We start from the raw sequence: 260,000 nt of genomic DNA on the forward strand, positions 1-260,000 counted from the left end.
ATTATTTATAATCAAGTGATTCTTACTTTTATCCATATTTATGACTTTTTGTGATAAACATTTCTTGTATGGTCAGTAGTGTATATATATATATATATATATATATATATATATATACATACTCCTATAAATTTGTTTTTTTTTGTGTATTGATATTTGTATTAAATGTTATGAAGAGGCAAACGAAAATGAACTCGTGTCCAGGCTGACAAAAATGGAGTCCGGGAATTGTAATAACCTGGATCTATGATGCAAATCGTTTATAGGTCAGGCCGTTTTATGGAGCAAGGTGCAGATGAACTCCTGTCCGAGCCGACAAAAATGGAATCCGGGAATTGTAATGATCTGGATCTATGACGCAAATCATTTATAGGTCAGACCAAAAGCAAACATTGGGCTGGTCAAAATATGGATTTATTCAAATCAAGAATTTTTTATTATTCCAAGTAAGATAAAGAATACTTTCGAAATTTTATCTCCTTATCCTATAGGGTTTCAATGCCTACCATCTCTTCAGAGGAGAAAATATTAGCAAATAGATATAATGGTATTCACCCTATTTGCTAAAGTCAGTTAGACATGGAAAATCATAATCAAAAATTGATTAAAATAGAAGTCACATAGCAGGGGAAATTGAAGAAAGGATATAAAGGTTTGGTTCCAAATTGCGCAGTAAAATCCAAGGTAACTGTCCTTTAAAGCAGTGAGGTAATGAGATCCAAGCTGTATATTGGGTAATCTACATTATAGAGTAGAAATCCAAGGTGGGCATATTTCTGGAGTAATTCTTCTTCATGGGCCTCTGAAGAGATGGTAGGCATCAAAACCCTATAGGATAAGGAGATAAAATTTCGAAAGTATTCTTTGTCTTACTTGGAATAATAAAAAATCCTTGATTTGAATGAAGTTTTTTTTAATTTCATTGAATCACTATAATTTGCTATATATATATATATATATATATATATATATATATATATATATATATATATTCTATACTCCTATAAATTTGTTTTTTTTGTGTATTGATATTCATATTAAAAATCCTTTTTTCTATTTATTTAAAAAAAAAATACAATTTTCTTAAATATGGGTCATAGAATTTCAGTCACTAGCAAAAGATCTAGCTTATTTGCATATTCTTTGAAACATTCATTTTAATTAATTCCCTATCAGTTTTTTTTCGGTTTTCTTATGGGATGATCATCTTTAGTTAACTATTATGTGTCATTATTTTCATGCAGATATTCTACATTATTTATAATTGTGTAATATTTGCATAAAATGTTTGTAATAACACAAAACTCTTTCCATATATATTTATGTATGCACATACATTTTTGTTTAAAAAATTTTGCCTCCCAAACTCATCCTGCAGTTTTTTGTCTACAAACATAAAACTTCATATATAGGGTATTCGAACCCATGCAAAACGTTATATTTGGTTTTTAGTTAGGGAAAATCGGTACAAAAGTGTGAAAATTAAAAAAAATGAAATTTGCCAGGTGAAGGTCGAACGATGGCATTACGAATATGCATGCATAAGCTAGTAGCTATTGGTTCATGTTTTAATTTTTAGCCTTGCAGCAAGTCATTTTTTTTAACTTTTTAAATCATTACTATATATTTGGTCCAATACAATATAATAATAAATACGAAATCTTCATTAATCAAAATATCATATGTAAGCGTATTTTATGACCAGGTAATGCTGGACACCCTGCTAGTATATAATATATATACATCTTGGGAGTTTTTCAATCTTTAAAACTATATGAAAAAAAAAACTTTAAGTTCCAAGTTCTTTGGAAAACTCCAAGTCAATTAATCTTTTGTAATCATTGCATTATTTTGCTTCCAAGAATTTATGCTAGTTTTAATATTATTGTAAGGATAATCAGTTGTTTACCATGAAACAGTTTTGAGGATTTAAAAACAAAACTATTTCATCTCATGCTTTCTCAGCAATGTTGATCACCCACCACTTCCCTTAAAAAAACAAGGACAAAAACGTTTCAAATAACTGATTTAGTTTTTGCACCAGATTAATTCTTTTTTTACTAACCTATTTTTGTTATTAAAAATATTCTTCTTACCTATGTTGTTATTTACAAAACTACTATATTTTTTATTATATTACTATCATCCCTCCTCTCGTTATTTATATTTTTATGTACAATAGAACCCCAGGATACATTTTTATTTCAGATTACGATGTGGAAGACAATGTTTTCTGGCCCCTGGTTACAGTATTTTCCCCATCTGAGGTTGTTATTCATAATATTATTTGATTATATATATGGGTATTATATACTGTAGTGTATTTTGTTACTAATTTTTAATACGTACTGTATAAAATTTTGCTTAGGCCAAGCCATACGGCAATTTAACCTTATGATCCCAACCCTGAAACGGATTAATGCTGTATCCGGGGTTCTACTGTATTTACATTATTATTTCCTTCATATCATTTTTAGATTTGTTATAGTTTCATTTGAAATATATTAAAATTGAAATTTATGTGTATATATATATATTTCAATTTTTGAAAATAATATATATATTACACTATATGTATTATTATATACATTTTATGCCGAATTTCTTATATAGTTTTGGATTTGTTCGATCAATATACTTTAATGACTTAAAAGCATGAAGATGGTGGGTTATTTAATTATCTAAATATTTTATTTTATCGCCATCTTGTTTAATCATTCTTATTACTAAAGGAGAAAACCGGAAGTATAAAATCTATTTATCTTCATGTAATGCAAGCGATTCTCAGAAACTGACATAATGTTCCTGTAATATATATACACAGAGCAAGTACTATTTTTATGCGATATACAATATGAAAAGCGAAAGAGTTTCTTTTATCAAATATTTTATATATAAATATTCCATCCTCAATTTTTATATCCAAGTCAAGACATGTATCTTGTGTGCCTGTGTGTTCACAATTTAATTTTAATGCCTTCGGATATTCAAGTGCTTCGTATTTTCAAGCTCCTTGTTATCATTAAGGTCGTCAATAAATTGCCTGCAGACATAATAACTATAAATTCTAGATCTAATTTTTTATTAATAATGATATGTACATATATTCAAGTCTGTGTTGATAAAGGTTATCCCAAAAGGATGCAGGATCCAAACCCATCAAAATACCTATAGTTTGGAGTAATATTTTATTTCCTATTTGAAAATATAACTCTTATTAATAAAATATACTTATAAGTATTGTTAAACCAGTTCTGGAAATACTGTGTGTGTATATGTATGTAGTCAATAGATGGACAATCGTAAGCACACTAGTGGGTGGAAAAATAAAGAAAGAATAATGATAATGAATAAACAAATAAACGTGTAATTGGTTATTTTGCGCTCAATTTATTGGACGATTTTGGAAGCTAGGTAAATACCAATTTATTTTTGTTCGGATTTTCACTGTGAATATTTTCAGGAACCTTTTTAGGAACCTTTCCGTTAAGTCTTCAATGTTTGAACAGAGTTTTTGAAAACGGTGAACTATAATATAATATATATATATATATATATTATAGGATGAAACGCGGACTATTCTGTGTAGCTTAAATTGCCAAATATATTTCCATAACTTACTATATATATATATATATATATATATATATATATATATATAATATCGAGGAGTCAAAAAGAACTAGAGAAATTCTTTAAAAGGAAATTTATCGGGATAATACAAAAATCAATACTTGAGGTGGATCTTATATATAGAAGGAAAAAAGGAAAAGAAAAAAGAAAATATAAAGATATATACTAATGTATGTAAATTTAATCGTTGATTCAATAAGGAGAATACATCAATTAGGGATGCAGGATATATATATATATGCTCTTTATACCTAGGTATTTGGAAGCCTCATGCTTTAATAATCAACCCCCCTAATTCCTTATGTTTATAAGAGCTTCTACCTTTACCTCATATCATCTCCTTTCCCTATTGTTTCTCAATATTAAATGTACATTTCCATAGATAACATGCGTATTGAACTCATACCACCTGACAGCGTAAACCCCCAACCCCATTATTCACAATTTCATCCTAGATCACGTTAATCATTGTAGTTCTATTTTCCTCCCTCCACATTTACAATGTTTTATCCTTTTCCTCTCATACCCCAGTATTTCGTTCCTAATGTAGTTATCGTTAGACATCACATTTCTAATATGTTACCTAGCACCTTCTTTCCTCTTTTGATGAGAAGCAATAGGCTTTGAAATACTTGGGTAAAAAGAGCATATATAAGTTATTCTCCCTGTTGAATGAACGATTAAATTTATATGCATTAGTATATATCTTTATATTGCCGTTCCACCCACCCCTTTTTCCTTTATATATAAGTATTAAATAAAGGTTATGCCATTCTATGATTTAATGACCGTTTCTGAACCAAATGACATTTACACATGTTTCTGAAGAAGTCAAAGTAGATTGTTACGAATGATTCCCCTTTTCATCAGAATATATATAGCCGACTCTCTCTTCATCAGATATATTGGGCTAATGTGTCCCAAGAAAATAATTTAGGAAACCAAGAAACTCCCGTTCCCATCTCTGAACCTCATATATTTATATTATTCAAATAATTTTACTTTCTTAAATATCAATTCTGAAATAAAATGTGAGCGTTAACATAACTGTGGTAGTCCTGCGAAATTTTGTCTTTGTACAAATTCTGTGTTTGGGCTATTTTTAGGTAGTGTTATAATTTCTTTTCTGTTAAATTTTCAAATAAGTAACTAAAATATAGGGCATTACTGAAGACCACGGTCTGAAATAGAATGCGTAAAAAAATATATGAGATCACTTTTCAATCAAATAAAGTAATGATCAACTGTAACACTAGCATCATCGTTATTAAAATTAGATTTTAGTAAAATTTCAATGGATAAAAAAAAATTTCTTCATCAGCATCTTAAAATATATATTTATAAAAATTTAATATATATTCTTATAAGCATATGAAGATATCAGAAATTATTATAAAACATTCCTTTAGTTAAGAAAAATGGCAGATTATTTATCTATTTATCTTCAGTAATTACTGCCTTCCATAGTTGTTGTAGTCTCACCATGTTTTGGCCAACTAAGCCTCTGGCTGGCTTTGGGTGGGATTGGAACCACTATCTTCAGACAATGCTCACCTGGAACTGTAGAGATTCAACATCTCTATCCACTGCCACGGGCTTTTTTTTGGTCTTATAAATCCATGTGTATTTATTATCTGATCTTCCATGGTCAGGTCCGTACTGAATGGTATATTATTTGATTAATTGGAATTCTTTTTTAAGATGAGTAATTTTTATTTATTTATTGCGGACTATTCTCCTCATCTTCTAGTTGTTGTTTCACGACGTTTCAGCCAATTATTCCTCTGGCCTTTATCAGGTGGTTAACCACGATGAGATAGGAATGCTGCTTTGTTGGGCAAAAATGTGGTGAGACGACAACAACTATGGAAGGCAGCAATTGCTGAGGATACAGTGAGAAGATTCAATATTCCGATCCCGTCATGGTTAATCACTTGACGATGGTCAGAGGAATAGTTGGCTGAAACATCATGAAATAACGACTAGAAGATGAGGATAATAATCCGCAATAAATAAATGGATAAATGATACAAAATCACTCGTTACTCATTACTCACCTTAAAAAAGAATTCCAATTAATTAAATAATGGCTGATTAGTTTCAAATTATTCTTTGATGATAAATTAAGTATACACTGAATTTTTTATGTGCTGATGAGAATTCTTTATTTATTAGAAATAAACCTTTGATGGGTGCTAGTGTAACTGCTCTAAATTGTTGTGATACAGCAAAACAGTCTGTGGATGGCATGTGTGTTTGTGTGTGTGCCCAACACAACATGTCTATAGATGCTCTCAATATAAAAAAAGATGTTGATATTTGTATTTTTAGAATCATTCTTAACTCCACTACCATAATAATAATAAAAAATTCACATTTATATAGATTTTAAAAATATATTTAGAAATTGAGAAAAGGTTAGCAATATTATTGCTTTTCTCATTTAAATAAAGGTCAAATAAAAAAAATCTGTTTTTGTATTTAGATTCTTCAGACTACTATTCCTGTCTTGATGATTATATTGCCAACATTGATGTAACTTCCAACTTGCTTCAGGTGCATCTTTTCTAATTGGACCTGGAATCCTTTTATTTAATCCATGGAGATAGCTTGTTCTTATTCCGTCAGCCATAACCAGATAGAAGTGTTGGTTATTATGGCCTGTATAAATATGATATACCTCATGGATTAAAGTTCAAAGTTCTGTATAGATTTTTATGATTGACTAGAATGTTCCTAAATTTGAAAAGATGAATCTGAAGAAAGTCGGAGGTTACATCAGCCAAAACGTTGGAAGTAGATTATTAATCTCTCAGACATTTCGAAACATAAATCCACTTTTAAGTCAATTTATCATCTTTTTTATTGATCCAATTTTGATGGTTTTTTACCAGGAATGTACGGACCTCCTCCTCCTCTTCCAGGTAACCTTCTACTTTGCTCTTTCTAACCCACTCCTTTTTTTTATTTTTCATTTTATATCTTGCATCCTTATGTTTGATCCTATCATTTTGTGATTCCAGTACCTTTTAAATCAATTTAGTTCACATAATCCTTTTCTTCCTCTCTCCATTTCATGATTTATCTCGTATTAGACTGTAATGTTTAGTCTAGAATGTTCTTAGATTTTTAGATATGTTGTTTAAATATAATTTAAGTATATGCAAAAAAAAAAAATCATCTCATTTTTCCAATTTTTATCTCATTTTTGATCGAGGTACTTAAGTAGTCATAAACTTTTGGAATCTCAGTGTATTTTGATAACAAATTTTATATTTTAATCAAAATTTTGTTCATTACATTCTTCTTTTCATGTAATTATACAAGTTTCCCAATTGATCTCAGAATATTAAATCTGAGCAGTATCGAGAGATGTGTGCAGAGCAGGAGACTTTGTTTGGTCACAATCATATTCAAAGAAGGGATGAGAGTTCATGGGTTAGTAGATGTAGAATAGTTGAGGTAGCAGGGTCAGTTTGTGTCTCACAATGGATGATTGTTTGGGCCTATGTGTCACTACAATGCCATATCACAGGCTAAAAAATCTTTGTTTCAAATTTTTTAAGGAAATGTGAATATGATATTATGTGATTAATACAATTTGAAATCAACATCATATTCAGTTTAACATCCGTCTCACATATTGGCATATGTTGGACAGCTTTTAAAAATTCAGTTTCAAACTAACCTACCTCTAATCATATCTTTATCTTTGTTTCTTCTCTCAAATCCATCCTTTTCACTTCTTCACATGTTTTCCTTGGCTTTTCCCTGTCAAATGGCATTTCCACTACAACTGTTCTATATCTACATGACCAAGAATTCTCATCTGTTTTCTCAATGTGACCAAACCAATGAAGTCTCCTTTATGCATCTTTCTATACTGCTCAAATTTGATCTTCCTTTGAGGTAATCAGATCTTAATCTGTCTTTAAGGTCCACACTACACATACATAATATCATTCTCATATCATTTCTCTATAAAACACATATCTTCAATCATCACTGGGCAGGTTTCACTTACATATAGATTTTAAGAGTTTATGACTATTGAACAACTTGCAGCAAAAATTGGACTATCAAAAAATATGTTTTTTCTGATGGCGGTATTATTGTATAGAAACACTTTAGATGTTTAGTCTCGAATGCTTTGAGATGATTGTGATTATCTCCTCTTTGATCTTAGAAACATATTAGAAATTGTGTCAACTCTTAACATCCTGTTAAAAACTTTTTAAGTTCTGTGCCTCAGTCCTGTGAAGAATTACCCAAAAAACAAAATAGCCGAAAAATTCTTTCATTTAAATGTTTCTTATATTCTTTACTGTTGGACAGATTGTTACGAAACTTGACAATATCAACTGGAAAGATACTGTTCTTTAATATGATGTTCTCATTTGCACTAACATTAATATTGTCAAATTATTTGGCTTTTCATCAAAAGCAATATTTTGGAAGATATATAGTTAATGGTTTGAAGACCAAATGAGTGCAGAATCTCTTTCAATAAATGAAAAATATTTATTAAAAATTAAATTTGATATTTTGATTCATAACACAATCTTCATCAGGAAAATCCAGTTTTTTTTTTTTTTTTTTTTTTTTTTACATGCCTAACAATGATAAGGCTTGGCATGCCTTCCTTCAGATGTAGGTGAAATATAAGGTTTAGATGTCTGATACAGTATTAGGCGCTGGTCGAGAATGCATGTGGTAAATAATATAAACAGTAGACTTTCTATTATTTAACACATATGCGCTCATCTAAACCTTATACTTTGCCAACATCTAAATGAATATGTGACAAACCTTACCATCGCTATGGCATGTAAAAAATTTTTTTTTAATTTTAAAAACTGGATTTTTTTGATGAAGATTCTGTTACAAATTGAAATATCGAATTTAATTTTAATATATGAATATGTTTATTTATTGAGATAGATTCTACACTCATTTGTATTCAACAGTGTTTTCTATAAACAGTGAACTTTCTATTATATATATATATATATATATATATATATACACATACATACATACATACATGCAAGCAAAATAACACAAATGAAAAAGTTGTCTAAGCGTTTTGAAAACAATGTATGTTTGAAAACAATGCATGGTTGAAAACAATGTAGGTCTCCCAACGAGTAGTAAGAGTTATTGCATTTCCATTAGGAACTTTTAAATGTATATAAAAATAGATTTAAACAAAGGGTTTTAATGTTATGCTTTGTCGGGTGGATTGGAAATGTAAAACATAATTTCAATGAGATTTTGAGCGATATAGGACGTTAAGAGTTAAAGCAAGATTTTCTTTGTGTATTACTCGTAGTATATTTTTCCTAGCATTGTTTATTTGCTTTTCACCCTTTGTCTGTGGATAGTTAAACATTTTTGACCTGCTTTCATACATTATGACAAGTACCTACCTGTATGTGTCATATTTATTTTTTTATAAATGTAATAAAATTAACTGAATCTCTAATTTGTTTCAGGCATCTGTGGTCATGGGTTTTCAAAATCCAATTCCAGCAAAAAAAAAATTTTTTTTTAATTTTTTATGCATGTTTTACATTTTTAAAAATTTTATGCAGTTGTATTCTGCAAGACAAATGAGAGTTGCAGTAGATGGTGCTATTTAGAAATCTTTACCAAATTAAACAAGATACTTTTATATAGTATTTTTTATTAATGAGTCTTCATTTACAAAGACCAAGAGCTACTAGAGAATCTGGGTTAATGACCCAGAATATTATGAGAGGATTGAAAATGATTAATAGAACAAAGTTGGATTAATTATTGGAGATAGTTTAAGACATGCATTTGTTGATACTGGATTTGAAGGCAGCCGTATTTTCGTTTTTAGGGAACCAGTCTTGTGGTGAAGTGTTCTATAGGTGGAAAGTAAAGTTCTTCGAAAGAAATTCTGTTCATGAAAATTTCGCCTTGTGATAGTCACACAGAAGTAAACTTCTATTTGATTGTGAATAGTAAGAGCAGTTCTTGTTGTAAATATTTTACAAGGAGAATTAGAGGTTGAAGTTTAGTTGAGCATCTTTTATGATAGAGTAGAGAAAGACTAACAATGTCTTTTTTGAGAAAGGGATTGTAGAGAAAACCACACTTGATTGTAAAGTCTATTTTGTACTCTTTCAAAGCAAGAAAGGCAACTCTCACTATTCAATCTTCTCATCTTTGATGCTATTCTTACGTTTCAGCTGATGTAACCTCTGACCTTCTTAAGGGGTGTTTTGTAAAACTCAGGAATCTGTACAGAATTCCGATTCATGGGAGTAGCTTGTTCTTGTTTCATCAGCTATAACGTCAGTAATTCATAATTGTATTCTTAGTATTGCCCATACTGAAAATTATTTCTTAGCACTTATGTGTTTTACCACTGGTCCTTGTGGGTAACCATTCTACATCAAATATATGAAGAAAAGTATTATATTATAGTTTGTTTTTTTTTTCATTTCAGAAAACTTTAAATATTAGCAGTTGGGTTTAGGGGCTCGAATTACTTCAAATGGCTAAATACAAAAGTTTTATGTCTTGGTGAAATTGAGGTTGCCACCCACAAGTTTTGATTCAAAGTTTTGATTATAGATATTAATGAGTATGATGTCCTTATTATAGAGAAATAAAACTTTTTATAAGTTTATTTTTGGCACATAATATCAGTCGCAGAAGTCTTGTACTTAAAGTCTGTTCAGAAAGTATCAAACTGACAAGAAAGTTTTTGCGTTTTTTAACTTTTAAATTCAGATGAACATATTTCGGCTCAAACAAAAATTTATTGATCGAAATAAGCACCATAAGAATCAACACACTTTTGCCAATGGAAAACAAGTGTATTTATGCCAGTAACGTAAAAAATCTTATGTTCTGGTGGCGATAAAGTTGCTGAAGGTGTTTTAGATATCACTTAGGTTTTTGAAGCCTTTCTCACGCAGAAAGTTGCCAAGAAGCTTGAAAAGGTGATAGTCAGTAGGTAAGAGGTCTGGAAAGTATGGTGGATGAGGCAGTTTCATAACCCCATTCGTTCAACTTCTGTAGAGTCGGTTTAGCAATATGTGGTTGGGCATTGCGGTAGAGGAGAATTGGGTCTTTTCTGTTGACTAATGCTGTGTGTTATTGTCGAAATTTCTGATGCATTTCATCCATTTGTTGACAATAATTCTCTGCCGTAATGGTTTCGCCTGCATTAAAAAAACTAATGGATCAGACCAGTTGCAGACAGTCAGCCTGTGGAACTCTTTTCCGTCTGCCTGCTTCCCACCTGACTACAACTTGGATGTGTTCAAGTCCAACGTTAACAAATTCCTAATGAACCACCCCCTTAAGTAAACACTTCCTCAAATCTCCACACTAGCGTAATGTACTTGCAATAACCCTTATCCCTGAGTGGCTTCCGGACCTTGATAAGTGGTGACTACTGTGTAAAAAAAAAAAAAAAAAAAAAAAAAATGACCTTCTTTTGATGCAACTTTGACTTTGGGAAGTGTCGTAGAGCTTCATCAGCGTTTAACCACTGAGCTGAGCATTGCTGATTTTTGTAAAGAACCTACTTTTCATCACAAGTCACAACCCGGGCTGTTCTTGTTGAAAGGAAGATGGCACTTCATAACAACAATTTTTTTGGTTGTCGTTCAATTCATGAGGCAACCATTTATCAAGTTTTTTTGTCTTTCCAATCTCTCAAGTGGTTGAAAATCATTGTATGAGTTACATCTAATTCAAAAACAAGTTCTCAAACAGCTGTGCACGAATTGACTTCGACTAAGGCTCTAAATTGCTTGTTTCAACATTCGATGGCCAATTAAATCCTTCTTAGATAAGAGAAAAATCCAGGTAGTCCTCGACGGTCGCACATCTAAACAATATGATATAAATGCGGGAGTGCCCCAGGGTTCTATCCTTGGACCTCTATTGTTCCTGATATTCATAAATGACCTCCCCGACAACATTGCCTCTGAGATGGGTATATATGCTGATGACACAACACTCTATGGCAGACATGACAGGAAGACGAATGAACACATTTCTAAAGAAATGGCAGAAACACTAGAGGAAGACCTCCAATCTGTAGTGGAATGGGGACAAAAGTGGTTGGTCGCGTTCAATGCTGCCAAGACTAAACTAGTTTCATTCAATAATTACAAGAAACCCTCTCTACCACCCATAGCAATAGCCAACGACTCTTTATCTGAGAGTCCATCTTTCAAACTCCTTGGCCTAACGTTCACAGGAAACATGAGTTGGAACAATTACATTGAAGGCATTGCCAGGGCCGCTGCAAGAAAGGTAGGCTCTCTCTACCGTGCTAGAAAACTACTAACACCCGAAAGTATCCTGTACCTCTATAAGGCCACCATTCGCCCATGTATGGAGTATTGCTGCCACATCTGGGCTGGTGCATCTGCTACTAGTCTCTCGCTCCTTGACAAGGTTCAAAAGAGAGTCGCAAACCTGATAGGCCCTGAACTGGCATCTAAGCTTCAGCCTCTGTCCCATCGACAAAATGTTGCATCCCTCTGCCTTTTCTACAAGTATTTTAGTGGTGAATGCTCTGACGAACTGCAATCACTTGTGCCCCCACGACGCGAGCACCCTCGACAAACCTGACAGGCTACTAGATCCCACCCCCACACTGTAGAGATCCCTAGATGTAAAAGATCTTTTTACTCCAATAGTTTCTTCCCCAGAACCGCAAGACTCTGGAATTCCATTCCAGGTCCCTGCTTCCCCAACAGTACTGACGTGCAGAAGTTCAAGTGTAACGTGAACCGACACCTTGCTGCCCAAATCCCTACATAGTACCCCAGTAGTTGTTGCCCCTGATAGTAGCCCCCTACACCAAAGTGGCAATTTGCCTTGTTTGGGGTGAAAATGTAATAAAAAAAAAAAAAAAAAAAAAAAATTACTATACTCATCATTTTCAAGACTCTCATCGCCGCCATGATATTTCTAAAACCACCAATATGCTGTGCATTCAGTAGTAGTTTCTGGGCCAAATGCTTCATTGATATCACAAGCTTTTTCTGCCTAGCTTGAATTGAAATAAGAAAATTGTACAAATTTGCTTTTTTCTATCTTGTATTTAACATTCTGAAAAGAAGACATAATTGTTTAAAAACGATTGTAGTTTGAACGATTAGATAGAACGAAAAACGCTCTTTAAAGTGACATATAAAGTAAAGGTATTATAACAAAAACTTATTTGAAAATACATAAATTGAAATCAAAATTAAAAATTCCGCAAGAACATTCTTGTCAACCTAATAAGATTAAAGTTTATTATAAAGTTAACATTATATGATCGGTAATAATAAGGGTCAGGTAGGCTTTAAGATAACACCATGATGATCAGTAATGTTGAAACTTGGGTAGAATTTAATTATTTAAGAGGATGGCTCAGTAAGAACCCACTTACATTAGACTTGCTGACTATCATGTTATAGTCAGCTGAGAAGCAGCCTTGCACTATCATCTTCTACAAACAGTTCTAGAAAAGAAACTTTGCTCATGGAATTTTTGTTTACTTTTAGCAGAGATAGAGAGTTATTGACAATTGTAGGTATACGAGTATTTGTTGCAAATGTTTTGCAGGAAGGATAGATTGAAGCTCAGTCGAGCACCTGTCATGAAAATAACAAGAGGATATACACTTGTAATACCTCTTTTGTGAGAAAGATGAAGTAGGGAGACAGAAAGAGTCCTTACCCACTAGATTTCAAAGCCGATTTGGTACCCTGTCAAGGCAGGAAAAGGTACACTTGGCTCCTCTCCAAATGTGGTAACAATATTCCATCTTAGAATGGCAAAAGAACAATTTTTTTTTTTTGTATATTCAAATTAAAATAGTTAATTTATATATTTTGGTATCAACCAGAGGATTTTTATGAAACCCTGCTAACCAAGCATAAAAACTTAGAAATATAGCAAAGAATTTTCCTGGAACCACTTTGAAGTGAAGGTTCAAAGAAAATCAATCAGTTGTTAGCCGCCTTTGATCCGTAGAGTAAGCTGATGGCACATAGCACCAAATGTCACAAATTTGTGGTAGAAAATACAAATTCATACTGACACATTTCTTCAACCAGTGCTAGAACAACTAACTGATAACTCTACTTTCATTCCTTTCAGAAACATTGAAAAAAAATCAACTTGTATTTGTTAAAGGTTTTATATCCATAAAACCTTTTAAAATTTGTGTGTTTTTCTTGTCATCCCTACATATTAATACTCTACATTTTTAGGAAACAGTTTTTTGGGGTTTTTTTTCTTTCAAAGAGCATCTTTGCTTCTTTCATATCTGGTGGATTTTGTATTTAAATATTGAATCCTAACTAAAAATCGGTTGTTTGCCGTTTTCTTTTTCTCTTTAATCAGCAACGACAACCGTGATCGTACAACCCCCCGTTGTGATGAGTTTCAATGAAACTCAGTTGCCAATGCGGTGCCCGAAATGTAACGCTGATATTGTGACATCCATTCACTACGAGAGTGGAACTTTAAGCTGGATTCTCTGCCTCATCCTCTGTTTCTTTGGGTGAGTTCTTTTGCTTTACCGTATACTCTTTGAATAATGAAGAAATCTGAAAGCATGAAATGAGTCCCTATTTACTCGCCTCCCTAAAAGAGTAGAATTAAGCACAAAGTCACATCTTAATGTGCGGTGAATCCAGTTTCCCCCCAAAAAATAAGAATGTTCTGGATGCGAAAAAATTAATAATTACCACAATCAAAAAGGATTCCTTCTCCACTGATTAGTGCAGAACATATACTGCATTTTGATCCTAGCCTTAAGAATGAATCTTTAACAAAAAAGTTTTGAGGAAAAGCAAAAGAATGTGATCTATAAAAGTAAATGAAAGATTATAATTTATGTGACTGAAAGATATATATTTAGACAATTCCTATTTCAGCCATGTAAATTATTTCCAGTTAAAAAGAAAACACATACTCAAGCCAGATTATTTTGTGCTTTTTTTTTTCTCTCAAACGAACAACAAAATAGCATGCAAATGATGAGGCGTCCAAAAACCAAAGACATCTTTTGAGCAAAAAATCCGTCTTTTATTCTGTCACATCGGACTCCTAAATTTGCATAATCACATTATTCTTGTATCTGAAGGGTTCCAGGTTCACATGCCATTGCTTCCCTACAGTGGACACATGCCAACTATGGCCACTTATTTTCTTATGCAATAAAGATGAGAATCTAAGCGACTAACATATTAATAAGTTATCTGTTATGAGTTTCCATATTTCAGGGCTTAAAAAGTCATTAAAAATCATAGGCACTTGTAACACATCAATCATACTTTTACATTTTGAAATTTCTGTGGATTTTACTATTTTACAGATGCCAAGATTCATTTTTATATATTAAGATATTTAAAGAAATTAGGAAATTTTTATTCAAAATATGTTTAAACTGAATATTTTAGAAGAATGGAATTTAAATAATTTTAATCTTTTAAAATTAATTATTTTTTAGAATGTTTTCTTTTTTTTTTTGCAATTCAACAGATTATAGTATATATGTGAAATATTTTTATGAAACATAATATTGAAATCATTTTCATATTTTTTATGAATTTACAGTAAGTGGCAAAAGAATCGGTTGATTAAACATAAATAACAAATATTATGCATTTTTCAGCCTTATAATATATAAAAAAATTCTGTCAATTTTCATATATTTTGTTCAGATTTTGTAAAATGAAATATTGTGAGGTAGTTGGGGTTGGTGTTAGGTACAAAAAATATTTACTTTCATATATTTTGTGAAAACCGAATTTTAAATCCAAACATGAATAAGTATTGAAAATTACATTACAATCAAACCATTAGATTTATTAAACACATGTCTGCATTTCAAAAATGGCTACTACATTGGAACGTTGCTATAAGCATTGATAATGTAAAAACGATTTTAATCTTGCATTTTCATTTTTTTTGTATACTGAAAAAGTTTTTTTTTAAATTATTACCAGTTTATTTTACACTTTGTCTGTTGAATGGTACAAAAGTTATGATGATAATATTAATTTGTATTGCAGTTACAGCGTCTTACCTCCAGGCCTTGATAAGTGGTGACTCTTATGTAAAAAAAAAAAAAAAAAAAAAAAAAAAGTGGGTTTATCAGTTAAGTCTGGTGTGCTTTGGAAGTACATAATAAAATACATAGTATTTTACTTTTTAAATAATCCAATAAGCTTAAAATCTCAGAATTTCAATAAACAATTTTTGTTATTTCATTTGACTTGTAATATTACAGGTTTTTAAACATTGTAATTCTCTGATGATTTGCTCAACACGCTTAGTGTTTCATAATGAAAGACATCAGTTAAATTGAGAAGTGATTGATGGATGGAAGGTTAGAATTTAACCTTTTAGTTAATGAAAGTCAACAAAATCATGTTACTTCTGAGAGAGAATTTCCTCTATGTTTTACGTTGATTTGATTGCTTTCATAAGCATTTAGGTTGAGCATGTACACTTGTCATTTTGTGTTAGTAATCTGATTGATAACATTTAAAAATCAGTCAGTCCTGACAGACTACAATAGTATAAACTAATGGCTACTATTTTGACTATTGAGTGCTTCATGAACCACATCTGGAGAGGTGCCACTCAAAATAAACTCTGGGATGATCTCTTCTGTTTCTTATGTTTCTCATAGAAGAGACAATTGTTAGTCTTTCTTTGCTCTGTCATTATTGTGATTAAAAATTATTACAAATCTGTTTTCGAGCAGCTTGTAGAGACTAGTGCAGACAAAAAGAATGAAAAAAAAATGGCTGTTAATTCTTTTTATATGCTTACGACCTTGCCACCTGATATGCAAAGATGAGTCTGAGGTAAATAAAAAGCCAGATTTTTCAGAGATTCATTAAGTTTTCAGTTAGATGTTGGAGTAACAAATTTTGAGTTAGATGTTGGAGTAGGAAGTATTGGATGTTGGATGCTGGAGTAGGAAGTATTGGATGTTGGATGTTGGAGTGGCAAGTGTTGGAGTTGGATGTTGGAGTGGCAAGTGTTGGAGTTGGATGTTGGAGTGGCAAGTGTTGGAGTTGGATGTTGGAGTGGCAAGTGTTGGAGTTGGATGTTGGAGTGGCACATATTGGATTTGGATGTTGGTGTAGCAAGTATTTGACAGCAGCATGTCGAATTTAACCACAATTATTTTCATGAAAGAGGCTTGAGTAAGCTTTAATATCTGGTTCCCTGTAAGACATTTTCTAGTGAATTACGATAAAAAATTAGATTAAAACTTTTTTTCTGTGTTCTTCCTTTTTTAAGGAAGAACAGAAAAAAATTGTACTATTTACTATTAATTTTTTTTATTTTTATTTTCAGTTTTTTCATGGGTTGCTGTTTGATTCCTTTCTGTATCGATAGCACCAAAGATGTCGTCCATACGTGTCCCAACTGCCACCAGCATATTGGTCGCTATAATCGAATGTAAAAAGAAAAATACAAAACATTTTTTCCCCTCTTGACACGAGTCATGGTTTGTAACACTCTAATCTCAAATATAAACTTCACTATTGGCCTCTTATTTTCCAAGGACGTTTTTTTTTTTTTGTCTTTCTTCTCATACAAAAGGCGGTCAATGGATCAAAAAATATTTTTTTTAAAAAACCCTCCAAAATGATGATTGAAAATAACAACAATAATAATAATAAAAACAACAATAATCACAATAAAAACAGTAATAATAATAATCTTTGCTAAATGTCTGCACATGGTTTCATTGAGTTTTGTTTTTTACTATTTCATAGATTATTTTCAATATTTTTATTTAGTTTGAGGAAAAAATAAAACAGGATACAAATCTTTCCTTTTTATTGATAATAATAGGTAGATTCTTATATTAGCTCATTAGTAAGCAATGACATTATCCAGGAAAGAATAAGGATCTCTGTATACTCTTACACCAAAGTTTAATTCCCTGAGTTACCATTTTTATTCTTATTTTTTATTTTTTTAATTTATATAATTTTCAATTTTTATTATGAAGAAATAACTTTAAAACTAGAATTATTTCTTTACTTTCATGCATGAAAGAGCAGTTTTTCGGATTCCAGTTAGTAAAATGAATGAATATTACAATCATACTTAATCAAAATATGGAAAGTTTGTGTGTCTTTGAAAGTTTCTAAACATCAGCTGGACAGACAGGCAAACGAAAAATACAACTTTCCTTTATATAATAGATTAACAAAGCTCTATCTTTGTGTCATCTCTGTGAATTCTTTCCTGTTTTGTGTGATTAGTGGGAACTGCTATGATTTTTTGTGATATTTATCCATGGATCTATTATATAGTCTTTGTGACATTGGCAAATACTTTTTATTAGTCATGCATTTTCGCCTCTATAGGTTTATATATATATATATATATATATATATATATATATATATATATATATATATATATATATAAAGATCAAAGTTATATCATACTGTGAAATTTGATTGCTTTCAAAATTGATTCTTATAAGAATCAATGTGAACTATATAAAAAAAATGTGTTATATATGTAAATAATAAAAATCAGTCAAATTGTTGACTACTTTATCCCACTAGGAAGATTGTTAAAATGGCTACAGCTTTCAATGATAACAACAACATCAGCTTACATATTAATGAAAACAATTATCTACTTTTCTCTGTTGCCTATTTTAGCTTTCAAAACAAACATGTTTAAAAGAAATGTTAAAATATTCATTTCTCAAAATATTTGTATATCATTAGTAGATCATTACATTGAAAGAATAGATGAGGATTCTTTTGTCAGTAGATGAAGAATAGTTGAGGTAGTAGGTTCAATTCGCAGGGGGTTGGGCGGCCAAAGAAAACATAGGAGGAAGTGATATGGATGGACTTGAGAGAAAGAGGGATAAATAAACATCTGGTCAGAGATAGGTTAGTTTGGAAGTCAATTTTTTAAAGCTGTCCAATGCATGCATCCATGTAAAATGGATGTTAAAGCAAACATGATAATGATTCAAATTTTTCTCAGGCTCCGTATGGTGTCGCTAGGATCTTTATGATCCCAATTTCCGTGAATGCTATTGAAAACAAAAACCTATACCAAGAGCAAATAAAGTAAATGATGGAGTTCACCACAAATGCAAACCGCTCGACATTGAAATTAACAAAAAACTAATGCAAAATTTATACAATGATTGAATTCCTAATAAAATTTTACTCAATGTCGAGAGGTTTGCATTTGTGATGAACATCCATCATTTACTTTATTTTAGAAATGATAAAAAAATAAGAATGTGGGACAGAACATGAGTACATAGGGTTCTAATTACCAAGTAATGCCGGGTGCTCTTGCTAGTAAGTAATGAAATAAATGTTAAAAGAAATCACTGTTATAAATTTGACTTTTGATTCTGCATGCATTCACATTTTTGCAAGTAAAGTCTTGATTATAATTTTATAACATCAGAATTTCTGTATTCATTATCCAAAAAACATTTAATTTAATCCTAATTTGAAAAATTCAAAGATTAAAAACTCAACTGTTTAATAATACACACACACACACACACGCACATATATATGAGACAATAAGAGTGGAAAATTTTCCATTCTTATTGTCTTCTATATAAACTCCATTGAAATTTGTTGAGCTTTATATTATCCCGATAAGTCTCCTCTTATAGAATTGAATTTACTCTCTTCTAACTCATCAAGTTACTGACACACACACAAATATATATATATATATATATATATATATATATATATATATACATAATTGTAGGATTTTCAAAGTCAGATGCCAATTGTTATTTTTTTTGTTGTACTGTGTTATTGGCAATATAATGACATGCTTTGCAACATTTATTTTTTTAAATTACTTATTCCAGACCAGACTACTGAACTAACAAAAAAATGTATTTCATTTAATTTCTCTCCAAAAATAATTTTTCCTTTTTCGAATATGTTTTAAAAATGTACGCTATCATAAATGATGATCTAGGAGCAATGGCAGACAATATAAATATCAAATACTTAACATTACAAGAGATATAGCCAACTGAAATAACTATTTGGGAGAGCATTAAACTCCTGGTCTTAATTATAGGTCCTGACATCTACTTTTTTTTTTTTTTAATCTATTTGCTATTGATACCATATTTATTTTCGTAAAAAAATGCAATAGCATCAACTACTAAAACCAGTGCATTTTCATTTCTTCATAAACAAGTCAGCTCTTTTAATATTTTGTTATTAGGTAAAAAATAAAAATGGCATAGTTTATAACAAAAAAAAAAAAGAATGAAAGTAAGGACATCCTTGGGCAACATTAAGTAAGTACATGGTAGTAGGTAAGACAATAAGATGAAAGGTATATTTCTAATGCAAATAAACTTATTGACACTTTTTATTTTATAATTTAACATTGGTTAAACATTGTTTTCCATTTCACTTTTCTTTGAACTCTTAAAACCTTAGTCTTTCACGGCTTTTTGCATAGTTATTTTCTTAAAAAAATTTTTCGTTGTTGTTGTTGCAATAAATCAATTCTTTGTTCATCCTTGGATTGCAAAAAGGATATGTCAGCATCGATTGGATTGTCTGCACCTTTTCTGCAAAAATGATCAATCTGTTTATTTCATACCTTCTTTTTATGACTTCAAAATTGTTTTTATTTTTATTTTTTGTATCTAAAACTGATATTTGTCAACTTATTGAATGCATATAAGCAGACGCAACATGTATTGCTACTGATTTCTTTCCCAATGGTCTGAACACTGTTTTGACGAAAGTCATTTTTATATTTATATTATATGGATTACTATTCTAATCTTTGTTATTTTTCAATTTATTGATTATTTGTGTTTTTAATATTGTAATAAAAACAAAGCCTTTTTAAAAAATGTTAACTTTTTTAATATAAAGAATCAGTGCTAACTTTAATTAAAAAGAATTGCTATATGAACAAGAACAGACATAATTTATGATTTAATGATGAAAATGTTGTTTCAAATTTAAGCATGACCGATGCATGGGAACATCTAATAAAATATGGCGTGACCCCCCCCCTCCTCTCTCTGAAAAAAATGTCACCCAAGAAATTTTTAATAAAATTTGCAATCTTTTCTGCAATCAATCTTAAATAAACCTCAATCAATATCTGACTTGTCTGTTGAGTTCCAGTTGCAAGTGTACATTGATCGCCTCATGTGATTGGGTTTCACGTTTATCAGTTCTTACTTGACACTCAAAATTTTTATCTGTGGGATTATCTCAAAGACATTGTCTATCAAAATAATCTTTAAACTGAACTGAAGAGAACCATTATAGCAAACACCAGGGCAGCATCAAAATTGACAATTTTGCATATTGTATGTACTTGTGCTTATCATTGCAAAGATATATAACAAAGACTGATGGACATTCACAGCTGAAACTTGTTGGATTAGTCACACATTGATTGAAGTCTTTTTTATAGAAAAGCAATGTAATTTGCTTAAGTCTAAAACGTGTAAATGGTCCCCGAAAGAACGCATCTTGTTGCAATAAATTGTGTATCTGTTTATATTTGTACAAAGTTAAAAGGGTACCTCTTCATTTGAAACTGCTTTGATAATTTACAGAATTTTTTTTTTGCAAAGCAATAATGTTTTGCTTTCACAAACACAAAATGCTGTTTTTTTTTTTTTGTTTTTTTTTAAATTTTGTTTTGAATTGCAAAAGTATTAATATGCAAGGGTGAGTCAAATGTTTTACATTATTTTGCCAGAATTTGACAAATTCAAATCAAATGGGTCCAATCAAATTTATTGGCAAGAAAGTGCAACAAGCCATGTAAAAAAAAAAAAAAAAAAGATTAGAATATCTATATGAATGTTTGTTCAAGGTGATTTTAAACTTGGATATGATAAGCTTTAATATTAATCTGTTTCACAGAGCAGAAACGCAGACAGAGAATGCTACCTTTTTTTTTTTTTTTTAGTCAAAATTGCTTATGGTACAGCTTTTATTGGGAAAATCAAAATTTTACACTGAAATGAAAAATATACTTGGAAGGTAGATTTCAATTTTTGTAGATGATCTTGTACACCAGCATCGAATCGCCTCTTGCTGCTCAATTGACAGGTAATCATATACAAATCAGTAATGTATCCAGTGCCACCAGTTGACATGTTTAGATATTTGCAAGCTTCTGGCAGCTTGTGGAAAAGAAGCTTTTTAGCGATTCATCTGAAATCCTCTCAAGTACACATTCTTTGAATTACCACAGGTGGTGCGAAGAATATGCAGATGCTTTTTTGCCGATATCATGGAGGGAGTTGTGAGATGCTAAGTTTGCCTGATGCTTCCTGGATTTGCTGCTATGGCTTATGGCATGGTTTCAGAATACATAGATTTAAGCCAATTCTACTTTGATTGTCAAGATTTGTGCAAACTGAGTGACATTTTTTAAAAACCTTTTTTACTGTTGTTGCATTTTAGCTTACTCATGAGTGCATAAACCATTATACACGTGCACTGTATTCAAACCAAGTTGTTGATTGTCTGTGGAATACATTCACTCACACACTGGTGTTTTTATAAACTGTTTATTTAAAATAGAACGGTCACAGAGGTAGATTATTCATATGTATGAGAGAAAGAGACCAATAGATGAATGGACAGCCCATCTCGCTCTGCCTGCCCACACTGTCACCATTGGAGACAGTAGTCAAACATGTCTTTCCTGCTAGGTGAGATAGAGAAAGAAAGAGAGAGAGAGAAAGAGCTTTGTTCGGTAATCATTTGGTTTGCAATTTTTGCCTGGTGTCATTCTCAGACACTTGACCTTTTAAACTTTTCCACTGAAGCATGGCCCCTATTATGTAACACTGTGTTGAACTGCACATTTACCTTCCACACAATACTTTCATGTTCTTTCGTCCTGCTTTATAGTTCTGTCCGTTTTTCTAGCACATAAATATAAATTTTTAAATGAGACTGTTGCTTGTTCATTTATGCGGATTTTTGAATTGTACACATAATGAAGCAATGCTAAATATGTCATGATATTACCAGCCACAGTGGATTCACCTTCTAAGGCCTTTTTTGGTCACATGAGATGCATCTAGCATGTATGCAAATATTGCAAAGCATTTGACTGACCCTTTGAAAGAATATAAATATTTTGTATGTTTAATTGAATAAATGAATTTCTTTTGATCTGCTGTTGATGTTAAACGCCAGCGTTTCTGCCTTCCTTCAGATTCACATTGTTTCTATTTACATCCAATCTTGATTTGTTTTTTGTTATTACAATCACATTTTGTGATTATAATCAGTCGATTGACTAAAAATATAACCAAATTATAATAAAACAAATTTTCATGAAAAATTGTTAGTTTTGATTTTTTTGTTTGTTTAAATGATTAAAAAAAAATATTTCCATTAAGAAATTTTTAAATGTATTTAACAATAAATTTAAACAAAGAGTTATAATGTTATGCATTGTCAGGTGGAATGGAAGTACAAACATCACTTCAATGTGGGTTTGGCTGATATAGGATATTAAGGGTTAAAGCAACATTTGGATATGAACATTGCATTTCATATTTTCTTTGCTCAGTTTTCTAGAATAAGGCAACTTTTATTTTTGTCCCAATCTAGAGTGGCCCTGTTTAAGGAGCTGGATTTTCCCTCACATTAAAAACTGACCTTCTGTCTTACTCTACCTTTCTGGAGAAGCAGGTAAATAGGGACATTTTTTTTCAAAAACATAAGATTAACTGTTCACCCTGTGTCTGTGAATTGTCTAACGACTTGCCTTAACCTACTTCCATGTATGTACCTATCTACAACCTTCCTATATGTGTCAGTAACAAATATATACTCCTTCTGGTTGCATGTTTTTGTTAAGTTGGAAGATGATATGGTTAATGAATATATGATACATTGATCCTGAAAGATGGAGGTAAAGACTCGGAGGATGATGACAACAGAATTGATAATATATCACCACCACCACAAAAAAAGAGATGATGAACCCTGGGCAGATGATCTCATGTTAACAGAACAGATATTACATTACACCCGATCCCAAAGGAGGATGTAATATCTGGGAAGATTAGTCCCATCTCCTTAGAAAGGTTGAGGTAATTCCTGGGAGGACGGGCTTTGATACTACACTACCTACATTAAAAGATTATACACTAATAGATTAAATCAGGATTTTGTTTTACAATAATTTTGTCCAACATCATTTGAAACCTCTTGCTGACTTACACCAGTCAGACAGGGGAAAAGACATTGAAAACCCCACCAATATCCAAGATGCATCCTCCGCCCCCCCCCCCTTCCTTGATGACATTTATAAGGCTCCCAGTCAGTCACAAGAACACTGTCTGGTAAGTGCTGGAAGGGCCATACTGATGACAAAACTTAACAAGAACAAAGACACTTTCCTGGATATACTTTTACTAGCATGAAAGGGAAGGGTTTTAATTTTGGTGCATCCGTTATTACATAGGACACTAAAATTAACTTTGCACCTGCACATTGGCAGCATTACACATATTGGTCAGGATACTAAAGAATTGGACAGATTGAGCATAGCAGATAGCATCGGCTTCCTTTCATCCACAAACTTTAGAAACAGATGTGACATTGTTTAAGGTAAATTCATGATTGCGCTTGGCTAGTTTGAATGTAAGGAGTATAAGGTATTCAAACCAGGAGTAGATGTAGCTGTGATCAATGAGATGCACTTCATTTTGTCTAGGGATTGACATATTTTTAGCATATGCGAATCCGCGGAGATAGAGTCAGTTTGTTTATGAAATACTCTTTGGGCACAACAGTTGACGTTATCTATAGGAATGCATGGGGTGCAAACTGGCCGTAACTGATATTGCTGTAAAATGTTTTGTGTTTCAGGTCATTGTGATTCATGCGCCCAGCACCACTCGCAAATGGATTTTCTTTTTCTGAGATCTGAATGTGTTCATAGCTGTAATGGGACATTGGAATGCCATCTTTCATCTCAAGATAAACAAGGTCCAGGCAGGAGATAGAGGGATAGAAAGGTGTGAGGCCAGTCTGGCTGACCTAATGGTTAGGTGAAATCTTATTGATAGATTTCGCATCGATCATCTAGGGTGTGAGATGTGGACATGGACAAATAGGCTACTTTCCTACCTGAATACTTATTTGGATAGGATGTTAAAATGAGTGATATTAACTTTATATCATGTTCTAGGTATAAGTGACCAGGTCAATCTGACCATAAACAAGTTATGGCTCAATTGAATTTAAGTAATAGGCTTAAACTAGACAGATACTGGGAGATGAATACTTTCTTGTTAGAGACATGAAACTTGACTGAAAAGCTATAAGTACTCATCCAGTGGACTTTAGTGGAAATCGTTACTGATGTTGCTGCGAAAACTCGAAACAAAATACTATATGGGAGTAGTGGATAAAATAACAAAATAAGTGGCCGATATAGTAACAATAAAAATAACACCAAGAAGGATAAAAATATAAACACCTGAAATAGTAATCCTGCAAATGCTAATAGCAATCACTCTAATTGAAATAAGTTAATAAAAGAAATGCTGCAACCGTAGAACTCATGTTCTCTGTCCATTTAAAATAAATGCTGTACCAAAGGCATTGTTTATCAAGTTACAAAGAAAACTTGAAGAACAAAAAATACTATGTGGGTATGACTTTCCTAAATTGTAAAACCAAATATTATGATCATAAAAGCAGATTTAATAACAAAACAATATTAAACAAAGACAATACTAGTAACAAAAAAAATAATAACAATATGAAACAAAGACAATACTAGTAACAAAAATAATAATAACAATATGAAACAAAGACAATACTAGTAACAAAAAAATAATAACAATATGAAACAAAGACAATACTAGTAACAAAAAAAAAAATTATAACAATATGAAACAAAGACAATACTAGTAACAAAAAAAAATTATAACAATATGAAACAAAGACAATACTAGTAACAAAAAAAATAATAACAATATGAAACAAAGACAATACTAGTAACAAAAAAAAATAATAACAATATGAAACAAAGACAATACTAGTAACGAAAAAAATAATAACAATATGAAACAAAGACAATACTAGTAACGAAAAATAATAACAATATGAAACAAACACAATACTAGTAACGAAAAAAATAATAACAATATGAAACAAAGACAATACTAGTAACAAAAAAAAATAATAACAATATGAAACAAAGACAATAATAGTAACAAAAAAAATAATAACTATGAAACAAAGACAATACTAGTAACAAAAAAAAATAATAACAATATGAAACAAAGACAATACTAGTAACAAAAAAAAAATAATAACAATATGAAACAAAGAATACTAGTAACAAAAAAAATAATAACAATATGAAACAAAGACAATACTAGTAACAAAAAAAAATAACAATGAAACAAAGACAATACTAGTAACAAAAAAATAACAATATGAAACAAAGACAATACTAGTAACAAAAAAAATAATAACAATATGAAACAAAGACAATACTAGTAACAAAAAAAAAAATAATAACAATATGAAACAAAGACAATACTAGTAACAAAAAAAATAAAAAATAATAACAATATGAAACAAAGACAATACTAGTAACAAAAAAAAAAATAATAACAATATGAAACAAAGACAATACTAGTAACAAAACAAATAAAAAATAATGACAATATGAATCAAAGACAATACTAGTAACAAAAAAAAATAACAATATGAAACAAAGACAATACTAGTAACAAAAAAAATAACAATATGAAATAAAGACAATACTAGTAACAAAAAAAATAATAACAATATGAAACAAAGACAATACTAGTAACAAAAAAAATAAAAAATAATAATATGAAACAAAGACAATACTAGTAACAAAAAAAAATAACAATATGAAACAAAGACAATACTAGTAACAAAAAAAATAATATGAAACAAAGACAATACTAGTAACAAAAAAAATAAAAAATAATAATATTAAACAAAGACAATACTAGTAACAAAAAAAATAAAAAATAATAACAATATGAAACAAAGACAATACTAGTAACAAAAAAAAATAAAAAATAATAACAATATGAAACAAAGACAATACTAGTAACAAAAAAAATAATAACAATATGAAACAAAGACAATACTAGTGACAAAAAAAATAATAACAATATGAAATAAAGACAATACTAGTAACAAAAAAAAATAATATGAAACAAAGACAATACTAGTAACAAAAAAAATAAAAAATAATAATATGAAACAAAGACAATACTAGTAACAAAAAAAATAACAATATGAAACAAAGACAATACTAGTAACAAAAAAAATAAAAAATAATAACAATATTAAACAAAGACAATACTAGTAACAAAAAATTATAACAATATCAAACAAAGACAATACTAAAACAAAAAAAATAAAAAATAATAACAATATTAAACAAAGATAATACTAGTAACAAAAAAAATAAAAAATTATAACAATATTAAACAAAGACAATACTAGTAACAAAAAAAATAATAACAATATGAAACAAAGACAATACTAGTTACAAAAAAAATAAAAAATTATAACAATATGAAACAAAGACAATACTAGTAACAAAAAAATAAAAAATTATAACAATATGAAACAAAGATAATACTAGTAACAAAAAAATAAAAAATAATAATATTAAACAGATAATACTAGTAACAAAAAAAATAAAAAATTATAACAATATGAAACAAAGACAATACTAGTAACAAAAAAAAATAATAACAATATTAAACAAAGACAATACTAGTAACAAAAAAAATAAAAAATAATAACAATATGAAACAAAGACAATACTAGTAACAAAAAAAATAAAAAATTATAAGAATATGAAACAAAGATAATACTAGTAACAAAAAAATAAAAAATAATAATATTAAACAAAGACAATACTAGTAACAAAACAAAATAAAAAAAATTATAATATTAAACAGACAATACTAGTAACAAAAAAAATTAAAAATTATAACAATATGAAACAAAGACAATACTAGTAACAAAAAAAATAAAAAATAATAACAATATTAAACAAAGACAATACTAGTAACAAAACAAAATAAAAAATTATAACAATATTAAACAAAGACAATACTAGTAACAAAACAAAATAAAAAATTATAATATTAAACAAAGACAATACTAGTAACAAAAAAATAAAAAATTATAACAATATTAAACAAAGACAATACTAGTAACAAAACAAAATAAAAAAATTATAATATTAAACAGACAATACTAGTAACAAAAAGTTATAGACTTAGAATGCATGCTTTATGCCAAGTTGATGGTTGAATATGGTTAAATTTGTGCACATTTTTGCATTAAATACTAATCCATATTAATGCTTAATTAATTGTGTGTTGGACGGATACCATAATAATTGGTTTGCTGCACCTTATTATAGAAAATGTCCATACATAATTTCAGCCAAATTGACCCTAGTTGTTTCTAAGAAAACTTCTAAAGTAAATATAGTATTGTGGTGACGAATTCATATTACTCCCTAATTGTGCATCGAATGGATAAAATAATACTAATAGTTTCCAAGAAAAAGTGGAATGAACAGACAGATAAAAAGAAATGCAATATTGATAGATCTTTCACATATGAAACTTAAAATTAACAGGATGGTGGTATGTCTTTTGATGATTTTTAAAACACATTATCTTCTCAAAAAAGAATACAAAAGTAAAAACAATTTAATGAAAACAAAAACAACTTTCAAGATAACTGCAACTCAGAACAGAGGACAACAGGATCGTATTCAGGGAGAGTTTAACACTACTACTACTAAAGTAAACAATGTTTATGCTATTTAAGTAAATGTAATATAAAAGGTGTTTTTTCTTGAGATTATTTCATCAATTTTGTTTAAATGTATCTTAATGTGAACTTAATAAATAATAATTAAATAATTAAAATAAATCACAAAAAAATATTTTTATTATATAGATATGGTTTATTCCAAAAGTTACTTTTGGCATTTATAATTTAAATACAATTTCGGGCATGTGGCCCCTATGACTCATGCATATATGGCATAATTGATCCAATTTTCACAAACTCTACCCATTAAATTAGGCTATATTTTTGCAATCACATGTCAGATGTCTTCCAAATGGTCTATTGTGTCTAGTTCATTAGCATAAACATGGAACTTCACATATCCCCCAAAAGAAATAATGAAACTATATATCTGCAACATTAATGCCTTCCAATTGAAGCACAAAGAACTATTTTTTTCTGTACCACTCAATGTTGACTTATGGTCTGACCATCATCACCTTTGAAGACATGGACCAGTGATTTCACTTGCCTATAAAACATTGACTTTTTCTGGATCTAATGCTGTTTCAATCATAGCTTGTGAATTATCATTGTTCCAAATTCAGCAATTCTGTTTATTAACATAGACATTTAACAAAAAGTATACTAAAATTTTGAAAGGAAATTGTAGATCAGTAACAATGTTTCCGTCAGCCATTCATCAAGTGTCGGGTGCGAACGATGATTATTTGCATATCCTGCACAAGTTAAATTTTGTACGTATGCAAGCTGAGATCTTTCTTCAAAATTTTCCATTAAGTCGAAGAGCACAAGTCTAACTGTTGAGCACATTAACGAATTGACATATTTGCAGCATCATCAACACTATCGTTTGTTGTGTGCACACTGAATGACGTCTTACAGGATGGGTACTATTGTTTAGAGTGAATGTAGTGCAAAAGTAATTCCCAGCTTCTATCATTAATCTTCTGATAGTCGATTATGAACACAATAAAACTCACGCAATGCATGATGTGTTGCTCAAATTTAAGCCATGATTCTCAAAATAAATTTGAACAATTTGCAAATGTTGGTCAAATGTCAGTCTTTTCATGATGAATTACCAAATCAAACTGAACTCAAAATAACCGATAGTTGCCAAATTTACAATCAAAGAAAATAGTTGTCAATTTAAAGTTTGCCATTTTATTTCTCCATGTTTTATAATTTTAGTTTTTTTTTATTATTATTGACAAGAAGCAAACAAATCATTGACTTTTTTGAGAATCCCATATATATATATATATATATATATATATATATATAATAAAATTTTGTATTCAAATATAAATCTTTAACGGTACAAAGTCCATTTAAATAGCTCAATAGCCCAAGATTAGAGCTATAGTCTTAATTTTTACTTCTTTTTCTTTACAGAGAACAAAGACTTTGTCCAAAATTTTGTTTATTGATTATAGAAGCAACCAATTGTTTCAGCCCATACTAATTTATATAAGATTCACTGTATATGTGTTTTTATTTTTACTTCATAATGCGCACAATATTTACACTAACAAGTGCTTGTACTGAAGTAAAAATAAAAACGTATATACAGTGAACCTTATATATATTAGCACAGGATGAAACAATTGTTTCCTCCTATAATAAATTAACAAACATTTTGACGAACATAATGAGTTTTTGTTCCCTGTGAAGAAAGATCAGATAAAAATTAAAAGTATATTTTTTTTTTTAAATTAATATTTTGCTGACTTTATGTATCTTCTTTTCCAAATCCTTTTTCATTCCATATAAAAAAATCTTTCAAACAGTTTTTTTTTTTTAGGGACATACAATTGTCGTTAAGGGCTGTTTAGTGGTTTTCCGCTAGTCTTCAAGACATGCATAAGGCATAGGTTTTATAAAAAAATAAAAAAACTTATCAGTGTAAATCTGGTTTTGAAATGATAACTGTTGATATATACATATATATGGAACTTATATATATATGGAACTACTCCTTCCATGTCAAAAAAAAGAAAATTCCATATTGTTTTTGTTTATATTTCTTTTTTGTTAAGGAAACTCATTTTTGTTGAAATCCAATTTGTTGTGTTGCTTGATTGATTTTCTGCTGCACTTGTTTTGCTTGCATCGTGTATTCGGCAAACGTCATCTTCAGATTCTCCAATTCTTTCAGCAATCTCTCGTTCTCATCTTTCTGGTCTTCAAAGTTACGCAAGAGAAGCCGGTTTCCCAAGAGGCCACAATTTTTGTGCAAACTGGAATTGTTCCGTTTTAAGGCATCACGCATTTGCTTGGTACGACTAAGTTCATCTCGTTTCTGAAAATGACCAAATTATAAACTGTGAATAGATTAGTAACAATCGGCTATCTTGGTATAATTATTCATGGGGACGGTGGAATGGGGTTAGGGTTAGGTGTCTTCTTACTTGAAAATTAATATTTGCAACTCTATTTTTCGGCTGATCTCAAACACAAAATACAAATCAGAAAGTAATAATTAGAATATTATCATGTTAAGTGCTACATGCTTGAGTGCACACACACACACACACACACACACACACACACACACATCTCTGTCTATATATGGAGAGAACTTGAATGCCTACTAGACACCATCCTCTGTGTCTTTGAGCTCTGTATCCTAACACAAGGATACTTCTTATTGGAAATAAACCCTGACCAAATATTAAAAAAATGGTGTCTCCTCAAGCCATCCAGTACATCTTCCAGGTTGCAGTTAGAGGCATCCACTTTATTAATAGAGGGCAGCTTTTAATAAATAAAAATAAATAAAAATCTGGAGACAATGAGGAACTCATATAAAAAATATGAATAAAAACAAAAGTAAATACTGGCAGGCATGCAAGAAGAGCCTCTCAACCAATTTATACACCAGGTGAAAAAAGTTTAACAATAGTGTAAACCTTCTTATGTCTGAAATTAGCACCCGAGCCATGACAGAGGTCATCTAGGGTTAGTCATCAGGCCTTGATGAAAAAGGTTATGTCCGCCATCTCCATCAGCAACAAAAACAAAAATATAAGAGGCTTAAAAGTCCAGCCATGATTTCTTACTCAAAAGAAGGTACTACTCTTTTGCTACCATAATTTAACATTTGAAAAGTGGAGCAAGACATCAAATGATATCCTAGACGAGAAAATAAAGGAAACCGATGTATAAAATAGTAGGCATCAGGATTGGTAATATGAGATATATTTAATTTTATGTAAAGGGCCAAAGAGGGGGTGAAGCTCTTCACTAAAATTCAGGTACCTCCAATTTTTGTAAAATTTCAACAAGAATTATTAGACATCAAGTAATAAATATGCTCCAATTTTCAGTTTCTTTGAAGTATTTGATAGGAATTCTAGTGGTTATAATATGGCCACAACTTCCCATTTGAAAATTCAAGTATTTGAGATTTGCTTTGAATTTGATCCGTAGTCATTAGACACCAATTAAGAAAGATTTCCTGAATTTCAATTTCCTCTTTAAACCTCTTAAATTTAAGACATTGTCTAGAATCAAAATTTCTATAATGAACTTTGATGAAAATTGGAATAAGGATTCTAGATATAAGTATAGTAGGATTATATCTCATTTTTATCTGAAGGAGTGCAAAACTGTATTGCTTGGGAAATTAATTTCACCCATCCTATATGTGTATATACATATGTATAGACAAATACATGCTATAAATTTTGAAAAGTTTCTCATGTGGAATAGGCTTTATTCAATTCATGTGATATTTCGTTACAATTTATCCATTCTTCAGATATGCAAAAGTCAGGAGAAAAAAAGGCTGTTTTTTATTCATGGACAACATTACAATAAGTAATAAAGTAAAATTAGTTTTTAAAGAAAAGAAATGGAAAAGAAAATGAACTGACCTGTGCCACTTGAGCTTCGATATCCTGCAGTTCTTTGGACAGCACTTCATTCTCCACTTGAATGAACTGCAACTTCTCCGTCATATGAGTCTGTACTTCTGCAGTATTCTTAATTTTCTTGTCCAATTTGTGCAATTCCTGAATAAAACAAAACGTAACATTGAATCAATTAAAAAAAAAAAAAATTTTCTTCTGCCTTCAGCGATTGATTGATCATCTACTTCCTCACAACTGATCACAAATCAATCAACTTTTTTTTTAACAAATAAATGCAATCAAAAATGTTTTTTTTTATTGCTCAATTAATATCTATCCCATTAATGCTACCTAGCACTAAACACGGACTGAGAAGGGATGGTTTCAGTAGTGTTCTGGAAACTTTCTTATGTTTTTGATTTGTGTGTTTTTTTACTTCACATTAGTGTGTGTCCTTACTTAAAATGTTATTATTTTCATTTTTTTGTCTTCGTCACTGTCTGGGTCAAAAGGAAATGGAAAATGCTGATCCCAGCTGACAATACAAAAAATCTTAAAAAGATCTCTGAGTTGGAATATCGAAGTCAGCAGGTGAATGTTTGGCATCTGGTAGGATGCTCCATCCCCAGCTTGAACAATTCCCAAACTTCTGAAGGGGAGACAAAAAATTGCTGCTATGGTTTCAAATGATCTGAAATGACAGCAAGGGGAGACTTGATTCCAAATATTTCTTATATGTTATATCTCCCCTCTTTTGGAAATAGGGTACGATTATGAATATTTCCAGTATTAAATAATCCTTATACACTGTGAAATTTACTTTATGTATGAAAACCAAAGAGGGAAGATGTAACATATAAGAAATATTTGGAATTAAGTCTCCCCTTGCTCTTATTTCAGATTATGTAAAACCATAGTAGCAAGTTTTAGTCTCCTCTCCACCAAGGCCAGAGGTTGGGGGGAAATATCAGATATTTTGTAATTTATATGCAAAGCTCGGAAAACAAATGACTATGATTGAAATATTTTATGGCTGTAAAAAAGTGCCAAAAAAAGGCTCTGGATGATGGATGATCCCCTTAGTGTGACCTTAAGGGCAAATATCACATAGCCCACTACACAATTCAGGTCATTATCTTTCCAACGAGACTTCATTTGATAAATTCTGATTAATAGTCACTGAGATTTAGAACTTATTTAGAATAAGATTGCCAAAAAGTAGTATCTCTCTCTCTTTCTCTCTCTCTCTCTCTCTCTCTCTCTCTCTCTATATATATATATATATATATATATATATATATATATATATATATATATAGTGTACAAAAAGTTGTTAGATGAGACAAGTTATTGGTACCGTCGGTTTCAAGCCCGATAGTTAGGACCGTTTAAGATATCCATATCAAACTCTCTTCAGCCAATACTCGTCTATTTTATAACCGGAAGTGTGAAATATATATACCTCACGAGTTCACCTTTAACTCTCGTTTTGTTAAATTCCCCCCCCCCCCGTTTATTTATCAGATGATGATGATTTCATTAACTTAAAAATTTCAATTATTTTAATTTTAAAATCTAATTTCGATTGAAAACAAAATTTAATATATAAACCGATTTTAATTTGAAACCAATTTAATTTAAAAAATCTAATTTTTTTTATATATAAAAAAACCTTAAATTTTATATCAGTATCGGTTAAAAACTTAAAAATTCGATTAATTATATCGAATTACGTTTAAAAATTTCTAAATACGTTTAAAAATTTCTTTAAAAATTTCAATCTTTTGTTTAAATATATCGAATTACGTTTAAAAATTTTGAAATATGTTTAAAAATTCAAGCTTAGGGAGACGAGTATTGGCTGAAGAGAGTTTGATATGGATATCTTAAACGGTCTTAACTATCGGGCTTGAAACCGGCGGTACCAATGACTTGTCTCATCTAACAACTTTCTGTACACAAAATATAAATACGTTCTTGTATCTCAGAATTTCCTTTTAATTGAGCACTCTGCTGGATTTCTTTTTCCAAAAAAGTTAATCATATATATATATATATATATATATATATATATATATATATATATATATATATATAACTACTTCATTTATTCACATAAATTTAATATACGAAAGTATAGATTTATGCGTAAACTTTAAGTATTTACTTCAAAAGTGCTCAATACGTATGTAGAGCTCGTTAGTAATTTATAAAATATATATGGCGATTAAGCTACACTGAATATTCTGCGTTTCATCCAACTATAGGATTCGTCAGGCTTATGCGCGAATTTTGTGGTTGCTTCTTGTTTTTATATATATGTTGAGGATTTCTAGTTGGCCAATCAGCTTTCTAGTATCCACCGCGCCCCTTCCTATCAGCCAATGGGCATACATTTTATCAAACAAAGGATCTGTTTTAGAACTAGGTTAGTGGTTTTAGGTAGACGTTCTCCTTTTTTCTTTTTTTTTTATACATATAAATATACCTATGTATACACACATACATGCACATATATATACATATATATATATATATATATATATATATATATATATATATGTTTGTGATCGTTTATGTATATTCATGTTTATTTAATTTATTTATTTGTTTGTTTTCTATTGTTATTGTTAGCCCAGTCCAAAATAAATGTTTAACAAAAAGCGTAGTTTATCAAGCAACAATATTTGCGAAAGAAAACCCGAATAACAAGAAATATTACATAGGCATGACTTCCTTAGATTTCAAAACCCGATACTATGACCACAAAAGCACATTCAAAAATAAAAAACACCGTATAAAAATAACACTAGCGAATAAATACTGGGAACTCAAAGAAAGCGGACATTCGCCGGTAGTCGAATGGAAAATAATGAGACAAGCTACCACATGCAGACATTTAGACGACCCATGCAAATTATGCCTCCATGAAAAATTTTCTATCCTGTACTTTAAAGAACCTCAAAATCTATTAAACTGTAGGCGGGAAATAGCAAACAACTGTGTTCACAAAATAAAACTTACTCTAGGATAGCGATACAAAATAGCTTTAAAACTAACAATAACAATAAAAAACAAACAAATAAATAAATTAAATAAACATGAATATACATAAACGATCACACACATATATGTATATATATATATATGTGTGTGTGTGTGTGTGTGTGTGTATATGCATGTATGTGTGTATACATAGGTATATTTATATGTATAAAAAAAAAAAAAAAAGGAGAACGTCTACCTAAAACCACTAACCTAGTTCTAAACAGATCCTTTGTTTGATAAAATGCATGCCCATTGGCTGATAGGAAGGGGCGCGGTGGATACTAGAAAGCTGATTGGCCAACTAGAAATCCTCAACATATATAAAAACAAGAAGCAACCACAAAATTCGCGCATAAGCCTGACGAATCCTATAGTTGGATGAAACGCAGAATATTTAGTGTAGCTTAATCGCCATATATATTTTATAAATTACTATATATATATATATATATATACTCACAGCCAAATTAAACATTGAAATGCTCATATCTTTGGTTCTATGAAAATGCTCATATCTTTGGTTACATGAAAATTTGTAGACTTTTTGAAGATTATAATACTATTGTATGGTTTAAATATTATGAGAATTGGTAAAAAAAGAACATATTTTCAAACCAATAAATATACGTAATTTGCCCACTCTTTAAAAAAAGTTTTGTCTTTTTAGATTTTTTTCTTTGCATGTCACATCTAATAAAGATTTTAGTTTATTAGATAATTTTTGTTTGTTTGTTTGTTTGCCCAGTCAAGATCTTTGAATTTGCTGGAAGTGGAACAAATGTGAACTTTTAGTTTTTAATACCTTGACATACACCAAGGTTATAGAAATAAACGTAATGGTCTGTAAAGAAGCGTTTGTACTTAAATAATTGAAATTAGGCCAGAGGAAATTGCATACAGAAGAAACAGAGAAGGGTGAAGAGAAAGAAAGAGAAAGAAAAAAAGAGAGAAAGCTTGTATTTATTTGCTTCCCCACTGAGCAAATTAGGCATCAGGCCGTTTTTTAATGTGGGGAGGAAAAACCAGTCCCCCCCCCTTTTTTTAACACATCTTTCTCGCTTCGTTTTTTACATTTCCCAGGGATTATTCTAAGCTGTCACATTATTCTTCCACTTTTGGTTATCACGAGGGCTATGACAACAGCATATTCTTTTCATTGTTTTGACTCTCGAGTATATATCGGACACAGACACAGTTAATCAACCAAGAACCGCATCAGTAGCATATAAGATATCAACAGATACACACTCGAGAATCAAAACAATGAAAAGAATATGCTGTTGTCATAGCCCTAGTTATCACATACATAGTAAACATTTTATATTTAAACCATGAACTTGTAGGGGTGCCGAGGTTTAAGTGAAATTAAATCTCTTTGTCCCAAACAAAATAATAAAAAAAAGAATTATAAAAAATGACACTTTCTTCGGATTTAAAATGCACCGCATTTATTTTTTTAACAAAAACAACAAGATGAATCAGCAAAGGTCCAATCGGTGAAAGTTCTTTTGAAGTCATTATGATTAAAATGTTAGATGAAAGTCCTTCGTGGAATCAAGGAGTTTAGAAGGTTAAAGTCCTGTGTGAAAATATAATATAAAATTATTTTAAAGTTTGTGTTTTATCTGGCGAAGTTCGCCTTACTTAAAAGTTCCAAAGTCCCATGAGGAAATTAATTCGTTCTCATTAATTAGAAAATGTACGGAATAGATGCGTGTGTGCATAAGTGATTTTTGAGTGTTCGTGTGACGTGTGTAATCATGGTGTTGATGGCTTTGGCAGCGACGATGTTATGAAGACGAGAGGCATGTTCTTGTGTGTTGTCGAAGCGAGAAGAAAGGAAGAAGACTGAAGTGACTCAATGAACGAAATGAATTCCTACTAGAAGAATGTTTGATGCGTTTTTATACATTTTGGACCGGCTCCATAAACAAGATTGCTACTGCTGATATTTTGGTTTTTGGAAAAGCGTTAAAAAGACAATCTTCTGAATTTTCTCATTGGTCGCTTGTGTCACGTGATACTGTTGCCAACTACCTCCGCCAGAAATATGTTCATTTTACTTTTGTTGCTATGGGAAAAGTGTGTGGACGTATTTGAAATTGTGCCGTTGCTGGAAGAACTTATTTTTGTGCAAAATGCGCGGGGAAATTGAAATGAATAAAGGTTCGTTTATTTGTGTGTGTGTGTGTGTGTGTGTGTGTGTGTGTGTGTGTGTGTGTGTGTGTGTGTGTGTGTGTGAGAGAGAGAGAGAGAGAGAGAAAGCGACTGCACAAACTCGATGGCAGCTTATATCCTAAATTCGTCCTTTTCAAGGCCTTCTTAATGATTCAGAAGGAAGGAATAATTTACAAAATTTTTCAATATGTTCAAGAATCTATATAAAACACTTGATCTGTTACGTTTAAGTTTGAAATAAGATTTTCGTTGGTCTGTTATGCTAAAGTCAAAAATAGCATTTCCGTCAGTCTGTTACAGTTTGAAATAGAATTTTCATTCGTCTGCTATGCTTAATTAAAACTAGCATTTTTATCAGTCTGGTATGGTTAAGTTTACCATGATGTTAAATTTGAAGCATGTATTATATAATATACAATTTGTTGAACCGTATATTCTAGATTTGGCAAAGCGTCTAGTATGAACATTACATTTTACCTGTCCCTATCGACCAATTCACGTGACACAAATGTGTTGCATATATTTAGATTCTAAAGGAGTTAATATAATGATGATGATGGCCTGAATACTTCTTAATGGGAGGAAGAGTTTAATACTCCTTTCATTAGCTTTCTTTTCGTTGGGACTCTCCTGGTTATTCTTCATGGAGTCGTGCTGTGTTATGGATCATTAGTTCTCGCCAATAATTATCAACTTTCACTCAAAAGATATGTCATTTTATTTATTATCTCAAATAGAGAGAGAGAGAGAGAGAGAGAGAGAGAGAGAGAGAGAGAGAGAGAGAGAGAGAGAGAGATGTAAAATCTTGTATTTTTAACATCTTTATTGTCCCCTTTTTTAAATAAATTTACTTCAGAGCATTCTAAGCCATCGCATGGTTCTTCTGTTTTTGGCAACCACATATATCCCATGCATTTCACATTTGAACCTTGAACTCAATGACAGCTTACATCCTATGTTCGTTCTCTGCAAGGCCTCCTTAATATATGATGTATTATCTATAAATGATTATTTCAATGGAAATATATGTCATTTGAATAGATTTGGCACAGATACACAGAAAAACAGTATCGTTATGTTTTAAAATAATATTTTAAGGATCATTCATTCCTCTGACAAATTGAGGCAAATTTGTCGCTTTTTCTTCATTTTATATATCTATTGTTTAGTATGTATATATTTGGTATGTGCTAACATTTCGTTTTTTCGTAAAAAGTTAAATTATTTTGTTTCTTTCTCGGCTAGAACAATTCTTTGAAGACAAAAATAGTAAACCAACTTTGACTAACCGTTTGATAATGATATATCACATTATTGTGTATTAGAGGCATCGAGGAAATTAACATTAATATTATATATATATATATATATATATATATATATATATATATATATATATATATATATATATATATATATATATATATACCACCATAACAATGTACATTGTGGAAATAAAACTCATTAAAAAAATGTTAAGTGGTCATCTATAATAAATACATCCATTTCACCGATTATTGCAATAATCAGGGAAATATCCGTTTCCTTCTCTTCTTTCTCCCTCATCATTCTATTGGCAATTAGCCAAACAATATATCTGCTCTCTATGCCTTATATTTCTCTCTGCCATTAACAAAATGATTGATTTTATCTTCAACAGCTTTGAGCAGTTTGCCTGTTTCTTGCTGATTATAATCCAAAATGAAAACTCATCACGTGATGGAAACAATTTAAGTGTGATGCAGTTGCGGCTGATTTTCAATGACCACACTTGTTGAAAGGAGGGCAAACGACAATGCAGAATATTGATTTCTTTTTTAGCTTTTGCCTTTTGAAATGCGCCTTTGTATCTTTACAGAGGAATGTGTCCATCGATTGATCGATGATTCACTGAACACACACATTGGATGGGTTTATCTTATTTTACAAGGTGCCCCATAAAAAAAAAGAAAAAGAATAGAGTAGGTGTAAAACAGTGAATCAGCTTGTGTAAAGAAAGATGTGCACCCAAATGTTTCATAACATAAACCAAATAATGGGAGGACATTGGCAAAGGCACATATATTTAATGGAACTGCTGTCTGGCTTTGAGCCAGTACACTTGAATTCATTGAACCAAATGAATAGCCACCAAAATGTTTCGCTCAAAGACAATACTCCTGACACCACTGGACTAAACGAATGACTACTAAAAAATCCAGTTCAAATCCAATACTTTTGATTCCACTGAACCAAACAAATAATCACTAAAAAAATACAGTTCAGAGCTCATATTCTTGACTTCATTGAACCAATCAAAGGGCCAGCAAAAAGTTCAGATCTCAACATAAGTTTACAATTACTTCAACTTGAACTTGCATTTTAATTGATCACTTTCATTGTAAATATACAACCACATTTAAATCTGTTATGACTGTGTAGACGTCAAGAAAGTGTATTTTTGGTCTTAACTTTAGAAGCTTATTAATAGAATTATGATAATTAACATGCAGAACATAAATAGAAAACAATTAAAAGTGATTAAAAAATATTTTTTGAAACACTTTTAATTGTTTCTTTTCGTACTTATTTTTAATTGTTTTGCGAATTAAGAATGATTTCACTGAATCTATAAGGTCATTTAGTAACGTTATAAGTATGCGAATTTGCCTTTGCAGTAGACAGAGTGATACAGTACATCTTATGTTTCAGAGATTTGATAGAAAAAGTATTGATAAAGACCTTGAAAGACCTACTTAGCCGGATAATAACTGTTTTGAACCGGACTAGTGGCAGGAATCTTCAGGGTTCATTTGTCTGACTGGATCCTAGTTAATTACAATTACTTACCACAAAGACATTTGAACCCAAGATATTTAGTTCTTCATTTATTTAGATACATTATTCAGGCAAATATATATATATATATATATATATATATATATATATATATATATATATATAGAGAGAGAGAGAGAGAGAGAGAGAGAGAGAGAGAGAGAGAGAGAGCCATGCTACTTTTTAAGAGCTACATGTCAACATGTGTTTGTTTTTGCCTCTAAATGAATTTTTCTCACCTGTTCCTTGATTATGTCGTCACTGATTTCTACTTATCCATTCACGTTTTCCCAAGGATGTAATTTTTCACTGTGATCTCCCTGACACTTCATATAATTGTTCTATTCACTTTTATATATAACAAAAGAAGCCAAGTCAATCTCTTTTGGGGTTAGTCTTGAGAGCATATAAATCTTATTTCTGGAATTCCTGACAACTAAAATTGTTCTGACTGACACGCCCTGAAACTTAATTGACAATAAAAAGATAAATATTTTCTTACCTCGATTCGTTCTTCGATTTTTTCATTGTAAGTTTGATTCTCAATTTTCAGTTGTTCAAAATCAATCAGACGAAGACCATCAGCAAGCCCTTCCTTTAACATAAATTATAAAAATAGAAAATGAGTTCATTAATTGAAATAATATAGAATATTTGTATAAAAAAGATGAATGGAAATAAATAAAATATTTTTACTTCCATTTTTCTTTTGATCATTGACACATATCCCTTTTGCATCTACTCTTTTTATTAAACAATATATATATATATATATAATTAGTATATTTGGGCAGCATTTTCTCCTTTACGCACGTTTCATTGAAGAGCAGAGACAACTCTTGTTTGTTTCTCTTACCATCCATTTTTTCTTTTTGACAGACTGTTCGAGTGTAAAAAGAAATTTGCCATATTTGCGAACGTTTTCAACCTCCATCGGTTAACCAGGCTCAATACGAAACGGATGGTACACTTAAATGCCTTTAAGTATTTTAAGTATTGTAAACGATTTTAATCGTCTTTTCATTCAACTCAATTTCATTTTTTATTATTTTTTATCACTCGCGTGAGGATGACAAAGAGGTCGAAAACGTTCGCATATATATATATATATATATATATATATATATATATATATATATATATATATATATATATAAAGCTGAATGTGTGCGTGTGTGTGTGTGTCTGGTCACGAATAGGCTCCTATATGGTTGACTATTTTAAAAAACTGGTTACATATAATCATAGAAAATGTATCGAGACACAGGAATGGGTATGTTTGATCTGGCAAAACAGCGGTTCATTAAAATTGTGGGGTCTGCATTCGCGCCTGGTCCACAAAGTATGAAAATAAAAAATTAAAAAATTAAAATTAAAACATAAAAATTAGAAAAAAACGTTTACAAGTGTTTTTGATATAGATGTACATAAGAATATTTTGATAAGTATGTTTTAACTTAAATAGGGATGGTATAATAAAATTGTGGGGTCTGCGTTCGTGCCTGGCCTCCATGGAATAGAAATAGGCATAAACTTTAATAAAGACTTTTCATATCTATCTGTGTAAGTATACTTTGATAATTATGTTTCTGTTTGAAGAAATATGGTATAATAAAATTATGGCGTGTTCGTTCGCACCTGACCTCCATAGAATGAAAATATGTCACAAAGTTTAACAAGGTGTTTTAATATAAATCCACAGAATATTGTGATAAGTGTTTCAGTGTGAACAGGTATGGTATAATAAATTATGGGGTTTATCTATTTTATTTTTACTTTCATCATATTTTGCTTTGGTTTTGATACCCCCCAAATTCAACCCAAATTTACAACCCTTCCTTTTCATAACCTTTCATAACTTTTCATAAATCAGAGTCCATTTTCTGTAGGCTGTTTTTGAACCCAGTCAACGACGGGTACTTTTGCTAGTATATATATATATATATATATATATATATATATATATATATATATATATGTGTGTGTGTCATAATCACGTTGACATACGCCAGTTCTCATTAGATCACTAAAGTTAAGCAACATTGAGCCTTGTCAGTACTAAAATGGGTGACCATTTGGGAATTCTAAGTGCTGTACGTGCTCTTTGCTTATCTCGGCATTGTTTCCAGTCGGTCTTAGGCCTTTCCTTGCCACTGGACACAAGCAGTGTCGATTCACAATTACATGCACAGCAACCCGTACAGGGATGTCCATTGTCTCTTGAGATTGAACGGAGGCATTGCATTGTGACTCACACACACACACACACACATATATATTTTTGCTTATTTTTACATAAACATTTGGGTATCACTACACATTCATGAGTATGTTTCGGTTAACTGCTTGTAACCAATTAAAGACCTCATCAGGGAATATTGCTCATGAATGTGTAGCGATACTCAAATGTTCATGTAAAAATAAATAAAAGGTATATATATATATATATATATATATATATATATATATATATATATATATATATATATATATATATAGAGAGAGAGAGAGAGAGAGAGAGAGAGAGAGAGAGAAAGGAATCCAGGCTTGAGATATTCAAAAGTATGAACTAATGAACTGAACGAGGTTGTTAGATAGTGCTCAATAACAAGGGCAATTTTTTTATTTATTTATTAAAAGGTAAACAGTTATATTTATTCGCTACAAACAGCCATCTGTTTCAGTCAATGAGACTTCATCTTTTCCTTTTTCTCTCTCTCAATTCCCCTACTCCTAATCTCTTTTTATCTTCATCTTTCTTCGATTCTTTGCCATATTCAATTCGTTATTAACTAGTCTTCTATCTCTATATTTTTATTTCTTTTTTATTAAATCCGTCCCCCCTCCCAACCCTTCAACTTTCTTTGACACACAACAATCAGCTTATCAACAGACATGCTTAAGGAAACTCGATGTTCAGTTTTCATCAACCAACCATCCATAACACAATCTACTGTTCTGTTAAAATACGCCCTAATTTTAATAACTTCAAATTTAAATTTTCTATAGATCCAGCTATTGATATAAATTGTGCTAATGTTTTAACCGATTTTCCAAAAAGGTGGAAATATGACTTCTCCATTTCTTATACTTCTTTTTTAGAGAGATCGCAACTTATAACCTTTTTGCATTTTTTTTTTTGAAGAGCTCATTTTTTTTTTTTTCTTTAGCATCAGATGGTTCAGGTTCACCTGATGAAGTCTCATTAATTGAAACAGATGGCTGTTTGTAACTACCAACTGTAATTGTTTATGTTTTAATATATATATATATATATATACTAGCTGTACCCTGCCACGCGTTGCTGTGGCTCAATTTGGTGTAATGGAAAATTCTAATAAAAAGAGAAAATGCATGTTTCTTATATTCTTAGTACAGCAATCCACTCCAAAAAGTAAAAAAAAAAGGCGAAAATGAAAAAAAATGGTAGAATTGGATCCAGATCTTCGGAAGTTACCGTCAATCATGGATTGGGCTCGACCAACATTCAGTGAATTAAGCTGAACGTTGCTAAAATGTTGAAACGCTAAATAGTTTTTTTGTTTTTTTTGTCATTGTATTGAAAATTGTGAGATTTTAATTAATATTTGGATGGGGGGGGGGGCTTTATTATACACAGATTCGAAAAAGTTGTCCAAAAACAAATAAATGAAAGCAAAGGTAAGGTAAATTATGTTTCTACCTAACTGGATAATTTTTTAGTGTTTTTATTTAATGTAAAATGTTTAATAGGCTCGAGAAACTCCGTGTTTATCGATGTATTTGAAAAAGACGAATGGTCGCGGACTCTGATGAATACGTTAAGTTTGGGAAAATAAGTTAAAAACTAAAAAACTATACAAAATAGTGTCAGACACCCACTGATTATATGTTATCGTGACATAGGCTGACATATTCGGTGGGTTTCTGACAGTATTTTGTCTAGTTTTTTAGTTTTAAATCATTTTCCCAAATTCAACATCATCAACAGTGTCCGCCACCATTTGTATTTTTCAAATGCACTGATAAACACTGTTTTTCGAGTCAACTAAACGTTACAGTAAATAAAACGGGTTTGTATTACTAAACACAGAAACGAAAAAGTCGTTGAAAAATAAATATAACAAATAAATGTTATCAAAGGCAAGATAAGTTACTTTTCTACCTAACTGGGTAAGATTTTAGTGTTTTTATTTTGTGTAAAATGTTTAATCGGTTCGAAAACATGTAGTGTTTATCAGTATATTTGAAAAATACAAATGGTGGCAGACTGTATTGAACACGGTAAGTTTGGGAAAATGAGTTAAAACTAAAAAACTATACAAAATACTGTCAGGAACTCACTCAATATATGTTACCGTGACATAGGCAGACATGCATTTGATGGTTTTTAACAGTATTTTCTATAGTTTTTTTAGTTTTAACTCATTTTTCCCAAACTTAACGTGTTTAACACAGAGTCTGCCACCAATTGTAATTTTCAAATATAGCAGTAAACGCTGTGTTTTTCGAGCCGAATAAACATTTTACATTAAAAAAACTAAAATTATCCATTTTGGTAATAAAGTAACATATCTTGCCTTTGATAATATTTGTTATACTTTTATTTTTTGACAAATTTTTTGAATCTATATGTACAGTAGTACAAACCCAATAAAAACACTAAAAATTATCCAATTAAGTAGAAAAGTAACTTATCTTGCCTTCGAAAATATTTACTTGTTATACATTTGTTTAAGTTGACAACTTTTTCAAGTCTTTGTGCAAGTACAAACCTGAAGGCGGTATTTTTCTGTCTAATTTTATTTTTGGTATCGCGCTTAAATTTAAATTTCACAATATCTTTTTTTAGGGGGGTATTTTTTTTACATTAGGTCCACCTCCACAATTTTCGACTATGCTGAATAAGAAAATCTCATTTAAAATTTGCAGAGACAAGTAGTTTTCAAGATATAAAGACCTATACTATGCACTATAATTCACTGGCGGCTATGAATAAACACTCCCAACCTCCCCATATTAAGAACGGCTTTCGGAATAAACAACACCTATGCCTAACCACGTGTTTTAACCTTTTACCTGTCTTCCATCTGTTAAAAACGGCTTTTGGAATAAATACCACCATTCTCCCCATGTTAAGAACGGCTTTCAGAATAAACACCCCCAACCTACTCATGTTAAAAATTGTGGAGGTGAACCTAATGTGAAAATTTACCTTTTATTTTTTTAATAAATTGTTAGTTGAAAGCACAGAATAGTGATAAAACACCATCCCCTCCCCTTGGTAAGAATGGCTGAAAAAATAACGGTTTTCTTGGTAGAAACTTTTCTGTATTTCACCTAACAATTTCTGGTGCTAATGCACTTACTGATCCGCACTATTTTTTAAATCGTATTTCCAAATTTAATTAAAGTTTTATATGTTTTTTTATTCAGTTGTAAGGTTAAAGTACAGAATAGGTACAAAACACCCTCCCCTCCCTATGTTAAAAATGGCTTTTTAGATAATAACCTTATTATTTCAGCACAGATCACTTTCTGCATGAGTACCTAATATTTTTATTTTATTTTTATTTTTTTCAGCCATTCTTACCATACAGAAGGGATGGTGTTTTGTAACTATTCTGTGCTTTTAACTAACAATTTATTATTAAAAAAAGATATTGTGAAATTATAAACAAATAAAAAGATATTGTGAAAGTTGAATTTAACTTGAAAAAAAAAACAAAAAAAAACAACATGAACGGCGCGTTCAACATCGTAGCCGGAACTTATTTAGCAATAAGGTCACGTTAGTCGATTAATGGGTGCTAATGCACTTACTGATCCGCGCTATTTTTTTAAATCGTATTTCCAAGTTTAATTAAAGTTTTGTTTTTTTTCGGTATTTTTTAGATTAGGTCCACCTCCACAATTTTCTTTTTAAATGACGACTTTTATATGTTTTCGACTATGCTGAATACGAATATCGCATTGAAATTTTGCAGAAATAAGTAGTTATCGAGATATAAGTAGTTGTTTTCTTTGGCGGCCATCTTTGTTACACGCGTAGATTTGTTTATGACGCGTGCGCACGCGCGTAAAAAAGATGGCCGCCAGAGATTACAATGCATTATACAACTTTTTATATCTTGATAACTACTTATTTCTGCAAAATTTAAATGTGATTTCCGTATTCAGCATAGTCGAAACCCTATAAAAGTCGTCATTTAAAAGAAAATTGTGAAGGTGGACCTAATCTAAAAATTTACCTTTTTTTTTTATTCAATTGTAAGGTTAAAGTACAGAATAGGTACAAAACACCCTCCCCTCTCCATGATAAGAATGACTTTTTAAATAATAACGTTATTTCAGCACGGATCAATAAGTGCATGAGTACCCAATTTCTTTAATAAAGAAAAAGCATTCATATATTTTCTTATGTAAAAATAAAAAAAAATAAAAAAAACGTGTACTTTCAATTTTTGTTAAAAAAAGGTTTTCTTTAAAAAAAGAGAGTGATCCGTGCTGAAATAATAACGTTATTATTTAAAAAGTCATTCTTAACATGGGGAGGGGAGGGTGTTTTGTATCTATTCTGTACTTTAATCTTACAATTGAATAAAAAAAACATTAAACTTTAATTAAACGTGGAAATACAATTAAAAAATAGCGTGGCACTCTCTGCAATAGCACGCTTTTTTTGTTTTTGTTTTAAGAAAACCTTTTTTAACAAAATTGAAAATACACTTTTTTCTTTGTTTTCTTTTTGCTTTTTTTTTTTTTACAGAAGTTGTTTTTACATAAGAAATTAAATATTAAAGAAATTGGGTACTCATACATATTGATCCGTACTGAAATAAGAACGTTATTATTAAAAAAAAACAATCTTAACATGGGGAGGGGAGGATGTTTTGTACCTAATCTGTTTATTTATTTTAATAACATAGAAACATCCCTCGACTTTAAAGATGGATTGTCTGAAAATTTCAAATAAATTGGTAATGTAGAAATATGATTTTATCGACTTTGAACGAACCAAGAATTACATTTTTATATATATACTAGCTGTACCCTGCCACGCGTTGCTTTGGCTCAAGTTGGCGCAATGGAAAAAGTTCCAAAATGAGAAAAAGCATGTTTCTTATAGGTTTAATTTTCCATTTTGCATGGGTACACAGTTTTTGTTGTTCCATTTTCTTAGTTGATATAGAGAATTTCTGGTTTGGTAACTCTTGAATACGTAACATAAATTGTCCATGTGAAAAAACAAAGCTTGGATTGGTTTATATTTCACAACATGATAATTAGTACACCAAATTTCAGTTGCAATAATAGTGGCATCCCTGGCAAATATAGCTGTTGGATAATTAACCACTTTATCTGCTTTCACAACAGTGTCGATGGATTTGTATTTGACTACCTCACTTGGAATTTTACATTGAATAATAGCGTTAAGTTCATGGGCGTCTTTGTATTGACCTGCAAGAATAGCTCATTCACTCAGTCAAGTGGAATTCTTATAATTTGAATATCTGCAAAAACCTTTTAAACTAACTGTTCTTTTGATGAAATAAAATTAAAGAAATTACAGAAGTTAAAAGTCAAAGAATTTTGCCCTTAACTCTGATCAGCTGGCACTTTTTCGTACCCAATTTCCCACAAGTGATGCAAAAGTTTTTGTGCAGATCGAACAGTCTGCAACTGGATATGCATATTTTGAGTTAAGTTTAATGTCTTCACATGGAACAAAAAAGTAGAGTATTTGAGGCAAACATTTATTTCATCTGCTGATATTGATTGAAGAATAACAGGTAACATTTGTCTAAAATCTTCTGCAAGCAATATTACTGCATTCCCAAATGGTCTGACATTGCCACGCAAATCTTGCAAGGATCGACCAAGAGCCTCAAGTGATTTTTTGCGTACCATTGTGCATTTATCGTAAACAATAAGTTTGCATTTCTGCAATATTTTTCCCCATATTGGATATTTTGGAGATGTTGAACATGAGATTTTTTGAAAAATTGAATGTTTTAAAGTAGAATAAATAATTCTTCTACTTGGCAGCAAGGTCACAGGTATTCCTCATGCAGCAAGGGCTAAGGCTATGTCATTTTGTTACCAAATGGCTGCCAAAATCAATTTAATTAGAAAGGTTTTACCAGTTACTTCTGGTGCTGTTCAAGGTAGCAGTAATTTCCAAATAACTTCTATTCTCACAGTCAGTAAATTAGGTGACTAAAATATGATTTATCCATGTTTTGACAATGCCTTATTCACTGTAATTAATTTAGGAGACCAAAATAGGATGAGGGATTAGAGATAGACAAATAGAGAGGAATATATATAGATGGAAAAGAGAAAGTGAGATGAAAATAGAGAAAGAGAAGGAGATAGAGAGATAAAGGGATTGATAGATAAAGAGAGAGGGGGAGTTAGAAACAGAGAGGGATAAGACAGAGGAAAGGAGCGAGAGGGAGTTAGAGAGAGAAAGGGGCTCAAAGAGAGATGGAGAGGGTGATATAGAGAGAAAGATAGATTGAGAGAGGGAAAGGGAGAGATGGATAGAGAGAGATATTAAGAGAGGAAGAGAGAGGGGGAGAGAAACAGGTGAACTACACTTCACCGTTTTTTTCCTCGTTCAGTAGAGAAGAAATCTTTCGAGACTGGGGCAATTTTAATTTTTTGTTACTATCCAGAGTAACCCTTTTGGGGGGGGGTAGATTTTCCATGCATTAGAAACCGACCGGGTTATCTGTACTTTCACCAAACAAATTAATAAAAGAAAAAGATTTTGTAAAATTTGAATTTAACATGAAAATACTATTTTAAAAAATAGCACGATAACATAAGTGCATAAGTGCCACTTTAGGTACTCCTTGGGCGTTGAGTTCCATGGCGACCAGAATACTTATTTAATGGTCGCTCCCTTAGATAAAGAGAGAGGGGGAGAGTTAGAAACAGAGAGGCTAATGCATACATGTTAGTCAAGGCTAATGCATGCGCACATAACATTTTTTTATTTATTGAGGTTGGCTTGGTAACTAAACGATTTATTGATAATTTCGTAACCCTTAAACGCATGCCGGAAGATTTAAATTGGTTCATTATTGTTGTAATGAAAAAAAAAAAGTTTCATTCAACACAAAACCAAAAACACATATTAATGATAAATGATTTATTATTCTATTCATTGAAATTTAATAATTTTTAGATAAAAAAAGTAAAAAAAAGTTAATAAAAAAATAGTTGCTTATGTGCGCATGTAAAAATGTTTGTAAAAGTGAGAAATTATTTTAATCATTTAAAAAACTTGTCTTATTTTTTTGTTTTATTTTTAGGTTAGGTCCACCTTATAATCACCCCAACATCCTCATCTTAAGAACAGCTTCCGGAATAAACACCACTTTTGGAGGGGGAGGGGGCTATTTGCAAAATTTAACTGATATTTGTTGTCAGCATACCCACCCGAAAATACTATTAAAAAAAGGGGAGGGGTTCAGTGCCCATTGAGAGAAGTAGATTTATTTATCAATGAAAGTTGCGAAGAAGTACATTTATTTATCAATAAAAGTCGTCATTTAAAAAAGAAAATTGTGGAGGTGGACCTAAATGTAAATATTTACCCAAATAACTATCCCGAAGTTTATTACAAAAACGTTTTATTTTCGCACTATGCAACAATTTGTTCATCCGCGCATGTAAATTAAAAAATATTTGTAAAATTGAGAAGTTATCAGTAAATGATTTAGTTTTTTTTTATTTATTTTTTTTTTTTACATTAGGTCCACCTCCACAAATGTTAAGAACGGCTTTCAGAATAAAGAATAAACACCCTCAAACTCTCCATGTTAACAACGGATTTCGGAATAAACACCATTGGGGGGGGGTTGTCAAGATACCCATCCGCAAATACTATTAAAAAAAAAAAGTCGTCATTTAAAAAGAAATTAAAAATCAAATCTTTGTAAAAGTGAGAAATTATTAATAAATGTTTAGTAACATTTGTTGGTGCTAATACAGAGAGTGATCCGCGCTATTTTTTAAATCGTATTTCCACGTTTAATTAAAGTCATGTTTTTTTTTTATTCAATTGCAAGGTTAAAGTACAGAATAGGTACAAAACACCCTCCCCTCCCCATGTTAAGAATGGCTTTTTAAATAATAACGTTATTATTTCAACACAGATCACTCTCTGCATGAGTACCCATTTTTCTTTTAATATTCATAAAAAGTAAAACTTTTTTTCAAAATAAATAAATAAATAAATATTTGTAAATGTGACAAATAATCGTTTAGTTACGGCAACGTCAGTAAATAAAAGATGTTACGTGCGGGGTGGGGTGGGGACTAAGGGAGCGACTATTATTTTTTTCTGCTGGTCGCCATAGAACTCAACACCCAAGGAGTACCAAATTGTAAATTTTTTTTTGTCAAATAAATAAATTTCAAGCAATTTTTACAATAAATAATAGATAGCAACTTCGTTAATTTTACGACTCGCCCCAGCATATTATAAACACCCTAACTTCCATATGTTAAAACGGCTTTCGGAATAAACACCCCCCAATCTCCCCATATTAAGAACGGCTTTCGAGGTTTATGGAAGGGCGTGTTTTTTTTTTAACATGGGGAGGTTAGGATGTTTATAATACGTTGAGGCATGTCGTAAAAATGAAATAGTTTAGAAAAAGTTAAAACAAACTTTTTTATGTAAACAAAAAAAGAAAAGAAACTAAACAATTAAAACATAATGTTTCATGAGTGAAAAGCCTTAACATAAATAAAGGTATTTAAAATTTAAAAATTAGTAAGTACATAAATTAATTTAAATTTTTAAAATATGGGATTTTTTTTTGTGCTAATGCAGAGAGTGATCCGCGCTATTTTTTAAAACGTACTTCCGCTTTTAATTAAAGTTTTATATGTTTTTATTCAATTGTAAGGTTAAAGTACAGAATAGGTACAAAACACCCTCCCTTCCCCATGTTAAGAATGTCTTTTTTAATAATAACGTTATTATTTCAGCACGGATCACTGTCTGCATGAGTAACTTTTTTTTTTTTTTACTTATCTTGTAATTCGAGAGTAGTCGAAACGGAAGTTACCAGAAATATTATTGGGCAGTCTCGCAGAAACGACTTCGAAAAATATTTATATTTTAATTAATGTTTTTATAATTCGCAATGTAAAATTATTTTAATAACATGCAAACATTCATTGACTTTACAGATAGATTTTATGAAAATTTCAATTAAATTGGTAACGTAGAAATATGGTTTTATTCACTTTTAACGAACCAACATTACATTTATATATATATATATATATATATATATATATATATATATATATATATATATATATACTTATATATATAAATATATATATATATATATATATATATATATAAATATATATATATACATATATATATATATATATATATATATAATATGTAATGTGAGTCTTTAAGATAGGCTTATATTTGATGACCTTGAAGGAAGGTTAAATTGGGGCAGTACAGAGAAATATCTGCAGAATAGGAGACTGTCAGTATCACATTTAATGAATAAATGAGCATGTTTAGTTTAATAGATGTAGAACAGTTGAGGTCAGTTAGGAAAGGAAGGCCAAGAAAAACATGAGAGGAAATGATAAAAATGGACTTGAGAGAAAGGGTGATAAATAAAGATCTAACCAGAGAGAGAGAGAGAGAGAGAGAGAGAGCGAGGGAGAGAGGTTTGGAAGTCAATTTTTTAAAGCCATCCAACACATGCCAGTATATAAAATGAATGTTAAACTGCTGCTGATTGATTGATTGATTGATTGATTGATTTCTAATTGCAAAATAAAAGAGAAACAAATCTCTCTCTACATATATTTGTATGTCAGTTAATTACTTTTAGCCTATTAGACCTAGGAAGCTCAAATTTGGTAGGAATAATATGCTTCCTATGCATAATTTATCTTTTTTCATTAGTTACGGTTTGAAGGAATCATGACAGTCTCCAGTTAAAAACTATTTTTCATTTTACTTTTTTAATGAAATTTCAGTCGGTATTACATCATTTAAAATTTAATTGCATCTCAAATATTAAGCAAATTTGAAGCCCATGTGTGTCTCATCCATATGGAATGAGTATTCTTATTTATTTAGTTCCCTATAAGAGCAAAGTTAAATACAAGGTATTTTTTATTATGTGGAGAATATTCAGCTCCCCAGAAGGGACACTCTGGATTGGACAAAAATAAGAATTGTCCTAGTCAATAAGAATTTCACCTCCTTCAAATGGGATAGAACAGACACTACTCTTTAAATTATTTATTTGCAAAAAATATAAAAAATTTACATTTTTAACATTTTAAACAAATTATGCATTAAGATCGTCAAAAGTGCGGAAAAATGGGTACTGTTAGTTATCTTTTGCCATCATAACTAAAAATGTTTATCCTACTTCTTAGCTAGAATAATCAATCACCATAATACCACATTTACCCTTGGAAACTTTCTACTTAAATTTCTCAAATTTTTTTTTTAATTATTGAAAATAAATAACAACGTTTATATACAATCAATACTACAGAAAGTGCTGTAACAGGAATTTCAACTGGTAGGAAAACAACACAAAAAAATAAAAAGATTAAGAAGAATAAATTTACCAACCTTTGATTTACGTTGCAGTTCTTTTTTCTTCAATCGATTCTTGAGTTTGATGTTTTCAAGGCGAACATTATCCAATTCCGTATCTTTTTTTTCTTCATTTGCCAGATATTGTTCAATGTCCTGGCAGGAATAAAGAACATACAATTAACGTGATAAAGGGTCGTTTATTTTAGAGGAAGGATGAAGGAGAGATCAATTATGTCCAATTCTGGAATCACATTATGACCACCTACAAGCACTTCATAACAATATGAAAAAGCAATGCTTATTTACCTTCACTGCAAAATTTTAGACACAAGGTCAAGATGGTTTTGAATAGCCAACATAGTAGGTGAAGCCTATACAAAATGCCTAAACAGCTTTGTCAGCTTTCCACAATAGATAAAAGTGCCTCAAGCGATAAGCAATAAACTGACCCTTTCTTGGAGAGAAGGTAAAACATGGGAAGGTGGATCTCCTAGGGCTGAACAGAATCATACCTCAGCAAGAAAGTTACTGTCAAACTGATTGTCGAAGACATATATGACTTAAATATTAAACTGAACAGCTGAATCATTTCCATGGCAGGAAAAGTGTGGTCATTGATTATACTCCCAGTAATTAATTTATACACTTGGACAAAGTATTTGCTGACAGCGCCTGGTATTCTCAAATGGTCACACACCTAAATATTGACCAAGCTCGGCGTCGCTTAACTTCAGTATTCTGACAGAAACCGGGGTATCAATTTAGCTATAATATTGCAAGAGGAATAAATTTATCAAAATGCTGATTAAAATTTAAGCAAGCATTTCACTGTTCGTTTAAACAAGGTGTCCCTCGCAAAAAAAATTCCACCTAAGAAATATTCAATAAAATCCTTTCTACTATTCAACCATATTTAGTTCAAATAAACTTCAGTCTATGCCTGACTTGTACACCAAGGTTTAATTATGAATGTCAAACAGTCTTTGCTTAATGATAAGCACACAATGTGCAAAATTGTCAATATACCTTACACATATTTTTTTTTATCAATGAGTCATCATGTATCAAGATCAAAAGTCACTTAAGGATAAGAGTTGGTACTGCTTTGATTTTGGCAGTGATAACCTTCTTCATATTAGAAATAGATTTGTGATTGTTTTGATGAACATTATTTTTGAATTTTTTAAATAAAAATCTAAAGCGTTGAGGTCCAATGAATATGAATCTCATTCAGAATCACATTTTATTCTGATGAGATGATCACCAAAGTATCCCAGCATATCATTGAATGGTGATAAAACAAAAATTGTTGCACATTCATGATTTAAAGTTAGTGAACAAATTCTCATAGACTGAAGTTTATCTGTATCAAATATGGTTGGATTGCAGGAAGGATTGTGAATTTTATTAATAATTACATGGATGCCATTTTTTTTTGGGGGGGGGTCACTCTATAGTATTAGACTGAGCTAATATTTAGGAGAGATGAAAATAGATTACAGATTATTTGGATAGCCACTATAAAAATCAGATTTTTATGAATTGGAGATAAATTTTGCAGGTCGAGCAAGACATTAGAGATTCTTATGACAATAGATAGCACAAAAAATAAATAATCTTTCTCGATCTCTTCTAAATACTAGCCCAGTCTATTGAATTTCGGCTATCTGATCAAATGAGCAATAACTAAATAGTTAGAGATCAGAAGCTAGAGAGTTGGTATATAAGCAGGTTGGGACGTTCTATTGTGCTTAGATAGGCAAGTTCATTTTCTGGCTTCTGATTGGTTGCTAGTTTATGAGTGACCATTCCACCATATGTGGATATCGATTCCTTCAAGCAAGAGTTTGTTTGCCAAGTGAACGCTAGTTGCAGCTCTTATATCATTTTTCACATTTTATCCATATCACAATGAAAATCTAAGCATTAAATGATGCTCAGACTTTCATCTGTAAATATGATAAGAAGAAAAACAAAACAAAAAACAAAAAGTGTCAAGATGAAACCAACAGAAGAAGGAACGAAGAGAAAAACAGTGCAAAAAGACATGACTGAAAAAAAAATTAGGATGTGATATTAAGATTATGCATATATGTCATTATTAGTGTTGGTTTACCATTATGAGACTGGGCTACTGTTCAGGAGAGATGGAGAATAACAAGATTATGGATTATTAGTTTATTCTTTTAAAAAATAATTGAGAAGATGAACCTAAAAACAAAAGAGAACAAGCACATTGAGATTGCATATGTCTGCATAACGACGTAAGAATGGACTAAAGTCTTATCTGAATCTTATTTCTCCAAATTGTATGCAGTATTCTAGAATTTATGCCATGAAAATGGTAATCACTCAAAAACTATTTGATCTTGAAATTTTACATGAGAGCTACTGTTAATTCATGAATCAAATTTAGAAAATAAAGTCGAGAAATTTCATTAAAATTTAGGCCATGACTAAAATTTTCAAAATGAAGGTCATATAAAATGTGGAACTTCATTGGCTACAATATATGCCAAATAGTGAGCCTCTATGATTAACAGACTTGAGTTATCGCCAAAAGTGTAACTTAACGTGTTCCATGACCTTGACCATTAGTGTAGATATGTCCAAATTTAAATCAGTTGTTAGACAATAACCAATATTTTGACTAGGTTCTGTGATGATTGGTAAAGCAATATAGACGCTATCTTTATATCTATAAAAGTGAACGTGTCTGTGTGTCTGTGTACACAATAACTCTGTCAATTTTAAGCCTACAGATTCGAAATTTGATATACAGGGTACTGATATTTGGGAAAATCGATGTGATTGGTTTTCGGACAGAAATTTGGCAATTAAGGGGTCAAAATTCAACGATTTGACCTTTGAGAACTCTACCAAACTCCTCCGACAATTTTGGGTCTAAACACGTGAAATTTTAGATATAGGTTCTTTGGACATGGATCTAACTTAATCACTTGATTTGAGCCAAAAACAATAAATTTTAAGGGGTCAAAAAAGGGATCAAAGTTTTAAAAAAAATTGACCTCTGCGGTCTCTTCCAAATTACTCAGACAATTTCTGGTCTAAATATTTGAAATTTTACATAAAGGGTATTCAGAGATAGGGCAAGCTTTTTCATCAGTTTGGGTCGAAACTTTTAGTTACCAATATATAAATGTATGTATGTATATATGTTTGGATGTCTGCCTTAAACTTTCAATAGAGGCGACGGATTTTATCAAGATCAGTATCGTTTTGATGTTCGACCTTACATATGACAAATACCGAAAAATTGGCTAAAAACATTAATATCTTCCCCTTTAACTAAGCACTTTTCTTCAGGGGGGGTCACTTTTTTTCGCCGATATTTTTTAAAGTTATCCTATCCTTAATTAAAAAAAATGTCACTTCCGGTTTGGCGGTGGTCATAACAGCATAAACATTAGGTTTTTACCCCGTTCTTTTCCTCCTTTGTGGTACGGGTTCGAGCCTGCCTTCCTACTTCCACATATTTTTTTTGTTAAACAGACACATCCAAACACCCGGGCAACGCTGGGCCGAAATGCTAGTGTTATATACAAACAAACTTGACCAAATGTAAAAATTAATGAGTTTCATTTTTTTTCATTTTTTCATTTTTTTCCTTTTTTCATTTTCTTCATTTTTTCATTTTTTTTTCATTTTTTCATTGTTTCATTTTTTCATTTTTTTTCATTTTCTAATTTTTTTAATTTTTTAATTTTTTTAATTTTTTTTCATTTTTTTTTCATTTTTTTTCATTTTTTTCATTTTTTCATTTTTTCATTTTTTTATTTTTTCATTTTTTCATTTTTTTCATTTTCAAGATTACATGTTTTTTGTCTCACCACATCACATACATACAAAAACAAAATAGAAAAAAATGTAAGTTATCATTTCTCATTTAAAAAATTACATACTTTTAAAATTAGAGAAGCCCCTCCCAACCTCACCCCATTTTTTCTCGAAGTAGTGAAAATACTTCATAGTTTCCTTCACCTTTTCAGATGGTGGTTACTTACCTTCTCAGGAATTGGTTTCCCTGACCGACTGTTTATGGCCTGTTGGGCCACATACTTCTTCATATCTTGGAGTTTCCGTTGATCGCTTTCCATACGTTTCTTCTTCTCGTTATACTGAAGTTCAAGCTCATTTGTTCGTTGACTTTGTGCAGTGTTTTCGGTTTCTTGCTCCACTTGTAATTCTTCAATTTGGGCTTTGAGATTAAAACAACAAAAACCAAATTTACCTGTTCAGTTTTTTTTTTTTTTTTTTTTGTTTTTAGAATATTAAGATTTATTAAAAAAAAAAAAGACTTAACTATGAAAGACTAAATGGAAGCCTGACAGACCAACCAACAAGTAAAAGCTATAGTCATGCCTGAAAGTATTAAAAAAAAAATTGTCCCTGTTTACTTGCCTTCCAATGAGGATACAGTTAGACATAAGATCGGTTTTTAATGTGGGGAAATTAAACTCCCCCCCCCCAAAAAGGGGTACTCTAGATTGAGACAAAAATTGAAATTACTTTGTCTACAAGGATTTTTCCTTTATTGATCAAACATAGAAAAGATGAATTATAGAAAAAAAATGAACAGATACTACACTTGTCATTATTTATTTGCGATAAGATTAAAAATGTTATGTAACAAATTGGGCACAAGGCCTACAAAAGTGTGAGAAAATGGGAGTCATTGGTTATCTTTTATCTTCTGTAACTTATTTGACTATCCTACTCTTCGTTAAAGCTATTGTAGTCACCATAATACTATATTTACTTTAAGGGAAATCATATTTAAAATATTCTTAAAGTGTTAGAAATAATTAAAAAAAATGAATTATTGCATAATACTTGGTTCAAACTGTTATCCCACTGAATAGTGGATTTTAATTTTGTCCATCACAGCAGGACAATAAAATCAATTCCTCAAACAAAACAGTTTTACACTACTTTTATTTCCCATTAAGATTAAAATCGACATATAAAAATACTAAATCTTATGTCTAGAACCCTTATTCAAATTTCGATCAAAATCCATTACATGATCTGGATTGTAGAAAATGTCTAAAATTTAAGGCTTAAGCTTAAGGGGGCTTAAGAAGAAATTGAAATTTAGGGAATCTTACTTGAATCTAATAATTATAGATGCTGTTTAAAAACCTTGATAAGCCGAATCATTTGAATATTTAGTTCTAAAATATCTCTACTTATATATAAAAAATATTTTGTCTATGTGTGCATTTATGTGTATGTGGATTCGTTCTCCATGGACTCCGGACCAGCTAAGCTGATTTATTGAAATTTCACACAAATGTACTTTATGCATCTGGGAGTGTTTTTGGATAGGTTTTGTATTGGAAAATCGATAATCGAAAAAATCTGATTAAAGAAGGAATAGTACAATTTTAATCAAAGTTAACACAGCCTAACATCACAAGTATATTTGAGAAGTTTTATCACCGCACAGACAGAAAGGCCCAGCATATAAAATCAACAGTAGGTTTCTTAATAAGACGGAGAGGGGGGTAAGTCGAAATGAATGTTTCTGTTTAGAGCACAACTGAACCATGATACTTGACTTTTTCATTTTAAAATTTAATGCAAGCCATTATATAAAAATAATTTTATAAAATCAACATTAAGTTCTCTACAGTGTGATGTGGACTACAAAGTATTGTGGACTACAAAGTATTGTGGACTACAAAGTATTGTGGACTACAAGTCATTGTAGTGAGACGTGTGAAGATTTCTTCTAGGGAACAACCGTGGGTCCCCAACTAGAGCAGGCAATCAATTAATTTGATTGAAAAATAGGCAATTTCACCAATTTCGATGACAATAAAAGTATTGGAAGTGTGGAACATTCGTTGATCCTAATTCAATCCCAGGCAACGTCGGGTTTCTCTGCTAACGTAAACATAAACCAATGACAGTTTTTCAGCTTGCGTAAATAGTTACAACAGCTACAAATGTTCGACACTTCCTCTTTAATCAATTTTCTGGTGAAGAACAACACTGTAATAAGTGAACACGTAATTGTAATATTCGACAAAAATGTTTATTTCAATAACGTGTGTTTTTATCTATACGAATATATTTATATTTATTAATAATCTATGTAATATTGTGCTTGTCCCTTCCTTAGTTAGTCCGTACATTACACTATGAAAAAGGCCTGATACAATTTTTGAAGGCCAAACATTGGAAGAGAAGTTTCAATTACTTTTTTTTTTAATCTTTTATTATGCCATTTTAGTGACTTTACTTGAAAATTCAAAATGGCGCAATAAAAGTTAAAATAAAAAGTAATTGCAACTTCTCTTCCTATTTTCAGACTTTCGGATTTTGTAATCATGCCCAAATGCATTTTATTTTATTTTAATGGATTGATAGTTGTTATTCCTTCTGATGAGTTAAGAGCAGAATAGATTCATTAGTTGATCTAATAATTAAGTAAATGATTTTGCGTCAAGAATTGTGAATGTTAACATAAACAAAGGAATACATTGTAAGATGGTTAACATGAAATTTGGAATATAAACTTTTGGCATTTATTTATATATATATATATATATATATATATATATATATATATATATATATATATATATATAATTATTTACAAATAAAATGTGATGGTAGAATGTTAATTTTTTTAGTTGGCCTGACGATTTTCTTCGTGGAATGAAGCAAAAACTTTCTGTGTAGCTTACTTTCCATAAGATTTTTATATTACTACTAAGTTTTATTCATGTATTAGGCATCATTGAAGTAAACACTGAAATAAAAAAATATATATCATATATCAACTTGTAATATAAGTGTGTATATATATATGATATATATGAAACAGTAATATAAATTATATTTACAGCCATGATCAAAATTATTGAGAACCTATAAAAAAAACTATAATAGTTTAAACCTACTCACTTAAAGGTTAAGAATTGTACAGTGAACAATTGAGAGCAAATGTAAAATATTTAACAATAGATTGTAGTATTTATTTGCTTTAAAACCTCTTTGAAGAGTTTTAGTTGAGTTTGATACTAAATTCATTCCAATATTCAAAATGATTCATTGTCATACTAAAAGTTGTTTCTTATTTTTCAGGTAATATGTGATTCCTGCCAGTGCTATAATAGTATATTTAATTGAAAATGCCTCCAAAGAAGCAGTTTTCAGAGATTAAAAGGGCACACATTGTTGCTTTATCTAGTGAAGGATATTCTCAGGGAGAAATTGACAGATGGAATCTTCAAGGGAGGGAATTCAAACAATGATCAAAAGGTACAAAGAAACAAAGTCTTTTAAAAACAAAAAAAGGACAGGGCCATAAAAAGTCTACAACCGCCAGGGAAAACAGATCTTTGAAAAAAGCATCCCTTGCAGATAGAAAGAAAAGTTCTTCAGAGTTTGTTGTTGAACTTAAGGAGGATGCAAACAAAAACATATCAGCTTGAACAGTGGAAAGATTATTAGAAGCGGGATTAAAAGTATGCAAAACAAGGAAAAAAGCCATACTTGTCTCAGCCCCCCCCCCAAAAAAAAACGACTGGACTTTACAAAAATACATGAAAATTGGACAGCTGATGATTGGCTCAACGTTGTTTGGTCTGATCAAAGTAACTTTGATATAAGTTAATAGCTTCTATTTCCTTTGGAAGGAACAATTGAACTTTTTATGTGAATACACATCCATAACATCTATTCAAAAATTGTAGCAAATTCTTATGTTTTCATCAGATTTTTGGCACCTCTGAAGTGACTTATGTTCGCAGTAGGGAAGGAGAGGCATTTCATTCTGATTGTGTGTTTTTAACTGTCAAACATAATGGTTTGGGGCTGCATAGCTTCTTCAGGCACTGAACTCTTGTACACATGTGAGTACAGAATGAACTCCACAATTTGTACTAACATGCTGGGATAGGTTTACCAAAATTCTTTGACTAAAATATTTAAGAATAACATTCCAAGTGATGTAATCTTTCAACAAGACAATGCCCCATGCCATATGTCAAAAGTTTTAATGGGATTACAATAAGTGATGAAGTGGCCCCCTCTATCCTCAAACCTAAATCCTATTGAAAAGAGTGAGAATATACAAATGTTCATCAATAAAAGAATTAGAGGCCAAACTTTGTGAAGAGTGGCAGAAAATAGATCCTACCACCTGCAACAATTTAGCTAATAATATGCAAAAATGAATGAAAGCTGTTATGAAGGCAAAAGCATGACATTCCATATATTGATTGTTGGTAGAATAGATTTATTAATGTTTACGCCACTATTCTTAACCTTTAAATATATCAGTTTGAATCATAATTTCGATGTTTTATTGGTGCTTCATAATTTTGACCATGACTATATATATATATATATATATATATATATATATATATATATATATATATATATATATATTTATATAAAATGGGTTAAGAAATTCCAACGGAAGAAAGATGTATATTTAAATAAGGGGGTAGTCACCAACAATGTGTATTTTTTAACATTATTTCATTATTCCGTGTCTTGTTTTTTCATTGAGAATTATGTTTAGATCATTGTTTTTAAATAATTGAAATTTTTTTTAAAGGGGACTCTTAAAAACGATTTCAATGATTTAAAAACATTATTACAATGATCTAAACATAATTCTCAATGAGAAATCAAGACATGGAATAATAAAATAATGTTAAAAAATACACATTGTTGGTGACTACTTCCTTATTTAAATATATATATATATATATATATATATATATATATATATATATATATATATATATATATATATATAGTAATTTATAAAATATATATGGCGATTAAGCTACACTGAATATTCTGCGTTTCATCCAACTATAGGATTCGTCAGGCTTATCCTATAGTTGGATGAAATGCAGAATATTCAGTGTAGCTTAATCGCCATATATATTTTGTAAATTACTAACTAGCTCTACCTACGTATTGAGCACTTTTGAAGTAAATACTTAAAGTTTACGCATAAATCTATACTTTCGTATATTAAATTTATGTGAATAAATTAAGTAGTTATATATATATATATATATATATATATATATATAGCTTACCCATCAGTTTGAGGTAACGTTGCTCAAGATCTGCTACATTCTTTGCATCTGTACAGCTGTCATCAGTTTTCTTCATCTTAAAGAATTTTACCAATTTTTGTTGGACTATTGCATTCTGCTGTTGAAGTTGATCACGGGTGATAATAGATTTCTGCAAATAGAATGTTTTGGCCCATCAGTAATTGGAATTCATTTTTTTTTTTCCATTTTGTAAAAAGGCATCGTTTTTCAAATCTTTATTTTTATCCTCTTCAAGGATTCAATTTTTAGTGACCTTCTGTCTTCCATCGGTTCTAATTTCGCTAAATTACATAGATTACAGGAAAAAAATTAATATAAAACTAAACTCAGTATTGTAATTCGAAATGTCTATGTTTATTTTGGAAGAAAATTAACAATAAAAATAATTATGATCTTGCATGAGGTTTGAACCCATAAACTCTGTCTCCAAGCATGACGAGCATAATGATTGAGCCATGGCAACAGGCATAGAATTATGATGCTATTAAATGCATAAACCAAACTGTCTTTTTTCTTCCCCTCTCTCTCCTCTCTTTCTCACTCTCTCTTTAGAGTCAGTCTGCCAAAGGCAATGGAAGAAAGGAGAAAAAGAGGGCACCATCTTTTTCACCAGTGAATATCAAATAGATTGTTATTAGCACTTGATCATTTGAATAGCAGTATAAGGACTTGAGACTATACAAGAGTTTCCTCCTCGTCTGACTCACGCTAAATTTGTTTGAGTAAAAATAATTCTTTTCCAGGTAAGGTTTGAACTGATACCCCTCCTCTCTCTCTCTCTCCCTCTCTTCCTCTCTAAGTGCAGGGAGCTAATACCTACAAAATATTTATGATGTTAAAAACATAAACATACATATTTCTATATACAGTGTATCACAAAAGTGAGTACATCCCTCACATTTTTGCAGATATTTAAGTATACCTCTTCATGGGATAACACTGACAAAATGACACTTTGACACAATGAAAAGTAGTCTGTGTGCAGCTTATATAGCAGAGTTAGTTTATTTTCCCCTCAGAATAACTAAAAATGTAACCATTAAAAGCTAAACCTCTGCTAACAAAAGTGAATACACCGTTAGGGAATGTTGTTAATATTAATATACACCATGTCAACTGTCAATATATCATGTGGTCACCATAATTATCTAGAACTGCCTTTACTCTCCTGGGCATGGAGTTTACCAGAGTTTCACATGTATCCACTGGAATGCTCTTCCACTTCTCCATGATGACGTCACGAAACTGGCAGATATTTGAGACTTTGTGCAGCTCCATCTTCCGTTTGAGTATCCTCCAAAGATATTCTATTTGGTTCAAGTCTGGATACATGCTTGGCCAGTCCATCACCTTTACCCTCGGCCACTTCAATAAACAGTGGTTGTCTTGAAGATTTGTTTGGGGTCATGGCTATGCTGGAACACTGTCCTGCAATCCAGTTTCTGGGGGGAGGGGATCATGCTCTGCTGTAGTATTTTGCAGTACATGTTTGAGTTCATGTTTCTCTCAATGAAATGTAACTCTCCAACACCTGCAGCACTCATACAGCCCCAAACCATGACATTCTCACCACCATACTTGACTGCAGGTATGACACTCATCTTTGTACTCATTATTTGGTCGCCACCAATTATGCTTGAAGCCATCGGAACCAATCAAATTAATCTTCATCTCATCAGATCATAGAACATGGTTCCAGTAATCCATGTGCTTTGTTGACATGTCTTCAGCAAACTGTCAGTGGGCTTTCTTGTGTCGCATCTTCAGAAGTGCTTTCCTTCTGAGGTGAAAGCCATGCACCTTAATTTGATGTAGAGTGCATCTGAGCACTAACAGACTGACCCCACTCCACCTCTTCAATCTCTGCAGCAATGCTGACAGCACTTCTACACCAATCTTTCAAAGAAAGCATTTGGATGTGATGCTCAGCATGTGTACTCAGCTTCTTTGGATGACCTATCTGAGGTTTGTTCTTAGCCACTGTCCTGCAGCTCAGTTTCAGGGTGTTGGAAATTTTCTTGTAACCTTGGCTATCTTCTTGTACCATTGTCTATCTTCATGTAGCACAACAATATGGCTTTTAAGATCTTCAAAGAGTTCTTTGCCATGTCATGCCATGTTGAAGCTATCAGTGATTAGCACTAGAGAGTGTGAGAGCTGCACTACAAATTTGAAAACACCTGCTCCCTATGCATATATGGGCCTAGTAACACTTATGAGTCACATGATGGAGGGAAAATGACAAACAGTACTCAATTTGGACATTTAGGGGCATAGTTTCTTAAGGGTGTACTCACTTTTGTTGGCAGGGGCTTAGTTTTTAATGGTTATATTTTGAGTTATTGGAGGTGGGGAATAAATTTACTCTCACTTTTCATTGTGTCAACGTGTCATTTTGTCAGTGCTGTCAAATGCAGAGATAAACTTAAATATCTGCAGAAATGTGAGGGGTGTACTTACTTTTGTGATGCATTATATATGCAGGTTAAAGACAAGGGAAATTATTTTTCTTTCTCTCTTGCTCTCTATCCAGAATGTGGGGCAGAGGCAAGGGAAAGTAATAGTAAACGAAATGGTGCAGACATTTTCTTTGTTCAAATGAAGATAATTCATATTATTCAGATCCCTGTTTCCATTTTAGTCATATTCACAATATTTTAAATGCACTTTGAAAAAGTCGGTGATTACATCAGCTGAAACATTGAAAATGAAGACAGAATAGTAAGCCAAATAATAAAATGAACTATTGTTTTATTTATTTAATGAAACATGTTTATGGTTTTATTTAGATATAAAAAACCAAGCAACAAATAAGAAGTCAGACAAGTATAGATAAAATGTAGTTGGTTTTATGTCTGGACAAAGTACTACTGGTGTTATATTTACCCTGTGACAAATATAAGAAAAGTAGCTTAATAATAAGAAGAACCTGTATTTTGCTTTTGTGAATCTAGAGAAAGCTTTTCAGAGAATGCAAGGAGAAGTTGTCTTGTAAACTTTACATAAATTAAATGGTTCTTGAAAGTTGTTCAAGAGAAATTCTCAAGGTTGTCTTAGAATTAACAGCACATTTAATGACAACTTTAATCTGTTGCTCTAAAGTCTGTTGCTTTTCATTTATGTCCATGGAGTTTCATATGAGTTGTCCAGAAGAGATTCTGATGATTTAATACTTGCCTATGAAACAATGGAAGACCTACTTGTTAAGTTAAAGACTTTGAGGGCCAAAGTGAAGATCAGTAGTTGTAGCATTGAGAAGCTCAATGCTACAACTACTGATCTTCACTTTCAAAAAAGAGGAAGTTTTTCCTCCTCAGTTTATGGAAGGAGAATCGGGTGCAATTCAGGCTTTTGTGGTACTTATGAGTATTGGGTACACAAGAAGTGCAGTAGAATTAATGGTAGGTTAGGATAGAATAACCAGTTTATATGCATGAAATGTAAGATAATAGAGATGAGAACTCAGATGTGGACAAAGTATATTGGTCCCCTGATTTATTGGAGAGGGACCTATGTTTTCAGTGGCGTCTGTGCATCCGTGCTTCTGTGCGTCTATACATCTGTGCATCCGTTAGCCCAGACTATTGCCAGATAACCGTCCATTAGTTTTTCCTGAAATGTTGCCACAAGTTGCATTTCATTTACCGAATTTCCATTTACTAACAATTACTATATTGTCCAATTTCTACTATACACTCTTTAACCCTTATCCTCGAGTGGCCTCTTAGCCTTGATAAGTGGTGATGCCTATGTAAAAAAAAAAAAATATTAAATAGATGTCAAAGTAAAAAAAATTTTTTTTGCAAAAATTCCCATTGCATATCCCAGGGGCTCAAAAAAGGTAAAAAATGCCCCCAAATGGCCCAGAATGGCACTTTTTTGCCCCATAGCATTTGATTCATTCATTAGATTTTTCTGAAACTTGGTCAAAATGTGGAGTCTATTGTTCTTAATATAAATTCAGTATGGGTGACTCAGGTAAAATTCTGGTTCACATCCCTCTGGGACTTTTAGGGCTTTTTGGAGCTCTTTTTTCATATTACTCAAAAACTTGATATGTATGTCAGTGGTTTTCCATGGTGCTGAATTCAAATATACATGTCTTAAGGCGTGAAACTGCATCGTTTGTCTATTTTCACAGGGATTCGGAGCTCAAAATTGCAAAAAATGACACTTTTTACCCCATAACTTTTGCCCCATCCATTAGATTTTTCTGAAACTTGGCGAAAATGTGAAAGCAACATTGGCCCTTCACACTCCTCACATTCATCATTTCTTCACTATTTTTTGTGGTGTCATCTCATATCCAACACCAGAGGGGGACAACGAATGCATGGCTTGTTTAGGTAGTGAAGTTATTGAGGTTGTCAATTAGTTTTGTTACCTTGGTGATACCATTGGAGCACATGCTCAATTCCCAGCTTGAACAAACTAATAAGAATATGAAAAAAAAAACAAAAAAAAAAAGATGGTGCTAGTATGGCAGCAAGAGTTAGGAGTGTATGGAGTTAGTTCAGAGAATTTTATCTTTAATAACCAGAGGGTGTTACCACAATTATTGAAGGAAAGAGTCTATGTGACTCAGTGTGATGATGTTTGCAAGTGAAATCTGGCCAGTGAGGATTAAAGACTTGCTATGAGAATGGAGTCTTAATGAAAAGCCTAGATTTGATGATTTCAAAGGAAGATTAAATCTGGATAGTATAAGGAGATGTGTACAAAACAGAAGACTGTTGGTTTGATTATGTTGAATGTAGAACAGTTAAGGCAGCAGGTTCAGTTTACATGAGAAGGCCAAGAAACAGATGAGAGGAAGTGATAAAGATAGACTAGAGAGATGTGATGCCTCCGTTCAGTCTCAAAAGACAATGGACATCCCTGCAAGGGTAGCTGAGCATATAATCTTCAACCTCTCTCAATCGGCACTGCCTCTCCTGAATCTCTGAATGCTTGGGTCCGATGGCAAGGAGAGGCTCAAGACGACTGAAAAGAATGCTGAGATAAACAGAGAGCACTTAAATCACCCGGAATTCTCAAATGGTCACCCATTTTAGCACTGACCAGAGTCAACGTTACTTAACTTTGGTGATCTGACAAAAACTGATGTGTCAACATGATTATGCCGTAACTTAAGAGGACAAGGGATAATAAATACCTGGTTTGAAAGTCAATGTCTTAAATTCTTTTAATACATGCCTACATATAAACTGGATGTAAAACTGTTGCTGATGTTACTACTGATCATGATAAGAATGAGGAAGAGGATTATGAAGAAAATGTATATTTACTGAAATTGAAGGATGATCGTGTAATAATAATGTAAACTTCACACTTTAACCCAACTTAATTCTTTACTTTAATTTATGAAAACATTTGACTGTATGGAAGTGAAATCTATCTAGTTATGGTTGAGAACATGCATTGCATGGAGAGAAAACATAAGAGAATGATGTATAAGGTGAATCTTAAAGGCTTAGACCTGTTGATTTCAGAGGAAGATTAAATCTAGACAGTATAGTGAGATGCATGCAGAAAAGGAAACTTCAATGGTTTGATTATGTTGAAAGAATGGATAAAAGTTCTTGAGTTGAGTAGAACAGTTGAAGTAGTATGGTCAGTTCACAGTTATGTTACCCTGAAGCTTGAGATAGCATCTTTATTGGTGAATGTGCAGATTAAATTAGTCACATTTACAGAATCAATCTGTTCCTGTTTTAGCGAAATTAATCAAAAAAAAATGTTTCTATTTCTGATTTTCTTACCTGGTATTTTTCCATAAGTTTTGTCCGCTCAGCAGCATCCTCATCAGAGCCTTTCTCCTTTTCTTTCATGTAAATAACAAAAAATAAATAAATATTTCCAAATAGTCATCTATGTTTATATATATGTTTCTACATTTTTACTACTTATTTTTTTTTACTTTTTTTTCACTTCAAACAATTCATATTGCCATTTGGAACGGCTACTACTTAGGATCGTGTCTGACAGGAAACTGTGGGGAATTGAGCAGTAAGATGTCTGTTCACATTACATCCAAACTTTTGTACAGTTATGAAAGCAGGAAACAGGGGGAGAATTTCAAAGTTTATCAATCTGAAGAAAGAAACTATTAGAGTGGAAGGCTTTCTGGCATCTAAGGACCTCAACAGAGAAGGAGTGGCTAGCTATATGTTACTAATCTTGTATATACAGTAGAACCCCGGAATACGGCATTAAAAATTAGTAAGTGTTGTGGAGTACAAATCACCCCTATTTGAGAACTAAGTGGAATCAATCAGTCCTATGAATACCACTGGTTTCAGAGACTAAAGGGAGACATTCATGTTTAACCACATGCTACAAACATGTTCCTCTCATACTGCTTAACATGTTCCTGTATTCTTTACATTGGCAAAAGAAAACTCACTCACGCAAATGCAGTAAGTAAGTCATAGTATATTTTATTTTACTGGCTAAAGTGAGTTTTCACACAAATTAAATAGACGTCGGATTTTAATCCGATTAAAATAAACTTTTCACTGGTCGACAAACTGCACATCAAAGAAGAAGAAGAAGAAAGAAAACAAACGATTTTGCTAAGCACGACAAATAAAGTGTTAACGAGAAAAGGATTTTTTTTTTCGCACAGAAATCAAAAAGAATAGCTAATATTAAATAAATGTTATAAACTCTCTTTCACAGATAAATAATTAATTCTTTTTATGGAAAAAAGAGGAAAAGAATGTGTAGGATCAACAAGGAATTGAACCCAGTACCTACTCATTACAAAAATTAAAAAATGGCAGACACAATCTACTGCTTTTTTGATAAATACAAACACGAGGAAATAAATATATGAAAGAAATATTTGTTAAATAACCAGGTACAAATTTTATAAAGGTTTTTTTTTCTGTAGAGTTGGTACTATAGGAAAAGTAAATCAACGAATGATGTTTCTGAAAAAAATCATTTTGTCATATTATGTAATTCTAAACCTTTCAAAAAAACAAAACAAAAAACAAAAACGAAATGGACGATTTTACAAAACAGATGTTGGAAATGGGGAAATTCCAACAAAGTCAACAATTATAACTTGAAAGAAGGTTCCGAGAAGAACAATTGCCAATACAGAAACAAAACGAAGAGAAGCAGTTAATGAAAAAACAGGGAAGAGAAAGGAAAAAATGAACAAATAAATATTGGGAAAGCAGTTAGATTTAGCAAAATACTTTGAGAAAAAAACAGGAAAGAGAAAAGAAAGAAACGAACGAACAAATATCGGAATTGAAAAAATTACATTTAGAGCAACAAAACCAGTCAGAGAAAAAATTGGATTTGATAATGCAAGTTTTAATGACAGCGGAGAAGAAACCAGCACGGCTTTCTTCCAAAATGCGATCTGGTCAGCTATTGATACATTTAACTATGCTCCTGAGGATGACACAGTGTTTGAGGAATACTTCAGAAGATTTGAAGACCTTTTCAAAATTGATTGCAGTTCATGGATGGATCAAATGAAAGTTTGTTTATTGCTACGGAAGTTAGGTGGATCCAAACATAACAAATTCATATATTTTATCAAGAAAAAACAACAAATTGTTGTTTGACGAGGCAGTCAAACTGTTAATGGATTTATACTGTCCAAAAAGAAGCCTTTTTCATAAAAGATGGAAATGTATGAATCTTACATGTAAGGAGAGTCAGGACTATATGACTTTTGCATCTATAGTTAATAAGCACTGTGACGATTTCAAGTTGTCGTCATTTACGGCAGACAATTTCAAATGTCTAATATTCATACAAGGTTTGATAGCCACAACAGATGCCGATATAAGACGTCATGCTCTAAATAAATTGGAATTAGAACCTGATTTAGCGCTTCAGAAACTAGCTGAAGATTATCAGCATTCGTGGCAATGAAGCAAGATTCCCAAAACGTAGAGGAAGCAGGTATCACTCACGTCAAAAAGATACACTTAAAAAATAAAGGACATTTGCCCGCCAGTGATTACCAACCAAGAGGCAAAAAGAACCCTTCACAAAATTATCAAGATAGACAAAATCTTAGGACTCCTTGTAGCAAATGTGGAGAACCTCATGGGTACAATGTATGTCAGTATCAAAGGAAAATATTTGACCTATGCAAGCGAGCAAGGCACAAGGCCTCATAATGCAGAGCAAAAGTAACAAAAAAGAGCAAAAACTGCAAAAATGGACCCTTCACCAACAGAGAACATAAGGAAATATGTTACGGTGAGAATCAGAAATAAAGAAGTGAAAGTGCAACTCGATTCAGGGTCGAATTTATCAATTATAAATTTTCACATGCGGAGGAGAATAGGAAAGCCCACGATGACAAAGACGAATAAAGTCGCAAGATTGTTAACTGGTGAAAAAATAAATTTTGAGGGTGAGCTAGTTATTAATGTGTCACTAAAATGAACGACAAAAAAGCTAAAAGTGTTCATTCTAAGGAATGCAACAAATTTATTCAGGACCGATTTGATTCAGGAATTTGAATTATGGGACTCGCCAATGAGTGATTTTTGTCACAAAGTCAAAAACCTAACGGTTGAAGCCGACAAACTCCAAAAAGATCTAAAAATCTTTCCCGGGTGTTTTTTCTGAAAAGCTTGGATGCTGCACAAAAATAAAAGCAAAATTCAAATTGCTGGATGAAGCAAAATCTATATTCAGAAAGCCATGGAGCGCCTCGTTCGCTTTGAGGGAAAAAATTGAAGAAGAATTGGAAAGACTAGTTAACACTGGGATTTTGACCCCTATTAACTATATTGAGTGGGCAGCTCCCACCGTATATGTGAAAAAAAATCTAAAGAGATTAGAGTATGTGCGGATTTCTCTACTGGATTGAATACAGTGCTTAAGGACCATTACTATCTGCTACCAAATCCAGACAAGTATTCGCTAAGTTAAATGGCGGAAAATTTTTTCCCAAAATAGATTTAAGTAAGGCGTACCTACAAATACCAGTAGAGGAAGATAGCTCGAAACTTTTTTGTATCTCAATGCACAAAGGACTTTATAAATTCAATAGATTAGCATTTGGTATAAAAGTAGCACCTGCAATTTTCCAACAGGCAATCGATACTTTGCTAAGTGGGTTGGATTTTGCAATAGGCTATCTAGACGATATCCTTATGCGTAGTGAAAATGTTGAACAATATAGAGGTCATGTATTTCAAGTGTTTGACAAAGAATACGGCTTCACATTCACGGAAGCAAAATGCGAATTTTTTTTGGAACAAATTAAATACCTGGGTCATATAATAGATGAAGATGGGAGGAAACCCGAGCCGGATAGTTCCACAGCTATAAAGAACATGCCAGAGCCTCATAATGTAACTACATTGCAGATTTTTTTAGGGCACGTGAACTATTATCAAACGTTCATTAAGAACATGCATGAATTGCATGCACCATTGAATGTACTATTAAAAAAGGACAAAAAATGGGACTGGATGCTTGAGTGCCAGGCAGCGTTTAAGAAGTTAAAAGATGTATTAACATCAGATTTATCCTTGACTCATTTCAATCCGGAACAAGATATTATTGTCGCAACTGACGCAAGTTCTTATGGGATTGAGGCATACATTCTACACAAGATGCCTGATGGGTCCACTAAGCCAATTGCTCATGCATCAAGAACTTTATTGCCTGCTGAGAAGAATTACTCCCAAATCGAAAAGGAGGCACTGGGGATCATATTTGGGGTTACAAAATTCCACTGATTTTTACACGGTTGTAAATTTAAATTACAAACTGACCATAAGCCACTTATAACCATCTTTGGCTCTAAAAAGATCTGCCAACTTACACAGCCAACAGACTGCAAAGATGGGAGACCATTCTACTGAATTACGACTTCAGTATGGAATTTCTTACATCTGCGAAGTTAAGTCACACAGATGGATTGCTGTGATTAATCCTGAAATCAAGGGAACCACTGGAAGACACAGTAATAACGTCACTACAAAGTGAAAAGGTCTATACACAAATACTATGTAATACGATCAAGGAACTACCAGTGACTTTGGAAGATATAATAAGGGAAGCTGAATAAGATAGTTTCATCAAAGAAACGAAAAAAAATTTCAATCTGATGAATCGGTGGCAGAAGTTTATTCTATGTGCAATGATGTACTGTTATACCGAGAAAGAGTAGTAATCCCAGCTACACTACAAAAGAAAATCCTAAAGGATTTCCATACAGGGCATTCTGGGGCTATTCGAATGAAGAGCCTTATGAGGTCCTATGTTTACTGGAAGGGTATGGACACTGATATAGAAGGCACGGTAAAGTCGTGTAAGGGATGCGCATTGGCTGCAAAAGCGCCCCCAATACAATTTAGCCTGTGGCCTAAAGCGGACCACCCATGACAAAGAATACACATAGATTACACAGGCCCACTAGATGAAAACTATTATTTAATAGTGGTAGACAGTTTTTCAAAATGACTTGAGGTATTTTGATGTAAAAGTTTAACGACAGTGCTCTTCACGAATTGTATGCTAGGTTTGGTGTGGTCCATTATCTAGTGTCAGATAATGGCACACAATTCACTTCAGCAGATTTTAAAAGCTTCTGCAAGGATTTCCAGGTTAACCACATAACAACGTCAACCTATCATCCCCGATTGAATGGTCAGGCAAAGAGATTTGTAGACACGCTGAAAAGAGCCCTGAAGAAGGCTGAAGGAACGCCCTCAGAAAAGGCGCTCCAGCAGTTTTTACAAGTTTTCCGAATTACGCCAAATGAAAGTGCACCATCGAAGATGACGCCGGCAGAGTTGATGTTTGCAAGGAAAATTAGAAACTTTTGCCAAAACAGGTTAGACCGCCAAATTCTACAGTTCCTAAAAAAGGTACTTACCTGGTGAAAGGGTATTTTTCCAGGTACACAAAAATAATAGTACGATATGGAACTAGGAAAGGTCCAGAAAATGATTGGGCAGATGGTTTACATTATCGAAGGTCCAAGATTTACTTACAAGAAACATTTGAACCAAATTTGGAAATGTATCACAGGTGACGAAAGACAACCTCCTGTTGAACAAGAAGAGGTAATGGACCAGATATATGACACGTTTAGCCTGGTAACACCACAAGCAGCCGGACAATGCCGGTCTTCCAGAAAAAGGAAAATGACCGGCTCGATAGAGATCAATCCCAGGAAAAAGAGCTATACGATCATTCCAGGGGAATGGAAAGCTCAGGAGGGGAATCAACCCTATTTGAGAACTAAGTGGAATCAACCAGTCCTATGAATACCACTGGTTTCAGAGACTAGATAGAGACATTCATACCTTGTTTAACCGCATGATACGAACACGTTCCTCTCATACCACTTTAGTGGCTCCTGTATTCTTTATTATAAATACATATTATATTTTATACACTTTACACTACTTGTGATTTCTTTCATTTGTGACCCCTAGCACGGGCCTACAACAGTAAGGTGGGGCAAATACCATAACCAAGGGCCGGAAAAACATCGTATTCCATATCATAACCTGAAAAAAAATTGTATCCTAGGACCATTATATCCGCATTTTTACTGTACTACTAAAACTATAGCTTATTATCTTGTTTGTCCCTGTGTGCAGTGTATTGATGTGCGTTGCCAGTTGGGAGAAATTGCTAACACCTTTTCTTTTCTTCAGTTTGTAGTTGACCTTCCTTGGTTGGGCAAATCCATTGTAAATATCTTCAGATATATTTAGAAGAATATTGACAAGACACTTTGTTTTTTATCAATAAATAAAAGAAAGGAAAGAAAAAATATATGAATCCACAGAAAGCAGAAAGAAAACGTTTTTATTATGGAAATAGATTTGCTTGCTCATTTCTCTTATATTTGAATATTTGAATACTTGAAACGGATTTGTTCAGCATTATTTGTGACCACACACAGACACACACACAGACACACACAGACACAGACACAGACACACACACACACACACACACACACACACACACACACACACACACACACACATATATTCTGAGGTTATTGTTTTCCAGAGTTTAAGTAATCAATGAAGTATAACAAAGTTAATACAAGAGTGCTCAATACCGTAGAAGAGCAGGGTATATTCTTTAAATTTTGCTTTATTACCTGAAAAAGTCTCTAGTTACTGGTAATTAGCTGACCGAAACATGCTCATGACTGTGTACCAATATATTACTGCTTATGTAAAAGCAAATAAAGAATATATATATATATATATATATATATATATATATATATATATATATATATATATATATATATATATATATATATATGTGTGTGTGTGTGTGTGTGCATGTGTCTTTATTAATGATTTTTGACAATAATGGCAGCTTATGAAAATTAGCTTCATGGTGAGTCATTTCACAACTGACTTAGAATTAACACTTTTACATTCATAACATGCATTAACAAGGACCCCATCAATTTAAAAGTAGGAACACAGAAAAATAATTAAATTAAAAAATGGTAAGAATTATACAACCATTCATGATAGGAATGTATGTATGCATGGCTCGGAAAAAAAAAGAAAAGAAAACCAGCATGCCCTATCACCCTCGAACTACCTGACATCATTTTCAGGCAGCCTTTTGACTAGAATCCACACAGACGAGTTTTTGTTTGTTGTGATTGTGCAAAGTCCGAATGTTTCGTTTTTGGGGATTAATTAAGCTATTTTTTTTTTTTTTTTTTTGTACAAACAAGGTTTTTTTAAAATTTAATTCCATATTTTAGGACTTTATTAATTATCTTTGAAACAGACTCAGAAAATTAATATTTATCTTTCAAAGGATTTTTACAATGAATTTATGTAATTTCCAAATTTAGCTAAATTTGTCAGCTTCCGAATGTCACCGTGAAAACATTTTGCATTATGAATTTTTTTTTTCACGTGAGCAAATATTTTTTCCTTTTGGAAATTAAGTTTAGTCTTTAATCTTTCAAATACAATCAAAAAGTAGTCGGAAACCTACAAAAAATTATGATAAACCGGCTTTCAAAACTATGTCCCCCTATTTTTTCCGCCATCATTAAAATTAAAATAAAAGAAGAAACAGGCGATTTTAACCAAAGTTAACATCTTACACAGCCTAACATCACAAGTGCATTTGAGAAGTTTTATTACCATACAAGCTGAAAAGCCCAACATATAAAATCAACAGTAGGTTCTTTGATATTGCAGGGGCACGTCTAAAATTAATGTTTCTGTTTAAAACATAATTTCACAATGATACTTGACTTTTTCATTTTAAACTTAAATTCAAGCCATTATCACTGCACAGCCAGTAATGCCAGGCATATATATATATATAGAACAGTAGGTTCTTTGATATAACACGGGCACATTTGAAATAAATGTTTCTGTTTAAAGCACACTCCTCAAACAAAACAGTTTTGCACTACCTTTATTTCCCACTAGCAAGACCTGTTAACTGACATTGCCCGCTGGTAGCATGCATCCCCCGTGTAAAAAATTAAAGTACGGCTGTTGTTATTTTTGTTGTTGGCCAACCCTCAACCTCCTCATGTTAAGAACGGCTTTCGGAATAGACACCCCCAAGAACGGCTTTCGTTATTGACTCCCCATTTTGTGAGTGGGGATGGGGTTTTCACAAAATTTGCTGTAAATGTAACTTTGCTAATCGCTGTTAGGAATCCCAGGTGCAAATACTATGAACGAACAACAAAAATTAATGGTTGTAGTGTCGTTTAGCTCGTGCAGACTAAGCTGGTGGGCAGGTTATGGTTCAGGGTATATTTTTCAGGGTATGGTTCATGGTATAGTTCAGGACATGGTATTTTTGTTGGCAAGACTGGAGTTAAGGTGGCAAAAAACTCTCGAATCCTCTATCATTCAAATGGAACTAAATTTCTGTAGTCACATGTACGTTACCATGTAAAAATGTATACGGTTTTTCAGAAATTGACAGTTTTAAGTGAGCAGAAAAAAAAAAAGGAACAGTATAAACAGAACGGTTTCTCCCCCGTCACATGCATATTCTATACAGATGAGATGATTTTAACAACATTAGTGTTTATAGGGAAGAGTTGCCATTTTCCCACATACAGTACTTAGTAATCTCAAATGGTCACTCCTCTGGTACAGACTGAGCTCAATGTCACCTAACTTTTATGATCTAACAAGGACCAGTGTGTCAACATATTTATACTATATATGTGTGTCAAGCCTGGGACACTTTTGTTTGGGATAATATTATTATCAACTACAAGAGTTTAAGCTGTTTAAAGATAAAATCCAAAGTGAAGTACCTTTTTCCCTTGATAACTTTGAATGTAACATCAGTCCACGTGATATCTGTCAATATAAAAAAAAGGAAATAGCAAGGATTTTTTTAATACAATTGTCGACAAAATATTTTGACGTCATCTTAATATAAAATAAAAAAAAGATCAAGATAACCAGATATGCTCTAAGATAGAGTACTGCTGCTACATCCGTGGAAGTACCACATGGTGCAATTTTTCCTGCCTTGACTGAATACAAAATCGACTTTGAAATCTAAAGGGGGATGATTGCTATCTACTCTAGCATTATTTCCATGGAAGGTGCTCGATTGAGCTCCAATCTTTGATTCCTCTTTGTAAAACATTCATAATAAGAACTAGTCTTTCAACCACAATTAGAAAATATTTCTTTTTCCTTCCATGTGCCTAGCATTAAACGGAATTTACATGGATAAAACTTCTTTACAAAAACTTCCTGCCTGTGAAACGCATTTCTTTTAGAAAGAGGTTACCACACATCAAGGTCCGGAGGCCACTCGAGGATAAGGATTAATGTGTGCATTGTAGTCATTAGGATAGTAGTGTAGCAATCGTTTGTGATGGAAATTTGGTATAATCAGATTATTTACAAGGACGGTTAAATAAAAACTTGTTTACTTTGAACTTGAAAATGACAATATTGTAGTCAGCTGGAAAGCAGGCAAATAGAATAGAGTTCCACAGACGGGCAGTTCTAGGAAAAAAAGCTTTGTTGATGGAATCCACATTTAGGTTTAGGCACCGATAGAGAGTGATGGAATTTATTGATAGTGCTAGAGCTCAGTCGAACATTTGCCATGAAAATAACGATAGGGTAGAGACAGGCTCGCAACGTCTCTTCTGTTGGAAAGAGGTTGCAGAGAAAAGAAAATTATGAAGTCGGTTTTGAACTTTCTCAAGGCAGAATATGGTGCTCTGAACAGCTCCTGACCAGATGTGGCAACAGTACTCCATCTTAGGATGTACTTAGCCTTTTTATAGGTAGAGAATTGTATTGGCAGTGAGATATCTATTGAAATGGTAGAATGATCCCACCATTTTTCTATAGACCTTGGCAACAGATTTGATGTATATTACTGCAAAAATGCTTCCTTGCTGATTGCAACTTGGTGATGTTTAAATCTAATGTCAACAAATTCTTGTTCTAATCTAGCCCATAAGTAATCAAATGCAGTTCATACAACTCATCAATGTTTATACTCCCATAATGTTCTTCATTTTCCAAATAGCAATCATTTTCATCCTTATTCTCGAGTGACTCTTGGCATTGATAAATGGTGATCAAATAGTAAAAAAAAGGTTAAAAATGAAAAAGAAATGAAAAATATTCATTCTTTTCCAAGGCAAAATAAAATGTGATGATGTTATGATGAAGGCAAAAAGGTATCCGTCGCCATTATAATTAAAATTTGGTTTGGATAGAAGATCTATCTTAATCTATACATGAAATAATTGAACTGTAACAGACGACATTGAAGGTTAATGGAAATACTTTTTATTTTGGGACTGTGTTGAAAAGGAATTAAAAACAGCTGGTCCAAAAAAGAGTTTCAAATCTAATAAGTCTCGCACTGTCAACCAAGCTCCAACTTCTGTCCCATCGCTGCAATGTCACATCCCTGTGCTTGTTTTATAAGTACTTTAATGGAATGTGCTCTGATAAACTCATAGCACTTGTGCCTCCTCAACGTACATGGCTTCAATTAACTCGACAAGCAGCAAAATTCCATCTCTTCACTGTTGAGATCCTTAGATGCCAGAAAGCCTTCTACTCTAATAATTTTCTTTCTTGTGTTACAACACCAAAAATAATGGTTCCGAGCAAAACCAGATGTAAATCGGATTGCTTGGATGACAACCTTACATTCTAATCAAAGAATTGAGATCATGAAACAATGAGAGAAAATATTTTAACTGGATTGGAGTTGCTAAAAAGCAGAACAATAAACATTTGAAAGGTCAAAATAAGTAAACAATTAGATCCTGATCAAGGAATGAGGGGCGATAAGTCAAAACAAATCAGTCAGACAGAAGAGAGAGAAAAGCCGACACACTTCTGCCATCACTGCAACAACAACACACCACTACATACTGAACTAAACTCTCTCGCTTGTCATATCCACGCTGTAATGTAAATAAAACTTTGTTAATTTAATAAATTGTTGTTTGATTACAAAAACCATAGTTATCAGAGTGTATATACTATGGCATGCATTTTGTAAAAGTGCAAACCATAAATATTATATAGATGACGATATTACACCTGAATTGCTAGACGTTAGAATTCCTCCCTGTTCCTTGCTTTCCTGAGTGTACTAACATGCAGAAGTTTAAATGTTATGTGAACAGACATCTCGCTTCTCAACTCCCCATGTTCTCTGTTAGATATAATCCCAAATAGTAGTCCCTTATGCTTCAAGGGGCAATATGCCTTGTTTGGTGTTAAAAAGTCTAAAAAAAAAAAGAAAGAAATCCATCTTTACAAAATGGCGATATGCACATTGGTAGATTCTATTATATTACTAACAAATTAGAAAACCCTTCAAAACTTCAACTAATTAGTTTAAGCCATGCGATGTCACATTCATTTTAGCACATTTTCACTGCCTAAGCAACCTTTAACCTCCAACTTGAGATCACAAAGTTAACTTTAGCTAATCCCTTGCCTGTTCTGTTTTCTGTTATTCTCATTAACCCAGCATTAATTAAAATATATAGTAGTTGACCTACCCATTCAATTTTTAACAGTGACCTGGCAAGGAGTACATTAGTTCAGAAGTCAATTTCTAAAAGCCATCCAACGCATACTAGCATTTAAAATGGATGTTAAAATGATGATGGTGGTGGTGGTGGTGGTGGTGGTGGTAGTGGTGGTGGATAACTTCTGACAACTTAAAAAATAAATCATCTATTATAATATTAAACCTCTGATAATCATGCTTGCTTGTTTGCATATTGAATGTTTTAGAGAAAGGAAATGAGACAATAAATGGTTAAAAAAAGGTGAATAGAAAGTGTACTAGTAGTATTAACGGCAAAAGAGAAGGAGAAAATAAGAGAATAGCATAAATAAATCATCATCATTCAGTTGTGCTAGTGTTATGAATCTATGAGTCATGGTCCCTGGCCTTGGTAGAAGCCATTTTGGTGCATCTTTGTGTATTTGGTAACGTAGCATTGTTTATGCGTATGTGTTACTTTTGTTCTTGTAGTGCATGTGTAGATGTAGTTAGATTGTGAGTCATGGAGCCCTTTTTCTTTCAACTCCCAGAGGAGCATAGGATGGTTTGTAGAGAATGAATTCTTGGTGTTCCTTTTCATTAGGCAGGCTGGTGACATCTGAATCACTTGACTGTTTTTCTCCTCGCATTAAAGATTTTCCAACTTTGCATTGGCTTATTATTTTCTCGTATAGGTGTCACTTTTTAGAGCTTGAAAATATTTCCATGGGTTGAAAATTATTTGATTTAACATCTTCATGTTAAAAGTTGTTAGCTTCAAGAAATGAGGAGGAAAGAATATAAGAAATCATAGCCATGTGTTGACAGAAATCACTTTGCAATTAAGTCATCACAAATTTTCTTGACTCTCACATCTCATTCTATCCTCCATCACATCAGGTAGGTTTTCACATGAGTGTTGTGAATCCTTTGTTAGTTGCTTGATGTAAGTGCTGTTTGGCCTCTCCACTGAACTATATCACTGTTTTGGCATCCACAAAAGAACACTGCTGACACGAATAAATAAATTATGTAAATGTATAAAAAACAACATATCAGTAGTAGCATAGATTTAACAATGAAAGGCAAATGAGACAAAAATGGGTGAAAATAAACAAATAGAGGTAGCAGTAGCATCAGAAGAAGAAAAGTGGAGGAAGGTGAGGAATAGCAAAAATAGTAGTAGTAGTAGTAGCATCAGCTTAAAAGAAATGGTGGAAGTAGAGGAATAGAGGAAGTAGTAGTAGTAGTAGTAGTAGTAGTAGTAGTAGTAGCATCAGCATAAGAGAAGCAGTGAAAGGAGAAGAATAGAGGAAGTAGTAGTGGTAATCTATAATATAAAAATCTGTTTAAATGTATGTATGTTTGTATGTCTGCCTAGAACTTTTGACAGACGTGTCGGAATGTGATGAAACCGATATCGTTTTAAACCTCAAACTTTTAGAAGACAAAGATCAAAAAATTGGCCTAAACATTAATTCCTTCACCCTCAACTGGGCACTTTTCTACAGGGAGGGGTTGATTTCGAAAGTTATTCCGTCTTTTCAACTGACACCTTAATTTTAACCTACATCATTTCCGGTTTGGTGATGGGCGCAACAGCAAAGATGTCACTTTTTTTTCACATTCTTTTTTTTCCATTCTTTTCCTTCTTCACTGTACAGGTTCGAGCCTGCCTGCGTACTACCACTTTATTTTTTTTGTTTTGCTCAACACACCTCCAAACCCCCGGGAAACACAGGGCATCCGGGCTAGTCTATAATATAAATCTCATCTGTCTGTTGAAATGTATGTATGTATGTATGTTTGTATGTCTGTCTAAAACTTTTGACATAGACGACAAATTTTCATGAGAAGCTTGACCCTTCGGACGACAAATATCGAAAAATTGGCTAAAACATTAATTCATTCACCCTCAACTGGGCACTTTTCTACAGGGAGAGGTCACTTTTTTCGCTGATATTTTCGAAAGTCATCTCCTCTTTTTGAGTGACTAGCCTTAATTTGAACATTCGTCACTTCCGGTTTGGCAATGGACACAACAGCAAAGACGTCACATTTTTTTTCACATTCTTTTCCTCCTTTGCGGCATGGGTTCGAGCCAGCCTGCCTGCCTACTACCACTTTTTTTTTATTTTTGCTCAACACACACCTCCAAACGCCTGGCCAATTCCAGCACCCAGGCTAGTATCACTGTATAAGAAATGATGGCAGGAGAAAAATTGAGGAAGTAGCAGTAGTACCAGCATAAGAGAAGTAGTGGAAGGAGAGGAATAGAGGAAGGTAGTAATAATAGCACGAGTATAAGAGAAATGGTAGAAGGAAAGGAATAAATAAATCTACTGATTTCTGGTGATCTGATAAAATCTACCAATATGCGTTTCGCCATTTTGTAAAGATTGGCTTTCGTTTTTACATGTTTTCACTCTAAACAAGGCATATTGCTGCTTGAAGCATACTATTTAAGATTATGTCCAATAGGGGACATAAGGAGTTGAGCAGCAAGATGTCTGTTCACATAACATTTAATCTTCTGCATGTTAGTACAGTTAGGGAAGCAAGAAACAAGGAGGGAATTCCAAAGTCTAGCAGTCCAAGTGTAATTTTGTCATATATATAATAATAATAATACTATGTAGTAGTACTAGTAGTAGTACTAGTAGTAGTAGTAGTAGCACCAATATAAGAAAAGTGGTGAAAGGAGAGAAACAGAGGAAGTAGTAGTAGTACTAGTATAAGAGAACTGGTAAAAGGAAAGGAATAGAGGAGTTCTAGTAGTAGCATCAGTATGAGAAGAGCTGAAAGGAGAGAAATAGAGGAAGTAGTAGTAGTAGTAGTAAACCAATACAAGAGAAGTACTGGAATAGAGAAAGTTGCTAGCTGATATCATCATCATCATCATCATCATCATCATCATCATCATCATCATCATCATCCTCTCGGACTGGCGGTGTGGCTACTGTAGTAGTTGGCCAAAGTAAAATAAGAAAGATGAGGTTTCATGTTGGTGTGTTGTTCTGGCAGGGATTCTTGCCTGATACTTTTGGCAGCTGTGACAATTAAGCACTATATCCTCAATGTCTTTATTTTATCTTAAGGCTTCCTTCAGTCTTGACAGACTATGGGTACCCACTGTAAGGGTGTCTGTGCATGAAATTTTTGTGGCAAGAGTTGCGCAATCTCCAACCACACCTCTCCTGAGTCGACATACCAATGGCAAGTGAAGTGTAATTACAGGATGACTGGAAATAAATGCCAAGATAAGCAGAGAGCACATACAGCACCTAGAATTCCCAAATGGTCACCCATCTGGTAATGTTGCTTAACTTTGATGATCTGACGAGAACCAGTGTGTCAACATGATTATACCATACAAACCTCAATTCATCCCTACCCAGTATATAACTGACCAAGCTCTTAATCTGGTTTTCTCAACTCCTTGATGCAATACATCAAGTGTTTCCAATATACCTCTTTGTAGGGAGGCTGGTATTATGATTTTGTTGCTCTTAAGCAAAATACCATCTTGAACCTCAAAAGTTCCAAAACAGTAATTGTAATCAACTCGATTGGTAACCCAGTCATACATTACCAGATTTACAAGTTCTTTTAGTAATATCTCAGCTCTGATGTTCTCTATTCTGACTTGGTTGATCAAAAATTAAAGTAAATTATCATGCTGTGGACATTGAGGTCAATTCTTTCAATACGCTTGCTAGGTCTAGTGATGGGCAGTCTGTAATTTGTACTGTTTTTCCTGGGGTATATTTCACTATGAAATCATATCCTTCCATTCTCACGAGTCTTGGAGATGCTTGTGATAGATTCTTTAGTGCTTTCGATTCTAATGGTTTATGATTTGTGTGGATGGTTATTTTGTTACTCCAAACAATGGTGAAATTTCTCCAAGCCAAAAACGATAGCTTAGATTTCCATCTCGATGTTGGAGTATCAAGTTTCTAGGCCTGATAGTGTCTTGTTTGCAAATGCAACTGACATCCCCTTTTGTAGCAGAGTTGCACTTATACCTGCAATCGATGCATCCACCTGTAACAAAATATTGGTTCCTTTGGGACAAAATATTGGAATGTTGTATTTCTTCCTCTGTCTTCTTTGATTTCCTTAAATACATTCTGTGCTGGGATGACCACGTGAAATCATTTCTTTTAGATATCATGTCATAAACAGGTTTAGTCAAGATTTCAAGTCGTGATGAGATTTTGTTTAGGTAATTAAACAATCCTAGAAAACTGGTGAGTTGTTCTATTTCCTCGGGTAGTTGCGTTTGTATAATTGCCTCTACTTTCTTAGGATCTGTTTAATACCATATTTCGAGATTATATGACTGAAAAAGGGTATTTTAAATGTCTTTACCACAACTTTCTCCGAGATGAACTAGCAATTTTTTCCTTGCTCTAAGCATTAGTTGCTTCAGTACTTTGTCATCTTCTTTGAATTCAAATACGATTATGTCATCACCTATACAAAGGGTATTTTTAAGGTCACCAAAATTCTCTTTCATGGTTCTCTAAAATTAATTTTGGGTGCATTTTACTCCCATGGAAAACCTGTTGAACATGTATCTACCATATGTTTGGCTATTTGGTAAAGAAGTTTCAAGAACAAGTGTGATGATCATCTAAATTTTGTTTGAACTGCAGCAATTCATGTCTTGCCACACGAAAAATTGACTTTGGGTTCTATCTAACGTATTTAATGTATATTTCGATGTTCCTTTCTTCTTTATGCCAAAAAACAAATGTGTCAATTATTTTGTGTCCCTCAAGGCAACAAAACATATCTAAGCTTGATGCTTCCACCATCATGCTGCACGAGGGGCCTTCAAAATGGAGTCTGACTTGCCTCTGGGCCTGTTTATTTATTTGGCAAGGCTTGTTCTGGACCAATCTATTGTTGGTGGAGAAACTTGAGATGAAGTTGCCATCCTAAATCTTATTGCTTTGGTATAAATGTAATTAAGATAATTATCTTACCTTAAATGTTAGCAGCTTTGCATGTGTTCATTTCTTTTTTTTTTTTTAATCCTTGTAGAGAAAAATAAATGTCATGGCTAATTCATTATTCCAATTTGTTTCATTTTTTGTATAAGTGTATCCTTATAATCCCGATTCTGATACCATCTTATGTTATGGAGGGGAGGGGGCTATTGGATGAGATGGTTGCAATAATGAATTGATAAGACGAGAGCTGATTCCTCATATACTTTATTTATGAAATATCATTATAGGAAAATCAATAGGAAGGTCAATAACTCTTCTCTACTTCCGAGTTATACAAGGGACATAATTACCACATTTTTCTCTATTTTGTTGTCATCATTTTGGGGCAATATATTAACCTTTGTTGCACAAGACAATAATTTTTTAAAGAATTATCTCTTATACATAGCCTTATATCATTTCTTGCCTTTTTTTATGTATTATTTTATGTGCTTATTTTTAAAGTGTTACTTCAGTTAACTTTTTTAACTGTGCTTTGGGAAGCAAAAGCAACAGCTTTTATTTCTTTATATTAATAAAATTGGACTTTCAAGATCTAGTTTATTATTTATTCCTTTTTATTGCTTTTTGTTGTTTCCCTCCTGTTTTTCATTTATTGTTACCTAAAGACGAATTTTAGTAATGACCCCAGAAATTTTTGTCACACCATCATAAGAGAACTGATGGGAAAAGAGATATAAAGGAAGTAATAGTAATAGCACCAGCATAAAAAATGATGGGAGGAGAGGAATAGAGGAAGTAGTAGTCATAGTACTAGCATAAGAGGAGAGAAAGAGAATGACATAAATAAATGACATAAACAAAGACGAAAAATAAAAGAAATGAAATACTGTTGTTACATCTGAGAAGGAGATGCCAAGAGTACTCTTTCCTGCCTTCTTGAAAATCTAGTGGGCAAGGAACGTTTTGCTTCCTTGCTTCCTCTTTCTCACAAAAGAAACGTTGTGAATCTATCTCTGCTCTATCGTTGCTTTTATGGCAGGTGCTCGACCGAGCTTCAATCTATGTTCCTTCCTGTAAAACTTTTGCAACAAATACTCATCTAGCTGCAACAACTGTCAAGAATTTCCCTCACTCTCTATCTGTGCCTAAAATTAAATGAAAATTCCATGAACAAAGTTTCTTTCCTAGAACTATCTGTTTGTGAAATACAATAGTGTGGGCTGCTTCCCAGCTAACTATAACATGGTCATTTCCAAGTCGAATGTAAATAATCTCTTGTTGAGCCGTTCTCTTATGTAATCAAAACTAACCCGAGTTCCACCATTAATGGTCATCACGGTGTTGTCTCACTGTCTACCTAACACTCATTAAGCTTTTATCCTAGAGTGGCTTCTGGGCCTCAATAAGCGGTGACATCCTAAGTAAAAAGAAAAGAAAGAGTAAGAGAAAAAAAAGGAAATAAAAAGCGGAAGATGAGGAGAAGAGAAATGCACAAAAAGCACTAACGTTGTGCCAACGAATCATGGGTTGTCTATTATTTCATTAAAAGATCCTCCTGTTTGTTACCTTCTGTTGTAATTTATGTTCATGCTCTGTCTCTGTTTCTTCTTTTTGTCTGTCACCTTCTTTCTTTTCATCGCTGGTTGTTGGCTCTAATTCTTAAAGAAAACAAAAAGGTAAAGGTTTCATTTATCATGAGAAATAAATTTATTTAGTAAATCGTGTCATCCTGTGTTTACAATCAAAGCAAGAAATGGTAGTATTGGGATCGGCGGTGGACGGAAGATGATTGCATATGCAAACACCTGTATATAAAAATGAAAAAAGAATACTTGTCCCAAGATAGGTAAAATTAATTCCTAGAACAGCATAAGAGAAGTGGTGGAAGGAGAGAAATAGAAGAATTAGTAGTAGTAGTAGCATCAGCATAAGAGAAGTGGTGGAAGGAAAGGAATAGAAGTAGTAGTAGTAGTAGCAATAGCATAAGAGAAGTGGTGGAAGGAGAGAAACAGACGAAGTAGTAGTAGTAGCAACAACATAAGAGAAGTAGTGAAAGAAGAGGAATAGAAGAAGTAGCAGCATCAGAGGATTATTTTATATACTAACACTTGTATATAAAAATACTAGAAAGAATATCCTCGTCCCAGGATGGATACAATTAATTTGGAGAACAATAATTTTGCACCACTTATATGTTCCCTTACAAAAATTAAAATCAAGATATAATGATGCTAAACCTTATGTCTAGAATCTTTATTTTAATTTTGTTCAAAACTCATTGCATGTCTAAAATTTTCAAACTTACGCTTAAGGTTTTTTTTTTAACCAGGGAGTCACCACTTATCAAGTTGCGAAGGTTACTCAAGGATAAGGGTTAATGAGTGTACAGCTGGAACAACAGTGTAGTACTCGTTAGTGGTGGAAATTATATATAATTTGATTATTTACAGAGACAGCTCAACAAGAACATTGAACTTGAAGACGACCATGTTGCAGTCAACTGGAAAGCAGGGAAGTGAAACAGAGTTCCAGAGGCGGGCAGTTCTAGGAAAGAAGCTTTGTTCATGGAGTTTGTGTTTAAATTAAAGCACAGATATGGAGTGAAGTAAATTGTTTATAGTGGTTATAACTAGATGAGTGTTTTTTGTGAAGGTTTGTTTGGTAAGGGGGAACCATAGATTGAAGCTCAGATGAGCACTTACCATGAAAATAATAGCAGAGCAGAGACATGCTTGCAACGTCTCTACTGTGGAAAAAGGTTGCAGGGATGAGAAAAGGGCATCACTTACTAGATTTTGAAGCCGGTTTGGAACTTTATCATGGCAAGATAGGATGCTCCAAGCAGTTCCTGCCCAGATCTCCATTTTAGGATGTATCTAGCTTTTATGCAGATAGCAGATTGCATCAGGCGTGAAATATCTTCTGGATATGATCCAATAATTGGAATGATCCAATAATTTTTCTGGTGACTTTGGCAATAGATTTGATGTAGGTCTTCTATTTCAGGTTAGGTATGAGGGTCAGACCCAGAAGCTTGTCAAAGCAGAGAGCTTCTTTTAGACAAGAGATATTCATACTAATTGGGGCCAAGTGGCGACTAGAGCATTTATGGTGAAAAGATAGAAGCTTGGTTTTTGATGCATAAAAATTAACCAGACACCTTTTGCCACATTGTACCTTGTGCTCAAAATGTAGGGAATCTTGTTTAATTTATATCTACTATGAATCAAATTTAATGCAAATCTGAAAATTTTGAATTTTCAGATAGAAGATTATGTCCATATTATGCTCTGTAAAATTCTTTAAAACACTCAAAGGAAACTGAAATTTTAGGAATATTTATTAATTAATGTCTAACTTATCTGTTGTTAAAATTTCCAAATAATTGGAATCATCTGAATTTTCATGAAAAGTTTCTACCCCCACCCCGTTACATCCTTGGCAATAACCTAAATTGATTTAAATAATCCCATGTCACGGCACCTTACCTAGCAGGTACGTTCCAAAATTAATAACAATAGGTTAATTAGTTTAGCAGTGAATTCTGTACATACATCAAGATATGCACATACCCAACTTGGAAATAAGTATATATTTTCATTGCTCAAGTTATGACAGATTTGTAAGGGAATCAAAGAGATTTGAAGTGTTCATGCAAGAATTGATAAGGGACAAATGTTTGGTTGAACCACAAGCCAGTCATTTTGCTCAGATTATAAACCAGACTGATTCAATATTTTGGACACATATCACATTTCAAGCAGCAATGTCACTTCTATTAGGTTGATAAGAATGTTCTTGTAGAATTTAAAATTTTGATTTCAAATGATGTATTTTCAAATAAGTTTTTGTTATAATACCTTTACTTTATATATTATTTTAAAGAGCGTTTTTCGCTCTATCTAGTCATTTAAATTACAATCGTTTTAAAACAATTATGTCTTATTTTTAGAACTTTGAATACAAGATGGAAAAAAAGCAAATTTGCACAATTTTCTTATTTCAATTCAAGCTAGGCTGAAAAGCTGCTGAAACAGCTCACAATATCAATGAAGTGTTTGACCCAGGGACCACTACTGAACGCACAGTACAATGGTGGTTTAAGAAATTTCATGGCAGTGATGAGAGTATTAAAGATGATGAACATAATGGTTAGCCATCGGATGTTAACAACGATAAATTAAGAACCTTAGTTGAAGCCAATCCATGTACAACTATTTGGAAACTTGTTATATATATATATATTATACAACGATTTCCGACCACTTGAGAAAGATTGGAAAGACAAAAAAACTTGATAAATAGGTACCCCACGAATTGAACGACAACTGAAAGAAATGCCATTATGAAGTGTTATCTTGCCTTCTTTTACTCAACAAGAACGACATGTTCCTCGACCAGGTTGTAACTTGTGATGAAAAGTTGGTTCTTTACGACAATCCATGATGCTCAGTTTAGTGGTTAAATGCCGACGAAATTCCACGACACTTCCAAAAGCAAAAGTTGCACCAAATGAAGGTCAAGCTGACTCTTTGGTGGTCTGTGACTGGTTGCATCCATTACAGTTTTTTGAATGTAGGCAAAACCATTACAGTTTTTTGAATGTAGGCAAAACCATTACAGTTTTTTGAATGTAGGCAAAACCATTACAGTTTTTTGAATGTAGGCAAAACCATTACAGTTTTTTGAATGTAGGCAAAACCATTACAGTTTTTTGAATGTAGGCAAAACGATTACAGTGGAGGAGTACTGTAAACAAATAGATGAAATGCATCAGAAACTTCGACAACAATACCTAGCGTTAGTCAACAGAAAAGGCCCAATTCTCCTCTATGACAATGCCCAATCGCACATTGCTAAACCGACCCTGCAACCCTTGCAAATTGGGCTATGAAATTCTGCCTCATCTGCCATACTCTCCCGACCTTTCACCTACTGACTACCACTTTTTCAAGCATCTTGACAACTTTCTGTGTGAGAAATGTTTCAAAAACGCCTTCAGCAACTTCATCGCCACCAGAACGCAAGATTTTTATATTACTGGCATAAATACACTTGTTTTACAAAAGTGTGTTGATTCTGATGGTGCTGATTTCGATCAATAAATTTTTGTTTGGACCGAGATATGCTCATCTGAATATAAAAGTTAAAAACTGCAGGAACTTGTCAACCTGATTAGCCATGCAAATTCCTCTCCCCAACATATGCTCTCACAAATTTCACATGGCTATGCTTCTTCCAACATGTGACTTATGCAACCACATATAGCCGCTCTTACTTCCTCTTAAGAACTGGGAATCTTGTTTATTTTAGCCAAGAAACATTTAATGCTTTTTTTTATTCTCAGCCGAACATCATTGTTTAAACCGATGTCCAAGAGTTCTCACACAGGCCATCATCAAAGAATTCTCTTTGAGAACAAACTGTGGTTTTTCCAGGAATTTGAGTGACAACAGGTCTCCCCAGATTTTCAGTACTCACCACCTCTTTTGATAATCTTTGCAAATTAGTTTGTGTTATCGCAATAGCTGTTTACCATTGATTTGTTGGTAGCGACCATTATTTTCACTGAAATTTGGACCACAATAAGTCCCCTCAAGGTTCCAGTCCTCTTCGCACTTATCCAGTGGAGGTCTGGTTAATGCTTTCTCTCCTCGATCTTTCCATCCTCCTTGACCCTCCTTGATTATTTGGTGTGGTGCCAGTTTATGTTGACACCACAATTTTTATTTATTTATCATCATTATTATTTATTCACTAGGAGTATTCACACAAGCCATCGTCAAAGATTGTTCCTTGAGAACAACGTGGTGTTCCCTGGAGTGTGAGTGAGAACAAGTCTCCCCAGATTTCCAGTACTCTCCAACTAATTTGACAACCTTTGCAAATTAATTTGCATTATCGCAACATCTGCTTACCATTGATTTCTTGTTGGTGGCAATAAGCCTCTTCAAGGTCTCAGTTTTCTTTGCACATCTCTGCGTGGGTTTTTCATTTGTACAGTTTCAGTTTTCATGATTTCATGAGATGTTACTTTGTATTTTGCATCTGTAGCCGTTTCTGTGTCCAGTTTGTGTGTAGTTTATGTGTGATGTTAGTCTCCACATTCAAGGGTTTTCCTTAATATTTCTGCAGTTTTCATTATTGAAATTTGTTGTATTTTCTCGGTCATCCCTCTGGTTTCTATCTTTCCCATTCTTTTTCAAAGGTTTTTGGTATCGTTCTTAACACTCCTACTATTAGTGGTGTTATTTTTACTTTTTTCATTCTTTGAGCTCTCTGGCCAGTTCAGTGTATTTGCTCTGCTTCTCATTCTCTTTGATTTTCACTCTGTGGTTTGCTGGCACGGCAAAATCTACAATCTGGAAGGCCTTTCCTTCTTGTTATTATGACATCCAGCCTTCTTGCATGGATGGGTTTATCCGTTTGTATATCCATGTCTCATAGGATCTTGTGATCTTCATTTTCCATTATTGCTGCCGGTTTGTGTTTGTATCATTTGTCTGTGTGTTCAAAATTCATTTGTTTGCATAATTGCCAATGCACCGCCTTCCCCGTGTCTATTTTTATATTCTTTTTGGGCTAGTTTGCTGCATTCATTTATTATGTGGTTTATTGTTTCGTCTCTTTGTCTACAGAGTCTGCATTTGCTGTTTTCTTGTGTCTTGTCGATTCTAGCTTTGATGTGATTGGTTCTAATTGCATTATCTTGCGCAACTGTTATTAGTGATTCAGTTTCCCTGTTAAGGTTTCCCTTTTGTAGCCATTTCCAAGTATTTTCGTTAGTCTCTTCTTTTGTAATCCTTATGAATCGGCCATGTAGTTGTTTCTCTTCCCATTTTTCTTTCCTCGTCTTATTGTTCGGCTCTTTTTCTATCTTGTTTGTTGCTTCCGTGTTTCTGGCTGCAGTAATTATCCTTTCGGTGTTCTGCATTATGTATTTTCCTAATTCTTTTCCTGTGTTATTTACACAGTCTTCTATAGAGACCAGTTCTCTTCCTCCGTCTTTTCTTTTCACATATAGTCGGACAATATCATCCTTCGGGTGTAGTGCATTGTGCATCATCATTAGTTTCCTGGTCTTCTGGTCGAGATTCCTTAGTTTTTCTTTGGTCAAGTTTATAAAATGTCCAGAGTATCTTATCAATGACACTGCCCATGTGTTTATCCTTTTAATTAGGTTTCTACTATATAGTTTAGTTTTGAGGAGTTTTCTTGTTCTTTTGAGGTATTCCTTTCCAATTTTCTCTTTCATTTCCATTGATTTGATGGCGTCTGCTTCCAGAACCCCGGGTATTTTTAGCTATCATGTTCACCTAGTGTCCTAATTTCTGTTTGATTGGGCAGTACTATACCTTCTGTTGCTTCTAGTTTTCCCCTCCTCATGGTGAGCAGTGTGCACTTTTTCATAACGAATTCCATTTAGATGTCCTGGCTTAAGATTCTGGTCGTGTTTATTAGTGTTTCTAGTTCTGCCTTTGTTTTTGCAAACAGCTTCAGGTCATCCATGTACATTAAGTGGTTCATTCTTTCTTCCATGTTAGTGAACTTATATCCAGCTTGGCATTTTCTTATGTTGTTGTTTAGGAGCATCATGGCTATAATGAACACCCTGGGTGATTCCTCTTTGATTTCAGTTATGTGTTGTCCGTCAGCTGTCAGTTCGAGTCTCCATTTTTTCATTGCATTTTCTATCAGATTGGTTATATTATCTGGTATTTTGTACATTCTCAGGTATCCATGCTTGTGGGATTCTATATTATTATTATTATTGTTGTTGTTATTTCTGTTGTCACATTTTGTGTCTGGCTGTTGTTATTGCCGATTTTTTGCTGATAGACATATCTTCTTTTGTCAGTCTTTCAGCACTTTTCACAAGATTTTGGCGGTTCCCAACTAGACAGTCTCAATAGATCCCAATTTTCTTAATCCACTTATCAAATCCTTTTGCTGTACTCCCCAGGGCCCCCATCACAACAGGTACAACTTCTACCTGCATTCTTTTTATATATATTATTAAGCCAAATACAAAGTAAATTTTTAATGTAAGGAACAAAACATTTAAACAAAATACATTTAAATAAATGGATTTTTTTTTCTTCTGAAATAAAAATATCAATTTGGAGTGCTTCATTGCCGACTCTATGCTGATAGGCAGATCATAATAAATGACTGTAAGCTATCACCACATTGGATATTCATATTATTATTATTATTATTGTTGTTGTTATTTCTGTTGTCACATTTTGTGTCTGGCTGTTGTTATTGCCGACTCTATGCTGATAGGCAGATCATAATAAATGACTGTAAGCTATCAGCATCTTCTTTTCTCAATCTTCCAGCACTTTTCACAAGATTCTGGCAGTTTCCAACAAGGCAGTCTTTTGAACTACTCAACATTGCAATGAATCCCAATTTTCTCATTCAACTTGTCAAATCCTTTTGTCACATCCCCCAGAGCTCCCACCACAACAGGTATAACTTCTATCTCCTTCAACTTCCACAATCTTTTTATCTCGCTTTTCAAGTCTTGGTACTTTTCGACTTTCTCCTTTTCTTTTTCCTCCAAATTCACATCAGCTGGTATTGCTATATCAATGATTACTGCCTTGCGTTCCTTTTTTTTCTAACATGACTAAATCTGATCTCCTCACTTCAATGACATTACCACATTGGATATTCATAACTTCTCAACGCTACTGATGAGGTGTTGTACATTTTCATCTTTCTGCTCACACAGACACCACAGGCGACTTTCAGCCATTTTATCAATGTAATACTTCACATAGTTTTTTTGAATGCTTACTCGAGTGTGATGCATATTACTAAATCTAGTTTCCTTGCTTCAATTATATTATCATATTGGATATTCATATTCCACAATTATTTCACATTATCATTCTCCACCACTTCTTCTGAAACATGCTCATATCATTTTTCACTGTATTTCAACCCTTTTCTTGTATCTCAATGGACCTTTCTCGTAATATTGCATTCCTTTAATATAGTACTTACAATTACTGACGAGGTATTCTACATTCTCACCTTTCTGCCTACTGTGGGGATTAATAAGAATTGACTGCGGACTGGAAGATGCGGAACTTCCGGTGGAAAGAGGAAGTTTGGTTTTTGGCGCGTTTTTATTCTGGAGTTTTGAAGAAGAAGAAAAGAAAGGACGGTTGATTCTCTATGCGGCCGGAGGAGCCCCGAAAAGGTTATGAAAGTCAAAAACGACGTACTGGCCCCACGTTATGGCCTGAACGTCTTGAATGACAAAACACAAAACCAGAAAAGGAAGACAACAAAGTAAATTCAAACCAACTTTGTTCCCACCTAAACCGATAAGTATAACCCAATGAACATTCTTTCTGTTGATTTTCTCACACACATTTCATGAACATTCTCTTCTGCCACAAAACGAACCTTCTCTATATACCTCCCAAATAGTAAATAAAGTTGCCTTTTTTTATTCACCCTTAAAATATGTTATTTTTATTTATTTCTATGGAGTCAGAGAGTTAGACACAAACCTGATAAACCTCTATACCCCATACTACACAGTCGACACTGTCAACTTTCAGCTGTTTTATCAATGTGATACTTCATATAATTTGTCCTGAGCGCTTGCTTGTATGGCACATATCAGAGCTTCTTCAAGTCGCCAGATTTTTCCTTGTCCACTGCCTTTGGTAAATCTCTACTGAATTGGTCATTTTCTTCTCAATCCATTTGTTTTTCACTTTTTGTTCATTTATTGCCTTTAATTCCTTGCTCCTTACCAGTTTGCTCTTTTGCAATTTTTCAAATTTTGACACACCCTTTATAAGGTTTTCCTTACGGTTTGAGGTGTAAACTTTCAGACTATTTTCCTATTTTTTTTTTACACATTTTTCTACACCTATTAGTTCTCGTCCTCCCTCTTTTCTTTTCATATATAACCTATTGACATATTTCCTTCATTTCAGTTTCTCCTTTTTTTTATCTAATCCCACAATTCCTAAGTAGGAGTATCCTTCTTTTCAAAGCTCTTTTATGATTTTCCCATTCAAAAGCTTTGTTCCTTCATTTTCAACACTTCTGACTTTTCAATTTCAGAGCACCACACTTCTTCATTTCATAGCGATGTCATTACTAAACATTTGAACAGTTTTCAGAAACATACTTAGCTAGTCTTCGTTCTTAGCTAATGATACTCTACCTGAAAGTACTTTGTTCAAACTCTTAACGCTTTAACATTCACAGGGAAAATGAATTGGAACAAGCCGTGCATATGTGGTCCCCCTCTGGTGCTGTATGTGAGATGACGATGATGAAAAGTGTGAAGGGCCAACACTGCCTTCACATTTTCGTCAAAGTTTCAGAAAAATCTAATGGATGGGACAAAGGTTATGGGGTAAAAAGTGTCATTTTTTACAGTTTTGAGGCATTTTTGACCCCTTTTGAGCTCCTGGGAATGCTGAATCCCAATGAAAATAGACAAACGTTGCAGTTTCACACCTTAAAACATGTATATTTGAATTCAGCACCATGGAAAACCACTATATAGACATACATATCAAGTTTTTGAGTAATATGAAAAAAGAGCTCCAAAAAAGCATGTTTTTTAGCCCTAAAAGTCCCAGAGGAATGCAAACCAGAATGTTGCCAGGGTCATTCATACTGAATTTATATTAAGAACAATGGCCTCCATATTTTGGCCAAGTTTCAGGAAAATCTAATAGATGAATCAAACACTATGGGGCAAAAAGCATCATTTTTTTTACCTCTTTTGAGCTCCTGGGGACGCCAAACCCCAGTGTAAATAGATAATGGTGAAGTTTCATACCTTAGCACATGTATATTTGAGTTGATCACCATGAAAAACTACTATATAGTCAGACATATCAAGTTTTTGTTCAGAAATATGAAAAAAAGCCACAAAAAGGGGCGTTTTTAGCACTGAAAGTTCCTGGGGATGCAAACCAGAATTTTGCCAGGGTCACCCTTAGTGGATTTATATTAAGAACAATGAGCTCCACATTTTGGTCAAGTTTCAGAAAAATCTAATAGATGGATCAAAAGTTATGGGGCAAAATGTGCCATTTTTAGCCATTTTGGAGTATTTTTGACCTCTTTTGAGCCCCTTGGGATGCAATGGGAATTTTTGCAATTTTACTGTGCAGATATGTTTAATGAAATACAATCTGTGGCAAAATTTCAGGAAAAACTAATGGACGGTTATCTGGCTATCATCTGGACTAACGGATGGACGTATGCATGGACGCATGGACTCCACTGAAAACATAGGTCCCTCTCTGATAAATCGGGGGACCAACAAATACATTGAGGGCATTGCCAAAGCTGCTGGGAAGAAGGTGGGCTCTTCCTACCATGCTAGACAGTTACTCACGTCTGAAAGTATTCTGTACCTCTACAATGCATGGAATATTGTTGCGATATCTGGGCTGGTGCATCTGCTACTAGCCTCTCACTCCTATACAGGGTTAAAAAAAAAGTCACCAACCTAGCATGTCCAGCACTGTCAACCAAACTCCAATCCATACCTGTGCCTATTTTACAAATATTTTAATGGAAAGTGCTCCGATGATCTCCAAGCACTTGTACCCTCTTGTTGTAAATACCTCTGATAACCCCAACAAGCAATAAAATTTCACCCTTATACTGCAGATATCCCTAGATGTTGGAAGGATTTCTACTTAAATAGTTTCTCCCTTTGAACTGTAAAACTTTGGAATTCCTTTCCGGATCCTTGCTTCCCTAACTGTACTGACATGCAGAAGTTTAAGTGTAATCCGAACAGACAGCTTGCTGCTCAACTCCCTATACAGTATCCGTGCGAATTTGGTCCCAAATAGTAGCTCCTTACATTCAAATGGCATTCTGTTAGCTTTGGGTGAAAAAGCAGTAAAAAAAAGAATGGCTGAGTTACCTTCCCACTGAGCTGACATCTCATTCTCCATTTTAAGTTCTTTTTCAAATTCTTTAAACAATTCATCATCATCATCATCATCATCATCATGCTCAATGTTCAGTAATTGCTCGAGAGAGAATTCCAATTCATCGAGCTTATTTACTGATGCTTCCTCTTGAACTTCATCAGCTTTGGATTTTTCTGTGGCTTCAGTGTCCTCTGCATTTTGAACAGCTTCTTCATCTGTGGCAGACACTGCTGCATCCAGTACAATTTCATCTGCTGTTTCCATTGCAGCTGTGAATAGAAAATAATCATTCATGAACAAAAAGAAGATGGAAGCAAAATGATTCAACATTGATCAATCATTGCTTAGTTATAATTACACTGTCATGAAAATACAAGCGGTATTCAATAATTTTGTACATACAATGATTTATATCTCTATGGGTTATCTTTTTAATGAAATAAAAGAAACATATTATTATGATATAAACCAGGAGAAATTTATATTGGGAAAAGTCCCCTGTGCAGACTCTATGATTCTACGAAGTGGCAGTATCTCTTTATATACTCACAACATATTAATAATAATAATAAAAATTGCACAATGATATGTTGACTGTAAGAGTTATGGCCTCTTTGTGACACATTGTCTGGTTCTGATCAGTCAATCTCATGAAATAATCAAGTGGAGCATACAGATGGCAAAAATGATAAAACACATTAACAACTGATCATTTAGATGAATAAAAATATTTTCATTACAACATAGACTTCGATCTACCTGAAAACAAATGTTTATATAATACTCAATGACCCGAGAGGTGGGGCGAACACAAAAGAAAGGAAATTAATTATATATATTTCTTTTATGTATTATGAGAAAAGATTTCTCGAGTCCAAAATGAAAAGAATGTTTAAACATGAGTGTCAGATAATATTGACTTGGCTGTACACCGAGGGTTGGGCAAGAATGGATGAGGGGATGGCGCATCAGAATATACAAAATACTTAGCTGGTTGACACATACGATAATAAAATTAAAATAATACTTAGCTGGTTGACACATACGATAATAAAATTAAAATAATATATCCAAGTAATACATCCGATTCTAGAGTTTTCTGAGGACTCGGTGCACAACAATATAATCCAGGTATAATTCAACCTCTTCTTTCTCAACAGGGTTATTATTGTCCGTTTTCAGTAAATATTTCCATAAGCTGTTCTTCAGCAAGTGATTCCATGTGGTATAGAGGAAGATCAATTTTCCCCATAGTCTTGACTTTTGCAACTCCATGTGTCATGTGGCATAAACTTCAAGTTAACAGTTAGCAGATTTGAATTATGTGGACTATGGCATCCATTTTTTTTATTTAGCGATTTCATAACCATGTATCTCATTACAGGTAAATCCAATTGAAATTCAAATATGGATTTTAAGTTCTATTTGCAACTCTCTGCAAAATCTTCAATCAGCTTCATCCTTTTTCCTTAGGCTCACCCTTTCAAGTCGATTTCAGTGCACAGTGGTTAGGGTTGATATGCCATGGCTTTACATTATAGCACGGTTGATAGGATACAAGGTTTTGCGTCATCTCCATAGGTCAGCTAAATCTCAAATGTCTTTTTTTGAGTGCTGTCTGTGTATGTGGCCGCTTTTTATGCTACACTGTTTCTGTTGGAATTACTTCACTTTCTTTCTCCTTACTTTAGGAAGTGGGATGGCACGAAAGAGAGAGAGAGAGAGAGAGAGAGAGAGAGAATGAGAGAGAGAGTGTGTGTGTGACTGGAATGTGGGTAGAGTCATATGTCTAGGTCATTTCCACCAGGATTCAGGTTATGGACGTTTGGAGGACACAAAAGAGGGGGATCTTAACTGCCTGTCTAATAATTATACAGAAAGTCGGCAGGGGGGAAGCGTCTGGCCTTATTATAGCTCAGTTGTGATTTTACATCACATACACAATAATGATGTTCCATCATATGACCTTGTAGAATGCTGGCATTGTTAATTCAAACATGGCCGGAAATCAGTGGAAACAGTTTTCAGAGCTGGGTTTCTCTCTTCTTTATCTGATAAGACACCTGTCAGTTGAGTTAAGGCAACCATTTTCAAAGATTGATGTGTAACTATTCTTCAAATAGCTCCAGAGATCAAGATTAGTATATGGGTCAGTGAAAACTATCATTCATGACCATTTGCATCTGCATAAAGTGTCTACTAGATGGATTGATAGGTTACTGACACCTTTCCAGAAGCAAAAGCACATCAAGTGCTCACGAATGAATTTGGAGAATCAAGTTACAGCCAACTTGCACTGTGTTTGGGGTGAAGGAAAACTTGCTTCGAAATTGATCACCAGCATTGATGAGACATGATAAGAGAAAAAGTCCTGGTTAGGGTTAGGGTTATTTCACTTTAAATTGGAAAAGAAGAATATTAATCTGATAGTGAAAAGAGAGCCTTGTTAATTTCACTTTTCCAGAAGATTTGGGAAATAGGAATAGTTGACGTTTTGATAAAGAATAGTGGCATTTAGTATTTGGTGTGTTGCTGTGTCAACAGAGTCTCCACAATATCTAGTCATAAGTAAGTGGTTAGGCACAGGCCGCAAAATAAATGTTAACTTTTGCAATAATCAAATGAATGGGCAGTATGAGTTAAAATGACTTTGTAAACGTACAAGAAATATGACTAGCCAAGTTCAGCACCGGTCACTAAGGTTGGTTATCTGTTGGTAGTGAACAAGTTTTGGAAAACGTGTCAATTGACTAAATTACTTATCAAAACTAACAAAATAAAGCGAATAAACAAACAAAAAAAAAACATCGCTGTGGGTGGGAGGATGAAATGGGCGGGGTTGGTGGGTGATTGATTAACTGCTAGAAGAAACTTCTCCGTGGTTAAAATTTTGATAACGATTATACAAAGAAGAATTATAGTTAACATAAATTTATCCCCAGTGATATTAGTGACCAGTGCTAAACAATTTGCTTTCTTGATCTTTTACAACGTGGAGAGAGTGGTCATTTGTCTGAATAGTCCCTTTCATCATCCAGGGTTTTTGCCAAAGTAACTGCTAAATGCCAAATGACCAACTGGTACTCAGAATGTCCAAATTTGGTGACGTCACCCACTGGACATCGTTGGAGAAGTAAAGAGGTAAAGATGTGCCAAGAAAATGAGTTTAAGTTTTTCAAAAGACTGATTACACAGGATGAAACTTGAGTCTGTCACTATGATCCAGAGACCAAAGCCCAGTTAATACAGTAGAAGCATCTAGACACAGCACCTTGCAAAAAGGCAAAGGTGCAGCCCTAGGCTGGCAAGGTTTTGCTCACAGACTTCTGGGACCAAGACGGAATAGTAATAACAGATTTCCTTGTAATTACTATTGTGCTTTATTTTTGAAGAAATTAAGAGAAGCTGTCAAAATCAAGAGGTGGGCAAGGTCAGCAAAGGTATTCTTCTCTTATGAGACGAATCAGAAGCATAGACATAAAATCCTCCCTCATCCTCTTATTCTCATGATATTATACATTCTGACTTTCACCTCTTTCCAGCCATGAAGTTGTTTTTGAAAGGAAAGCGTTTCCCAGATAATGCAGTCTTGATTTCCAAAGTTATGTTGTGGTTAGAGGACCAACCTGGAGTCTTCACAGCTGTGTTAAACGGTGGGAGGAATGCATATCTTTGGGTGGTTTGTATGTCGAGAAAAACTAATAAATGTGCCAAGTTTCATTGCTTCTGCTATCAGATGTGAATCAGGGGTATTACTTATCGGCAGGCCCTCACACATTATTAACTTCCCCTCTCCCATTTAAGACACTGCCATCAAAAGAAGATGTTTTTCTAAAGGAGATGTTTAGGTGTCTTACACAAGTGGATCCGAACTTCCAGACTTCCTTCATTTTGCATAAACTTATATTTATGTCATATGAAGATGAAGGCACATTTTTAAGGAAATAAAAAACGCATGTGAGCGGGAATATTTAACTCATTTGGATATGTTAACTATGAGGTAATTACATGAGTACAATTAGTCTTTATAGAATATTTTAAACCTGAAGAAGTCGTTTCTTGGATTTCAGCTGGTGGCTCTTCATTTTGGCCCTCTTCGGTTGGAGAGATTTCGGTACCATCAGCGGCATTAGATTCTGAAATTTCAGTTTCTTCATTTTGAATGGGATTTGGGTCGGGAACTTCTTGAGGCGCAGACTCAACCAGTTCTTCATTTGTGCTGGCAACATCTTTTGCCTAAAGAATAAAATAATGTTTACAAAAAAAAACAAAAAAAAAACAGTGGTTTCATGGCAGATAAAATCTCTTTTTAAATTATTATTTAAGACTGAAACACAATACTAATTGTTAAACGATTAGTTTCTCTTTGCCTTTGTCGAGTGTTTTAATATTACATTTCTGAATTTTTGAGATGAGGATTGACTATTTGGATTCTTTGGACTACTATTGTTGGCATCACTACAATTACCGCATCATCACCTCAATTACTCTCTTCATCAGCATCACTAAAATTACATCATCATCATTATTACAATTACAACAGCAACTCTCTTCTGCTAGACCCATACTTTCCTGTCAAATCACTGTATTTCTTACTTTAAAATAAATCCTCTCACTAAAATCTATGAATCATAAATTATAGTTCACCACCTTGTTTATGCTAAATTTCTTTCTGAGTAACAGTTTCAAAGTTTATCTGTCAGAACGACGAATACGGATACCATCTGATCATTCTAAGGATAATGGATGACTCACACTGGGAATTTTGGTTAAAGTGAAGCTGATTTATGCATGCCAGCTTCACACACTCATCTCAATCGGCCTGATCCAGCGGCAGGACAAGGTTAACACAATTGGAGGCCAGGTGGGATGTAGGAGCTGCCGGAAATGTCAACATCCTTCTATATACAGTGTCTGATACTGCTAAATGTTCACCCATTTGGTTCTAGCTAAGCTCAACGTTGCTTAACTTTGATGACCTAATGAGAAATGATCGTCTCTGAATGCCTATACATTGGACAAGGCAGATATTATTTGTTGCTAATTAGAAATAGGCACCTTTGGGATTACAGTCATGATGTAGCAGTCGAAAATTGCTACAATAACAGGCAGGAGCAAAATCTTGCGGCTTGAGATTTTAAAACTACTGTCTTCCTGGCTTCTCCAATCACAAGCCAGCTCTCAGTTAACGTGACTGAGTGTATAAAATATGAAACCGACAACACTCTTTCTCTTTCTCCCTGCTGGCTGGCAGCAGACACCACCTGAGCCTTTTGGCTCCAGGCTAACATGAGTACCACAAGCTAACATGAGTACCACAAGCTAACATGACTATCTTCACATACAACCTTCTTTCTCATCCTACGGAACTCTTTAATCCTTTGTCTATAGCGGTACACACATGAACTTTCTTTCTCATGCTACATGACTGCTCACATTGATACATAAACACACACTCCTATTACCCACTACAACATGTGAACACATTGAATACTTTTCTCTTTCTTTCTCTGTTAACTGGCCTATCTAATGTACGTCTTAGGATTGTCTAATCCATTGTCCCAACTACTACTGACTACAACACGTGAACTATTCTCTCCTTCAACAAGCCAGTATAATATTCAATCTATCCTTACACACAAGAACACTTTAAGCTTCTGACCCGTTTCTCTCATATACAAGCTACTAACAAATATGACAAATAAAGTTGTTTTTTCAATGTTAAAATGAGACTTCCTTTCGTTTACAAGTTCTGAGTATGAACCAGGAATCACAAAGCAGTTCCGACTATTTTTTACCAAATCTGAAAATAAAACAATACAAATAAAAAGAGGTGTTTACATTTTGGCAAATGACATTTATTTAGGTACTAGCATGGGTCTCCCGTGTTGAAACACGCCTGCTATACTAATCATTTTCATCATGGGTAACATGAATACCCCCACAACAATTTAAAAAATAAAAGAACGGATAAAAACATGTAAATGTAATCGCCCCCAAAAAGAAGTATCTGATACCCTCTCCACCAGATATTTCGGCAGAAGGGATCACTGTCCTAAGAAATCTCACGATTTTGTGAACCTAAAAAAATAACATTTATAAACATTAATGCGTGTGTTTATTTTTTATTTTGGTAAATGTGTAGTTTAGTGGCGTAAATTATTTGCCAGACAAAAAAAATATAAAATCTATTTATTTTTATATAAAACACATTGTTAGACCCAAAGGCTGAAATAAAATCAGAAAAAAAATTTAATTTTTATTATTTTTTTATCATTTATATTTATTATTCGAGGCCGCTATATTGCTTTTAAAATTTGGCCTTTCTAAGCTTTGGTAAATTGGCCTTTTAAGCTCTTTCATGAACTATGTTTTTGGCCGCCATATTTTTTTTGTAATGAAAGGGTGTAAAAAAAAAGGCCAAATTTGGCCTTAAAAAAGCCAATCTGTCAAACCTAAAAGAGGCCAAATTTTAAACGTGTAATGCTGCACATTTCGTCTAATAAAAAATGATAAAAAAACATAAAAATTAATTTTTTTTTGTTTTATTTCAGTCTTTGGGTCTAATAAATAGTTTTCATAATTTTTTTGTCTGTCAAATAATTTACTCTGATAAACTACACATTTACCTTTATTTTTTGCAAGGGCACTTTTTTACTGGCTTTTTTTGTAAATAAAGGAAATTTTCGATTTGCTTTTTTTAGATGGGGGCTTTTTGATTTGCTTTTTATTTGTCATTTTATGTTTCTAATGTAACCCCCCCCCCTCCACACACACACAAAAAAAATTGAATTTGTCATATTTTGGGGTTTGTTTTGTTTATAAAATTGTTAGGTGAAAGTAGAGAATGATCCCATAAAAACTAATTACATTTATCGTTATTTTATGTTTCCAATGTAATTCCCCACCACCACCATAAAAAACAAATTGTATTTGTCAGATTTTGTCCTACCCCTCAATCGCCAAACTTGAAAAAATGCTAGAGGTGACATGTCTCGTTGAACGCTTGGTGGCCAAAAAGTGGGTGCTCATTTTACGTTAAATTTATATAGAAAAGTGATCCCCCACTCTAACATGTTATTTTATTTTATTTTTTTTTTAATTTCTTTTCTCATAATATTTATAAAGGCTGTTTAAATGTATTAGGCTGAAAAAAAAAAGTAGATCTCCATTGTTTTAGGGGTTAAACGCCACTGGGTCACATCGTATAAAGTTACCTTTTTAATTAGAAAATTAAGTTTGTAATCGATGAAATTAACGCAAAAAAAAGAAAAAAATGTAATTTGTGGAAGTTAGAGGGGGGGGCTGTAGATCTTCATTTTTTTTAGGTATTAAACAATGCTCCGTTTAAGGAATAAAATAAAACAAACAAATGAAATCTTTCAATTTTTTTCGTAAGTGGTTTTTTTTTTTGGATATTTAAAAAAAAACAGTAAAAGCCAAACATTTTTCTATCTACACGAAATTATTTTTCCAGCTAGAAACTTAATGAAATTACCAAATGATATTTGGTGAAAAGTTTTCTTTTTTTTTATGGATAGCATCTAGGGGCAAATAATTCTAAAAAAAGTTTTAAAAAAAAAGGTCGCTTTGTTGGAAATATTAATTCCAAAATAAATTAAATTAAATATATTATCAATATAATTGTTGCTTAAAATTTATTAAATAACAATTTTAAATAGAATACTTAAAATAATTCTCTCGCTAAAAACATTAACTAAGATACCACTATTTAGTAAAATCGATTTTTCTTAATGTCATATGCAAATAGGGTGATCTCGTACTTGTATATTTTTGCAAGTATAATGCTATACATAGAAATAAATGAAAGATTAATATGACACGTTTTGTATATATTAATGAAACAAACAAACAGACAGGAATACGAATTTATTGAAAGAGTTCTAAAGAAAAATAGAAAGACCGTGAACCTTGCATCCATTCAATTCCATTTAAATTGAATTTTGTGTTTTGTAGTGAGGAATTTGTACAGGCTCCAGAAGATTCAAACGACACAGTAAAAAAAAACAAAAAAAAACAACAAAAACAAAAAAAACAGGGGGGCAAAAATGAAGGTACTCTTGCATAATTTAACCTGGATTCTCAGGAATTTCCGTCAAGCATGGATCGCGCGAGACTGGCAATCATCAGTTTCAGCCAAGTGTTGTACAGAGAGAAAGTAATTTCAAAACAAACAAACCGGAAAAAAAAATACAAATAATGAAAAATAACAAAAACCTACCTTAAAAGGAGTGAAAATTTTTTTATTTATTTTATTTTTATTTATTTTTTTTTATTTGATGAATATAGTCAGCAACATTTTTTTATTTATTTTATTTTTATTTATTTATTTTTTTTGATGAATATAGTCAGCAACATTTTTTTTTTCTTTTTACTTCAAGAAAAAGATGACTGTTTTACTTTTTTTTACCGTAAATTGCTAGGTGTAGGGAAAAGTTTTTTTTTTTTTTTTTTTTCCAAGACTGTTTGTTCAGTCGAGTTTTTTGGGGTGGGTGGGGAGGGAGGTTTCCACAGAAATTTTTTTACATATTTTTTTTAAGTAAATACATAAAAATATGTTTACGAAAAGTGTAAATTGTTAGATGGAAGTACAGGAAAAAGTTTTTTTTTTTTTTTTTTTAAGAAAACTTAATCTTTTTATTTTATTTTATTTTACGACTGGTCATTGCTGGCGGAAGAACTTTCTCAAGATGATAGTATTTGCTTAGAAATCTTTACTTTGGTCGATTGTTGAAAAGAGGGAGGGAGATGAGGTTAAAGGAAATGGAAGGAAGCTTCCCAAGAATCGGGTCACTTTCAGAAATGTGATTTATAATGAAGACGCTGACGGTTATATCCCACAGGATAAGTGAATCTCTTGACAAAGGCTTCCTTTCTAGGGCAATTGCTCTTGACATATCAAAGGCCTTTGACAAAGGTATGGCATAAGGGTCTACTTCACAAGATTTCCAGCTACGGTATAACGGGAAATGTTTTCTCAATCATTAAATCATTTCTCTCCGATAGGCTCATAAGAGTAGTGGTCGCTGGACAAAAATCGGAGGCCTGCAATATAAATGCTGGAGTCCCCCAGGGGTCAATCCTAGGCCCAACTCTCTTCCTGATCTACATCAATGACCTCCCTAAACATATACTTAAATCATTCGTTGACATCTATGCTGATGACACAACCATCTACGGCAACACATCAAAGGCTGTAAATGACAAAGTTCTTTCTGATTCTCTCTCCTCTGATCTCGAGCGCGTGGTTCAGTGGGGGAAGATGTGGCTGGTTACATTTAATGCATCCAAAACCAAACTCCTATCCTTACATCATCAACGCTCTGATCCCCAGCTGGCATCAATTGTGATGGATGGCTCTCGTCTGGGTGAGGCTCCGTGTTTTGACAAGCTTCTGGGTTTGACCTTTACTCCTGATCTGAAATGGAACACGTACATCAAGTCTGTTGCCAAGGTCGCTGGAAAGATGGTGGGATCCTTCTACCGCTCCAGAAGATATCTCACTACTGATGCAATTCTCTATCTATATAAAAGCCAAGTACGTCCAAGGATGTAATACTGCTGCCATATCTGGGCAGGAGCTGCTAAAAACAGCCTATCCTGCCTTGACAGAGTACAAAATAGACTTCGTGGCTTAGTGGGGGATGCCCTTTTCTCTACCCTGCAACCTCTCTCCCACAGAAGAGACGTTGCGAGCCTGTCCTTGTTTTATCGTTATTTCCATGGCAGATGTTCGTCTGAACTCCAATCTCTGGTCCCCCCTTGCCAATCTTTCACGAAAAACACCCGTCTAGCTGAATCCACTGTGAAAAATTTCCCCCACTCTATATCTGTGCCTAAATCAAAACGCAGATTCCATGAACAAAGCTTCTTTCTTAGAACTGCACGCCTGTGGAACTCTGTTCCATCTGCCTGCTTCCCTCCGGACTACAACTTGGATGTCTTCAAGTCCAATGTTAACAAATTCCTAATGAACCGCCCCCTTAAGTAAACACTTCAGCAAATCTCCTCACTAACTTAATGTACTTGCAATAACCCTTATCTCTGAGTGGCTTCCGGGCCTTGATAAGTGGTGATCACTGTGTAAAAAAAAAAAAAAAAAAAAAAAAAAAGAGACAAAAGGATCGTTTCCGAATTTTTGTCTCCACATAAATTCAAGTAAATATGTACCTAGAAACTCCCGGTTGGCCCTGCGTTCTTGCTTGTTCCGCTGTTTTGCTTCCTTCCACATCCTCTTGTCGTGGTTGGTTATTGCCTTCGTCGCTGGGTTTACAAAATGCATACTTATGATTCACTGTCAGGTGGTAGAATTCTTCTCCTCCAACTTTGTTATAGGCATTTCCAACAGTCGGATACGACTGTAGTCCTGGCAGAATATATTTGTTTATTATTGGAAGGAGGGTTTTGGCATAGCAATTTGGTATAGTCACCAAAAAAAAAAAAAAAACCCTCCTTGTCGGTGATGTCATAGCCACCAAAAACCGAAAGTGGTTTGTGGATTCTCCCTACGTTGTATTTCCTTTGGTTGAATAGAGACTTATCTATTTTGACTGTGTGCCCTAGGCCTCCAATCTGCCAGGGATTACTAAGGAAATATTCCTTGCAAATTTATCTCAGAAAGTTCTTCCAGTCTGTGTGGTCAGATATAATACTGCATTTCCTTTGCATGTTTTTCAGAGTAGCCATTTCGAACGCCCACAAATAAATGATTTTTACTATTGTTGGAATCTCCAACATGGATCGCCCAAAAAACGATCCTGTACACAAGAATATCCATTGTCTGCACTGTCCATTTGTGCATCTCCAGGAGAAACCATCCTTAACATACGATCGTTTTTTTAGTAAGCATTTGTGTTTACAATTCTTGCACCTCATTTTTTTTTTTTACAGCAGTTTCTTCACCTGACAATATGAGATTGTCTGCATCGATGTTTTCATTTCTTTTTCTAACATACCTAGATTTTATTTATGTGCCTGTCATTTTTCTATTTGGGGAGTTTGAAACTATATTTGTTTGTTAGCTTTTTTGTTTATTCACTTTCTTCCAATTCAAAAGTCGTCTGCTTCCATTCAATAGTGCTTTTTCATTGGCTAATCAAACGTCCAGCATAAAAAATTACAAAAAAAAAAAAAAAAAAAATCAGAAAAAAACTCTCCACTCCCACTTAATATCACCGTAAAAAATATTAAAAACATTACATAAAAAAAAAATAATAAGTCGATTTAGCATTTCAACATTTGAACAATGCTCAGCTGAAACCGATGATTGCCGGTCTCGCCTGATCCATGCTTGACGGGAATTTCCGAGAATCCGAGTCAAATTATGCATGAGTACCAAAATAAAAATAAAAAGGATCCAGAAAGGCATGGCTGGTGCAATTAATAAAAAAAATAATAAACTCATATTATTTAGTGTCCAGAATTCTCCCTAAAAAAAAATAAAGAAAAATCTGTATGATCCGTGTACCTGTGACGGAAAAAAAAAATTGTATTCTAAAAACCATGTAAATTGATCAAATAGCTTTATATTTAAATGAAAAAATAAAATGTTATCGCTAACCTAGTCTCATGACATCATTCTGAAAAGAGGCTGAAGAAACAAGAAAGAGAACTCCAAATAATTCAAACTTGTGAAAGTGATTCATAACATGGAGACCCCCTCCCATTTCATTGAAAAAATTCAAATAAAATTTTTTTTTTTTTACATAGGAGTCACCACTTATAAGGCCTGGAGGCCACCCAAGGATAAGAGTTAATAGGTGTACAGCAGTCAATGAGATTATAGCGTAATAACCGTAAGTTGTGGAAATTTTGTAAATTGGATTACTTAGGGGGACGGTTCTTCAAGAATTTGTTTACATTGGACTTGAAGACAATCAAATTGTAGTCAGCTGGAGAGCAGGCAAACGGAAGAGAGTTCCACAGGCATGCAATTCTAAGAAAGGAGCTTTGTTTATGGAATCTACGTTTAGGTTTAGGGACAGATAAAGTGTGGGGGAAATTGTTGATAGTGGTTTTGGCTATACGAGTGTTTTTCATGAAGGTTGGGTGAGGGGCCACCATGGATTGAAACCCAGATGAGCACTTACCATGAAAATAATGTTGAAGCAGAGACAGGCTCGCAACATCTATTCTGTAGGAAAAAGGTTGCAGGGAAGAAATAAGAGCATCCCTCACTAAGCTACGAAGTCTATTTTGAACTCTGTCAAGGCAGGATAAGCTGCTTCTAACAGCTCCTGCCTAGATGTGGCAACAGTACTCCATCCTTGGATGTACGTGACTTTTATATAGGTAGAGAATTGCACCAAGAGTGTGATATCTACTGGAGCGGTAGAAGGATCCTACAATCCTTCCAGCGACCTTTATTTTTGCTGAGGTGGTTGATTACTTCTCTATTTAACACAGATTCCAGCAACTTAATCATGACACACAGTTGACTAATTGGTCTGCATTGAGAGGAGGATAACCAATCACCTAAATTCTTAGATACAGGGCATACTGATGAGGTTTTCCAGGGTGTTGAGAAACAATTCTCCTTAACACAACACTTTAACAGCTTTGTAAGTATGGGAGCTAGTTCTGGTTGAAGCTTTTTTAGCACTATAATTGGAATGCTGTCAGGACCAGTTGCTTTACTGGAATCAAGGTTTTGGATTAGCTTGGCAACATCATGCACAGATATTTGTATGTCGTATAGTGTGTTTTCAGATACAGGTGGTTATCTAGCAGTCCTGAAAGCGGCTTTAGTCTCAGTACATCTATTATGTTGGAAGCAATGGAAAAAGTGATTTCTGTGTGCAATAGCAGTAGCACATTCTGGAGAGAACCACAGCTGGCTGTCAGGTTTTTGCTGGAATATTTTGGAGGGTATAAAGGGGTCTATACTTACAATTAAACATTCCGTCAGGTCTAATACTATAGGGGACACATTATTTTTAAACATGGAACCCAGAGGTAAATCTGATATAAATCTACGTAAACTATCCCAGTCAACCATAGAGTATCGATATACAGTACAATGGAGATGTATGTCTGGGAACTTATTACATTTTGTTTTTATCTTAACTAATACAACCGAGTGGGCAGAAGATCCAAGTGGTGATAGAACGGAAAATGAACATAGCTCAGGGCAGTTTGTGAGGAAAAGGTCTAGAAGACTTGCATATTGACTGTCAGTATCGGGCACACGGTTGAGTTCTTGAACAATCTGAGTGAGGTCCTAAGCAATAGAGAAATCGTGACAGAACCTCCCCTTATCATCGGTCTTGTTTGAGTGGGTTAACCATTCCACATTATGAACATTGAAGTCTCCACAGACGTGAATATTGACTGAAGGATGAGCAGAGACGATGTGGTTAATTTTCTCAGATATGCTCTTAAAGATAGTAACTCTGCTGTTGTGGGAGGGGGGGGCGATTGAGGGCAAATAATAATGCTGTTGTGTGAGCAAGTGCAACCGGGAAGCACTTTTGGTGTAAATTAGGGTCCTGTCTGGATATGTCCCTACCACATGGAAGCCATCTTTAATGTAGGCACACATTCCAATCCCGTGGCAATCTTGGGAGTCAGATTTGGATGTTAAGTTAGAACATCGTTTAATTACAAAATCGTCTAGAGTAATTGTCGGTACAATGCCGGTTTCACTTAGGAATAATAGGTCTGTTTTCGTCTCCTGTAATTGGGATCCAACCTCTGGAAGGTTGGAACATAACCCCCTGATGTTGGAGAAGGAGACATAGTAGTGGGAGGGGGGTCTACATTGGAAGTGTGAATTCTGGGTTTACTTGTGTATTTTTTCTAGAGACTTTTCATGATGGAGCTTTGCAATTTGTGGAATAGGTTGACAGACTTGGTTAGAACAGGGCAGAGAGGGAAAGTAAGAGAGGAAAAGAAATGAAACTTCTTTTTTTTTTTTTTTGTAGCACACGAAAAGGTAAAGCTGTAACAATTACCCACTATGGCATTGAGAAGCTTCACCAGAAGCTACTGCATGGTCCAGAATCCATACACCAAATGGTAACACAGCAGCCCCAGTACTTTGCACCTACAGATAGGACAGCCTCCTTAGTGGTTAAGGGTCCCTGACTATCAGGTGGATAATGTCAGCCCAGTTGAAACGTTTACCTCCAGTACCCTTACTAGTGACATGGCCACAAGGACAGGTACAGAAACAGAAAATTTCCGACAGGCTACTGTTTACGCAAAAATACTGCCAACTTAGAATACAACTTTTTCTTCTCCCCTTTATCAGAAAAATCATTCGTCAATGAGGACTGACGGACAAATTAGGAGAAGTGAGAGTTACGGGAGCTGCAGATAATGCATCCACAAACACAAAACTACTTAATAAATTTACATGATTTTTGGGAATACGATGTTTTCTTTCTGTCCTGGGTACGTACATCGTACATACCTTTCTTTCTTTTTTGTTTCTAATATAGAGAAAAGTCTGGATAAGCACCTATTATTTTGTGGGCACTCATTTTAATATAAATATAAGGTTTCCGTATAATCGTGTTTACAAGCCTTTATTTGTTGCGTTTTTGGCCGTCGGCAGAATTACTTGCTTTTTGAGGGCTAATTAAGCTATTTTTTTGTACAAACAAGTTTTTTTTTTATTTTTAATTTATTTAATTCAATATCTTAGGACTTTAGTTTAATAATTATCTTTGAAATAGACCCAGAAAACTAATATATATATATATATATATATATATATATATATATATATATATATATATATATATATATATATATATATATGATTTTTACATAACTTTTTTTTTTTTTTTGACGTGAACAAATTTTTTTCCTTTAGGAAATTAACTTTGCCGCAGCATCGACTGTTTTGTTTACATACCTCTTGATCCGCCATGCTGTTTCTACGGAAAACAAACGTTGCTAAGGAATTCAAATACGAATCCAACGATTCTCAATATGTATTATTATCTTTTTATTAAAAAAATTATTTATATCATCTTTTAATGAGAAACTCAAAATATTAATAAAGTTCATAATTATTTTCAATTCTACTTCTAATTTTGTGTTTACTGTTTACACATTTATGCTAAGCCTATCACGACAGCCACGTCTACGCACGAACTTGAATTTTTTTTAATTAATGTTCTTACATTAAAATATATTTAATTATAATAGCAATAATGAAACATATTGTAATAATAATATGATAATAAATAATAATGTAAAATTCATATCTATACGAGTTTTGTTGGGAGATAAAAACTGTTAACGGAATAATACGGACATTGCCGAAGGGATTGCGCGGTTTATTTTGAAAACAAGTTTTCAACAAGAAAACAATTTTCGTTGTCGTTGAGAAATAATCGCGATGGAAGGGAGAATTCAAGTAAGTAGCCTTTTTGTTAGTAAAAACAATTATGACTAAATTAAATTAAAAGTTTTAATGTTATTATAAAACTAATTTATAACGTTTATAAATTTCTGATCAAAATGAAAAAATGTTCCGTTTTAATTTTGAAATCGTGAAAAAAAAGTTATAATTTTAGACAACCGTTTTGGCGCTTCTACACTATTAGGACGAAATTTCGGAAATCGTAAAACTGAATTTCACATGAAAACAATGGTATCTACGTATACCTCGTATTTTTTAAAAATTACGAAAATCGATGAGGTAGAAAATTATTTATTAAAGAAAATAAAAAAATAGAATTTGATGAAAACGATCGTAAGACACAGGAGAGTTCAAAAGGGGAGTAATTTTCCGTTTTGATTTAAATAAGATGGCGGCAATTTTTCACCTGCTACCACGATTAAAGTTGTTTTTGTTTAATAATTCAGTACTATTCAGGTAATCTCAACTACATAATTTGGAAGCTACCATTGTAACTTATTTGAATTGACAAAAAAATCAGTTGAAACCATTTTTTAGCTGATCTGTATTTATCAACTACAAAATCACGTCCCAGTTCTCTAGAAGCACTACAGTTTTAATTAATATATTAAAAAATGCTGACTTATGTTTACTGTGTGATACTTTCAATAACATATTCTTTGATACAGCAGGGGCGTGTGATATCTGTCTTTTGTTTAGGGGCACAAATAAACCATAATACTTGAAGTTTGCTTTTAAAGTTTGATTTTGATGATAAAATCACTGTATTTTCAATAGCTTATAGCGAAATTAGAAGATAAGGGCATTTTCCAGAATAGCAAAATAAGGGGGGGGGGAATAGTTTTGTTTTGTTGGCTATTCTGGATAATGCCCGAATATAATTTTGAAACTTTTGGTATTATTGTAGATTAACATCCTAAGCTACCCCCTCCTCCCGCAAAAAAAGCAGAGATTTTACTTTTATAAGATTATGTGTGAACAGGCTGTTCATTGAACAGTCTGAAAAAAACTGGGTGTAAAGGAAAAAAAGTTTTAAGAGAATTTCGCATAGTTAACAAATTAACCTCTTCATTTCCAGACCATTCTAGACAACTATTTTTTATGGGAAATGAATCTTGTATGTTTATTTATTTATTTTTTTAGGGGGGGGGCTACCTTTTTAAGGAAATTACGCATGATTTTAAAAAATCGTTAAAAAAAGAGGTTATCTTTCAGATGCAAGGTTCCTTGTTTACTTGCGGTTTTAACGATGTAAGATTCCGTTGTACGGAAGACCAAATCGGCCAAAATGTCTATGATGTTTTTATTGGCGCTTTTCTTCGTATTTTTAATAACATTTTTTTTGCACCATTTACAAGTTCTTTTTACAAATAATTTTTTTAATACTGTAATAGTAAAATAAAGATACATTTATTAATTATACGAAAAAAGTATCTCGTAATGTTTTCACACGAGATTTTTTTCCTGTTGATTTCTCTTTTTTTTAAATATTAAAATTGATTTACTATTTAAAGTGATTTTAACACCTTTAACATGACGGAGTTTACAATGAAAACCAAATTACCGTTAAAATTAAAATAATCTTTATTAGAAATTTGTAACAAAATAACAAAATTATAAAACTATTAGATTAAAATTGAGAACCTTTAATTAAACAACGTGAACATTTTATAATGAGTGTTTTCATGAAATGTATTTTTAATAATAAAAAAATAATCATCTTTATTAGAAATTTGTAACTGAAGTTAGAAATCAACAGGAAAAAAATCTCGTGTGAAAACATTACGAGATACTTTTTTCGTATAATTAATAAATGTAACTTTATTTTATTACAGCATTAAAAAAAATATTTGTAAAAAAAAGCTTGTAAATGGTGGAAAAAAATGTTATTAAAAAATACGAAGAAAAGCGCCAATAAAAACATCGTAGACGTATATTATCATTTAAACAGTATATCAATTTAAATATTTAAATTCAGTAAATAAATTTAAATATTTAAATTATGGCTGATTTGGTCTTCCGTACAACGGAATCTAACATCGTTACAACCGCAAGTAAACAAGGAACCTTGCATCTGAAAGATAACCAAAAAAGAACGGGTAGAGAGTAGTCAAACTGGAAGCCTAAGTCTTTTTAATAAAACGAAAATAAATTCAGGAATTATACACATGAAAAAATTACTTTAAAAAATGCATTTTACATTCCCCCCTCCACCATAAGATGAAAAAAAAATAAATAAATAAAACTAACCCGGAAACAACAACAAAAAAACGCCTTCCTTTTCTCTTTTCAGGAAGAAACATTTTCCCTCCAAATTGTCAACTTGAATAATGTAAATTAAAACCGTTTGCATTGCCATTTCATCAAAGATGGCGTTTTTTCCCTTTCTTTTATACAACGATTTTTAAAAATAAGAAGATAATTTTTTTTTTTTTTTTACAAAGGAGTCACCACTTATCAAGGCCCGGAGGCCACTCGAGGATGAGGGTTAATGGGTAGCGGAGTAATCATAATTAGTGGAAATTTCGTAAATTTAATTACTTAGGAGAGCGGTTTATCAAAAACTTGTTTATGTTGGACTTGAAGGCAATTAAATTGTAGTCAGCTGGAAAGCAGGCAAATGGTAAAGAGTTCCACAACTGTGCAGTTCTGAGACAGAAGCTTTGTTCATGGAATCTATGTTTAGGCTTAGGCACAGATAAAGAATGGGAAAAATTTTTAATAGTGGTTTAAGTTAGACGAGTGTTTTTCGTGAAGTATGGCGAGGGGGGGGGACCAAAGATTGAAGCTCAGACGAGCACTTGCCATGAAAATAACAATAAAGCAGAGGCAGGCTCGCAATATCTCTTCTGTGGGAAAGAAGTTGGAGGGAAGAGAAAAGGGCACCCCCCACTAAGCTACAAAGTCTATTTTGAACTCTGTCAAGGCAGGATAAGCTACTTCTAGTAGCTCCTCCCAGATGTAGCAACAGTATTCCATCATTGGACGTATGTGGCTTTTATATAGGTAGAGAATTGCATCAGGAGTAAGATATCTACTGGCAATGGATTTGATGTATGTGTTCCATTTTAGATCAGGAGTAAAGGTCAAGGTCAGAAGTTTGTCAAAACATGGAGCCTCCCCAACACAAGACCCATTCATTTCAATTGATGCCAGATGAGGATCAGAGCGATGATGATGTAAAGATAGGAGCTTAGTTTTAGATGCATTAAAAGTAACAAGCCACTTCTTTCCCCATTGTACCACATGCTCAAGATCAGAGGAGAGAGTCAGAGAGAATTTGGTCATTTACGGCCTTTGATGTGTTGCCATAGATCATCTATTAGATGGTAGTGTTGTCAACACAAATGTCAATGAATAATCTTAGGATGATAACATCGTAAGATCATTAACCACTACTCTTATGAACCTATCAGAGAGAAATGATTTTATAACTGAGAAGATATTTCCAGCTATACCATAGCTGGAGATCTTGTAAAGTAGACCTTTATGCCATACCCTATCAAAGGCCTTTGATCTGTCCAGAGCAATTGCCCTAGAAAGGAAGCCTACATCAAGAAATTCAATAGTTCTATGAGATATTACCGTTAGCACATCTACTGGAGATCTAGCAGAACGGAAATCATATTGCATGTCACTTAGAAGGTTATTTTTGCTGAGGTGGTTGACTACTTCTCTATTTAACACAGATTCCAGCAACTTACTCATGACGCACAGGAGACTAATTGGTCTGTATTGAGAGGAAGATAACCAATCACCTAAATTCTTAAATACAGGGCATACTGATAAGGTTTTCCAGCGTGTTGGGAAGCAATTCTCCTTAAAACAACACTTAAACAACTTTGTAAGTATGGGAGCTAGTTCTGGTTGAAGCTTTTTCAGCACCATAATTGGAATGCCGTCAGGGCCAGTTGCTTTACTGGAATCAAGGTTTTTGATTAGCTTGACAACATCACGCACAAATATTTGTATGTCACATAGTGTGTTTTCTGATACAGGCAGAAATAAGGGGGTTGACGGCCTTGGTCGCATAGGGTAGAATTAGCTGAAAAGTTATTGGCAAAGAGTCTAGCTTTATCTGATGCTGATGAGATTACCTCAGATCCATTGCTGATGGTTGGGATAGAGCACATACTTCTGTTCTATTTGCTATTTGCCAAAACTGGTTGGAACCAAGCTGCTGCTCAGCTACTTTGGACTTAACGGACTGAGTATACAACTCTCTCACATTTTTTATTACTCTTTTACAGTGGTTGTTAACAGTCCTGGCTGTTAGGTTTTTGCTGGAATATTTTGGAGGGTATAAAGGGGTCTATACCTGCAATTTACCATTCCGTCAGGTTTGATACTATAGAGAACACATTCTTTTTAAACATGGAACCCAGAGGTAGATCTGATAGAAATCTACCAAAACTATCCCAGTCAACCATAAAGTATCGATATACAGTACGATGGAGATGTATGTCTGGGAACTTATTACATTTTGTTTTTATCTTAACTGATACAACCGAGTGGGCGGAAAATCCAAGTGGTGATAGAACGGAAAATGAACATAGCTCAGGGCAAATAGTGAGGAAAAGGTCTAGAAGACTTGCATATTGACTGTCAGTATCGAGCACACGGTTCTTGAACAATCTGAGTGAGGTTCTAACCAATAGAGAAATCATGATAGAACCTCCCCTCATCATCTGCCTTGTTTGAGTGGGTTAATCATTCCACATTGTGAACATTGAAGTCACCACAGACATGAAGGATGAGCAGAGACGATGTGGTTAATTTTCTCAGATATGCTCTTAAAGATAGTAATTCCGCTGTTGTGGGGGCGATTGAGGGCAAATAATAATGCTGTTGTGTGAGCAAGTGCAACCGGGAAGCACTTATAGGGTAAATTAGGGTCCTGTCTGGATATGTCCCTACCACATGGAAGCCATCTTTAATGTAGGCACACATTCCAATCCCGTGGCAATCTTGAGAGTCAGATTTGGATGTTAAGTTAGAACATCGTTTAATTACAAAATCGTCTAGAGTAATTGTCGGTACAATGCCGGTTTCACTTAGGAATAATAGGTCTGTTTTCGTCTCCTGTAATTGGGATTCAACCTCTGGAAGGTTTGGAACATAACCCCCTGATGTTGGAGAAGGAGACATAGTAGTGGAAGTCTACATTGGAAGTGTGAATTCTGGGTTTACTTGTGTATTTTTTCTAGAGACTTTTCATGATGGAGTTTTTGGGATTTGTGTAACAGGTCGACAGACTTTGTCAGAGTAAGGCAGAAAGGGAAAGTAAGAGAGGAAAAGAAATTTAACATCTTTTTTTTGTTTTTGTAGCATACGAAGCTACTGCATGGTCCAGAATCCATTCACCAAATGGCAACACAGCAGCCCCAGTACTTTGCACCTACTGATAGGACAGCCTCTTTAGTGGTTAATCCAAGGTTCAGGTCCCTATCAGGCGGATAACGTCAGCCCAGTTGAAACGTTTACCTCCAGCACCCTTACTAGTGACATGGCCACCAGGACAGACACAGAAACAAAAAATTTCCGCCATCTCAGGCTACTGTTTATGCAAAATAATGTTGCTAAATAGTGTTTGCGGTCGATATGAGAAAAATAAGGCATTCAAAATCTTATCTTAAACATTATTGCATGAGTCATTTTGAGAAAAAAAGTCCATTTATTTTACCAGTGAAACTTGGGTAAACATTGAATTCGTAAAAGATCAACATGGCTGTCACTTGCAATTTTATTGACCATGTAGCAGCCTTGACCTTGCGATCAAAAACCAAGATAGAATCAAAACAGAACAAACGAATGTGATTTCCATGAATCTGTTTCTTTTGTATCTTTATAAATTTATCTATAGAGAGTGAGTAGCACAAATTTGTTGAAATTCTTTGCTGCATCGAGAAATTCTTTGCTGCATCGAGAAATTCTTTGCGGCATCGAGTGCATTTCATGCCGATTTAAACAACTTTTATTTTTACTTACGTAGAATAAACGCAAGAAAAAAACATGAAAAACAAGTTAGACAACATTTAAAAAATTTTTATTTTTACTTACGTAGAATAAACGCAAAAAAAAACAAATTAAACAACATTTAAACAATTTTTATTTTAAAGTAATTCTTTTTATACTTTTGAATTACAAATAATTTAAGCAACTTTTAAACAATTTTTATTTTTCAGTAAAATTTCATTTTAATTTAAAACGAAAAATAATGTATAAAGAATAAAGAGGAAGTTTCATGGGAACATCACGTTCATAAGCGATCCCCAGTAGCATGTATAATATGACATTTATACTGTAACAAGGCATTTAAAACATTTATAGATAAATAGAAAAAGAAAACTTAGCACAGCTTCAATAACCAGTGGTATTTGACGCACCATTTTCATTAAGGCACATTTCATGATACCATAGATTGCACCTGTCGACATACTTCCTTATCTACTTTTCATTTTTCAGCACTGGGAGGATTCCAGCTGTTGCAAACTTCCTATTTCTCTCCACTGGAATTTTCAGGTGTGTGTGTGGGGAGGAGGGGGGGCTCTTTTGCGTTTCCTCACATCAGGTATAGATGGATGTGAATCGACTGTTCCTGGAGTTATCATTGGTCTACGTTTTTGCAATGTTTTCTCCTTTGGCAAAATGTAGTCTGGCATACTGGCAACTATATTTCTAAGAACTTCTTGCGTTGACAGGAGGAGACACATGATATGTTACAGTTGTACCTTATGTTATGGACCAGTGTTAGAGGTCAAATAAATCAAGGTTGTTAAACTAAAAGCGGAAAATACAGATTGACATGAGATTATCATAGAAGTTTCCATAATATCAAAGTAGCAGCATTTGAAGCTAAGTGTAATAGGGTTGTTAAAGTTTTAAAAGCTTTTTTAAAAAGTATTTCATTAAATGTATTATTTCAAAAAAGTCAATTGCCATAAAATATTTTGATAAAAATCTAATCACTTCTGCACCATTTTCTTCATTTCTGAAGATTGATGTGTACATGTTAAAATGAAGATGGAGTTTAGTCTGTTTTTGCAACTGATGAATTTTTTCTTTTGGCTAGGAACAAGGTGTAATATGTGTTTTTTTTTTTTTTTTTTTTTTTTTTTAGTCCCCGACAAAAGGAGTGTGGGCCTGTAAATTCACCCTTGTCTGTTCGTCTGTTTGCACTTTTCTCAATAACTACACCTTAGAATTTTTTGAAATTGTGCACAAACATTAAACATGATATGAGTAAAAAAAAAAGTAATAGAACGGATTTTCCAGGAAAACTCTGGTTGCCCCTTCCCAGGGGTGCCTTTCGGGTTAAAATGGCTAAAATTGACATTTTTGTGCTTATTAAAAAAAAAATTGATGCTTTGGATTTTTATAAAACTTTCTGAAAAGTTGTAACTAACTGATTTCTATACAATTTTGTTTGTCTATACTTTGCGATAACTCTTGGATGTGCCCCAGTGACTCTTTTAGGGTTAATTAAACACTCCATTTTTGGGACTATTTTTCCATATTTGTCTAAAATTTCCTGTGTATGTCTATTTAGCAGTTTTGCATGGTACTGAACTCAAATTTAAATATGTTAAGGCCTTGGGGACTTTTGGGGCTAAATGGGGGTGGACGGCAACTGATGGACTTAGTCATTTCTTTTTTTGCATGGTGCAGAACTCAAATTTACATATGTTAAGGCCTAAAACTGCACCATTTGTTCATTTTCACCAGGATTTGACGTCCCCTAGGGACGTTTGGGGCTAATTGGCGGGGGGAGGAGGAAATGCTGAACTTAGTCATTTTTTTTTTTTATGCCTCATTTACTGTGCACTCACGAGGGACCATACATACTTCACTTGTTTTTTTGTTTTTTATTTTTCAATCCAAACAAGACACAGTGCCAGTTGGATGTAAGAGGTTACTAGTTATAGCCAAATCTAGAGGGACATTATATAGGGAGTTGAAAAGTGAGATGTCTGTTCACATTACACTTGACCTTTTGCATGTCAGTACAATTAGGAGAACAGAGAATTCCAAAATCTAGCAGTTTGAGGGAAGAAACTATTAGAGTAGAAGGTTTTCTGGCAACTAGGGATTTCTACAGAGAAGTGGTGTGATTTTGGAAGTTTCAATGAAGAGCTTTCAAGTATTGTATTATTATTCCTGGCAATCAGTGGTTTAGAAGGTTTCTTGTAATTATTAAAGGAAAGAGACTTAGTCTTGGCAGCATTGAATGTTACCATCCATTTATGACTTCGTTCCACTAAAAAATGGAGATCTTCCTCTAAGATTTCAGCCATGATATGTATTTATTCGTTTTCCACTTGTGTCTATTATAAAGTGTGATGTCATCAGCAAATATACCCATCTTGGACACTATTTTATCAGGGGGAGTCATTTATGAATATGAGGAATAATAAAGTTTGAAGGATCAACCCGTGAGGTACACCTGCATTAATGTCATGTTTTATTTTGTTGATTATATTAAGTATCTGTCTAGTAATGCCATATGATTTAATTTTCAAGAGAAGACTTGTCCAACACCTTAGATATATTCAAGACTACTACCTTAACCTCCTGTCTTATTCAATATATGATATATATATTCAGAGATTACAGTTAGGATATCCGCAATAGAATGAGCTTACCTAAATCCATACTGTCGATTGAAAAGAAGTTTAGTATCTATGAGGCAGTGGACTAGTTCTTGATTGATTAAGGACTCAAATATTTTGGCGAAGAGAGAAAGAAAGCTAATTGAGCAATAATTTATGGGTCAGTTCTTTTACCAGAATTCTTGAAAACTGGTACCATAGAAACAATTTTTCAGCAGTCAGGGAAGGAAGATTCACTAAGGCATTTATTAAAGAATTTGAAGAGAACTGGCCCAAGCTCAACAGAGCTTCCTTTTTTTTTTTTTTTAAATAGTATAATGTGGATAGGATCAGGGCCACACACCTTTAAGGTGTCTAGGTTTTTTATGATATCATGAACATGAGTTGATTTTTCAGATTATCAAGTGTGGCTTCTGCCTGCAAATAGAAATAGGGAAGGGTTGGGTTTAATGTAGAGTTGGAGACAAACTGCCAGGCAAGCAGGTTAGCCTTCTCAACTGTCCTGCAAGCAATCTCATGGTTGTTGTATAGTGGGTAATTGTTGATTGCCAATTATTTGCTACACTTATAAATTTTCCATAAATCGCAAATTCCTAATTTCTATGATTCCATGCGTTTTCTGGTGATTTTGGTATGCCTTCTCTTGACTACGGTTATTTCACTCTTGCAATTATTTCCAGCTTCTATATACGTTTATCTATTTGTACTGGATTTATGTCAGATAAATCTGAAGAATGCATGCTGCCTTTGAGCAATGGCAGCTACACAAGTAGAAGTGAACCATTGGGAAGAGTGGGGTTTGCTATAAAACTTCCGTGTAGGAACACTTGCTTCAATTGCTGCTTTGAATCATTTAGTACCCTTACACTTCTATCTCTCCCCGAGGAGGCAGTTTTGTGTCAAACAGAAATGCTGGTAGCTACCGAAGGATCAAACAGTTATTTGTACCCAATGCCGGTTCCCTCTCATGGAACTATGAAGACCTGTGTTGATTTCTCTCTCTCTAAATCCATTCAATTGCCCACTACACGTAACTCTTTAATGGACTCAAAATGTTTTTACTTGTTTTTATTAATTTAGGCATTGGTCTGCTCAGAGCTATATATGCAGAAACGCTTTTGAATATTTTGATTTTGTGCATCAAATGGCAAATGTTGCCGCTACATGACTAATTAGATTTTTACTCTTGTATCGGATAATATTTGAGCCTGGGGTTAATCCACATCAATTATAAGTAAGCAATTGTATGCATTTAGAAAACAACCTGTAAACCGCAAAACATTACTGCAATGAATCAACTGTTTCCTTTCCAGAAACTGTGTTCATTTTTTCCGTTTCATTTTTATATTTCACAAGCATACATGCGCATCTATACATATCTATACACATACATACATATCAATAGATATATATACACGCACATGCATATCTATACATACATATATATCAATAAATATATATTTACACACATTGATAAATATATACAGAAACATATCTATAAATATATGCATATGCACATACATATCTATACACATCTATCAATAAATATCTATACACATATCAATACATGTATATATACACACATACTTATATACATGCATACATAACAAATATATATATATATATATATATATATATATATATATATATATATATATATATATATATATATATGCATGCACATACGTACCTATATCTTATACATATATCTTAGAGAGAAGAAATAAATTAGAATAATGGAAAGATGGGGAAAATGAAAAACAAAAAAGTTCCATAAAAAACACCAAAAAATCAAATAAAAAAAATCAAAAGAAACGATGTTAAAGTTGCCGAAGGACACGAAATGAAACGGAATTGAAGTGTTATAATTTTTATTTTAATGGGAAAAAATGTAAAGTTTTTTTGTTTTTGTTTTTAATTTTAGCCAACGTAAAAGTAAGCGTGGTGTGTTTCACCTAAATTGCAGTTCAGTTTTTATAAAAACCTTAACCGCTGCTCGTTCGTAATTGTCTCCTGTGAACGGTCACGGACGGTGTAAATGGGTGGCGGTTGAAGTCTGAATTTATTAGAGAGAGAAGACTTTACTACTTCCATTGAGCGTAACCGGTTTTGGCAGTGGATACTCACCAGATAAAATATAGGAAGCTCTGATCAGCGAGTTAGTGGATAGGTAATATGCCTATAACACACCTCAGATATTGTGATGCAGTTTGTGCATAGTACATCTGCATAAAATGTCTAGATTTCCAATCCTATTAAGGTCAAACTCGGAGGGGAAAAAAATGAGTTTATTTTATTTATATAGAAGATAGATAGATAGATAGATAGAAGATAGATAGAAGAAGAAGATAGATAGAAGAAGATAGATAAGAACATTGCAATAAAATAAGCTTGAATCATTAAAACAAAATTGTTTCATTACTTCAGAAAAAATACCATATCTTTAACAAAAAAATTTATTCTTTTCATTTTCGTATCTCTCAATTTGCAGTTTCTACATCAACATTATTTGTGTCTTTTCTTTCAATTCCACTTTGCAAATGGCTCCAATATCAAACTCCATCTTTGCTAGTTTCGAATCAGCATTTTATTTTGAAAATTGATTTCTGTTATTTTAAGTTTAAAATATAAGACCCTTGTTATTGTTATACAATGAATGAAACAATAAAGATGCATTGGTTTGTACATAGATATTAAAACATTTTAAATCGTAATTGTACATAGATATTTAAAAAAATTTAAATCGTAATTGTACATAGATATTAAAAATTTTTAAATCGTAAAGTAAATTTTGGCTTTGAAAGAATAAAAGAAAAAGAAATATAAAAAAAAGTAAATAATTTTTTTATCTCGGATTACATAAAAACAGATTCCAGTTTTGATTTGTAATTTCAAAATAATGAGAGAAAAAATTGTTCCCCTGTACTCATAGGATATTTGATATTATTTTATAACTAGCTGGACCCATTAACCAGCATTGCCCAGTGGTAGCATATACCCCACCCCCGTAAAATATTAAAGTACAGCTGTTGTTGTTGTCCAACCTCCAACCTCCTCAGGTTAAGAAAGGCTTTCAGAATGGACACTCCAACCTCCCTATGTTTAGAACGACTTTCGGAATAGACACCCCATTTTGTGAATGAGGGTGGGGTTGGCCGAAATGTAACTTTGATTTCCACGCGCAAATACTATGAATGGACAAAAAAAATTTGGTGGTTGCAGGGTTGGTCTGCCCGTGCATACTAATCTGGCGGGCAGGGCATGGTTCAGAGTATGGTATTTTTTTGTTGGCAAGACTGGAGTTTAGTTGGCAAAATACTCTTGAACCCTCTATCATTTAAAAGGAACTAAATTCCTGTAGTCACCTATACGTTACAATGTAAACATGTAACTGTATTTCAGAAAGTGACAGTTTTAAATAAGCAGAAAAAAGAAACAATATAAACAGAACATTTTCTTTAAATAATAAACAATTATTTTTAGTCGCATGTAAGCGACTATAATCACTCCGTCGGTCTGTCAGGCAGTCGGTCCATATGTCGGTCTGTCCGTAACACTTTTGTGCTTGGCTTTTTTGGTTACGATCAAAGGTCTGTTGTTAATAGATGCTGTTCTTGTCGCGGAACATGAGATCATTACTGCGTTGAAGCAGGTCGGCTGCAACAAGTCCCCGGGGCTTGATGGTCTACCCTACGAATTCTACTTGAGGCTGTCGCCCATGTTGGTCCCTATTCTGAAGGATATGTTCAACCATTGGTTTGTTCAGGGCTCCATCCCTGGGCAGGTGACCAAGGGAGTGATCACATTGCTGAGGAAAGGTCAACGGCATGGTGGGGAGGAAGATTTAGACGATTTCAGGCCCTTGACTCTGCTAAACACAGAGTTAAAGATTTTGGCCAAGGTTCTTGCGAATCGGTTGTAGGTTGTCATTACTGACTTGATCGAACCAGACCAGAGCTATGCTGTGAAGGGGAGATCGATTTAGGACAATCTTCATCTGATACGCACAATCATAGAGGGGATAGAAGACGATGCCGAGGCCGCGCTGATCAGTTTGGATCAGTCCAAGGCTTTCGATAGGGTGGACCATCGGTTCCTGCGATATGTGCTGGAGGCCGCTGAATTTAATCCGGACTTCCACAAGTGGATCTCTGTACTGTATGACAGGCCGATGGTAACGGTGCAGATCAACCGTAAGCTGTCGGAGTCTTTCGCTGTCTCCCGGTCGATGCGACAGGGTTGTCCGCTGTCGCCTCTCTTGTATGTCCTAGCGTTGGAACCCCTCCTTCGCAAGTTAAGGGACAAGGTGACTACACCAGTCCTGCGCGGGATAGCTCTCTCTGGAGGCACACGAGCCAGGATTTCCGCGTTCGCCGATGACGTCACCGTGTTCGTGTCTTGCCCCACGGACATTCAAGCGGTCACCGAGGCGCTCGCTCGATACGAAGAAGTTACAGGGGCCGTCTTCAATTGCAGTAAGTCGGTGGGTCTGCGGTTGGGTGCCTGGACCTAAGTAAATTCGCTTCCGGGCATCTTCAGTTGGACCGACGGCCCGGTCCGGATCCTCGGTGTGTGGTTCGGACCGATCTCCAGCTGAAAAAAAACTGGTTGGAAGAAGAGACCAAGGTCGAATCCTCAAGACTTGGGTTCGAAGGAAATTGTCCTTGAAGGATCGGGTGGAGGCGTGTGATACATTAGGGCAGGTCGATTTGCAACTTTTTTCAGAAAATCAACATGGCACTGGTGATGATAGTTGGGATTTGATGTGATAAGAGCATATACCAAAAATTAGTTTCTCATCTTGAACAGAAAATTGAGCATCTAATTTTAAAAATCGTGTAGAAAAATGCTGAAAAATCCTTCATTTTCATAGCATTTTTCACAACACTGACTTTGAAATTTCACTTTTTATAAACTATTCAATTAAAATTGGTATATTTATATGAAATACATTGAAAGAAAAGTATATACATGAATTATAATTTTAATTATGAATCACACCTAGCAAAATACCTCAACTTTTACTGCATTGATTAAACAAAAATTGTAAAAAAAACCTAATTAGCAACTAAGTCTTTTAAACTTCACAATTCAAAAAGATATGTGGAGATGTATTACACAATATAACAACTTGATACAAGTTACAGAACCATGTATTTTAATTTTTTATTAAATGCAATAATATAAACTGTTACAATAGAACTAAATTGTTCTGTATATTTTCCTTTCAAGGAAAATGAAGGTCTAATTTGTTGCTGACACGATGACTTTGTAATAATGTGTCTATGTCTTGCTTCCTGCCCATATACAACTTTTTGAGAAAAATCAATCAAATTTGACCAGTGTGTGGCTGCAAAATTGATAGCAGTAATCTTTTCATTTTTTTTTTATTTTGAGTTGTTCACTATTTCTGGAAAAAACAACACAAAAAAAAAAAATTATTTGAAAACACTTATTTTGCGATGTAATATGAATAAAACTAAGTATTGTTTGGGTAAATTAAGAAAACTAATAAAATTTAATGGATAAATATTTATTTACCTAATGGACAAAATCGTTTGAATGCCCACATCCAATTCATCTGAGTTTATAATCGATATTATATTTTCCGGAAATAGTGCAAAAGCACTATATTTTGTTTAAAACAGTAATTTGGATTTCAGTTAACTGTTTTGTTCTCTGAATCATATTAAAATATACTGCTGTTAGTTAAAAAAAAATATTGTCGGTTTTGGTCTCAAACCAATTAACTGCATACATTTGGATGATAAATTTGACCAAAATGTTTAATTTATCATAGTGTTTGAGGATAGACAACTCTAGTCCATAAACACATTAATCTTGTGGCTTATGTTAGCCATCTTCCTTGATTAAAGGGCCCAATTTTCTAAGTTAACTTTTCCACAAGAAATGCCAACAGCATACTCAAAAAGTAGCCTCTGGTCTTCACACTTAAATTATTTGTTTCTTCTGCTGTCAGATAATGATGATCGGGAGGCACACTAATTTTTTAGAATTCTACTTGAGGCAAATCTTAGTAGTTATTGATACAAAGTTTGGTTGGTTGGTTGTTTTTGTTTTACGGCATATCAACCCTTTTCGGCTTATTTAATGCCGAATCCAAAGATTTTGAAGAAATATTTAATAGAATATATTTGTTGTTTTCAAGTCGGTTTCTATTTAAGCCATAGTTGGGACCCTAACAGGTACTACCACTCCGGGTCAGAGTGGACCTGGGAGCAATGGTAATTAAAGGGTGGCTCCACACTCCCCAAAGCCCACAAGCTGGGGCCTCACCACTGGATATAGTTTAAGGTCATATCCAGGACCCCCATTGAGGAACTTTTACCCTCTGCAGGGAGGCAGTCGGTGTATTCTAATGCCGCACCGACAGGGCCTTGATACAAAGTTTCCCCAAAGAACCAGTAAATCTTGTTAGGCTTTTTGTTGTTCCATCAATTAATTTAAAAATTGCTGTAAATGGCAGTTCTTCTAGTGGAACCTGAAAATTGGAAATTTTGCATGTTTAATAATAGAGCCAGATTACATAATAAATACCAATATATTTTATTTTCCACAAAAAAGGAACATAATTGCAGGTGAATCTATAGAATTAATTTTATCTCCTTGTTAGGAGAACAAGTGCAGATTATGTGCCTTGTTTGATAATTTTCTGTGTTGCACTTTACTGCAAAGTCATCACATCTCAAGACAGAAAGTTTACAGTTACAAGAAAATATATCAAATAGTCTGTCTAGCTGTTCCTTCATTCTTTTCACTTTGATTGCTGCAAGAGATTTCCTGTCAATTTTATTGACCCTCTTATAGCAAAATATATTGACCTTCTGTCCTATATAATGTTACCTTAATAAGGGAAATTTTGGATTGACTGCTTGCCAAATACTAATTATTTCCTTGGCAATTAACTTAGAAATCTCATTATTTTTTAAGTGGGGATAACTGTTTTCGAGGAAATAACTAAACTGGAGGACTTGTTGTGAAGTTGGGGGTGCTGTTTCATCCAAACGACAAGGTGGACCAGCAAATTTTGTTAAACCCCAGGTTAAAACTGAACGCCGTGCTTTTACTGACATTCTAATCTGAAAAGTAAAATAAATAAATGGATTATAACTGAAGGAAACTTTTTTAGGCTATCTTCCAGTTTCATACCTAAAGAAATAAGTGCTAGTTATAAGAAATAATGAAAAACTTTGTAGAGTTGAATTAGATGTATTGAAAAGAGGACCAAACCAAATAAGAGGCATAGTTGTGTTTAGTTCAGACATTTTTAGCTACTCCTTCTATAACATCAATTTATCCATAAAGAGATCCATTCTTGCTGTAGTTGTACCATTGAAAAACCAGTGCTTGTGTATCTGTTACTATGATATTTTTAATAGTATTTTCAAGTTAAATTTAATTTTTATGAAATTTTTGTTTATTAAATTTTTAGGTGAAAGTACAGAATAGTTACAATATAACCTCCTTCCCATATTAAGAATGGCTTTCTAAATAACAAAGTTATTTTAGCACAATAACATGCACACATAACGAAAAACCTTTAAAGGAATTTCCTTATTTACTCGTATTAATCTTTGTGGGTTATCTGATTTTAAAACTATAATTTTAGAAGAAAAACACTGCTTAAGAACAATTACTCATTAAAAATGAAATAAATTAAAATTTGACACTAATTTTCTGCAAAGTATTTTTTATTAAGTAGAAAAACTTGAAAATTTATGTGGTTATGTTTTGTAAAGAATGTGTAGAATAAAATTGTATAGACTATATTTTTGTTGTTGTTTTAATATAAAACTGGAGTATTACCATATTTTAATAAAAATTTCAAATAGAATTTGATGTGAAATATTTGGTTGGTGCAAAAATAATGCTTTTCACGTTCATTTGAACGTCAAAAAATGACATTGTTTTTGTGTCAACCTAATAGAAAAACAAATTAAAAAAGATAAAACAAATATGTTTAAATTCACTGCAGACACTTGAAATATAATAATATATATTTTAAACAAGTCTTTTTCGTTTTTCCTTTCGAAATAATAAAGCCTAAATCGTAATGTTTTCAAATTAAATAATAAACAAACGTTAATTTTCAATATCAATAACGAGCGTGTTTTGCGACGGTGAAATCTAAAACGTTTCCACCCCCCAAAAAAAGTTTCTGAAATGAAAAAGCAAACTTTGGTCGTTATTATTTAAAAAACATAATTTTGCTTTTACACTTAATATTTATTTTATTAATTCATTATCCTCACTCATTTTATTTAAAAATGTAGTTGAAAAATTATTCTAAATAATGATTCTATTTTCTTAACAGTCCGGATTGTTTTGATGACGGGACGTTCTTGACAATTCACCAAAAAACTTTTAATCACTTCAATTTTTCAACTTTTAAAGTCATTTCCTCAAGCAAAGATAACGATTTTGAGAAAAATATTTTGTGTAGATCTTTTTATGTCAAATCCCAACTATCATCACCATTGCCTCAGCGGGGTTCCAAAATCGACCTGCCCTAGTGCTACATATGTCTTTCCGCTCATCCTTTACCGTCTGTCTGTACTTCCCCTCCCTGAAAAACGCTGAACCAGCTTACAGGAGCACCTCGACACACTCTTGTGGAACGAGGGTAAGCATTATGTTTGCAGAGAGGTCTGTGTTCGAAATCCGAGCGAGGGAGGCTTGGGACTGCTCGATTTCCTGTGTCACAAGCACGTAGAGAGGTTGGCCTTCCTGAGCCGTTCGTTGTACGTAGATATTCCATGGGTCACTGCGGTTGGAAGCTCGTTTTCCAATCTCACACCCGACCCCTCGGTTGAAGCTCGGCGAAGACCGAGAGAGGAACAAACATTCTACGCCGAATGGCGGTCCGCACTTAGAGCGTTGCCGGGGACCAGTGTCCTCGAATAGTCTAGGAACAGGCTTTATTGGGAGCTAGTGGGACGTAGCACAAAGGGACTGCTAGTGAAACGGACAGAGATGTCGTTAGAAGAGGTCCGCTCCCAGTGGAGTAGGGCGCCGGGACAGGACTTTCTTACAAACTCGGAATTTTCCCTTACCTGGCGACTTGTCTGGAACGCACTGCCCCTCCTTGAAGAACTCAACCTGTACAATGAAGAAACCAGGGTCTACTGCCTGCGCTGCGACGAGGGCATGAGGGAAACAGCCGGTCATGCCTTTTTCCGCTGCAGCAGGCTCAAGACCCTCCTAGGGTACTTCAACGAGGTAACAGCTCACTTCGATGCCAAGCGCTGGCTTGAACTCGACGAGTCATATTTTGTGGAGAACATTGATCCGCCGCTGCCTAGGCAGAAAAGAATGGTTTTTCTAGTAATACTAGCAATAATGAGGATGGTCATATGGATCACACGCCTCAAGCGAGTCCGCGAAGGGATATCTGTTCCGGATCGGGATCTGATCATCTACTTTAAACATCTGCTTAAAGTAAAAATCAGATGCAATTGAAAGAGGTTACCTCGAGTGGCCTTTTGACAAGAGGTGGGTGCATGACGCTAGCTTGTTCATCTGACGAGGCGCCAAATTTGAATTCGTGTTACCACCATAGGCATGGCACACGCGGTACTGGGTCCTATGGAGCCCATCTCGCTAGGTTAGACAAATAAAAAGTAAAGAGACTCTTGACTGGTGGTACAAATGAGATCCTGTCCCCCGATTGTTTGTTTTTTGGCATTAGAGAACCTTCCAAGGCTACACTTCCACTACCCCCCCCCTCCTATCTTTTTGTTTTATCACCCCCTGGTCAACCCCTACTTGAAGGTCGCCGCCTACATCTTCCCCTTTTTTGTTTTTGACAATTATTCATTTTTCCTCCCTACACCCAATAATTCTTCCCAATCTCCACTAGGGATCTTCCCGCTTGTTTTCAGTGCCCCGGAAAACAGTAGGTGATCTAACTTTCTAGATTAGCTCAGGGAGGGACCTTACTAACAATGCACTAGGCAATTTTGTGTATATTTTTTCTAGATTCCCCACTCCTCAACACGAACTGTTTCTCTTCCAAATTCAAGAACTTTTTATTTTCCAATGAATTGAACTTTTTTCACACGCACACACTTAAAAAAAAAAAAAAAAAATTTTGCACAGACACACACACACACACACACACACACACACACACACACACACACACACAGAAATTGTAAATATATCCTTTTTTGCAAAACGCTGGAGGTTTTTCATTAGTTAGTTTAGAGTCCACAGAATGAATGAGGTATTGTGGTAAATGTTGCCAGTCAAGAGTGAAGTCGCCAAAGACTTCATTTTCACTTTAGTAACAAAGACCCTGCAACACTCCCCCACCCCATTTCTTGTATGGTCTTGTGCCTTAGTTTGTTTACAGATGTTAATTTTTTGCTTTTATTTTTTTAATTTCTCATTATTTAATTGTAAAATTTTTTCATTACAGAAATAAACTATATAAACAAGATCAAAGTGTAGTATCTGTTCCGGCAGATACTGCAAGCAAAGACCATATGTGGGGGCAACCCCACATATAAGACCTTGGTCAATGTAGGGGCAACCCTTCATACCAATTGTCACTATCCAGCTCCCATTTCCCACCCATCGGGAGCTGGTCCCCTTTTCCCTTCCCCCTCCCTCTCTCTCCACATTAAAAAACGGCCTTTTGCCTAATTTGCTCAGTGGGGAAGCAAATAAATACCAACCTCACATATAAGACCTTGGTCAATGTAGGGGAAACCCTTCATACCAATTGTCACTATCCAGCTCCCCTACTCCCCGGGGAGTTGGTCCCCATTTCCCCTTCACTCCTCACATTAAAAATCGGCTTTGTGCCTAATTTGCTCTGTGGGGGAGCAAATAAATACCCTTTTCTTGTCCTTTTGGCCAAGAAAAGGGTATTTAAATATAATTTATAATTATTTATTGTAACTTTGTGATATAAAGTGGGGGATCACTTTTCTGTATTAATTTAATGTAAAATGATCATCCACTGTACAACCAGTCAGTCTCAAAGCCATTCAAGTCAGTCTCCAGATCATTCAAGTTGTTTTTGAAGGATTCCAGTTATTTTTTAAGCATTCTTTTTTTTTTTTTTACATGGAGTTCACTTATCAAGGCCCAATGGCCACTCAGGGATAAGGGTTATTGTGTGTACAGTAATCAATGGGATAGTGTAGTAATAGTATTGGAGAATTGATAAAGTGTCATTACTTAAGGAGGCGGTTCATCAGGAATTTGTTTGTGTTGGACTTGAAGACATCCAGGTTGAAGTCAGGAGGGAAACAGACAAGCGGAACAGAGTTCCACAGGCGTGCTGTTCTAAGAAAGAAGCTTTGTTCATGGAATCTATGTTTTGATTTAGGCGCAGATAGACAAGGAGTGGGGAAAATTATTGACTGTGGTTTCAGCTAGTCGGGTGTTTTTTGAAAAAGATTGGCGAGGGGGGACCAGAGAATGGAGCTCAGACGAGCACTTGCCATGGAAATAACGATAGAACAAAGATAGGCTCGCTACGTCTCTTCTGTGGGAAAGAGGTTACAGGGAAGAGAAGAGGGCATCCCCCACCAAGCCACGAAGTCTATTTTGTACTCTGTCAAGGCAGGATAAGCTGTTTTTAGCAGCTCCTGTTCAGATGTGGCAGCAGTACTCCATCCTTGGATGTACTTGGCTTTTATATAGATAGAAAATTGCATCATTAGTGAGATATCTTCTGGAGCGGTAAAAGGATCCCACCATTTTCCCAGCGACCTTGGCCACAGACTTGATGTATGTGTTCCATTTCAGATCAGGAGTAAAGGTCAAACCCAGAAGCTTATCAAAAACATGGGGCCTCCCCTAGACGAGAGCCATCCATTTCAATTGATGCCAGATGGGGATCAGAGCGTTTATGATGTAGAGATAGGAGCTTGGTCGTAGATGCATTAAAGATAACTAGCCACCTCTTCCCCCACTGTACCACGTGCTCAAGATCAGAGGAGAGAGAATCAGAGAGAACATCATCATTTACAGCCTTTGATGTGTTGCCATAGATAGTCGTGTTATCAGCATAGATGTCAACGAAAGATTTTAGTATGTGTTTTGGGAGATCATTGATGTAGATCAGGAAGAGAGTTGGGTCCAGTATGGACCCCTGAGGGACTCCAGCATTAATACTGTGGGCCTCTGATTTCTGCTCATCAACCACTACTCTTATGAGCCTATCAGAGAAAAATGGTTTAATGATCGAAAAAACATTTCCAGTTATACCGTAGCTGGAAATCTTCTGTAGTAGGCCTTTATGCCAAACCTTATCGAAGGCCTTTGATATGTCAAGAGCAATTGCCCTAGAAATAAAGCCTTTGTCAAGAGATTCGCTAATCCTATGAGATATAACCGTTAGCACATCTGCTGTAGATCTAGCAGAACGGAAACCATATTGCGTGTCGCTAAGAAGGTTATTTCTGCTGAGGTGGTTGACTACTTCTCTATTTATTGTAGATTTCAACAACTTACTCATGACACACAGGAGACTTATTGGTCTGTACTGAGAGGGAGACGACTTATCTCCTGAATTCTTAAATACAGAGCATACTGATGAGGTTTTCCAGGGTGTTGGGAAGCACTTCTCCTTAAGGCAACGCTTAAACAGTTTTGAAAGTGTGGGGGCAAGTTCTGGTTGTAAATTTTTTAACACTATAATTGGAATACTGTCAGGACCAGTTGCTTTACTGGAGTCAAGGTTCTTGATTAGCTTGGCGACCTCACGCACAGATATTTGTATGTTACATAGCGTGTTGTCTGTTATAGGATGGAATATGGGGAGTTGATGGCCTTCGTTGCACAGGGTAGAATTTGCCGCAAAGTTCTTGGCAAATAGTTTGGCCTTGTTGGATGCTGTCGACATGCCCTCTGGTCCATTGATAATGGTTGGGATAGAACGCACGCTTCTGTTCAGGATCCTATTTGCTATTTGCCAGAACTGGTGGGAACCAAGCCACTGCTCAGCTACTTTGGATTTAACGGATTGAGCATATAGTTCTCTTGCATTTTTTATTACTCTTTTACAGTGGTTCCTGGCGGTCCTGAAAGCAGCTTTAGTTTCAGTGCATCTATTACGTTGGTAGCTATGGAAAAAGTGATTTCTGTGTGCGATGGCAGCAGCACATTCAGGGGAGAACCATGGCTGGCTGTTAGGTTTTTGTTGGAATTTTTTGGATGGTATGAATTGGTCTATGCCTACAATTAACCATTCGGTCAGGTTTGATACTATAGAGGAAACATCCTTTTTAAAAATGGAATGGAGAGGTAGATCAGATATGAATGTACGGAAGCTATCCCAGTTCACCATAGAGTATCGGTATACAGTACGGTGGAGAGGTACGTCTGTAGATTTATTATATTTCATTTTTATTTTAACTGATACAACGCAGTGGTCGGAGGATCCCAGAGGAGATAGAATGGAACATGAACATAGCTCAGGGGAACTGGATAGAAAAAGGTCTAGAAGGCTTGCGTACTGACTGGTAGTATCGGGCACACGGGTAGGCTCGCGAACAATCTGAGTAAGGTCATAGGCAATGGCAAAATCATGACAGAACATCCCCTCATCATCAGTCTTATTTGAGTGGGTCAGCCATTCCACATTATGGACATTGAAGTCACCACAAATGTGAATGTTAGCCGAGGGATGAGCAGACAGGATGTGGTCAATTTTCTCTGATATACTCTTAAAGACAGTAACTCCGCTGTTGTAGGGCGATAGAGGGCAAATATAAATGCGGTGGTGTAAGCAAGTGCAACCCGCAAGCACATATAAGGTAGATTAGGGTCTTCTCTGGAGATATCCCTGCCACACGGGAAGCCATCTTTAATGTAGGCACATATTCCATGCTCGTGGCGATCTTGGGGGTCAGATTTAGATGTTAAGTTAGAGTATCCTTTAATTATGAACTCATTTAGGGAGGTGGTCGGCCCTAAGTCATTCTTAAGGTCATTCAATTCATCTGTAAGTTCATTAAAGTCATTTACTTTTTATTTATTTAAGTCATATGAGCCCATTTTTCGGTCATTTTAGTTTATCTTTAAGAATTTCATGTCAATCCTACATTCACGCATTCATTCATTACACGAGAGCACGCGACTAATGGCTATCGGCCTTTTTCATTTTAAACAATATATACAGAATTTTCTTTATATTATAAAGAATATAACACTTTATAATTTGAAACAATGTAAATCTTTGTAAATTTTAATGTTAGACAACAGAAACAAAAATGTTTAATAATTTTGAAAGAAATATTGTTCACAAACATTTTTCAATATATATATACCTAAAAGAAAATTGAGGGAAATTAGGCAAAAACAATTTTGTTTTCTGACATATTGTCGTTTAAAAATAAAAACAAAACAGTTATAAGTGTTTAAAGTGTACACAAACATTTTTCAATATATATATATGTAAAAGAAAATACAATTGGGGAAATTAGGCAAAAGCAATTTATTTTGCTTTGTGATTTATTTGCGTTTAAAAATATGAACAAAACATGTAATAATAGTTAATATCTGTGCAAGCCATAAGAAAAAAAATAAAATAAAATTAAGCAAACCCTTAAAAAAATGTAAATATCAGCAAGTACCCATGCAAGTGCAAAAAAAAAAAAATAGCCGCAGTATGCAAGCTCGAACATGTAACGCTAAGAGGAAAAGGAGATGAAAAAAAAACGTAAATGCTTTAGTCGACTGGCCTATGGTGAATTTACAATGTTCCGGGCCTTCTAAATAACGCCTTTAAAATGTACTTATCGCGAAGCGTGAATGACGTCGTCAAAATGTCAACGCATAAACTGACCCCCTCCTTGCAAAGAACGGCCTAGTTGATGGTGAAAGAAAATGATACTAATTTTGGCAGGTGTGTAATTTAGTTGTACAAATATCCTTGAACCATGTAATCATTAAAAGGGACTCGTTCGGTCGACACTGGTAATTCGCTTAATCTAAACAAAAGTTTATCTACTGTAAAAGTAAACCAACATTTTATTTTTATTGGTCAATGTTTTTAAATTTAATCATTTTAAAACTTCATCTTGCATTATTTCTTTTTGAGAATATCTACTGTAAAATGAAGCTAACATTGTAATTTTAGGAAGAAGAAATCAAACGCTTTAGACAGTTAAAGGCTTTCTAATCACACAAAATCCGGGTCTCGACTGTAATAATTATTTAATTGTTTGTTTTTTATTTAGCGTATATAGAAAGAATTTTAGGCAATCGTACTAAAAAAAGGAAAGTTTTATGTAGCTTTTAGAAAAGGAAGAAGAAATAATGGCTATCAACATGTGATGATGTGTTGGAAAATAGTATGTATGGTGTATGTAAATGTTTGAAAGATGTAGCACGTTGGCATAGCTGTATAAGAAAAGTTAACATATATGGTATATTTAATGTAAAAATAAAAGTAGTTTTGACTTATGAACATGTTTCTATGTGTTAACATGTTTGTATTTGGGGTATTTTATTTAAAAAGATTGCCTCTTGTATAGAGGGAAGCCATGTTTCTAAATCTCTGGAGCGTTCATTTTTGTAGGAGGATTTACATTCTGGAATGGACGAATAGTCAGTTTTCAACCAATTAGATTTGGCAGAATGTGATAAGGGAGAAATCATTTTTGGAATCAGGAAATCGAAAGATTATGTTTTGTCTATAAGTATATGAGCCAGATAATAAGGGTGCAACCCTATATCTGTCCAAAATGCAGAATACCTCCTGGTGTTGACTGGGAGTGGTAGGAGTACTTTTTATTTAGAGGGAAAAATAGCAACTACTTTCACTTATAGATGGTTGTGACTGTGATGATGTTACTTCAAGGATGTAATGTAGGATTTTACTATAATGAATAGATGTGTAAAATAGCGTTCAAAAGTTACATAATCTAGTGGCTAATAGTGTACCTATTTACAATGCCTCCCCACGGGACAGAGTTAGACACCAGGGTCGTTTTTTTAACGTGGAGAAAAGGTACAAAAATAAAAATTGTCTCAGTCGTGAAGGATTTCTCCTCCACTGAAAGAGAACGAGAAATGGAAGTGCCGCATCTGAAGAAAGATACGGTATTTATTTGCTCCCCCACCGAGCAAATTAGGCACAAGGCCGATTTTTAAAGTGAGGAGTGAAGGGGAAATGGGGACCAACTCCCCGGGTAGTAGGGGAGCTGGATAGTGACAATTGGTATGAAGGGTTTCCCCTACATTGACCAAGGTCTTATCTGTGGGGTCGCTCCCACATAGGGTCTTTGCTTGCAGTATCTGCCGGAACAGATACTACACATTGATCTTGGCCCGAAGGCCACGAAGGTGAGGGGTATTTATTTGCTCCCCCACAGAGCAAATTAGACACAAGACCGATTTTTAATGTGAGGAGTGAAGGGGAAATGGGGACCAACTCCCCAGGGAGTAGGGAAGCTGGATAGTGAAAATTCGTATGAAGGGTTTCCCCTACATTGACCAAAGTCTTATATGTGGGGCTGCTCCCAAAGATGGTCTTTGCTTGCAGTATCTGCCGGAACAGATACTACACTTTGAGATATTAAATCCTTTGTTAAAAATACATTGAAAATCAAGACTGAACAAAAAACTTAGGCACATGGCCAACTCAAAAGGGGAGGATTGTGGGTGTCGTTGGTCATCCTTGTCACTTTGATCTTGGCCAAAAGGCCAAGTTTCTAATAGTGTAGGCATAATAAATTTATATGTGGCATTTGTTGCAGCAAACCTAGTGTACTTTGGTCCAGAGGGGAATTTCTGCAATCAAATTATTATATATGGAGATTAAATTTTTCAATTTGATTTTGTTTCAGTTGATTATTGGACCCATGTTCAGTGGAAAAACGTAAGTAAATTTTATTTTTTATTTCTTTCTTCATTTCTAATTTTAAAAAAATTATTGTTATTTAGAAAATCATTAATTGCTGGCAAGATATAAAAAAAGATTGTTTTCTTTATTGGAAAAAAAATTCAAAGATTTAAATCGTATAAAAGAATTCCAAACTAATTTTACAGTAAACAAACAAAAATTGTATTAATCTTGCTTGAAGTATTTTATTTTTAAATATCTAACTTATATTAAATCTCCTGAATATAAATATATTGTGATTTTATCAACTAATAGGTTTCATTTAAATTATTTACCTTGAAAATTAATGAACATAATATTTTAAAGGTTCTCATAATTTATCTTATTTTTAATGAAACCACTTTAATTATTGTTAATATCGACAATTTTGAATTTAAAATGGCGTAATGGAAACATATTAAAGGTATTTGCAGCTTCTCTTCCAATTTTCGGATTTTAATCATGTCAAATCACACTATTTCCTTTTGCTGGATTGATTGCTGCTATTTCTTCTGATGAGTCAAGGGCATAATAAATTCACTGATTGATATAATAATAAGTGATTGATTTTGCGCTACAAAACAGATACTGTCAAAAATTGTAAATGTAAACTGAAATAAATTATAAGATGGTCTACATCATGAATTTTGGAATATAGTGTTTTTTCATTTATTCATTATATTGCTCTGTAATTACATTGAGCTTCTTAAATAAGGATTGAATATTATAAATGAATAGCACCAAACATTAATTTATTATAAACTGTTAAAAAAAAATAATCATCAAAATTAGTCTTATAAATAGTTGTTTGGATCTTTGATTTCCACTATATGTATATTACTATAGAAAAATGCGAGCATGAAAAGAAATATGGTTAAGCTTGGACATAGAAAAGTAAAGGACTAGTTGTTAAAACTGGAATAGAAAAGGACAAGATATTCTAGTAAAAAAATATAATAAATTTATAACTTAAAATATTGCAACATTAAGAATTTTCTTTTTTCAAATTCAATTTATAACAGTTTGTAATCAATTCTTAATGCTGCAATATTTTAAGTTATAAATTTATTATATTTTTTACTAGAATATCTTGTCCTTTTCTTTTCCAGTATTAACAACTAGTTCTTTACTTTTCCATGTTTAAGCTTAACCATATTTCTTTTCATGCTCGCATTTTTCTATTGTAATCCATTATTTTTCCAGGCTTCCAGTAAATTTACTTGTCCTTTGTTTAATTTCAGTCTTATTTTTTTGCCCCATAAACACGTACGTAATAACAATGTATGACACTCGTCTGCTTTCAATAAAATCTCCTCCAATTATCTCCCTTTCATGCTTTCATTCTCTCTGTTTCACTTGTTACTTCTCTTTTCGTGACAGCAGTGAATTAGTAGCAATAGTAGTCGCTGAAGCGACGTTGTTGCTATGGAAACCAGTCATAAAAAACGTTGCTCACCTCCTTACATATTTTTACAATTTTGAACACCAGAAAATTCATCATAATTTTTGTTTTACTGAACGAAAATTGAAAATTATTTTTTCACAATATAGCTGAGAAGGTAATCTATAAACTAATAATTTTTTGAAATTTGCTAAAAGTGAGTCAGTGAAACTTTAAAGCAGTTCTAAATGACTAAAACTGCCACTTGACTTGACTACCGTGTTTGAATGATATATATACACACCATACTTTGAAAGACCTGTATTTAAATAATAGTGAGCTGTTTTATTGGTAATATAGGTGTGATGAATAAACTTTTGTATTTATTCAGTACTAGGGGTGGGGTACCCGGTGTTGCCCGGGTGTTTGGAGGTTTGTGTGGTTTTGAGTAAATCAAAACTATGGGAGGCGGTTAAAATAAAAAAAAAAAAAGTTTTGGTAGGTAAGTATGAGGATCAAACCCGAACCCTTGAAGCAAAGTTGGAAATTAAAGTGTGAAAAAAAAATGTGCGACGTTAATCATTGGGCCACTGCGAAATACTAACGGAAACACGTTTGAATTTATTTAAAATTGGCAGGTGCACGTTTTAATGACTTAATGAGGTCAGCTTTGACTGCGGGGTCGTATTTCATTTACTGCGGGAACGCTTTTTTATTTTTATTTTCCTAAGATGTTGGGGAGGGGGCAGCTCCCCATAAAAAGGGGATTGTCCAAATAGCAATTGTCTGATATAAGGAAAATATTTCCACATTGATCAAATCTGATTGCTTTTGGACATTTCCGGCGATAGCGACCGGAAAAATACCGCCAGAATTAGTGCCACTTTTATTATACGAAATTCGCATGCGGCGAGCGAAAAATATTGAATATTTATCTTTCCGAAGTCAAGCAAATTAAATAGACAGGCGACCTCCGTTGTTAACTCGTAGATATTATGATTTATATGTGATATAAAAAGTTTTAAGAAGTTGTGAGCCGACCAACCGCTTCTCAGAAAAAAGCCTTTTACAGACATACACAAAAAGCGAACATACATACACACATTTGCGCTTTTATGTTTATAGAAGTACAAGTCATTTTAGCTATATTTTTAAACATTTTTCTGAGACAAATTTTAGTTAATAATGTTCTTAACATAAACTTTTCTAGTTAAGTTAATCATTTATCGTCTACTTCTTGTTTAAAAGTTGTTTCTGCCTTACAGAAATCAATAAGAGAAAATTAAAATAAATCTCAATAATAGTCGAAATTTTCACAAAATCTAAAGACTCGGTAAGAGTTTTTGTTTGATTTTATCTGCCATCACTAAGGGAAATTAGGTCTATAAAATAATAAATATATCAACATAAAAGAACACAATTCAATTGTTTTTTAAATGATTTTCTTAGTTTCATAAAAACGAAAATAAAATGCAACAAAAGAATAGCTCTGTGAAGGATGTATTTAAAAAACAATTTTAAATAATTGTTTTTTTTTATATTTTTAAGATTTAAAATCTATAAATATAAAAGCGAAAATGTGTGTATGTATGTTCGGTTTTTGCGTATGTCCGCGAGAGGCTTTTTTCTGAGAAGCGATCGGTCGGCTCACTCCTTCTCAAAACGTTTTATATCACGTTTAAATGATAATATCTAAGAGTTACGAACAGGGGTCGCGTGTATATTCAATTTGCCTGACTTTTACCAGCTCGCCGCTTCGAAAAGTGAATGATCTGACTTGCAGCGCAAAACTAGGTCAGACACCCCGCCACTTCCTCGCACCTGTTTATTTCACTTCATAAACCTTCACTTAACGCCCTTATCAGTTCCTTTCCCTTGTGGCTGAGATGGTTAGGTGTCTGGCTTTTTTTCCCTTTCGTTTCCACCTTCGCGTCAAGGCTTCGGGGTTCAAACCTCCCCCACTCTATATCTGTGCCTAAATCAAAACGCGGATTCCATGAACAAAGCTTCTTTCTTAGAACTGCACGCCTGTGGAACTCTGTTCCGTCTGCCTGCTTCCCACCGGACTACAACTTGGATGTCTTCAAGTCCAATGTTAACAAATTCCTAATGAACCGCCCCCTTAAGTAAACACTTCATCAAATCTCCACACTAACGTAATGTACTTGCAATAACCCTTATCCCTGAGTGGCTTCCGGGCCTTGATAAGTGGTGATCATTGTGTAAAAAAAAAAAAAAACCCCCTACCTTCCTACCAAAACTTTTTTTTTCTTTTACACCTCCAAACAGCTAGTAATAAGAGTGAATTCGTTTTAATTCATTAAAACTATTTGTTGTTTTACAGTTGTCTGTAGGAAATGCAGCGTTGACAAGTATTTTATTTCATTTTTTTTAAGAAAACACCATCACGTTAAGTTTTTTGTTACTTGATCTCATCTTACAAATGTTATCTTTAACTTTTCTTTAAAGGCAAACATTGTAAACATGATTTTTATTCGAAATATTTCTGACCAACAAAATATCTCCATATGAGCAATGTTTGGTGAATACTGCTACATTGTAAACCAAAGCATTTAGCATAAAATAAATGTGAAAAACATCCTTCATAGAACTGTCATTAGGCAATTCAATATGTATTGATTCAATCTTTTGAGTTTAGTATAATTTAAGTGTTTTAAGCTGTTTGTTAACCACCATCATCAACACCTGTGCTTGTTCCGACAATTCTGTTAAGTTCATTAATTTGTGTTTGAGAGGTCAAAATCTTGTGTTACTTGTGATATCGGCGCTGATTTGATAAATATTTGTCCGTTTCTGATTGATTCTATATTAACTGTGCTCTCAATTGTTTTCATGATTCCTTCATCTAGTCCTGAAAAAAATACTGATATTCTCTTGTTTGCTAGATTAAAATCGATCCATCTAACATCTGTTAGATAGTTTTTGATTTTGAAGTATTTTTTTTTTTTTTAATTAACTTCATGCTTTGTCTGTAGCGATTTTTCATAAAAAAAACAAAAAAAAACCTTGAAATCTGTTAATCTTTTTTTATTTTTGAGATTTTGTAAGGATTTGTTTTATTAATCTCTTCAGGACAGAACTGATCCGTCTCTTGAAGCGATACCAATTTGCCAACTACCATTGCCTTGTGATCAAATACAACAAAGACATCCGGTATAATCCCGATTGTGTCGTGTCTCATGACAAGTAAGTACACTGTCATAATTTTTGCATTCAAAAAAGAAAATGTATCAAAGACAAAGAAAATAATTATAAAAATTGTTTTCTTATCAAACTCGCAACATCAACCATAAAACGCTTTATATTATTACAGATTTCCAGGTAGATCTATTAAAATAGTCATATTTTAAAAACCAAAGCATTTGAAGTCTTCAAAATACCATTTTGTTCAGAAATTAATATCCTTTCACATGCTTTAAGAAAAAATAATCTACATAAAATATTTGAAAAGGTGGCCATTTTATGTTAGATTTTTTTATGAGGAATCATGAAATTTGGAAAACAATCAGAAAAAATATATATCTCCCTTATTGTTGGGAGTATAAAGTAAACTGGTCCATTTGTTTTCTTTGTTTTTTTTTAAATAAGATTTCAAAATGATGTGTATCGAATATTTTTTTCTAAATATTTTTCGTACCCCAGATAATAAGTAAATTAATGTTTTTATTATTTTTTATGCATTAAAATAATTTATGTTGATTTCTTTTTTGGTATCAATAGTTTTTAATTAGCCTCCCCCTCAAAATATTAACCTCTTTTCAGTGAAAGTAAATAATTTAATGTAATTGCTCAGTTATAAGCTATATGCAAGCGACTGTAGCAGCAGCAGCTGCTGGACTCTAAGTTTGTAATGACACCCACTTTAAAATAAAAACTCTTCCATAACTATTCCACTAACCCCTAACAGTGATTATTAATCATGTATGTGAAAATGTAATAAAAAGAATGGATGTTAAGATGTGGCTATTGAAACTGCTTGATGAGAATGCTATTTCAAACTTATATGTGACAAGTAGACAGATTCTTTTATATAGATGTGTGTGTGTGTGGATACTAGTGATGGGATGATTCCAATATTATTTTGTGATTCTGATACAATTACCAATTCTGATTCTTTATAAATCTCTAAATATTTAACTATAAAATTATTTTTCCTGATTCACGTAAAAAACACATGTTAAATGTGCATATATTTTCTCAACCGTAAAAACACATTGTGGGTCGAGTGATCTAGAGACTTTATTTTTACTGGTAGTTTAAAATAATTATTATTTTATTATTACTACCAGCAGTGGAAAATTTTGTTTTAAACATATCAAATAAAAAAAAATATAATTAAAGGAATTGTTTTTGACATCGGAAAATAGTCACAAATTTTTCCGATACCAATTCTGATACCCCAAAAAGTTCCAATTTCTGATTCCGATTAATTGTCCCAACACTAGTAGATACATGTTAACAATAAAATAGTTTTATGCTTTTATTTGTTATTTTTATTTCCACCTTTCTTGTTTTACAGACAAAGTCTTGAAGCTGTCAAAGCAGCAGAACTTAGCCCATTTCTTGAATCTGCCAATGATTATGATGTCATCGGCATTGATGAAGGACAGTTTGTAAGTAAACAGATCAATCTTTTATTTAGTTTATAACCAAACATGTCCTCCAATATTTGTCAAACTTTTATGATTACTCTTTATTGCTAAGCAAATTTTTTTTTTCAATTTTCTTATCAGTTGTTTATGCGTGCAATGGGACATTCTAGTGGATGCCAAACATTCACCCGGTATTTTCTATTTTCCAACCAGGAGATCTTTTTAAGATTTTGACCATTCCTATGAGTGCAATTGTATGAATCTCTCTTGCACTTGGTTCACCGGGTATGTTTGCCAGGTAGTTTTTAAAAATTCTTTTTCAGGAGTTCAGTTGTTCCCAGAATTACTGGAATAATAGAGATTTTCCTAAGATTCCAATTTCTTTTCATGTCGTACATAAGACTTTGATATTTCATTCTTTCCCTTTCAGTTCTGTTTAACCCAGCATCATTGACTTCTTTGTTTGACTAACTTCTACTAAGGTTGCTTCTTTCTCCTTCTTGTCTCATATCATTATGTAAGGTTTAATAGTTCCGTTTTCTAAGTATGTAACTGTAGGAATTGCATAGTCATAGTGAATGGTGTATGACTTATTTCCAACTGTTTTTTCCGGTAAACATGTTCCCAGAACTTGCTACTGACAACCGATATTCAACTTTTTACAGATCGTCTAGTGAACGTATTTACTCCATTGTGTCATGTGACTTAGTAGCTGTCCTCCAGCAGAACCTTACAGCTGGATGTCATGTAGCTCACACTCTCCACTTTTGTGTGGTAGAATTTGTACTTGCTGCGATTGCTTAGACCACTTAATTTTTTTAAACCACTTGGTATGGCTGTGATTGTTTAGACCACTTAATTTTTTTAAACCACTTGGTATGGCTGTGATTGCTTAGACCACTTAATTTTTTTAAACCAATTGGTATGGCTGCGATTGCTTAGACCACTTAATTTTTTTAAACCAATTGGTATGGCTGTGATTGCTTAGACCACTTAATTTTTTTAAACCACTTGGTATGGCTGTGATTGTTTAGACCACTTAATTTTTTTAAACCACTTGGTATGGCTGTGATTGTTTAGACCACTTAATTTTTTTAAACCACTTGGTATGGCTGCGATTGCTTAGACCACTTAATTTTTTTAAACCAATTGGTATGGCTGCGATTGCTTAGACCACTTAATTTTTTTAAACCAATTGGTATGGCTGCGATTGCTTAGACCACTTAATTTTTTTAAACCACTTGGTATGGCTGCGATTGCTTAGACCACTTAATTTTTTTAAACCACTTGGTATGGCTGCGATTGCTTAGACCACTTAATTTTTTTAAAACCACTTGGTATGGCTGCGATTGCTTAGACCACTTAATTTTTTTAAACCAATTGGTATGGCTACGATTGCTTAGATCACTTAATTTTTTTAAACCACTTGGTATGGCTGTGATTGCTTAGACCACTTAATTTTTTTAAACCACTTGGTATGGCTGCGATTGCTTAGACCACTTAATTTTTTTAAACCACTTGGTATGGCTGTGATTGCTTAGACCACTTAATTTTTTTAAACCACTTGGTATGGCTGTGATTGCTTAGACCACTTAATTTTTTTAAACCACTTGGTATGGCTGCGATTGCTTAGACCACTTAATTTTTTTAAACCACTTGGTATGGCTGTGATTGCTTAGACCACTTAATTTTTTTAAACCACTTGGTATGGCTGTGATTGCTTAGACCACTTAATTTTTTTAAACCACTTGGTATGGCTGCGATTGCTTAGACCACTTAATTTTTTTAAACCACTTGGTATGGCTGTGATTGCTTAGACCACTTAATTTTTTTAAACCACTTGGTATGGCTGTGATTGCTTAGACCACTTAATTTTTTTAAACCACTTGGTATGGCTGTGATTGCTTAGACCACTTAATTTTTTTAAACCACTTGGTTAGGCTGTGATTGCTTAGACCACTTAATTTTTTTAAACCACTTGGTATGGCTGTGATTGCTTAGACCACTTAATTTTTTTAAACCACTTGGTATGGCTGCGATTGCTTAGACCACTTAATTTTTTAAAAGTACTTGGTATGGCTGCGATTGCTTAGACCACTTAATTTTTTTAAACCACTTGGTATGGCTGCGATTGCTTAGACCACTTAATTTTTTTAAACCACTTGGTATGGCTGCGATTGCTTAGACCACTTAATTTTTTTAAACCACTTGGTATGGCTGTGATTGCTTAGACCACTTAATTTTTTAAAACCATTTGGTATGGCTGCGATTGCTTAGACCACTTAATTTTTTAAAACCAATTGGTATGGCTACGATTGCTTAGACAACTCAATTTTTTTAAACCACTTGGTATGGCTGTGATTGCTTAGACCACTTAATTTTTTAAAAGTACTTGGTATGGCTGCGATTGCTTAGACCACTTAATTTTTTAAAACCAATTGGTATGGCTGTGATTGCTTAGACCACTTAATTTTTTTAAACCACTTGGTATGGCTGCGATTGCTTAGACCACTTAATTTTTTTAAACCACTTGGTATGGCTGCGATTGCTTAGACCACTTAATTTTTTTAAACCACTTGGTATGGCTGCGATTGCTTAGACCACTTAATTTTTTTAAACCAATTGGTATGGCTGTGATTGCTTAGACCACTTAATTTTTTTAAACCACTTGGTATGGCTGTGATTGCTTAGACCACTTAATTTTTTTAAACCACTTGGTATGGCTGCGATTGCTTAGACCACTTAATTTTTTTAAACCAATTGGTATGGCTACGATTGCTTAGACCACTTAATTTTTTTAAACCACTTGGTATGGCTGTGATTGCTTAGACCACTTAATTTTTTAAAAGTACTTGGTATGGCTGCGATTGCTTAGACCACTTAATTTTTTTAAACCACTTGGTATGGCTGCGATTGCTTAGACCACTTAATTTTTTTAAACCACTTGGTATGGCTGCGATTGCTTAGACCACTTAATTTTTTTAAACCAATTGGTATGGCTGTGATTGCTTAGACCACTTAATTTTTTTAAACCACTTGGTATGGCTGTGATTGCTTAGACCACTTAATTTTTTTAAACCACTTGGTATGGCTGCGATTGCTTAGACCACTTAATTTTTTTAAACCAATTGGTATGGCTGTGATTGCTTAGACCACTTAATTTTTTTAAACCACTTGGTATGGCTGTGATTGCTTAGACCACTTAATTTTTTAAAAGTACTTGGTATGGCTGCGATTGCTTAGACCACTTAATTTTTTTAAACCACTTGGTATGGCTGTGATTGCTTAGACCACTTAATTTTTTTAAACCACTTGGTATGGCTGCGATTGCTTAGACCACTTAATTTTTTTAAACCACTTGGTATGGCTGTGATTGCTTAGACCACTTAATTTTTTTAAACCACTTGGTATGGCTGTGATTGCTTAGACCACTTAATTTTTTTAAACCACTTGGTATGGCTGCGATTGCTTAGACCACTTAATTTTTTTAAACCACTTGGTATGGCTGCGATTGCTTAGACCACTTAATTTTTTAAAACCACTTGGTATGGCTGCGATTGCTTAGACCACTTAATTTTTTTAAACCAATTGGTATGGCTGTGATTGCTTAGACCACTTAATTTTTTTAAACCACTTGGTATGGCTGTGATTGCTTAGACCACTTAATTTTTTAAAAGTACTTGGTATGGCTGCGATTTCTTAGACCACTTAATTTTTTTAAACCACTTGGTATGGCTGTGATTGCTTAGACCACTTAATTTTTTTAAACCACTTGGTATGGCTGCGATTGCTTAGACCACTTAATTTTTTTAAACCACTTGGTATGGCTGTGTTTGCTTAGACCACTTAATTTTTTTAAACCACTTGGTATGGCTACGATTGCTTAGACAACTCAATTTTTTTAAACCACTTGGTATGGCTGTGATTGCTTAGACCACTTAATTTTTTAAAAGTACTTGGTATGGCTGCGATTGCTTAGACCACTTAATTTTTTAAAACCAATTGGTATGGCTGTGATTGCTTAGACCACTTAATTTTTTTAAACCAATTGGTATGGCTACGATTGCTTAGACCACTTAATTTTTTTAAACCACTTGGTATGGCTGTGATTGCTTAGACCACTTAATTTTTTAAAAGTACTTGGTATGGCTGCGATTGCTTAGACCACTTAATTTTTTAAAACCAATTGGTATGGCTGCGATTGCTTAGACCACTTAATTTTTTTAAACCACTTGGTATGGCTGCGATTGCTTAGACCACTTAATTTTTTTAAACCACTTGGTATGGCTGCGATTGCTTAGACCACTTAATTTTTTTAAACCAATTGGTATGGCTGTGATTGCTTAGACCACTTAATTTTTTTAAACCACTTGGTATGGCTGTGATTGCTTAGACCACTTAATTTTTTTAAACCACTTGGTATGGCTGCGATTGCTTAGACCACTTAATTTTTTTAAACCAATTGGTATGGCTGTGATTGCTTAGACCACTTAATTTTTTTAAACCACTTGGTATGGCTGTGATTGCTTAGACCACTTAATTTTTTAAAAGTACTTGGTATGGCTGCGATTTCTTAGACCACTTAATTTTTTTAAACCACTTGGTATGGCTGTGATTGCTTAGACCACTTAATTTTTTTAAACCACTTGGTATGGCTGCGATTGCTTAGACCACTTAATTTTTTTAAACCACTTGGTATGGCTGTGATTGCTTAGACCACTTAATTTTTTTAAACCACTTGGTATGGCTGTGATTGCTTAGACCACTTAATTTTTTTAAACCACTTGGTATGGCTGCGATTGCTTAGACCACTTAATTTTTTTAAACCACTTGGTATGGCTGCGATTGCTTAGACCACTTAATTTTTTTAAACCACTTGGTATGGCTGTGATGACTTAGACCACTTAATTTTTTTAAACTACTTGGTATGGCTGCGATTGCTTAGACCACTTAATTTTTTAAAACTACTTGGTATGGCTGTGATTGCTTAGACCACTTAATTTTTTAAAAGTACTTGGTATGGCTGCGATTGCTTAGACCACTTAATTTTTTTAAACCAATTGGTATGGCTACGATTGCTTAGACCACTTAATTTTTTTAAACCACTTGGTATGGCTGTGATTGCTTAGACCACTTAATTTTTTTAAACCACTTGGTATGGCTGCGATTGCTTAGACCACTTAATTTTTTAAAACTACTTGGTATGGCTGCGATTGCTTAGACCACTTAATTTTTTAAAACCACTTGGTATGGCTGCGATTGCTTAGACCACTTAATTTTTTTAAACCACTTGGTATGGCTGTGATTGCTTAGACCACTTAATTTTTTTTAACCAATTGGTATGGCTACGATTGCTTAGACCACTTAATTTTTTTAAACCACTTGGTATGGCTGTGATTGCTTAGACCACTTAATTTTTTAAAAGTACTTGGTATGGCTGCGATTGCTTAGACCACTGAATTTTTTAAAACCAATTGGTATGGCTGCGATTGCTTAGACCACTTAATTTTTTTAAACCAATTGGTATGGCTACGATTGCTTAGACCACTTAATTTTTTTAAACCACTTGGTATGGCTGTGATTGCTTAGACCATTTAATTTTTTTAAACTACTTGGTATGGCTGCGATTGCTTAGACCACTTAATTTTTTTAAACCAATTGGTATGGCTGCGATTGCTTAGACCACTTAATTTTTTTAAACCAATTGGTATGGCTGCGATTGCTTAGACCACTTAATTTTTTAAAACCAATTGGTATGGCTGCGATTGCTTAGACCACTTAATTTTTTTAAACCACTTGGTATGGCTGCGATTGCTTAGACCACTTAATTTTTTTAAACCACTTGGTATGGCTGCGATTGCTTAGACCACTTAATTTTTTTAAACCACTTGGTATGGCTGCGATTGCTTAGACCACTTAATTTTTTTAAACCACTTGGTATGGCTGTGATTGCTTAGACCACTTAATTTTTTTAAACCACTTGGTATGGCTGCGATTGCTTAGACCACTTAATTTTTTAAAACTACTTGGTATGGCTGCGATTGCTTAGACCACTTAATTTTTTAAAACCAATTGGTATGGCTGCGATTGCTTAGACCACTTAATTTTTTTAAACCACTTGGTATGGCTGTGATTGCTTAGACCACTTAATTTTTTTAAACCACTTGGTATGGCTGCGATTGCTTAGACCACTTAATTTTTTTAAACCAATTGGTATGGCTACGATTGCTTAGACCACTTAATTTTTTTAAACCACTTGGTATGGCTGTGATTGCTTAGACCACTTAATTTTTTAAAAGTACTTGGTATGGCTGCGATTGCTTAGACCACTTAATTTTTTAAAACCAATTGGTATGGCTGCGATTGCTTAGACCACTTAATTTTTTTAAACCAATTGGTATGGCTACGATTGCTTAGACCACTTAATTTTTTTAAACCACTTGGTATGGCTGTGATTGCTTAGACCACTTAATTTTTTTAAACCACTTGGTATGGCTGCGATTGCTTAGACCACTTAATTTTTTTAAACCAATTGGTATGGCTGTGATTGCTTAGACCACTTAATTTTTTTAAACCACTTGGTATGGCTGTGATTGCTTAGACCACTTAATTTTTTTAAACCACTTGGTATGGCTGCGATTGCTTAGACCACTTAATTTTTTTAAACCAATTGGTATGGCTGTGATTGCTTAGACCACTTAATTTTTTAAACCACTTGGTATGGCTGTGATTGCTTAGACCACTTAATTTTTTAAAAGTACTTGGTATGGCTGCGATTTCTTAGACCACTTAATTTTTTTAAACCACTTGGTATGGCTGTGATTGCTTAGACCACTTAATTTTTTTAAACCAATTGGTATGGCTGCGATTGCTTAGACCACTTAATTTTTTTAAACCACTTGGTATGGCTGTGATTGCTTAGACCACTTAATTTTTTTAAACCACTTGGTATGGCTGTGATTGCTTAGACCACTTAATTTTTTTAAACCACTTGGTATGGCTGCGATTGCTTAGACCACTTAATTTTTTTAAACCACTTGGTATGGCTACGATTGCTTAGACCACTTAATTTTTTTAAACCACTTGGTATGGCTGTGATTGCTTAGACCACTTAATTTTTTTAAACTACTTGGTATGGCTGCGATTGCTTAGACCACTTAATTTTTTAAAACTACTTGGTATGGCTGTGATTGCTTAGACCACTTAATTTTTTAAAAGTACTTGGTATGGCTGCGATTGCTTAGACCACTTAATTTTTTTAAACCAATTGGTATGGCTACGATTGCTTAGACCACTTAATTTTTTTAAACCACTTGGTATGGCTGTGATTGCTTAGACCACTTAATTTTTTTAAACCACTTGGTATGGCTGCGATTGCTTAGACCACTTAATTTTTTAAAACTACTTGGTATGGCTGCGATTGCTTAGACCACTTAATTTTTTAAAACCAATTGGTATGGCTGCGATTGCTTAGACCACTTAATTTTTTTAAACCACTTGGTATGGCTGCGATTGCTTAGACCACTTAATTTTTTTAAACCACTTGGTATGGCTGCGATTGCTTAGACCACTTAATTTTTTTAAACCAATTGGTATGGCTACGATTGCTTAGACCACTTAATTTTTTTAAACCACTTGGTATGGCTGTGATTGCTTAGACCACTTAATTTTTTAAAAGTACTTGGTATGGCTGCGATTGCTTAGACCACTTAATTTTTTAAAACCAATTGGTATGGCTGCGATTGCTTAGACCACTTAATTTTTTTAAACCAATTGGTATGGCTACGATTGCTTAGACCACTTAATTTTTTTAAACCACTTGGTATGGCTGTGATTGCTTAGACCATTTAATTTTTTTAAACTACTTGGTATGGCTGCGATTGCTTAGACCACTTAATTTTTTTAAACCAATTGGTATGGCTGCGATTGCTTAGACCACTTAATTTTTTAAAACCAATTGGTATGGCTGCGATTGCTTAGACCACTTAGTTTTTTAAAACCAATTGGTATGGCTGCGATTGCTTAGACCACTTAATTTTTTTAAACCACTTGGTATGGCTGCGATTGCTTAGACCACTTAATTTTTTTAAACCACTTGGTATGGCTGCGATTGCTTAGACCACTTAATTTTTTTAAACCACTTGGTATGGCTGCGATTGCTTAGACCACTTAATTTTTTTAAACCAATTGGTATGGCTGCGATTGCTTAGACCACTTAATTTTTTTAAACCACTTGGTATGGCTGTGATTGCTTAGACCACTTAATTTTTTTAAACCACTTGGTATGGCTGCGATTGCTTAGACCACTTAATTTTTTAAAACTACTTGGTATGGCTGCGATTGCTTAGACCACTTAATTTTTTAAAACCAATTGGTATGGCTGCGATTGCTTAGACCACTTAATTTTTTTAAACCACTTGGTATGGCTGTGATTGCTTAGACCACTTAATTTTTTTAAACCACTTGGTATGGCTGCGATTGCTTAGACCACTTAATTTTTTTAAACCAATTGGTATGGCTACGATTGCTTAGACCACTTAATTTTTTTAAACCACTTGGTATGGCTGTGATTGCTTAGACCACTTAATTTTTTAAAAGTACTTGGTATGGCTGCGATTGCTTAGACCACTTAATTTTTTAAAACCAATTGGTATGGCTGCGATTGCTTAGACCACTTAATTTTTTTAAACCAATTGGTATGGCTACGATTGCTTAGACCACTTAATTTTTTTAAACCACTTGGTATGGCTGTGATTGCTTAGACCACTTAATTTTTTTAAACCACTTGGTATGGCTGCGATTGCTTAGACCACTTAATTTTTTTAAACCAATTGGTATGGCTGCGATTGCTTAGACCACTTAATTTTTTAAAACCAATTGGTATGGCTGCGATTGCTTAGACCACTTAATTTTTTAAAACCAATTGGTATGGCTGCGATTGCTTAGACCACTTAATTTTTTTAAACCACTTGGTATGGCTGCGATTGCTTAGACCACTTAATTTTTTTAAACCACTTGGTATGGCTGCGATTGCTTAGACCACTTAATTTTTTTAAACCACTTGGTATGGCTGCGATTGCTTAGACCACTTAATTTTTTTAAACCACTTGGTATGGCTGCGATTGCTTAGACCACTTAATTTTTTAAAACCAATTGGTATGGCTGCGATTGCTTAGACCACTTAATTTTTTTAAACCAATTGGTATGGCTACGATTGCTTAGACCACTTAATTTTTTTAAACCACTTGGTATGGCTGTGATTGCTTAGACCACTTAATTTTTTAAAAGTACTTGGTATGGCTGCGATTGCTTAGACCACTTAATTTTTTAAAACCAATTGGTATGGCTGCGATTGCTTAGACCACTTAATTTTTTTAAACCACTTGGTATGGCTGCGATTGCTTAGACCACTTAATTTTTTTAAACCACTTGGTATGGCTGCGATTGCTTAGACCACTTAATTTTTTTAAACCACTTGGTATGGCTGCGATTGCTTAGACCACTTAATTTTTTTAAACCAATTGGTATGGCTGTGATTGCTTAGACCACTTAATTTTTTTAAACCACTTGGTATGGCTGTGATTGCTTAGACCACTTAATTTTTTTAAACCACTTGGTATGGCTGCGATTGCTTAGACCACTTAATTTTTTTAAACCAATTGGTATGGCTACAATTGCTTAGACCACTTAATTTTTTTAAACCACTTGGTATGGCTGTGATTGCTTAGACCACTTAATTTTTTAAAAGTACTTGGTATGGCTGCGATTGCTTAGACCACTTAATTTTTTTAAACCACTTGGTATGGCTGTGATTGCTTAGACCACTTAATTTTTTTAAACCAATTGGTATGGCTACGATTGCTTAGACCACTTAATTTTTTTAAACCACTTGGTATGGCTGTGATTGCTTAGATCACTTAATTTTTTTAAACCACTTGGTATGGCTGCGATTGCTTAGACCACTTAATTTTTTAAAACTACTTGGTATGGCTGCGATTGCTTAGACCACTTAATTTTTTAAAACTACTTGGTATGGCTGCGATTGCTTAGACCACTTAATTTTTTAAAACTACTTGGTATGGCTGCGATTGCTTAGACCACTTAATTTTTTAAAACTACTTGGTATGGCTGCGATTGCTTAGACCACTTAATTTTTTTAAAACTACTTGGTATGGCTGCAATTGCTTAGACCACTTAATTTTTTTAAACTACTTGGTATGGCTGCGATCAATCAAAAACGCTATACTTTCATATCTTCCTGATGATGACAGTTACTTGATTGTCTATTGAGTTCTAGAAATACTGTGAGATTGAACTACTGTAGAAGCTGAAATGATTATATTCAGTTTAATGTCTGTTTTACATGCTGGATGTTGGATATATTTTAGAAATTAGACAAACTACAAGCACTTGTACTTTTGGACGTAAATACCTCCGACAAACCCGACAAGCAGTTAAATCCCACCCCTACACAGTAAAGATCCCTAGGTGTGAGAAAGCCTTCTACTCCAATAGTTTCTTCTCCAGAACTGCTAGACTTTGGATCTCCCTTCCAGGATCCTGCTTTCCCAACTGTACTGACATGCAGAAGTACAAGTGTAATGTGAACAGACATCTTGCTGCTCAACTCCCTACATAGCATCCCTGCAATTTATGTCCCACTTCAAAGTGGCACTGTGCCTTGTTTGGGGTGAAAATTAAATTAAAAAAAAAAAAATTGAGTTCTAAACTAACCTATCTGGCCAAATCTTAATTTGTCCCTCTTTCTCTCAAATTCCTTCCTATCACTTCTTCCCCTGTTTTGCTTGCCCTTCCTCTTTCAAGTGACCCTGCTATTTCAACTGTTCTTTATATATATATATATATATATATATATATATATATAAGAGAGAGAGAGAGAGAGAAATCGCTCCAGACAGCATGAAACCACTCGATAATAACTACATTTACTATCCAAAGAACTCTCATTCATTCAACACAACCATACCAACAAAGTCCCATGTTCTGCACACATTTCTCTATACTGTCCAGATTTAATGTCCCTCTGAGGTCACCAGATCTAAATTTGTTTAACACTCACATTACACATCCATTATATTATTCTCATATCATTTCTATCTGTGCAATGAATGTCCTTAACCCTCACTGGCCAGGTTTCACTTCCCGTACATTATCATACTTCATGCACAAGTCTGATTGACACTTCCGACACTTCCTTAGGTCAACAGTAGTAATGCTCTGTTAGTAATGGCAGAATTTCTCTAAACTTAGTCTACTCAGTCCTAACTTTTGCAATCACAATAACATCAGCTCATTCCTGTGTTCCAATGATATTACGAAGGTAACAAAACTTAACAGCCTTAATAGCGAAATATACTTTCTGAAATGACATAAAGTTTGTTTGACATGTGGAATAATTAATATTTTTAATGTACATGCACGTGTGCTCATATATGGCTCTAATCATAAAACTTGTGTATGTGTACAGATTTTACTGTCAAGATCTGTGAATATCACTATGGCTATGACAAGAGAATATTCTTTTCATTGTTTTGACTCAGGTATATATCTGACACAGACACAGTTAATCAATTGAGAATCACATCACTCTGTCTAAAAACGTATAAGATATTAACTGATATATATTCGAGAGTCAAAATAATGAAAAGAATATTCTTTTGTCATAGCCCTAGTTATCACACCAGCCAAATGTAATGATTGTTGTGCAAGGGAGATAATTCTATTTTACTTTGAAGGAAAAAGCGAATTCCAAACTTTTATGTGTGAAACAATTACAAATTCTCTACTTTGGAGCATATTTATGTATATTATATTACTTTAACACTGACATAAGTAGTTGTATGCTGTTTTGTAGATTTGTTATTTTTGTATTTGAAGAAGTGAATCATTGATGCCTTCAAATCATACAGGTCTGCCCACAAGGTATCTCTGATGATACGTGTAAAGCGAAAACTTGTATAATAAAACATATGTTTGTAATGTATTAGTCCCTATTGTACTTTGCCACGGGGGGGGGGGGGTCCCATGCAGAAGTCTGTGAAAGTTCTTAAATGGTTAGGCATGATGTTGCTTCTTATAATTATGTGTCACCACAAAGCAAATATCTTCGTTGAGGATGCCATAATAAATAAGACCAAAGAGATACATTTGTCTTCTGTTAGAGAACTCTTGTAACATTTCTCAAAAACATCATCTCCTGCAGGTGGTTCACAGATGAAGACTCGAAAATATAAGAAGGAATTTCATTGCTTACTTTTGCCAATGGCAACATTCTCTTTTTCTCACACTCGATACCCAATCTACCGTTGGTGTCTTAGTCTTATCTGTCCCACCAAAGGAGCAAATGCTCAGGATATGGTCGCAACTTGGTGACAATCTTCGTTCCTTCTCGTTTTCGATTTGCGATCCTACTTTTCAATATTGTTTATATTTTCACATATTCTTTATTCCAAATGACAAATGTTTGTTTCAAATCATCTCTTACCTCATAATCCGTGCAGACATAAATTTCAAAAACAAATTCTTAATCAAATTTCAAACTTACCTGCATTCTGTCAAGACACTTTTCATAATCGCAGCTCTCGTCATCCTAATAACTAATTATCATTGTTCTTATAACTATCATTAAGAGAATAAAAAATAGATCTAGGGTTTACGTTCTCACTTCCATTATTTTGACTATTACTCCTCACGTGAACAGTCTTTCTGACAAAGAGGGAAGAATTGGTATTTTCTGGTCTGAAATCTATCTAACACTTATTTTTGGCTAGTTTTTGACCTTGAAGTAGTTTTGTTTTTGTTTTTTTCTTAAATCCTTACATCAAGCAGCTTCATGCCTTGTCTGGATCAATTTCCATAAATTCTATTCCAATTGTATTTAGGGCATTTTCTTCATTTATTTTAAGAATTGTGAACAATCATTTCATCCCTGTCGATAAAAAAAAAAAAAAAATAACTGTTATGATGCATTCATTTCTTTTTATAAAATGTGTTTAAATGAATATCAAGCAAGTTTAGATTTCTATATATATATTTTTTTTCAGTTTCCAGACGTTGTTTCCTTTGCAAATGAAATGGCCGAAAGAGGCAAGATAGTTTTGGTGGCGGCTCTTGATTCGACCTTTGAAAAAAAGGTGATTCAATTTTTTATTGTCATTTCCTATGGATGTTTTAATTTTATGTAACTTCTTTCTAATTTGTAGTGACTGTTTAATACATTAACGAGTCTCAAGGGTGCAGAGGGTGAGATGGGGGTCTGATAGAGTACTTAAAAAATGAAAGAGAAAACTACTTTTCTCACAAGTTAAATCCTTTTGTTTTATAGACTTTAGAACAAAATGATTTTCTAAAATAAATATAAGCGTTTTAAATTTAGCTTTGATAAAATTTATCTTGCTTGTTGCAATTTTTGATTTAGCTTATTGTTTGTTTAAATAATTAAATATAACTTTTTTGTCAATTTAAGAAAATGGAAATGTTTCTTCAATGAGCTGTTAATTTATGATTTGTTTTTTCATTTATGAAAGAAATTTATATTTTTTTGTACTTTTGATTTTTGCAATTAGAAATTGGAAATCTAAAAAAAAATTTTTTTTTTTTTTTTTTTTTTAAATCAAAGGCTTTTGGTGACATTTTACAACTTATCCCGTTAGCCGAGAATGTTGTTAAACTGACGGCTGTCTGTATGAACTGCTACAAGGAAGCTTCATTTACAAAACGCATCGGAAATGAAAAAGAGGTGGGTGTTAATTTTTTTTTATCTTCATTAAGTTAAATGAGTGGGAATTTGTGAAAATGTATTTAATTTTAAAAACGCTTTTTAATCATTTAACACTGGAATTTAGTAGCATGAACATGCCATTCATGCGTATAATTAATAACATTGTAACATTCTACACTTCTACCAGAGTTGAGGAAATGTTTGTATAAAACAGTTTTATTACAATTCAGAATTTTTAAGATTATTTAGATTATTTTGCCTATTTCTTCTTATTACAATTCTGAATTTTTAGATGAGGTTTGTATTATTTGAATTAATCGGACAATTGTTCTCATTTTAAGTGTTATCTGCACAACGTTTCGGTCGATATAATCTTCAACCTTCTTCTCAAGTGTATAAGTCACCATGTTTTTTTTTTTTTGTTTAAAAAAAAAAAGAGGGTTAGCTCTACACTCCAAGGTTTAGAATTTTTGGATCTAGTTGGAAGTAAGTTTACATGAATTATAAAGATAATTATCACGAAACTCTAGGGTGAATAATTTCTAATTTAATTATTATATAATTGATGATTAAAATTTTTAATTGAATCCTTCATCCAAATCTAAGTTAAAAACATAACATTTACGGAACCCTTATCCTTCAGTGACCTCCGGGCTTTGATAAATGGTGACTCCTTTGTAAAACTAAAAGTTTTCTGGTTTCAATACGGTTAATAATGTGTGTGTCTCATGTTTTTTTTTTTAACCAGATGTAGTTTTTTACATTTTTTTTTTTTATATATATTATTATGACTGATATGAGATAAAAAGGACCGGGGTGGGGGGCAGAAAAAAATGGAAAAAATAAAAGAAGGGAAGGAAAAAAAATCAGTTAACAAGTGAAAAAAAAATATCTATGATGTTATTAGAATGAAAATAATATCAAACATGAGAACAGTAGTTTAAATAATTTAAAATAATTCTATACAAAGTTTGATAAATGTAACGTATTATTATGTTGTCTGAAATGTAAAATTACAATTGACCTCTTTTTCTTTTTTATCAGTTCTGTTTATTACTCTCTATAAATAAAATTATAATACAATTTCACATGCGTTGGCATGTTTTTTCTTGAAACTACATGAATTAAATATTTTTTATTTACTACTAGATGACCTGTATCCCAGCGTTGCCCAAGCAAGTAGATTCACTTAAGAAATTTCTTGCCCAATTGGTGCAATCTTATATGACTCCAATTATGTGTACTGATCTATGATGTTAACTTGAACAGGATAAAATTGACTTGACTTTAGATATTTTTCTAATTCAACGACAATGTTGTTTGGTATCCACAATTTCAAAATTAAAATTCTTAGAAGAATTAGTTTGAAATTGAAGTTTGTGCACTGTACTGAAATGATGTCATTATTTAGAAACCCATTTTTAATATACTAATTATTCTGTACTTTCAGTTAACAATTTGCTAAAAGGAAAGATACTGTAAAAATCATAATTTAACTTGAAAACTCGTATCCATAAAAATAGCATGATTCGTAAATAGCAGAAATACCAAAATCTGATTAAGCATTTGCATATAAATGGAGGGGGAGTATACAGAAGAGATACTGTAAAAATTGAATTTAAGTTGAAAACTAGCAGGGTTGATAGTAGTAGAAGTACCAAAATATTGGATACCTTTCCAGTTTATAGGTGGTGCTGAAATATTATTTAGAAACTTCATATTAACTATTTTGTACTGTCACCTAAAAATGTAATAAACAAACGATACCATAAGAAGTGCATTTAACTTGAAAATCTTATCTATACATCAGTCTGTACACTTCAGAAGTAATGATAAACAAAAATTAAGCACCCCTCCCCTCCTGTATGTGTCAATCTATCTGTGTAATCATATTTGGTAGTTCTGCAGTTTATGGATGGTGTTGAAACAACATTAGGTTATCATCAAGCAAAGTCCCCTGACACTTTCTGCGAGCCTGTTTGACTAAAATCAAACATCATTAAAAATGTATCTAATACAGAATATTCCTAAAAAGTTTTATTTACTACTAAAATATATTGAAATAAAAAAAAAATAAAAAAATGTTCTGCATTCAATGTTTTTTTTGTTTTTTTTGGTCCCCCGATTTATTGGAGAGGGACCTATGTTTTCAGTGGCATCTGTTAGTCCGGACTATTGCCAGATAATCGTCCATTAGTTTTTTCTGAAATTTTGCCACAAATTATATTTCATTCAAAAAATTTTTTTTTTACAAAAATTCCCGTTGCACCCCAAGGGGATCAAAAGAGGTAAAAAATGACACTTTCTGACACATAGCATTTGATCCATCCATTAGATGTTCCTGAAACTTGGCCAAAATATGGAGGCCAATGTTCTTATTATGAATTCAGTATGGGTGACCCTGGCAAAATTCTGGTTCGCATCCCTCTGGGACTTTTAGGGCTAAAAAAACATGCCTCTTTGGAACTCTTTTCATATTACTTAAGAACTAGATATGTTTGTCTATATAGTAGTTTTCCATGGTGCTGAATTCAAATATACATGTCTTAAGGTGTGAAACTGCATCGTTTGTCCATTTTCATTGGGATTCGGCATTCCAGGAGCTGAAAAGGGGTCACAAATGCTCCAAAATTGCAAAAAATTACACTTTTTACACCATAATTTTTGCCACATCCATTAGATTTTTCTGAAACTTGTCGAAAATGTGAAAGCAACGTTGACCCTTCACACTTCTCACATTCATCATTTCTTCACTATTTTTTGTGGCGTCATCTCACATGCAGCACGAGGGGGACCATGCATGCATGGCTTGTTTTTATTTTAAGTCAAACAGCAAGTGTTGGGGGACTTTGCTTCATGATAACAAAACATTATAATTTAGGAACACATTTTTAAAATGTTAACTACTTTGTAATTTGAACTGGCAATCTTGTAACATTATGGGGTCGTGTTATTGTGCTTTGGATTATTAGTCTCTATAGTGGGCTTCTTCACTATCTGAACCCTAAGTTATTGTGTTGCAGTTTATTTATGTTCTGTGATCGTCTAAGTGTGTTGCGTGCGTGTGTGTCAGACATTACATCTACATGTATTTTGAGATATCTCATCAACTTTTCAATTGCGTTGTTAGTTTTTTGGTCCACATGGGAATTTCATTGGTTCTTGGATGGAAGCTGGAACCTGTGGACGAATGCATTTCAATTCCAAGAAGTTGATTTTTTATAGTTTTTTATTACTTCCCAGGTGTCGATTGCAGAAGAATGAGAAGTTAATATCTTTGCTTGTGAGTTTCTCTTAGTCTCCAATTTGGAGGGGGGCAACCGTTAACCCATCCGCCCTGCTCAATATCCAAATTCCAACTTATCTATTTTCTCAGCTAACCAGAACACATGACAGAAAGACACATACTTCCGATACTGGTCAACTTTCTTCTGGTGCAACTTGTCCAGTTTCCACCTCAACATGTTTTGACAACTTTTATCAAAACATAGTTTCACATCTCATCTCTTGTTTACTTCCAATTAGATGGACAAATAGATCAATAGATAAACAGATACAAAGATAGATATATTACAGCTTGTGCTCCACAACTATATAAAAATCTAATAAACAAAAGGTACTATAAAAGTGTGGGGTATATGGTTAGAAAAGAAGAAAAAAAAAAAAAAAAAAGAAACATACCGGGCATATCTGTATCGCTCTGTGGGAAAGAAGAAGAAAAGGATGGTCAGCGTATTTGTATACGCGAAGGGCATCTTGGGAAGGCAGAGCATGATGGGAGAAGCTATTTTTTTTCCTATCTCTTCCTTTTTTTTCTAGATAGGAGGATATAAAAGTTGGGAAAAATTCCCTGGGGGTGCAGAGAAAAAAGAGTCGTGAACATCTTCTCTTGAAAAGAATTTCGTATTGCTGACGTTCAGATTGTGCAGTGTGACATTGGTGGCGAGAGGCCAGGTGTGGTTGATTGGAAAAGAAGAGGGCAGAAACGTGCTGTTGTCGAGAGAGTGACTCACTCCTTCCCAAACCCCAGAACCAAATCCTGATTATAACGTTTACTTCCAATTAGATGGACAGATAGATCGATAGATAAACAGATACAAAGATAGATATATTATGGCTTGTGTTCCACAACTATATAAAAATCTAATAAACAAAAGGTACTATAAAAGTTGCATGTAACTTCCTTTAAAATGACATGGTCTATAAAATGCAGAAGTATTGAAATTAATATTACGTATGAGATACAAAGTAAAACATTTTTCGAAATAAGTAAATATTTCCAAACTGACATGTTGCAGTGAAAATAACTTATGTAAAAAATTTTTAGTAGTAAAAAATGGGAAAGGAGAAATCGTTTTAGACTGACGCAGTTTTCAAAGATTTTTGTTAACCTTTTAAAGATCATCAATCTTATACAATTCATACATTTTGATGTAAGGTTTGAGCTTTAGTTTCTGGGGTGCTGGATAAATAATTGAAATTCTATTTTAGTGGTGTAAATTATTGAAAGATTTGTTTTAAGAGATTGTTTTTCAAAAGTCTTTTACTAATAGTTATTGATTATTTCTTGATAACGAATAGTTCAGAAGATAAAGAATTTGAATGAGCATTCTTTTTATATATCGATGATTGAACAATGTTTATATGTGAAAAAATGAGAATATTTTTGTAAGACCAGAATCATTGCAGTTTAAGAATTTGTATTCTATAATCAAAGATAAATAAAATAATATTACATACAAGCTACTAAGAACATAATAAAGTGAATGGAAACACCATGTTTGTTCAGTGTTTGGCAATTATATTCTGGCATTCTGCAAATAGTATTCTAGTAAGCCAAAGTCTTGTAAAAATGAGATACTAAGCTGAAGGGAGTGGCCTGTATTTATGTAGGGAAGTTAGGTTGGTTGAAAGATAATATCACAAAATAATTAAATGAAACACTGACAGTCCGAGGTGAAAAATGTATGCAATAAAGGAAAATTCCTGGTGTTTGATGAGAGAGTATTAGATTTTTTATAGTGAGTAAAAGTTATGACTCCATCTAAGTATGACTGTTTAGTGAGAGTCAGTTTAGTTGGAATAGGAACTTTTGAAATCAAATGAAACTGACTAATAATTTCTGGAAACATGTATCAGGTAATGATGAATTCAGTGTTTTTTTTTTTTTTTTTCCATCTTTGTTATTAAGTAGAATAATTTTTTTATATTGTACAAATATTGACTTTTTTTTTTTTTTTCCCCCATTCAGGTTGAAGTTATTGGAGGAGCAGATAAATATCTGTGTGTATGTCGAAAGTGTTATAATTTAGACACAAAGCCAATTTCAAAGTTGGATGCAAAGCCGGTTTCAAAGTTGGACACAAAGCCAATTTCAAAGTTAGAGACGAAGTCGATTTCACCATTGAAGGAGACTAACAAGGAGAACCTGGTATTAAATCCTCAGCAGCCAGAGACACCAAAGAAGCCGATGCAGAGTTTATTGAATCATAAAAGTCCTACAGCGAATGTAGAGGACTATCAGGCGCCACCATTTGTGAACATTAAAATCAATCAGAGCCGAGGAAAACTGTTCAGTTCACCTTGAATAAAATCTGAAAATTATGAGGATGAGAAATGAAAAGGGGCAACTTCTATGTCGTCCGCAAGATTTTCATTTTAAAAGTTTTAAAAGTGCAAGCATTCATGATTTACAAAATGGAACCGTCACATTTTTATCCGTTTTTTTTTTTTTTTAAATTTTATTTTTATCAGCAACCAGTCTCTTGATTGTTATTATACACTTATTGAGATGCATAATTATTATAGTAAAAAAAATAATTATATATATATATATATATATATATATATAAAAAGGTACATATATAAAAAAAACGTGTGTGTATACAGATATTGTAATATTTCCTAGTAAAAAAAAGTGACATTATATTGAAATCAAAATACTAATCATGATAATCCCTGGTGTGTACCTTTCCTGTCATCTCATTATATTTGGTGTAAAATGGATGTCGAACCAAATCTGATGTGATAACATGAAAAGCACATACAATGATATTAGACTTTTGACTTTGATGCTATATCACTTTTTATATACGAATAATTATTGCAACAAAAACTAGGATCCAATAACACCACCAGTAAATTGTTTATATGTTGCAATCCTATATCTTTCAGACATTTTGAATATACCTAATTTCTCTCATCTGTTTGAATTTTCTTCCTATTTTCTTGTATCTTTTTCTTTGCATTTTGTACTTGCATTCCAATTACTGATATCAAAGCTTTTATGTCTTCCAGTCCTCTCTTCACCTAGATGAGTAAGTAAATTTCACTTTCCGTTCTCTTTTCCTACTCTGCTCTTTTTATTAAGCTGTAGAAAAATTGATGTAATTTTTAAAAAATATTTGTAACATCATAATTTTATACAGCTTCGGTACTGAATGTATATCATTGTTTTAAAAGATGTTTTGAAAAATATTGAAGTATTTACACGTTTTACAACCCTTTTACATACACATTCACACGGCACATAGTTGCAGATGCACATGCATTTTATAAGCTTAGACATGCACACAAAAACATAATTGCATATGTACATTTTTTTTTTGGTTCTTGTTCAGAATTATACTTAATTGAGGAAAAAAAAATACAGAAAAATCTTTATGATCTATATACTCTTCACAGAACAAAATGTCATATTCCAAAAATCATAATTGATTTTTTTTTTTTTTAAGATCAAATTTAATGAGGAAGCAAGGATATATTCAATAAAAGGAGACAATTCAATTTAAACTATGAGACATAAATAGAAATCAAAATCAATCATGTAATGGTTGCAAATTACTATTAATCTCTAAAAGTTATAAAAAATGATTTTTATGTAAAGAAAAAATTTGATCAATTTATGTGATTTTTGGAATATGACATTTTGTTTTGTGACTGGTATGTACATCAAAGATTTTTCTGTATTTTTTGTTTGTTTTTAATTAGTTTGAATTTTTAACAACAACCCATTTTTTTCAACAAAACTGTCAAAGAATTTCTGAAAACCTTTACTGGAAAAACAAACAAACAAACAATATTCAACAAAAGCAGTTTTGCAAAGAATTGAAATATTGGAAGAAAATTATGAATATACATTTTTTTTTTTTTTTTTTTTTTTACGTGCAATTATAACCCTGTTTTGCTGAAAAGCTGATATTTATTTTAAATTTTAATTCTTAAAGGTCTGATGAAAAATTTTTATTGCCAGAGTCGCATTTCTAGCCAAAAATGGCTAAAAAAGTTTTCTTTTTTTTTTTTCATATAAATGTTTATAATACTCTTTGCTTTTCCACAGATTGTTATGAAATTTGACAAGATAATTGGAAAGACTGTTCTTAATGATATTTGCATGATAAATAATGTAATTGGACAATTTATTGAAGTTTTCTGTTATGAAACTGATGAAATAAAGAAATAATTATTAGTACCAGGATGTAAGTCTTACAAGATCTGAGAAGAGTTATTTCCCTTTTTTTTTTTTTTTTTATAGGAATTTTGGCATTTCTTCATTATAATAGTGAAATTTTAAATATTGAATTTCAAGTAGAACCATTGATATCTACTTGCTTGTCATGTCACAATGATTATCATATCCAAAAATTATGAAAAATGCTAAGGTATAAAATTATTGATGAAAATAGTTTTTGAAGACAATTAGCAAAAATTGAGTTTTTCTAAATTGACATAAGATTTTCTGTTTTCAGAAAATAATTACCTCTCTTTTCATGATTCGAACTCTGGTTTCTTTCTTTCTTATAACAAAACTCATTTTTTTCTAATTATTTTCAAAAACTATTTTTATTACTAATTAATTTTATACTTTATTGTTTTTCATAATTTTTGGATATGTTCATTACTGATACATGACAATTAGATACCATTGACTCCACTTGAAATTCAATATTTTAATTTTCAAATTTCACTATTATAACAAAAAAAGTGCCAGAATTTTTAAACCTATTTAAATATTGATTTAAACAAAGTGTTATTTCATGTGTTATTGGAAATACAAACATTGCATCCTGTTAATACTGTTTTGGTTAATCGACCATGAGAAAGAAAATATCAGGAATTGAATTGTACTTAAAAAAGAACATAAATTGTTAAAATGTTATTTTCTATGAATTTAAATTGTAAAATTATTTTTAAATTATATTAAAGCTTTTATAAAATTTACAAAAAAATGCCTTTTTTGCCCATTTACTTTTTTTTTTTTGTTGATTTTTCGTTATTGTAGCAAAATTTGAAATATTGATTTTCAAGTAAAACCGATGGTATCTATTGAATTGCCATGTTGCAATAATGAACATATCCAAAAATTGCAAAAAACAATAAGTTAGAAAATTAATTATTAATTAAAATAGTTTTTGAAACAATGAAAATTGAGTTTTGTGGAAAAAGAAAGAAACCAGAGAGTTTTAATTGTATCAAAAGGGAGGTAAATCTTTTCTGAAAATTGAAAATCTTTGGCCAGTTTGGCAAAATTTCATTTTCACTAGTTGTCTTCAAAAACTGTTCAAATTGCTGATTAATTTTCTACCCAAATGTTCTTTGTAAGTTTTGGATATGTTCAGTAGTACAACATGACAATTTCACTTGAAATTCAAGTTTTGAATTTTACTACAAGAATGAAGAACCTTTTCTTTTTTTTTCTCTCTACCAATTAAAATATTGAAAGATTTTTTTAATGGTTTTATTAATTACTAGCTGGGGTACTCTGCATTGCCCGGGTGTGGAGGGGGGGGGGGTTAAAATAACATTAGCAAGTCCGGGTGGAGAGAGGTGTTAAAAATGGTAGTAGTGGGGGAAGGGAATCAAAACCACAGTAGGCAGCCAAGGTGGACAGAGGTGTTTTAAAAAAAAAAAAAAAAAAAGTGGTAATGGTAATAGGCAAGCAGGCTCGAACCCGTGACGATGGAAAAGAAAGTGAAAATCTGACGTTTTACCGATGCTCCATGACGCGACCGGAAGTTGAAAGCATTCAAATCAAGTGTAGTCAATTGAAAAGAAAAGATGACTTGCAGAAATGGCGTCGGAAAATCCAACCTTCCCTGCAGAAAACTGCCCAGTTGAGGGTGAAGGAATTAATGTTTTTGGCTAATTTTTCGATATTTGTAGTCCGAAGGGTCGAGATTCAAAATGATACCGATCTCGTCAGGATCCGTTGCCTCTGTCAACAGTTTGTGCGAGAGACACACACACACATTTTGCCCTTTATATATATATAGACTAGTCGGGCTACCCAGTGTTGCTCAAGACCGTATAAAACAGTGAGAAAATTGAAGTTGATTTTGAATATATCTGTTATTCTTAGGATAGTGGAATTTTTTATGTCTACGTATTATTTGCTATTTTGAGCAAAAGAATATTTTACCTACCCTAGGATGAGTATTACACATGAAATAATTGTACCTTCCCTAGGACAGGTAATTTTCAACACGTATATGAAATAATTTTCCCTTCGCTAGGACGGGTAATGTACAACACATATTTAAAATAATTTTACCTACCCTCGAATGGGTAATTTAAATCATATGAAACAATTTAACATATTCTTGACAGGTATTGTACAACAAATAATTTCTCTTCCCACCAAGGCAACCATAATTTAAAAAAAAAAAAAAATGAAGTCATTTTTAGAAGATGGATCATTAGGATTTCCAAATTAATACATAGTCTTGGTTAATGATAAGGCAACCCTTGCTTCACCATAAATTTCAACATTACTAGGTTTCTTTCCTTCCTCACCATCAGCACTAAAATTTTAAGAAAAATTGTCATTTTTGGAAGATGTCTCAACAGAATTTTCAAATTAATATATAAATACATTGACAAGGTTAGTGATTAGACAACGTTTGCTTCATTATCAAATTCCATATTACTGTGTTTCATTTTTTTTCCCCCACTACTGACAAGAAAATTTTTTTGGAAAAAGATGTCATTGAAAATTTAGAAAAATATGAATGACCCCCAACAGAAACTTGCCCAGTTCACCTTCATAAAAGACATTTCCAGTGGCCTTATCTATGTGATTTCTATTAAAAAAATTTCAGTGGGTTCATGTCTTGTCTGGAGTGATTTCCATAAAATTTCAAGTGGCTTAATGACTTGTCTGAAGCTATTTCAATAAAAAAATTTCTAGTGTCTTGCCGTTTCTAGAGTGATTTACATAAATTTCAAGTGGATTCATAACTTATCTGGAGCGATTTTCATAAAAAATGTCAAATGGCTTCATGTCTTGTCTGGAGTGATTTCCATAAAACATTTGAAGTGGCTACATGCTTTGTCTTGAGCGATTTCCATATAAAATTTCTAGTTGCTTCATACCTTATCTGGAGCGACTTCGATAAAACATTTCTAGTTGCTTCATGCCCTGTCTGGAGCGGTTTCCATAAAAACTTTTATGTATCCATAGTGGTGCTATGGAATTTGTAAAATTTCAACTTGGCATTGTTAGTCCACGTCGGTATCCACTTCATCGTTTACCATTGCCAGTTTTTAAAGTAACATTTCCTCTTTGCTCCTTTTTTCCTCCAACACTATCAACATACAGAAATTTAAATATGTGAACAAAGATCTTGCTGCTCAATTCTCCATCTAGGTTGCCCACTGTGAATTTGATCCTTATCACAGTAACCCCTTACACTTTAAACTTGGAAATATGCCTTGTTTAGGATGAACTAAAGTTGTTTGTTTTTAAGTTGCTTTTGTTGTGGTTTTAAACTAAAGTAGTAATTTTAACCTGCACCCGTGTTGTTAAAAAATAAAATAAAAAGACTAAAATAAAACAAACTCTGAATACTGTAGAAACCTTAAAAAAAACAAAAAAAACAACTTATATAAGGGTTGTCCAGTGTGAGAATATTTAGATGCTTCATCGTAGTTACTATAGTTACAGTTGCTTCTGAGACTTGGATGTTAAAAGCAGATGAACGCAGGCTCTCTGTATTTGAAAATAACTGTCTGCGAATTAAGATAAGCAAAACCTATCTTGATTGTTGTAAGAAACTTCTGGATGTCATCCAGAAAAGAAAAAAAGGTCCTGATATTGAGCATACAAGGAGAGATTTCCTGATGAAAGATCTGTGCTAGGCTTGATTAGATCCAATGATATAAACCATGCAATAATTTGAAAAACACCAAAGAAAATGGAAAAACGCAAAAGGCTCGAGAACAACTGCCTGAAAAGGATGGTCAGCAAAACTTGCCTGTATCTCTGTAGGAAAAATCAAATTAAAGAAATTCTTGGATTTTGAAATGACAAAGCAATAGAAAGATTGTGTATCCTGAAAGTGTTACAAAGATCCTTTGAGGATTGTTTAAAAAATCGCTACAAACAATGCAATCAAACATATCCAACGATGTGTTAGATTCTGACCCAGAAAACAGTAGTTATTCATCCCTTGTCAATAACTTCATTCATGCATTGCAGACTTGGACAAAAGAAGGGAAATGAGAGTTATGAGACTAGCGAAAGTAACCCCAAGGTTCACTTTCTACTTCCCTTGTAATAAAGTAAATGATTACAAATGGAATTAATTTTATTCTTGTGATTTTTTTTTTAACTCGTTGCAAATGAATTTTGCCATGAAGTGTTGCATACACTTGATGGTTTCTGTATTATTGTGCACCTCCTTTTTAGTGATGATCTTGATTTCTTTTTTCTTTCTTTGATATTTTCATGAAAAAAGAAAAAACAACAAAACTTATTTACTTATCTAATGGAGTTATATTTCTTAACCAGAAATTGTTCCTGGTAAGATTGTCACCCGTTTCCTCCATAGAAAGCCTGTAGCATTATATAGCACAAAGTCGTTTTTAACGTTCAATGGAAAATTCTGTCAGTCCCCAAACCAATTGCTCATAATGGTCTTAACAGAAAACAGCCACGTCTCTCATTGACATTTAAGTTGTTGGCTCAAAGAGTAATGAAGTCCCTCTTTAGTATTAGCATGGTGATCATCATTAGGGCTAGGACAACAGCATATTCTTTCATTGTTTTGACTCTCGAGTGTGTATCCGTTAGATGCTTTTAGATAGAGTGATGTGGTTCTCGGTTGATTAACTGTGTCTGTGTCAGATATATACTCGAGAGTCAAAGCAATGAAAAGAATATGCTGTTGTCATAGTCCTAGTCATCATAGACGTTGATATTTTGCATTTTGTTCCTTTGTAGCTGTCATTATATGACAAGTAAAAATCTGCCAGCAACTTACCCAATAGCGGCATGCTCTTAGATTATTTATTTTATTTATTTTACAGCACTGTCAGCTCACCTAACAAAGAGAAAGATTTTCTCTCATCATTATGTCACTGTTAACTTCCTGTCCACGACGCCATATCTTGATATGTACTCTTAATTCCAATCTTTACTTCTATTGGAATTTTCCACTTCTTTCTTATTAATGGGAAGTAGAAAAACTCTGTTTCAGCAAAGAAAGACTCTCTCGTCCCCCACATATGCACTTGGACACTTTTTTCTCCTAACATTCATACTATTTTCTTATTCATATCTTTAAAATTGTTGCACAAAAAGCTAATTTTAATGGAATTTAACTGTAAAAATGAAGTTAAAACATATCAATCAATACTTTCAGCATGATAAAAAGTATTGTTTTTTTGATTAACTGCTCTAAAACGCTAGAATGGCTCAGAAATAGAGGATCAGCTTACATTAAATTTCACATGAGATGGAAGGGAGCATGGTTGGGAAATTGGTGGAAGGCTGTCGCTCCCCAAGTTTGAAAATTCTTCTCAAATTTGTCTTTTTTGCCATTGGCTACTCTTATTCCTGTTAATCTAACCACCACCACCACCACCACCACCTTCCTTCAATGTTTTCTTTGACCTTGAAGTCTACACTTCTGCACACATCTCCCTATACTGTCCAAATTTAATCTTCCTCTAAGGTGATCAAAACTAAACCTGTCTTTAAGATTTGATTACACATTGATTGTATCATTGTCGTATCCTGTCTCTCCATGCAACATAACATCTTCAGCTCTCACTGGCCAAGTTGCACTTCCATACATCAACACACTGCATACAGATGTCTCAGTCAATAGCGTGAATGCCCTGCTGGTTAGTAATGTCAGTTGAGAAGAATCTTGTTCGCTTACTAAAAACATTAAAGTCGAAGTGTAGTATTAGAACTGATACAGCATTTTGTTTTTTGCCAAGAAGCGAAAACCTCAAAAGAATTTGCAATAAACTAGGCAAATCAAATCAGCCATACAATTCACCAATTGTCCTTGTTGGTAACCAGAGGAAAACTTCACATCCGTTTTTTCTCTTACAATTTTGATGAAAAACAAAATAAAAACAAAACACAATTTGATTTTTTAAAATATTTTTCATTTTTTATTTTGTTTTTTTATTTTATTCGTTTTTTTTTATTTATTTTTTTTGTAGTGTGATTAAAAAAAAAAAAGCTTTTATTTGTAGTTCTTCATAGTGTTTTTCGAATTAAAAAAACAAATGTTTTGTCATAGTTTTATCAAATAATAACCGATTTTGTGTTTTCCATTTTTTTTTCTGTGAGTATCTCGTCCTATTTTTCTACAGGAAAATTGGTCACGCTCTCGAATTATTTCAAACTTTTTATCTTTCCTTATGCCCACCCATGAGAACGTGTTTTTAAGTCTAAAGATTGGTTTTAGATATTTCTTTAAAAAAAAAGAAAGAAAAAAAAGAAAAGACAGGTACTAATATAGTGTAAGGTCTGTAATTGCTTAACTTTTTCTGTTAAACGATTTACAGAAAGGGACACAAATCAACAATAAAATTCTATAAAAAGAAAAATGCTGCATATAAAATTTTTAATTTTGTACAAACGACCCTGAATCTGAATCTGCTTACCATTTCATTATCAAATGAGGTACAGCCACAGCATTAGCGAATCCTTCATTTTGATAAAGAGTAGAATTCTTTTGCTATTGTTGATTTTCAATCCTTTCCATAAAAGGTGATTTAGTCAATAAATCTTACACTGTATTAGTACCAAAAGAAAATCACTAACAACAGTTAGTATCTTTTTATATGTTTTTCAGTATTTACACATGTATGTTATATGTAAATCTTTCTGTTTGTAAAACAATACATACAGTAGACAAATACTGCAGTTTCATTGTATGTACCAATGTGTGTTGACAAAATGTGCACAAGAGAATGACTGAAAACAGTGCATTAAACAATAGATTTTTTTTGATTTTTTTTTCAAAGATAAGTATTTTGTTTACTTTTTAAAGAATTGATCTTATATTTTCTTAGGGGGTTTGAGTCCTTAAAATTTAAAATAATTCCCAGGACATTTTTTTTAATAATCACTGCACACTTTTTTTTCATGTTTGTTTAAAAATTCTTTTTTTTTTTTAATGAGTTTTATAACAAAAGAAAAAAAAAGAACTTGATTATTTCTTATGCTGTTTACTTCAGCATTAAACCAAGTAAAGTTCTACAGCCAACAGACACAGAAAGAAATGCTCATTTTTAGGTGGTTGTTTTCTCTTTCCTTATTTCTCGAATCCATTTTCTTCAGGATGTAGGGCAGTTTTGTGACCCCCAACCCTTTTTAGGGTTTACTTCAGTTTTTTTATGAAAATATGTTTTCAAAAAAAAAAAAAAAAAAATGCTGCTCTCAGTCCTAAAACAATTTAATCTCAAAAGTGAGGAAAATTAGGTTTTTTTTTAATTGAAATTTCAGATAACATCCCTCATTTACTGAAATCGTTTTTCTTTTTTTCAAAGTTTTTTGTATGTAAGAAAAAAAATTTTTTTTTAACTTTTTAGTTTGGTTAATGAGGGTAAGGGGGGGGTAAATTTTAGATGCTTTGAAACTTGAACTTCAGTTTTTAATGTCACACTGTACATTTTCCATGATAATCTTATCATTTTTGTAACTTTGACCATTGAAATGTTTTAATGAAAAAATAAAAAAAAATCAATCTCTGAAGGTCGGCTTTGATTGTGGAACATTTTTGAAGGAGAAAAATGTCAAAATGTTGTCAGGTTCGATTCAAGGATTTAAACGACAAAAAGGCTTTGTTTTTTTTTTTTGTTGAAAAAGAATCCGGTCTTGATTAAGGTCTGCGGCTGCAGATCTTTCAGGTGTGAAAGAATTCAAGAGGCAAACCCCCAAAACCAGGAAGAACCGCTAAAAATTTTTTCGAAAATAATTCCGGAACAGGGATTTAAAGTCAGTGCAACTCACAAGGGACAATAAAAAAAAAAACAGTTTCTTTTTATATTTAGAAATGCCTAAACAGTCTGTAACTTTCATGTCTAATTGGTTATTTTAAGCGAGTTTTGAATGTTCAAAAAAAAAAAGAAAATATTCTTCCATCCTCAACAGCAAAAAGAACAAGTTTATTGAACTCTGAACAAATAAATTTTAGGTAGAAATAAAATAAAATTAATTTTTGGTTTAATATTGCACAGGATGTGAAGTATAATTTGGTGACAGAAGGTGTACAGTGCCAGAATTAAAAGTGAGTAAAGGCATGTATAATTTGTGGGTGCATATATATCATGCAATTATGCATTGATTGCCCATTCGGTATTCATGGTTTCTGTATGTCTAAGTGTTTTGATACTGTCTCAGAAGCCGCGGTATCGGATGGCCAATTGGTACATAATTGTACGACATCAAAAGTATATTAACAGGACCTTGTGCAAATTCCACAATGTTTTCTACATCAATATCTGTCATTTACTAGTAATAATATTTCTTTTGCAGTAACAATTGAATATTAACAATATTAACCGTGATTGACATTTAAGAAAAAAAAATTAATTGCTTAAATTAAACAACTAAATGTTTCTTTTTTTTATTTTTTTATTTAAAAATGTAGCGATTTAATTCTTTTTTAAAAAGCAATATTCTCTGACTTTTGACCGCGAAAATAATTGCTAACTAAATATTTTCAAATCAATCAAGCAAATCTAACTTTTTGAAATGTATTTATTTAAAATTGTACCGTTTTAGTTGACAATTAATTTGATTTGGGAACAATTCATCTTAAAATGAATAAAGTAGGATTTTCTTTTACCTAAATGACATCAGATTAATCATCATCTTTGATAATTAGATAGTCTCATTTTTTAAATGCATGTCAAAGTGACAACGTATGTACAAACATGAAGTACACTAGCATATTATGTAAATATATTATGTTCTTACTGACATAGATACTCTTATTATTTCTTCATATCTATTATAAATTCCTTTAAGTTTAACAAAGTTTATATAGTAGCTCAATAGTGCAATATGACTAGAGCTCTTAATTTAATGTGTTATAAACCTAGTTCATTAAAAAAACATTTTATTTACACTATAAATATATTTTTGTATCAATTAGTAAAAACAAATTTAGCTCTTTGTGATAAATTTAATAAAAAGATAGGTTTAGAATCCAAAAGTGCTCAACTATTAAATGTAATGATAATAATATTCATGGTTTACTTTGAGATTGCTAAAATTTCCGTTTAATTGTCTCCTCAGAGACAAATGTTTTGTTTGTTATAATAACATTGAATTAAGTTATGCATAATATTATTACTATAATGCATAATATTATTACTATTATACCCAGTAATAGACAAAAAAAAAAAGAAGAATGCCACACTTCAGCTATTCTTAACAAAAACCGGATAGAAACTCAATAAAATTTTAAATTTATGCTTTTATTAATAATATATTTAAATAGGGGGAGAAACAGTAGTTATGATATTAAAGTACCATAAAATGGTAAGAAAGCCAAGATAAAAAAAATGTTTAATAAGAGAGTAAAAGGTAGATATTATGGATGTCAAATACGCCTTGGACATCAGCAGAAAATGTTACAATCAAACCACCATTCAATTGACATACCCTCCCAGCAAAAAAGCATATACATGATTAAGCTGAGTCTAGTAGCATGATGTTGGTGATTTACGATGCTAGCTCTCAATAGCTGCGCTCACACACACACGTTTGTGTTAGATATATAAGTTGAAAAAATTGTCATCAAGGAAAATCTCTAACAGGGTGACGAATAAGAGAAGTGCCTGTGTGTGTTTATATTCCTTAAAATATAAGATCTACTAACAAGAATGTCACTGGCATGTTGGCTTGCTTTTCCCAACCATGAAATAATTCAACATTTCCAGGTTTGTTATGTACAGGCGTTTTTTTTTTTTTTTTTTCTGCTGTTTAAAAATGCTCTTCTTTTCCTTTAAACATCCGATTCAGAGCATTCCCAAACGACAAGTTCATTTTCTGACAGTTTTTGCTTTTCAGGAGTAGGCTGAATTGAAGTTAAGAAAACCATCATGTTCGTCTATATATATATACATATATATATAGTCTCTCTCTCTGTCAACAATTTGTGCCAGCTCCAACAGCCCTCCTCCCGAACATCAGAATATATTGTACTCAGTGTTGCCACAGATTGTCATTGCGAGGCCTTGTGACATCATATACAATATGCTGCACATAATGCAAGTTGCTCGACTCATTGCATTCGGTGCTGACAGTCACACGTGGAAGTTGGCCACGTGTGCAAGAGATGCGACTAACAGAGAAGAAGGAAGAAACATAGCCAATACAGTTCAGAAGGGTAATCGCAAAATCCAGTTCGAAAATTCAAAACATACACACACATATATACATATACAAAACGGTTGCTGTATAGAATGAGGTGATAAGCAAGTAAACAAACTAATTAATATTGGCACAAAAACGTATTTAAATGTTGACTCTGACATTTCAATTTGATTTATTGAGTCTATGTCATGACTAACAGAAATTTAGTAAAAATATCAGCACGAATGCTTAAATATTTTTATTTTTAATTAGTTTGTTACCTTGCTTCATACACTAGTTCATTTCGTCAAAATTTTAGTTTCTGTTAGACATTTCTCATGTGTGCATGTGTATACCCTTAGTTATCATTTCAAAATGATGAAATTAATTTACTCATAAGATGTTTGTTTAAAAAATAGATAAATAAAATAAAAGTGTGAATTAATTCCATCTTTTGGATTTTGGAATGATAACGAATGATATACATGCTCTGAAGGTGGAAATTCACTCTGAGTTTTATATTTCTTACGATTCAAAATATAATTTATAGAATATAAACCTCAATAGCATATACTTTTTTGTAATCTTATATGCATATATTATAATACACTGTGATGTTGAAAACCGTTTCTACATTAGCACATTTCTTTAGGTGGACAAAATTTAAAACTTCAAGTTGTTCAACCGATTAAACATACTAATATGGATTGTTTGCATTGCAATAATGGACTTTATTATTATTATTATTATTGCTCCATTAAAAAATAGATTTTTTCCTCTGTCTTTTGTATACAAATTTAAGTATTTTAAGCCCCTACTTATATAAATGCATGTACCTGGTATGAAGCATCCAACCTGCATATATGTTGATAGGAAGTTGTTATAATATCGTTTAGAATTTAAAATAAAGTAAAATGTCCTCATCACATTCCAAATAACATTATTTTAGTTGCAAAAATTGATATGAAATTTAAATCATAAATTCTCAAAAATGTTAGTTTGAAAACACATTACCCCCCTCCCCCACCTTTCCAGGATACAAAGACGATCAATAAAGTCAAATCATTTTTTAAAATTATTATTTTGCTTTAATATATATCTTCATTTATTATTTAGATTTCAGAGAAACAAAACAACCAATTCGTAAAAGAATATTTTTGAATAAACAAACAAGCAAACAAACAGCAACAACAAAAAATTTTGTGAAATTCCAAAAGATCTTAGGAAAAAGCTACATCTTTTTCCCACAGAAGCGATTTCAGAAACTTGTGCAAAACTGGCAGCTTTAAAACTAATCCAAGTGAAAAAGAAATTAACAAACGAGTGTTAGAGCTTCAGAAAAAGATAACATTCCTTCTAGCAAAGTCGATAATCTGGACATTATAAATAAGAGGAAAAAAATCTATGCTAATCAAGTGAGTTCATATAAAGTGCGTGTGCATGTGTGCAAGTGCAAGGAAGCTGCTATTCTACAACAACAAGTCAACAGAAAAACCACCCAAGCTTAAAATTCTAAAGCAATAAAATGATTTTTATAAATTATTTCACAAATCGCAAATATAAAAACCGAATAAACAATTTTTGGGAGATTATTTATCAAATAATGAAAACTATTTAAAAAAAAAAAAAAAACAGCCAAACAAATTTTCGCCAAAGATAAAAAAAATATGTGAAACAACAATTTTCATTCAGAAAATAAGCAACAGCTATGTGAATAACTGCACAAAGCTAAACTCTGGTTGCAGAACAGTACCATCTAAAATGTGTGCATATGAAAAAAAAAAAAGCAAAATAAGGAAACTAAATGAAAAATGTGATAGTAAAGATGAAACCAACCAAAAGATATGGTTTCCATATTGAAACAATTTGAAAATTTAATCAAGCAAAAACTTTCTTTCAACAGATTTTCAGTTTTTAAAGCAGTGAAAAGAGGAGGGGGTGCGTTCATAGTGCTTAATTCATTCCCATTAATTGGAGGAACAAATAAAAGAATAAAAAATTGAAAAGGTCAATTTTGAGTCTTGGAACAACATTCCTTCTAGCAAAGACCAAGAAAATTTTGATGTTAGTAGAATAATTTAAAACAGTTAATTTTCTTCTTGCAATAAAATATCTAAAAATCAAACAAATTAATAAAGCTATCCAAGTTATATGTCATTACACACTGTTTAATAACAAATAAACTTTTAAGAAAAAGATATTTTAAAATAACTGAAGAATTTATGTCAAAGTACAAAATTAAAATGTTTTCATGTGTAAATTTATTTGATAAATAATTCATCATGGAATTAAAAAAATTTCTGATTAATTCTTAATATACTCAAATGTGTGTGTGTGTATATATATATATATATATATATATATATATATATATATATATATACATACACACACACACACTTTCTATTAGTCACTACACATTCATGAGTATGTTTTGATCAGCTTGTTACAAGTAACTAGAGACCTCAATATTATTTATGCAAAACCTTTTGTATAAGCAGTATCATCTGAAGAGATCTCTAGTTACTTGTAACTGGCCAAACGAAACATATCCATAAATGTGTAATGACATATAAATGCTTATATAAAACTAATAAAACGTATATCTTGTCCTACTTCAGTATTGAGCACCCTTGCATTAATCTTGTTAAAACTTCGTTGGTTGCTTCACCTATGAAAAATATTAACCTGGAATATATATATATATATATATATATATATTACAATATAGTGACAAGCAAACACACACACGTGTGTTTGCTCGTCACTATACTGTAATTTTACTTCAGAAATATTTGAATAAAGATTATAAGCTACACACTGCTTTTTTACTGTTTTATATATAATGCCGAGTATCTTCACTTTTGTCATTTTGAACCTTCTGTCTTGTTCAGGCACTGTGTTTCATTGGCCAGTAATGAGATAAATAACAAAAGTGTTTGACAAAAATGATGCCTGAAGTGAATGCAAGACTACATTTCTAAACTTTAGTAAACTTGAGGAACATCCTAAGCAGCCAAAGCATTGGCATCAAAATAATGATAAGATTTAAATTATTCCTAATGTAAATGCTAATAATTCATTCATTTATCTTTTTGTGAGGGGAAGGGGTCTTCTTCTCTTATTGGATTTGTTTTTTCTTTCTCTTCTGTGTCGCTAAAGCTCTTGTTTTATTTTCTTTTGCCTCCTTCTAGCATTTTCTTAGCAACATTGGCACTGCCAGTGACAACGCCAAGCTTTAACCAAGATGAGCCAGAAATAAATACAAAACCTTACTGGAGAATGCTACGTCATGTGGAAAAAGAGAAAAGGAAAGTAAAAACAAAACTAGCATATGAACATATTTTCTACAATCATTTTTCATAGGATTAGTTTCGATTAAAAGAGAAAAGAGAGGTTTGACATAGAGCAATAATAAAAGACAAGTGCAACTGTTGAGAGTTGGTAATTCACTTTGGATGAGTACCAGACTATATTAAGTTTGTAATCTAAGAGAGCAGAGATTTTTACAGCCTTGATGAGGATCCTTAGATTATTAATTTAAAAAATGTCAGAGGATCTTCACTTTTAGGCATTTGTCTAAAAGACCTTGAAAGCAAAAAAACAATCATTCACTAATTTTCACACAAATTCTCAAGTTCATGCCTGCAGATATTTTGTAAACATCCTACTTTGGTGTGACTCTATGAAATTGGATGGGATTTTTTTAAAAAATGAAACTAAATATTCTTTTTTTAATTTTATTTTAAAAACCTGTTTCTCAGTGAGAAAGGGGAGAAACACACATTATTTCTATTCTAACAGGCAATAGGTTTTAAACCCAAGTAAGCATGGCACATTTTTTTAAAGTCTTATTTTTTCTGATTTTTTTAATTTAGTTTTTGATTTTACTATTGTTTTTTTTTTGTCTTTAGTTTAGCAATTCAGAAAGTGTAAAACATTTAAAAAAATAATTTTTAAACTATTTTTTTTTGTTTTCTTTTGCCTTATTTTTTAAAAAATGTTTTTGTTTTTTGAAAATTTGGACATATTTAACAGTCTAAAAAGAGGTCTTCAATCCATTGTAAAATAATGATCAAAATTTGTTTCAAGGGAGATAATTAAATAAGTATCCAAATTTAAAGTTTGCATGGTGTTAATTCTCGCAGAAGAGATTTTACTGCCTGATGTTTACTTGCAGCAAATAATGGTTCTTAAGATGCTTTCGAAAACAAGTCTATATTTCTCATCTTGAATATTTTGTTTCATGATGACAAACATTTTGAGATTAAAACAATCTGAGATTGAAATAAATTAAAAGAGTATTGAAAAAAAAAGGTATGCATGAAAAGGATATTGTGCAGGGGAGTGCATTTTGAAAGAAAACCTCCATGTATGTGCATGTATGTGTGTGCGTGTAAGATATCAAAGTATGTTCATTACAAAAAATATTTACTTAATTGATTTCTTTGATTGGAATTTTATTTTCTGCATTGTTCACCTTGAACTTGAAGTTTATTAATTTTATATGAAAAATTTTTTTTTAATCATTTTCTTCTTATTTTATTTCTTAATTATTGTATATCAATTAATAAACAAAAAAAGAAATTATTGAAATAAATGAAAACAAAACGTCATCCTGTCTGGACCTACTTATCTTTAGCTTCACCGTAAAACTATATATGAGATGATCAAATTTTTTCAACTCAATCTATATAATAATCATTGTGTTTCTTTGTATAGTTGCTATTACCTATTACAACCCCAGATAAAATAAAAAGCCTAAGTAATTTAATATTTATCTAAATTTGCTAGTTTATACAATGTAGACTTCAACAACAAAAAATATTCTAAAATATAATTTCTGTATTCTTGCATGAAAAAATTTAAAGCTTTTCTTTTTTTAGTTTTATTTTCACGGAGTTAATATTTGTTTTTGTTTTAAAAACATTTTTTAATCATTATATTATATCATCAAATGAACGAAATATAAGCTTCCCTTAAAATTAACTTTCAAATAATTTTGTATTAATTTACACAGATCTGATTATTATATTTACTTGGCAACAGATTAAATGCCTCCAAGTTGATGTCCCTCTTTTTCACTTTGTATAATTATGTTTCTACCGATTATTAGCATCAGATTGAAAATCTTAAAACTCGTTATTTATGTTTGTTTCTGACATTTTCAATTGTTTGACTATTGCATTTATGAGAAAATGGACTCCAAAGAGAAACGTAATTTCCTAAAGAAAATAAATACGTTTTTTTTCCTTTTACAACAATCAAAATTTTTGCTCTTAACGAAAATTAGAGTTGAAGATTAAAATAATTATATGAGATCAGCTTTTGCGATGAATAAACAAATAAATTCACTTACTCCAATTTTTAGCTAAAATGATAAAATATGTTGTAGTAAAGACTACTTTAATTACTTCCCCTTTATAATGACTTTTTACTATTAAGGAATAACAAAACTTAAATCATACCAGATAATAATTTTATTTTCTTTATAACTGGACCTTTTCAGGTTTGGATTAATAAGTTATTTTAATTCTAGATGTGAAAGAGGCCGATTATGACCAAAGTACAATTATTGTTGGGTATATGGTAAGTTTTGCTATTCTTTATTCATATATACTTGCTCTGTACTTTGAAATACATTGAGCCCTCAAGACGGAAATAAAACTTTTCATAATTTATAGCTCAATATAATTTTAAATTAAACTAAAATTCAGATTAAAGCTATCACACGACTCAGTTGAGAATTACATGTATCTTATATATAGACACCTGACCATTGTCATAGTGTACTACAGAAATAGCTGAATGAAACTTCTATCGTTTTAACATTGCTTTGTAGAACATTATCAATAACAATTCTATAACCATGACACTGATATGCATAAATCAATTTATACAATTAAAATGAAAATTACAGACTGAAGCGATCAGGTTAAAAGTGATTTTCGCTAAAGGGCAAAAAGGTTTTTAGAAATATTTTTTCCGTTTGAAAAAATAGAAGAGCACCGTTTTTTTTTTTTTTTCATTATTATTAATTTCGAAAACAGTTGCCAAAGAATAACATTGAGGATTACTGACTTCCACTCCTGGCTTCAGATCCCTATTTCTGGCAGTTCCCCAGGAAGAACAGAAGATGGTCAATTTGGCCCATCTTTTCAAGTTACCTATTATTTGTCGTCGCTTGGTTCCTCATTTATGCTGACCAGATATTTGATAGAAATTGTTTTTGGTTAATCAAATTTAATACCTTCTTGTTCAACAGACCATTTTACCATCAGAGATATTTTACTTCTATGTTGGGTGTAACCCTTAACTTAAGATTTTGTTTTTGAACAAAAAGAAGATCGGCTCGTTTTTTTTTTTTTCTTTTTGGAAGAATGAGAGTAACAATACCTACATTTTGCATGTCTTACCAAATGTGTCTGTTGGCTTTTTCGGTAAAAAAGAATAATTCAAATTAACAAAGATAATTATAAAAGAAACATTTGGAAGAACGGCAGAAAAGAAATCTCTGAAATCAACTCTGAATTTTGGCCAAAGTTTTGTTTTGTCTGATACAAGAAACTTGTTGCCAAACAAGGGCTTGGAGAAGAAATTGCCACCATTTTATAGAAAATTTAGTTTATGAAACATTTTTATCTTTGAAATCAGTTTTTATAAAACGAGAAAAAAAACTTTGTCGAATGATAAAGACTTTCACTGTCATCCAACCTTCCCCCCAAATCGTTTTCTTTTTGAAATGCTGCCATGTTTGATAAATTTCAGATAAAAAGATCAAAAGATAAAAATGGTTGGAACCGTAACTTACAATTATTTACAAGAAATAATAAATAATTTTGCCAGGAAAAAATAGTCCAGATTTTTTTCATTTCGAAATTAGTCTTTTTAAATTATTTTTTCTTGTATTCAGAGATTAAAAGCCATTTTTTCTTTCAGAATTCAAAACAGAGAAATAGCAAGTGATTGTCACTTTTAAATATACCATTCTGTCTAAAAAACAGAATAGAGGAAGTTTTTTTTTGTGAGTAAAATGGTTGCAATGCCGTCCTTCTAGTGATATTTACATGATAAGTTGAAGTTGATTTGTGTCAAGTTTTTTTATACAAAAAAGATAAAAATAGTTGAACTAATTCTTATGACTATTGGTTGATTGATTGTGGTGATTTAAATACAATGCATTGTGATTAGTAGAGTATTGTTGACTTAAATTGCTTGAATTAAAGTTGTGACTTTCTACTTCATATTTTTTTAGAAGAGAATTGCCACAAAATTATTTAATATTTTTTCTACTAAAAATGGATTATAATGGAAATTATTTTTTTAAAAGAAAAATTAAGTATTCTTGCATTTGTTTTTTTTCTTTGATTTCATGTTTTTGTTTGAATATTTTGTACAAAATGTTTTTTTTTTCTTCTTTTTTCTATTAGAAAAAAGTGTGACTTTATCAAATACAGACAATTTTTTTTTATCTGAATTTGTTGTATCATCTTCTTCAATCAAATGGTCAAAGGTTATTGACCATCGTGGTTAGTTTGACTCACCATCTCTCCATACGGTGGACAGAGAAGTTCAGACAAAGCCCGGATAGCGGCTGTGTAACAAAACTTGTACTCTGCCTGAAGAAAGAAAGAAAGAAAACTCATCATTATTGAGAATTTGCCGTTGCCTTTTTTTTTTTTTTTACTTAACTGGAAAAAGTGTAAACATATGGGTCTATTTCTGATAAAATAGGTAAAGCAAAGCAAATATTTGTAATGTTGAACGCAAAAGAAAAATTTGAATGAAAAGATTACATGACGTTATTCAATTCTCATCAAACATAGGTAAGATCTCGTGAATCTAATGATCACAAAATCTGAAAGCATTATGCTTCATTTTAAACATTAATGGATGCAAAATTAATTTTTTTTCTAATTTTATAAAAATATAACATTCTTAACAGAATATTTGCTATTTTTTTTGGATAGGATTCTCAAGGTAACTTCACATTTTATGCTATCTCTTGTTTATTGAATTAAGTGAAAGTACAAAATTGTTACAAAGCACCCTCTCCATGTTAAGAATAGGTTTCTAAATAGTAAGATTATTAATTTAGTACGATCCGTATTCTGCATAAGTACCAAATATAAATTTTATATCAGATCATATTTGTGCATGATTTTGCAAGAAAAAAAATGTGCAAAACAAGAATTGTTATTTTTGCCATTTTTGTTTACCTGAGTTTCGACCATGTGAGGTCTTTGGAGACGAAGGTTCTTCACGAGAGCAAAGATATCAAACTAGAAGAAAATTAAAAATAGAAAAATGATAATTACAATATTCAATCATCGAACAATATATATATATATATATATATACACACACACACACACATTATATATATATATATAAGCTGAACGTCTGTGTGTGTGTCTGGTCACGAATAGGCTCCTATATCGTTGACTATTATAGAAAACTGATCACATATAATGATAAAGATGTATCGAGACACAGGAATGGGTATGTTTGATTCTGGCATAATTAATATTCATTAAAATTGTGGGGTCTACGTACGTGCCTGGTCCACAAAGTATGGAAATAAAAAATTAAAAAATTAATAAAAAACGTTTACATAATATGTACATAATAGATGTACATAATAATACTTTGATAAGTATGTTTTAACTTAAATAGGGATGGTATAATAAAATTGTGGGGTCTGCATTCGCGCCTGGCCTCCATAGAATGGAAATAGGCACAAACTTTAATAAAGACTTTTCATATCTATCTGCGTAAGTATACTTTGATAATTATGTTTCAGTTTGAAGAAATATGGTATAATAAAATTATGGGGTGTTCGTTCACGCCTGACCTCCAGAGAATGGAAATATGTCAAAGTTTAACAAGGTTTTTTAATATAGATCCACATAATATTGTGATAAGTGTTTCAGTGTGAACAGGTATGGTATAATAAATTATGGGGTTTATCTATTTTATTTTTACTTTCATCATATTTTGGTTTGGTTTTGATACCCCCAAATTCGAAGCTATCTCTTTACAACCCTTCCTTTTCATAACCGATCATACTTTCATAAATCAGAGTCCATTTTCTATAGGCTGTTTTTGAACCCAGTAAACGACGGGTACTTTTGCTAGTATATATATATATATATATATATATATATATATATATATATATGTATATTTATTTATTATATTCAATTAGGTAAACAAAATTATCATTAGTCATGACAATAAATTTACTGTTTTAGTTTGAAAAGACTTCATCCAGTGAAAAAACAACCTCTAGTTTTATCAAACCTTTAATGGAAATGAAAACAAAAGATGAAAAAAGAAAGAAAAAACAAAAAAATGAGTTACACAAAAAGAAAACAATTTATAAAGTCATTTTTCCAAAATTCATTAACTCCTACATTGTGAGTTTGGACACGTATGTCAATCTTAAGAGAGGGAATAATAGTTTAATCAGTAGCTATGAATTCGTTACGGCATCTTTCGTTATTTTATTTACGTCAGACTGTCTGCACTCATTAAAGTGATAGGAAATAAGGCATTAACTAATGGGAAGAGGGCGTGGTGACAGGTTCATATGTTCTGAATATTTTTGTTTTTAATCGTGATTATATTTGTTGAATATATATATATATATATATATATATATATATATATATATATATATTCATTGATTGAATTAAAATTAAAATCATACGGTCATTGAATTTGTAGCTAAATATTTCTATCTTGTACGAGTTAAGACTCTTTATTAATGAAATTCCAAATTAAAATTAACAGTTGATTGGAAACTCACCTCAATATTATTTTGTATGTGCAACAATGCAGTATAAACAGCAATGAAAACAGCCGATCGTCCAGATGCTGTTATGCAGTGGATGACCACTGGAAAGTCGTCTGTTGAAGGTTGGTCTTTTGATGTAGCCAGGTGGCAAAATTGGACGGCTTGCGCTAACTTAAAAAAAAAAAAAATTAAAAAAATAAAGGGAGGGGAATGTATTGAAGCTATTGTAAAAATTAACCACTTTTTCAGATGAGAAATTAACTCCCACTTTATAATAAGATCAATGTGTATTTATTTGTGTATGGGTACACATACACACAGACATATATACACACATACATACATACATATGGAAAATGAAAAAACAAAAAACAAAATTATTTATACATTCATCAACGTTTCGTCTTATTTTAAGATTTTCTCAAAGATGGTTGATTCAAAGAAATAACAGGACAAATTCTTCAAATCAAGAGAAAATCTTGAAATAAAGATGAAATGAATACATAAATAATTTTGATTTTTCCGTTTTCATTTCCCATATATACATGGAACCCTCTGTTCAGTCTCGAAAGACAATGGATACCCTCTGTAAGGGTAGCTGCGCATGAAATTGTGAGCCGAGAGTTGCGCAATCTCTGACCTCAGCTCTCCTGAATTTGTACTGCAAGGACAAGTCCAAGGGGACTGGAAACAATGCCGAAATAAGCGGGGAGCATAGACAGCACCTGGAATTCCATAATGGTCACCCATTTTAGTACTGACCAGGTTCGATGTTGCTTAACTTCAGTGATCTGATGAGAACAGGTGTGTACATGTGATTATGCCATATCACACACACACACACACACACACACACACAAGCCAGCTTGTTATTAACAAAATTCTCCCCTCAAAGTAATTGAACCAACTTAAAAAAAAAAAAAAACATTTCATCGTTGAAAACACGAAACAAACATTTTTGCATTTATTCATTTAAATAAACATGAACATTTCAGAAATTTTTATAAATTTTAACTATCTAACTTCTTTTATCATCATAAAGAAAAGAAATAAAAGAAAATATCAAATTTTCCCCCAGCAAAGAGGAAGGATTTAGGTCTGGACTGCAACTTGTTGAAAATCAATAAGTCAGTTCCCCCAAAGAATATTCCGGAAAGGAACACAATACTGGTGTATAAAGAACCGTGAGAATGTGGCATTTCTTAATTCTATTGACTTGCTAAATATTTTTTCATGAAATAAAATATTAATAAACTTATTTATTTGTTATATTAAAATTAAATCGATTGTTGAATAAGAAAAACAATTACAAAATATAGTTAATTAATAAAGTATCATTTTGTTCAACTATATGCAAATTAGTTAACTTTACTATTAAGATCACATATACATAAGCAGTAAATAAAAAATTGCAAGTAAACTTGAATTTGAGGTGTTTTGATCTCTTCACCGACAGTGCACAAAATGAGCCCACCTTTGCATTCATTCATTTATATATCGACCCTTTCACACAAAATTCAATGAATAAAATAAACGCTAGACAAAACATCTTCAAATAGTTAAAGAAAGGGAGGAAAAAGCAAATAAGTGTCACTCTTCTCCTCTGCTATCTAAAATGAATTCGAAAATAAATCTTTCACTCAGTTTCTGTAATGAGACTTTTTTTGCTTTTTCCTTTCTCATTTTCATACCGATTGATACATTTTTTTTCTTTTTCTTTAAATTTCTTTTCCAATTAGAAACGTTTTTCTTTCATTTTCCTTTTAACTTCACTCTGAGACGTTATTTTATGTGTGAAAACGAACAAAGCATGATATTTTATGGATAACCATTAAATTTAATTATTACAATATCATTTGGTTATCAACCGAACCAAAGTGTCATAAAACTAGTTTTGTTAAGGTAATTTTTTAATCTCTATAAAATTATTGGATCTAAATACCTCTCTAAACTTTCAAACTTTTAATTAATTATAGATAAAGAATTTGTTCATCAGTCCATCAGTTGATCACATATTTTTATTCAGTCAATTTTTTTTTAAACATAAAAAGTGCATTGCTGGATTTGTTTCATTTTGAAATAGCGGAGAGCTTAACTACTTCTAAAACTTCTTAACAATTTCTAAAAAATGGAAAATATTGCATTAATAGCAAATAAGAAATCCCCAATAAATAAAGCAGATGCCATGACCGGAAACCAAATTCTTCATTATGACAGTCTACAAATTGAGCGAGTTGTACATTCTTATAAAGAGAGCTTAAAACGTTATAACAAAATAGTTTGGTGTGACGTCATAGATTTATGTTTCAAAACACGAATTTGAATGTAAGTGATAAAAAAATAAATAACTAAACATTATCAATAGCGTTGGAAATTATTTTAATGGTTCAAAAGAATTTATATTGTTTTAACTGCTTATTGGCATTAAAAATAATTTAATATATACTAGAATTTCGACCGGTACGGCCAATAATTCCGGTTTAATTAAATGAGAATTTGTTAAGAATTCTGAAGCCTAAAATAATTTTCTATTTAACAGTTTAAATACTTTCAAATTTCGGAAAGGTCACAAAGTTAAATAACTGACTTGTTTACAAATGAATCAAAATCCATAGTGGTGGATTTAATTTATTAATTAATTTATCTTTTTTTAAATAGGACTTAAGAAAGTTCATTTTAGCACGTTTATTTTTTATTTCAATAAATTATTGACTAATCTATATAAATAAAATAGTAGATGTATGTGTGTGTGTGTGTGTGTGGGAGTCTGTGTGTAAATATTTAATCACTAAATTCTTAAACTACTGGTCACATGACACTGAAATAAACAGTAAATAGTAATCATACACCAAGGATGGTTCATAACGAGTAAAATCTTTGTTTGGATGAATGAATAACGCATACAGAAATATGTCAGGAAGCTGAAATGCAAAATGTGATGATATATTTCTATTACTTTTGCACATGCGCTAATTCATTCATAACTTCAAGTGGTTCAATTTTAAATCTTTCTTATCTATCTGTTAATAGCTGAAACAGTAGAGAACATGGCTGGGCTGTTAAATGGTTTGGCTTGGATTCTAGTTGATCTAGTATCAGACCTGACCGAATGGCTAATTGTAGGCATAAACCGATTCATACGATCCAAAAAATTCCAACAAAAACTTAATAGCCAGCCATGGTTCTTCCCAGAATGTGCTGCTGCCATCGCGCACAGAAATCACTTTTTTCATAGCTACCAACGTAATAGATGCACTGTGACTAGAGCTGCTTTCAGTACTGCCAGCGACCACTGTAAAAGAGTAATAAAAAATGCAAGAGAGCTATATGCTCAGTCCGTTAAATTCAAAGTAGCTGAGCAGCGGCTTGGTTCCCACCAGTTTTGGCAAATAGCAAACAGGATCCTGAACAGAAACGTGCGTTCTATCCCAACCATTATCAATGGACCTGAGGTCATCTCGTTAGCATCAGACAAGGTCAAACTATTTGCCAAGAACTTTGCAGCTAATTCTACCCTATGCGACCAAGGCCATCAACTCCCCATATTTCCTCCTATAACACAGAACACGCTATGCAACATACAAATATCTGTGCGTGAGGTCGCTAAGCTAATCAAGAACCTTGATTCCAGTAAAGCAACTGGCTCTGACCGCATTCCAATTATAGTGCTGAAAAAGCTTCAACCAGAACTTGCCCCCATATTTACAAAACTGTTTAAGCGTTGCCTTAAAGAGAAGTGCTTCCCAACACCCTGGAAAACCTCATCAGTATGCCCTGTATTTAAGAAATCAGATGATAAGTCGTCTCCCTCTCAGTACAGACCAATAAGTCTCTTGTGTGTCATGAGTAAGTTGCTGGAATCCATATTAAATAGAGAAGTCGTCAACCACCTCAGCAAAAATAACCTTTTTAGTGACATGCAATATGGTTTCCGTTCTGCCAGATCTACAGCAGATGTGCTAATGGTTATATCTCATAGGATTAGTGAATCTCTTGACAAAGGCTTCCTCTCTAGGGCAATTGCTCTTGACATATCAAAGGCCTTTGATAAAGTATGGCATAAGGGCCTATTTCACAAGATTTCCAGCTACGGTATAACTGGAAATGTTTTCTCGATCATTAAATCATTTCTCTTTGATAGGCTTATAAGAGTAGTGGTTGATGGGCAGAAATTAGAGGCCCACAGTATAAATGCTGGAGTCCCTCAGGGGTCCATCCTGGGCCCAACTCTCTTCCTGATCTGCATCAATGATCTCCCAAAACACATACTTAAATCATTCGTTGACATCTATGCTGATGAGACAACCATCTATGACAACACATCAAAGGCCGTAAATGACAAAGTTCTCTCCGATTCTCTCTCTCTGATCGTGAGCGCATGGTACAGTGGGGGAAGAGGTGGCTGGTTACTTTTAATGCATCTAAAATCAAGCTCCTATCTTTACATCATCAACGCTCTGATCCCCATCTGGCATCAATTGAAATGGATGGTTCTCATCTAGGGGAAGCTCCATGTTTTGATAAGCTTCTGGGATTGACCTTTACTCCTGACCTGAAATGGAACACGTATATCAAGTATAATAGCCAAGGTCGCTGAAAAATGGTAGGATCCTTCTACTGCTCCAGAAGATATCTCGCTGCTGATGCAATTCTCTATCTATATAAAAGCCAAGTACGTCCAAGGATGGAGTACTATTGCCACATCTGGGCAGGAGCTGCTAAAAACAGCCTATCCTGCCTTAACAGAGTACAAAATAGGCTTTGTGGCTTAGTGGGGGATGCCCTTTTCTCTTTCCTGCAACCTCTCTCCCACAGGAGAGACGTTGCGAGCCTGTTTTTGTTTTATTGTTACTTCCATGGCAAGTGCTCGTCTGAGCTCCAATCTCTGCCCCCCCCCCCCTCGCCAATCTTTCACAAGGAGCACCCGTCTAGCTGAAACCACTGTCAAAAATTTTCCCCACTCTTTATCTGTGCCAAAACCAAAACATAGATTCCATGAACAACGCTTCTTTCTTAGAAGTGCACGCCTGTGGAACTCTCTCCCGTCTGCCTGTTTCCCACCTGACTACAGCCTGGATGTCTTTAAGTCCAACATAAACAAATTCCTGATGAACCACCCCCTTAAGTAAGACACTTTATCAAATCTCCACACTAACGTACTGTACACGCAATAACCCTTATCCCCGAGTGGCTTCCGGGCCTTGATAAGTGGTGACCACCTTGTAAAAAAACAAAAAACAAAATAAAATGGCACTCAAGTATTTTTTTTTTACTTTTAAAATCACTATTATATATTAGGTACAATGTAATATTCAATAAAGAATTGGCTCTGTAATAATAATTATGAAATCTACATGAATTAAAATATATTTAAGCATATTTTACGACTTCTTAGTGATAAATAAAATAATAATGAGCAAGTCTCAGAGGCGAGAACAGGCGTACGAACATTTCATCACTGAATTTTGTTAACAGTTTGTAAGATTATCTTTGGATGGTGTGATGAAGTGAATGTTGTAGGAGTGAATAGGGTTACAGTACAATGGTTTCGTCTTTACCTGTAATAATGACACAGGCGATGAAGGTGTTCCTCGGAAAGGCCACGCCTTATACATAAACTGCATCACTCGGCGTTGATTGCCACTTGACTGACATGAGAGTTGTAAAAGGCGTACATCGAACCCAGGTAGGTTATGACGTTCAGTTAAAATAACCTGATACCTAGAAGAAAAAAAAAACATTAAAAAAAATCAATCCTTTCAAAGGAGAGAAAATGATATTTTTCATGAAACAATACTTGGCATTGTATAGTGTGTGTCTTCCTTAAACATATAAAGTAAATACATTTTCATCCGATTTCTTTGGTGTAAATACCAGGGTCATTCCAACAGTAAAGACTCCTATTTTTTTTTAACTAAAAAAGTTGAAGAGCTACAAAGTCGGGAATGATACCATTAAAACGAGCAACCTTTTGTACTTCAGATTTTATTTTTTTCCATAATCACCACCATTCTCAATGCACTTTTAATAATTCAATGACACCTCTCTACTTCTGACACACGCCCATGACGGGGTTTCTTTCTTAAAGTCTCACACCGTCAATATTTGTAATAGAGAGATGAAACTTTCAGGCCATGAATGCACGAGTCCAATCATCATAGCAATGCAGTTTGTAATCTCCTCTAATCCATTCGAGTGGAATAAAAATAGGAGATATTGCTTTTGGGATGCCATGTCATAGCTTTGTTAAGATAAAGTATATACTTAAAACTAAAGTCAGTCAGTTTGGACAAATATTGGCTCATGTTATTAAAAATGAAAATTTCACTTCCAATCGAACTTCATATTTAATCCAATCAACAGGTTTTGCTTTAAAAATTACAGAGGAAATGGAAAAAGGTTTAAGTTCTCTTTCTGCCACCATAAAGAAATCTAGAGTTAATTTTTGATAAGTGATTTCTCTCAATCGAATGCTATTTGATTCATTTAACGTTTCCATAGCAAGTTTTATAATCTGTGATTAAAAACATTGGTGCAGTGGGAAAATTGATAAGACACCATTTTGCTAAGATATGATTCCAAGTTTTTTTTTTTATTTATTATTTATTCTCATCTGCGGATGCAAAATCTTTCTTTTTTTGTTCATAACCAAATAACATTTACTTTGTCAGAAAAGAAATCTTATTTTAGTCACGTAAATTATTATTGAAAACAAAGATTCCCAGGCAACGTCAGGTGAGGGCTCAATGTTGAGAATGTTATCTTGAAACATTGTGCATAGTTTATAAATAAGATTAGGAGGCTGTGGAAATACAAAAGTACAAGCACTTGATGAACTGGAAGAATGAGTGAGGGGATAAGCAAGGTGATAAAAGACATAAAAGATAATGTGTAATATGCTGCTCTGAAATGGAGATATTTTGAAAAGGAGGTAATATCTTTGAAATATCAGTGAAACTTTGACACCATATAACACACTACTGATTGAAAACGAAACAAGAAAATTATTATAATTGTCCTTCCAACACTCATTCTTCCAATTCACCCAGTGAACAAAGATTTCCAGTGTCATAGCTTTCTAAAATCTAAAAACGTGTGTGCGTGTGTGTTTATATAGTTTTAGAATTCATTTGTATTTTATATTTTATCTTTTATTTATTATAGCTTAAGTTTGAAATAAAAATTTCGTCAATAAGTTATACTTAAGTTTGAAATAGAATCTTTAAATGCAAACATCTCTACAAAAGCTTCTATCTGTCCATCAATTGGTCTGTCACGTTTTAAGTTTTAAATAGAAATTTCATGGCCAAATACACAAATGTAATGGACACATTTTAGATGCAACAAAGAAGGTTTGCTTGTCAGTTGGTTTATAACACTTTAGTTTGAAACATCATTTTTATCATTTAATGGGAACATTTTAAGAATCTATTGTTTATGCTAGTCAATATAACCACAAAAAGTACCACAACAACAAAAAAAATGCAATTTTTTATGGTTTTCTATCAGGTTGGGTCCACTATACATCATACTAAAAGTTGGACAAGATTTGAATATGGGAAAGTTTAAAATTTCGAAGTTGAACCTTTTCAACTTACAAGTCATTTTCCGTTATATTTTAAAACACTAACTCAGTCAGTTTTCATAATAAATCAATAAATCTTGCATTTTTACCTATGTTTTCATGGTCAATCTTTCACATGAAATGATTGCCTGTGATGTTGAATCACCTCTTATACCATATCTATGGTTACCCCTTCCCCTCCCCGATTCACATAAATCATGATTTTTTTCAAAGTTTTTCACACTTCCTCCTCATCTATGACTGATGAGCATTTTCCACATTGTCACAGTTGCCATCTTGCCAATATCCACATGCACTGGTGCATTCTAGTCAGTGTCTTCTGCAGGTACACCGTAGGGTATTGCATCCTTCCAAACAGTTGCAGTGAATCACCTGAATCAGTTCATCTTGAGCAGAAATTTGAAACTTTTCCATACTCAAATCTTGTCCAACTTTTAGTATGTTACATCTAGTATGAAACCATTAAAAAAAAAAAAAAAAAAATGCATTTCTTTGTGTCAATTGGTGCATTGACCAGTCTAGTTCAAAACTGTCGATGTGAATACACTTCCAGTTTTTTTTTTCCAACTATTAAAAGGATCCATCATAGTTTTTGAAATTTCGATCTAAAACTGAGATAATTACCGTTTTTGAAACCGTATATGACTTTATTCACCGATAAAAAGTGTAAAACGGCAATATTTCTGCAATGAGACATCGTTAATATCTACATGTTTTGGACTGCTAAATTGTCTATGCCTTACAAGTTGCAGGACATCCAATTACGAAAAGAAATTTCCTGATCTACATTAATGATCTTCCAAATCACATCCTTACATCATTTGTAGACATTTATGCTGACGACACTACCATTTATGGTACCACATCTAAGACAGTAAACGACCAAGTTCTCTCCAATTCTCTCTCCTCTGATCTTGAGCATGTAGTACAATGGGGAAAGGAGTGGCTGGTTACTTTTAATGCATCTAAAACCAAGCTTCTCTCTTTACATCATCAACATTCTGATCCCCATCTGGCATCAATTGAAATGAATGGCTCTCGTCTTCAGGAGGCCTCAAGTTTTGACAAGCTTCTGGGCTTGACCATTACTCCTGATCTTAAATGGAACATGTACATCAAATCTGTTGCCAAGGCCGCTGGAAAAATGGTGGGATCTTTCTATCGATCCGGTAGATATCTCACTGCTGATGCAATTCTCTATCTATATAAGAGCCAGGTACGTCCAAGGATGGAATACTGTTGCCACATCTGGGCAGGAGCTGCTAGAAAGGACTTGTCCTGCCTTGATAGAGTTCAAAATAGACTTCGTAGCCTCGTAGGAGATGTCCTTTTCTCTTCCTTGCAACCTCTATCTCACAGAAGAGATGTTGTGAGTCTGTCTCTGATGTATCGTTATTTTCATGGAAAGTGTTCGACTGAGCTTCAATCTATGGTCCCCCCTCGCCAAACTTTCACAAGAAACACTCGTCTAGCTGTAAACACTATCAATAATTTCCCCCACTCTTTATCTGTGCCTAAACCTAAACGTAGATTCCATGAACAAAGCTTCTTTCTTAGAACTGCACGCCTGTGGAATTGTATTCCGTTTTCCTGCTTTCCGGCTGACTACAATATGGTTGTGTTCAAGTCTAACGTAAATAAGTTCTTGATGAGCCGTTCCATATAAGCTATCAAATTTAACAAATTTTCATTACTAATGATTACTATATTGTCCAATTTCTACTGTACACTCTTTAACCCTTATCCTTGAGTGGCCTCTGGGCCTTGATAATGTGTTGATGCCTACGAAAAAAAAAAAAAAAGAAAAAGTCCAATGTGAACAAGTTCTAATTGAACCGTCTCCCTAAGTAATCCAAGTTACAAAATTCCCACTGTTTACTATGCTAAAATCACAATGACTAATGTATACCTATTAACCCTTATCCTCGAGTGGCCTCTGGGCCTTGATAAGTGGTGACACCCATGTGAAAAAAAAAAAAGAAAAAAAAAAAAAAAGAAATAATAAAAACACCCAGGCAAGCCATCACCGCAGTATTTATTTTAAGGAAAAATTTAGGAAAAAAAAACCAAAAAAACCGGAGAAGAAAAGGTTTTACAAAATCAGAGATGTAATTTTTGCAAAAAAAAAAAATGCCATCTTTTGGATTCTTGTTAAGCAAAGATTATTCACAAAAAAATAAAATAAAAAAATAAATAAAAATGGAGGCATGCGGTTAGAACAAATGCGAGTTGTTATTCTGATATTCATGATTTTATTTAATGAAATCTTCAACCCTATTCTAAATGCCTACACCCAATGATGAGTGATTAAAATGTTTTCTGGTTATTATAAAAACCCATTTGTAGCATACGTTCAAATCCACTTGAAGTTCATATTTTTGTATTCATTTTCCAAGTTTGATTTCCAGGCCACAGGTCGCATATATGAGTATATTAGTGATGGGGTGATTCCAATATTTTCCAGATTCCGATACAATTACAGATTCTGATTTTTTTTAATAAATTTCTAAATATAGATTGTGTTTTTTAGGTGAGAAGGTCGGGTTACTGAAAAACCTATGTAATATGTGCATTTTAATAATTTCACCTGCCCGTTTTTTTTTTTGTTTTCTTTGGTAATTAAATTATGTTTCTCTGAAATATATATATATATATATATACTCGGGTTTTTTTTTTTTTATATTCAAAAGTAATGGACTAATGAATTCAACGAGGTTGTTAGATAGTGCTCAATAAAAAGAGCTGATAATACTTGTTTATTGTTATATAAACATGCTCACATCCCGCTGCTACAAATAGCCACTTGTTTCAATCAAACAACAGATATCATCAGGCAGCGACTTGACTATTCAAAAGTTCAATGAATAAAGTTCATTGAACTTTTGAATAGTCAAGTCGCTGCCTGATGATATCTGTTGTTTGATTGAAACAAGTGGCTATTTGTAGCAGCGGGATGTGAGCATGTTTATATAACAATAAACAAGTATATATATATATATATATATATATATATATATATATATATATATATATATATATATATATATATTGCGTGTGTGTATTAAGGCAACATGCTTTTACGAACAATCTAATGTGTTAATAAATATAAATAAAAGTGTAATCAAACAGCAGAATTCTGCTATGTTTAACAATGTTTGCTTACATATATGAGAGTGTTGTAGTTCGCTTGAAATATTGTGTATAGTTGATTATATATATATATATATATATAGATGTGGGGGAATTTTGTTTTTTTCATATATTTTTTATTTATACAAACCAACTTTTTCTAGGTAAAATCTCGATGATTGTTAACATATAACAATAGAGCACATGCAGGTAAACAATCTTATGCTTTCCAATGCAATGCAGTAAAAACCTTGAAACATGCGTGTACGTAGATTACTGTTTTAAAAATAATAAATAAATAAAATAAAAAATATATATATATATATATATATATATATATTTTATTTTATTTATTTATTATTTTTAAAACAGTAATCTACGTACACGCATGTTTCAAGGTTTTTACCTCTCATCAGCGTAGTTTAACTGTTTCTAGGGATCGAACCTTAGACCATGTTTACCACAGTCCGGTGCCTTAACCGTTAGGCCATAATCCCTAGATTAATTATACAGTTTATTTTTATCGCTTATAAACTTAGATTTTGTTATTGTAGTTATTTTTCAAGCGATACATACGGTTAATATTGGCGCCGCCTCGGAGCTCATTTTTTTTATTTACTTTTTAATTTGGACGTATATAACATTTTTATTTATTTATTATTTTTAAAACAGTAATCTACGTACATATATACCTATAAAGTTGAATTTTTTCTAACTCTGACATTGATATTAAAAGCCAACTTTTTCTATTTAAAAATATTAAAACGAACTTCTTAATATACTCAATCTTGTGAGCAACTAAATGAATGCGAGCCGTTACATGAAGATAAACTAATTTGCATATTCCTTTGAAAAACGAACGTTTATTAATTACTTAATCATTTTTATGGTTTCTCATTAGATGAGTGATTTAATTTCACTATTACACTGAATTCTATTTATGCATAGTTTCTACATTCTGCATAATTGCGTAGAATTCAAGATAAAAACGTTCTAACATGAATACATATACATATATGTAAAAGTGACCTTGTCTGAGTGTGTTTGATCTACAGAGTTGAAATTTGATATATAGGTTATTTGGACCTATTTCAATTTGGTTTTTAGCTGGCAAAATTGCTGCTAAGAGGTCAAAATTGAAAACAAAACAGTTGATCTTGGCAGGGTAACTTGATTGAAACATTACTCTTGTTGTTACTTTTGCACATGCGCAAAATTAAACATTCATACCTCAAATTGCTTACTTTTTAACCTTTCATATCCGTCTGTCAGTAGCTCAGAACCATCAGAACGATGCTGGAATGATAAATAACGACTAAGGCTGGAGCGTGAAGCGTGAATCTGATTTTGATTCTAATGGATGGCAACCAAGTCATATTTATTTTATAACTGTTGAAATCATAACAATATAATAATCAATAGAGAACTCTCTCTATAATAAGAAATCTTATGAATTATAATATTTAAGCATATTTTATGACCGGGTAATGCCAAGCGGCCTGCTAGTATATATATGATTAGATTTTTGGAAAAAGAAATCCAGCAGATTGCTCAATTAAAAGGAAAATCCGAAAAATAAGAGCGTATTTATATTTTGTAGTTTGTGTACAGAAAATTGTTAGATGAGATAAGTCATTGATACCGTCGATTTCAAGCCCGATAATTAGGATCGTTTTAGATATCCATATCAAGCTCTCTTCAGGAGATGAGTATTGGCTGAAGAGAGCTTGATATGGATATCTAAAACGGTCCTAATCATCAGGCTTGAAACCGACGGTACCAATGACTTATCTCATCTAACAACTTTCTGTACACAAAATACAATATATATATATATATATATATATATATATATATATATATTCTTAGAAGTTGACATTAAATAAACGTTTTATTTATTATGCTTTTTAGATGCATCTTTGCATCTCAATAAAATGTTCAGTTTGTTGGTCAGGTTTCAGTTTGAAATAAGATTTTTCATCACAAAACCAGACTGAATGAACACATTTTAGACATGCATAAACATTTTTATGAACGCCTCTGCCTATCCTTCGGTCTTTTATGCTAAAGTTTAAAGTGGCATCTTTGTTAGTCTGTCAGGTTTGTTTTGTTATTTTAAAACAGCATTTTAGTCTGTCATGCTTATGTTTGAAATAGCATTATTGTTGGTCTGTCATACTCATGTTTATAATATAACTTTTACCGGTTTGTCAGATTTAATTTTGTAATGGATTATCATTTTCTTTTTAAAGTTTCAAATATTATTTTTCTCGGTGTGTCATGTTAAAGTTTAAAATTTTCATCACTAAAAGACCAAATTGAATGGAGGCATGCTAAGAAAGGCATCGTTCTTGTTTGTCTGTTCACCACCAAAACCTCTGCAATAAATCCCAAATTATAAAAACACAATTCTTTAAATAACCAACCAAAGAAAGAAACCCGCAAAATTTTTCCAAGAATGCCAACTAGGAATTAAATCTTACTTCTCTTCAACGTTCAAAGGTTTGTCTCTATTGTCCGGCCAATAACGGAAACATTTGTTACGTCCGAGTTCAACCTCATGACTCAACATGACAACAACTGATGCGTTGCTTTCCCAGATCATTCTCCAGAAGTCTTCGACCGTGTTAGACAATGGACTCTGAGCAGCAATCGTATGGTATTGCATTTTGCCAACGTTTACTCTTACGTGGCTAGCGTTAATATAAGTCTCTGATCCAGACAGTAAATATCTTGAACTATCATCTGAATGAAACAAAGAAAGTTTGTAAACAAAAGACGAGAAAAGATTGATATATTAAAATAACAAATCTTGAAAAGTTTATTTGTTAATCATACAATTTTTTGTTCTTATGAAAAGATCTTGCAATCGACAATTATCAGAAGAGAATGGTTAGAAATTTGATTATAAAAATGTTTGTTTTCTCCTGTAAAACATTCACAACAAAAAAAAAACCGTCTATCTACAACCACTGTGTATAATTTTTCTTTCTTCCCCTGTGTACCTAAAACTAAACTTAACTTCCATGAACAAAGTTTCTTTCCAAGAACTAACAGTATGTGGAACAAATACCATGGGGATGCTTCCCAGCTAACTACAGATTAGCTGTTTTCAAGCCTAATGTAAACACATTCTTGGGGATCCGTCCTCTTAGATAATCAAATTTAACCCAAATGTTACCAAATCTTCAAGGTACTGTCTCACCATTCATATGACACACTATTTAACTCTTATCCTCGAGTAGCATTTGGACCTTGATTCGTTAGTATAAAATAAAAAAAACTAGAATATGTTTGCCCAATAATGGTTTATAAAAATGAATTTAGATACAAGTTGATCTTATTTCACTTGTAAAGTCATCCTCATATTTGGTTTCATGTCTGTTGGATGTCTTTAAAACATTGAATCTCAATGTCCTACATATCTATGTCCGGCCAGGTCCATGTCAAGTAACCTATGTTCTCAGATCAATTTTTATCACTTCCTCCCATGTTTTCTTTGATCTCCCCTATGAACTAAACCTGCTACCTACTTTGTTCCACATCTACTAACCAAAGAACTTGCATCCATTTTTTTCAACATGACCATACACATCTATACTGTGCAGATTTAATCTTTCTCTTAGATCATCAGAACTAAGGCTGCTTTTAAGACTAACATCCATCATGTTCCTATTTACAACGCCTCCCCACGGGACAGAGTTAGACACCAGGGTCGTTTTTTAATGTGGAGAAAAGGAACAAAAATAAAAATTGTCTCAGTCGTGAAGGATTTCTCCTCCACTGACAGAGAACAAGAAATTGGAGTGGAGCATCTGAAGAACAGATACTACACTGATCTTGTCCCGAAGGCCATGTTATTCTCTCATCATTCCCCTTCAAGTAAAAAAATGAAAAATTCCATGTCAGGTTAGTTAATCAAGAAAATAATATTTTTCATTAGAGGTTAAATTAGAAGTTCGGCTCGCTACATTTTAAAATAATCCTTAGACTTTTTTATTTTTATTTTTTTATAGTTTTGAGTCAAGACTCCACTCGTACTTTATCCTAAACTATCTGATCCCTGACTTATCTTTTTACAATCCTATCCAGAAAATACATAATTATCAACTCTCCTGTTTCAAACTACAAAATATGTTTGCCTGAAGCAGCCAAATAAGACAAATACTTACAAGGTACATTTTCTTGACATCGATTCTTTGCTTTATTTTCTGCCATAAGAGCAACTTTCGTTCTCCCAATATTTGAGAAAGATTCTCGTTTTATTAGCTGAAGCACAAAAAAGGACAGATTTGCTTCAATTTGTGTTTTCTTTGCAAAATAAATAAAGAAAAACGATTTCTTTTATCAAGTTCATCATCAACTTTGATTTAATTTTTTTCAATAAAACCGAAAATTTATTTTCTTCAATATCTTGAGTCTTTAAATGAATTTCACTGATTATCTATTAGGATATTTGGAATGTCTGATCAATCTGTTTGTATACAGTAAACATTTTCCAGCTGTTTCTCCACTTTTCCTGATTTCCCTATTCATTGCAGACTTAAAACCGTTATCAATTATATATAATCGTACCTTGAGGATTGTTTATATAAAACAAAAACAAATTCAATCTAAAGACTGGAGTCTGACTTTAGGACCGATCAAGAGTAATTCTCTCTTTTTAAACTATATACAAGAAATAAAACTGGTTTTCCTTCTTTTTATTTGCCAAACACTTGAATTATCATCTAGAATATAATGCTTTTGGATTTACTTTTATAGTGAAAAAAGTTCAAGTAACAAAAAAAAAAAAAAAACTTAACATAACATCTAATAAATGCCATCGCTGTAGTCAATGCATTTTCTCTTGGGGATTTTCAAAACCTGCCTCTGGACTGGAAGACATTTATAATCTAGCTTTGAAATTCAAGAAAATTTGAGAAACCTACTGTACTTCAATTAGTATAAAATATGTCCGCTATTAATATTGTAGGTGGAAGATGTATAATTTTTACTTGAATTAAATTTTGCATTGAATTTGATAAAAACGGAAAATTTATTTTTATCAAACAACAGTCGTACTATAGTACTATAGTAATATATAAGGTTAGCACGTTTATTGAACATTATCTCCAGTTTGGTACATTTAGGAGTTGTTGTTTCGGCTTGGCTGCTCCGCCATGGCCAATTCGGCTGGGAGTGGGAAGGATGATTCAGCGTCAAATTAGCGCTTCTTTTTATAGTCCAAGATGTTTTTATATTTAAAAAATTAATTCAATAAACGAAGATATTTTTTCTTTGAAGAAAATTGAAATAAAAATTATTAAAAGAAAAACAATTTGATTAAAAAAAAATTAAAAATCACTGTCACAAAAACAAACAACACTCAGTTGACGAGATTATATTTCCATATTGTTTTTCTTAATTTTTTTTTTAAAGTTATAAAATCTTTATAAAAATGTGACTGGCATAGTTGACGCCGAATCAGCCATGCCAAAATGTCCCATTCCCTTAATTCTAAGCTAAATGAAGCTTTCATGTTCTTGCGTTTTTATTTTATTTAAACTTTTTTTTTTTTTTTTTTTTTTTTTTTTACATCGTATGCATGAAGGATTTTGACAAATATTAATTTTTGGTTTTAAGCTAATTTTAGGGCAAATAAATTTGAAGACAAGAAAAACATCTCAGTCAATTAAAGTAGATAGAATAAAAAATAAAAGAAACATAAATTTGAGTTTACTTACTTGAAACTCTTCTAGATATTTTCTGCTTTGTAGAGAGTTTTCAAGTTTGTTCAACAACCGGTTGAGACGGTCGTGGTTGATGACTTCTGGGGACCTAACCAGCGGCACTTCCCACAACCAACTCAGGTTGTTGAATGGGTTTTTATCTGAGGTTGGACCGAACTTCAAATGTAGAGGAAGTGGAATTTTCTCCTTCCTGGGAGAACTCAAAGGCTTGCTTATTTGTTTCTCCTCCTCTGCCGCTGACTTATACGATTCACTTCTGATGACATCTTTCACGTTGGCAGATGCAAGTGACGTCATTTTGGACCTTTAATAAATATTAAAGAACGACTGAGAAGACTTTTTCTTAAAAAAGGCAGAAAAAAAAGAGCAATTTGAAAACCTGATAATAGGCTAATATATATATATATATATATATATATATATATATATATATATATATATATATATATGAGCAAACAGTTAATAAAATATGTTAAAAAACACTTTGAAATGAGTTAAAAACATATTTAATCTGAAAAGGAAACACTAGATAAATGGATAGTCCTTAATCCGCGGAGTTTCGAAGAAATACTCTCCTTCTCATCAGAGGGTAGAAATTAGCAAAATGCGGGATCGGATTTTGCATGCAGAAGTATTTGATGAAACAACAAGTAAGTCAAAGATCTTACTTGAAAACAAAATAAGTTAAGCAGAGGGAATATGGTAAAGAAAAAGGTGATTACACATGAATGGATAGTCTGGTGGAAGATAAAAAATCCAGTGACGGTAAAATCCAAATGTAAAACTTCAAGAAAGTTAAAAGAATTTATTAATATTAAAAGAATTTTATTAATATCATTTTTTTTCCTTGTACACATGTTTGTGAATTATTCCATGGATTTCTGCCTTTGGATTATTATGGACCATCTTCTTCCAATTACGGGATGTCTTTGGATTTTACTTGTACAAATGGAAATTCTTACTTCTGCATGCAAAATCCGATCCCGCATTTTGCTAATTCCTACCCTCTGATGAGAAGGAGAGTATTTCTTCGAAACTCTGCGGATTAAGGACTATCCATTTATCTAGTGTTACCTTTTCAGATTAAATATTTTTTTTAACTCATTTCAAAGTGTTTTTTAATATATTTTATTAACTGTTTGCTCATATTATAAGCTCTATTTCTTATTTGGTTTTATCGAGCTTTTATGTCTGGCTGAGATAATTTTATAAATATTAATTCTTTAATATTTATAATTTACTTTAATTTTACCATCTTTGATCATTTTGGTAAATTCAATTGTAATTTTCATTATATATATATATATATATATATATATATATATATATATATATATATATACACACAAACACACATTGCTTTCGATATTGGAATTATTTACCAGTATGGAATATAAAACTAATCTGCATCACTACTCCCGAGATACCATACGAATCGTGCAACTCGGAATGCATATCCTTTTCTTGATTAATCCAATTCTCGTGTTGGCTCACCTTAAACTATTAATGTCCTTATCTATGTTCTTTTAAAAAGTATTTTTAACTAATTTTCAATATATTTGCTAAATAGCAAGATTTATTCGTTATTCATAATGATTATTTTGCTAAATACATTTCCTCTGAAGATATGAGCCATGCAATGAAAATCCATGGACTAAACAAATAACTTTAAATTTCTTGTATTCCTTGTTTCAAACAATTTTTTTGTCTGAAAATTCTGTATTTTTACTTGCACTTTGGGAAGTTTATTTGCCTCCACCTGTGTTTGTTTACTGCAGTCATGCAGTGTTTTGTTCTGATCTGGTTTGCAGCTACCCAGTGTTTCCTGCTATTTGTAGCAAAACCTAGGAGGTGCAAAAAACACTTTTATATATATATATAATGTTTAAAATTCAACGCTATTTCACACGGTTAATGGTAGCCGAATGGATACGGCCTCCGCTAATCGAGCCAGAGATGTCTCGTGTCGCGGGGTTCGAATCGTTCGACTGGTAGTAATCGTGACACCCTGTACTGAAGAATCCCGAAAGGATGAAACACTAGTGTCTGTAGGTATTTAATTATTATCGTAAAAAAATAATTATGACAGCCCCTTTAAGAAATTCGTTTCTTATCGTTGAGCACTTTCAGTTGAATTAAAAGTCGGTCAATTTAGCTCTTATGCGTAGATCGTCGTATAACGATTTGATCACTGTCTGTCTGACGTAATGAACATTTAAATTAAAATGTTTAAAATTCAACGCTATTTCACACGGTTAATGGTAGCCGAATGGATACGGCCTCCGCTAATCGAGCCAGAGATGTCTCGTGTCGCGGGGTTCGAATCGTTCGACTGGTAGTAATTGTGACACCCTGCACTGAAGAATCCCGAAAGGATGAAACACTAGTGTCTGTAGGTATTTAATTATTATAGTAAAAAAATAATTATATATATATATATATGCATTTTTTTTTTTTAGAGGCGGCGAATTTAAATTAACAACTATTTTTAAAAAAATTGCATTGGTATTCACTGAAATTTGGGTTACAATAATCCTCCATAAGGTCCTAGTCCTATTTGCACTTATCCATGATTGATGATCATGGATAAGTTATTACTGAATATCCAATAGTTAAAAAAAAAAGAAAGAAAATACAACCTTTTGACTGATCTATATATTTATGTTTCACAGAGTTTTTGCACAAAAAAAAAACAACAAAAAACAAAAATAGAAGTCATATAGAAGATAACGTTTTTTTATTTACCTGCTACCACTTGGTGGTTGATGAGCATTTCCTAAGTTCAATGCATTCAAAGATTCATTTTTCTGGAATAAAGGAAACTAATGTTTGATTATTTTCATTTTTAGAAAAAACAACAAACAACACAAAACCAAGAAAACAAATTGGAAATCTTGTATAAATAAAAAGAATATCATAAAGCCAGCCAAAAGCACCGGAGATGGAAAGAAATGACAACAACAAAAGAAAAAAATGAGTGACTATTTTAAGCAATACGATTTCTAGACTAATAAAAGTGTGTAACTACTTCTTGTGTGTGTGTGTGTGTGTGTGTGTGTGTGTGTGTGTAGGTCTTTGCAAATAATCATTTTTTTGTTATTTACCATTAATCGATTATTTATTCTAATAAAAATGCGACGAAAACTAACTTTAAAAACCTATTAAAAAAGATAATTTAATTGCAGAGTTTAATCCAAAATAAAGTATTTCTATAAAGAAGTCATTTTAATCTGTAGTAAGATTAAGACGCTAAAAGCAAATTGCTTAAGTTACCTTCTTTCTTTCTCCGTTTCGTTTCAGTTCATTATTTCACCTGTAAACGCAAGTTAGTTTTCACATGAATGTGTTAACCCAAAGTATTTTCAACTAATGAAAATCGTTTAAAACCCCCAAAGTAACAGTAATAGTATCGTATGGGTTAGTCCTCTTTGCACTTTGGGCAGATTGGGGAGTCTATTTGTCTCTACCTGTGTTTGTTTATTGCAGTCCTACCGTGTCTTGTTCTGATCCGGTTTGCAGTTACCTGCTGCTTCCTACTATTTGAGCAAAACTTGGGAGCCGCATAGTTGGATCTTCAATGATGTCCCCTTCTTTTGGGAGTATTGTTTCTCCATTCCTTCTTTCATGTTTTAACTGGGTCGAAATTTTTGATTTTTGAGTTGTTGAAAGGCTTTCGGAACTTGAGTCTAAAGGTTTCTGAGGCATCTTTTAAAATTTGTTGGATTTGTAAGTTCCTGGTGTCTTTGACGTTTTGAATCCATTTTTGAGTTGCCTCTTCCCTCTTTATCTTGGGTGGTGCAATTGAGCTTACTGTTGGTAGCCATTATGTTGGAGTTGACATCAGACATCCTGAGGTAATATGCATGGTTTCTAGGAGTTTCAAAGTAATGAACCTATACGAACTGAGAAACTTCCTATAAAGTAAGGAAACAAACAGAAGAAGAACCCCAAGAACATACGCTTGCACCTCCATCTTCTATAGCACAAATAAAATCCAACACAACATCCAAACGAGTGTGAATTTTCCATAATTAAGCATGGTGCCAGTAATCAAATTATAATAAAACCAAAATGGTAACATACCTCAGCTGTTGATTCTTTGGGTTTTAATGATTCATCACTGCTGCGTTTTCCAGCATCTGAATATTGCTGCATCATATTTTCCTCATTTTCATTACTGGGGTTTACTTGGTCGGGAGTCAGCTCGTCTCCTAGAGTTGAACTCCCATCTGCCGTATTAACGACATCAATTGACATAGGGTCACCCCCTTTAAGCGCACTTTCTGATTGACTTTCAGCAAGGTCTGTTTCAAGTGACACTACTCCTCTATAATCCTTTGGCTGTTAGAAAAAATAAAAGAAACAAATAATAATAAGGCAATACAGAAAAACATGAAAATATAAACTGTTGCCCCAAAAATATTTTTGTTTGATGTATTCTACTTCAGACACAAATTATTAGAAGCTTGTATGATCACAAGAATAGCATATAAGATGAAGAGTCGGGATTTAGTAGTAGTAGTAGTAGTAGTAGTAGTAGAACATTATCATCAGTTTAAAGTCCGTTTTTTATGTAGGCATGTATTGGACAGCTTTTAGAAATTGACTTCCAAACTAACCTATCTCTAACCAGGACTTTATTTATCCTTCTTTCTCTCAAACCATCCTATTCATTTCACTACGTTTTCCTTAGTCTTACCTTGTGGACTGACCGTGTTAATGCAACTGTTCTACATCTACTAACCCAAAAACTTTCATCCTTCTTTCAATGTGGCCATGCCAGCAAACCCTCCTTTTCGGCACACATCTCTCTATACTGTCTAGATTTAATCCTCTGAGGTCATATCTAGGGCTGTCTTTAAACTCACACTAGATATCTATCATATCATTTTCATATTATTTCTCTTCATGCAACGCATGTCTTCAATCCTTACTGGCTAGGTTTCACTTCCTTACATCACATATGTATGCAGGTTGATCACTGCATACTCATGCCTGAACCTCGGCCGATAGTAATAATGCTCTGCTGGTTAGTAATGGCAGACATTCCCTTACTATTAAGAATAAAGTAAAAAATGGTGTTGATCACCAGATGATGAATTTGATGTTGCTATTTTAATCTCTCGTTCCTTTAAACATCAGGATTCTTTTATCTAGAGAGTAATTAATGTGTGCAATACAGTGGGTCAATATTTATTTCTAGCAGATCATCTGAACAGCAGTTTATCTCATATTGGTCAACAGTGAACGCTCCCTCCCTGTAAATTTGTATGAACCTGAATAATATGACTTTTGACCTTTTGTTCTCCCCCCCCTCCCCACTATTTTAAAAGGGAAGTAACTGATTTTTTTTATCACCGAGTTACTGCCCTTATGGCAACTCGTTTTTCGAAAAATCTAGATAAAGGACAATTGTATGTGTGTATGTGTGTGTATATTCAGAGAGAGGAATGGGCTGGGTAAAGGAAGAAAGAGGATAATGGGGGGGGGATAGAAAGATAAAAAGATGTATACAGAAAGGTAAAAAGGTAGAAGTTTAATAGAAATATGTTACAAGTCTCATAAAATTTCAAATAACTTTATCGATGATGTCACTCTCATGCAATTCACACATTCCTTACTTCCTGTTTCTCATATTTTTTGACTAAGCTGACCTTCTGGCTCTATCAGACAACTTTTTGCTCCTTGTGTTCTTGAAAACACTAAGGACATTCACACGGAAATTAATCATTATATTATACGAGCTAAAGTACCCAACATTCAATATATAAGAGTAAGAGAGAGAAAAAAAATGTTGATTTTAGTTTACCTGAGAAGTTGTTAGTGTCGTCTTGCTTTCTGGAGAAGAATATGACGTGTCTTCTGGTGGAATCCCCCCAAGGGAGCAAGTCGGACCATCACTACCATGGTCTGTGTTCTGATGTATGAGGGAGTCATCTTTTGCATGGGATCCACTTTGCCCCCTCTCAGCAGAGATCACTACTGAGTTGGAGGGTTCCTGCCGAAGACAAGCGCCATTTCCGAAATGTTTCCATCTCTCGTAATTGGTTCCTGGGACCTGTCGAAAGCAATCAAGGGAAGAATGATTTTCTTCTCTTTAAATTTTAAGGAATTTTAAAAATCAGAAAAGATTTTGAAAAAAATGTGCATAGATTCAGAATTAAATCTGAAAATGCAAAGAAAAATGTCATGGAAATAAGACACACAAAAAAAAAAAAACAACGAAAAAAAAACAAACGACAAGAGAAAAAGGGAATATGGAAATAAAAAGGGTCTATTTATGACATCACAAGAGAGTTTAATAAATATTGGGAAATTTCAAAACGTTTTTGTAAATCTATATATGAAGTTAGTGTATGTTTATGCGTTTCTACATATAGGATTAACTTTTAAATTAATTAACTGATCATTATGAATTTTGAAACATAGTTTCTAATTGGAAGGATGGATAATGTGGACTATATTTAATTTAGTTTTATAAAAAGGGAGAAAAGAGGGGGGTGATAGCCTTTACAAAAAATGAGATATCACTGAATTAAAAATATTAACAATATGTATTAGACAACAATTAATACATATTCCCCACAAATCAGTTTCTTTGGAGTACTTTAAAGGAGTTTTAGGGGGCATAATATGAGCACAACTATTCGTTTGAAAACCAAATATTTCAGATTTACATTAAATTTGATTCATAGTTATTAAACTCTAGTTAAACAAGATTTTCTGAATTTCAATAATCACTCTGATTCCCACCACATCCCAATTGAAATGAATGGCTCTTGTCTTTGACAAACTTCTAGGACTGATCTTCACTCCTGATCTGAAATGGAACACATGCACCAAATCTGTTGCCAAAATCGCTAGGAAAATAGTTGGATCAAGTATCTCACTGCTGGTGCAATTCTCTATCTGTATAAGAGCCAGGTGTGCTCTAAAATGAGTACTGTTGCCACATCTGGGCATGTCCTATCCTGTCTTGATAGAGTTCAAAACCGGCTTTGAAACCTAGTGGGTGATGCCCTTTTCTCTTCCCTGCAACCTCTTTCACACAGAAGAGAAGTTGCGAGCCTGTCCCTGCTCTATCTATATTTTCATGGCAAGTGCTCGACTGAACTCCACTTTATGGTTTCTCCCCTTGCCAAACTTTCACAAAAAAACACTCAACTAGATACAACCACTATATATGTTTTTCCCCACTCTCTATCCGTGCCTAAATGTAAACGCATATTACATGAACAAAGCTTCTTTCCCAGAACTGCCTGCCTTTGGAACACTGTTCCATTGGCATGCTTCCCGGTTGAATACAACATGTAGCCTTTAAATCTAATGTAAACAAATTCCTGTTAAGCCGTCCTCATAAATAATCAAATTCTACCCAATTTACACCATAAGTGATTACTACACCACCGCCTTACATTTATTAAACCTGGTCCTCGAGTGGACTTCAGACCCTGATAAGTGGTGACTCAAGTAAAAAAAGAAAGAAAAAATTCCCCTTAAATTTAAGGCATAAATTTGAGATATTTTCTAGAATCAAAATCATGTAATGGATTTTGATCAAAATTTTGGTTTTTAATCTTCTACTATTTAATGATGTATAAAACAAATACTAACCCAATGAGTCATGTGTGATCTACAAGTTAATAAAAGTGTGTTCATTATTAGTAAATTTGTCTTCTGAAACGATTCTTTTTCATCTGAGAAATTTTATCATGAAGGAGTGGAAAGGTGGACTCATCTGTCTCCACTATTTCTTTTTACCTTTTTGTCTCTTTCATCAGAAAATGTAAGGTCTTCTTGTAGACCCTCTTTGGGGATGCCCTCATTTTTGGTGGCACCACTTTTTTGGTATGTGAAGTTCTCATTGTCTTTGAGTTGCAGATCTTCACTGCTACCTTCCATTATTGTTGGCGGCACACCTTCTTGGATGCTCTGCAAAAATAAATATTAAGAAAAAATTTAACAAAGTTGGTTTATTTGAATAAGTGTGTTTCTTTCCAACTGATGTTGATCAGAGAAGAATCGATAGAATTTAAATTAAAATTTTAGTAAATTTCTAATGATACATTTTGTAGTAGATATCTATGTTGAAAGAAAAGATAACTCCATTGTTGTAAATTAAAAAAAAATGTCAATTATCAAAGCTAGAGGTCATAATCTTACAATACAAAGAAACATATGTATAATCATGTTAATACATCGATTCTCATTAGATCACAGAAGTTAAGCAACGTTGAGCTTGATCAGTGCCAAATGGATGACCATTTCGGAATACCAGGCGCTGTATGTAGGAGGATGTCAACACTTGCCTGTCAGAACTACAAAAATCTGACATCGTCATCTCCCCTAACCGGGATATACAAATGACTGGGGACCACTTGTGAATTGAATTTGATATTCCTTTGAAACTTCCTCTTTCGGGGGGAAGTGGGTTCAACTTGCCCAAAGTGAATACTACTTGTGCATATAATGCATAGAAATCTTTTTCTTATATGTTATGCTATGGCGGGGTCAACAGTGATAGATTTTTGCTCCCACTTGACATGATCACAGGCTTCGTTTAGTTGAAGGTCAGTTTCACAGAGATCTTTGTGCAGAGTGTCTGCCCATCACATCACCAATCTACTCCTCAGTTGTTTTCCAGTGACTTCTAGTGCAAAGGCAAGTTTTGCGACGGGGTCGATGCTGGCCCTCAGCACATGTCCAAACCATCTGAGCTGCGATTTCCTCATCTTGCTCTCAATTGGTATAATGCTATGGTGCTTTCGGATATCCTCATTGCAGATGTAGTTAAGCAGTGTAATTCCAGATAAATACAGCCATGCTGTATCGTAAAAATTTCTAAGTTGGTATCGGGGACGCATTTAATTTACTGGATGTGATGCACCTCTGAATAAACTCATCTGGTGGGTAGGAGACTCTACGTAATGGTGTACTGGCAATCTGCTGCAAGATACCTTTCTAAACTTGCATTTCAAGCACATGTTTGCCACAGTAAATGGTGACATCTGAAGTATGTGCGACATGAAGTTGTGCCTCGTGGATCATCTAAAACACTTTGTAGCTGAGCCTGGCTCAATCCTAATGAGAAAAATGTATACTTGTACTGAAGTTCTGCCAACAATGACAGCTCTACGAATAAAATTTTTTACTTATACGAGAAAAACTGAAAAAGTTAGTGACTGTATATTTTACTTTAATGAACTGATTTTACTTTGATGAAATGATTAATTTTGATTTTATTGTATAGAAAAGATAATCAGCATATCTAATTGAACGAAACAATTTTTAATTAAATATCCGAATCTATTTTAGCTATTTTTACACAGAAAATGTTCACTGACATTTGCCTACTAAGAAAATGAAATTAAGCAACATCCTTGACAAATTTACTAAAAGATCTTATTAACGTTTTTATTTAAATTGTATTTTTCAACATTTATTGAAAATGTTTTTGTTTAAATTGTACTTTTCAACATTTATTAAAAGTGTTTTTGCTTAAATTTTACTTTTCAACATTTATTGAAAGTGTTTTTCTTTAAATTGTACTTTTAACATTTATTGAAAGTGTTTCTGTGAAATATTTTATATCTTGGTATTTAGAGAAATGAAGTAATTAGAATCGAAAATAATATTTATTAAAGGAGAATACTAGAATCGAAGTCAGTGATTAAAAGTTAAAAGAAATACATATTGCTATTTAGATGCAATTCCAGGAATGTAGTAAATTGTCCATTATAGTAGAAATAACTATACAACAAAGAAAGAGCAGGTAGAATGGTATAATGAAAATTAAGGAATGTTCTTTGTGTGTCAGAACGTGTTGGAAGCAGATGCAAAATCCACATGCTAAGCAGGCACATGTTGGCCATGTTCTGACATCACAAAGAAATATACATTCAATATATTCAGTTAAGTTAGGGTTGAAATCAGTTGAAAGTTGGAGTTTGAGTCAAGAGAGTTAGAGTTTAGAGAGGAGAGTTGAGTTAGCCTAAGCCCTTTTGAAAGAGAGGAAAGGACAAAACGTGGCATCGAATACCTGACCATTCTCATCACTAACTGGAATAAATGTCTTCATGTTGTTTGTAAGCCTTTGTCTCGGTCGTCATTTCAACCGTAAGGTAATGTGTTTTCTTCTGTTGTTATATAACATCATGCTGTCCCATCATATTGAACTTTGTGTAAAACCCCTTCCAAAGTGTAAACTGCATCCCCTCATCAATAATGTATCTCCCCTCTGTGTTTAAAAAGAACTGTCGATTACACATCTCTTCATCTATATCAGTCTCTTATTATAAATGTGAATCTCCCAAGTAATTGTCTCAACGTCGTCACTGTATAACCACATAATATTATAAATGTTGGCCCCATTATGAACCCCTCCGCTACACAATTTCTACTTAAATTGTACTCTTCAACATTTATTGTAAATGTTTTCATTTCTTGCAACAATTTGACTCAAATTATTTGGATTATTTGGACTACTGTTCTCACCTTTCGTTTTTTACAATGTTTCGTCTGATGTAATTTCTGACCTTCTTTACGTGTACCTTGACAAACTTGGGAATCTATCTCAAACTCTGTTGATAAAGTATTTGGTAAAATTCAGTTCTAAGTTACACTCTTCTGGAGGTTGAAGGTTCAATACCAAATGTGGGCAATACTCAAAAAATACAATAATATATACATTAGGACTTCTACCTGAAAATATCAATATTCCATGGAGGCTTCTGGAATGAGAGCATGCTACCTCTATGGATGAAATAAAAAGTTCTGTTCAAAATTGCATGCAGATTCCAGCGTTCAACAGAATGTTCAACAAGATAAACGTTGTGAAAAGACGAGAACAGAATTGCAAATAATCAAAATAATACGAATTTGATTAAAAAGACTAATTTCTTACTTTTAGATTCAATAAATTTTAAGGCAGATCAAAAATTAATGGTGGATCCAAATATTCTGATTGGACATTTTAATAATTGGATGACTTACTTTCACATCCTTAATTCTTGTGTTCACAGGGATCGTCTGGACGTCCTGCTGAACACCGTGGGGCTCTGGGGGTGGGGATTGTTCCGAAGTTGCCATTTCACTGTTGTTGGGGGTTGTCCTCTTGGGGGGCTTTATATCTTCTTCGTTGCACAAAGCCAGCTCACTTTTCACACGGGGATAATCCATGGAGGAACTGACTTCCGACATGGAAGATTCTGAACTTGAATTTTCAGGCTTCCAATTTCTCTCTACCTGAAAAAAAAAAAAAAATAAATAAATGAATAAAATAATATATATATATATGTACATACATTATGTATATACTACTACTACAGAAGTAGTTTGAGTGGCTACAGAAATGAAATTGTGTTTCTAATCCCAGATATCGTCACAAAAAGTAATTGCATTTGTAGAGTAACTCAGTATACACCTGTGCTATTAAACTTTGCTATATATTGAGCACTATTACAATAAATACTGAAAAATATTCCTAAAATATTTTAATATAATATTTTGAATTCACACACGCACACACACACACATTAATATGAATATATTAATTCGAGTCGTTTAATTGTTATGGACTTCCATTTCTTGTAATAAATAATTTTACCAAGAATTCTTCAATAGTAACAATTGACTCCATTTGCTAAGTTTTTACCTCTGGACCACTAAGTGCCATAGAATGAAGGGAAGTAACAACTTATAAACGCCAAATTCGAGCATAGACAGTAAACAGTGTAGAGTGTTCAAACGAGTAGAATTTGTAAATGTTACATATATATATATTATGCACGGTTTGTTTATATATTTCTTTTTACACATCCAACATTTTTTCACTTGTTTTTCTTGGCAATTTATGACTACAATAAATTGTGGTTTCACCTAATGCCATAACTAGCAAATTCTAGCATTGGTACAAATATAATTTGCTGGAATAAGGATTTTGTAAATTGCTTTTTGGAGTATTCAGTCGAACAATAAATTTTGATTGTAAAGTTCAACTTACAGTTTTAATTTTCTTTATCATATATATATATATATGTTGGAATGATGAATCGTAATCGGGAATCTAAACCATTGCAACTTTTAGGGGTATTCGATTCAGTATTGGAAACATTTGTGTCTATTTTCCAATGCCAAAAACGATTCTTTTCACTGCTATTTTTTTGTTTTTTGGTAAATCTTAATTTTGCATGGCTTGTATTAATGATGAAATGATAAATATTTCTAGATTTTAAACTGCCAACAAAACTAAAATCTATAGATCATCTCCATAAGTGTGTTTTTACGTTTAGGAAATTATATGTAATCATATTTCATTGTTTTTGTGGTAACTCTCCCCAAAGAAACAACTCTATATTTAGAAATTTAAAAGAGTGGAAATTATATCGTAATTAGAGAAAAATAATGAAATTGTCCCATCACTAATATATATATATTAACTATATTTTTGGTGGGTACAATATTGATAGCTATGTATTGACCAATTTTATTAATCATGATGAAATTAAAAGAATAAATGAAAAGCAAGTTGATTGGTTTTGCACCTCGCTCAACAGAGCTAAAATTGACTTGAATAACAATTAAGAAAAAAAAATATATAAGATGGAAATATAAATGGGGAAAGAAAAAAGATATAAACTACATTAAGTTCCAAGAAATTTTCTCTTTGTTTGCAAAGAGAAGGTCTCAAGGACTTAATACAATTAGTTTCTAAAATTTTCGGATGATAGGGAGAGTGTTACTTGCTCAAGACGGAAAATAAGTTAACAAATCAAAATGGAAAACATTATGAAAGAAAACAAACTTTTTTTTCAAGTGTCTTAAATATTTCTAGCTGCATCTTTATGTAGCTAAATAATTATGAAAGAAAACAAATTTTAAATATTTAGCTATATTAAATAATTAGCTACATAAAGATGCAGCTAGAAATCCATTTTCATTGGTCTACTTTGGAAAAAAGAGAAAAATAAGTAAAATGAAGAGAAAAAACTGATTTTAATAACTCTTTTTTAAGGGGATGGGGTATCTTAATAGGAGAAAAAAATTGATTTTAATAACTCTTTTTTAAGGGGATGGGTATCTTAATAGGAGAAAAAATTCACTGATGAAGCATTTTGAAAACACGTTGAATTTAATATCAAGAAAACCATGTTTTGAAAAATGGACAGAAACAGTTGTATGAATAAAAATGAATTAAGAATATTCATTATATATATATATATATATATATATATATATATATATATATATATATATATATATATAAATAAAAGTCACTTTGTGTGTGTGAGTTCCTTTCTCATAGGCTTTTGCAAATTTCGCACAAAGATAATTTATATGTTAGGCAGTATTTTTAGATATGTTTTGTACAGAAATTCATCTGATAAGTATCGAAAATCAAAAAAATCCAATCTTAAAAACGTCTTTCTTATAGATAAAAAAAGAATTTTTACAGGGGAATATTTTACATTACACCAACCAAGGGAGATAATTCCCAGCAAACCAAGGTTGATTCAATTCTCAGCAAATCATTTCTTCTTTAAAAAACAGAACTATTGTCATCTGGAGATATAACTCAGTGGTAGAGTAGTCGACTACAGATCGAATGGTCCCCTGTTTAAGCTGGGGTGTACCTCACCATTTTATTTTAATTTTTTCAATTTATAATAAAAGAATAGGTACCATTAAAAATCGCTGCACATCATTTCTTTATTTACATATTTTAAAACTAAACATTAATCAGAAGTGACATTTCCAGGGCATTCATTGTCAAACCCTTATATCAGTTGATATGATATTGTAAGCAAACATAGATGGAATTTGATGAATGACATTATCATTATTATTTTTTATTTATTTTTGCGAATTAGTCCACTGGGCAAATTATTTCTCGTAATATATAATATTCAATAGAGGATTGATTTCATACGCCATCTGCATAAATTAAAACATTATGTTTAAGTATATTATTTGACCGGGCAAATAATATACTTAAACATAATATTTTAGTTAATTATTAGTTATAATAATTGGATGATTTACTTTGATATCTTTAATTCTAGTGTCTGTCAAACAGTGAACAGCTTACTATCTCCTCTCTTTCTAGCTACCTCTTCACTCCCATCCTTCCTTTCTTTGTCCTTGTATTCACCTCTTCCTTGCAGGTCCTACCACCATACTATCTGATCAGCAGCACTCTTACATTCTGTGATGCTTAAAAATATGACATGGTGTGTTATAGATTCAATTCCAGGCTTTGAAGATGCCAATTTTAGGCAGTAATAATGCCTGACATGTATTAAAAAAGTTATCCTATAGTTCTAAATATTTGCTCTGTATGTTAAATACATTGAGCTCTCTGGTGGGAAACAGGATGTCTGATATATACCTATAAACCTATATAATTTGATATTAAATCATTGTATATGTGAGTCTTAAAGACAAACTTAGAACTGATGACCTCAGAGGAAGAATAAATCTGGCCAGTATAGGGAGATGCGTGCAGAACAGAAGACTTTGATGGTATGACCCTATTGAAAGAAGGGATGAGAGTTATTGGGCTAGTAGATGTAGAACAGTTAAGATAGTAGATCCAATTAACAGCAGAACGCCAAGGAAAACATAAGAGGAAGTGACAAGAATGGATAAAGATGGATAAATAAAGACCTGACCAAAGTTAAGTTAGTTTGCAAGTCAGTTTCTTAAAGCCATCCACCATATGCTAGTATGTAAAATGAAATGTATGTCCAACCAAATATGATGATGAAGTCTTAAATAGTTCCATATCTTTTAAACTCAGTCTTTTGAAATGTAATTTCACTAAGAAACAAACGCCATTTTTTATTCAAACTTATTTCAACTTGAAATGTTTCCAATGTTGTCTTACTTGAGCCATTTTCCTACTTGTTACTGTCACTTCTTCTTTGACCAATTCTCTTGGATTCACATCCTCTGCTGTGACCATTCCGTTAATCATGATTGTTGGTGGACAAAGGGTGAAAACAGGCTTTGAACTGCACTGATTGCGACCAAGCACCAACAAACACTTGGTGGGACATTCATGTAAGATCCTCACAGCTTCTTCGTGTCGTACTTCTTCAAGATTGATAGAGTTGATCTGAATTATACGGTCACCTATATAAAAAAAAAAAATGATAGAAATTAAATTAAAAAATCAAACTGAGCATTACCGCTGTCAATATAGTTTATTAAACATGTGTACACAGTATGGTGATGCATGGAAATGAAACCTGGCCAGTGAGGATTGAGGACATGCGTTGCTTGAAGAGAAATGATTTGAGAATGATACAATGGCTGTGCAATGCAAGTCTTAAAGACAGGCTTAGAGTTGATAACCTCATTGAAAGATTAAATCTAGATAGTATATAGAAATGTCTGCAGAACAGGGTACCTTGTTTGCTTGATCACATTTAAATAATGGATGGATGTGTTTGGTTTAGTAGAGGTAGAATAAATAAGGTAGCAGGGTAAGTAGAAAAATAATTACAAGAAAAAATAAAATTTATTGAATAAAGCAGTTTTAGCGGTTTAGTCTATTCTGTATGACAAACTGATTTATCTCCCTTGTTATGAAATAGTGAAAGTTAATTAAAAAATTAACTTTCACTATTTCAAATTAAAAAATGATGGAGCGATAATAACAAAGTTTTTTTATTGTAAAAAAATAATTTTGAAGATTTCCTACATGATCGTTTTTTGTAATTTTTGAAATTTTTACTAACTTTGACATTGACATGTAATTAAGTAATAGTGTTTTCATTTAAAATTCATTTTTTATTATTTTTTATGTTTTAAATATCCAATTATAATGCACAAGTACCCTTGATTTTCAACATGTTGCAATACATTTATAGGTTGTCTATTAAAAACAAATTTCTACTCTTCCTTTTCAGCAAAACAATAGCATCGTTTGGATGGATGTTACACGTCTTTTAAGAAGAGTACTCAATCTCTCACAGCAAAACCACCCAACTAGAAATGATATATGGAGACTTACCGAGAGTATCAACCTCAGTTTGTGAGAGACGAGTTCTGTTTGCTGAGCATTGTACTCGTGCCACAAATGAACTTGTTTCATCATTTGTACTGTGGAGGCACCTATCATCTCACAATCGATCACGAAAGTTAACTTTTCTAGATAGGATACAACAAGATATATTTATCTTTAAGGAAGATCTTTTGAGTGCTATGACAGATAGGGAATACTGGAAGGGTGTAGTGAGTTCAATTTCGGCTGAGGCCGCAAAATGGTGATAATGACCCTCCCTAACAAACATCATGCACACACACACACACACACTGCAGCAGGAATTACTTGCCTTCCTTGATTTTCTCGGGCAATGCCAGGACACAGGCCACATTAGTAATGAATACAAATGACTTCTAATTTTCATGAAAAGAAAATATTTTCCACAAGAAAATTTTTCCTTCTAGAAATAAAATTATTTGCATACTTAGAAGAGAAAAGAAAAGTCAGTAAATTTTAAACTCACCTGGTTTTATTGTTCCTTGCTTTTCGGCTGATCCATTAGCACGGAGAGATTTGACATAGACACCACCGAGTTCAGTCTTTGTATCAACACCGCCCTGAAAATTGCAGAAAAATTATTGAATGACAAATATTGGTTTTAATATGTTGACTGAAAGAAAATATGTGTGCACACTCAATTTTCAATCTTTAGTTTCTTCTTTGTTAAGGGAAATTCAACTTATACAGTTAACTTTAATAAAATACCAATATTTTGAGAAATCGAAACCATGTAGTGCCAATTCACGTTTAACATTTCGATATTGAAATTTAATAAAAATTCTTTCAAATTAAAAAAACAAGATTTATTTGCATTTTTGGAATAAGAAAAATTTATTATCTTTACCTATATAAAGTTAGGTATGTTTATATGTGATATGTCCTAAGGTGGCCTATTATACGGACAATCAAAGATAAAGTATTCCATGAAAGGAATAAATAAATTTACACTGTGGTTTGAATACTGAAAGAGAAGTTTATTTACATAGAGACAAATAAAGCGTGTTAACGTTCAGGGGAAAGTCTCTGTTCAAAAAGGGCCGGTGAATCTGGTGACTTGGTTCCTTATGTAGAATGTTCCGGGTTGGTTACCCATTTCCACATAAAAATATGTTTATACATTTGCATGTACAGGATTCATTCCTAAACTAATTAATTGCTCATTAAGTTTGCAACACAATGCTAGGTATAAGGGATTATAATATGAACTATATTTAGTTTAATTTAGTTTTATACAAAGGTAAACAGTGGGTGGAAGCGCTTCATGAAAATTTTGCAATAAGTATTTTTTGTGACTTTGAAGAGCCACTAATAATTACGATAACACGTTGGTATATTTACAAAAGTGTGTTTTTATAAACGTACAGAAATAGTAAAGTGAGAGTCAGTTTGCTATTTAACTTTTCCATAAAACAGTTGCCTATAACTATTGTGAGCAAAAATAATAACAACCTGGATGAAATGAACATCTTACTTTTATACCAACCAACCTATCTGCAGACACTCTATGAACATTATTTTTTTCAACTAGGTCCCTCTCAGTATGGATCTCTGTTTACAAAAGACATTACTTTATTTCCAAAAAGAGATAAAATTCTCGGTGGCCATCAGAAATATTTTCAATGTAATCTTTGCTCTCTTTTCTTGGCCGAACATCTTTCACCTGCAGCAATTGTGCTATTTGCATACATCAAAAGTATGCAGCACTAAACGTGCAACACTTAATATGCATGTTCACATTTTTACTCACAAATCTTATATATCACACAACCAGAAAAAAAAAACTCAGTGTGAATGGGCGACTTAGAATAAACTTGCATAAAAAAAAAATTTTTTAATTCATAATTTTATAAAATTTTTTTTAAATTCATAATTTTATAAAAAGTTTTTTTTTTAAATTCATAATTTTATAAAAAGTTATTGTCTTTTGTTAATAATCTGAAAATTTGATTTTTATTTGAATGCGGAAATATTGTAAAAGAGAATTGTAAAAACTGAGGAGGGTGTGGAGAAGGGAATGGCAGTTGTTTAGCGTAGATCACTTAGCATTTTATCTTTGTGATCCCTTTTTTTCTTAGGGGTTTCCTTCAAACTGAGGCTTCTGGTACCCATCCTTGAACCCTTTTAGTAGCCTTACTCATGGCTTTATGACACAGTTTTCTATCCCTTTAAATATTTTGACATTTTTTGAGCATCCCTGGTGGAATTCTTTCTTCTCTCTTAGGATAGAACTGAATAAAGTTGAATTATTTTTTGGTATTTCTTTAATCTAAATGAACTTATCTGCTCACCACATGTGAAACGTTTGTCTTACCTCTTTTAACTATTAACATAATTTGTAATTTTCATTTCTACAGTATTTTTTAGATCATTATGCTTTCTATTTTGTAAGTTTGTTAAGTCTATGATTATCTTAAGCTTTTAGTAAACTCCTCATCCCTGCCTCATCTTCATTTTGTATTTACGTTTTTGAAATAACATTTTTTGAAATTCCTTTTCAGTTTTAGCTTTGTTGATGACTAATTATCCTGTGTCTAAAATATATCATGTTTTGATTGTCAATAAAAGTTTATGCTAACTGTTCAAGGTTTGCGCATTTTTGCAAAACACATGCATCCCTGAGACAGTATAGTGGCAGTTTCTTCTTCTTCTTCTTCTTCATCTGGTTATGATATTTATGGTGCGGTGAGTATCCTGGACTCCTGGATGAGCAACATCGGACAATCTCTAACACCTGTTTTGCATGGAGTCCAGTCCAGACATCAGCCAGATTACATGACGTAATATCGTTTCTTATACACTTGAGTCAGGTCTTCCTTTGTCTAGCACACTCCCTGAGATATCCAGACATATCATGGAGAGGTGACACACTATTATACATTAATTGTTACATAATTTTGATGCAAACGTTTAGAAACTATTAGGTCATCTCACAGTGAGAGGTTTGGAGTCAAACTTTTTGCAGGAATTGAGAGTCATGATCTTTAAAACTGACTTCAGAGTAGAATGTTTTCCAGTTTATTCCTCACAAGTAAGAAATCAGTTGACAATTGGCAACTTTTTTTTTATAGGAGTATGAGTTGAGAATCAAGTTTTGTAATACACTACTGTTCATCAAGTTGATCTACCTCCACACAAGTTGACTCTCCACCTTTTGTTCACAGTAAAACAACAAAAAAAAACTAATATGAAAAACTTACAATTATGTTGAGTCCTAATGATCCATCTTGTTTGGATAGGAAGCATTCATAAAACTTTTCATTCAGCCTTTCTTTCCGGATTGATCCAGTCTTTTGTCTAAATAAGCAAAGCAAACAAAAAACAGAAACAAGGATCAACATTTATCATAATCCAAGGATGACTAGTAGTAGTAGTAGTGACAGTATTCAAGCATCACGAATGTAACTAAACTTTTTAGCCCACTAAAAAGGGTCAAAAGTTATAGCTCATTGATTTAGAATGAGTGCTTTATGCCAAATTGATGGTTGAATAATATGGTTAAATTTGTACTCATTTTCGCATTAAATGCTAACCCCTATTAATCCCCAACTATGTATTAAACAGATACCATAATACTTAGTTTGCTGTGCCTTATAAAGTTTCATACAAAATTTCATCCAGATTAGCCTAGTAGTTTCAGAGAAAAAGTGGAATGGACAGAAAGATGAAGAGAAATATAGTATAGATGACTTTGTTCTCTGAATGCAACATAACAATGATTCTGTCTGTTGAAAGGCATATCAAATCATTTAATATTAAAGCCAACCCATTTGGCATAGTGTTTGCTAATGAACCAGGAGACCAGGGTTCAAACTTTGGCCAAGTCCTACTCAAAATATTTGATGCTTCCTTGCTAAACATTCAGCATTATAAGGTGATGGCCCAAGAGTAAGTGGAGTCAAATCAAGGCAAAGGAATGGTACCTTTTCCTACATTTCTGTGTAGAAACTATGGTCGATCCATTGCATGCAAGTTGTTATTTCATGGAGAACTGAAAGGGGAGTGGAGGTTCATACTTTTTTTTTTTTTTATTGATATTATTAATCAGAGATATGAGTAACCAATGACAAAGCAAGCTGAAGTCAAGAAATTTCCCAAACTGGAGAGAGAGAGAGAGAGAGAAAGAGAGAGAGAGAGAAAGAGAGAGAGAGAGAGAGAGAGAGAGAGAGAGAGGTTTTGTTTTTAAAACAACTGTAATCAGTTTTGATTATGAGAAAGACACATTATATTTATAAAAACAAACAAACAAAAAAAAAAAATCCAAAAGCTCAAAACTCACATGGGAGGCTGGAAAAATTTGGGATAACAAAAAACAAAAAAAAAAGAAGGAATGAAAATATTGCTTGAATTTATGCTGCTGCATTTCTAAGATGAGGATTGATTATTTGGAATCTTCGGACTACTGTTCTCATCTTTAGAATCATTTTCACAATGTTTCAGTCGATATAACCTCCAACCTTCTTCAGGTGAATCTTGTTGAACTGGGGAATCTTCTTGTCAAACTCAGGAATCTGCACAGAATATCAAACGGAACCCTTTATTTAATCTATGATGGTAGCATGCTCTTTTTCTGTCAACTATGACTGGGTAGAAGTCCTAAATAATTTGTAATTATATTTTGAGCTTTGCTCTGGCGCAATGGATAAAATACCTGATAAAATTTACTTGTAAGTTACACTCTTCTGGAGGTTTAAAGTGCAATCCTCAGTGTAGGTAACAATTGCAAATTACTTAGGACTTCTACCCAACCATGTCTGATGGAATGAGAGTAGACTACTCCCGTAAATTAAACAAAAGGTTACATTTGAAATTCAGATTCCCGAATTTGATAAGATAAACTTGAAGATGATCGGAGTTTACATTGAGCGAAACATTGTGAACATAAAACTCAAAATGAGAACAGTAGTCTGAAGAATTCAAATAATATAAATTGTTTGGATTTATTTAGAAAGAAATGATTTACCTGAATAGTATTTGCTTATTTTGTTTCGCAAGCAATCGTTTTGCACTGATGAGTGACATACGACGATGACTAGAACTGTTGATACGGCGACTGGATGGAGAAGAGGCTGGGGTTGATGATGCCAAAGGTGCAGATAAAAATTCTGTTGAGGACCACCTCTGGTTTTTAGAAGGCAATGAAGAGTTCGGTGGTAAAGTCCTGGTAAATTGAGGAAATCCTTTAAGGAAATATAAAATTTGGAATGTAAATTCTTCTATAGGTGGAAAGAAAAATAATTTTTCAGACTTCAGAAAAGAAAAAAAAATGAATAAAGATTGTTTAAGAAGGATTTTTTAAAAATATTATAAGCAATGTCTGTGGGCCCTCACTCTTTGTAAATACATCAATGTGTTATTGTTTTTTAATCATAGAAAATTAGATAATTATTATATTTTTATAACATTTTTAGCATTCATCTATTGAATGGGTACTTTTTACAATAGCCAACAAAAAAAAAAGGTGAAAAATAAAAACATACAACAAAAAAAGTGTCATCAAAGGCAAACAAAGTTACTTTTTTACTACTTACATAAGTTTTTTTTTAATGTTTTAACTTATTTAAAGCCTTTTTAACTTGTGAAATGTAGTGTCAAGATTTGGTGAGTTAGAGCAGGAAAAAATAAGTCTCCTTGCAGTAATGTCGAGCTTCATTGCTCAAAAATCGAAAATTAAACAAAATCCTGTTAGAAACACATCAAATAAATGTCACTAATTGTGTGAAAATGTTATGTTCTACCAGTACTTTATTCAAATTTCGATTTTTGAGCGATTATTGAGGCTCGACATTACTACAAGGAGACCATGTTTTCTCATTCTAACTCTAGCCTTGACACTTTGTTTTCAAGTAAAAAACAACGCTTTAAAATAAGTTAATACACAAAAAAGTTATCCCAGTATGTAGAAGAGTAACTTATATTGCCTTTGGTAACATTTATTTGTTGTATATTTATTTTTTCCCGCCGTTTTTGTTTTGTTGGCTATTGTAAAATATGCCCCATTGAATTATATATTATTCTAGTGGAACATGCGTCTCTGTATTGCCCCTTTTCACCCAAAATGCTAAGCATTTATCCACAATACAGAAGAAATTCGTAAATAGAACTATGTGCTACATTGAATTAGAAAATAATAAAAATGAATAGTTAATTAATGAAATGATTTTTTTTGTTTTTGCAAAGCAATATGCAAATTAGTTAAATTAAAGTCGATTGCATACACACGATCAGTATACTACTGTTCTATTGTGAATATTAATTTTTTTTATGGAAATCGGTCCAGACAAGGTGTGAAGTCACTTGATATAAGGAATTAACAAGAATGATGCCTATTGACCTTAGTCTTGAAAAAAAAAAACTAAAAAAACTATAGGTAGAAGGAAAACAGTCAGCAGGAAAAGAGTTCCGCAAATTTGTAGTTTTAATCTCACTGAGTACAGAAACGTACCTGTAATTTGATTGGTCCCACCCTTTCTTCTTCTTCTCTTCACACTCTCTCTCACAGACATGATGTTGGCAGTCTCAGTCTTTGCTATAAATACTATTATGGTATATGTTCTTCAAAATTGTCTGCTTTTCTTCTTTTGTTTTATCTTGTTTGATTCATTAGTCTAATGCTCTCCATCAATTTGCTGTTTTGATACCTCATTGTAATATAGCTTCCTATTCCAGAAGCTTCTCTCCAAGAACTGCAGGCTTGTGGAACTCTTTTCCTGCTGACTGCTTCCCCCTACTTATAGCTTTGGTCTTTTCAAGACAAAGACCAATAAGCATTTCCTGTCTTTACAATAATCATCTTTCATTCTTATTAGCTTCATGTCATGTCTGGAGCGAGTTCCATAAAAAATATGGCCAAAGATTTCAAATTCAAAATAATTTAAAAGTATTTGGAAGAGAAACTAAAGCACAGAAATAAAACAAAGTCTTGTGAATTTCCTTACCAAAATTAGAAGTCCCATTCTGGCTACGGAAATCTCCAATGTTCGTCTGTCTTTTTACAGAGTTCAAAGGAATTTCCATTGTTGAGAGACTTTTTGGTTTTGTGGATTCCTGCAGAGATGAGATAGAACTGGGAAGAATTTTTGGGAAGAATGTGGTCGATGAGGTGTTTATGTCTTGGACGGCTTCCAAGATACTGGGAACAGATGCGCGATGTTCTGGAATGTAAGGGTCACGATAAAAATAATCAAGCGTTGAACCAGATGAGTGCCTCCGTGAAGGTGAGGTGCGTGAATTCCTCAAAACAAAGTCATTGGCACTTCTGGACCAACTTTGGTCCATAGGGAGAGGAGGGGTTATACAAGGAGGGCTGCTTTGTAGCTTGGCATGAGGTTCATTGCTGGTTGGTACGGATTGTTCATTTGCGGTTTGTTGCTGAGATCGTTGCAGAAGCAAAAGCTGGATTGAATGACCGCTTTGTTCAATTCGGTTCATGATGTCCTGGCAACTAAGTCCAGTCACTGTTGATCCATTAACGGCAAGGACCTGATCATTAGATTGAATGTGGCCACTAAGGTCAGCTGGACCTCCTGGGGTGATGCAGTTAACAAAGATGGCTGGCATGGGGGTTGGCTGCTTGCCGTGTCTGCCGCTGCCGTTAGCACCACTCTTACCAGTGCCAGGAATCGTCCCAGCAACAAAGCTGATGCCAATGCTACTTGTATCGTCTTTCTTCAGAACCACCTCTTTTACAGAGACAGATTTGGCACCATCGCTTGATCCATTGTAGCCACTGAAATCCAATACGTGGCTGGTTGAACTGATGGTGGTACTGGTGGTACTGATGGTATGGTTGTTGCTGCTATCATTAATAAAGTTGGCTGAATTTAAAGGTGGAACTGGAGAAAGACTGATCTGAAGCGGTGCATGAGGGTGATCTGTGAAAGAAAACAAAAAGATAAAACGTGAAACCGTGTGTGTGCGTGGTTGTGTGGGTGAATGTATGTATGCGTGTCTGTATGATTTCCTGTATGTGCAGAAATGATGTAGATGGAATGATGTAGCTTTGGAAGGAGCAAAAATAGGATGTAAGTTGTCAAGAGATCAAATTTAATTCACAGGAATGGTTGATTTGCACTCCAACATATCAACCATCTATGGATTATTTAATGCCAAATAAAGTTGTCAAATATAATTCTAGAGGTAAGGTAATTATTTTGTATTCTTAGAATATATTGCTCTTAGAAGAAAATTCAGCATTGGTAATACACGATTGACCTTAAGCCACTACCTTTTAGTATGTACTAGCAGGGGTACCCAGCATTGCCCAGGTGTTTGGAGGTGTGTGTTGAGCACAAAAAAAAAGTGTTAGTAGGCAGGCAGGCTCAAACCCGGGATGAACCCATGATGCGAAGGCGGAAAAAAAGTGAAAGAAAACCTGACATCTTACCGCTATGCTATAACGCCACAGGAAGTGAAAAGCGTTCAAATTAAGCAATGTCAATCAAAAAGTTGACTTGCACAAATAAGTTAAGAATTACGCAGGCACAGAAATGAACATTGGCTGAAGGCCAGTTAAGCTTTACACTTTCTGCTGTTTTATTTATTTGTTTCTCCACAATGTTGGGGAAAACCAGCTCCCCCAAGAAGGGGGAACTCTCCAAATGAATAGCAATTGTTTGATATGAAGAGTTGTCCCAACATTGATCAAAGCTAATTTCAAGACGTCCTGGCACGAAAGGCTGCTGATGAGTTTTGCTTTATTTATACACAAAAGACGAACAAACACGTGAAAGGACGGAATAGAGGGAATTTTATAAAAGTCAATCAAAATAAATGTAGAGACGACGTCCGTTTGCAAATCATAGATATTATGATCTAGGGAGTATATTAAAAAATTCTAAGAAATAGCAGCCCTCTCGAGAACCCCCCCCCCCCCAAAAAAAAAGGGAGTATATATTATGATCTAGGGAGTATATAAAAGTTGTAAAAAATAGTAAACCCCCCCTCCTCCTCCCTGGAAAAAGCCTTTCTTGGACATACAAAAATGCTCCACTTTTGCCTTTTTTATATATGGATTTGGGAGGAAAATAAAAAGGATAAATAAGGTTTTGATTTTTAAAAGAATCAGATTGAATGATATGCTTGGATATGGACTTATAGTCCATAGTAAGGCATGATGTGACCAGTTGATTGATCAGATAGGGTCTTTCTGTCCTCTCGTCTCGCCTAAATAAGATCCAAAAAGGAGTTTTACAAGTCCCATGACCATTTATGCAACCAAACCATGAACTGCTCAGTCATCTCAATCCTGTCCTAAGACATCATAAGTCGTTATCCACAACCTATAGGTAGCTCCATTTTAAGAAGATAGAGGAGGGATTACCCCTCTGCAGTGGGTTGCAATCAGCGAATTTGTGGCTTTGTCAACAGGGAAAACACGGAAATGAAAGATAAAAAAAATGAAGGTAACAATTATCATGCTGGAAAATCAAATCCATTTAGGGGCAAAAACGAACACACTTTAGCATTTTCTTAGATCTCAGCAGATTATCTGGATGGCTGCTGTTCACATAATTGGAATTTTATTGAGTGGAAGCAATTTATTTCTCCTCCTATCTCTTGTTGTTGTCGTTATCTTTTGTTTCTTTTTTGATAACTGGTCGTAAATGTTATTAATAAAAAATAGCACAAAATAAAAATTTCTTTTAATCTTCTCTGAGAGAAATTAACAGTAAAAACATTAAAAGAAAATTTGAATCAACATGAGCTAAGTTACATGAACTATTATTGCTAGTCCTGGCAACATGAGCTATCCCTCTCAGTACTAGGGGAAAAGTATTTAGTAGTTGTATTAAGCGTAGGATACTGTATTGTGTTGAGTGTTCAGTTCTTACTTGCTTGTCTTAAGCATAATTATAGAGCAATGAGCAGATGAATATGTAATGTCGGATCGAATCAGAACGAATAAAGAATTCAACACTAATAAAAATCTGTCAATTATAAAAGTTATAATTATAAAAATCTGTCAATTATAAAAATTACAATTATAAAAATCTATGAATTATATAAATTACAATTATAAAAATCTATAAATTACAAAATTACTGTCATTTCAGGTAATTGCGACAATTTGTTAATTTGATTACACTTTTAAAATTAAGTTGTCCACTAAACAGATTTCAAATACTGTAATTTACATGGAATAACAAATATTTGAAGAAAGTATGCATATCTTACCATTAGAATATTTTTCATGAAGAGATGGGTGTGACAAATATGGACTAGAACCTGTAAAGTAGAAACGATAAGTACAAAGAAATTAGAATTGTACAAAAGAAATTTTAAACACTTTTTTTTTAAAACTTACATTTTTTTTAAACCTGGAACAATTGCTTTTTTGAAAGTTATATTTAAATTTTAAAGTATTTCACAAGATTTGATTTACCATAAGCATTTAAACACATACATTTTTTTTCTAACCAAGAGTAATTGGTTTTTTGAAAGTATAACTCTCAAAAAAGCAATTGCTCTAGGTTAAATTTTGGAGTATTCATAGGATTCGATTTATTATAAGTATGGTAACAAGTCAATCATATAAATCAGCACGGTACACATGATTTTGACCGACTTGATTTTGTTTTTCATATTGGCTTCACCAATTCCTTCTAAAATCGGTTAATTATAGGAGAGAACCACGTGAAGGTTGCCAACATCCATAAGTGAAATTCGAATTTGACACATGCAGGTCATTAGCCTGCACCGTTATCCACTTTACGACAGTAATTTCTCATTTCCAAATTAATGAACTTGAAGCGGTTGATATGCTGTAAAAGCAGATACTCCAAATCAAGCTAAGCAAATGAAAGATGTGTTTCCTTAGTTACTTGCCTTCCCACGAGGGAAAAGTTAGATACAAATCTGATTGATAACATGAGAAAAATTAAGCTCACCAAAAAGAGGCACACTGACTGAGAACAAAAATGACTATATAGTTCCGTTCACACTCAATCACAAATGAAAGAGTATAAATAAAATGTAAAGAAGAGTGAAACGTTATGATTTTCTTGCAACCTTTAATTCCAAGTTGGCCTGATACTCTTGCTCCAATCAAACAAGTAAATTTATATAAATTTGCATAGTACGACTTTTTGATTGGCTTGATTCTGTACTTAGCATTGATTTCTCCTGGAATCTTTTAGAATCAGATTGAGGAGGAACGGCATTAAGATTGCCAACATCCAAAAGTAAAAGTGATACCAACTGGATCTGAAATTGGCGCACCTAGATTATTAATCATTAAGACCATCTCCCCATAAAAATGGTGTGTAAATATTAAATCATATTTAATAAAAAATGGATTTAGTAATAATGGTAAAAACATAAATTTACAAGGAGATTTTGGGGGTCTATCAGATTAAATATTTAGAATTTTAGATGCATATGCTGAGTGCTGGAAGTGCTTGCAATTTTAGCTCTACCATTAGGATAAAATCAACATGGGTGGGAAGTACTCTGAAACTAATGTGTCTTTTGATACTGTCTAATTTGAAGAGGAACCGTGCTTGCAATCAAAGACTATCCTGAAAATATGATAAAGAATCAAAAATGAAAAAATAAAAAATAACCATTAACTACTTAATAAGATGTAGTCTATATACACAAAACTATGAAACTGATAAAGGTTAGTTACAAATTGAATTCTAGAAATAGATAGACCCATTAGAGTGTGAAAAGCAATATTTCTCTCAATCTTTTTTCTGGTAATTACTCGTAAGAAAACCTTCTCTGACTTTACATATCAAAATAATGCTGAGCTCCCTTGAAACAATATTTCTAACCATCCATCTGATCTGTTGTGAGGATTAATTTCTGTCTGACATCTTTGTTTTTAGTCCTGACATTTATTCAGTCTATATTTTCAGAAATATGCAGGTCAGTCAGTGCAAGGGTATTTGGGTCTAAAAATATAATTACTTGTAATTTATATACAACAGACAAAAGAATGTCTGCCAGATTTACATTTTAAGTTAGTTCCAATCATCACAACTACAATTCAAATTTCTGCAAGACTACATTATCAAGAGACACAAATACTGACTATTCAAATATGCACACACACACACACACACACACACACACACACACACACACACACACACACACACACACACAGACACACACACTATGATGAATTCGTTTGGCTCAGAGTATGCTCCAAAGATTCAACAGATCCACAAGTAAGAACACCATTGATAGGATGATTGGCAGAAGAAAGACGAACACATGGGTATGATTACAATAAGCAATTTAATATAATGTTATAATGAGAAGGTGGGGGAAAAAATGAAAATAAAACCATCTTCCAGCAATTACTAATAAGAACACCTTTCTCAGCCTCTGGTAACTGAGACTAAAAAATACTTATAGGCGCTTATATAAACTGCTTCGGATTCATGACCCTCATTTATTAACAGATTAGCGGGGGCGGGGGGCTTCAAAGAAAAAGACATTTTTACACGAACTAATCAACGATTTTTTTTCCAATTTTTCGATATTATTTTTTTGATTTTTCCAATTTTTTGCTCTTTCTAATGATGCCACATTGGTGCCTGAGAAAAGTTTTTAGCAGACAGACACACACACACACACACACACACACACACACACACACACACACAGATGTTTGAGATTTATTTAATAGATTAGTTGTGAGGCGGCTGGCGTTGCCCAGTTGTAAAAAAAAAAAAACAGGACTTGGGTGGCATCAGCCAGAAGCTAAACAGAAACCAAAATTTTGTAAGCAAAAAAAAAAAAAAAAAAAGAAAAAATTCATGTGTACCGCGTGCGAATTCACATAACTCAAGTTAGTAAGTGAACACCTTATTGATGGGCCTACAAGGATATAAATGTTATGACGTTGCAAATGTAGCTATTTAAAATGGAAGAACATAATGACAGTTAATGCATGCACAGTTTTCAAACTGTCAAATACAATACACTTCAAATAAAACAGCATTTCTACACGAAATAATCAACGATTTTTTAAAATGTTTTGTCCGAGAGATCACTTTTTCTAACGATGCCACGTTTGTGCCTGTATGATGCGGATGACAAAAGTTTTTTGGGGCACACAAACGCACACGCACACCCACACACACACACTTTAATCATCTATGATTTAATGATATTGTTGGGGGTTTATCTAATGAAATATTTCAGAAATTTTGATTTGTACATTTTTCTATTATATTTTGTTTTTCAAATTATGACATATTCTTTTGAAAAATTGCTTGGAAAAAAATACATTTTCCGGCAAGTATTTTATTAATTTTATTTTTTTATCTGTTATTACAAAAAATACTTTATTAATTTAACTTTTTATCTGTAATTAAAAAATATTTCATCAATTCTATTTTTAAACCTGTAATCACAAAAATGTCATTTATTTTTTTATCTCTAATTACGATAAATAATTTCGTTTCATTATTATTATGTATACGTATGCGTATATTATGTATATGTATTATATGAATGCAATTCAATAATGTTGTATTATTAAAAATTTTATAATATTAACTATGAATTTATTAAAAAATCATGTATCCGCAAAAAGATTTAAGGCATATATTGCACATGTTGATCGTTCGTTGTAGAAAAAATATGAAAAATGTGGATGATGTTACGAACCTGTGAATTGAGCCATTCTGAGGCAGGTGGAATTCATTTCATGCAAGCATGCAGGTGACGGCACTGGTGCCAAGTTTTCGAGTGATTGCATCGAGGAAAATAAATGGTTAGATGGGATGGAAATGGGAGAATCATGCAAGTCATAGCTGGAATTACGGCAATTTGGCTTAGTCATGCTGCCACTGAAGAGAGGACAAAGAAACAATCAAAGAGGATGCAACACGTTTGTCTGGAGCAATGACGAATCTTCGATAGATTTGGTGTAACTTTATCCATTTTTTTTTTTTTTAAATTGAATATTTTAACTTTAAAATTTATTTTAATTTTTGTTTGTGAATGATAATTTTAAAACAAGGTTAAAAAAAAATATTGATCTAAAAATGAAAAAAGATTTTTTTACTTGAAGATTTCAACACAAAGGTAAATCAATTATATATAAATTTTGAAAACTATCTTTTTGGATTATTCAGACTATTATTCTCATCTTGATTGTTGTTTTCACAATGTTTTGTTTGATATAGTCTCTGATCTTCTTTAGGTGCATATGTTTGAATTTGAGAAGCTTTGTCAAACTTAGAAACTTATATGGAATTTTGAACTGAACCCTTTATTTAATCCATGGGGTAGATTGTTTTTATTTCATCAATAATGATCATGTAAGAAATGCTAGAGCCGGTAACAAGGATTGAACCTTAAACTCTCAGAAGACTGTCACTTAACGCCTTTATCTGTTGTACCACATGTTCATGTGGAGAATTCTAGTCTGGATTTTGGAAGCCTTAAATCTAAGCTTAATTAATAATAACTAAGAATAAAACATTAAAACAATATTTAACACTTCTACTTGGTTATGGCTGATGGAACAAGAATAATCTACCTGTGTGGATTTATTAAAAGGTTGAGTTCGAAATTCTGCATAAGTTGCCAAATTTAAGGAAGTATATAAAGTTCTAAAAAATGCACCTGAAGAAGTTTAGAAGATTATGAAAATAACAACCAAAATAAAAATAGTTGTTCAAATGATACAAATTATCAATCCTCATCTAAAAAAAAATTTGAAAATAATGAAAAAAAAAAAAAACTAAATTATTTTTTTTTTTTTTTAATTAAAAAATTTCTTGAATCATATTCTTATTCCTGGTCCACCCCAATCACGTAAAAAAAAAGGCAGAAACAATATTAGCGTTCCACTTCATCTTGAGATTCATCATCGGTCAATGTACATATCGGAGCATGCCTAGTTTAGGGGACAGTTTGTGAGGATGTGTACCATAGTATGAATGTTGGCACTGCAGGGACACCAAGCATCCTGTAGACAGCCCCATTTGTGCAGGTTGTTCTGTGTTTTGGCAACCTTTGTTCAGGCCTGATTGAGTGTTACACACTTTTTCTGGGGGAATTTAGAGCCTGATGGGAAGTCTTCTTTCGGTGCCAGAAGAGCCTCGTTGTTTTCTTTGACCGAGTCATTCCACCAATGCAAGCAGAAGGACGCTAGTGTTGTTCATCCGAGGCCTGTGATGGTGGCAAAGCTCGTGCAGGTAAGACTCAGGCAAGCAGTGACATGATAAAACCCACATGAACTTGGTGAACAACTAAAATCGATTTATTAATATAGTCAAAGTTATTGCAGAGAACAGTAACTATATAGTCATATGTAATTGTTATATGCATATTTGTATTGCCATCTATTTTTGTGGCATGTCAGCTGGAATATGTTTTTTTTGTTTTTCCAAATTGCTAATCACAGATTAAACATGCAAAAATGTTGCAGCTATTTTGACTTCAATATTTTAAAATAAGTCTTTTAAAATTACCGCCTGCTTAAAAAAAAATGAATAAATTAAAAAAATAAATAAATCAAAGAGGAAATGGGAGAAACAACTGATTTACAAGTCAAAGCAATGCATACAAATAAAATAGAGTTATCTCCCAAATTTTTAAACAAACTAGAATTATCCCCCTTGAAATATTGTAAATGCAGGCAAGAAAAAAAAATGATTGTTGTTCCCTAGAATGAAATATAATAAAGAAACCATACATACACACACACACAAAAGTATTTTGAACAAACTCTTTTTTGAGGCCAATGTTTGAAGCAGAGGTGGAGTACTTATAGAATGTTGGCATATTTTGATAATTGCTTTTTAATTTTAAATCTTTACACCATAGTAAGATTCCCTATACACCTAAATAAAAATGCAACCCATGGAGTTGTTAATAAAATGCATACTCTTTTCTATAATCCAATCATATTTCGTACAAATAAACTTCAATCTATGTCTGATTTATTTGCTAAACTTAAAATATTAATGCCCAACAGTCTTTGTTTTATTGCCATTCAATGATATGAGGGGATCACTTTGGTAATCGCCTCAATAGTAGAAAGAGTGATCCAGAATGGTCTTAACACTAATCTCAGATTTTTATTTGTGGAGTTATCTCAAAGGTACTATCTATCAAAATAAGTTTCAGATCATGTCTGAGCCGAAGAGGGTCACCACAGTCAAAATCAAGGCAGTGTCATAGGAATGTGTAAGAGTTATTAATAATTTTGCACATTGTAAAACAAAGATTGCTGTAGATTTGGTACAGGCATATACTGAAGTTTATTTGTATCAAATGGGTTGCAGCAAGAATTGTGGATTTTATTAACGAGTCCATTTTCTTTTAGGTCAGGAAAAGGATACCTTATATTACAACTATCGTATTAGACTACAGCAACACAGATTTTTTTTTTTTTGCATGCTGATATGATTATGTACAAACATTAATAACTGCCCTATTTTTTTTATTATGTGATGAATCATGCAGAGGAGTTTTGTTGTTTTTTTTAAAATATTAACCTTAATTGGACAGGAACGTTTTGATCTTCATTTGGAAGTGGAGAGACGGGAGATGATAACTGCAAAAAGACAATAAAAAGGATTAAAGGTAAAATCAAATCATAATAAACAACTTTTAAATTTGTACTCATACATAAATTAAGAATCACCATTTTTTATTTTTTTATTTTATTAAATGTTGTTTTTAATTCTAATTAAATATTCATGTTTATTCTTTGGGCTCAGTATACTTCCCTTGAATCAGATTCAAGTTTTCTCCACATTATTATTTACTAAAGTTAGGACGAACTTTTGAATTATGAAATATGTAAAAGAAGGTCTAATCTTAAATTACTGATATTAACGTTACTGAATCAAAACATCTTAAGTTACTGGGGGTGTTTGAATAACCAGCTGATCCATAGAATGTTGTGAAAGCAAAATGATATACAAGCTAAAAATCAAATTGAATAAAAAATATAAAATATGTTTAGAGTAAAGGAATTTATTACTGGAACTGAAAAAGGAATATATTCCCAGATTCTAGGAATAAACTTACAGTTTGCTTACATGCCCATATGTACATAAACCCACACATCAATATACATATCAACATCACACGCAACAGATGCTGTTGATAATTCAACAACATCGCATGCAGTTGTCACTGCTGCTGCTTCCTTTTCTAAACACATGTGAATGTATACATATCCACAATTGAAATAAAAAAAAATTAACAATTAACCTTAACCTGATAGTAAATCATAATACAATTTGCAATTTTTAAGATTTCAGGATTAAATTAAGACTATAATGTAAAAGTTGACTCCTTTTTTACTCCAGAAAAGAACCTACAACTATTAAAAAAAAAATACTTATGCAGAATAAGGATCGTGTTATCGGCGGAATTTTCCAAGTACTTTATGTAAAATGGAAGAAGATGCCGGATGAAAGTTTTGTGATTTTTGGTTTTCATGTAAATGCTGGCCATTTTTTCATTGAAAAATATATTTCTGTTATTATGAAGATAATTCAATGAAAAATTACCTGTAAAATGAAAACGATATTGATTTTTTTTTTGTTACAAAGAAAATACAATTTTTACATAACTTTAAGAGAATTAAAATTTAAATCAAGAAAAAAAAACACTCATTGTCAGGTAAGTTTCATGAATAAATATTTATTTTTTAATAACAACTGATACCAAACAAAAGTTTTTTTTTCTTATGAGTTTTTATTTTTTTATGATGTTTTTGTTGAAATCAAGATAAATATTTAGTTGTTTTATTTTAAATAATAAACCAATGATGAAAATTAAATGTTTTCTTAAATGGTGTTGGCTGCTGCTATTTCATTGGCTCAGCATTTCAACACCCTTTGGTGTTTTACATTGCCCTTATTCTGCATAAATATCAAAAAGGAAAAAAAAGGCAAACAAAATGTTTTGATGAACAGGTGAGGTTTAATATTATAAGACAACTTCTTCTTTGGACTTTTAAGTGTTGGCTACCTTTTAGTGAGAGAGAGAGAGAGAGAGAGAGAGAGAGAGAGAGAGAGAGAGAGAGAGAGAGAGAGAGAGAGAGAGAGAGAGAGAGAGAGACGAATAAGACAGGTTGCTTGTTTCCTTACACCTAGTTACATTGTGTAAAACTTGGGAGTGGTGTCATATTTTAACTGAAAAGAGGAAGATCTCCTTTGGAAGTCATATGGTTTCACCAACTTCCGTTTACTAAAAGTTAAATTCTGTCAATCACTCCTTCATTCAACTAATGGATTTCATTATGTGAAATAATCATTGTTGAATTGTCTACTTGAAAAAAAACAAAACAAAAAACAAACAAACACAAAACAAAAAGGAAAGATTAAGGTTCCCATGTAGAAATCCACATGGTTAGTTTTGCGAATTTAATAAACGTAGAAGAAAATGGTCTAACATAAGAATTAAAAAATACCTGAAACATCTCATCATCTTCATCCTCTTCGTCCAAATCAGCAAATGCAATGTCTGCAAACATAGGAGGTTCAACTGGAAAGTAAAATTAACGAAAATTAAGAGATAAATTCATGCAATTCTTATATAAATACGTTATTACATCGCTTATTTAACAATCATTTTAGAATATGACTTTAACAGATGCTCGATACCAATATTATACGTTAAAACAATATATATCTATAAAAGAGAATGTGTGTCTCAACCTATATACTCAACATTTTTAATCCAAAAACTTGAAATTTGGTATATAGAGTATTCAAACATGTGGAAATTTTTTTTATCCATTTTCATCCGGAAAAGGTCAGCTAAGGGGTCAAAAATGAAAAATTGGTGCATGAGGGGATCATCAGATTTTTATCTGTCAACTGCTTCATGAATACGCACCTGCATGAATTGTTTAAATGACAGATTACTTATAAATAGATTTGGTTGTTGGTTGTTTTACGGCATATCAACACTTTTCAGGTTATTTAATGCTGAATCCAGTTATTTTGAAGAAATTTTTTTAATAGAATATATATATATATTTTTTTTTAAGTTAGTTTCCTATTTAACCCATAGCTGGGACCCTAACAGGTACTACCACTCCAGGTCAGAGTGGACCTGGGAGCAATGGCAATTAAAGGGTGGCTCCACACTCCCCAAAGCTCGCTTGGATATAGTTTAAGATCATATCCAGGACCTATAAGTAGATTTGAAAACACCTTTTAAAGATCGTTTCAAGTAAGCCTAATGGTTATCGTACTTGAGTCACTGTCGTGAGGTTTTGGTTTTGATCACAGCTCAAGTATTTTTGTTTTACTTACAAGAAGTGAAATTGTTTAGAAAAAACAATACTCGCATACACATGTTTCAGTTTCTGTATAAATTAAAATATAATATTTAGGCGTATTATTTATATATTTATATATATAATAATAATAATTAGGCATATTATATATATATATATATATATAATATTTAGGCGTATTATATATATATATATATATAATATTTAGGCGTATTATATATATATATAATATTTAGGCGTATTATATATATATATAATAATTAGGCATATTATATATATATATATAATAATTAGGCATATTATATATATATATATTATTTAGGCGTATTATATATATATATATATAATATTTAGGCGTATTATATATATATATATATATAATATTTAGGCGTATTATATATATATATATATAATATTTAGGCGTATTATATATATATAATATTTAGGCGTATTATATATATATATATATATATATATATATATATATAATATTTAGGCGTATTATATATGTATATATAATATTTAGGCGTATTATATATATATATATATATATATATATATGATATTTAGGCGTATTATATATATATAATATTTAGGCGTATTATATATATATATATAATATTTAGGCGTATTATATATATATATATAATATTTAGGCGTATTATATATATATATAATATTTAGGCGTATTATATATATATAATATTTAGGCATATTATATATATATAATATTTAGGCATATTATATATATATAATATTTAGGCATATTATATATATATATATATATATATAATATTTAGGCGTATTATATATATATAATATTTAGGCGTATTATATATATATATAATATTTAGGCGTATTATATATATATATATATATATATATATAATATTTAGGCGTATTATATATATATATAATATTTAGGCGTATTATATATATATAATATTTAGGCGTATTATATATATAATATTTAGGCGTATTATATATATATATATATATATAATAATTAGGCATATTATATATATATATAATATTTAGGCGTATTATATATATATAATATTTAGGCGTATTATATATATATATAATATTTAGGCGTATTATATATATATATATATATAATAATTAGGCGTATTATATATATATATATATATATAATATTTAAGCGTATTATATATATATATATAATATTTAGGCGTATTATATATATATATATAATATTTAGGCGTATTATATATATATATATAATATTTAGGCGTATTATATATATATATAATATTTAGGCGTATTATATATATATATATAATATTTAGGCGTATTATATATATATATATATAATATTTAGGCGTATTATATATATATATAATATTTAGGCGTATTATATATATATATAATAATTAGGCATATTATATATATATATATAATAATTAGGCATATTATATATATATATATTATTTAGGCGTATTATATATATATATATATAATATTTAGGCGTATTATATATATATATATATATAATATTTAGGCGTATTATATATATATATATATAATATTTAGGCGTATTATATATATATAATATTTAGGCGTATTATATATATATATATATATATATATATATATATATAATATTTAGGCGTATTATATATGTATATATAATATTTAGGCGTATTATATATATATATATATATATATATATATGATATTTAGGCGTATTATATATATATAATATTTAGGCGTATTATATATATATATATAATATTTAGGCGTATTATATATATATATATAATATTTAGGCGTATTATATATATATATAATATTTAGGCGTATTATATATATATAATATTTAGGCATATTATATATATATAATATTTAGGCATATTATATATATATAATATTTAGGCATATTATATATATATATATATATATAATATTTAGGCGTATTATATATATATAATATTTAGGCGTATTATATATATATATAATATTTAGGCGTATTATATATATATATATATATATATATATAATATTTAGGCGTATTATATATATATATAATATTTAGGCGTATTATATATATATAATATTTAGGCGTATTATATATATAATATTTAGGCGTATTATATATATATATATATATATAATAATTAGGCATATTATATATATATATAATATTTAGGCGTATTATATATATATAATATTTAGGCGTATTATATATATATATAATATTTAGGCGTATTATATATATATATATATATAATAATTAGGCGTATTATATATATATATATATATAATATTTAAGCGTATTATATATATATATATAATATTTAGGCGTATTATATATATATATATAATATTTAGGCGTATTATATATATATATATAATATTTAGGCGTATTATATATATATATAATATTTAGGCGTATTATATATATATATATAATATTTAGGCGTATTATATATATATATATATATAATATTTAGGCGTATTATATATATATATAATATTTAGGCGTATTATATATATATATAATAATTAGGCATATTATATATATATATATAATAATTAGGCATATTATATATATATATATTATTTAGGCGTATTATATATATATATATATAATATTTAGGCGTATTATATATATATATATATAATATTTAGGCGTATTATATATATATATATATAATATTTAGGCGTATTATATATATATAATATTTAGGCGTATTATATATATATATATATATATATATATATATATATATAATATTTAGGCGTATTATATATGTATATATAATATTTAGGCGTATTATATATATATATATATATATATATATATGATATTTAGGCGTATTATATATATATAATATTTAGGCGTATTATATATATATATATAATATTTAGGCGTATTATATATATATATATAATATTTAGGCGTATTATATATATATATAATATTTAGGCGTATTATATATATATAATATTTAGGCATATTATATATATATAATATTTAGGCATATTATATATATATAATATTTAGGCATATTATATATATATATATATATAATATTTAGGCGTATTATATATATATAATATTTAGGCGTATTATATATATATATAATATTTAGGCGTATTATATATATATATATATATATATATATAATATTTAGGCGTATTATATATATATATAATATTTAGGCGTATTATATATATATAATATTTAGGCGTATTATATATATAATATTTAGGCGTATTATATATATATATATATATATAATAATTAGGCATATTATATATATATATAATATTTAGGCGTATTATATATATATAATATTTAGGCGTATTATATATATATATAATATTTAGGCGTATTATATATATATATATATATAATAATTAGGCGTATTATATATATATATATATATATAATATTTAAGCGTATTATATATATATATATAATATTTAGGCGTATTATATATATATATATAATATTTAGGCGTATTATATATATATATATAATATTTAGGCGTATTATATATATATATATAATATTTAGGCGTATTATATATATATATATAATATTTAGGCGTATTATATATATATATATATATAATATTTAGGCGTATTATATATATATATATATAATATTTAGGCGTATTATATATATATATATATATATATATATATAATATTTAGGCGTATTATATATATATATATATATATATATATATAATATTTAGGCGTATTATATATATATATATATATATATATATATACACACACACATTGAGAAACTAAGCGGATGACTGCAAGGAACAAATCAAATTCATGGGCACAGCTGATATTTTGTTTTCAGGTAAAGAAAAGTCAAAAGAAGGAAAAAAAAAATAAAAGATAGAAAGACGTGAGAAAATAAGAGTTAAACAAAGAAACGGAAAGCTAAACATAAATCTGACCCCCCCTACCCTGCTGATATACCTAAACGTTAGCAGTTGTACCCTTTCATTCTTACTACCTTATTTCTATTCATTATATGTACTATAATTTGTTATTAAAATCTGAGAAAGTCTTTCGATAAATAAAGACGAAATATCATAAGAGTTTGTATTCTTACAGTCAGTTTTTCCATTTATTTTCTGAATATTTTTCTGATTTGACAAAATATTTTCCACGAGCATTTGTGCAGTACTTTTTTTTTTATTAAATGTTCAAGCAGTATTATTGATTAAAAAAAATCAACTAAATAAGCTTGCTAACTGAATAAAGTATTGAATTGTTGGTTGTTACAACATAAGATGGTAAACACAAAAGTACATAAAAATTTTTCCATTTTTATTTTCCATATATTTTCATTAAAAACATATTTCATTAATATATTTTGAAAAGAAAACCAAAATAATTAAAAAAAGTTACATCTTTAAATATTGCTAAAAAAATTTTTTTTAAATGTAATTAAAAAAAAAAAGAAAATTTTTTAAAAATGTAATTGAAAAAAAAAAATTTTTTTTAAATGTAACTCAAACAAGAAAAATCTAGTTTTTAAATGTTATTCAAACTAACGAGCAAAATAAGTAACACTTACATGGCTTGCTATTTTGAGAGGGGGAAGTCACGCTTGATTGACTAAGTAATTTAAGCTGGAACTTATGTTGATCAGTTGACATTTGCAATAGATATCGTCCTCTGAAATTAAGAAAGAGAAACAAATACAAAAGATACAATTATAAATTTTAAAAGTTTTGCACAAATTTCAATCATTTTAAGGTTCCTTCCTCCTAATAGCTCAACTGCGCAAAGTTAAAACTTTTCTCAGCTGAGTAAACTTTTATCTTATATACTATTTACTATAACCTGTACCAACACGATACAGGAACAATATAAACAAACTAACATTTTAGAATTTTTTTCCTTGTTTAAATTTGAATTGTAGTTTGTAGGTTTAAGAAGATAATATAATGCAGAATAATTTTTTTTTTAAATAAACATTTATTTATTTAAAATCAAATTAGTTTCGACGATATACATCTTCGTCAGGCATAGTTTGTGTTTTTTAAAATCTTTCTCATGGGATGGTGTCACTAGAAAAATAAAGTCCATGTTAACGGTGTTTTGTTTTTTCGAATGTTCTAATCAGGAGTACAGCATACAATGATTTTTATCTTTCTAGTAACACAATACCACCACGAAGAAAAAACAAAAAACACAAATTATTTCTGTGCCTGATGAAGACGTATATCTTCATAACTAAGTTGATTAACAAAAAATAGATAAAATTAAAAGCAAAATTCTGTGTTGTTAAACTTACAAATTATAAACCAATATTTTATTTTTCATCACCAAAACACTGAAAAAGTATTCAATGTTAATGAAATTTTTAACACTTATTATTGAATATATTTTCTAATGAATACAAGTTTTCAAATATTATAGTGATTTTCAAGAGAGTGGAAGTCTCTGGTGGAAGTTATGTTTGGCATAGTAACGTTTTTCCTCTTCTTTTAATCCTCTTACAATTAAAAGTAATTCTATATAATTTTATGTGAAACATACTAAGGAAGCCTCCATAGCACTGTTGAGGCTATTTCTGCCAGATCCCTAAACAACTATGAATTAAGGAATTGGAACTGTCTATACATATCAATAGAAGTCAGTCGAATTTTCAAACTCAGGATCAAATAGCAATCAATCTGATATATAACTATTTGATTCGGGCTAACCTACTTTTTCTTTGTTGCTAGTACTCCCCACTAGTCTATTGGCACATACACATAGTACTTTTAATTCACTTTTACTTTCTGATAATATTTCAACCGGATAGGAGTACTGTTAAAGTGGATACATTTTTCATTGCTGCCAAACAGAAGCATGAGCTTAGCCCTTCATAAAATGTTTTGTAATTTTGTCTTCATATTTTAGCTGATAACCAATTATCTGTGCATAATAAAATAAACTTTAACCCTTTGGACCCTGACTAAATTAAGCAATAATCATCCCCCCAAAACAATAGGCAATTAACAAAATTATTTGATAACATATTAGAAGGCCAAAATATCGGCCGTGCCCTCCTTTTAGCTATTGCTAAGGTCGATATATCAGCCATGCTGGGTTAGAAAGGTTAAAAGACAAAATCACGGAAGTTTTTTTTTTTTCAGTTTCTAGTTGACACTAGTCAATAGTACAGAATACTATAGAGATCAGTGAGGTTTTAAAAAAAATATCAACATTAATATGTCAGAATGTTGCATAGGTGATGGACAATGCCGAAAAATATCGGATCCGGGCAAAACCAGATATAAATCAAATTGATGGCGATGATGTCAACACTACATTCCGATCAAAAAATCGAGATCATGAAACAATGAGAGAAAATATTTTAACGCGATTGGAATTGCTAAAAGTGCAGAACAATAAACATTCGAAATTTCAAATTAAGTGAACAATTAGATTCCGATCAAGGAATGTGGGTGATGTAAATATAAGTCATAAACAAAGGCAGTCAGTCAGACAGAAGAAAGAGAGAGAGAGAGAGAGAGAGAGAGAGAGAAAGATGCCAGCTGACACACTTCTGCTGTCACTGTAACAACAAAACACCTCCCCTGTACTGACCTCAACTCTCTCTCTTTTCATACTATCACTGTAATGTAAATAAAACTTTGTTGATTTTACAAGTTGTTGTTTGATTACAAAAATAATGGTCATCAATGTGTATATATTATGGCATGCATTTTGTAAAAGTGCGAACCATAAATATTATTTAGACGACAATATTACAAGAATGATAGAAACTAAATAGTTGATTAGATATCTGGACAAGTTGAATTCGCACAGCAATGAACGTAACTACTTGAGAATGCTAGAAATAAATAATTCACACATGTTAACTGACACAACGATGAACATTAAAGAAAAATAGATGAAGCTTTATTACGTTAATGAAATGAAAAATATGTAAATCTCAATTCTGTTGCTCATTTCCCTTTCATTGGTATTCCATTCTTCCTGTTTACAGCACCCTTTAAATTCACTTGTCATTAGTGATGGAATTTAATAAAAACTGAATTAGTGTGGGAAAGGGGGGGGAAGCGGGTATGAAATAAAACCCCATTGGCTCAAATGGAATACATAGAAAGCATTGCTAAGGCTACTGCAAAAAAGGTGGTTTCTCTTTACTTTGTGCGAGAAAATGTCTCACACCTGTCAGTATGATATCTCTACGAAGCAACCATTCATTCATGCATGTTGTATTGTTATCACAGCTGGTCTATGGAGTAACAAATAGCTTCTTTCTCTTCGATAGGATCCAAAAAACGAGTCTCTAATTTAATAGGTCTCATATTATCTACTAAGCTCCATCCTCTGTCCCATCCCTGCAATGTTGCTCCTCTATGCTTTTTTACTTTTTATGAAAGGTGCTCAGGTGAACTTACCAAATAAAAAAATGATTGCAAACTAACTGCTAGTTCGATTCAGAATTAATGGAAAATGATAAATTTTAAAGGGAATTCCAGTTTTTTAATTTATTGATGTTGCAATATTTTTTTACCTGTTAAGAGAGTATGACAAAGATTTGGGCGATTTTATTTATGTATAACCATGGGTGATAATAACGAACCAATCAGATGGCACAATCACTTTATAAAATATAATGAATCTCTTTGGATTCTTCAATGATAACTTTCCGATTTGACACATTCTGCTGATCCTAACTGGATTCTTTATCTGGAAAAGCTTCTCTGACTGAATTGATGCTGCCATTTCTTTTGCTTCGGACAACTACATTTTTTCTATTATGAGAATGGCTCAACACCCAAGAAAAATTCTTTTATCTAATGACAATTCTTGTTTATCATTACAAGGCATATTTAAAAAGTAAAAAAAAGAAACAAAACGGTATTAAATTGAGGAAAAAAAAATAAAGAATCAATAAAGATGGGATAAAGGGATTTCATTTTGGATGGAATATATGCAGACGTGTGTTCAGTTTCGGATATTGCAAAGATGGTGTCCAAGAGAATACATGCACTTACACAAAAAGAAAAATATAAAAAAATTTGGGATGGTGGGGGGACAGAAAAATAAATACAAAAAAATAAAGAAAAAAATTTAAAATGGACTAAAATGAAAATTATAAATAAAATAAATATAAAACAAAAGGATAAAATTAAAATGAGAAAAAAAAAAAACAGAAAAAAATGAAACGAAAAAATAACTGAAAAAAAAGAAAACCAAAAGAGAAAAAAAAAAAAAAAAATCCAAAAGAAAAGCCCCCCCCCCCCAATCAAACATTGAAATAATTTAACTTACTTTCGATGGCTGTTTGTATAGAAATAAACTTTTGAAGGTTTTCCTCCAACGGACGGGTCGGGTTTGATCTGGACAGTAACACGTTTGCCCTTAAATGAGAGCTTGTCAACCATATTCCACGGCTGACGGTCAACAATCACTCGTTCTTTTTTCAAATTTTCGGCAATGATCATACTGTGTGCCCCAATACCAATCCATGACATGCTGTTAGGGTTTTCATTTTTTGTCTGGAAAAAAGATGATAGAGGAACAAATAAAATTATTCAAGAAAAAGAAAATAAATGTTTTATAAATTTGTTGAGTGTATTTTTTGATGGCTTACATTAGAATCTTGCTAAATGTTGGATAACCGGTGAGTATATTTGCTAGTATAGATTTTAACACGAGTGAATGAGTGCAGGATTAAGTGATCATGGTGTGTCAAATAAAGGACATTGAAAGAATGTATTGAGAATAACGTATCACTAGTGGAAGAGTTGAATATAACGTCATGGGGATGAAAGCAAGGAAGAATGTTTACACATTGATGTAGACCAGCTTGGGAGTTTGAAGCAAACTGCTAATAACAATATGTCCTAATGACAAAATTGTGAAGTTACACGCGACCATTGACACTGACTGCCTGTCAGTCTATTCATCTATCTATAGCTACTTAGGTTAATATAACTGTCTCCTGTCTCCTACATAAATGAATATAAATTTTACTGATAATTATTTAATATTTTCTCTCAATAAATCTCCATTTCCAGAATTTGTCTTATCTTAATTCTTCTTACTATAATGCAATAAAAGTTAGACTAACAAAGGAAGAAAGAAAAAAAAATGGAAATACAACACAAATTGATTGAAGATTTCTTAGAAATCAAAATCTTATGTTCATTCTTGTTGCCAAACGATCAGCAAAATATTACTGTATTCAGTTCATGTTGCAGTTTCATCAGCCATGATCAGGTAGAAGTCTTAAGTAATTTGCAATTGTATTCTTAGTATCGTCCACACTGAGGATTGAACCTTCAACCTCCAGAAGAGTGTTACTTACAACTGAATTTTATGTAGTACTTTATCCATTATGCCACAAATTACTTGAGACCTCTACCTGTTAATAGCTGATGGAATGAAAGCATGCTACTCAATTGGATTAAATAAGAGTTCCATTCGAAATTTCATAGAGATATCTGAGTTCAACAGAAAAATTTTCTGGGTTCAACAAGAATAAGATTCAAGATGAGAACAGTAGTCTGAATAATCCAAATAATATAAATTATCAAGCCTCATCTCAAAAATTCAAAAAGATAACATCCTTATTATTATTAACATCGCATACTGTTACAATTTTATTCTACTTTTTATCATGGTTGTTTGGTTGGTTGTTTTTGTTTTATGGCATATCAACCCTTTTTCAGGTTATTTAATACTGAATCCAGTTATTTTGAAAATTTTTTTAATAGAATATATATTTTTTTTTCAAGTCGGTTTCTATTTAAACCCATAGTTGGGACCCTAACAGGTACTACTACTCTGAGTCAGAGTGGACCTGGGAGAAATGGCAATTAAAGGGTGGCTCCATACTTCCCAAAGCCTGCAAGCTGGGACCTCACCATTGGATATAGTTTAAGGTCATATCTAGGACCACTTTTTATCATGGAATCTATTGAACCATTAGACATAAATAAATGTTTTGAAACGTGGAGCTGAAAAGTGAATACATGCGGATTGAATTTTCATTTTGTATGACCCTTTCTAAACTGCAACAATACTCTTTGATGTTGAATTGTGGAATAAAACAGACGTTCTTATCTCTCCTCCTAATGGAGAAGTTAATGCTGAGTATTATGCAAAAATTGTAGTACATATACTCTAAAGAAATAATTTTTTTTTAAATCTACAAAAGAAAAATGAAAAAGAAAGTAAGAATGCTCAAAGCAAAAAAAAAAAAATATAAGTGTTGCAGTTTTTAATTACTATGACACAACTACGCTAACATTTAACATTCTGTAAACAAATTCATTAGGTTGTATCCAATATTATGTGTGTGAAAATAATTGAAGTAAAAATATATAATAATGTCTTTCCAATGAAAGTTACTTACTTTGTAAACTTTGTGAAAATGTGTCCCATATTCTGGAAGTTCTTGGACAAGCTAGAAAAAAATTATTGATTTTGTAAAGTAAAGATTGACTTATTACTTTAACTTATATAACAATTAACAATTATTGGTCAATTATTGATAAAACCAAAATAATAAACATGCACATCTTGATCGTAAGTGAATATTTGATGTATTCAAAACATCTTCATTGATTTTAAATTATGTAAACAGAGATTCTGAGAATAAATAATATACACATATTCTTTATGCTATGGATATGTTTCTGGGATAAAACGTTTTATTTAGGTTTAAAATTACATTTTTGTAAAAAAGGAAAAGAAAAATCAATTACATAATAAAGCCTTTTCGTCATTAACAGGTATCAATTTTGTTTTTGTCTTCAAGCAAAAGGTTTCTTTCAGAAATTAAGAACATATATATATATTATCACACCCCCTGAATATATAACGATTATTGAACTTTAATTTAAAAATCCCTCCTTGAACCACATGCCCCCGGCAAGATCATACTAATGCTACAGCGACTTTACTCATAGCTTCTCAGACAATTATCCCGAACCAAATCTCATCCATGCTTGACACTACTAAGCTACAACAAAACTAGCAATTAACACCAGTTACACCAAAAAATATACCCTCACCGATTTAAATGAAAAGTAACTTAGAAATCCCCTCTTCCCTAGGCCTCTAACCTATAAATAAGAAATATTGCCCCCCTACCTACAACCCTCCGCCTACTAATCGCACTAATCTAAATTCCCCCATAATAATAAAAAACAGCACATATAAACTTATGAAATTAAAATAATACTAACCCGTCAACCCATAAATATTTATATATAATATTTAAATTCACTGAAATTTACTTTACAATAAGGTCCTCCAACTTTCAGTCACTCAATACAGCCCCTCCCACCCCCGTCATCTACACAGACATATTCCCATCCATGCCGATTGGCGGTCAGCAAACACAGATCCAACCAACCCCACACGCCAACGTAGAGTATCCTCTACTTCCCCCACCCAGCTAACCTTGTTGCCACTATTAACTTTATTCTTTCATTAGAAAAGAATACAAATGCCCGCGACTACTTCCAGAGAATGCCGTCACAGTTTTTGAATCAAACCTGAATTCTGCCCATTTCATACACAAACGAGGAATAAAAAACTTATCACACCAGCACAACTAACAAATACCAACTGAACTATATAAAAAAAAAAAATCTGCAAGACAAACACAGATATTCAAACGGATTAGAGGTATATCTACCCTCAACATATCTCTAAGAACAAGAAATCAATTCAAGGAAACAATATTCAGAAATTACTTTTTCCTCGTTCAGAAGCAAGCATGTATGTACTCTGTTGTTTTATGTCCTGCTCATTTATAACATAGAAAGCTGGTCTTTGCAGTCGGGTATTCTCGTGACTTTATTGTGGACTATTACAGACCCTCTCCTGTAAAGAAATATTAAAAACCCCAGGATACTACTTTCTGAACTCTTTGTTTCTGCCGGCAAACCCCATTGTATGTGTGTATGTGTGAGTGTATATATGTGTGTATGTATATATATATATATGGTAGCTTCCTTCAGTCTAGACAGACTATGGATACCCACTGTAAGAGTGTCTGCGTGTGGAATTTTTGTGGCAAGAATTGCGCAACCTCCAACCACACCTCTCCTGAGTCAGCGTTGTAAAATACCAGGACGACCGGAAACTATGTCGAGATACACACACATATATATATATATATATATATATATATATATATATATATATATATAAGGCTAGTGAGAGTGAAACCCAGTGGAGTGCTCGAGTATGAAGAAAATTCAAAAGTAAGAGTGTAATATAATATATATATATATATATATATATATATATATATATATATATATATATATATTTTTTTTTTTTAATTACATTTTCACCCCAAACAAGGCAAATTGCCACTTTGGTGTAGGGGGCTACTATCAGGGGCAACAACTACTGGGGTACTATGTAGGGATTTGGGCAGCAAGGTGTTGGTTCACGTTACACTTGAACTTCTGCACGTCAGTACTGTTGGGGAAGCAGGGACCTGGAATGGAATTCCAGAGTCTTGCGGTTCTGGGGAAGAAACTATTGGAGTAAAAAGATCTTTTACATCTAGGGACCTCTACAGTGTGGGGGTGGGATCTAGTAGCCTGTCGGGTTTGTCGAGGGTGCTCGCGTCGTGGGGGCACAAGTGATTGCAGTTCATCAGAGCATTCACCACTAAAATACTTGTAGAACAGGCAGAGGGATGCAACATTTCGTCGATGGGACAGAGGCTGAAGCTTAGATGCCAGTTCAGGGCCTATCAGATTTGCGACTCTCTTTTGAACCTTGTCAAGGAGCGAGAGACTAGTAGCAGATGCACCAGCCCAGATGTGGCAGCAATACTCCATACATGGGCGAATGGTGGCCTTATAGAGGTACAGGATACTTTTGGGTGTTAGTAGTTTTCTAGCACGGTAGAGAGAGCCTACCTTTCTTGCAGCGGCCCTGGCAATGCCTTCAATGTAATTGTTCCAACTCATGTTTCCTGTGAACGTTAGGCCAAGGAGTTTGAAAGATGGACTCTCAGATAAAGGGTCGTTGGCCATTGCTATTGGTGGTAGAGAGGGTTTCTTGTAATTATTGAATGAAACTAGTTTAGTCTTGGCAGCATTGAACGCGACCAACCACTTTTGTCCCCATTCCACTACAGATTGGAGGTCTTCCTCTAGTGTTTCTGCCATTTCTTTAGAAATGTGTTCATTCGTCTTCCTGTCGTGTCTGCCATAGAGTGTAGTGTCATCAGCATATATACCCATCTCAGAGGCAATGTTGTCGGGGAGGTCATTTATGAATATCAGGAACAATAGAGGTCCAAGGATAGAACCCTGGGGCACTCCCGCATTTATATCATATTGTTTAGATGTGCGACCGTCGAGGACTACCTGGATTTTTCTCTTATCTAAGAAGGATTTAATTATGTTAAGTATTCTACCAGTGATACCGTAAGATCTAATCTTCCTGAGGAGACCCTCATGCCATACCCTGTCAAAAGCCTTAGATATATCTAGAGCTACCGCTCTGCCTTCCCCCGCTTTGTCCAGTGATTGGTATATACGTTCAGAGATCACGGTGAGGATGTCTGCTGTGGAACGGGCTTGTCTAAATCCATATTGTTTGTCAGTCAGTAGTTTAGCATCTGTAAGATGATGGACTAGAGCATGGTTAATTATGGTCTCAAATATTTTGGCAAAAAGTGGGAGGAGGCTAATGGGGCGATAATTTGATGGGTCTGTCCTTTCGCCAGAATTCTTGAATACTGGTACAACAGAAGCAGTTTTCCAACAGCCCGGAAAGCAAGCTTCATTAAGACATTTGTTGTAGAGTTTGGAGAGAACTGGAGCTACTTCGGCTGAGCACTTTTTTAATAGCACAGCTGGGATAAGATCGGGTCCACATGCTTTTGAGGTGTCAAGGTTTTTTATGATAGCATGCACCTGAGCAGGGGTGGTTTTCAGATCGTCTAGTGTGGCGTCTGTCCGCATAGGAAAGTCAGGTAGGGGGTGGTTGGAAGGGTCCAGTGTGGAGTTTGAGGCAAACCGACTGGCAAGCATGTTAGCCTTGTCGGTTGCTGAGGAGACAACCTCGTGATTGTTGGTTAGTGGGGGAATTGTTGATTGCCCATTATTTACTACACTGTTGTAGATTTTCCAGAAGTCTCGAGTTCCTAGTTTTTGTGCTTCGATGCGCTTTTTAGTGGTTTCCGTAAATTCTCTCTTAGCTGTCGCTATTTCTTTCTTAACGTTATTTCTAGCTTCTATATACTTCAGTCTGTTTGAACTGGACTTATGTCGGTTAAACCTACGGTATGCATGCTGCTTTTGAGTAATGGCAGTTGCACAAGTCGACGTAAACCATTGGGGAGAGTGGGGCTTACTATAAAATTTCCGCATGGGAACATGCGCTTCGATTGCAGTTTTGAACCAGTCAGTGGTCTCGTTTGCAAAAGATCAGAACATCAGTACTGTCGGTTTCAAATCCAAGCAAAGGGAACCCACAATTCATCTTGTTTACCGGACTCTTTTCAGCCTCTAGTTATGTTTGCCTTCATGGAAAAAATATTTTTTCTTTTATTTCAATTTCTTTGACTCATTGTCTGACTCTCTTCTGATTTCTCTTTTCATACAGTTGAAAATATTGCAGTTAACTTGGTTGTCATTCAGGTTCAATGCTCTCCAGGAGTTTCATTCCCATTTGTGAGTCATTTTTATTAGATCTGTCATAATTGTTAGACCTACACCTTCCAGTATTTACTCATATGTGACCTGTCCTGACAGACAATATACTAATTCTCATCAAGATAAAACACTAAGGTACAAGTTATCTATTCTAGGCCAATATCGTTTCTTCTCTATATCAATAATCTTCCCGGGAATCTTATTTAGAAATAACAATCATTAATGCCTATGTTAATGATATCACTCTCTATTCTGATGTTGGTTCTTGCCAATATCTCTCTGACTTGTTGAAATATGCAGCTGGTCTAAGAGTCAACCTGGTTTCGGTTGCGAATTAGGATATGAAATGGCTTGTTTCGTTTCATCAAGTTAAAACTCAGCTCCTGTCTTTTAAACATAGGAATGTTCCTCTTCTTCCAAAGATTTTTATGGATTCGTCTGCTCTTGAGAAGAAATCGACTCTGAAAGTTCTTGGTTTTTCTTTCTCATCAAATCTTTCTTGGAATTTATACATTAGATCTACTGCTCTTTCTGTGCCTCATAAAATCAGTTCTATCGCTCCAAACTTTTTCTCACAGCTTCGGCTATTCTCTATCTCTACAAATCTACTATCAAACCATGTATGGAACACTGTCATATTTGAACTGGTGAATCTCTGTTCAATTTGAGGATTCTTAATAAGGGGCAGAAACGTATGTGCAATTTGATTGGACCCCCTGTTCTTCTACTCCGCAACCTCTCACTCTCTCAGACGTGATGTTGCTCACTTCAGTCTTTTCTATAAATACTATTATGGCATGTGTTCTTCAGAATTGTCTGATCTATTCCTGCTTCATTTGTTCCAGCTCGTTTAACTCGTTGGTCTAGTGGTCTCTATCAATTCATTGTTTTGATACCTCATTGCAATACAGCTTCCTATTCAAGTAGCTACTTTTCGAAAACTGTAGACTTGTGGAACTCTTATCCTGCTCACTGTTTTCCTCCTCTGACAGGCATCTCCTGTCTTTGTAATAATAATCTTTTGCTCTTATTAGCTTCTTGCATCAAGTGGTTTCATGCTTTGCGTGGAGCGATTTCCATAAAAATTTTTTGTACAAATTTATTTTATAAAGTCACTGATATTTTATATAGTAATCATTTTTGGAATGCACGCACTTTGATAGCCCTTCCCCCTTTACTTTATTTTAAAAATGTTTTTTTTTTTTTAAATTTAATTTGTACTGACCCGAATGAATTTGACCATTGCATCATCCTGGCTCAGTCCGCAGATTGACCGGTGGGCGTCTGGTGTATGATCTCTGATAAACCCTGTGCCGTATAGCTGCAGGATACGTTTGCTGAAGTAATAATCTGGCACAAAATAGTTTCGCCCCATCATCTCTTTCTGGTAGTCACCACATTCGACTTGAAGAGCGAAGGCAGCCAAGGTGAGTGCACGATTCTCATCACATTCTAGCCGTTCCTCAAGGATATCTTGACGAAGTTGCAGATAAAGCAAGTTCTGGTGGCTGTGCAAAAAGACAAAGGAAAACAAAATCATTTCACAAAAACATTGAGAGTGAAGATCTTCTCTATTCACATCCAACAATATGTAGATACAGTTGTAAATGTTATGTATAATAAGCAATTATATGTATATATGTGTGTATGTATGTCCGGCTAAAACTAAAAAACGACAAAACAAACACCCACAAAGTTGGTATTTTCTAGATTGATATTACTCCAGATGAAAAAAACAAATAAAAAAAAAAAACATTTTCATTCTTTCACCATAAACTGGCCCAGATTTTATCTGCTTTCCAGGCATTAACGCTAATTGTTTTTCAGGTTTTTTTCTTTTAGTTAATTCTTTTATGCCGACCCATTCCCGAATTGTCTGTGCGTATGTATATATGAGTAGAGGAGAAAGAAAGGTGTGGATGTAGAAAAAAAGATAGAGAAGATAGAAAAGTTTTAATAGAAATAAGTTACAATTTTACCCTGAGCAAAGCCGGGTAGCCCTACCAGTCTTATATAAAGTATAGTCAGTTTTTTGTTATTTCTTTGACATCAATACCCTTTTAACTACAAAGTAAATAATTATTTTTGTTTCGCAAGACAATTATGGCAAATATTAATTTCTCTTCTTAAAACCAACAGTTTTTTTTTTCACTTTAAATCGATTCTAATATTTAATCCGATTGGCATTTTTTTTTTGTTTTGATTAATAATGTTAGAGTGAGTAGGAGGGGCTAACACCTGGGAACCAATCCCTCACTATGTAAAGAAAGGACACAAAATACAGGGTGACCAAAAAAAAACAAAAACAAAAGCTAAATGGAGGTCATCTAGAACATATGCAGTAGAACGGAGAAAAAAAGGCCAAAGACCGTAGTGTTTTGATGTGATGTTTTGAATATAATAAACTAGTTATGACCAAAGTTTCATTTTATTTGGACAAAACACTAAGAAACTGGGCCTAATTAGAGTTGGGGCCTGTTTTTTTTTTGGGTTACCCTGTAGCAGTCCAGTTCTACAGCAATCATCACATCAAAATACTACATATAGCAATTTGAACAACGTGCACACACTTCATGTCAAATAAGCATTACCTAAAACAACTTGTGGGAGAAAATACACATACGCATCACACATCCGCAACAACTGCTAAAAATATTTCAACAAAAATATTTTGGACTGATTTCATCATTGTGCAAACTTTAAAATCCTGTATTCTTTGTGATGCTCTGTATATAAGTATATAAATCATTTCTTTTTGTGGCAATTTGCCTTCAGACATGACATGAAGCCACTTGATGTAAGGAGCTAACAAGAATTATTATTACAAAGACAGAAGATGCCTGAAAAGACCAAGACTATGGGTAGGAAGAAAACATTCAGTAAAAAGTGTTCCACAAGTCTGCAGTTCTAAGAAAGAAGCTACTGGAATAGGAAGGAGTACTACAATGAAGTACCAGAACAACAAATTGATGAAGACTACTAAACCAACTAGTCAAACGAGCTGGAACAAAGGAAGCAAGTAATAGATCAGATAATTATGAAGAACTCCTGCCATAATAGTATTTATAGAAAAGACTGAGAGTAGCAACATCACGTCTGTGAAAACGAGTGCAGGGAACAGGAAAGGGTGGGCTAAATCAATTTGTATGAATTATGTTGTCTTTGCGTGCATTGTCCGTCCCTCTCTTGTATTGCTTGTTACTCTATCGCTAACTATGTGCGTCCCATTGTCCAGTAAAAGACCAGCTACCATTAGTTGTTGGATCTATTTTCAAGTCACAGTTTTTATTAATGAAATTCTTTTAATTTCTAAAATGGCGTCATCGTTAAAAAATCTTAGAACCTCACTTTGAATCAAGGACTGTGTTTCCATAGTATTTGATTCTAAAGAACAAGATGAATGTGATGGCTGCTTGGCCTTTGCCTCCTTCTCTCCATCCATCGGGGGCTACCTTGTGCAGTTTAGTGTCTTGGTCCAGGAAGAAATGCTCTCCATCTAAAAGAGAATAAAACAAAAAATGGCAAAACATTTCCGCATCAAAGAAAGCATCTTTCAAGAATACATGAAGTTTTTAAAATTAGATTCACATATAGAAAAACTAAAATGTATTTCAATGTTTGATTTCCATTATCAGCAGAAAAAAAAATGCAGCTCACATGAAGGAGTTATGTGTTGATTAATATATTTTTAATGATTTGGTTCGAAGACAAAACTTGGACTTTGGCCTTACACAAGGTTTGGTTTATGATATATTAAACCTTTTTAGAGTATTTAATGCTAGTTGTTTAATTGCAAATAAATAATAGAAAAATATTTGTACCTAAAACACATAGATCGCTATTCCTTAGATACATTGTTCAGGCAGAGAGATGGACAAGAGAATAGATTAGTGGTACATTTTATTATTATGTTTTATATCTGTTTTCAAATAAAATCTTTTTCACCTTTATTAGCACATCTCCCAGCATGCTATGCGATCATGTGCTTCCTGCCAACAGATTATTATGGATATCATTTTTGAAACATCAAACAGATTTTACATTTGATTTGGGAAGGTTTGATGGCTCCTAAATAATGTTGAGATGATTAATTGGAATCGGGAACTTTTGGGAGTATCAAAATTGGTATCAGAAAAATTTGTGTTTATTTTCCGATGCTAAGAACGATTCTTTTAATTATCTTTTTATTCGATTTTGTTTAAAGCAAAATATTCCATTGCTGATAATAATGATAAAATATATATTTATTGATTTTACACTACCACTAAAACTAAAATTTATAGACCCCCCCCCCCACCTCAAGTGTACTTTTACGTTTGAGAAAATATCTGCATATTTAACATGTTAAAAACACAACATGATGGTAATCACAAAAAATAGCAAATCTATGGTTAAATATTAAGAGATTTATAAAGTATCGGAATCGGTAATTGTATTGGAATCGTCCATCACTACTCGAAGCCATCCCAAGCATATCAATTATAATATGCACCATAAAACAAAAATTAAAAATGATTCTAATGACTAAAGAACTTTTCTCTCCCCCACCCCCATCAAATATCAATATTTGCAGATTGGCAATATAAATCGATTTAAAAACAGAACAGAAAAAAAAAAAAGAAAAGAAAATGATCTGACTGATTACCATGCATATAAGTGAGACCAAAATATGATTGGATTTCCTGAAGGCCTGTGTGGGAGACGAGTGTTTGAAATAACTGTTTGCCTGTCGTGGACGGATCACACATCGCCTCAAGTTTTTGACCATTCAACAAAACGATGATCACTCGACGAGCATTTGCTGTATTTTTCAAACTCTAGAGAAAAAAAACAAACAAAAAAAACAGATGAAATTTAAACAATTACTTTTATTTTTATTTTGTAAATCTAGCGATCCCACCTTTCAACAAAGAAGTGAAGGATAATAAGGTACGTACGAACTGGTCCTGGATATGACCTTAAACTATATCCAGTGGTGAGGCCCCAGCTTGCGGGCTTTGAGGAGTGTGGAGCCACCCTTTAATTGCCATTGCTCCCAAGTCCACTCTGACCCGGAGTGGTAGTATCTGTTAGGGTCCCAACTATGGGTTAAATAGAATCCGACTTGAAAACAACAAATATATTCTATTAAAAAATTTTCCTTCAAAATCTTTGGATTCGACATTAAATAATCTGAAAAGTGTTGATATGCCGTAAAACAAAAACAACCAACGTACGAACATGACATCTTTTAGTGCATTATTACATGGGTATTATACTTACTTGTTAGAGCTAGCTGTGGCATAAAAAATGATGGAGTGAAATGTTACATCTTTCGAACAAATAAATCAATCATTAAAAAAAATAAAGGTAACATTTTTTATTGCAATAAAATTGACATTGAAATAATGACCTACTTACATGACCAGTTTATTTTGGGATATTGTTTTATGAAATTGTTTTATGAAATTGATTTATGAAATTGTTTTATGAAACTGTTTTATGAAATTGATTTATGAAATTAATTTATGATATTGTTTTATTAAATTGATTTATGAAATTGTTTTATGAAACTGTTTTATGAAATTGTTTTATGAAATTGATTTATGAAATTGTTTTATGAAATTGATTTATGAAATTGTTTTATGAAATTGTTTTATGAAATTGTTTTATGAAATTGATTTATGAAATTGATTTATGAAATTGATTTATGAAATTGTATGATGAAATTGTTTTATGAAATTGATTTATGAAATTGATTTATGAAATTGTTTTATGAAATTGATTGAAACATATTAGTTGTTGGCGTCCTTCCGTCTCGATAGATGATGAAGAATTGCGCCTGAAGGTTGTCATGTTGAGTGGTAGCAGCTATTGCTGTGACTGAGCAGACTGATACTGGAGCGGCAGATTCTATTGCACTTCCCGTAGGGGTACCCTCCATCAGGCTCTGCCAATGTTGCTGCTGATGCTGCTCTCTTGCACCTGCCTCTCCTCTCCTCCCACTGTTCATTTCTTCTCTCCACACTCAGCCGGACACACTTCTTGACTTTAACACTCCAGAAGTCCCTTTTACACACATCCTTAAATCTGAGGAGTGGTCTACCAGTTGGTCTGCTGCCGGCTGAGAGCTCGCCATACAGGGTGTTTTTCGAGATTTGGCCATCCTGCATGTGAACGACATGCCTTAGCCAGCGCAGACATCTCTGGGGGAGGAGGGAAAACATGCTTGGAAGATTTACTTAGGTAAGAACGTCTTTGTTCGGAATGCAGTCCTGCCATGTAATGCCTAAGATCTTTCAGAGGTTGCGCAGATGGAAGGCGTTTAGTCTGTGATCTTAATGTGTGTAGAGGGTTCATGCCTCACTGCAGTAGAATAAGATGCTGAGGATGCAGGCTTGATACACCATCCTTGTGTTCATGGTTAGCATGTTGTTATTCCTTGCTCTCTTGATCAAGTGGGCCACAGCTATTGCTGTTGTGATCGCCAATGGATATGCAGGAGACGTTGCTGATATTTTGGGCCATGATATTTGTTTTCTTGAGGCTTATTGTCGGACTAAACTCGTTGCAAGCATGGGCGAGGTGGTCAATGAGTCGTTGGAGAGCTTCCTCAGAATGGGCAGCTAATGTTGCATCATCCACAAATAGCATTTCCCTGAGGGCCATGCGGACTTTAGTTTTGCCGCATAGACGGGTCAGGTTGAAAAGGCTTCTGCTTCCTCTTTTGCGAATATAGACACCAACTTCAGTTTCATTAAAAGTGTATAGTTGCAGAAGTAAAAAAATATGCCAAAAAGTTGGGGCAAGAACACAGCCCTGTTTTCACACCACTGAGGATGGGGAAAGATTCTGAAAGTGATGGATTGAAATGATGGAGCCCTTCATGTCTTCATGGAAGGAGGTTATCATCCTCAGGAATTTGGGGGGAAGATCTTATTTTTTGACGTTTCTGAATTTTTGAGATGAGGATTGGTTATTCATATTATTTGGTTTCATCAAACTACTGTTCTCATTTTGAGTGTCGTTTTCACAACGTTTCGGTTAATGTAACATCCGATTTTCTTCAAGTGTATCTTGTCGAACTCGAGAATGTTTCTGTTGAACTTGGGAATTTGGATGGAATTTTGAGCGGAACCCTTTATTTACTTCACGAGAGTAGCATGCTCTTGTTCTGTCAGCCATGACTGGATAGAGATCCAAAGTAATTTGAATTGTATTTTTCGGTCGCCCAAAAACGAAAAATACATTTGCAAATTACTTGGGACCTCAAGCCAGTCATGGCTGACGGAACAAGAACATGCTACTCTCGTGAAGTAAATAAAGGGTTCTACTTAAAATTCCGTACAAATTCCCGAGATTGACAGAAACATTTCCGAGTTCGACAAGTTACACCTAAAGATTACATCGACTGAAACGTTGGAGGTTACATCGACTGAAACGTTGTGAAAATCACACTCAAGATGAGAACAGTAGTCTGATGGATCTAAATAATATGAATCCTATTTTTTGTGGTAGCGTGAAGAGGTCGCTCTTGTTAACTAGGTCAAATGCCTTTGTCATATTAATGAAAACGTGGTGCAGTATATGAATATATATATTGCTGTATACAAGGATTGAACTCACAACCTTAAGATTATGAGAGCCTTTGCAATCTATCAGTCTTTCATTGTCCCAGCGGACAGATGCCTACACACATTACAATTAATAAGAGCCTGAAATAACTGATGTGAAATTATGTATATTATGTGTGTATATATATATTATTAATATATATATATATATATATATATATATATATATTAATAATATATATATATGTGTGTGTGTGTGTGTGTGTGTGTTGGATATAAAGTATAAGAAAAACTTTTTACAAACATAACTCAAGTAAAAAATTTATATTAACCCGGTGGTAAAACTTGCGGAGAACGCTCTGTTTTATGGCTGTTTTAAAAATGGAATGGAAATTTAAATTTCATTCCGTTTTAATCTTTTTTTTTTTTTTTTATTGAGCATGCGCCCCAAAAATTGAAAGTAATCGGAAGAATAACACTCAACAATGCGTACTTTTTATATATATAAAAAAAAAAAGATTTTTTTTGATAAAAATAAAATTTAATTAACAAAAACGAAATAAACTTTTAAACAAAAAGCATCAATTTGGTATGCCTTTTTGGTATTTTTTTTTCTATATGAGTCCAACTCACTATTCACGTAGGAAATGTCCACTTTTATAGGTTTTAGGGTATGCTTACAACGAATAAACACCCCAACCTTCCCATGTTAAGAACGGCTTTCGGAATTTGGCACATATTTGGGGCATATGACCATTTTGGGCAATATTCCATGTTCAATGAAAAACCTCCTACTTAAATTTTGTTTCCAAAATTTTACTATTGCATAAAAATTCTTATATTTGCAAATTGTGCACATATCGATGGTCGTAATATCAATTTTTGTTAACTTAATTTTGTTATTTTATCAATTACTTTCGATTTTTTGGGCGTATGAGCAATTAAAAAAAAAAAGATTAAAACGAAATGAAATTTAAATTTTCGCTCCATTTTTGTAACAATCGTAAAACAGACCATTGTACATAAGTTTTACCAAACTCGTTTTTAAAAAAGATTTCAAAAAAAAAAAAAAAAAAAAAAAAAAAAAAATCAATCCAAATTTTAAATCGAATTATTACTTACCTCACCACTTAAAGGCATATTCAGTTTAACCAATGGTTTCCGGCCACGGCAAATGAACTCTGGTCCATTGTATTCCTTGATAAAAAAAATTCAGACTATCAGCTTTTTTTTTTGGACACAAACCAATGAAATAATATTCTTCCATGTTGTTAAAATTTGAACAGACATATATGACGCATTTCCTCATCTTTAATTTTTTTTATTGATTTGTTTTTTATTCACTAAAAGTTATCTATTAAACATCAAAGTATCAGATGCTTTTTTTTAATTCTAAAAATCGTTTTTAGATGATGTTCACTTTCTTTTTCTATTTGCAACTCCAAAAAGATGATTGTAAATACGATATTTTGACTAAGGACCAGTAAAAAATCACATAACGAAGGGAGGAAAACATTGTCTGGGGAAACTCATATATCATCCTCATTAAAAAAAAAAAAATTAAAGAAAAATTTCCCTTTTCCCTAAACCAAACGTTGTTTTTAATTATTCTTTAATTTATTTTTTTTTATTCTCATTTTCAATAATAAATTTTCTGTACTAAAAAAATATACCCGGGCATATCCGAAGCTGAATTATTTTTTGAGAGAATCTGGAAGCATTTTCAACATAACTTACAAATAATTAAACAAAACACATTTGGATACTTATGCAGAATACAAACTGTGCCAAAATAATTATGTTATTATTTAGAAACCCATTTTTGACATGAAGGAGATGGGACTTAAGAGTTATTTTTACTATTCTGTACTTTCACCTAACAATTTAATAAACAAATGATACTGTAAAAACTGAATTTAACTTCAAAATCCTATCTGAAAAATAGCACTGTCTGTATTCTGCATAAGGACCTAAGTTTGTTTAAAAATATATTAAAAAAT

The 260,000-nt window shown here is 32.6% G+C and overlaps 4 protein-coding genes across 27 annotated transcripts in view; 2 read left to right on the plus strand and 2 right to left on the minus strand.

The window, feature by feature from the left end:
* LOC145248052 (lipopolysaccharide-induced tumor necrosis factor-alpha factor homolog) overlaps positions 1-17,394 on the plus strand; it is a 202,466-nt gene extending 185,072 nt beyond the window's left edge. For 9 of the 22 annotated variants that reach the window (XM_080109791.1, XM_080109796.1, XM_080109806.1 and 6 more), the window contains 2 exons: positions 14,026-14,185; positions 17,002-17,211. In XM_080109791.1, coding sequence (XP_079965917.1) covers positions 14,026-14,185; positions 17,002-17,110 — 269 coding nt within the window. In that variant the 3' untranslated portion in view covers positions 17,111-17,211. Of the gene's footprint in view, positions 1-6,527; positions 6,558-14,025; positions 14,186-17,001 lie in introns of all 22 variants that reach the window. The other 13 variants (XM_080109787.1, XM_080109789.1, XM_080109788.1 and 10 more) reach the window with 3 other exon arrangements.
* A 13,027-nt stretch (positions 17,395-30,421) lies between these two features.
* Positions 30,422-111,027, minus strand: LOC145248050 (cilia- and flagella-associated protein 184-like). Its single transcript, XM_080109785.1, has 12 exons — positions 110,938-111,027; positions 100,100-100,292; positions 96,047-96,325; positions 85,684-85,775; positions 76,419-76,464; positions 67,897-67,958; positions 62,114-62,264; positions 57,044-57,237; positions 53,052-53,171; positions 40,926-41,018; positions 32,405-32,542; positions 30,422-30,828 (listed from the first exon to the last, which is right to left on the minus strand). The coding sequence occupies exons 1-12, from the start codon at positions 110,950-110,952 to the stop codon at positions 30,571-30,573; spliced, it is 1,641 nt and encodes a 546-aa protein (XP_079965911.1). The 5' UTR covers positions 110,953-111,027; the 3' UTR covers positions 30,422-30,570.
* Positions 111,028-111,326: 299 nt separating this feature from the next.
* Positions 111,327-162,251, plus strand: LOC145248051 (thymidine kinase, cytosolic-like). Its single transcript, XM_080109786.1, has 7 exons — positions 111,327-111,444; positions 136,889-136,920; positions 141,398-141,511; positions 142,845-142,938; positions 155,982-156,071; positions 156,557-156,676; positions 161,910-162,251. Exons 1-7 carry the CDS (start codon positions 111,427-111,429, stop codon positions 162,243-162,245), a joined length of 804 nt encoding a protein of 267 aa, XP_079965912.1. The 5' UTR covers positions 111,327-111,426; the 3' UTR covers positions 162,246-162,251.
* An 18,860-nt stretch (positions 162,252-181,111) lies between these two features.
* Positions 181,112-260,000, minus strand: part of LOC145248055 (tyrosine-protein phosphatase non-receptor type 13-like) — a 277,255-nt gene continuing 198,366 nt past the window's right edge. Inside the window, exons 11-29 of one of the 3 annotated variants that reach the window (XR_013863319.1) lie at positions 259,123-259,197; positions 255,093-255,264; positions 253,796-253,943; positions 251,673-251,955; positions 246,169-246,219; positions 244,080-244,306; positions 240,358-240,458; positions 234,954-235,027; positions 233,023-233,081; positions 226,730-226,780; positions 223,492-224,427; positions 221,517-221,733; positions 219,754-219,850; positions 217,020-217,113; positions 215,393-215,640; positions 211,501-211,752; positions 208,270-208,440; positions 206,318-206,566; positions 204,592-204,849 (exon numbers count right to left, since the gene is read on the minus strand). Coding sequence is in view for 2 of the 3 variants with exons in the window: in XM_080109808.1 (XP_079965934.1) it covers positions 181,778-181,882; positions 182,483-182,545; positions 184,075-184,233; positions 189,621-189,783; positions 197,260-197,521; positions 198,949-199,045; positions 200,503-200,812; positions 203,254-203,315; positions 204,592-204,849; positions 206,318-206,566; positions 208,270-208,440; positions 211,501-211,752; positions 215,393-215,640; positions 217,020-217,113; positions 219,754-219,850; positions 221,517-221,733; positions 223,492-224,113 (3,429 nt within the window). In the remaining variant the exon portion in view is untranslated. Of the gene's footprint in view, positions 181,883-182,482; positions 182,546-184,074; positions 184,234-189,620; positions 189,784-197,259; positions 197,522-198,948; positions 199,046-200,502; positions 200,813-203,253; positions 203,316-204,591; positions 204,850-206,317; positions 206,567-208,269; positions 208,441-211,500; positions 211,753-215,392; positions 215,641-217,019; positions 217,114-219,753; positions 219,851-221,516; positions 221,734-223,491; positions 224,428-226,729; positions 226,781-233,022; positions 233,082-234,953; positions 235,028-240,357; positions 240,459-244,079; positions 244,307-246,168; positions 246,220-251,672; positions 251,956-253,795; positions 253,944-255,092; positions 255,265-259,122; positions 259,198-260,000 lie in introns of those variants that run through there. The other 2 variants (XM_080109808.1, XM_080109809.1) reach the window with 2 other exon arrangements.

Source organism: Euprymna scolopes, chromosome 26 (assembly GCF_053919585.1).
Source record: "Euprymna scolopes isolate OS-2025 chromosome 26, ASM5391958v1, whole genome shotgun sequence".
NCBI lineage: Eukaryota > Metazoa > Mollusca > Cephalopoda > Sepiida > Sepiolidae > Euprymna > Euprymna scolopes.

Bases quoted from the DNA above. Each gene is read 5' to 3' on its own strand.
- LOC145248050 (XM_080109785.1), bottom strand. The intron at 67,959-76,418 runs GTACTTCACTTT...TTTACATGAAAG, and splicing joins AAAGTTATCAAGGGAAAAAG to AAAAGGAGAAAGGCTCTGAT. The intron at 62,265-67,896 runs GTAAGAAAATCA...TTCTATTTGCAG, and splicing joins AACTTATGGAAAAATACCAG to AAATCTATTATCACCCGTGA.
- LOC145248051 (XM_080109786.1), top strand. The intron at 141,512-142,844 runs GTAAGTACACTG...CTTGTTTTACAG, and splicing joins TGTGTCGTGTCTCATGACAA to ACAAAGTCTTGAAGCTGTCA. The intron at 142,939-155,981 runs GTAAGTAAACAG...ATTTTTTTTCAG, and splicing joins GCATTGATGAAGGACAGTTT to TTTCCAGACGTTGTTTCCTT.